The sequence below is a fragment of the Sinohyriopsis cumingii genome, chromosome 4 (assembly GCF_028554795.1).
Source record: "Sinohyriopsis cumingii isolate HCF-2022 chromosome 4, ASM2855479v2, whole genome shotgun sequence".
NCBI lineage: Eukaryota > Metazoa > Mollusca > Bivalvia > Unionida > Unionidae > Sinohyriopsis > Sinohyriopsis cumingii.
Genome location: NC_142964.1, coordinates 26339210 through 26569990, shown reverse-complemented (window position 1 = coordinate 26569990; position 230781 = coordinate 26339210). Strand labels below are relative to the sequence as shown.

General features: G+C 36.9%; 3 protein-coding genes and 1 pseudogene across 3 annotated transcripts; 2 read left to right on the top strand and 2 right to left on the bottom strand.

Moving 5' to 3' along the window:
- The first annotated feature begins 16896 nt into the window (after positions 1 to 16896).
- On the top strand, positions 16897 to 39378 carry LOC149800844 (large ribosomal subunit protein uL22-like). Its single transcript, XM_089954856.1, has 7 exons — positions 16897 to 16940; positions 19197 to 19247; positions 21831 to 21871; positions 28922 to 29056; positions 32066 to 32164; positions 35160 to 35256; positions 39191 to 39378. The coding sequence occupies exons 2-7, from the start codon at positions 19208 to 19210 to the stop codon at positions 39337 to 39339; spliced, it is 561 nt and encodes a 186-aa protein (XP_089810982.1). The 5' UTR covers positions 16897 to 16940; positions 19197 to 19207; the 3' UTR covers positions 39340 to 39378.
- A 6534-nt stretch (positions 39379 to 45912) lies between these two features.
- LOC149800843 (uncharacterized) lies at positions 45913 to 149151 on the bottom strand. The gene is made up of 14 exons (XM_089954855.1): positions 149127 to 149151; positions 147260 to 147374; positions 143285 to 143334; positions 126516 to 126615; positions 112885 to 112973; positions 109155 to 109269; positions 106767 to 106898; positions 81740 to 81964; positions 76818 to 76973; positions 72367 to 72455; positions 66277 to 66335; positions 57044 to 57135; positions 54170 to 54218; positions 45913 to 51172 (listed from the first exon to the last, which is right to left on the bottom strand). Exons 2-14 carry the CDS (start codon positions 147368 to 147370, stop codon positions 50214 to 50216), a joined length of 2226 nt encoding a protein of 741 aa, XP_089810981.1. The 5' UTR covers positions 147371 to 147374; positions 149127 to 149151; the 3' UTR covers positions 45913 to 50213.
- A 40645-nt stretch (positions 149152 to 189796) lies between these two features.
- On the top strand, positions 189797 to 220517 carry LOC149800842 (non-canonical pre-mRNAs endonuclease FASTKD5, mitochondrial-like). Its single transcript, XM_089954854.1, has 6 exons — positions 189797 to 191266; positions 200593 to 200690; positions 201024 to 201180; positions 205188 to 205338; positions 212628 to 212742; positions 219090 to 220517. The coding sequence occupies exons 1-6, from the start codon at positions 189808 to 189810 to the stop codon at positions 219195 to 219197; spliced, it is 2088 nt and encodes a 695-aa protein (XP_089810980.1). The 5' UTR covers positions 189797 to 189807; the 3' UTR covers positions 219198 to 220517.
- On the bottom strand, positions 220164 to 230464 carry LOC149800841 (uncharacterized; annotated as a pseudogene).
- Positions 230465 to 230781: the final 317 nt, after the last annotated feature.

Genomic DNA, 230781 nt, shown 5'->3' with positions numbered 1-230781 from the left:
AACCTTTAGGCAATTAGAAGAGAATAGATGTAAGATTTCTGGGTGTCAGGGAGAAAGAAGAAAAAAAAATACCCGCAGTTACGTAGCACCATATTAGTTTGTTTTTAAAAGGAAGGGTTTTAATTGTTAGAGCCCTGTAAGAACTCTCCTTTAAGAAGGAGATGGTTTCAGAGGAAAAACGCCATTCTTTCCCAAGCAAATATTCTGTGTGTCTGCTAAACACGGTCACAGGCCAATATTCGGACCAAGCTTATTCGGCCAAAATTATGGGCTGGTTGGGCCCAAATGCCAGGCTGATTCGAACCAATATTTGATTTTAATTATTTCCCGTACAGATCGGTAATGGGATCAGACCATATGTTACCGCATCATTAAAGTATTTTCCCTTATATTTATATATATTCTCCCTTACAATTGGTACATGTACATATAAAACCATAAATTCTAAATATTAAATATAATTGCATCCAGCTCTGCGGTTCGAAAATAAATATATGAAGGGGAGGGGGTGTTATTTTAGGATGTGTTCCAGTATACAGACATCTGTTCGTTTGTCTATATATAGTATATTCAACAACTAACTGAATGGAAAGAAGTACTGATTCCCACTCTGTCCAAATTTTCGTGATTTTTTTTTTCTTCTTTTCGCATTGACTGCAATGTACTTCTTAATATATTATATTCTTTAAGGACGCTTTTAAGACCATTTCACGTAGGTATGTCTCTTTTCATTTTGTATCTGTATATGTAGTACTTGGTAAGTACAATAACAGGATATCAAGGTTTTTCATTCAACTGATTTGCATCTATTTCTCCTAATCGAACAATTGTGGCGCTTGGAGTAAGTAGTATTTTTAGTACATCACAAATCCGCTGAGAAACAGCATCCGATAATCTATTAATCAGATTATATTAACCAAACAAATGCATTATTGCTTCTAGTGCACCATTACAAAACGTACATTTATCAATTAGCGCGTATTTTATACAAAAATTTAATGATCGGTAGAAATCTATGTATAAAACGATCTTGAAATCATTGTCATTTTTCATTTTATTTTACTTGGAATACTTTAGCATATATATTTGGCCGATAATCGCTACTGAAATTATTATTTTTCGAAACATTCGAGTTCAAACGTAATTTTTAGTATCTCTTTACAACCTTTATCACTGTGCAGCATAATTTTTATTTGGTAAGGGATAAAAGGTCCGGTATTTGTGCCTGTATTCAAGTTTAGGTTGAATTTTCTACATAATAAGCAGCTTATAGTCCGAGTGACACTTTGGAAGGCAAGATCATTTTCACTGAAAACCACCCTGGTAAGTAAGTGAGCACGTCACTAATGTGTGTGTGTGTGTGTTTGTGTGTGTTTGTGTGCTGAATAATTGATTTGCCGCAGGATGTTGTAGCAAAGCTAGTCGCCGATATTTGGCGCTACCACGTAGAGCTTGAATCGTTTGATCCAGCACACCAGCAGGTTTAAAAGTAAGTGTGTCTTCTAACATCCAGAAGTCAAAATCGAGTGAATACAGGTTGTCTGGCAAGTCACAGCGTACCCGCTATTCAACTAGCTGGTTATGGTTCTTGTTAATGGCTGAAATATCTATAATTGCAATAGCGGCGCAACTCTGCTGCCGCTTCGTTAACGGGAAATTGAATGATCACTTTGTGGCAATGACTAAAACTTCGTTGTAGTAAACGGAAAACCAGTACTGTAGATAGGTATTTCGAACTTCAAAGTCTTTGGAGGCTTGCTCAAAACGAGCACGTTCTGTATGCGGCGCGAATGAAGTCATCAATCCTCACACACATCTCTGAAGAGTACTAGAAAGGCACTGTTCATGTTAAAATAATGGCTGATGCCGTAAGGGTGTCAATAGATCTTTCAAGGGTTTGGTTCAAAAGAAGGTCATCTGGCAAAGCTACGTAATTGGACTCGCAACTTCCAGAGACGGCACTGTAGTGCTACAACACCGAACAAGGTGAACCTGTCCGATATCTTTCTTCTGTCACGTTAAAAGGTAGTGCGTGCTAAGCTTGGTTGATGTCGCCATCCATTTCAAGGAGGCCGAACTTTTGACCATCAAGGAGGCTCTCAAAGTCACTGATGTGCTAGCACGTGGCTACAAGCGGGGGCCCCAAAAATGGCTGAACCTGTTGCATGTTGACCAGCGCCAAAGTTTTAGGAACGCATGAAGGAGCTCTTCTCCAAGCACGGCATCCGCGTAAGGCTGTGTGTGGCCTGTGTACTCCGTGTGCAGGGCATTGTGGACGGATACAGTCATATTCTGCCCGAGGAGCTATTTGGGCACAAGTATGCACAGGAACAGTTGTTTGCGAAGCAAGCAGAAAATGCAACCACTAACCCCAGCATCGAGTGGATTAGGCTACTGCTTGCTGTTGAGACTGACTTAAAAAGTAAAGAAAGGTTAAGTGTTCAGCTAGCTAACAACATGCGGCAAGCGACCCGCACCTGCCAACATCTATTCCCGGAGAGATGGAAGGCGAAAAACGTCGAGCAACCGACCATGTGTGCAATCGCGAATGCTTTGTTTCGGGCTTCGTTAGCATTAGCAATGACCTGCACGTCGTGTCTGAAGGTACCAAGCTCCGCCTGCAGGTCTCATCTGGGACATTTTGATGTGGTCTTACTCCGCAATGCGGTAGTGACCATATACCCCCTCTAGGACGATTTATGTTGTGGTATACGTCAAAATGGTATACGCAACTATTTGGTAGTCTATGCTTATGTCGATCACGGAGTGGCGAAACTCATTCCTTTCCTGGAAGCACTTAAGTCACATCTCGTTCCAAGATTTTGCTTCATAACAGCCCTTTAGACTTTTTTGACGTCATTACTCAGTGGAATGTTGGCCGGGTAATCGTTCGTATCGTATCTGGCTTTGATCTCATTATAGCCAAAGTCGTACACCAGGTGTTAATGTAGGTCAAGGGATGCCATACTCTTGTAGATCAGGCATTTGACCTTCGGCATGGTCTTCGTGCTAACAAGAGCAACAAGGAAAACGCTAATTATTTTCTGAGACTGGAACGCTCAGTCCGAGATCAGACAGCGAAGCTTGATCTTCCTACCCTTGGACCCCCACCAGGTCCACTCAGATTCTCATACACAGATTTTTCCACGGTAATACCAAATACTACGCTGTTCATCTGGATTAAAAAGTCATTTTCAAAATTTGATTAAGCCGGTGTCCTGAGGTCGGTATTTATCAACGCACTCTGACCAGGTTCCAACACTCGATGGACCTTTTTGAAGTCACCCCACGCCTGGTAAAAGCTGCATGTTTCGGTAATGTATCACATAACGCTCTTTCTTGTTGCACCAACTTCATGCAATCCGTGTATTTTCCTACTGGCTCATCCCCCACGCTGCTTTAGTAATAATTCAGTCAGCTTTCTGGTACATACGGTACCTCAAGGGCCAACCGATATTTACCGTGCACGTCGTGAAATTCGTAAGGGTACGTGAGGTTAACTTCAAGAATAAAGTCAATTTGGCAAATACGATTGATAGTCAACTTGTAAATTTGGTTGATTCTTCAGTATCGGCGATCCGCCTGATGTCACCAGTAGGCAACCATTGCATCAACGCCCTTCTGTAAAGGCTGTTTGTATCCAGGTACGTTTTCCAGCTAAGAGGCGAACATTGGAGTGTTCGCTTCGCTTGGCAGCAGCAGCTGATCTTTTAAACCGTACATGTGGATGTCCTTGAGGAGTTCCCGTTTAACGTCAGTTAGTCTGAAAAGGTCACCCTAACTCATTCTGAGCGAGCAAAGATAGTGGGCCGGATTCGGACCATAAGCAAGGTCGCCCGAGAGGCGTCAAACATGTCTGCAAGCACAAGGACATCAGTTTTGTGGTAGAGATCGTGGTTGTTGCCCATGTCTTCGCATTCAAACGTCAAACATCAAGCGTGATCGTACTTTCTTTTAGAAACGTCAAAGCGGCTTTGCTGGCTGTAAAATTCCTCCTTTGACGGCTGCTTGTTTCATTTAACCCGCGACCATTCGCTCCTGTATTTCCATGAATAAATGCACTTTTTTCGGTTTGCAGCCATAACGATGTTGTACATAAACTCTATTTAGTCAACAAAATGCGCTGTCCCAAGGAGAATGCCATAAACATTTCCATGTTGTTTATAATTGTTTATAGTTCATGTCAAGGCCATTTCGATCGCTGCATAATGAGGTGACATTCGTAGCCGCGTAAATTTAGAAGAACAATAGGTGCCCTAATGTTGCATAATTGCCAGGGTGGAAGTGTGCCTCGGTACTTCCCATTAATATAGCCGTGATCTACGGCTTCGTAAAATTACCCCTATCGTTTACTCCCATAATTATGTTTGCTGGGAACCTAACAGTGAGCATCGTGCTCATTGCCACCTCCAGGCAAAGAACAAATATTCACATGGCATCCATATCCTGGCAGAGAAAATGTTCGTTGTAAATACTGTTGCTTCAGACGGTCATAAAGCACAAAGCTGCAAGTAGTAATATATGGCACTTGAGACCCAAATGGAATTATATAGGCTTGTAGGCCTAGGACGATATAGCCTCAAAGACTTTATATACGGAAAAAACATGGGACGATACAGAATTAAACAGGGATTTAACATGGTGGGATTGTATAGCCTGCATTGGTGATTGAACACGGTGGGACTGTATACAATCAAAGGGAAATGGAACAGGATGAGATTGTATAGCCTCAAATGGAGATTGAACAGGGTGGGACTGTCTAGCTGCAAGAAGAAATGAAACATGGTGGGTCCGTATATCCTCAAGAGGAAATGAACATGGATGAGACCATTAGGATCCAAGACGTCACGTCAATGGAAACAGTGTTACAAATGGCAGATATCAATTTGGGTTACATAGTAACATTGTTAGAAATGGCTGACCTGAGCTTGCATAAGTGTGTTATAGGTACCTGTTGTATAATGACTATATTCGTTTATCAGAGATTTATCTATAAAGCATTACCTACACCTGAAATTATGTTGGAGGTGTTCATAAATTTGCATAATTGTAATGATGCTATAAATAGCTATATTCAAGGAAAAGACCAACTCAAATATGGATGTGACTAAAATTACGAAATTTTCCCAGAATTTAACGGAGACTAAACATACCACATAACATTAGATTACATTGGTTTTGACTAAAATAGATAAATCTAGTAACTATTTATAGCCACAACTTGTGTAAAAATCCTATAGAAAACCCCAGTATCTGTTTATAGCTTAAACTTGTTGAAATTCCTTTTTTGGAAAAATCCACTCTCTATTTATAACTACATCATGTAGTAAATCCTTTGGAAAAACGCTATTATCTATTTATAGTCTCATCTTTTAATAAAATCCTATGGAAAAACTCAGGTCTATATTTATAACCTAAAAATTTATAGACTCAATGACGTCACGGTACTAGACACTTGGGAACAATTGGCAACAATGTTGCAAGTGGCTGACCTCAGTCGGGCGGCTGCTAAATAACAGTGTTGCAAGTGGTTGACCTGAATACGAGCTACCGTAGGTGTGTAGGTGAAATGAATTTGATCGGGACAAAGGGAGTTTTATAGGGACGTACAAAGACCAACACACAAATACACACACACACACACACACACACACACATGTAAAACCTACAAAACGGGGTCATGATTTTCACATCAAAACGGGGACATCTTTATTTAATAAATATGGGCGATAAAGATCTATTTTACTATGTATTTGATCTATACATGTAATTTTAATTGATTTATAGTTGACTTCCAAGGAGCCATATATCCCAATCTTTACCATTAGAACGGACACAGTGTTAGAATTTATACAATCAAATACATTCCATGTGTTTTAATTATAAATAAGGATCAATTCAATCTGCAGCAATCTCACGCTCATAGTTCCCATCCATATTATCAAACTAAACTGAACTTATCATGTTGAATTTTTATATTGTTTGCTGCATATATAAGTAAAATGTACGTCCAGGGGTTTTAAGAAATTGAATTGTCCGAATTGTGTGAAAATACAGAGAATGTGTCCCTTTTTCCAAACTGAGATAATCAAAGATCTGCATGTTAATCTTCAGTTAAGATAATTTTATGGGCAAGAATACAGTTTAGGATTTAAAATGTCCCACAAAATAACACATTTTTAACTTTTGCGTACAAAATTTGCCACTTTAGTGCAACTCTCTTCATTAATAAGCATATGCATGATAGGAACTCTCCGATATGAAACACACCAAAGCCTTATTTTTAAAACGTTCAAATTCAGCAGAAAACCAGTCTATTTTATAATTCATATGTAAATGTACCCGTTTTGTAAGTATCATGTCGTGGCAATATATGAAAATATTCCCTTTATATGTACGTTACCAAAGTTCATGTGAATGAAAATAGCCTTGTTTCGTATGTACTGTAATAAATGTAGGGTATATGCCATTTTGTATTCACGTATTTATAGCGTTGTTAGATCTCAGTGATTAGTTGTTTGATTACAGGGAGTCAGTGTTGAGTAGATATTTCTCAGTCCTAATAATTAGCCAGTTTCTGGGGGCAAGCTTCGTGTGTACATTATTTTGTAGTAAATTTGAAGTATGCGCATTTGTATATAATTCCCCATTTTAAAGATTTCTTAACATTTTGTGATTACTTGTTTGATTATGGGAAGTTGGTGCTGGTGAGATAGTCCTCATCCCGATTAGTTAACCAATTACTTGGAGCAAACATCACGGAGTTTCAGTGTTGTTGAGATTTCATGATGACATGGTTTATATTTAGTGAGCTCAGATCAGAGCCAAGTAGTCCCTATTAAAATCGAATTGTGTGGATTGATTGTATGACTCCATGTGCAGCATTTATGATAAGGACTGGTAAATCGTACAATGGAATGATTGAGAAGGGACTGTCCAGTTATCTGGAAACGCCTTTTATTCTTGCTATGATGGTAAATATGGTGTAGAGTTACAGGCGAAATGAGGCTTAAAATCATGATTTGACTCACTTAAGGTGGCGTAGAAAAATAGTCCCCGGTATTTGGCGTCTGAGGTATGACTTGTATTTTATGGTAGTTAAGTACCGACGTTACGTTACAGAAATGTAATAAGGAGAAACCATTGCAGTTTTGAGGTTGGCAGGCAATTGTGAAGATGTGATGTAAATGTTTTATTGTGCTGTTTGCGGTCATGCATTAATTAGAGGAAACTTATTGTAGTCAATTTCATTCGTTCACTAAAGAGACCCCTAGTGTGCAACAGTATTAATGTTCTGCTTTTCGCCTAGTGGAGAAGCCAGTTGTGAAGTTATAGATATGTATTTGTATTCATTGATTGATTAGATAAAAAGTTGTTTGATTGTTTTGTTTCGCATTATTTATACTTCAGCCAACATGCAGACTTAAGTTACATCGAGATACACTAAATATGAGTACGAAAAACGTGTATTTTCAGCGTCCTGATTGGTGCCATGTACATGTTCTCACAAAACTTCTTTTTTATTTTCTATTGGCTCAAACTTAAATTGTCGGATTAACTCTAACGCGGTTAATTGGAGGAAGGAAATTTTATCATTGTTTGGTTATCATGTAGACTGTTCGTAATTACGCTACTAATCACATCTCAATGAATTAAAATCTATGTTGATATTTTCCAGTGTATTTCTTATCCAATTGTGAACGGCTAGTTAAACAGGAGATAAAATATAAAAGCACAGATGAACGGCTAGAATCTCGTGCCCAGCTTAAAACCGTGCATAATATCTGCATGAAACCTTTTGTTCATTTTTCTTGTGTTACTAATCTAATTTGCGAAATGTGCTATGAACGTTAGACTACCCAATAATAAACATGTAGCACTCTGTGTTAAAAAAGAAAATATATCATATATATATTTATCTATGTTTACATAAATTATTTCAATCCAGTTAGCTCTTCTTTATGCCATCTTCGGTGAGTAATTCGGAAGCAAAGTGCGGAAGCCGACAGCAAAACGGGGATGCAGTTTTCCGACTGATACACACGATGTTTTGACTCGAGTGGGACGTGTGTATTGCTGTGTATAGCATGATCTAACAAAATACCTACAAAATGGGGACATGCTAAGATACGCTTATCTCAAGGTTTGTATCATTAGGAAAGGCCTTGATATGCCATTTAACCCGACATTACAAAAAGGAGATGAACCCTTTTCGAGATGTGTCCCCGGTCTGTTGGTTTGTATTCACACTGACGTCCCCGTTTTGCGCCTTTTACACACACACACACACACACACACACTCCAAAACGTCATGTCTTAGCTTAGAATGTAACGAAGAAGATGAAATTTCACAAACAGACTATCCCTTACACCAGAAAAGATACTATCCATCATATCAACAATACCATTTAACACCCCCTAAACATACTATCTCAAAAGTCTTGTGTTTTCGTTTAGAATGTAAATGAAGAAGATAAAATCTCACAAAAAATATATCGCTTACACCACAAAAGTACACTATCCATCACACCTATGCTATCCAGCATATCACACGCACTATCCAAAATGGCATGTGTTCGCTTAGAATGTAAGAGAAGGGGATGAAATCTCATAAAATATAATATCCCTTAAATCACGAAAACAAACACTATCCATCACACCACAATATCATCCAACATTCCTATTCTATTCCATATTCCATACACACACTATCACAAATGTCCATTTTAGCTTAGAGTTTAAGAGAAGATGAAATTCCACAAAAATACCCTCACATATCGTACATACCATCCAATATCCCATTATGCACTCTATCCATAAGGCCATTTGTTAGCTTAGAATGTAAGAGAAGGAGAAGAAATCTCACAAACATAATATCCAAAACATCACCTATACCATCTCTCACCCCTTACACACGCAAAACCTTGTGTTAGCTTAGAGTAAAAGAAAAAGAAATGAAAGCAACAAAACATACACACCTTAAATAATATCCAACATCCCATAAAATACTATCCATTACACCATTTACACCATCGACCACCTAACACATCATTCAAAAACGTCCTGTGCTAGCTTTGAGTGTCAGAGAAGGCGATGAAATTTCACAAAATATACTATCCCTTAAACCACAAAAATACTTTCCATCACACCAGCTATACCATCCAGCATATCATACTCACTATCCCAAATGTCCTGTGTCCGCTTAGTATGTAAGAGAAGGAGATGAAATCTCACAAAATATCTATCCCTTACACCACAAAAATACTATACATTACACCAACTATACCATCCATTATTATATCATACTCACTATCCAAACTCCCTGTTTTAGCTTAAAATGTAAGAGAAAGAGATAAAATCTTAGAAAGTATACTATCCCCTACAATACAAAAAATACTATCCATTACACCCACGATACCATCCAACTATATCACAGTCACAATAAAAAAACTCCCTATGTTCGCTTAGAATGTAAGAGAAGGAGATGAAATCTCTCAAAACATACTCTCACATACCTTTAATACCACCACATTCCCCACACATTATCCAAAAGAGTACTTTGTTAGCTTATACTGTAACAGAAGAAGCTGGAAGAAAACAAAAATATACTATTCCTTAAACCTCAAAAATATTATTCATCAGACCACTTCTACCATAAAACATCCCATTACTGTCCAACGCCACATATGGACGCTATCATAAGTGTCCTATGTTAGCTTAGACTGTAAGAGAAGGAGATAAAATCACACAAATTATACTATCCCTTACATTACAAAAATACTATCCATCACACTCACTATACCATCCTACTATATCATACTCACTATCCAAAAACGTCCCGTGTCCTCTTAGAATGTAATCCCACTAAACGTATTTTCACATACCTTATATACCATCCCTTTCCCCACACACTGTCCAAAAGAGTCCCGTGTTTTCTTTTAGTGTAAGAGAAGGAGCTGAAAGAAAACAAAAAATGTAATATCCCTTAAACCTCCAGATGAAACGATGACGTCTTTTGAAGGAGAAAGCAGACACCAAGCGACAATAGCGATTCGAGTCACAGAATACTTTCCAAATGTCTTAGAAGAAGTGTGTACTAGCGATCTTGAAGATGATATGCTTATCTCATATTCAACACCATCTGCATCACGAGAGAGAGAGAGAGAGAGAGAGAGAGAGAGAGAGAGAGAGCTGTTTTTAGGCATATCGACATTTTCCGCACAAGATATGCTATGCATGGCAGCCATTATAAATGGTGGAGGAAGAACCCGGAAAAACACCGGAAAAAACCACATACCCACGAGAAGCTGCTGGCAAGCTTTCTCACATACCCACATTGACCGAACCCGAGACTTGAACCCAAGCAGACAGAGGTGAAATGGCAGTGATCCGTAACGTTGAGCGCTTTAAACCAATCGGCCAATCTGGGCCCCCACGAGAGAGAGAGAGAGACACAGAGAGAGAGAGAGAGAGAGAGAGAGAGAGAGAGAGGAAAAAAAATGGCGGTAAATCTGATAGGATGACAGAAATTCATTTGGTGCCTCGTGAAGATTATGTTTTACAATCTAGTAGCCCGAAAGTGACTTCCAGGATTGAGAACGATGACATATACCTACAGTGAGATATTAAACGGTTAAAGTCAATGGTTACTACGTCTTTATAAGTAATGTTCATATTAAACTTTGGTATAAACGAAAGCTAACACACACACGCGCGTACGAATACATACACTCGTGTTACTGCATTGGGTGACAGTAGAACGGGGACTAGTGGTTTGAGAGATGGACAGAGAGACTTAACGTTACATTGCAGAGAAAAAGAAAGAATGGAAAAAGACGGAAATGTAAGACACCATTGTTTGGTTCTGTTTTTTTAAAAGGTATTATAGGACAATGATAATTAAGACAATGGTATATTCTATGTGACAAATGTTCATAAACAATTATTTTCATTCTACCATAACATTTGTTGGATATCCCAATTTAGGGATGTCATATTTGGCAGCAAAGGCTACAGACAAGGTGGCAAAGTTTCCAACAAAACTACGGACATCACCCAAACAAAGTCTGGTTTTACTGCACTCTTAAGCAATGGAGAGAACCAATAGGACAAACATTGTTACATTTTTCTGAACGCATGTTTTGGTTTCAGAATGAGAGTTTCCAATAGGCAGGGTCATAGAGTGCAGTGAAACTCGCGTTGTTATTGAAAAAGCTGTGTGTTTGTTTCCTTTTTGAAAAATGTTAGAAGTAATGTTAGAATTTTTACCCTGTAACAAACGTCAGTGCCAAATATGATACATGATGTGTGCAAATTCAAGTAAATTCAAGATTGTATAGCATTCAACGATTTACTTACAGAAAGAAATCGTTCTACAATTTTTTTAGGGGCGCATGGTTTTGAAAACAAGTAACAAAACAAACGGAACATTTTACGTAAATATTGTGACTACTAATCACATTTTTGGCGCGTAGACAGGCCTTACTCACGCGAGAGCAACGGGCGGAGTGATCCCAAAACAGCGACGTGAAGATCTAATACGACGAGCATCTGATTAGGCAGCACTGCATGCGATGTCTGAGTGAAAAAATGTTGAAAAAGATTTTAAAATTATCTAAGTATAGAAAACGTGGAGGACGTAGAGATGACTGCACACCACGTGGATGATACGCGGTAAAGATCTCGATGGAAGCCATCGTCAATGCATTCCATCTCAGCATTGGTGTTAGAGCAGATCGTACTCTCACCAAAGTCGTAGGCAGAGGGCACGATCTCGTATTGCTCACGGCGGCACAGCAGAAAAAAGCTCTACGATAGTAGCACGCTCAACGTCTCCTACGATAAGGAACTCCTGTTAAAGCACTGTATCTCCTCCATTCATTGAGAAGACTAATCAAGTTGCTTTACAGATCAGTAGAATAACATAAAAAAGAGGTGAAAACATGGTTTTTGAAATATTTATTTGCTATTCGTCAGATCTTATCTCTATATTGCACAAACGATTATCCAATATATGTCCGTTGAGATGAAACACGAAATATCCGAGAGGAACCACTCCCCAATGAGCTTCAAGCACAAAACGACGTCGGTAGATCGTAGCCCTCATTCCATAAACACGTGAATGGTGGAATAACCTGTCGTACTAAACCTCAACAGGTGTCTAATCTTCGTACATACGCTACGCACATCTCCTTTCTTGTTAGTCTCGTGACGAGTTTTCGGCTATGATTAAGCATGACGCAGGATACATCGTTTCCCTGGAAGTGCAACAGTTCTGAATGCTTTTGGGGTTTCGGGGTAGTTCTGGCCTTTTCGTGGTAATATTTAATCCATTGGACGTTTCGTCATTGGCAGCGCTGGCACACTTGGAGCAGACCACGAACTCCTTCTTGACATCCCAAGCGAGGTGTCATCCCATGACTTCCACGCTTGATCAGAGCATACTGATGTGCGCATTACTCTCTCGTACATGACTTGTTGCACTTTTCAGTCCTACCCTGATGTAACCGCACACACTTCTGTATCCCACGCAGATTCATGGTGCTATGTATTATAGTTTAATTTTTTGGATGACAAATGAACAAGCAATTAAAGACATGAAGTACGCGACTACATTATATAGCACCTCTATCATCGCAAGGATAAACCAGAATCTTGTCCTCATTATCAATGAAACGCATACTTATGCGTAAGGTAGATCCAGGAAAACAGTTCATCTTTGGTTATGGTCTTGCACGTCGACTCAGGAGCATTGCTCAGTCGATCGATTCAGGGTACTCCGGTGCCCTATCCCAGATCGAATGCCGCTCTGCACGAGATGATCAAACGAGTTCGAGGAGACCTCAAGGCAGTGCCCAGACGAGATCCTTCACGTCGTAAGCTCGTTCACAAGTACAAGGCGATAGCGGGACGAGACATCCTCACAACACGGCAGTAACTAAAACAACTGCGAGACAAATATAAAGCACTCACGGGGAAAACCGTTCAGACTGTCACACTGCTTCTACTTCAGCATTACATCATCACTCGATTACGTTTAGCTGATATCAAGACAAGACTACTCAAAATTGATCCACAAGTCCTTCAACGACAACGCGATCACATCACGCGTCTTCCACCCTCTCGACGCGTTGAAAATGTTTCGGAGGAGCTGACAAAGGATTAATTTACGATCATTCCCATATCCTTCAGCGCGGAGTGGACCCATCACTCATGTAATACATTCTACACCTTACTGTCCAAGCAGAACTATGCACCCACACGGCTATCAAACTGGGAGTTGCTCTCAACGTCAAGGAATACAAAAGCATCGACCTGTGGATCAAGCCAAATCCCTCATTGTCTATCGCAGAGACGTTTTCAGCCATATCGTTGACAACGTCTGGTCGTTTATCCAACACCGCATTGAATATTATCATGAGTCTGGATCAGCCTGGGTCTCTGACGGAGTCACTTCTATCTCGTTTCAAAGTTCTAAATTCATACCGCTGCGGAAAAGTAAGTACTACCTCCCAATCAAATCCTTGCCACTAAAGTCTGCATCAGTGGTAAAAACAACAATGACTACTGCCTCGTATGGGCTATCCTCTCCGCGCTACATCCCGCTGAAGATCATGTTTATCGCATCTCCCACTACAAGCCACATTTCGATATCCTTAAAACCATCGGTATCACCTTTCCAGCCTCGGTTAAAGATGTTCCTAAACTAGAAGCGCTCAACGAGTGATTCTTGATTAAAGTCTTTGGACTCGATGCCAAGAAATCTGGCGATAAGCAGTTCGTCGTCTAACCCATACTGATGTCCTCTGCAGCCTCACAATGCAGGATCAGTTTACTATATTATCAACACCATTTCGTGTACATGAACGACTTCAGTCGGTTATGCTTATCTCAGTACACGCAGCATAAAAATCATAGCTATTTCTACTATCGCTGCTTGCAATGATTTCCTCAATCCCAACGACTGTAGGATCAACTTTTGTCAGGATGCTGTCAGGAACTACAAGTCGTTCAGATGCCAAGCGAGGGAACACTGGAGTGCGAACATCACCGCAAAAAATCGCTCATGCTTTTTATATCCTTTTTGACTGCGAGGCCAAACTATAAAAAACTAGAAGGACCCTCTCCATAGCCTAGCCATTCTTTCACTCAGGTGGAACACAAGCACATCCCCTACTCGATTGGCTATAAAAACATGCTGTTATGTCGACGAATCCTTGTCGTCGGAATATGGGCAGTATCGTGCTGAGGATTGCATCGCCTGGTTCTTTGAGCAACTCTCAGCAGAGCTGAAACGAATCTGTGAGATCCGAAAAAATCCAGACAGATCATTTCACTCACCAAAACACAACTACGACAACGCAAGTCTGCTCAGCACTCCCATATCTGCGGAAAATATTTTCAAGTGCACGATAACAAAGTTAGAGACCACTGCCATATCACCTGTCACTATCCAGGAGCTGATCATGCCGATTGCAACTTACTTTTCAAAGATCCAGACTTCATTCCAGTCATAGTTCATAACCTACGAGGCTACGACAGACACTTACTCGTCTCACACTCAGCCATCCACGCGTCAAACCGATTCTCTTCGAAACTCAGATCAAATGCATCCCCAGCAACATCGAAAGTACATGTCGATCAATATTTGACCTTTCCGATTCATTGATTCGTTTCAGTTCATGTCGATATCGCTGGAAGAACTCGCCAAACACTGTCCTCAGTTGAGATGAAAATCTTTGACGAAGAACTCGTTGACATCGAATCCAGAAAAACCAATCTCTTGCTGGATAAAGCTATCTACGTCGGAGCAGCCATCCTATATCTCTCCACAATGCTCATGTTGAAGTTTCATCACGCCTTCATCAAACGTAAGTACGGTTATAAAGCAACAAAGTCACACTGCTCATGACGGATATCGACTCACTCGTCTACGGGATTCACGACAACGATGTATACGCGGACCTCTATCAACATCATGAACTCTTCGACCTCAGCGATTATCCATCAGAACATACCTTCCACTGCGATGACAATTAAAAACAGCTCGAAAAATTCAAAGATAAAACTTGTGGAATACCCATCAGAGAATTTATAGGACTTCGATCCAAAATGTACTGTATTGTCCGCGACGATGGCTACCTCATGACAAAAAACAAAGGAGTCACAAAACCTTTCACTATCAAAGTAGCCACCCACTAAAATTACACACAAGCACTGCATGGACATCCCCAGTACTACCACATGAGAGCTTTCCGTTCACAACACTCATTAACAAAAAATGATTATGCCTCTTTAATGATAAACGATAGTCCACCGATGGCATTCACACACTCCCTCATGGATACAGACATACCAAAATAAATCAACAAAAAAAGAGCAAGGGCTAGTCCATATATATGGAGACACTCTTTTCTTATAGGTCGGAAAAAACATTTTAAAAAAAAAGTGGCTCAGAACCCCTATACATCAGTAGTATAAATCCATGGGGGCTCTTTTGGATACTCTTTTTGTCACATAGTGATAAAAGTGGTCCAGAACCCCCATTCCTTTACTACTACTCTCGAGACCTCTGGCGCCCGGGGCAAACGCCCCGTCCGTCCCTCCGCCCCCCCCCCCCCAGCCCCGTTAGTGCACTACTTTCAGTAGCTTCCCATGGATAGGTGGTTCTTACCTGGGTTTCACGATTTCTTCCTCCACCAGTTAAATTGGCCGCCATGTATAGACTATATTGCACTAAGAAATGGCTTTAAACCCCCAAAACACAACAAGGAATATGTTGTTGTTGTTGTTGTTGTGGGGTTTAACGCCATTTTTCAGCACGATAGGGCTATATATGGCGGCCAGTATTAATGGTGGAGGAAGAACCCGGAAAACCCAAGGAATATGTGGCCAGTACCATAAAGCAAAGTGTTTTCAACATGGAGAAGTAATATCAATTCCTGCTTGCCATTATATAAGACCCTTCCTCCACCCCAGTTACAAACCTTACAATGTAACTTTAATTTCCCCCAAGTACCACATACAATAATGTGAAGTTTGTCATGTCCTGCAAACCATAAAATAGTGGATTTTATGAGCTTGCATAAACTATTCATTAATAATATTAACAATTTTATAATTAAAAATGATTTACATACAGAAAATGCATTGTATGTTTGACGATAGCAATATGGAAATTTTAAGTCAAGTCTGTGCTTTGAACATGAAATTCACATTTATTAAATTCATTATTTGATTTCCGGATGCATCCAACGTGTCATAGGTTGTAATTGTTTGCACTTATGTACGTAGCTTATTATTGTTATATGAAATTTAACTTGTTGAGCAGGATCAAGTTAAATGAAAACACAAAAGTGTGTATGCATTGCGGACTGTTTGTTGAACAATTTATTACATGGGACATATTTCTACCTATAATTACAACTTTTGTTTCGTATACTCGACGTGTTTCTTTCTTTAACGAAATTATATATGTGCTATGTAAATAAGTGCTATTTTCAAGCTGGTACGCAGTAATTAATACAAACTTTGCTCAAATGCTATTAGGGTTTGAAATTCCACAAATTTGACACTCAAGTATGTCGGGTTGAAACGTACCTAAATTTTTCCCATTTTAGGGTCTCTTTTTTTGCTATTTCATTTTTGACAGCAACAAAAAGTAGACAAAAATGGGCTATTCAAGAACAACGCTTGTGAACAAATTAGACAACTGTGGATAATCAATTAAGAAACTTTATTGTTACAGTTCTTTAATTTATTGCTATTTAATTTCATTCTTTCAATATGAAGTTCTCTTTGAATACTTTTAACTGATTCGTTAAGTAATTATGCTTTATTACTAGTACAATTATATTGTAGACTGGTATAATATAGCCATAACCACGATTCTAACACCAGTCTCGGAAGCCAGGCCACTTCCTTTTCCGGTTGATTTCAAGGTACATGCAACAGAATTTCAGATAATGATAGCAATCACACATCAATCCCGCAAAAAGCATAAAAAAAATTGCACATCTTTGGACTCATTCAATTTATCTGTCTTATCAGCAAGTACTGAGTACTTAAAATGGTTTAAATTTCACTTTTTAATAATAAAGATTCAGACATATCACAGGGACTATCGACTTGGTGTAACTCCTGTTTGCATTGATGATGGGCATTTTCAATTGACTGTGTTAGTACTGTACTAAAGTTTCACGGCGTATTGGTCAAATCTAAAAATAATACTTAAAATTGTACATTATACGTGAACCATCCCTTTCGGTATTGAAACTTGCGGGCACTTTTTTCTGTCTGTAGCAAGGCAAACTCGAGACACCACCATCCTCTAATACCAATTATTATAACTGATTCTCGCGATTCAAAATTTGACCCCCTCTGTGACTTCGCGGCAATTGTCTTGTGCTAGTTGCGCATTTAGTAAATTGAAGTCTTTATCGTTTCCATATTAATTTTAGTACTACAATTTTGTGGACGGGTACTAAAACGTTCCTAATGTTTATCAACGTAGCAGCCGGGTTAGTCCCACAATGAACTGATATTTATGTTTTGGGGATCGAGGTCTTGCTGCCTATATAACGGCACTGTGTAGCGTGTTCTGATTTAGACTAACATCTTAACGAGAAGTCAGATTTTCAGAAATATCGTGCTTGGCAGCCCATATCGACGATTTTCTACAAAATAAGTCATGTTTTAATCAGACTTTACTTTCTCTGACGTCTTTTTACTAGTAAATTCGAATTATCGAACAAACAAATGAACCTGTTTCAAGTTCTGTTGGCCTACATTTTAGTTATCTGGAAAATGAATGCGATGAAGCCAGGAATGTGGAAATCAGATCAAGTTAAAGTATGCACAGCTGTAGCCATATAATGTAAGACATAGCACGTTTTTGTTTTAGTGCTATGTCTTACAATCCATATAACGGCCTTGTATAGCGTGTTCTGATGTTGTTGATATCGGAATGAGTAATCAAAGTTTCAGGAACATCTTGCACACTTGGTAGCCTATATCTACACTCTTCCACTAAGTTATGTGTAATTAATATACTTATGTGCTGTCTTTATCCTGGCAGAATGAAAATATGATACTAGCAAATGGATGCATTTTCATGTTTGTTGACATACATTTGAATTTGTTGCAGTGCGGCGGTAGTCTAGGTATGCCGAAGCAAGTACAAGTAGGTACATGTTGGGAATATGTTTCTTGAACGAAACGAACCATTGCTTACAGTTCAAATAGGCATATTTTTTTTTCTCATTTTGTTAAAGAATAATATTTCAACTTAACCCAATTTTGGCATTCCCGGCTTTCATCGCTTTCCAACCAACTGAAATGTAGGCCAACGAGACTTGAAAACAGGTCCATTTCTTTTGTGAGAATTTGAATTTATTAGAGAAAAGACATCAGACTTCTGACTAAAATATTATGACTTAGAAAAGCGTCTTATTTTAGTTGTCAATTGTGTGAAATATTCCTGAAAAGTTTGTAACAATGTTAGTCGACATCAAAACAAGCTACACAGTGCCGTTAGTTACGCTGTAACAGAAGTATCTAAAGTTAGGATAGTAGAAATGACATGGGGTGAAACAATACTTGTGCCACGTATCGATATGATTCGCATTACGCAGCCAGCGATACTATACATATCCATACATGTATAAACTTGATGCTCTTTCCATTCTTGGAAGGTAGGTGGTGCCCTATCATGTATGTTGACATTCTGGTCATGTTTCTACTATGCAGTTTACAGATAGATCTATAGTTGTCATATATGCAATTCCCATTTATGAGAATAAAACAACAATACTTTCAAACATTACCTGTTGGTTGCAGTGAGATTTATTCGTTTTAAGTCCTCTAACTTCCTTTGTTTTGTACAACATGAATGATTTGAAAACATCTTGTTACCAGTTTCCTATCTCAGTTACATGTGGAAGACATGATGATGTTATCTTCAAGTAAGAAGAAATAATGCAGTTTCCTCATGCAAAGAAAACCATCAAATTCTATCACATTTTACTTGTTGACAAAATGGGACAACTAGTTGCCAAAGAAGCAACATGTCTCTTGGTCAGAACACTACAGCAACAGTCTAGATTTAATGATATTAAAATAAATTCCTGAATTGTTTGCAATGTTTCAGTCTTTCTAGTTAGTACAGAATTAGTATTTAGCCCCTTCTTTTTTTTCAGAACCAGTCATCATGGTTCGATACGCAAAAGAACCCGAGAACTCCACAAAGTGTAAGTACATAAGAAACATTTATAAATCATAAAAATAGAAATAATATAGAACAAAAATAGTTTGAGATAAACGATGATGATTCTGTTCAGTGGAGTATCCATGACTGTGTAGGCTACTCTTGCCAAAACTACCATACAGATCATCCATTTCTTTAAATACATTACCCAGTTGTAATAACAGGTCGTCCATTTCTTTAAATACACTACCCAGTCAGAATACTTTTGGAGAATTACTATTGTGTTGTAAATCCAGCCCTTTCAGGTTAAAAACTTTTAGCTAAAAGCTACAAGTTATCTGCCTACCTAGGTGGTGGTTGGGCAGAGTGATCTTCCCATGGTACAGAGTGATCTTCCCATGAGTATACATACCAGTTGCTACTTATGCTTGTCAAGAGGGACCATGCAAAAATCCTCTACCAAGTTTTTGGAAGTCCTACACTGACAAATTGGGGGAGTCTTCACTTTAAAGGGAAGCATACTCTTTATATATTCCCAACTTTCCTTTCTTCCTATGATGACAAAGTTCTGCATTTTTGCATTGCACCAGTTGATTATGTGACTTCATTTGGGGCTCTTATCAGTAAGACTTGAAACATGCAAAATTAAGTTGCAGAAAGCCCACTATGCTATGTTGAAGGTGCAATGCTAGTGATATATTTGGTTTAAGTTATTTTCTAGGACTTCTCATCATATCATTAGTATTAATGGTGTACTTGATTTAAGTTGTTTTCTGGGACTTCTCATCATTAGTATTAATGGTGTACTTGATTCAAGTTATTTTCTAGGACTTCTCATCATTAGTATTAATGGTGTACTTGATTTAAGTTGTTTTCTGGGACTTTTCATCATTAGTATTAATGGTGTACTTGATTCAAGTTATTTTCTAGGACTTCTCATCATTAGTATTAATGGTGTACTTGATTTAAGTTGTTTTCTGGGACTTCTCATCATTAGTATTAATGGTGTACTTGATTCAAGTTATTTTCTGGGACTTCTCATCATTAGTATTAATGGTGTACTTGATTTAAGTTGTTTTCTGGGACTTCTCATCATTAGTATTAATGGTGTACTTGATTCAAGTTATTTTCTAGGACTTCTCATCATTAGTATTAATGGTGTACTTGATTTAAGTTGTTTTCGGGTACTTTTTATGGTCTATATCAGTGATGTACTTTAAGTCATTTGAGAGAAGTTTTTTGTTATCAGTATTAGTGATGTTGCTGGTTTAAATCGCTTAAGGGGAGTTCTTGTTATTATTAGTGATGTGCTTAATTTAAATCATTTGAAGCAACTTTTTATCATTACTATTAATGATGTATTTAGTTGTGGGCGAGCAACCTTTTTGGGCCAAAACAGAAAAATGCTTAATGTTGTGGTCTTCGTGAGCAAGAACAGTTCCTTTTTTTACTGGTTTTGCATATTAATTAAAATGCATATTTTGATAGGACTGTCTACATGGCTGTGGGTTGCATAATGTTAAGGACTGGGCTGCATGCGGGTTGCATGTTGAACATGCCTTCTTCAGGTCATTCCAATGGTATTTTATCAGCAGTATTAATGGTGTCCGTCGTTGAAGTTATATCCGACCTGTGCATACTCCATATTTGTATTTTGTACAGAATAAATAGCAAATACAGAAATACGACTTTCAAGTGCCAAATGTTTTTTGTGCAACACAAAAATACCGAAATTTGTACAAATGCCCTGCAACAGCACATGTATAGTTTCTTCATTTTCCATCTATAGTGTAAACCGCATCATGGTTGAGCCAACTTCAGAAAATGAATTTGAAATGACATCTACAAGGAATAGAATGGCTGAGGAAGAATTGTCTATTTATTTGAATTTGCTGGAGTTTTTTTCCCTACTTTTCACTGAAAGAGTGGCTTTTTGGTTACACTGAAACACTTATCCGTGTCCCTGAATTAATGGAATTATCACTGTCACTGAATTAATGGAATTATCACTGTCCCTGAATTAATGGAATTATCACTGTCACTGAATTAATGGAATTATCACTGTCACTGAATTAATGGAATTATCACTGTCACTGAATTAATGGAATTATCACTGTCACTAGGTTATCTGTTTAAGCTCCTGATTCATGTAGTAGATGACCAATACAAAATGTGTGAAATGTCATTCATCTGATAAATAGATTAAGTTGTGATGCAGTGAAAACTTGAGGTGTGAAAAAATGTATGTAAAGTAAAATGTATGGTTTATTTTAAATTGTTCAAAAATCATGATGGATTGTGCAGTTGTCTGACCTTTCCACACTTTCTCTTCAGTTTAATTAATTATCGCACTGTTAATGTATATAATTTTACATAAGTTGGGTTTGTGAGACTGATCTGGGGTTGTATAATATGCTGGCAGATCAGGGTCTATTTTATTTGTTCTACTGATAACAAAATGTGTATACCCAGATTATATGTTGTATTATGCAGTGTCAGGTCTGGGTCTTGGCAGTTGGATTTGATTTGTACATGGGGTTATATAATGCCTTCACTAAATTCAGAGTAATATTTACGGCAATAGAAACAAAATAAAGAAACTATTAGTTTCCTTTTTATCTTGCAGCTGCCAAGGCAAGGGGATCCTACTTACGAGTCCACTTTAAGGTGAGTAATAGTCACAAGTATAGTCTTTCAAAAAGACAAATTGATGTACTGTGATTTCAAGCCTTTGTTAACGTGTTAATGGGAAGCAAGGCATCACATTTGTGTTTCTGGTGGTAATTTCATCAGGGTTTTGTTTTTCAGCAGTGCTTTGAGCATGGGATTAACATGTAGGTTCATTCCATCTTTATTTTTGTTTCTTTTGCCAAAAAGACCCCCATTATTGTTAGCCCTTAAAACATGAATTTATGCTTCCTCCAGAAATGGCATCCCTCCTTGTGTTGGTTGCATGTTTTGTTGAGCTCACTTGAGTGGGAAGTGAGACTTAGCATACACTTATCCACTAGAGTATCATCATTGTTGTCAGCAAGCATGTTTCCACTTGGGTCATCATTGTCATTGCATGAAGTTGCTTAAAGGTTTTCATTTGCATATTTTACACCATTTGCACATTTTAAAGTAACCATTTCATGGTTTATCTTACTTGGCATCATTGATTAAGATCAAGGTCACAGTACTAAAAAAAGTAGGATTATGGCTTTGTCTAAACATTTTACTTTTGATTTTATTTCCAAAATTGCCCACTGTATTCTAATCTTGGTGTGAATCGTTAAGGATGCTGAGACAGTTCATTTTGTCACTAGATGACTACTATTACCTTGGTGTCCAGGTCACTATCATAAAAAAGTGTGCATTTAGGTTTTTGTTTAATTTGTTCATTGCTGACATTTCCTCAGTGGATTATGGGATATTTGAGATGAATCATGAAATTTAAAATGATTCACTAGATCGCTCTGGTGACCTAGTGGTTAGAGCGTCCGTCTCTAATGTGGGAGATCATGGGTTCGAACCCTGGCCAAGTCATACCAAAGACTTATAAAAATGTTACTCACAGCTGTCTTGCTAGTTGCTCAGCATAAAGAGGTTAGTGTTAGGACTGGTCGGCTTGTTGTCAGGATAATGTGACTGGGTGGGACATAATGCATCATGTCTGCGGCATGATGCCCCAGTGTTAGATATCACTGTTTATAAACTGCTACACTGCACACATCATAGCAATATGACAGAAAAATTGATAAAGCTGTGATAAAAATCTAACACACGATTCATTCATTGACGAGCCTGCTTGTCAATGTCATGATCATACATGGTTCAAGGGTTTTGTAGTTCTCAGAGTTTATGGCAGCCTTAGTTTTTCCCACTATTTTGTCAAACTCTCAATTCTTCCACTCCCAAAATGGCCCAACAATACCTCCTTTTTTCAATTTTATATTTAGAATTGGTTATATGCTGCATGAGCGACCATAGCAAAGTAAATTCAGGTGTGGTGTATGCATTGTGAAGCCGGGTATTTAAGGTTTGTGTGTCCATTTTTGTCATTTCTAATGGTATTTGCATACATGCTTTTGGCATAATCATTACACCTTTTTTTCACTAAATTACGCCTTAGGCATATGTGTTCGGATTACACATTTTCGGTATATCCCCCTCCCCCAAAAATTAATTTGTTTCCTCATCCAAGCGCTTTTGGACACATCTACTTCATTCACATGCAAGCACTTTTTGATGCTTCTACACCATTCTCATGGAATCGCCTTTCGACGCCTGCTGTAAACATCAGCCATTTTGAGCAGATTTTCGTTGCGCCACTGTTGGGGGAAAACCCCATATAAGATACTGCATTCTTTGCTGCGAATGACCATTATGTCAGATCACGTGTTGCTGTTTAATGCTCTGGTCAAAATCTGCTATTTAAAGTAACTGGGTCCGTTTCTCCAAAATGGAGCTCGTGGATTTTGTTCCGTACTTGCTCGAGTTTTCACGATTAGAATCACAAGTATGAACACTTCAGTAACTTAGGTAAAGGCTCTGATATTGATGTAGGCAGCAATTAGTTTTTATAAATTATCAAATTCAGATGACTTAGTGACGTAGACGCAGACAGAGAACTTGTAAATTTTGAGTATGAGAAATAGCAGCTACGGTTGGCCATGTGGCTTCACTGACTTGACGGTGAAAAAATTCTCAAGATTTTAAGCACATAACAAATTCTTTTATGAAAAATAATTACATAGCTGTAACGATCGGATTTTGCTCTTTAATTTTTCCATACATAATAGATGTGTACCAAAAACGTAAAATGGTTAAAATTACTGTTAAATGTAATATACACTGCACTGCTTAACAGTTAACAGGCAGGCCTATGTGTATGGAGTCGAATAGGTAACATGTGTTCTGTTTATAGTGCACTGCACTGGGTAACTTTGCTACATGTGTATCGAAGAGCTAACAAGCCATACACTCTTTGTAGAGTCTGTGTAAGAGACTTTGACAATGAAAAGGGCAAAGTTAGAGTGCTCTTCTTTCAATACCAGAATTAGCAGTAGATTCCACTGGAGAGAACCCTTTTTTTTTTGTGCTTGATAATCCTTTGAATAAACATAACTGTGAGAGATTGTTAACAAAAATAAATCTGAATTCAGATCCAGGCTCAGTAACCCAGTACTTAGTGCTCTACTAGGGTGCAAAGCATTCATAGTATCAACAGGTACAAAGTGTTTTGAAATGCAATAGGAGAGTCTGTCATAGCTGCCAAGTGTCCCGTTTTTTCCGTATTTTGGACCTGAATACGGGTGTACGTTTTTTTGGGCAAAAAATACGTTTTTTAAAAAATATTTTCAGTTTAGAACGGTCACTTGGTTCCATTCTGATAGAAATGTATCGCATGTATATAGGATTACAGTTCTACAATATGATTGGTTTATTTGAAATCGAGGCTACAATGTCTGTCTTTATCCACCATATTGGATTTCACAAACAGTTACCGCTGTCACTGTATCTCATTTTCGTAATATTCAACTTCTAATCTTGTTGAATAGGAAAGCAGAATCAGAATTTTCTCCAGGAAAGACGCAAAAAAAAAAAATGAACTAGAAGGACAATTGTGTCGTCTTGTTTAGATTTGTGAAACCATCAAGTAAAGGAGAAAACTGTTTTGCAAGTTGTGTAACGTGATTTCGCTATTCGGCGCCTATGAAATAAAGAGCACGAAAAAGCAAATAAACATCAGCTTGCTGCTTCATCATACACAACTCAGCCTGAACTTACGACGTATATAAATACCAGAGAGAACCTTGATGTAATTTGATCAAAATTCGGGTTATTAAATTTCTTTTGGAAAGTAGCCTTCTTCTTTCAGTTACTAGTGTTGCTAGCGTTTTATTTTGAACACGTTTTCCAGACATTAAAATCGCAAAGGATTACTCATATGCTAGAACAAAAACAGTTCAATAAGAAAATCACACAGAATTGAGATCATCAATGAAAGTTGATACATTCAAATTGATAATGATTGGAAAAAAATAAGGTGTGGAAAAGGCTACTATAAAATGTCTGTGTCTGAGTGTGTTGCACTCTTGCACTTTCTGAATGGGCACCCGAATGGAATATGGTACAACACATGCACATTTGACATTAAATAATTATGTAAATCACTGTCCTACTTTACTGATGGTTGAACATGTTGTAAATAGTTACATATGCATTAAAATTTTAAAAATCAGTATTTTTGTCACAAGAAGTCAGCATTTTTTTATTCGGGGGTTGGCAGCTATGGTCTATTGTTTTTTAAAGCTCAAAGTGTTATATACAAAAACTTGAAGAAGTAATTGATGTTAAAAGTCCAGAGGGATAAATAAATCATTTTGTACATGTGGTCATTGAATTTTTTTCGTGTTACTTGTGGATTACTCTTTTCTGCGCGGATTACTCTTTTTGTCCACTTGATTACACTTTTTCCTCGCCAGGGGTTGGCATGTATTTGTGCCCCAAGATTCCCAAATGCTCCAAAGGACCAACTGTAGGCTTTGATCATCTAGTCTCATAAAGTATTTTGGGTTGCAGAGAACTGATCACACTCATTAATTCTGGATGGAATCTTCTAAGTGTTTCAGTCTTCGTTAAATCCCCTTTGTGAACCATTGGGTTAAACTTGTTTCGAGAATTTTGCATGTAAAACTTTCCTTCTAATGTCCATAGTTCCTGCAGGGAGTGAGCTTCATTATTTGTTTGTACAGGGGTTGTTTATAGTTCAGCATTAATTATGAGTCTTGTTTGTTTCCTTTGTTAACCTCAGGTTCTGGCAAAGAACCAGCTTCCTTCAGAATCCCGTCTTCCTATTGAAATCCACAGTCTCTGTTGTTTATGTTCAGGTGATGATCATTTATGGTTCTAATTGGCCACTTCTAATGGGAGAGGAATGGGTTTTAGCTTCTTTTCCTGCCGATGAAGGCTCAGCATAACCATTTCCAGGTAGATTTTCTTTGTTATCAAGAGAGATTATCATTCTCTTAGGGGAAGTTTGAGCTAATACTACTTGATGGGCCTATCTACTTCTTTATCGAAGGATGTTACAAGAGCTGTGTTTTGGCAGGTATGTGCTACTTTCAGCAGCCTTTGGACTTTAATGCAACAGAGTGAAGGCATATTTACCAGATGCCAACATGCAGTAGTGGACACGGTTAACATATCAGATTTTTATACCAGTTTTCAAGCCCATTGGCCTCCATCAGCCCTGGCAGCTTCAGCAGCACACAGACATTTCTCCATTTTAAAGTGGAATTCTGCTTTTCTCCTGACTTGAATCAGATTTTTCTTGATATAGTCCGTGTTTTTTTTATCATCTCCCATCTGTTTTTTTAGAAACTGTCAGTCCAGTCCCATTCTGCAACGACCCTTGTAAATTATTCATTCTATATATTAGCACACAACTCTTGTAAAGAGTATTCTGAAGTGTCAAAAGCTTAAATTCATCCGATGAATCTTTGTGTAATCAGACATGAATTTCTGTTTTAAAGCAGAATTCCACTTTTCTCCCGACTTAAATCAGATTTTTCTTGATAAAGTCCATTTTTTATATTATCTCCAATTCAGTTTTAAAAAACGGTCTGTCTGCTCCCATTCTGCAATGAAGCATGTAAAATATTCTTTCCATATATTAGCACATGACTTTCGTAAAGAGTATTCTGATTGTTCAGAGGTTTAAATTCACCCAATTAATCTTCACATAATGGAGACTGATGGCAATGGAAAGAAGAAGCATCCTTGCAAAACATGGTGTCCCGAGTTGTTGAGAGAAACCATGACATAAAAAGATTCGATAAAAGTTTAAAATCATGGAAATGGGAATGGCTGGAGCAAAATGTTGATGGAAATTTAGTTGGTCAGTTTATAAGAAAACTGAATGCTAGAGAACTCGCATTTTGTGACCTCTGCAATAAAGATCTAAATTACGGTAATTGTGATTGGAAGAGTTTGGAACAGCACATAAAAAAGAAGCTGCATACAGAAAAATTGAAGGCATCTGGAAAAAGTAATGACTATTAAAAGAAAGGTTTCCAGCATGAGAACAGATATAACCCTCTGTCAGAATATGTGCACTGCATGTCGCCAATACAAGCACCAGCTTGAAAGGAAAAGGATCTCATTGAGAAGGAAAAGAAATGATTGCACTTTGAGCCAAAAAAGCCATTGGTGACAAAAAGGAAGGCTAAAGAAATCTTTGCCACAGCTGAGAAAAGAGCTCGACTGGCATATCAACAATTTTAATGTGTTTGTGTGATTAGGTTTTTATCGTAGCTTTAACAATTTTTCAGTCACATTGCTACAATGTCTGCAGTGTGGCAGTTTCTAGTGATGTCTAGCACTGGGGCATCATGCCACAGACATGTAGTATGATGTCTCACCCAGTCACATTATCCTGACACCAAGCCAACCAGTCCTTACACTAACCTCTTAATGCTGAGCGCCTAGCAAGGCAGCTGTTAGTACCATTTTTGTAAGTCTTTGCTACGACTCGGCCGGGGTTCGAACCCAAAACTTCCTGCAACCGAGGCAGATGCTCTAACCACTATGCCACCTGAGCAGTCTCAACAGTTTGTGTCCATTGGATAAAAAGACTAGTGAATGTTTGGGATTATTTGTATATAGTTGATGTACGTGGTTGTTTATTTTACAGATTTGTTATGAAAAGAGAAGTATAATATATATTTGCTGCAGAATTTGACAAATTATTGTGACTTAATAACTTCAGCATCAGTAAATATTGTGTAATTATTGAAGTCAAGTTGAACATTTTTGGTAAGTTTATTAGTTTTTCAAATGATTATTTTGGTTTCTTTTATGATTTTAAGTTGCACCAGAAGCAGTTTTTTATGAGTGTAAAATGCGTTTTTGGCCGCAAATGCCCTCGGATTGGGGGCACTGCCCCTCGAGACCATGTTGGGGGAGGCCCACCAAACCACTCTTAAAATTGTTTCAGCTTTTCTTTTATATGGAAAACCAAAATCATGTCTGAGCACAGTAGTGACAAATAATGCCTTGCAAATATTTTCTTTTAATTTTAGGCAGTAAAAGTAATCTTAATGATATAATACTTGTCACTGTTGCCAGATTGCCTCAATACATCGCACTATATCGCATGAGTAGTGTGGTTCCAAAAACAGGAGATGACTACTGTGCATGGGCCAGTGCCTGGGGGACAGACTGGATCTTAGTTCATTAGTTTTAGATTTTCTGGAACTTTCCATCTAATGGGAGGATGGAATTTTCTGATGTGAATGAGGGTAAATTATACTCTGGGACAGGGACAGGTTAAGTATTACATAATTAATAGTAGCTTTATCCCCCCTCTAAAGAAAGGTACATTTTAAGTTTAGTTTTTTGAGTTATGTTAATGTTTGAATCATCAAATAAGATGGTTGTGTGCATCTCTGAATAGTACAATAATAGTAACACGGTTTACATTTCACATTTTACTGGCTTTAGCTCATGACCAGATTCTTTTTTTAGCACCCTTTATTCATACTGTATGTAATATCTAGAATCATGATACTTCATGAGGGAATGCAGCTTGAACACTGCACCTTCATCCCAAAAGTATGCCACATTAACTCGTATTTCATGCTTCACTGACTTGGATTAAAATTTGTATTTGACTCTCCATGCTAGAATCATAGTCAAATTAAAGAGTGATTTTTGGTTTTTGTTTTTCAGAACACAAGAGAAACAGCCCAGGCCATCAAGCACATGCACTTGAAACGAGCAGTTCGTTACCTAAAGAATGTGATCGACAAGAAGGAGATTATCCCATTCAGGCGGTTTAATGGATGTATTGGGCGCAAGGCTCAGGTATCCAAAACTTTTTGCTATCAACGGTAATAAAAAGCTGAGAAATTTTATTATACAAAAAAAATGTGAACGTTTTCCCATAAAGAGTACATTTTTTATAGGGGCCCCGAGTGGTCTAAAGCGCTCTCCGTCACAGATCACTGCCATCTCACCTCTGTCTGTGTGAGTTCGAGTCTTGGATTATGCTGATGTGGGTATGTGAGAAAACTTGCCAGTAGCTTCTCTTGTGTCAGTGGTTCTTTCCGGGATTTTCCCGGGTTCTTCCTCCACCATTAATACCGGCTGCCATGTATAGCCTATCGTGTGCTGAAAAATGGGTGTTAAACCCTACAACAACAACAACATTTTTATAGCAGATTAAAAAAAAGCTTGATTTAAAATAAAATGCACATACCTGTTTGTTCAGTGTTGATACCATGAAGAAATTTTTCAACATTTCTTTTTAATAGCATTGTGAATCTGTTGGTTACTGATCAACCGTTGATTCAAAAACTGATCAACCTTCAGTTCAGATCTGAGATAATGTTTGTATCTTTTCATGAACATTTTCAAATGCTTGTTAACAGTTATGCGGCTTCTTTCCCATATCCATTACAGATTTTGGTACTTAAGGAATACAAGTTTTTGTTTTAATGGTGTCCAACAAGCGATCAGTCAGGACAAAAGGGATAATGAACATCTTAAAAAGTTTTATTGTACAGAAAAATAAATGGAATATTCAGATTCTTGGGGGGAAAAGCAGGAAGGGCAACAGTTGCATTTAGTGGACATTCTAAGTTGATTTAAGTATGTCACATGGCGGGAAGGCTGGTTCCCTCTGCCACAGGTTTTTTTTAATTAAGGATTTCAGTCTATCAGGCTGAGAGATATCAAGAAGCCATTTAGCTCTGTAGGATTTGAAACTGCAATTTGTGACACTGTACTGGAGGTAATTATGGCTAAAGTAAACTTTGAGTTGAACACGACGTTTATTGTCACACTTCTGAACTTTTGACTGCATGTTTTCCAGCTTGACAATAGCAGTACATTATATTTGTTACACCTCACTGGAAACTGTCCCAGCTTAAAAAAAAAAATCGACTGCCTTACTGAGAAGGTCTTGTTAGGGTTGGCAGGTCTGCCATAATTACAGAAAACCATATGAAAAACGTACATTTATTTTTGCTACTTACCTTTATCTACAGTTTAAAATTCTTGTTTGCTGAAGGAAGTTAGCTGTTCAGATAGCATGGATAACACTTGTAGCTAGACTGGGCTGAATGAAGTTAGCTGTTCAGATAGCATGGATAACACTTGTAGTTAGCTAGACAATTTAAGTTTTGGAATCATGTAAATATTTTCTAGCATAGAGGATAGCTTTATTTTTTCATTTTTTGGATGATGGCATGTGGACCCTTTAAGTAGCAACCCCAGTCTGATAATGAAATAACTGCAAACACTTGATTTCTTCATATAGATCTGTTTAACAGCATTCCAAAACAGTTTAATGTTTTAAAATATCTCTATTAGAAAAAAAAGTTATGCAACTTTTAAGTTTCAAAATATTTCCACGTTTCTAGAATTATTGCTTATAGATCAACTCATTCCGCCCCCAAAAATATCAACAAATGAAGAATAATTGACAATAAAATGTACTGTAAGCATATATAAAACCAGCATCAGTGCAGAACCATATCTTTTATATTCCAGCCCGAGCCATGCTTTTATTAAAAGTATGTACGTTTAAATTTTTCATAGTGCTTTCCAATTTCATAGAACTCTCTGATGAATCATTGTCAGCCTAAATTTAGGCAATCGGGATTAAACTTGTTTGTCAGAATAAACTGCTTGTCAACAGTTTGTCTTCCCTACAAGGCCACTGAAAGTACCCTTCCTTTTTGCATGGAGACATGAACTTAATGCATGCTGTTTTATCATCCTTACTTTTTCAACAATACCAGGATACCAGGAGTCCTTATATTTAATTGCCACATACTCATTTTCTCTGAACATGTGGTTTAATCCTTTATAACCTATCTCATGAGAATCGTCTTAAACCTTTCGCTGATTTGTTTTTTCCCTTTTAAGAACAGAACCTTTCCTTTTTTTCTGTCTTTGTGACCATTTCTTTGTGAATTTCAGACATTTTTTTCTCATTTGATATGTGGTCTTGTCGCATTTCCCAACCACCTTTTCTTGCCGAAAATTAATAATGAGTTTAGTTTTTGGAACGTCAGTTGGGGAAAAGTTGACATCGTTATAAGCTGGTAGAAAATTAAAATGTGGCGGACAGCGTCAACACGGGGAGATTCAAGTGTTTTACACATTCGATGCTCGTTGTGGTTTTTTTTATAAACATTTCTGATATATAAATTTGGTGGCAAAATAAAGCTTGGAATATGTCAATTTTGGTCAAATCTGCATAAAGTTTGAGGGATTATTGCAACAACCACTGACCGAATTGTTTACATCTCGGATTGGATTGAAAATTTGATGAATATTCATGAAAGTTTTAATAACCCACATTTTGTAACAAAGAAAAGAGGCGTCGTGCAACTCCGGCATGGTCAATGCTTATTTCCAGTGATGTGAAATCTGTTACTTTTGATGATTATAAAGTAATAATTCCATTAATACAGTGTCAAATATAAAAGAAAACTTGCCCATTATAGATAATTTTATTAGTTTTCACAATGTGTAAAATACGTTGCAATCAGGTGACATGTATTGATGCTGCAATGAAATATCTACACTTGGTCACCAGTTTTGTCAGATCTCTAGGTAAACTGGCATTTTGTCCATGTTAGACTGGGGTTGCTACTTTAAGGTATGCCATGTATTGAGAATGTTACAAATAGAGCCACAAGCTAGCAAATCTTGTCTTGGCTTTGAATAGTTACAAATTATGAATTGATGCATATCATAGGAACTTATTTTGACTTCACTTGCCTACAAAAATGTGTGTAGTAATTTTTCCCCCAAACCATTCACATCAGCAAGTTGAGCAATCCAAGTTTTATTTCATTGCAGGCAAAGCATTTTGGCACCACCCAAGGCAGATGGCCAAAGAAGAGTGCCCAGTTCCTGCTACAGCTTCTGAAGAATGCAGAGAGCAATGCAGAGTTCAAGGTAATCCAACTTGTGGCGGCATCAAAAGGTTACAGAAGTTGACAGTTTTTTACTTTGTCCACATTTCATGCCATTGACACATCAGTTCAGTTTGTATTTTACCACTTGAAGATACTATATTCTATATATTGCACATAAGCACACATCTCTTTGGGTCAGAATTCTTGAAAAAAATTCACTTTGGCATATATAACAATCCAGCATTTGTCTCGACTGTCATGATTTTCACAGTGCCTGTTCTTTTGTTAGTATGCAACTTTATGAGTGAAATCAATCTCAGAAAAGGATCTTAAGTGTGTTATAATGTTCTTGATTCGTTTTGGGACAGGGAATGAACCACCAAAGTGAGCTGCCAGCATCGAAAAAGGCAGCTAACCCTTCCAGTATATACTACATGCAATTGTTGGTTGACTTAGTTTACCTGGCTGCATGGACAAGGTAGCTTATGGTATGGCCATCTGTCATCAGTTGATTTTGACCACTCTGGAGTCGTATCTTTGAACTGCTCTCAATCAAGTGTGGAATATTGGTTATTGGTTTATATCATCAAAATATTGGATTGTTCGATAAACTTTTTGCCAATTTGGAGGCTATAATTTCTGATCAGACATGGAATATCATTCGGCCCCAATCCCACCTGTAGGCATGATGAGGCTGTACCCTATTTCCGAGCTCTGCAGCATCAAAGTCATTTGAGATACACCAAAGTGGGTGGTATTACAAAAAAGCAGACAGGTAGAGCTATACAGTGATAACAAATAATCTGGAAGTTCTAGTTGCACTACAGAATACAGAGCGGAAAACCTAATTGTTTGGACCCATGTTTTTTTTCCACCCAAAATCCGCTCGTGGTCGAAATAAGAATTTGTGTCCGGATTTTAGACCTTTTGGCCTCAGATCTAAGGCAGACTGGTCTGAACTGCGCCCAGACAGGTAAACCTTTGCAAAAACTAGGTTAAGGTGGGCATTGGAATAAAGAGTGGTCTCCATACGAAAATGATGGATCCATTAAGCAACGCTTACCCTTCTGCTCATGCACAAGCAAAATAACCAATGGAAAACTATGTTTCTAATACAACTAGGCATTAGTCTCATGGAAAATCTGTTGAAAGCCAATGTATTCAGAAATAGCACCAAAAATGTCTTTCCTACTCGCATTTTAGCTGAAAACGACAAAAACCTACGTGGCCGAATGAGTAAATTAACTTAAGTAATGAGGGAGATCCATGATTTAAAGTGAGGAAATTAACCCAGGACTGGGTCTAGCTAGTTCTCCCCATTTGAAAACATTTTCAAATTTTAAAATATTTCATTCAGAAGATGGAATACAAGTTATATAAATTAAAAAAATAATACACTGTGGGCATTAAATTAAATAATCTATGATTTAGAGCTTAAAGAATATATATATAGATATAAAATCTAAATATAAAAAAATACAAGTAAATTAAACCCAAGTATATCAATTTTTATATGTAATGCGGGAATGAATTTGCTTTGTTGTGGTTCAAAACATGTTGCCATCTTGAGCATCTTGTTGCTAATAAGCATGGGCATTCACTGGCAGACCCTGTAAGCATGGGCATTCACTGGAAGATCTTTTATGATATCTAGTAGCTTTTGAATGAAAAATGGTGCTGATCTTGCCTCCAGTATGGCTACCACAATGACCATCTGGAAGATCTTGTCACTCCATGATAGCTGGTCATATTAACATTGTACTTTGTGGGTATGTGAGAAAGCTTGCCAGTAGCTTCTCGTGGGTCGGTGGTTCTTTCCGGGGTTTTCCCAGGTTCTTCCTCCACCATTAATACTGGCCGCCATGTATAGCCTATCGTGTGCTGAAAAATGGCGTTAAGCCCCAAAACAACAACAACAACAACAATAACATTGTACTTTAACCTGATGTCTCGTTTGAACTAATGTAAATGATGTACATTTAGCATTCAACATGGCCACCTTGAAAATGTTATTGTTACTCTTCCAAAATAGGATGTCATGTCATCAGAATTCAAATAAGGACTTGGTCCTAAATATTAATGGTTCTGATCTGATGTCCTGTTTGAAAATCGGGTTAGTGTTACTTTTAAATGGAAAGACGTTTCGACATGGGGTTTTCAGTACACGAGTTTTGTTGGTCCTAAATAAAAATGATGCAAATTGATCCTCAGCATGGCCACCATCCACCACTTTTAAGTCGACTCAATTATATGTTGACCCCAAACCCCTTTATAAGGCTCCATAAAGCTAATTTCTCTTTGACCATGCTATCAGTTGTGTATTTTGCATGTCAGTTCCATCTGATTGGGGTGACTTGGCATCAGTGATTCAGGGTTTCTCTTTGGAAAAATAAACAAGCCAAACTGGATAGAAAGATTGGAATAATAAAAATCCCAGTGTAAAATACTATTATATATTTAATGGAATATGTCACAATTACAACTTATAATTCTAATAAAATCCAATAAAATTTATAATGCTTCACATTTTAAATCCATGAAATCAATTATAGATCATATACCATTATAAAAATAGTACAGAAAAATCAGAATCACGTTATTCCGTAATATGTTAATTCCACGCGTCTTGCAAATAAACAATGAAAGTTAAGTCCATATTTATATGGTTCACAGTATAAATGACTTGTCCCGCCATCTGCACTGGCAGAAAACTGGAAGTATCACCAAAACTTTTATATCTCCTTTTCTTATTTCAAATGGCTTCCCATTATCATTCCCATTCCTCCATTAGCATAAATAGGTTCAAGTGAGAGGAATGGGATTGAAGATATTATTTTGAAGTGAGATGCAAGGAGATTGGACATTTTCTTTCAAATGAGATGGAATGGGGATGGAGGAATGTAGATAGCATCCAATTCTGCATGAAATACCCCTGGATTGTAGCTGTATGTACATGTGGGGAAAGTGCTGGCTTGTATTGTCAATCGATATTTAATAGATTTCACATCATCTTTTACCGTGTCATCGTGTTTCAGGGCCTTGACACTGATCACCTGATGATTGAGCACATAATGGTAAATGCTGCCCCGAAAATGAGGAGGAGGACATACAGAGCTCATGGGCGCATAAACCGTAAGCATAAATTCCTTGGAATTGTTAATGTCTCATTTGCAAAGCATAGGTGTTACTTTACTGATGGCATTGTTTTTATTTTTATTCACATTGTCGTTTCGTATGACCCGTGTTGGGTCAGGTCCATTGGTGTAGTGTTATAGCACTGGTCTTGTATGCAACAGGTCCAGGGTTCAAATCCCAGTTGAACATTAAATCAAGATTAAAACAAAAATGGCACCAAGAGCTACCTCACTTGATGTTCAGCATTAAGAACTTGCTTGGACTGGACAGGAATAGGGCAAGATAAAACTGTGTTGCATGTAGCCTTAACAGGTGTTAATATCATTTCCGCCAATAAAACAAACTCTTGCAGCTTCACAGGCATGTATTTTGGTTGCTGATTTCCACACTTTATCATTTGATGATGCAAACATACCAATTTGTGTTTCAAAACTTAAAAATCTGTATATGAATAACAATAAATAACAGTTTGTTTTAAGAATAGAATAGGTGAAAGCACTTTCTTACTATTTTTGGAAGAATTTAACTGGCATGATTGAATCATTTTCATCATTGATTCACTTTGAAACAGTAAATGAACCTGTCATAGATTAATGATAATTGACATTGCCATTTGACTGGTCTCTCTGTTTTGTAATACATTGGGCACATAAATTATAGGAACTATACAATTCATAGAAAGCAAAGTCACAAGTATTATTGATAGAAGATTTAGAGCATAAAATTCCAAAATAATGTCAGCAAGTTTGCCTTTTAAATCATACCAAACTTGTAAACAAGATTAGGCCTTGAACGCTTGTCATAAATACCTTAACAAAAGTCTACCATGGACAAAGGTCGAGTACAAAATATAAATTAGATATTTGTAACAAAGTTTATCGTCGTTTTCTAATAACATTCATTTTGTGAAAATACAAAAAAAAAATACACCAAATTAAATAATACCAAGCCAGTTTGTAGAGAAATAGGAAAACCATTAATTTGCAATCCTATCTAGGGATTTTTGTAATGAAGCTAGAATGTGGGTGGTCATATTAAGGAAATCCCCGATTCTAAAATACATTAATGCGTATGGTAGGCATGGTGCTATATTTAAGTATTTGTACTTGGTTGTGTGCAAATTCAGTGAACTGCATTGTACTTGTCATAAGTTATATCAAAGATATCAATTTCAGTCAGATTGCCGATTCAGTTATTTTAATGCTTCATTTCATAGCTAAAGTAACAGTTTATCGGCAGCAGGGACATTAAACATAAAGTTTTGATTTTATTAAATGGTTGGTCTTTTGCATAAGGTTTGTGTCCTTGGTCTCTACACCTTGTATTTTTGTTAAAAAAACTAAACTTTCTCATACGACTTCATATGAGCACATTGGAAACTATATTTTTATTTTAACTGGTAGATGTGCACAGATTACTTCAATGGATGTAAATAGGTAATCATTTGCTACTAGAACAGTCTATTAAATTTTCTACTTTTTAAAATCTTTACCAAAATACGAGCCCAAAAAATTCACATCTAGTTCGTAATCAACACCTGGAATATGCAGTTGTAAAGTTGAGGGGACTCGTTAATGATTACTGGGGTTTGAATGGATGATTACTATCATAAGATATTTGTACATGTGCACTCAGATGCATGTTATTGGAGTTGTTTGAACCTAGTCAGAAATATTTTCTTGTGAAGTTTTAGAAATGAATAAAAATTAAAAGTTACTGAGCTGCTGTTTAGTTTTTGCCTATTTTTAATTACAATACTTTAATCTAGGTACTCCTGTTAGTTAATGTTCATTACATTGTCTAGTTTCTTAACTTTCAAGTATGTATACACTTCATATGAATATGATGCATTCATACTTGCAGAGAGAACAGAATTTTTTTCTTGAAGATGAATTATTGTTAGAACAAATGTTAAATGCCAATATGCATAATGAGAAATGGAGAATTTGGGTCAAATAAGAAAACCAAAGCACACAGACAAGCACACATGCATATATATATATATATATATATATATATATATATATATATATATATATATATATATATATATATATCACTTAACCCTGGAATACAGTATAAATTCCAATCCCATTCAGTGCAATCAAGCAACATAATATCAGATGCATCTCTTAACAAACCAGCATCAGTTATTGTTTTGAAACTTATCAGCCCAGTGCCACAAAAAAATCTTGTCACCATTTAATATCACAATACTTTGAATGTTCAGTTCATCTTGGTTGTTTGAAGCATTTTGACTTCAGTTTTACAATCAAGACTTTTTTTGTTTTAGGATTGGAAGACATTAATATCCATTTTTCTGTCTCGTACAAATCTTTCAGTGTCACAGGGAAGACTCCTTGTGCTGTTACTAAAAACTATTAAAGTGCTGTAGGTAGAACTGTTCATTTTGCTGTCACTTAAGAAAGGCAAAGGCAGAAGTAGTTGTTGTTTTTACTCTTGCTAATAACTTAAAGTTTCACAGGTAAAACTCATTGTTTATTTTACCGTCCCTATTTGTTCAAGTGTTTATAGTCACTAAAAATTGCTACAGGTAAACCTCAATGTTTATATTACTGTCACCAAAACTGTTAAAGTACTACACGTTACACATAGCTGCCAACTGTCCCGTTTTTTCCGTATTTGTCCCGTATTTTGGACCTGATTACAGGTGTACATTTTTTTGGGCAAAAAATACGTTTTCTATTTTTAAAGAAATTTTTAAAAAATTTCCCTGCAATTTTCAGTTTAGAATTGGCACTCGGTTCCATTCTGACAGAAATGTATCGCATGTACATAGGAATACAGTTCTACAATATGATTGGTTCATTCGAAATTGAGGCTACAATGCCTGTCTTTATCCGCCATATTGGATTTCGCAAACAGTTACTGCTGTCACTGTATCTCATTTTCGTAATATTTAACTTCTGATCATGTTGAATAGGAAAGCAGAATATTCAGAATTTTCTCCAGGAAAGACAAATAAACAGAACTAGAAGGACAATTGTGCTGTCTTGTTTAGATTTGTGAAACCATCTAGTAAAGGAGAAAACTACGTTTTGCAAGTTGTGTAACATGATTTCACTATTGGGCGCTTATGAAATAAAGAGTACGAAAAAGCTAATAAACATCAGCTTGCTGCTTCATCATACACAACTCAGCCTGAACTTACGACGTATATAAATACCAGAGAGAACCTTGATATAATTTGATTGAAATTCGGTTTGTTAAATTTCTTTTGGAAATTAACCTTCCTCTTTCAGTTACTAGTGTTGCTGGAGATTTATTTCGCACACGTTTTCCAGACAGTAAAATCGCAAAGGATCTCTCGTATGCTAGAACGAAAACAGTTCAATAAGAAAATCACACAGAATTGAGATCATCAGTGAAGGTTGATACATTCAAATTGATAATGATTGGAAAAAGATGAGGTGTGGAAAAGGATACTATAAAAAGTCTGTGTCGGAGTGTATTGCACTCTTGCACCTTCTGAATGGGCATCCGAATGGAGTATGGTACAACATATGCATATTTGACATTAAAAAATTATGTAAAGCACTGTCCTACTTTACTGATGGTTGATTATGTTGTAAATAGTTACATATGCATACAAATTTTAAAAATCAGTATTTGTTCCTGAAAATCAGTATTTTTGTCACAAGAAGTCAGTATTTTTTTATTTGGGGGGTTGGCAGCTATGCGTTACAACTTGGTGTTTATTTTATAGTTGCTAATAAATGTTCAGGTGCCCCAGGTATAACTCAGTTGAATATTGGCATAACTGTTTGTTTAGGGTTGCTGATAATCTGAATTTGTCAGGGTACTGCATTGTATTTAAAATAAGTCTTGAATTGGTAGAGAAAGAGTTGCAGGTAAGCAAGTAATGGGAATTGTGGATTCCATACTATAACTGAAAATATATCTTTTGCAGCGTACATGAGCAGTCCCTGCCATATTGAGGTGATCCTGGCAGAGAAAGAACAGGCTGTGCCCAAGCCAGGTGGTGTTGAAGATGAACCAGTCAAAAAGAAGGTTTCACAGAAGAAATTGAAGAAACAGAAAATGATGATGAGAGATTAAATGGGACAGACTTGAAGAATAAACAATGTGCAGATCTTTCTTGTTGCTTCTTTGTTTTCTTTTGACGACTTATAACTCAGTGCTGTCATGAACAGTCTGCAAGTCTGACAGTTATATTACTTACAGACCTGCTTGCTGTAAGCCGACATATATGTAGGCATACATGCCACCCACCCCCAAGAGGTATAAGCATAATTACTACTATTATAAGTGGTAAGAAAGCATAATTTGGGTATACAAAGTGTAATCTATATATTACATGCCAGAATTACAGCACCTATAAAAAGATACATTTTTACTACTAACCTGGTTCTGTAGCTGGTAAAAATTCTTGTCACAATGGGCAAAATCCGTATGGATTAGAACCAGAAATCAGACACAAAATAGATTGAAAAATTAATTATATTCAGCACTCACTTCAACTAATCTACATGTGTAACTTTTGCTGATTGCGAACTGGTGTCCTGCATTTACCATACTTAGGTGCTCAGTGTGTTGAATTACATTACTCTGATATTCTTCTGTTAAACGTTCGTAAAACGGTGTTGATTTTGTCCCTTTTTCTAATCTGTTTTTAAGTTTTAAAAAGATTCATCTGCTCTAACCTTTTCCATCATATAACATCCACAACTCACATGGTAACGCATTTCACTTAAGATCTGGTGCCATTACCTTTAAATATACATACTGCCTAACAGATTCATTCTGTTGATATGCTAGTTAGTTAATGAACCAAAGTTCACTTTGGAGAGTCCATCATTTTACTTGGAAACGGGTCTTACACAGTTGCTATAAATAGCACATAAGGATAGTGATCTTATGCCATTATGCAGCAGTCATCTTTTTTAGAAGATTCTTAAATTTATACGAGTGAAATTAAGGAGATGATAATACAAATGACAAAAAATGTATTGCTTTATTTATTTTTATTTTTTATAATGTTTCAGAAAAGCGTAATGCACATACAGTTTAGCTGAAAATGTAATTTGGTGGAAAAAATGCATGATTATGCAAAAAGAGGAATGGTTTGCATGTATGTGTAGGTCTGATAGTTGTTGTATTTATAGACCTGCTTGCTGTAAGCCAACGTGTAGGTCTGACAGCTGTATTATTTACAGCCCTGGTTGCTGTAAGCCAATGTGTATAGGTCTGACAGTTATTTTACTTACAGCCCTGCTTGGTGTAAGCTGACGTGTAGGTCTGACAGTTGTATTAATTACAGCCCTGCTTGCTGTAAGCCAACGTGTATAGGTCTGACAGTTATTTTATTTACAGCCCTGCTTGGTGTTAGCTGATGTGTAGGTCTGACAGTTGTATTAATTACAGCCCTGCTTGCTGTAAGCTGACATGTAGGTCTGACACTTGTATTGCTTACAGACCTGCTGGCTGTAAGCTGATGTGTGTAGGTCTGACAGTTGTATTGCATACAGACCTGCCTGCTGTAAGCTGACAAGTAGGTCTGACAGTTGTATTGCGCACAGACCTGCCTGCTGTAAGCTGAAAAGTAGGTCCGATAGTTGTATTACTTAAAGACCTGCTTGCTGAAAACTGATGTGTGTAGGTCTGATAGTTGTACACCTTAACAGGCCTTTGTGGAAGACCTGTATCTAGTACAAGTAAACATACATGCCAACCATTACGTGTTTTTGGTAATTCCCCCTCCCAAAAAAATTAATAATTTGTTTTCTCATTTGTATTAACATCCCATTAATCCCACAGACCGTATTCTAGAAAAGACTGCTTCTATGTAACTACTACATTAAGAGTACACTTGTCTGTAGACTTACATGCACTTTCCTAACAGTATTATGTCTATTTATAGCAATTATCCTATTTCCAAGAAGTAGGCTGGTTATACTTTCAAACTTTTGACCATGGTTTCTATTTATAGCAGCTGTATGGCTTAGGAGAGAACAGATTGGTTTTCTGAAAACCAAACGTGTAATCTTTGCTCACAGATTCTTTGTTCAAATTTATAACTGGTACAGAAACAGTCTGTAGGTTTTTGGCGCTAAGAGTCTAGTCAGATTTATTCTAGTTGATGCGTGTGTTAGAGCAAAAATATTTTTCAAATGTCACGGATAAGAAAAGATGAAAAATTGATTCAGAGATGAATACATGAACTACATATTACAGCATTCCATTCTAGGCCAGCTTCTCGCCCCTTGCAGGCTGTGTGGAAAGGATTTTAATATTGGTCATGGTGGTAAAACAAAGAAACCTCGAATTAGCTCATTTTACTAATTCCAGTACTGAGATAGCTTCTTTTTTTACAGCATAACTAAACTGTGGACACAAATTTTATAAATGCAGAGGTGTTATATACCGAGTTCTTAAAAGAACACGGACTACCCCTAGCGGTAGAAGACTACATTGGTCCTTTGTTCAAACGGATGTTTCCTGATTCCAAAGTTGCAGAAAATGTGCATGTGCAAGAACAAAATCATCTAATATTGTTAGGTATTTAGCAGAAGATACTTCACTTAAAATTGCAGAATTCATGAAAATTGGGCCATTTAGTATTGCAACAGACAGAAGTAGTGATTATGATGACAAAAAGTTGTACCCAGTCTTTGTTAGAGACTTTGACAATGAAAAGGGCCAAGTCAGAGTGCTCTTCTTTCGTTACCAGAATTAACAATAGATTCCATTGGAGAAAACAATTTTCTGTTTGCTTGATAATGCTTTGAATAAATATAAGTTGGCAGAACTGTATGGGATTTTCAGCTGATGCTGCATCAATGATGATTGGAGTTCATAAAGGAGTTGCTTTCTATATTTTGAGAAATGTATCCATTTTTGTTCATACCAGGTTGTCTCTGTCATATGATGCACCATGCTGCAGGAAAGGCTGCTGATAAATTAGAAGTAGAACTCCTGAAGTATCAAGTTGGCACTCCACCCGACGATGTACTTCATGGTGACAGAGTTGAGTTTTTCATCTTATTTGCCAGCTAAAAGACCCAATAACTGGAAGATATAAATTTCCTCCTCTTTGTCAGGTTATGAAAGGAATATTGGTTCTTTACCATTCTAATGCTGACTGGGAGAGATCGTTCAACATCATTAACAAAAGTAAAACTGAATTTAGATCCAGGCTCTGTAATAACCCAGCACTTGGTGCTCTACTGGTGTGCAAAACATTTATAGTCTCAGCTGGTACAAAGTGTTTTGAAATGCAATATGGGAGTCTGTTGCTTTTTAAAAGCTCAAAGTGTTATATACAAAAACTTGAAGCAGTAATTGATGCTAACAGTCCAGAGGGATAAATAAATCATTTTGTACATAAGCTCATTGAATTTTTATCATGTTATATGTGGATTACTATTTTTCTGCTTGGATTACTCTTTTTGTCCACTTGGATTACACTCTTTCCTCAACAGGGGTTGGCATGTATGCATGTAAATCTTTAATGCTGGTACTAAAGTTACACAATTTTGGACGCTTGCTGCATACCTTCTGTAGACCTGACAAACCTTACTATGACCACAATCTTGCTTAAATGACCCTTGACATGTGGAATAATGGCAAAAAATTAAGAAAATAGGGATCGCTGTGTTAAAAATTCTGAATACCGGTATATCTCTCTTTGATCGGCATGCAGCTTTCATATTAGATTGGTGGAGTTCATCAGGGCACCAGTCTGACTACAGGTGTACCTGGGATGCTTTAAGCTACTGATACTTTTTCATGCAAGATGCCAGCATTATCAAGTTGTTATATAATATCGTCAAAAAATGGCATTATGGAGATGAAGATGTTTGAACAATAAGCTCACAAGTATAAAAAGGAAAATTGGGTTTGAAAACTGCAGCTTGCGATCTTCTTTTATGTGTTTAGGTTCAAATAAACAGTAACAAATGATAGTGAAAACAAGCTTTGAAAAATTTAACAATTTATTTCATTTCCCTGGAAAAACCCTGTAAAAATGAAAAAATAAGAACCTAAGGTTTTTAAGAATCTAATCTAAGAATAATCCACAAATTAAATTTTAGTGTGTGTGATTTGGATTTTTAATGTAGCTTTAACAATTTTTCAGTCCTATCGCTACGATGTCTGCAATGTAGCAGTTTATAGTGATGCCTAGCACTGGGGCATCATGCCGCAGACATGTAGCATGATGTCCCACCCAGTCACATCATCCTGACACCAGGCCGACCAGTCCTAACACTAACTTCTTAATGCTGAGCCAAGCGAGGCAGCTGTTAGTACCATTTTTACAAGTATTTGGTATGACTTGGCCAGGGATCGAACCCATGACCTCCTGTATCTGAGGCGGACGCTCTAACCACTAGGTCACAAATTAAATTTTAGAAGTCCTAATAATCAAATGTTCTAATGAATTAAAGTTCAAATCCCGACGAAAAATCCAAAATGAAAGGTAATGACACATACTATAGTCAGTATAGAGCTGATGTGTACAGTCCTTTGTGAACTACAAAAAACAATATTCCGGTGTTTGAATTCTGAATAAAATTTAAATAAATAGCTTTGTCCATGAATTCTGTATGAGCACTCAAATATTTCCAGGAAAAGAATTATCCTTTATAATCCAAATAACATGAATAAAAATTGCAACTCCAAACTAGTCCCAACAGACACTTTCCAGTGAAAAAAGCCCAAAAGAAATATCTCTATCAACAAAGGTTGTACAGCAACTTTAAATGCAAAACAGATTCCCAGATGAGGGTTGACTCCAGAATTTTCAAGAAGTATTTACGTCAAAATGCACGTAGTCCCAGTATGACATGACAAAAACCAATAATTTTTTAAGATAAATATAAAAAATTGTTTACATGTCTCAGTGATCTATGAATTAAGGTCAGGAACTAGGTCAGCTTTAGGTGTTTACAACTCGAGTCGAGGTCAAACTATTTTCTGAAAAAATATTGAGTTTCTAGTAAACAAAACTACATTATTTTGACATGTAATGAACTTAAAAAGATTTTAAAACTTACAACTAAATTAAATATACATTAAATATATGTAACAGCGAAATTCTATTTCATTTAGTTCATAGTGTATTTTACAAACATTTTAGTTGAACATACTGTTTGCCTTCATTGTATTGGTCATGGATCACACTTCCTAATGGTTTAAATGCATATTTTCCAAGTTGATAATCGCAGTAAATGACGAGTGTGTTAGACATTGAAAATTGGTAAACGGATAGATGTTGACTGCCTTACTGAGACAGTCTTGTTAGGGTTGGTAGGTCAGCTTCTAATATTCTGAGTTGTGGCCTAGTCTATGACTGTGATGCAGATGATTGATTGAATGTATGTATTAAAAATAATAGTCGATACTAAAGTTAGATAATATTTTAGGTAGAAATTTTTACCACTTAAATTACTCGGTTATGTTGAGTTCAGGACTATGGGTTGGTTAATACCATTTATATTTATACTAATATTTCCTTATTTGATGGAAAGAATAGAATAAAGACTTGTAACAATGGAATATTTCTATTAACAATTACCTGTGTATGCTCTTTACCAATGAGAGCAAGGGGATTCCATTCAGGTCTGGGCGGCTGAGTGATCAAAGGTGATTGCCTTTACAGATCACTGATATCACCACTGTGGGTTTGAGTCCTGGCTCTTCAAATATTGGTATGTGAGAAAGCTTGCCAGTAGCTTCCTGTGGGTAGGTGGTTCTTTCTGGGTTCTTCCTCCACCAAATATACAGGCAGAAATATATATCCTGTCATGTGCTGAAAATGGCGTTAAACCCCATAAAATGGAACCAACCATTCAGTTCAGACTTGGTATCTTCTTGATAGAAAGTTGCTTTTTCTGAAGCCGAAGTGAATACCAAATTTTCCAATCAGAAGATTGTTTAATGTATTTGGACAAAATTGGATATTTGTTGATGTTAATACAAGTATCAAATCCATCCTTTGTCTACTTGGGTACATACTGACTGCAGGCCAATATTTTAGGGGTCCTGAGTACAGATTTTGGTGTTGTAGACTATAAATCAAATGAATGTGGGTGTTATTTTCTCAGTTTATCTTCAAACAGTGAGGAAATACTTTCCTGTAGTCCAGAGGACTTGCTAAAGGCACATAAAGGGCATTAACTCTAGAGTACTTGTTGAGTTAAAAGTGGGAAGTTTCTAAATTTCTAGTAAGTTAATTTCTTCACAAGGAAAATCACATAATTAAAATTTAATAGTTTACCTTGATTGATATAAAAAGTTATTAGCTTTGAAATGATATTGTACTTTCTTCTTTATTAACTTGCCACGGACTAGTACATATCGTCTTTTTCTTGTGCTCGTGATTGACGATATAAATGGTAATGTGAGCAATGTGACTAAAGAATTTTGTCAGTCTGAGTTTTCAGTTTTGGGTTGTTGGTTTGAAGCTGTCCCCATGGCTTGCTTTATAAAATTTGTCAAACTTTCCAGGTAAACAAATGAATATTCGAATACAAACATTATATTCATATATTGGAAAAGCGATTCTGAATGTTCTGTTACTCATTTCTAAATTACACAGTAGCATCATTTAGTAAATCCAATGGTCAGATGCACGAATGACTTAAGGGTGAAGTATAATAGTGAAGTCTGTTTCAGAAACATGACGGTAAAAGTTCCATTTAGTCAAGAATTCTTTACTTCTTCATTTGACAGTATGACTTGACAATCACATATTTTCACAAAAAGTATTGAAATGGAATTACGAATATTCACAACAAGAGTATGGAAATGGAATAAATCTGAACTAAAAGTGTATGGAAATGGAGAAACAAGTATTCACAAAAAGTATGGAAATCGGATAACAGAACTTAAGAAAAAGTGTATGGAAATGGGATAACAAATCTTAACAAAACATGTATGGAAATTGGATAACAAATCTTCACAAAAAGTTTATAGAAATATAACAAATCTTCACACAAAGTCTATGTAAAGTTAAAACTTGGAAGCAAAGTATCTGCTGCATCATTTGAAAAGATTGTGTTTCTGTTGAATGATTTGGTGCTCTTAGGGGGCTGACCAATATAGTTTATATCCACAACAAATGGAATTGTGTGCCTATAGAATGATTTGGTGCACTTTGTAGATCTTCCAATATAATTTATATCCACAACAAAAGGGATCGTGTGCCTGTAGAATGAAGTGGTGCCTTCCAGTATAATTTATATTCACATGAAAGATGGTCTTTATTGTACTTGTATAAAATGAATATAAATTGATTTTTAAAAAAAGTGATACATTACCACTCACAACTCCATTTCAGGGACAGAATTTGGCCTCATTAAAATGAGACAGTTCCATCTGATAGAAAGTTTGGAAATAAAACACCGACCCATGTACATAGTCCTATAACAGTAACGGCACAGTCACACGGCTGAATATACACAACTTTGAAAGTTAAATTATGACTGCATTTGCACTGTAAGGGACTCTTATCAGAAATCAAGGCTCCCCTCCCATTACCTAAAAGTGGTTAGAGTGTCTGCCTCTGATGCCGGAGGTCACAGGTATGAACCCTGGCCAAGTCATACCAAAGTCTTATAATATCGGTACTAACAGCTGCCTCGCTTGGCGCTCAGCATTAAAAGGTTAATGTTAGGATTTGTTGGTCTGGTGTCAGGATAATGTGACTGGGTGGGACATGATGCTACATGTCTGCTGCATGATCCCCCCAGTGCTAGACATGACTATGAACTGTCACACTGCAGACATTGTAGCGATATGACTGAAGAATTGTTAAAGCTACATTGAAAATCTAAAAATACGCACAGGAATCAAGGCAGTGACCATTGTTAACACTTATAAAATACTGACATGGATTTGCATCAAAAGATGTGACTTTTAGCTTGGGAATGATGTTTTTATCATGTGAAAGTCACATCTTTTGATGCCAATCCATGTCAATATTTTATAATATTCTGACTTGATGCATTGCAGCAGCCTCAGTTATAGTCCTGCCATTAACAATGGAAGTTTGACATTCATAATTTATCTCCATTTGTTGCTGAAATAAATAATACTGTGGAAAATTGTCAAATCTCAGAAGTTCAGAGATTTCAATTTTTCCATCAAATATGTTCCACAACAACATTAACATTAGGTATATAAGCCTGCTATCTCCCAAATCCAGCCCCATTAAGAAGCAGAACATTTGTTCCCGTCTAGCTCATGTAGACAAAAGGCAATAACTCTTGCACATTACCTACCCTTGCAACCACCAAGTGTAAACTAAATTCCACTTTTTTGCAGTTACTAGACCCATGTAGGCATCGTGCACAATAGCCAAGGGGCTATAACTGGTAATGACATGTTTTCTCATTAAACCTTGCAGACTACATTGATTTTTTTAGTCAAGGCTAGTGAGGTGTTCTTTGAATTAGAGCATGTTGGTACTTTGACCACTGTTCCTCATATTTTTAATTTGTAGCTGTTTCTACAGCAGGCACATGAAACCAATGGCTGGTGGGCCAGATCAGGCATAAAACCTCATATTTACATCACAGGGTATGACTCTATAAATCCCTTACCCAGCATGCATCCTGAAGGAAGTTGTACATGCCTTGTCTACAGACATTTTTATTTTCCTGACAGGCGAATTTTTGTAACAGAATTCAGAATGAACATGGGAGCTGTACTCAATTAGTCAACATAAGCAAAAGAATATTTCTAAATTATTTTAATGAGGTGTGATTATCTTTCTTTGTTACCTGGCATCTTTATTAAGCCTTTGCTATTGACTGATTTTGAATGAGGTGTGATTATCTTTCTTTGTTACCTGGCATCTTTATTAAGCCTTTGCTATTGACTGATTATGAATGAGGTGTGATTATCTTTCTTTGTTACCTGGCACCTTTGTTAAGCCTTTGTTATTGACTGATTATGAATGAGGTGTGATTATCTTTCTTTGTTACCTGGCACCTTTATTAAGCCTTTGTTATTAACTGATTATGAATGAGGTGTGATTATCTTTCTTTGTTACCTGGCACCTTTGTTAAGCCTTTGTTATTGACTGATTATGAATGAGGTGTGATTATCTTTCTTTGTTACCTGGCACCTTTGTTAAGCCTTTGTTATTGACTGATTTTGAATGAGGTGTGATTATCTTTCTTTGTTACCTGGCATCTTTATTAAGCCTTTGCTACTGACTGATTTTGAATGAGGTGTGATTACCTTTCTTTGTTACTTGGCATCTTTATTAAGCCTTTGCTATTGACTGATTTTGAATGAGGTGTGATTATCTTTCTTTGTTACCTGGCACCTTTATTAAGCCTTTGTTATTGACTGATTATGAATGAGGTGTGATTATCTTTCTTTGTTACCTGGCATCTTTATTAAGCCTTTGCTACTGACTGATTTTGAATGAGGTGTGATTACCTTTCTTTGTTACTTGGCATCTTTATTAAGCCTTTGCTATTGACTGATTATGAATGAGGTGTTATGGTCTTGCTCTATGAACTGACACCCTTGTTGTCATGCCTTTGTTTTTTGTTGTACTTGTTGTTATGGGGTTTAACGCCATTTTCAGCATAAGATAGGCTATACATGGTGGCCAGTATAAATTGTGAAGAAAGAACCCATGAAAACCCCGGAAAGAACCACTGATCCATGAGAAGCTACTGGCAAACTTTCTCACATACCCACATTGGCCAAGCCTGAGACTCAGCCCATGCAGACAGAGGTGAGATGGAAGTGATCTGTTAGGGTGAGTACTTTAGACCACTTGGTCACTTGGGCCCCTGCCTGTTATTTAAATGACCATCAATAAAAAGACAAAAACAAAACAAAGAGAATGTAAATGGTGTGTATAAAGGGTAATTAGATCATAAAAGATATTTAGTGTGATAGTACACATGTTGGTTAAAAATACTCAAAGGAAACAGGTTTCACACAAGCTGTATCTTCGAATAAATGTTAACTTCCTTAAAAACATTTATGATATAAGACACATTTACTGTGTCAAAATGTTCATTCATGTGCAGAACACTGTAGTAATGATCGCATGTAGGCTGGAGATTGAAACAATCTATTGGAAAATGCTTCATCTCATGAAAGGTTTTCTAGGAAGGAGGCCATTCACCTAAGGAGGGTTTGACTTTTTGAAGCTTGTTATTGACAGCATCATTCTATGATGACTGCCACTTACTATATAAGAACTTTTTATGACTGATTTAAAACCAGTGTATGGTATTTTGAAATCAGATGGTTATAGAAATGGGGCTATTTTGGCAGTATCGTCTGCTCTTTCATTACCTTTAATAATGATGTGACTTTTTGGCCAACAGTTATATTATTTTGTGAGAAGCACGCAGCTCAGTGTTAAATGAGGGTATTATTCCCAAAGTTTCTACTGTGTAGTGACTGAAGTAGTGAATCGGAAAAAGTGATGAGTTTAAAATATATCTGGTTTTAATATATTTCAGGGCAAGGTCTACTACCCTGATTTTGGCTGAAAATATTGAAACACCATCTGGTTAATGAAATTTTGTGATTTCCACAATGAATGCTGCAACAGCCTTTTCGCTATCATTTGAGGCAGTATAAATTCTTGTGCAGTTCTTTGGAATGAAGTTCCTTTGGAGAGTTATGAAAAATGTAAGGATTTGTCTCTTAATTTATTTCTTCATTGAGAGTCAAAAGTACTTCGAGTTGTTTAAGAATCCAAGGACATTTTACAGGTAGAAATGACTTTTGGATTTTTGATATATCAAGGCTGGAAGATATTGTTTATAACTGATTGCATGCTTATGCATTAAAGATAATTGTACTTAATGAATTAAAAAAGATATAGTCATTAAAATTTTAAGTAAAAAAAGAACGTTAAAATTGTTTCAATTGGTCTAATTATTATGCCAAATGTCAAAATATAAACACTTCCAAAGTCTGTATTAATGAAATCATTTGAATGGCTGCCTCTTTATATGGGTTTTGACCCCTCTCTCTCCTGAACTTGAGCTAGATTGTGTATTTGTCTTTGTTTCCTTACTTGAAATTTTCTCATGTGTTTGTGCGTTTGTTGATTTATAACTATAAGCACTGGATGACCACAATCTGTCTTCCAAGTGATCACTGGGAAGATCTCTCTCAACAGCAAGTTTTGTTAAACTCCCTGACCTTCGCAATCTTAGAGTCCTGTTGGGAACAAATGTATTTGGAACATAATTTAATTTCTTTTGAGGTTTCGGTGCACCACTATCTGTTATTCCTCTTGTAACTTTTGATGTGGGTGGCCATTTATTTGATGCAGCAGCATCTGATCCAACAATTTCCATATTCTCAGTTTGAATTGCTTCTTTTGCTTTTGTAGGGTCATTAAGTCTTGACACACTTTCAGATGGTGATAAAGATAAGGAAGACATTTTAGAGAGGATATCATCTGATTTTTCCCTGTCACACCTTTGATGATGATCAGATTTCTCTTTTATCTGTTTAGTTGGAAATCCAAAACCTATTTTTGGATCTTCACTGAGATCAAATGAGGCTAAGCTATCATGCTTAGAACTTTCAGAATGTATGAAACATGTCACATCTTCCTGACAATTAAAATGAACAGTATTATCAATGTTGGGTTTAGATGAGGATGTTTTATTTGTTGGTGCTTGACATGGTGGTGAGTTTTTCCTGGATGTGACTGAAGACATGGACACATCCTCCACTGATGTGGCTTTATTTAGGTCACGCTGTTTCGATTCCTGTTCTTCAAGGAGATCTTGAAGCTCCTTCACCAGTTTGGAGTTCTGGGTTTGTAGCTCTTCCATTCGTTCTGCCTCCTTCTCTCTACATGTTTGGCAGTCATAGACAAGGTTGTCCAAGGATCGGAAGAACTCCTCCCCATAACCTGACAACAAGGAACCACCTGGTAGACAATGATGAATAATAACAATTAACAAATTATACTATGCAAGTCATATAATTTTCAGTCTGAGAAAAAATAACTTTCTGGAAATGAAGTATAACATGAGGCCCAAGTGGGCCTGAGATTATGGTACTCACCTATAAATATCTAACTGAAAGGCCAATAAATATTGGTCAGTTTGATACTCTCAACCATATAGAAGTTTTTATACACTTCATATTACTGGTCACAGAAGAGCATATGTGATGCCTTTCATCCATCACCTGTCCATCATCTTGTGTCTGACATAAGGTGTCTGCCTGTCATCATGTGTCTGACAGGCATCTGTTAGCACAAGTTTCTTAGTGGGAGGACTGCAACAAAACTTAACAAACACACTCATCCCAAGGTCTAGTTGGACCTGTATGAAAATGGTACCCCTCAAATATCAAGTATGGTCACCGCAGCAGCTACCTTAAAATTCTTGTATACTTGAAAGTGGTGCTAATTAGATCTTCAAAATGGCTGCCAAATCTTTTTATTACTATTTCTCCTAGCTACATAGGGTTGTCACCAAAAGACATCTTTTCCTAACTGGTTGGTACTCGATGAAAATGATTCCGATCTGACAAACAATATAACTAGCATGGAGTCAGTCAGACTTTTAACATAAGAGTCTTGATGGCCATCCTGATGTCCCAAGTAGAGATGGCAATACTGACATGTAGTTTTCACTAAAACACATCTCGCTGTATGTAACTAGTCCTAAATGCAAAATTATGTCAATGTGACCTCCAAACTTTTGATAAAATTGTTGTGCAGTGCTTATGGGAAAGACTAGTCTTCATGAAACTATTAGCACAAGTGTGTTATTACTACTCCTCCTACACTACTTCACGGATTGTTACCAAAATTTAAAGATAAATTCATCTCAAGGTATAGTTGTATCTAAATGAAAATGGTAAGACATCCAATACTGTTATAGCAACTAATTTGATGACCATCTTGAAAATCTTGTAGCTCCTCTTCCTGAATGGATGTTATTATCAACATGGGGTTTTCAATGAAAGATTAAATATCATTTCCTAAATTTAAAAAATCTGACCTCCAATACGGCTGCCATCAATAAAAATAGTGCTTATCTGATCTCCAATTTGGCTGCCATCGCTACTCTTCCTGGTGGATGGTCATGCTGACAATATGATTTTTTTACCAAAAGAATTCTTATTCTGTCTAATGCACTTTTGAAAATGAAAGACTCTTAAAACAGTTAAACAGTCAGAATAGAAGAAAATATTCCAAAGCAGATTATATTTATTGGACATCATGTCATAATGATTTGGGAGATGATTGCCATCAACACTTGAAATTAATGAAACAAAGAAACAAAATAAAATGAACCCCAAGATTATGTTTTGAAATCTGGCAAGAAGCCCTTGAGCTTCATCTGGTTTAGAACTGCAGTTTGTGAAACTGTACTGAAGGTAATTAAGTCCTAAGTATAATTTACTTTTAATTCAAAATATTAACTGTCTTCACTGCTTTAGTCTCAGATCACACTTCATAACATTTTTAATGCACATTTCTATGTATACAGTATCAGTACATGGAATTTTGTTATACCTTGCTGAAAATTCATCTAATTTAAGTAACAATTTTGACTTCCTTATTTAAGGTCATGCAAGGTTTGGCTGGTAGAGCAAACAGTCCTTTCTTGAAGGACTTGTGTTCTATTTCTAGTAACTGTAGATTGATGGCAGATTTAAATCATTTGTGACACTTAAAAGACCTTTATGACAGAGTGCTTAATGTCAAACTTGCTCAAATTCTGAAATGCAGTTTTTGTAAGAAATTGTTTGAAGATTTTTTTTCTCTACATTTAGTAATGTTGGTCATATTCAATTGCATATTGGCACCATTTATATAAATTTGAAAGGCCTTTATGAAAAAATGATTTCCATCAAATTTGATCAAATTATTCTTGTCTGTTTTTGAGAAAGATAGTCTTTTAAAGATTTTTGTTTTTAGTAATAGTGGCCATATTTGATGGCAGATAGGCATCATTTTGTACAAATTGGGATGGCCTTTGTGTCAGAATGCATTCTCAAATTATGCCTTCTCTAAGATATGGTCAAATTCTTTACCACAGTTTAAAAAAAAAAAAAAGTCATTTAAATGTTTTCCTTTTTATTAATGGCATCCATATTTGACAGCAGATCAACATCATCTGTATCAAACACCTTTATACCAGGATGCTGTTTGTAAAATTTGTTCAAATTTGGTTGAGTGTCTTTTTTATTATAAAGTTTATGGGTTTATCTAATTTTAGTAATGGTGACCATAACTGATAGCAAATCTGCATCATCTGCACAAACTTTATAGGTCTTCATGCCAAAATGCTTTCTGTCAAATTTCATTAAATTCTGTTCAATGGTTTTGGGGAAGTCATGTTTAGGTATAAATATTTGTTGGTAATCATGGCCATATTTGATGACTAATTGGCATCATCTATACATACCTGAAAGGTTTTCATGCAAGGATATTCTGTGACAAGCTTGGATGAAACTGATCCAGTGGTATTTGAGAAGAAGTTAAAAATAGCAATTGCCAATGGAGAATGGACAATGCAAAAGAACCATACCGTGAGTTCACTTGTTCTAAAAGCCATTTGAACTCCAAAATAAATGGAGCCTGATCAAGCAGTCAGAAAATTAACACATGAAATCACCAAAGTTTTAGTTTAATCAACTGAACCCTGATCATGCAGTCAGTTTTACAGTTTAATCAAGTATATCTTGATTTGATACTTGAGTCTGAAAAAACATTTAATATTACTGAAATTTACAACTTCTCAATTTCTTTCTAACCATTGCCTTTAAAAAGTTGCATCTCTCTTGCTGTTCTTCTGAAATACTTGGAAATTCTCTGATAACAGAACACTCACAAGTGAATGAGTATATCAAAGTAAACTAGGATATGAGAGTCAATAACACTTTATGTAAATAAAGCATGTTATACCTTCTTTTGAGTTGGCTGGAAATCCAAGATTATCTACAATATCTTGAAGCTGGAATGAAACAGTAAAATTTACTACATACTGTCACAATTCAGGTCCAGACTACATACAGTCTGATCTACCATTGCATAATGTGCCAGCAGATCAGGGTCTATTTTGTTTGTTTTACTGATCAGTCATAAAAGACTGCACTGACCCAGATCAGATGGTGCATTATGTGATGGCAGATCTTGGTACAAGCTGTTTCCTTTCTGTTCATATGCAAATACAGTATATACATGCTAACAAGTTGTGTCCAACTGTAAACAACATTAACCCTGATCTGCCATCATATAATGCACTGCAAAATCAGGGTCTATGTTGTTTATTCCTTACTGCTCCTAACAAACTGCATAAACCTAGATCTGCCAGCACATGAAATGATGGTAGATCAGTGTCTGTGCAGTTTGCATTTGAACTCTGTAAGTGAGAATATACTGTATATTTGGTGAATTATAAACTAAACTCCAAATTATTTTAATAACCAGTATCTTACAATTCTCTTCTGGTAATTTCAAGGTGAATACATGAACATAATATAATTTTTTTTTAAAAATTCATCAAAATATTCCCTACCATCCACAACCTAATAACTCATAAGCTTTATGCAAGCTTATTTCCACTGCATTCTAACAACAAAGGTGCACTACAAAGTTGCCTCCCTTATGACATACATACCACCTTGCAATTTCATATCATCATCATGATGTAATTTATAGCGAGTCAAAAATGGATGCTTAATTGATTCATTGCCAAGCTAAAACTGGTTAGAATAATGATGATCTAATAAAGAAAGGAAAATGTTTTATTAGCAGCATGAGGTTGATCAATATAACAATTATTAATATTAAAGATTCCACAAGTTTTATGAGGCAAAATCTGCCAAATATAGTATAAAAAATTCTGCAACTGTAGAAAAACTCTTTAGTCTGGTCACACAGTTATTTCCAAAACTACTGACTCTGACCCAGAATCATTACATATTTTTGTACAAGAAAATTTTTTAAAAAATTGAATTAAAAAAGTATGCCAACATTAAAGCAGGAATCATGGAATTTTTTAAAATTTTCTAAACATAAGCTGCCATAAAACTAATGAAATTTTTTAAAGAAGGTGAGAACTTTACATTATGGTACCTATTTTTTCTCTTTATAAGTCAGGAGTTTAGATGTTATGTTCAAGAAATTTAGTGACATTAACGTACTGATAAAATTAGAGCTCCTTGGATTGACCGATGCCCTATATTAAGGTCCTTATAAAATTAGAGCTCCTTGGAGGGACCGATGCTCTATATTAAGGTCCTGATAAAATTAGAGCTCCTTGGAGGGGCCATAGCCCTATATTAAAGCCCTGATAAAATTAGAGCTCCTTGGAGGGACCGATGCCCTATTATTCAAAATGAAGCAGGTATTCAAGATGAGACTGTTCTTCTTTCTAACTGATGATCACTGAAACCAAATCTATTTTAATTAAACAGTCCTGATAGCTTAAATGATATTATCAAAAGATGTCTGTCACTTTCATCATCTCGGTTATTTTAACATGCTCTGAAAGAGAAATTTTAGATGGGCACATGTTCATGAAGGAAACCTTTAAGAATCTCAAAGAAGTTATGTAGATTGTTATTATAAGGACAAGTTATGTAGATTGTTATTATAAGGACAAGTTATGGAGATTGTTATTATAAGGACAAGTTATGGAGATTGTTATTATAAAGACAAGTTATGTAGATTGTTATTATAAGGACAAGTTATGTAGATTGTTATTATGAGGACAAGTTATGTAGATTGTTATTATAAGGACAAGTTATGTAGATTGTTATTATGAGGACAAGTTATGGAGATTGTTATTATAAAGACAAGTTATGTAGATTGTTATTATAAGGACAAGTTATGTAGTTGTTATTATGAGGACAAGTTATGTAGATTGTTATTATAAGGACAAGTTATGTAGATTGTTATTATGAGGACAAGTTATGGAGATTGTTATTATGAGGACAAGTTATGGAGATTGTTATTATAAGGACAAGTTATGGAGATTGTTATTATGAGGACAAGTTATGTAGATTGTTATTATAAGGACAAGTTATGTAGATTGTTATTATGAGGACAAGTTATGGAGATTGTTATTATAAGGACATGTTATGTAGATTGTTATTATGAGGACAAGTTATGGAGATTGTTATTATAAGGACAAGTTATGGAGACTGTTATTATAAGGACAAGTTATGGAGATTGTTATTATAAGGACAAGTTATTGTTCAGCATGCTAAGTATATTAAAGACATGTAACAAAGACTGAGGAGACTTACGGTGATTATCCCAAAAGTACAATGTTCAGCTTGGTAAGTATAATTTACTGTGTCCCTTGAATGATTCAACTTTGTCTCAAAGAAAATTCCCATGTATTTTCAGATTTTGTTAACATTTGTTAACATAAATACATTCTTGCTGCATGTAGGAAAACCTTTCTCAAATAAAACATCACCAAGCCTGATTTTTACCAACAAAACTTAATCTTAGACTTAAATTTTAAGTTCAAAAACTAGCAATCTCTATGGCTGCAATTTAAGTCATATTTAAAAATGACTAATCACATGACTTAAGTCTAGACTTACAACATGCTGGTGAAATCAAGGCATATTTGGATTGAACTGTCTAAAAATACCTGTAGGAACAAAGTAATTCCTATTGGCACATTTATGTAAAAAAAATCAGAAGACCGTTACACATAATGGACACTTGAACACAGAGTAAAAAACAAAGGTGACAGAGATGAAGAATGAAAAAAAAGGAAAAAGAAACTGAAGCCAAATCATTAAGTGTGTCACAAGGTACCTGAGCTGCGTTGTCTTTGAATTTGGTGAGAAAATCTCTAAGAGCTTCCTCTGATGCTGAGCTGTTAAGCTGCATGTAAGCTTCCAGAATGTCTGAATGGACAGAAAACAAAAAATCTCCACTGCCAGTAAAAACATAGCTATTAGTAATGGATGTATAATTGAGGGCGTTGTTCAGTACAATTACTAATTAGGGGCAATAACTCCTCTAAATGACAACATGGACTGTTGGAAATCCAACTTGTTCATGGTCATATCAACATAAAAAAAGAATGATAAATTTAGCTGAAATCAAACATTTCTAAGTAAAAAGTTATGGTGTTGGAATCAAAGTAATAAGGACAGTTAACCTGGGGTCATAATTCATAATGATGTGGACTCATCAATATCAAACTCCACATGAAATCTGGTTTACTGCCAATAAAGCTTAGTAAAGTTATCCTGCAGAAACCAAATCAGAGGGAAGGGCAATTAGGAAACACAAATCCTGTAAATAAAAGCATGGAATCCTGTAAATGAAAACCATGCAAGATCTTATCAATATTAAGTAGCATGCTAAATCTGGTTGAAAATCAACAAACTTTGGTAAAGTTATGCTGTGGAAATCAGATTGAGAAGAAAGACCTTTCAGGGACCATAACTCCAGAAAAAGATGATGTGGAATGCTAAAAATATAATCTAATCATGGTTTCATCAATATTAAAGATCTAAAGCTATGCTGTGTAAATCAAAGTAAAGAATATGTTGTAAGTCTATTAAATGATATCACAGAAGACTAAAAAACAGAACAATTCCACAATATAAATCTACATGCCAAATTTGGATGAAATTTAAACATTCCCAGTACAGTTTTGCTGCAGATATCAGGAGGTAGAGCAAACAAGGACTAAAGTCTCTGCTTCAAGGTCTCTTTAATATTAAGTGCAGAGCAAATTTGGTTAAAATCCAACAATAACTACTTAAAGTTATATTATGGACGTTATTGATGGGTGGACAGATGGATGTAATTACTATAGGGCTCCAGTGACTTTTTCAGCAGGGCCATAATAAGGAAAAGTCTGTCTTAAATACTGTCTGGCAAAACAAGTCCAACATGATTATGTCATTCTAAATGTGCAGTATAATTATAGCACATCAGGACTTAGAAATGTGCTATTGTTTTTATTGGAAGGTTGGTGCTTTCTGCACTGGAACTCGAGAAGAATGTTTTTGAATCCAGAAATGTCCTCATGAATCAACCATTTAGTAGATGGATGGATAGGTTGGTTGAGAGACAGGTAAACAAACAAATGAATGAACGAATGAACAAACGAACAAATGAATGAACAAACAAACATACATACATACATACATACATACATACATACATACATACATACATACACACACATGTATGCAAGTATCCAAACAGACACAAAGGCTGGTAGATAGGAATGTTGATAAATAAGATAATAAATAATAATAAAAAATTAGAGAGACAGATAAATACAGCTCTTGAACCCTTATCATTCTATAACTAGGGTATAATGCTGTAAAACGGGTATAATGCTGTAAATGAGGTATAATGCCATAATGGGGGTATAATCCTGTAAGTGGGTATGATGCCATAATGGGAGGTATAATGCTGTAAAAGGGGTATAATGCTGTAAATGAGGTATAATGCTGTAAATGAGGTATAATGCTGTAAATGAGGTATAATGCTGTAAAAGGGGTATAATGCTGTAAATGAGGTATAATGCTGTAAAAGGGGTATAATGCTGTAAATGAGGTATAATGCTATAAATGAGGTATAATGCCATAATGGGGGTATAATCCTGTAAATGAGGTATAATGCTGTAAATGAGGTATAATGCCATAATGGGGGTATAATCCTGTAAGTGGGTATGATGTCATAACGGGAGGTATAATGCTGTAACTGGGGTATAATGATGCAAATGGGGTATAATGCTATCACTGGGATATAATTCTGTAAATGGGTCATAATGCTATAGAGGGTTTTACTTCCCTTAGCTCCACTGCGCATGCCCACAAAAAATTTCCAGTTCCAGATAGTTCAGAATTTCACACTGTTTTATAAAGTCAACAAAGGAAGGAACCTTAGCTGTACTTACAGATCATTATGGTTAAATCAATGAATAAATTATATATGTCTGACATCTTTTGTTCATACTAGGAGTATAATTAAAGACATTACATCAGATAATTGGATTCGGTGTCCATGCTTACATTATATCGGAAAATTAAATAATATTTACTGTCCATACTTAAATAATATCAAATAATTAAATTAAATACACTGTCCATATTTATATTATACCAGATAATATAGATTCATTATCCATAACTTCAGATACCTTTGTAGGAACATTTTACTTTACTCTCCGATTTTAAACATTTATTGCACATTTTTGGCTGCATAACTTTAACGAAAACCATCTTAACAATTTGCATTTTTCATAAGTTTATACATCCTTCATTTTCAGTTATTTTCTCAAGTTTAATAGTTTATTTATAACATGAGTTCAATAAGAAAATTATAACACAAGTCTGATACGTCAGCTGATCTGTAATGCTGACTATTTTAAACCAAAAATGTTTTTTTAAAATGGAACACAGTATATTAATGTATTCAGAGGAACTTAACAAAGCAATAATTACATTAGATATCATAAAGAAAAAGGATAAGAATTAATGTAGATGGAATATTTATTCATACTTGGGTGTAAATATCGTATAATATTCAGACTAATTAACATGCCCAATGACATTTTTTGGTCTCATTTTCTTTTTGGAGGAGTTCTCCCATCTTTAAGCAATCATAAAAGTACTTCCTCATATACATATTTTTTCTTGCTATGTCCAGTCAATTATAGCCATGCATTCATTCAGCTTAATATTTAATTATTTACATTCCTCACTGGTTTTCTCAAAACTTGGAACATCAAGTATCGGATGGTGCATGCAATAACTTTAAGCATGATTTTTCTTTGCTTATGCTGACACGTTGACAAGTTTGCTGGGGTCTTTAGACAACATTTCTGATAGCCATCAGCAAATTCATCTGGAACAGGCTTCTTGAAATTAGTTTCATTCAGTTTAACTTTCCTTGCATTAAATATGTAAGTTTAAAAGATTCAATTATTTCACAGATTCCGTCCTATTACTTTGGTTTGCCTTTTAAATCAATATTGATCTACGTGACCGGATGTAAAATTGCAGACAGTATGATTTAGAAAAGAGACTGTTTGTAAGAACATGCTCTTCAAGTCAATAATAAATGGATACAAATATTCATATTTGTTATCTTTATCTATCAGTCACTCATTCTATCTTAGCACCATTGTGTACTCGTTTTCAATCACAAGTATGTTTATGTAATATAAGTATGCGAAAACACATTCATTCAAGCATATATATACCCATGCACTAGATGAAATGAGACAGACAGACAGACACTGACAGACAGACAGACATACTGGCAGATAGGTGAGAACCACAAATGTCCTATACATGCATAGTGTCTAACATCGATATTTGTCCAAATTGTATAATCTAAAAATTGCAACCGTTCAAGGAAACAAAATTAAAATAATCATCAAGGAGACTTGTACATGCACCATTCTGTTCAAGCATGAATGACATTTGTGCATTTTGAAAAAATATATCCTTTCTAGATATAACTCAAGTTATTTCATGAAAAATATAATGAACATTAACAGAAATGCAACAGACTAAATCAATAATAAAAGAACCTTGAAAAGTTAGAATTTTTTCTTGTTGTCATTAAACTGCCAGTAACTACAATGATTAAAGCTGTAGTAAAAAATAAACATATTTTCATTATTCTTCAAGCGAGATAAATTGCATTAACAATCTTTTGAATGCAGCAATACACTTTTGCACAATCAAATAATACAAACTAGAGCATGGGGTAGTAATGGAAAGAAAACGAAGTTTTCAAATGGGAACAGTGCAAGTTAGTGAAAAATATAAAAGATGTAAAAACAATTGATCAAATATTGATAGAATTTCTTTTTAAGATAGTGAGATATCGATCTTGCTTGCGGAATGTGAGCGGTCTGTCACATTTTCTTGATCTACATCTGCCATCTTTATTGACTGAACTATCTGGAAGTCGGTTGCACTGAGACACCCTCTGGTGTTTTCAAGGGGAGATAATAACTGTAAAATGGTCTATAGCTAAGGTATGATGTCATAATGGAATTATAATGCTGTAAATGGAGTATACTGCTATAGATGAGGTATGATGTCAGAATGGAGTTATAATGCTGTAAATGGGGTATAATGCTGTAAATGGGTTATAATGCTATAGATGAGGTAAGATGTCATAATGGAGTTATAATGCTGTAAATGGGGTATAATGCTATAGATGAGGTATGATGTCATAATGGAGTTATAATGCTGTAAATGGTCTATAATGCTGTAAATGGTGTATAATGCTATAGATGAAGTATGATGATGTAATGGGGGTATAATTCTATAACTGGGGTATAATGCTGTAAATGGGGTATAATGCTGTAATGGGGGAATAATTCTGTAAATGGGGTAAAATGCTATAGATGAGGTATGATGTAATGGAGGCATAATGCTGTAAATGACAAATGATGTAATAATGGGGGTATAATGCTGTAAATAGGGTATAATGATGTAACTGGGGTATGATGCTGTAATGGGTATATAATGCTTTAACTGGGGTATAATGATGTAACAGGTATAATGCTATCATTGGGGTATAATGCTGTAACAGGGGTATAATTATATACTGGGGGTATAATTATGTAACTGAGGTATAATGGTGTAATGGGGTATAATGCTGTAAGTGGGGCATAATGTTGTAACTGGGGAATAATGATATAACTGGGGTATAATGCTGTAACAGGGGTATAATGATGTAACTAGGGTACAGTATAATGCTACAGATGAGGTATGATGTCATAATGGGGTATAATGCTGTAACTGGGGTATAATGATATAACAGGTATAATGCTATCATGATGATGTAATGGGGGTATAATGATGTAACTGGGGTATACTGATGTATACTGATGTAACTGAGGTATAATGCTGTAACAGGGGTATAATGAAGTAACTGCGATACATAACTGCTGACAGCATTATAAATAATTAGATGTATACAAATAAAGATATTAAGAAGCTTTGAATTGTTTTCTTAAATCCAAAATCATCACAAGTTTGGAATAGGCTACATTTAAAGGTAATTTTAAAAAATACAGATTAATGTTCATCTGTTATTTAATTCTGACTTGTGTCAGTGAAGCACCTTTACTATTGAAACAAACTTGGAAAAAATCCATCTGTTTCTTTACTTTAAAAATTACACTAACAGTCTAAAAAGGATACAAGCAAAGATCACGTTCACATCTCATAAAGTTCAGACGACATAACTAATATCTTTCTAAGATTACCTCAGTGAAAATTCTCATTCATATTTAGGCACCTTGTGTCACTGAGATGCTGAACTAAGTTGACTCTACTATAAAATCAAGAGGCCAAAGTGAGTCTGATTGATATTGCTCACTTGGCTTACATAACAGTGGACCATTTTACTAAGCAGATTTGTGCCATGTAGTAAGAACACAACCTATGTAAACTATCTCCCAAACCTTATGTTATGTTGATTTTATCTATTCCACAAAAAATATATCATTGAAAATTTATTAAAAAGATGACTGCATAATTAATATACACATTATCTAGCTGATACATTAGACATCCAATATATTGATAATATAAATCCATTTACCAAGTCATCCAAGGTCCTGATAATATAAATCCATTTACAAAGTCATCCAATATATTGATAATATAAATCCATTTACCAAGTCATTCAATATATTGATAATATAAATCCATTTACCAAGTCATCCAATATATTGATAATATAAATCCATTTACCAAGTCATCCTCATCCTGATAATATAAATCCATTTACCATGTTGTCTGGAAAATGCCTGAGAAATATGTTCTCTAGATTTAGTGACTAACTAAAAAAAGATCAGCCAATCAGATGCAAGGTATCTCATTCATAGCTGCAGATCTCACATTTTACAAGCCTCTCTATGATCACAATAATATAAGCATTTTGAGCTCTAAAGGATGACTAGTCATTTCATAAACAGTGAAGTATTATGAGCCCTAAAGGATGACTAGTCATTTTATAAACAGTGAAGCGTTATGAGCCCTAAAGGATGGACTAGTCATTTTATAAACAGTGAAGCATTATGAGCCATAAAGGCTGGACTTGTCATTGAGTCCTAAAGGATGGACTGGTCATTTTATAAACAGTGAAGCATTATTAGCCATAAAGGCTAGACTTATTGAGTCCTAAAGGATGAACTGGTCATTTTATAAACAGTGAAGCATTATGAGCCCTAAAGGATGGACTAGTCTTTTTATAAACAGTGAAGCATTATTAGCCCTAAAGGATGGACTAGTCATTTTATAAACAGTGAAGCATTATGAGCCATAAAGGATGGACTAGTTATTTTATAAACAGTGAAGGATTATGAGCCATAAAGGATGGACTAGTCATTTTATAAACAGTAAAGCATTATGAGCCATAAAGGATGGACTAGTCATTTTATAAACAGTGAAGGATTATGAGCCATAAAGGATGGACTAGTCATTTTATAAACAGTAAAGCATTATGAGCCATAAAGGATGGACTAGTCATTTTATAAACAGTGAAGTATTATGAGCCCTAAAGGATGGACTAGTCATTTTATAAACAGTGAACGATTATGAGCCATAAAGGATGGACTAGTCCGTTTATTAACAGTGAAGTATTATGAGCCCTAAAGGATGGACTAGTCATTTTATAAACAGTGAAGTATTATGAGCCCTAAAGGATGGACTAGTCTTTTTATAAACAGTAAAGCATTATGAGCCATAAAGGATGGACTAGTCCGTTTATTAACAGTGAAGTATTATGAGCCCTAAAGGATGGACTAGTCCGTTGATTAACAGTGAAGTATTATTAGCCCTAAAGGATGGACTAGTCATTTTATAAACAGTGAAGTATTAAGAGCCATAAAGGCTAGACTTATTGAGTCCTAAAGGATGGACTGGTCATTTTATAAACAGTGAAGCATTATGAGCCCTAAAGGATGGACTAGTCTTTTTATAAACAGTGAAGAATTATTAGCCCTAAAGGATGGACTAGTCATTTTATAAACAGTGAAGCATTATGAGCCCTAAAGGATGGACTAGTCATTTTATAAACAGTGAAGGATTATGAGCCATAAAGGATGGACTAGTCATTTTATAAACAGTGAAGTATTATGAGCCCTAAAGGATGGACTGGTCATTTTATAAACAGTAAAGTATTATGAGCCATAAAGGATGGACTAGTCTTTTTATAAACAGTAAAGCATTATGAGCCCTAAAGGATGGACTAGTCATTTTATAAACAGTGAAGTATTATGAGCCCTAAAGGATGGACTAGTCTTTTTATAAACAGTAAAGCATTATGAGCCATAAAGGATGGACTAGTCATTTAATAAACAGTAAAGCATTTTGAGCCATAAAGGATGGACTAGTCATTTTACAAACAGTAAAGCATTATGAGCCCTAAAGGATGGACTAGTCATTTTATAAACAGTGAACGATTATGAGCCATAAAGGATGGACTAGTCATTTTATAAACAGTGAAGCATTATGAGCCCTAAAGGATGGACTAGTCATTTTATAAACAGTGAAGCATTATGAGCCCTTAATGGATGGACTAGTCATTTTATAAACAGTGAAGCATTATGAGCCTTAAAGGATGGACTAGTCATTTTATAAGCAGTGAAGTATTATGAACCCTAAAGGATGGACAAGTCATTTTATAAACAGTGAAGCATTATGAGCCATAAAGGATGGACTAGTCATTTTATAAACAGTGAAGGATTATGAGCCCTAAAGGATGTACTCGTACTTTTATAAACAGTGAAGTACTATGAGCCCTAAAGGATGGACTAGTCATTTTATAAACAGTGAAGCGTTATGAGCCCTAAAGGATGGACTAGTCATTTTATAAACAGTAAAGTATTATGAGCCATAAAGTATGGACCACATATTTTAAAAAAGTACTATAGATCACAAAAGATAGATGGTATTTTATCAAGAGTGAAATATTATGTGCCATAATGGGCTGACTATGAAATCTGTAATACTGTCAATGTATTTATTTTTGTGGGCATCATTTCTTTTAGAGAGGTGCAAGAAATACAGTTTTATTGTTTTTTTTAATTTGGTGGAGATGCATCTGAATTGTGTGGGTTGTATGGCAAAAGCACTTCCTGTTGAGTAGTTCAATTTGTCATTAGTAAGAGATGGATGGCAAAAGCATTTCATGTCAATTAGTTCAATTTGCTATCAGTATGAAACAGATGGTAAAAGCATTTCATGTCCATTAGTTCAATCTGTCATTAGTATGAGATGGATGGCAAAAGCGTTTCATGTTGGTTAGTTCAATTTGTCATTAGTATTAGATAAATGGCAAAAGCATTTCATGTCGATAGTTTAACTTGTTATTAGTATGAGATGGATGGCAAATGCATTTCATGTCGATTAGTTCAATCTATTATTAGTATGACAGAGATGGCAAAAGCTTTCCATGTTGATTGATTCAATTTGTCATTAGCATAAGAAGATGGCAAAAACATTTCATGATGTGTGTTCAATTTGTGGCTTGCAGCATGAAACCATGAAACCAAGAAAATGTCAGATTTGTAAACAAAAAGAACTCACAGTGCAGCAGATGCAAGAAACAAATGGAATATATTCAGGTGGTTGTATACATGTGCTCCTATACATACACGTATTACCAATATCACTAAATCTAGAAAGGCTCAAGATGGTCAATAAGCAGTTCTGTTCCACTGACATGACAATATAAATATTTGATTCTGTTCCTGATATGGTTTCGAAAATGTTGTTAGTGATTTACGTTTGTGCGGGGTAAGTGAGTACCTAACATACAGTGTTAAATTAACTGTACAAAGTAGGTCACTGTGAACCAGTTTTGGCATATGACACATCATTATTCCAGGATGCAACTTCAATGTAATTCTGGTGGCAACTGGTGAAAAGTTACTGAAACAACAGCCTGCACACAAGCTCAAAGCATTTTTTTATTTTATAAGACACAGAAAGTAGATCAGTGAGTCAATTTTTTTATCTGGATAATAATGATTGTTGTCTTCGTACCTTTTAAAGGTCTGACTATGGTTTCATTTGTAGAATCTTCAAACCTAGAATACCCTTCTCTGGAAAACAGAAAACAAATCATTTACAACCAGCAATGTCACATGCAATGTAATATACTGTACAGCAGGAAGTCATTTATATCTTGCAGTCACACATTTCTGAGCACAATATTAGCATTCATATTTTGTATCTAGTCACCCATATTTGTATTGTTAAATGTTAAGTGAAGAAACTAGACCTGTATTTTCCTTACCTCTATAATCAACTTATTATTGTTAAGTTTAAAAACTGTATGTGGAAAATGTCATGTGGTTGAAGCTTATTATTAAAAAGCACACATGCACAGTATCAAAACCTATTCTCATTATGTGTGTGTGTGTGTGTGTGTGTGTGTGTGTGTGTGTGTGTGTGTGCATATTACTGGAGTTAGCTCCCTTTAGTTATGCTGTGAGCGCTTCACTTTGAAGGTGCATTATTTCTCTCAAAACAACCATACTAAGGTTGCACTCTACAGTTTCATATTTTGCATAAGGTTACAATTTTAAAGAAAAAGAATTACCCTGGGTTTCCTCACTGGTTATTACATTGAAAGATAAACATGTGCCGCATATCGATATGATTCAAGATATGCAGCCTGCGATATAATACATATCGATATGATTCAAGATATGCAGCCTGTGATATAATACATATCGATATGATTCAAGATATGCAGCCTGCGATATAATACATATCGATATGATTCAAGATATGCAGCCTGCAATATAATACATATCGATATGATTCAAGATATGCAGCCAGCGATATAATACATATCGATACAAGTGATGGTCTTTCCATCTTTGAAAGGTAGTTGATGCCCTTTTATGTATGTTGACATAATGGTGGTATCTCCAGTATGCAGATTAAAGATAGAGATAAAATTATCATATATTTATATGCAATTCTCATCAATGACAAGAAAACAAAAATACCTTCAAACTGATTACTTGTTTGTTGTCAGTGAGTTTTATTCAGCATTTTAGGCTATTTAATGGTGGCTCCATTTAACTCACTTCAGCCACCAGGTCCTTTATTTTGCTCTGCATGAATGCTTTGAAAACATCACCAATTTCATGTCGGCTTAAACTCTGACGACATTACGATGTTATCTTTAAAACAGAAGAAATAAAGCAATTTCATTGTGCCAAGAAAGCCTCATCTAGAACAAATCTAGGCATGGGAATGAGGATGAATACTAACAAAATCTATCACACTGTACTTCCTGCACATGAAAAAGACTACTTTGGCCACAGGTACTTGTATTTATTAGTGAAGAAGGAAAACTACTGACAACACCCACTACTATTATTTTTTTAAACTTTTATACAAGGTGAAAAACTTCAGCTGTTTGAAATCTGCCCCCTTGCTGATTTTGTGGCAATTTTATTTATTCCATCAGCACATTCTTTCATTAGTTAAATATCTCTGCATAAAAAGAGAAATTCCAAATTTGTTCCCCATGTACAATTTAATGAGAGAGGCTGCCAGGATTTTATTTTAAGAGGGACTTCGCCCTTTGTCACCAAAAGAAAGGGAGAGTAGAAAAGAAGGAGGGGGCAGGAGGAAACAGTCATGGTTCAATATTTATCTAACACTTCAATACTCCACGTTTTTAGAGCTCTACTGAAATCAAAATCTTTAAAAATGTCACCTCTAGTTGTATAAGTAATAATCTGTTGATCATTTTTAAGTCTATTCCTTATCTGTGTATGAATATTTTTCTGTGCTTCCTTCTGACGGGACATATGCATAGCTAGTTTTGTCAGCCTGAAGATGTTGGGAAACTGATCTTTGTGGCTTTATTTAGAAATTTCTAGACTTTTCTAGAGCTCAAAGATATTATCTTTTGGATACATCTGCTCCAAATAGGATTTTTCACTAATGCAAATCTACTTCTTGAATCAGTAGTTTAATGCCTACTATGCCAGATTTCTCATTAGTTCCATAATGCTGTATTAAGGTTTTTAGTCAATCAATGCCATAGTCAGCTTATGCAGACAGAGGTAGTCAAACAAATATCTTTACTTCTTAATTTTGTTTTGTTTTTCATTCTACTTTTAAATTGTCTGTACTTTCATTAGGCTCAGTATTCTGGCCTTTCTACATCTAATTTCTAAATACTGCTGAAAGGGAGACTGACCATCATGCCCTCTTTCTACATCTAATTTCTAAATACTGCTGAAAGGGAGACTGACCATCATGCCCTCTTTCTACATCTAATTTCTAAATAATGCTGAAAGGGAGACTGACCATCATGCCCTCTTTCTACATCTAATTTATAAATAATGCTGAAAGGGAGACTGACCATCATGCCCTCTTCTACATCTAATTTCTAAATAATGCTGAAAGGGAGACTGACCATCATGCCCTCTTTCTACATCTAATTTCTAAATACCACTGAAAGGAGACTGACCATCATGCCCTGTTTTTGTCCATCCAACATGTACATCTGACTTGTATTTAACACCATTTTCAGACTCAAAATCATTCACTGGTATCTCCATTAACAATTTTCCAGCTGCAATAATCCAATATACTTCATAACTTGAAATATTATTGTCATCATCACTATTACCAGCCAGTATTTGATGAATGAAAACAATGAACCATGCTGGGAATCAGACATTTTGGGTTTTCTAGGTGGCCTGTATTTTATACATGCATTTGTAAAACTTTCTTCATGTAGGGTTCAATATCTTTGGATATTGTACATTTGGAAATTGTACATGATCTAAGCACACTGCTAACTAAAATGACTGCTCCCTTGTGCTAAAAAAAAAATCAGCCTGAATTATTGTAAAGTATACTATCCACAGCAGCTATTAAAACAGGGAAAATGAAATTTGCCAGACTAGACAATACCAGCTTCTGAAAGTGCAATGAATGAATTACCAAATATATAAAATGTAAAAGAAGTTATCAACTCTTTTTTATACCATTTACCTCTGAAGCTCAGGAAGTGAAAATGACCAGTGGAGCTAGCACTTTTTTAAAAGGTGCACATCTGGAGTAAGGCCAAGCTATATACTCTATAACCCATATTACACCCATCAATCATATACCAAAATAAAGGGAATTAAAGGTTCTTTGAACTATACCTAAGATATACAAGGTCTTTTTTTGAATAGTAAGTATAACTGTGAGGAAAGCTGGGGAAATTATATTTCTTTAAAATTCTAACCATATGCAAAATATGAAACTGTAGAGTGCCACCTTAAGGAATCAGTAGCAATAAAAACATTTTCAAGATGGCCATACTGGATACCCAAGCACTAAACAGTTATTAAAGTCTTTCTGGCAAAACCCCATGTCAATATGACTTTCTATTCAGGAGGAGCATGAAGATTTTTAAGATGGCTGCCATAGTGGCTATATTGGACATCAGATCAGCACCAATTTCATTTCAGACCAAAAGGACGTATTAATAGTTCTTTTCATGACACCTCCATGTTAATTTTCCATTCATTCAGGAGGAAAAGTGATAAAAAGATTTCAAAGATGGCTGCTGCATCAGCCATACTGGATGTCTTATTAGTACCATTTTCAACTTGACATCAAGTCTTCTGGTGAAAACCTCGTGTCTGTCTTTCAGTTCAGAAGAACCAATAAGAAGATTTTCAAGATGGCCATCCTGATGGCCATATATTGGACTTCAGATCAGCACTATTTTCATTTGGGTCAACTAGAAATCATAAGAAGCTTTTTTTAGTGATAACTACACGTTAATATGACCAATCATTCAGGAGGTGAAGCAATAACAAGATTTTCAGTATGGCTGCTGCAGTGGCCACATTTGATGTATGAACATCTCCATTTTCATTTAGGACAAACCAGACAATGGGATGAATGTCTCCGCAAAGATTTATTTTGATAGTCCTAATAGTTTTGGAGGACTAGCAATAAGAAACTTTTGCTAACTAACAGGCAGAAAACTGACAACAATTCATTACCATAAGTTCCATGACCAGTAGAGCTAAAAATTGACAGCCCTTTTTGCCAGGATGTATTCTCTCACATATAGCCAAAACATGTTCAGCAGGAAGTCATTCAAGAGTTTTTCTATAGTTAGTTTTGGTGGTCAAATTTGAAGGCAGATCAGCATCATTTTGTATAATTTTAATAGGTCCTAGTTCCAGGATGCTTTCTGCCTAATTGGGTTGACATAGGTTCAAGTTCCATGATGCTTTCTGTCTAATTTGGTTGAATTAGGTTCTAGTTCCAGGATGCTTCCTGTCTAATTTGGTTGACATAGGTTCAAGTTCCAGGATGCTTTCTGTCTAATTGGGTTGAATGAGGTCCTAGTTCCAGGATGCTTTCTGCCTAATTTGGATGAATTAGGTCCTAGTTCCAGGATGCTTTCTGTCTAATTTGGCTGAATTAGGTCCTAGTTCCAGGATGCTTTCTGTCTAATTTGGTTGAATTAGGTCCTAGTTCCAGGATGCTTCCTGTCTAATTTGGCTGAATTAGGTTCTAGTTCCAGGATGCTTTCTGTCTAATTTGGTTGAATTAGGTCCTAGTTCCAGGATGCTTCCTGTCTAATTTGGCTGAATTAGGTTCTAGTTCCAGGATGCTTTCTGTCTAATTTGGTTGAATTAGGTCCTAGTTCCAGGACGCTTCCTGTCTAATTTGGCTGAATTAGGTTCTAGTTCCAGGATGCTTTCTGTCTAATTTGGTTGAATTAGGTCCTTGTTCCAGGATGCTTTCTGTCTAATTTGGTTGAATTCTGTTAACCACTACCTGAGTCAAATATTTTATATATACAAGTTTGTAAATTTTTCATGATGGTAGCTGATAAAGACAGGTCAGTATCACTTGTGTAAATCTAAAAGATAGCACTAAACAAATTCAGGTAAGATCCATGTGCCTGTATGCATTATATCAAATGAAATTCCACCCACTGCAAAACACTGCAATCAATCCTTATACCTACCATAGGTGGACATATATTCATAACACGTCCACTAATAATCCTGGAAATATTGTGGGATAACATATCTGTATTAAAAGTTTAGCCTACAGCCAATCATACAAAGCTGTTTCCTGCTACCTTAACAGTTTGTTACATCTCAGAAATGTTTGTTTCCTCCTATGCAAGAATTTATGAGCAAACAAACATTTTCTTATTAAAGATCATGAAAATCTAGTGAGAAATAAAGAAAATATTATGGTTTTTTTTACCTCTTAAGGTAGCAGGAAACAGCTTTGCATGATTGGCCATAAGCTAAACTTTTAATACTGGATATGTTATCCCATAATAATTACATACATCAAGTATTAAAATTTATCCCATGGACATCATATAAAACTGACCAGTGCTATCAATGGGCTTTATACCAAGATCCTGGTTCAAGTCTTTTCAGTGTCTTTTTATAAATCATATAATAATGTTTCATTTTTAACAATGTTGGCCATAATGATGGAAAATTGGTATCATTTCTAAAAAGTTTAAAAGATGCCATGCCAGGATGATTTCTAGCAAATATCATCAACCTCCATTCAAAGAGAATTTTTTAAATGCTTTTTCTAGTTTTAGTAATGCTAGCTATATTTGATGGCAGACTGACATCATCCATCCATTTTGAAAGGCCTTCATGCAAGAATACATTTTCAAAATTTGGTTGAAATAGGTCCAGTGATTTAAAATAGAAAGTGTGGATGCATACTGTATATAGGACCATACCATAAGCTCACTTAGCACAGTAATTTAATTTTTATTTTTAAAGCATTTCTTTTACAAAACTAATTTATGTGTCACATGAAAGCTGGTAAATATCCCACGTCACATGAAAGCTGATGAATATCACATATATCCTGTATCACACTGCATGACATGTATTCAATGTCACATAAAAGTTAATAAAGATCATACATACTGTGTATCAAATGTTACATAAAAGCTAATAAATATTCCATATATACCATGTCAGATGAAGGCCAATGAATCTCACATAATCCATATCCCATCTCACATCTCTGATGAATATCTGATATATCCTATGTGCCCTGTCACATGTCTCATGAAAGCTCATTAATATCTCACATACTTACTTTATTGCTTCAAACAGTGACTCAATGTATTGGATCTGCAGGTTATATACTGTCTTGTGAAACTTCAGTTCATCTTTCAATACTGATACCTGATAACACAAAGATCAAATTGATACAACAACATAGTCCTAATGCCTTACAAAGTAAAACACTGTATTAAACGAATGCATAACTAAGCACACACACCTCTTACTTTTGGTCAAAACTTGCATAAAAATATATTACTAAAAGAAAGAAGCAAAACCAACAAGTTTTGTTAAATGTAATAAATGATTTAATTATCAAACTTATACAAGAAAATGTGAGAATAACTTAAAATATTATGAAGTGAATCAAAAACAAATCCTGAAAAGGTTCTATTCAAGTCCAAAAGAATGAAAAGATCCATATAAACTTCAAAACCAGAAATATAATGATCTGCTAAGAATCGTAAAATTGTCAAATGGTATTGTCCAGAACTTCTTTGAATAATTTGCAATAGTGACAGAATAATATTATAGTCTAATGAGCACTTTCTATTTCCAATGAACAGTCCAAACAAATGTCTTTTCCTTTCAAATAATATGTATTTACAACATAACACATGTCTACAAACTTGATGTTACAACAAGAACACAAGAAATAAGAATGACTCCAAAACAGAAATGAAATCTGATTGCTTATTTCTCTCCTTATCTACAATTTCAAGGTGTCTATTATGACTATATGTTGCAATATATCCCATGTGAGAGATCTTACTACTCAATCTAATATTTCAAAATACCTATTCATGTCAGCTAACTCATCCAACAGGAATTAACTTAATTCTTCTAAGACAGTACCTGACTGATCTGTTCAATGTTACCTGACATTAGTAACTGTCAAGATGAACGCAAGCATCTATTTATAGATCATACACAATTTATTTTATGTTCTTTCGTATCTTAAAAGAGACCCTATACACATAAACCAAATCCAGTTATAAATAATCACAATAATTTATAGTCATGAATAAAAATTACAAAAATTAGACAAATTCTTGTACCAGGAGTTACAAACAAATACAGCTACACATAACACATGTCATGATCATAACAAACCATAAATGGTATCAGCTGCTAAAATTTGTATCATTTTTCTTGGAACTTATCACCACTCATGCCTGTTGTCTTGTTATCAATTAACTTTGGGGGTAAATCTCAAACAAGGGTCTTACTTGTACATTATTCAGTATAACCATATTGGCATAGAGACAGAGAGTATGAGAGAATGTATAGTGAAGGAATCTAAATATGGAGAAAAGAATTTAACTCCTCAGGCATACATAAAAAGATAATGGGAATAGTGTTAATTACACCTCATCATGACAAGTTTTAACAAAATAATTGCTAAGTCAAATACAGTAAACAAAAAACAAATTAACAAAGTCATTGCTCTAAGCCAGTGGTTCCCAATCTCCAGGTCATAATCCAAATCAGGGTCATGAGGATGTTCTGGAGGGCTGCGGATGGTCACCAAGATTTTCCTTTTAGGGTGGAAAAACTTATCAATATGAAGAAATGGGGTCATGAGGTTTTGAAAGACTATATTTTAGGGTCGTGGCCGAAAAAGGTTAGGAACAACTGCTCTAACTATTAGTACTGAAACAAAACTGAACTTACCAATTCCTTCAAAGGAAAGAAACAAAACTATATTTCCTGATTATTTTTTTGATGAAGTATGAAGTTCAGTTTTAGGTCTGTTCTGCAGTGACTTTAAACTCAACTGCACAAAGTGTACTAGAGCTTGTTTTATATGATATAAATTTGTCATTGTTGTTAGTGTCAACAAATGTAAACCTTCTATGTTTGGGTCAGTTATCAGGCACTTTTAGATGCACAGTCATGAACTGTGATATATTCATACAGCTTAAGGAGTACTAAACCACCATGCTAATGTAGGTCACTGTGACCTATCTTTCATGGCTGTGTGATTATTTACACATTTTGTGTGTGGGTCTGTTTTCAGTGACTCAACACACCATTGGTTCAGTCAGATTCTGAGGCAGTGTTGCTGGTACTGCCTGTGGAGTACTGACTATGTCAAGATACCACTGGAGCTGCTTCCACACCAGGGCATGCCAAGGTCAAGATACAATGCTTCCTTAATTTGATTTACTACTTAGGTCAAGACAGGATGCTTCCCTTCTATCATGTATGCCCAGATCAAGACAAGATGCTTCCATACATTGATGCATGCCCAGATCAAGACATGATTCTTTCCTTCTATCATGTATGCCCATATCAAGACATGATGCTTCCCTACTACGAGGCATGCCTAGATCAAGACATGATGCTTCCCTTCTATTATGTAATCCCAGGTCAGGACACGATGCTTCGTTAGTATCATGCATGTCCAGATCAAGACATGATGCTTCCATACTATGAGGTATGCCAAGGTCAAGACACATCACTTCCATAATATGAAGTATGCCCAGATCAAGACATGATGCTTCCATACTATGAGGTATGCCAAGGTCAAAACACATCACTTCCATAATATGAAGTATGCCCAGATCAAGACATGATGCTTCCATACTATGAGGTATGCCAAGGTCAAGACACATCACTTCCATAATATGAAGTATGCCCAGATCAAGACATGATGCTTCTATACTATGAGGTATGCCAAGGTCAAGACACATCACTTCCATAATATGAAGTATGCCCAGATCAAGACATGATATTTCCCTGCCATAAGGCATGACCAGATTGAGACATGATGCTTCCCTGCCATAAGGCATAACCAGATTGAGACATGATACTTCCCTGCCATAAGGCATGACCAGACTGAGACATGATGCTTCCCTACCATAAGGCATAACCACATTGAGACATGATACTTCCCTGCCATAAGGCATGCCCAGATTGAGTCACAATGCTACTTGCTATGAGGCATGACCAGATTAGGATATGACGTTTTCCTCCTATGAGGAAAGCTCAGATCAAGAAACAATGCTTCCCTACTATGAGACATGACAGTACAACAGATGTATTTGCTATAAATGCAGTTGCAACCATTTCTGTTTTTTCTTTGATTGGAAATGTTCAATTTGAAATTATTTTCATACCTGAATGAGATGGATGACTACAAGGTGTCATGCACTGAAGCATTATATAGATAGGTGGTGAACTGGTTGACAAACCCTATAACTCTGTCAAAAATGATGTAAAAGAGACAAAACCCATAAATGACAAACACACCTCTATTATACACTGTTCACAACACATTGCAATAGAATGAGTTGAATGGTTCCTGAGCTATGCTGGTTAAAATTAACCTTTCAAGTAAAAAATATTAATTTATCAACAATGGCCAAAACTTTGCAAAAATAAAGCCAACCCTCAAATAAATATCTAAGTCTAGTAGTTAAGTATTTAACATCACATCAAGGTCGGTTGAATGGTTTCTGAGATGAGCTTCTTATCAGAAAAAGCTATTGCTGAGTTTCAAAATTGATCAAACAAAGGGAGGTAACTGTATCATAAATAAAGTTAACAGAGGAAACCTTGTAAGGACACACCCACCTACCACATGTGTTATGTACATATAATTTGTATTATATTATTTGTTGGCTTTTCTTGATGACTATATGTACATCTGGTTGTACCTGACTTGTCCTATATCAATTTAATCTTGTACTGGCCAGTGACATTTATTTTGTAAACAACACAATACAAAGCCAATATTTCTCTATGATAATAGATTAAATATTCAGATCATTATTAATAGTCAACATGTTTAATTCAAATTGAGTTAAAGATACATTCATGGTTCTGACCTTAGAAACTTCCAGTATGGACATTTTCTACCAGTTGACAGAGTATTTTCAGAAAACAATAATTGCGGCCTAAGCTACGAGGAAGGATATATAATCTTGTTTACCTAAGAATTATTCATTCTTGCCCTACTATATGAAGTAGAATCAGTCTTATTATTGATTTCAGTTTTAGCTTAGGTGGATTTATTTATTCAAATTATTATTCATTGGCATTATAAATGCTCAATCAATAATATTCATGTGCCTGTGGAGTCAGGAAATCCAACAAAAGGTAATACTATGAGGATACCCAAACTTGATGATAGGCACAAATAAAATGTAATTACTGTGGGGCTACCCAAATTTGATGCTAGGCACAAATAAAATGTAATTACTGTGGGGCTACCCAAACTTGATGCTAGGCACAAATAAAATGTAATTACTGTGGGGCTACCCAAACTTGATGATAGGCACAAATAAAATGTAATTACTGTGGGGCTACCCAAACTTGATGCTAGGCCCAAACAAAAATCACAGTTTAGTGAGTATATTAACAGTGACCAGTCACATGACTTGATATGAAGTAAGTAAAATATACCTACCTGGTTGGATAGGAGGTAACTCAAGAAAGACTTACCTGGTTGGGCTTAAGGTACGTAAAAAAAGTACTTACCTGGTTGGTCATGAGGTGATTTTTGTAGTTGTAGGCCTTCACTAGTGCTGAAATGACTTTCCTGGTCTCTCCACCCTTAGATTTTGTTATACCTGGTAAACACTTAAGCACTCTCTCAATGGACACTTCCTTCAGGGCAGCCTTCTTTAGTGGTGGCTGTGCAGAAAATGAAAGAACAGACATATCACAGGTCTATGTATCTACCTAACTACCTATCTATATATAGAGAGAGTTCCAGTTTGTAGTAACTTAAAATTACTGACCTGGTACTCAAAAATTTCCTCAAGGATCAGAAATGTAACTTGCAATGAAGTAATGGCATCAATATTTTACTAATAGTACATGTTTTGACATTGATAGTTGCTTCAGGAAATAAATGTCCCAAGGTTTCTGCAAATACATCATGGTTGTTAAAACCACTTGAAGTAATGTTGTTAACAACTGTTCAGAGGTCGGGTATCTTGAAAACAAAGACAAGTCAATAATTCTTTCAAACACTTGTTATCTTGCAATGCATTAATACACTTCAAATAGTTGTTACCTTGTGGTGTATTGTTACACTTCAAACAGTTGTTACCTTAAAGTCAATAATTCTTTCAAACAGTTGTTACCTTGTTCTGTATTCTTACACTTCAAACAGTTGTTATCTTGTCATGTATTTTTACACTTCAAACAGTTATTTAGTAGTGTATTCTTACACTTCAAACAGTTGTTATCTTGTCATGTATTTTTACACTTCAAACAGTTATTTAGTAGTGTATTCTTACACTTCAAACAGTTGTTATCTTGTCATGTATTCTTACACTTCAAACAGTTATTTAGTAGTGTATTCTTACACTTCAAACAGTTATTTAGTAGCGTATTCTTACACTTCAAGCAGTTGTTATCTTGTCATGTATTCTTACACTTCAAACAGTTATCTTTGCATGTATTCTTACACTTTAAACAGTTGTTACCTAGTAGTGTATTCTTACACTTCAAACAGTTATCTTGTAGTGTATTTTTCCACTAAAACAGTTGTAACCTTGTGGTGTATTCTTCTGGTGTATTCTTCCATTGAAACAGTTGTAACCTTGATGTGTATTATTACATTTCAAACAGTTGTATCCTTGTGGTGTATTATTACATTTCAAACAGTTGTATGCTTGTGGTGTATTATTACATTTCAAACAGTTGTAACTTTGTGGTGTATGATTACACATAAGTTACTAAAAAGACATTTGTTATGTAAAAAAAATACACATCATCTCAAATCCACTGCAAAACAACATTCTGGAGAAAGAGGACCCACATCAAACAAATTCTGCAAGTTTGATTTCCATAAAAATGGTTCAAATTTCATTTGAGATTAAGACTTCTGATATCATAGTTTTAAAAATACTGGCATCTTTATAAATGAATCTAGAATCATGAAAAAATTACCTTTTATTATTTAAGTTCAAGTGACACAAATTTCAGAGACAGCTTACTTGGACATCACTTAAAGTGACTGAAACTTATGCAGTATTTAAGTTTTACATATTTGCAATAATAAATTATTCATTTGACAGGTTTTTTTATATTTCTAAGTGAGAAGTCCTCTTCAAGTGAAAGTGTTCTTATTCAAGGAGTAGAGTGTAGTTTTGTTAATGTTATACTCCACTGTGTCAATTTTGCACTAGACTTTAGTCTCTGGACCTGTGACATTAGCAGCAGTGTTTCTTTACCCATCAAGGGTATTCATTTATTACTGGGCAAGGACATATTGGGATAAAAGGTTGTGAAATCCATTTGCAAGTGATAAAACTTGTTTGGATCAAAAGGTTGCTCCAAATAAAATTTAAATCTTGATTGTTTACCCTACTTGTGCAGTTACCAGAGCCATTTCAAAAACAGCTCTAGAGGATGATGTTGATTATGAAATTATTCCTTTAGCTGACACATTTATTGGTTGGTCTTTTGATGAGGTCACTTTTGCTCCTCATACTGACCAATCAAGAGGTACTGGTTGCAGTGATCATCTTTTTACTACTCATTCTCTTTCTTCTAATTAGGGGTCAACTGACAATCACTCATTGTCAAACAGGAACAAGATCCTGACATCTCCTATTTGTTTCAGAGGCCTATTAGTGAAACAGATGCCACAAGTACCTGCTTGCTATTTTTTGAAAAATAGGGTCCTTGTGAGAAAATGGAGACCACCTAAAGGATTACCCTGCTGGTGTCAAGTGGTCAGTAAGCTCTCAAATTATTGTTCCTAAGACATACTGACAGAACATTCTTAGTGTAGCCCATGAGACTCCTTTGGCTGGTCATGCAGGAATTCATAAGACTTATCACAAAATCATGAATAATTTTTATTGGCCAAAAATTAAAAGTGACGTTTCTAAATACTGAAGATCATGTCACATTTGTTGAATGGTAGGAAAATTCATTCACAAGATACCTAAATCTCATCTGCAACTTATTCCTGCATCTGACAAACCATTTAGCTGAATAATGGTAGACTGTGTTGGTCCTTTACACAAGACCACGTCAGGCAACCAATGCTTTTTGGCCATAATGTTTGTGTCCACAAGATTTTGAGAGGCATTTCCTATGAGAAATATTAAAACTAAAACCACAGTAAAAGCTTTGATCAAGTCTTTTACACCTTTTTGCCCCTCTCAAATCTTTGTGTGTGTATTTGGATTTTTAACATAGCTTTAACAATTTGATTCATATCACTATAACGTTTGCAGTGTAACAGTGATGTCTAGCACTGAGGCATCATGTTCCACCCAGTCACATTAACCTGATACCACTCCAAACACTAACCTATTAATGCTGAGCACCAAGTGAGGCAGCTGCAAGTACTATTTTTAGAAGTCTCTGGTATGGATCAGCTAGGGTTTAAACCCGTGACCTCCCACATCCAAGACAGATCTACTTAGGCCACTTGAGCGGTCCCCAAATCTGTCTAGTCTGATCAAGGGTAAAATTTTATGTCTAGAATTTCCAAAACGTTATGCATGAATTAGCCATCCAAGAATTAAAAAATTTCTGCCTATCACCCAGAAAGTCAAGGGGTTTTTAGAAAGATTTCATCAAACTTTGAAGAAAATGATTTGGTCATATTGCTTTGATAAAAGAAAGGACTGGGATGAGGGTGTTCATTTGTTGTTGTTTGCTGTTAGAGAATCTATTCAAGAATCATTGAATTTTAATCATTTTGATCTAGCTTTAGGACATAATGAAGTTACTGATGGATAAACTTCTTTCAACTGAAGATTCAGAAATTAATCTTCTTGACTATGCTTTTGATTTCGTGGATAAATTGTAAAAGGCTTGAAAAGTAGCTAGAACTAATCTCAATTTGCTGAGTCAAAAATGAAATTAAGGTATGACAGAACTATAAAGGAAAGGAGTTTTTGGCCTGGTGATAGAGTTCTGGCTCTCTTGCCCACATCTCAAAATCCTCTTCAGGCTAAGCATTATGGTCCTTATAAAAAGGAGTCAAGTTCAACCTACAGAAGTTAAGATCGAAGCTATTTCTAATCCTCAGTGCAAACCAGCAAAAAAGCAGCTTTGAGTATGGCTGGATAATATTGGAAATTTTGTTCCAATTTTTCCAAAATTGCTGAACCACTTACAAATCTTCTGAGTAAGCAAGTTTCAGTGTTCTGAAAAATATGAGGAGGCTTTTCATAAAATAAAGGCACTCAGCATTAAGAGGTTAGTGTTAGGACTGGCTGGCCTTGTGTCAGGATAATGTGACTGGGTTGGACATTATGCTACATGTCTGTGGCATGATGCCCCAGTGCTGGACATCACTTTAAACTGCCACAATGAAGACATCATAGCAATATGACTGGAAAATTGTTAGAGTTATGTTAAAAATATAAATCACACACACAAACACACTCACACACCTAGTGTAAGACCTTAGAGTCATGTATGTATGTATGTATGTATGTATGTATGTATGTATGTATATATGTATATATGTATGTATGTATGTATGCAGCATGCATACATGTATGTACATATGTATGTATGCATGTATGCACATATGCACACAAGCATGTATGTATGTATGTATGTATGTATGTATACATGCATGCATGCATGCATGCATGTACATGTATTTTGTTTCCAGCCTGAGTTGAAACATCTTCATGACACATATAATTTATAATTTTACCTTCAGAAATTGTTAACATGAAAACCATGGTTTAGCAGAATCGCAAATTTCTTTTGTCTAAGTAGTGTATTATTTCTGAGGATGCATCCATTCAAGTTGGATCATTGGTGTTTAAAAAACTGATTTAAATGCAAAAGGTAATGCTGACTGCTGGAACTTGAGATACAAGACACAGTGACTAAATTTTTATTAAAGAGTATAGTATTTAAAGAGTGTAGTATTTCTCATGATGCACACAGTGACCTAATATTAACTGAAAGGTATTATACTCCACATGACACATTTAAATACCAACTTATGTGAATGTGCAACTGCATCTGGAATTTTTTTTCATAAGTACAAACTCTAACCAAAAGAAACTGAGCTAAATCCAAATGTTAACCAAAATCAAAGTCTGTGAATTATGGGTTGCAGTGACACAGTTTTCACTGATGGTAGCAGTACTCTTCATAGTGCAAATTACATGTGAAGTTACACAACTTCATAAGCAATAGTGGAAATGAAAATGAGATAAATGCAACGGCTAATCGAAATCAGTGGACTGTGAAATATAAATTACAGTGACCTAATTTTCACTAAAGGTGTGGTACTCCAAATGACACAATAAACATCAACTTAACATGTGTCTATAACTAGCAGTATCTGAGAAAATGACCTACATGCAAACCCAAGTCTTGATGCCAGGTAAACATTATCAATCCATAAGCCACAATCTGGCCATGAGAATATCTTAAACAGGAAAGACTACATAAAACCTCACCCATGGTGCTGCTGGAAAAAGTAGTGATAGATCAAGTAGATCTGAAGCACAGTCTGAACACAAGGCACATGCCTTTAGCAGCTGCGTGTCCAGTCTGTCCTTGATTGCTATGGCAAGATGACTTGATGACACGTGACATCTATTTTGCTGTCCATCATCACTTAGCAGCTCATGTAAGCAGACTAACTCTCTGTACAGCATGCTTAACTTTGTCTCCAGTTTGGACTGCAACAAACACATGAACAATATTAACATTTCAAACCTACCTTAAAGGTGACTTCTGCTAAACAGTCATCTGCCTTACCAATGTGAGACACAATATTAGCATTGTATGACCTAGTATAAACATGATGAAACAAAGTATTATCATAGTTTGATACATTAATAGCATGATAAGACACAGTATTACCATGGTGAGACATCGAAATAATTTTGGTGCAACATGGCATCAGCATGGTGAGGCATGGCTAGACCTAGTAATTTCATGGTGAGACTTAGCATTAGCACAGTGAAATGCAGCAATAACATAGTGAGGCAGAAATAACAATGTTTAGACAGAATTAACATGGGTAGACTTAATATTAACATGGTGAGACATAGTATTAGTATGACCTAGTATTAGCATGGTGAGACACAGTAACAGTATTGCTTGGAAATGGTATTAACATGTTTAGATCTAGTATCAGCATGGTAAGTCATAATTTTAGTTTGGTGAGACATAGTATTAGCATGACCTAGTATTAGCATGGTGAGACACGTAACAGTATTGCTTGGAAATGGTATTAATATGGTTAGATCTAGTATCAGCACAGTAAATCATAGTTTTAGTATGGTGAGAAATAGTATTAGCAAGCAGCAGGGGGGGCGAATCGGACATTTTGTCCAATCGTCATTTGGCTTAATTAATACCTTCTGCATCTCAGTGGATCCGGTGTCGTCAGCGCCTGGTAAAAAAAAAACGACATCGTCGTCGGGGGGGGGGTAAATCGAACGTCATTTAGTTTAATATACTTTCTGCACTCAGCGATCCCAGTGTTCTCAGCGTCGGGTAAAAAGCGCGACGACCGCGTCGATGTCATCGCCCCCCCTGCTGCTAAGAAGTTATTTACAATGATCTTACAAACAGAGTGATCACTAACTCCTCCTCTTGTAGATCAATTAGGTTATTTGACTGATCGGTAAGTCTGAAATTAATTCTCGTTAAAAACCGATTATGGCATCGCATATAGACCGGATTAATCGGGCTCTCAACGATTAAGAATCCGGGAGAGGCTGTTGGTGAAAATGAATAAAGGATATACCCCTGTTGAGCTTGATTTGATTGCTTGGTATCTACCTGGTAACTCCCTTCGATAACATCACACACTAGATTGATTGCTATCACCGAAGCGATATTTACGTTGTATGGAGCAATATGCCTACCACCATCTCCGTTATCGTGTCTGAGGATAATTGATGGACCGAGAAAATCATTAAGAGACTTTCTTAGTTCTGGCGCGTTGTATCCTGTAAACTTAAAATCAGGTAAATCGGCTTCTGTGATATTATACTCGGTTAGGAATTTTTGTTTATTATCATCGCTGTTAGCGGATATTGTTTTAACGATTCGCTCATTAATATATTCCATGTCTGATATGAGTTGATTTAACACCTCAACGTGTTTTCGTGCTTTTGTTTTCCGTAGTTGTTCTAGTTGCAATTGGTAATTACGATTAATCTCGATAAAAGCACTAGCGATATCATTTAAATTAACTGTGACCACGGCGGACGATTCAGGAGTTTCCTTATACAGAAAATACCATTGCATGGTATTCCTGTTTTGAAATATAAACCTGCTGGGTAATAACGTGTTTTTTATAATAGACAAATCATCTCGATAACTGGGATTAATTTCATGATACGATTGCGCATTCGTGTGCAAGTCCGCGGGGATTTCATGAGGTGGATTCTTGGGCCAACCTAGTATGGTTCTTATTGAACTGTTATAAATATCAACCATATACCCCGGTGTGTTTATTTCAATCGTCGACGATAACGTCGGTTCATGAACCGTAATAGCGATTTTTGATTCTTTTCCTGTGATCGATTTTATCCTGCATTGAAATTCTTTATTGATTTGTTCTACTTGGTATGACCCAGTTGGTATTGTAACCTCCTTCCAGTCTGGGGTCCCATCGGGTTTATTTGTCGATGCAAAAATCAGCGAGTTATTAGGTTGTTGTCCGTTAAATGCTTCCACTCGGATATTAGGCCAACTGTGATATACTCGCAATTTTGCCAGCGCGATCTCGTGAACAGGAATCGGAGAAGGGAAGTTTACACTGAATTCTGGCTTCGTTGATGTTATCGATATCATACTTGTTTGTACCGGAGTGGTGTTCTCCGCGATCCGTTGAAGTAATTGAAACCCTTCGGGGTTCAGCGACATTATTATTATTTGCTGTTTCTAGTGTTCAATTTCAACACCGAATATAAACAACCTGCTTGTTTTCAGGAGAATGTTTTAAGCCCATTGAAGTGGTTTCAGCGACGTGGTTTCCAGCTTCCAGTTGAAAATCCTCGATTTTTGACATCGCGGAGTCATACAACTGGACCATCGTGGAGAATTCAACATCAGATATAAACGAATTATCTATCGCCAACGAGATCAACCCGGATAATTTCGAGTACGCGTCGGATACTATTTGATGTTTTACTGTATACTCGTTGAGTTTTTTCTGAGAACATGATGATATCTTTCTAGTGATTGCGTTGGTGACTCCAGCAATTGTTGTCGCCGCGGAGATAGAGATTGGAACAGCGATCGGGGCCATCATGGTCACCGTGGATAAAATGACACCAGTACCAGCTACTATACCTGACACCGAGTACACGGCCGCGTCAATGGCGGTTATTTTTTGGCGGTATTTTTTTATTTTTACACGGTATTGTTCGGAAAGCGTTTTCAAGTTCGAGGAGAATTCTTTTACGGTATCGAATCGATATTGATGTGACGTCGGTGATACCTCTGATTCAACTACCCTGGTGGTCATTTTATTTTAAAAGAACTAGTGTTTTCAATTACTTACTTAGATCCACTACAAATTCCACATACCATGTGATGTTTGTCCTGGTTAAATTTCTATCAACGGCATAAATTGTAAACGGTTCAGTTTTATCCTTGTCAATGATTGTTGATATTATATTGTTGTTACCGGATGTACTTAACGATGATATATTAAACTGCATCAGTGAAACCAGTGTCAATCGATAAATGCCCTTGACAGTTGCGGTAATATTTACTATATTATGCGTAGGAGTCCAAGTGAATGATCCATGCCGAATCGTGTATACTGTGTTGATGGTGTTCTCATGAGGGATTTTTATTTTTTCAAATTGCCCTGTCATTCTCGGTAGTCTGTCTTTGATATCTGTAACATCAGCTCTGATTGTTCCTATTCTCTGTGTATTCTCGGTCATAGTATTTCTGGTCACTGCAATATTAGTTTTGATTGTTCCTATTTCCTGTGTATGCGCGTCTATATTCCCCTTAATCGCTGCAACATTAGTTTTGATTGTTTCTATTTCCTGTGTATTCTTGGTCATACTTTTTTTGTTCGCTGCAACATCAAGTTTGATTGTTCCTATTTCATATGTATGCGCGTCTATACCTTTTTTGTTCACTGCAACATCAGTTTTGATTATTCCTATTCCCCGCCAATACGCGTCTACATTTTTTTTGTTCGCTTCAATATCAGTTTTGATTGTTCCTATTTCCTGTGTATGCGCGTCTACACTCCTTTTGTTCGCTGCAACATTAGCTTTGATTGTTCCTATTTCCTGTGTATGCGCGTCTATATTATTCTTGTTCGCTGCAACATCAGTTTTGATTGTTCCTATTTCCTGTGTATGCCCGTCTACACTCCTTTTGTTCGCTGCAACATCAGTTTTGATTGTTCCTATTTCCTGTGCACGCGCTTCTATATACCTTCTGTTTGCTGCAATATCAGTTTTGATTATTTCTATTTCCTGTGTATGCGCGACTACACTCCCTTTGTTCGCTGCAACATCAGTTTTGATTATTTCTATTTCCTGTGCACGCGCTTCTATATACCTTCTGTTCGCTGCAGCATCATTTTTGATTATTTCTATTTCCTGTGTATGCGCGACTACACTCCCTTTGTTCGCTGCAACATCAGTTTTGATTATTTCTATTTCCTGTGCACGCGCTTCTATATACCTTCTGTTCGCTGCAGCATCATTTTTGATTATTTCTATTTCCTGTTTATGTGCGTCTATATTATTCTTGTTCGCTGCAACATCAGTTTTGATTGTTCCTATTTCCTGTCCATACGCAGTGATATCATTTATAGTTATTGTAATTTCATCCGGTTTGACATTTTTTCTACCAAAGAATTTATCAACGGCGTCATCAACCCTGTTAACATTTTTTCGTAACGAGGTAAATTGGCCCGACAGCGTTGTAAACTCCGAAATAGTATTTTTTATCCCTGCAAGATTTGGTTCGGTCACCGTCCGGGCCCCCAAAAAACTAGTGGTAGTGAGTTGTATATCGGTGACAGACTTTTGTATCCCGTCGAACTGATTTGCTTGCGCGTTAAATCTATCATAGAAATTTTTTAACGAATTCGACATGGATATATAATTGTCACCCAGTGTATTTATTTTTCCATTTATCGTCAAGATGGATTCACCTGATTTAAGTCGTCCGTCGCTGGTATACAGCGCGATAGTGTTCTCGGCGGCATCACGCTGTCGTGTTAAAACGTCATCCAGCGACACATTACTGGATTTCAATTTACCCTGGCGGTCTTGAAATACAACTATTTCACCTGGGTCAACACTGGTTAGGTTCAACGTCTCAGCGATTTCATCCTCAATTAGTTTTTTTATGTCATCGGTGGCGGACGTTATGGGTTCTTTCAGCGCCGAAACCGGTCGTCCCCAGATATCAATCATTATTATTGTAAAAAAAAAACAGTGTTTTTAATTAACCCGCCGGGCCTCTACGACCCCACTAGTGTATTGGTTTCCGCGATGATGAAATCGCCGCGAGTACGTTCAATACCTCACGGCCGCATATCGGTGGGTCACTTAATTGCTGTGTTGGCAGCGTGGAATAAAAAACCGGGGCTGAACACGCCCGGATATACCGCATGAACTCATTTGGCAGGGCAAACCCATATGAATCAAAATAGATGATCGCACGCGGATCAATTGCGTATGCAACCCAATGAGTTCCCGCTCCGGAGGATTTATCAAGGTTAATTATACCGGTTTCAATATTCCTTGGTTTTGTCGGTAATTGATCCCTCATAAAAACACCTCTGAAGCTTTTTATCGCTAACGCGTCGGCAGCATCTATTAAATCAAAATTGGATAACAGAACCATAGACTCTTGCGTTAATAAACGGTTCCCGGTAGTCTTAGACCCTTCCCCGAGTACCATGAATACGGGGTTCCCGGTAGTCTTAGACCCTTTCCGGCTACGGGTCGTCCTCGTTTCTTTTTTTTATAGCCTTTCCCGGTTGCCTTCTTCAATGCCATTCCTGCCGCGGTACCAACGGCCCCCAACGCCGCCGCCTTCGCCACTGCTGGGGCCACCGCGGCAATCAACGCTGGAATCGCAGCTAACAACGGAAATATCCCACCGGTCTTTTCCATGTTTTTAATCGCTGCGGCCGAAAAATCTATTTGAACACCCTTTTTATTCCTCATCGCATCATTGAAATGTTTTATTTGACGCGCCGTCAATGATATCTTATGATTACCACCTGCCATCTGTGACGGCTTTAACGTTATTGTGGTTCCACATTGTTTAGCCGACTTTGATCGTAATTTCTTGACTTGACCATCGGTCAACTCTACACCGACAACACTATACGACATTTTTATTGTAAACGCGTTTATGTTTTCAATTACATGTTTTCCACTGGTGCATCAACGATTCTCATTCGTCCACCAACACCTTCCAACAGCATTGATTTATCGCTGAGAATGACAGCAACCGCTCTATAATCAACACCGCCCGGGGCTATACGAGCTCGGAAGTGTATATCAACGACGGACTGTCTCGTTAAATCAAGATGTTCCAGCGAAAAGTAATAAATCGGATACAGGTTTTTAAAATCAAGTTGTGATATTTGCAAACCGGTGTCGACGTTTTGATCACGCGCCATAAATGACAGCATCCGATGATACACGCGAGCAATATGGTTGTTGTCGTAATTAAGCTGTATATCCTCAGATGGTTCCTGTTGTCCGTTTATTCTCAGCGAAACCTCCCTGACTCCTAATCGATCAAATATCATATGGCTGCGTTCTTGATTACCCAATCGATCCCTATTCTGTAGCGCTATAAATATATGACGCGGGGCTGAAACGCCTTGTTTTGATGCCAGGTGCCATGTAAATGTATCAGTGACATTATCCTCTTTAGCATCAGTTGTTACCGCTAGCCAACTCAACAACGATTTCCCTCCCTGTTCCATAAATGATAACAATCGTGCTTCCGTGGTAACTGATGGAGTCAACACCGGCATCCACAATGCTATTTTAGTTAAAACGACTTTACCGTTAGTGACGCCAGCAGCACGCCATATTGCATTGTTATCATCGCCCCTTCGCGTTAGCGCGATTGTATGCTTAGCCCCATAGATAACTTTTCTGACATTTCTACAAAATCCGAATATGTGATGGAGTGGAATCGCGCATGAAAACTGTCGGCGTTGTCCTTGCAATGTTGCTACTCGTGTTGCAAACCCTAGATTAAAATTATCGTTAGTACTTTTTATAATAGTAAAATTGTCACCTGGTCTTGCCCTGCGGTCTGGATTGGCTGCTTCAGCTTGATTAGCAACTGAAGTATCTTGTGGTGTCAGCACGTTAATGTACTGAATATGATCAGCGTTATTAGTGGTATCCTTTGCGAACATCATAGATGGGCCCGCCGATCTTGTATAATCATCTGAGTATCTTGCTAGCCCAATTATCGTCGTTGCAACATCAACCTCGCGTTCTATTGATTCAATTTCTCGCCCGTCAATAAGATATCTGGCACTCTCAAATAACGCCATGATACCGTTGTTGACAAAACCAACTCGAACACGACCGTCATTTGCGTATGGTGCATTATCGGCAGCATTTGTTACAAGTTCTCCCTCAATTTCGATAAACGCTTCACACGGCAAAAAGTATTTACTGGTATCTTGGACTTGAAGTTCAATTCGCGATCGTAGGTCGGCTTGTGGTGGTTGATAGGAATAAAATTGATAATCACGGAGAGAATCATCCCTGCGCATTGGGGCATCCATATCAAACGCGGGATCAGCGGTTCGCGCAAACATTTTATTATTTATCATGTTGATGTTTTCAATTGCAATTCATCAACATCGTTTTCGTCGTAAATTCTTTGAATCCTGTTTAAGACCACTTCCCACTATCGCGTTCATGAGCGCGTTGGTTGTTGCATCAGTGGACGGCGAAGCCAATGGCGAAGCCATCGACGCTAGTTTTTTTTCCACCGCGTTATTTATTACCCTGCTGACATTTGCAGGCATCACTGTTGTAGAACGCAGCGGCGTTTGTTTTTTTCTTCTCACCAACGACATTAGTTTGTCCTTTGCTGCAGAAAACGCCTTTCCGGCAACATCTCCAATAGCGCTGATTCCCTTATCACGAATAACATCAATGGCCTTCATAGATAATTGTTTAGCTAACGGCGCCACTTTTGGAGCCATTCTTGTAAATAACCCCGCAATGGTGCTACCGAGACCATCTCCGTACCACACGCTGTATACAGGCAATCGTGAGTTTACCACGTAGACGCTGACTGGTTTATCATGGTTGTAGTGTATAATCATCTTTATTATAAAAACACCAGTTTTCCAATTAATCATCCACGAGTTCGTCTATGAGCGTTCGATATACATTAATGTCCATGATACCGCCTGCAAATAACCGCCTGCAAATATCAGCGGCCTCATTGATTATTTCCGGAGAGTTATTTCCGGCTCGTTTTCCTCCGATTAGTACTTCCAGCCGTGATATATCACTGAGAACACTACCAGGACAAGCGTTTTCAACCACACCGCTGTATCCTTTTCCTTTTTTTGGTTTTTTACTTTTAACCTTATCGAGGAATGCGTCGTAAATGGGATCACCACGACGTGATAATTCGTCTTTATATCTACTTGCTAAATACACGATTCTTGCCCAATTATCCGTCGACCTTACATACTTTTCGTAACCTTTGTTGATATACTCCTTTTGAACGTCCTTATCAAAATTTGTAACAATAAAATTAATCAATTCTTCATCGCCGTCGATGGCTCTAATTTTATCCATTGCGGACTTTGTAAGTACATTACGGGGTATATTCCCCTCCCTTATCTTTTCTTGTTTCGGTATTTCTTCCGGTATTTCTTCCGGTATTTCTTCTTCTGGTTCTCTTGCAGTAGCACCTAGTTCTTCTTCGTCGGCCATTGTAACATAAGGTTCTTGTGGGTCCATTATAGCGAGTGGTGGTGGTCTTCGCCGCTGGTGTGTTGTAGCAACCGCTATTTCCGCAGGAAGTGTTTCTAAAGACCTTTTTGTTTGTTCGGTCTGAGCCGCTATCTTTTCAAGTACGCTAAGCAGTGGCGCCTTTTTCTTTCTTTCTTCGTCGGGAATATCCCCATATATCGCTGTTTTCACATCCTTGGTTGCACTCGTTATCGGAGCAAAGAGTTGTTCACTTCCAACAGTAAAATCAGTTTGTAGTTGCTGCCGCGTTTGAAGTTGTTTTCGGACCCTGTCTCGTAACGGTATGAACTTTTTAAGCGCTGCTAGCCGCTCTCTGGCTAGCCGAGTAGTAAGTGATTCGCCTACCATTATTGCAAATTGCTCCGCAATTTCTAATTTCCCTGTGGCAGGAATATACCCGAACACCTGTTGCATCAGACGCAATCGTCTTACTATTTTAGTATCGTTACCACGACCTATCGGGGGAAAAAAAAAATGTATACAACGATGCGCCACTTCCATTACGCTGGGGGCTCCATGGAGTTTTCGTCTATAATCCTTCTAATGTTTCTGATCTTACTAGAAATCTCCCGGCGTCGTTCATAAACACGTCCGAGTTTTCTTCGTACTGTCTCAACGGCAGTGAATAGTCCAATGAATGCATTTACGTCATTGTGGTACAGGTTTTCATTAATCGTATGTTGTAATCGTTTTATAAAAGCGTACTCGCGGGCCAGGGTAAAACGCCCCCGTTTCGATTGTTCGTTAATAATTTCATAATCGGATAATATTCTTTCGCTGTTGAGACCATCAGATAATTCAATTCCTTGATTTTTTAATTTTGAAATCTCGGTTAATATATTACTGATGTCTTCGATATTCATATTCTTATAAAACATCTTATTTTTAAATAAAAAAAAATTATTTTACAAAATGAACCCTGCGTATCAATCCCGAGGTGTGTTATCTAGTATGAAGTATTACAGTTGGTTGAAACAGACAATTCGTCATGGCGACCTTGTCACTCGCTGATATAATCGGAGGATTTATTTATATACGAAAATCGAATTCTGTGTCCATTTTTACCTGATAAAGCTGTTTGATATACTCGTTCTGCAACAAATCGTACTGAGGCCCTACAAATGTCGAAATATTTTCCTGCCTCATTCATTGACCGAAATATTTTTTCTTCGTGCGTTGATGTATCAAACGATTTGACACCCCTTGCTTGCTTTGAGCATATACCAGTTTGGCCTTTTTTACTATTTTCACTCTGAGAGATAGCTTGCAGGTTTATAAGAGAATTATTTTGAGGGCATCCATCAATATGATCAATAACGAAACCATCCTCGATTAGCCCCTTAAACGCTTCATATACCACCCTGTGAACAAAATAAAATTTTCCCCCCGGCACCAAACACCAAATACCCGTGATTATTTACGGTACCAACTGGTTTTTTTAGTCTACGATGTCTAACAACGCCGTCACGAGATGCTTCATAATTAACGAGCACAGGGTGAGGTCTGAACTCTTGGTTCATTTGTATAATAATACTACTTGTCTAATTCATTATTTGGTTTAATTATAAACCTTTCAATGTAGTCCTGAGGAGTTTTGATGATTTTGTCCTTGACGGAGTCAGCGGTGGGGTCAATGACGGCGTTTTTTATTCGCTTGTCGTAATAACGTTTTAACTCTCTGTATCACTTTCCGCCACAATTGATACACAACTGTGATTTTCCTCTTACACCAACGTGGCAAACCAAGCACGGTAGGGGGCCAAGAGAGCCATTACGAACGCTTTGTAAATGATACCCGCAGAATTCACCTCTACATGATTTATTGCACGGGGTTGTCGACCCAATCATCAACCATTTGCAGTGATTCATTATACTATATTCTTTCATTTAAATACTTGTTTTAATTATATGGAGGAGTTCGAGAGATTAGCAGCAATTAAGCCCTGGAAAAATATTAGGTTTAATCTCGATAGAGTCCTCAAGGACGCACCAAAAGCGTTAATAAACGATAGAACCCTGTTAAATAAAATCCGTGATTGTATCAATGAATTCAAGCGTGATGGTGCATCTCATAGTTGGTTAACATTTCGAATTGATGGTGTTGTTGATGCTACCATGAACGACAACCGCGCAGCAACGATAATATCACACCTTGACGGTAAAAAGTATTTTTTCAGAGTAAAATTCATTGTCCGGGTGGAATCAGGTAATTGGATCATACGTGATAAATTTGAACCGGTTCTCAGCGACAAGAAATCAGTCATTGTTAGCCGCGACTCCAAGCCAGGGCTGTTAACCGGAATTGACAGACCATACTATGAACGAGCGTATCCTGAAACAGCAGTTGTCTATGGAATATACCCGTTAAATAAGAAACCTGATATCGGAAAACTAGCGCCGATGAAACAGTCAACGGGGATAAATTGTGTAGCAGAACGAGTAATAGAGCATTTTACAAATGCGTGTCGAGGAAATAAACTGACCGATTTACGACGTAGCAAAATAAACCAATGGGAGGAGACAGTGCGCGAGCGAGGAGCAACCATTAGCGACATAGCGAGATTAGAAACGTCGTTGAGATTTCCAATAACCGTTACAACAATAACCGGTGAAGTATTATACGAATCAAAGTATAGATCAAAGGGAGCCCCAATCAAAATTATTGATCATAACGAACACGCGTGGACGCCCGCGGTCACAATATTTCCACGGGATAGAACAGTAAAGTATATCCCGGGGGAATTCCTGGGAGAACAATTCTCCAAGGATGGTTTTCTCGCGGAGAGGAAACTATTTGATGCTATTGCTTGTTTGTGTAAAAACGACCCTGTGTCAGTGTGCTTACTTCGCAGCGCTGAAAACGATGCGGATACCTTTGATCAGTTTGTAAGACCAAACGGTGAATTATATCGCACTGAAGCGTTTCACAACAAGATGAAAAAAACCGCCATGGAATTTGGAGAGCATGATGAACAACTGCTAACAAATTGTTTTACGATTCCATCGGTTGCGGCTCATGTTTCAGCAAGGAAAAATGCGTGGAGACCAACGCGCAAGGAATTTCTACCGGATGTACAATCCAGTTGTTTGGAATACTATCACGGTGGACTATGGAACACTGAATACAACCGCGACGCTATGATTTCCGTTGATATGGTTGCCTGTTATCCAGCGAGTTTTCTCGGGTATGGATCCGCCGCTGAGTATTTTAAACGATTTGGACACCCCAGACATGAAATGACTCGTGTTGCTATTAATGGACCACTGCCTGATTTTGATTTAACCGGATTCGCTCGCATAGTATCATTTGAATTCGCGGCAGGACTTCATCGCTGTTGCTATATTTGGATTGGTAGACACATGACTGAAAAGAAGTGGCTGCCAATAGCGCTGCTACGGTATATGATTGATTGTAAAATGCTAGTTTCGTTGATTGTCAGTGACGCGATTATATCATACCGGGCGCAGACTGAAGTCTGGTTACCAGAACCAGAGCGTCTAGATAGCATAATTGACGAATCCAGAAAACACATTGATGCCGACGAGGAATATATCATCGAATGGTCCAAAAAGATATTCAACCAACGAAACCGCGAGGCAAAAGATCTCGGTAGAAGAATAATTGGTAAGTTCACACAAGGTGGAAAAAACTGCGACTACAAACGATATTGCTCACGGCTGATTATAGATGACGCAGAATATGATTTCGTAATCAAGGACGCAGTGGCAAAAAATAGATACGTGAACTGCAAAACAGCTTTCTTGTCCAATGGAACAAGGTTGGGTACAGTTGTTACCTACAGCGGTGGAGACAGCCCGGCATATCCACATTTGAGGGCGTCTATGCTGGGTTACGCCGCTATCAATTTATTCTCGATGATAAATAGATTTCCCGACACCGCGGTTAGAGTTGCGATTGATTCATTTTACATAGACGTAAAGTATAAGGGAAACATAGCCGAGTTTACTAGTCCGGACGAGAGTTGGGGTATATGGAGAATTAAAAATGAAATACGACGCGATTATTCCACGTCAGCAGATGTCACCGTTGAAAATAATTACTTACGCGGTGATAATCTATCAGAATGGTCTAATGCACCACCGTGTTCTGATCCAATTTGTTGATATAAAACAGTTTATTTAAGCGGCTGTGGCGGGTCAGGAAAGACGACTCGGGCAATTGAATTATTTCGAACGCGGGAAAGTATAATCGTGCTTACACCGACCCATAGACTAGCGCGAGAGATAAAACAACGAAATGTTGACGCCGTTACTTATCACAGCTTTTTTCGATACAGCGGCGGTGAGTGGACTCCTGATCGAATGGGGGAAAAATTTATTCCTGAGGTTATCATCTGGGATGAGATATGTACTGTTTCGTTAGATGTTTTACAAATGTTTCTTGAATGGTTGCTGCGCGCGAATACAGCGGTGATAATGTGCGGAGATCATGGCCAACCACCACCATTTGTCGGCGAGGGTCCACATGATTGGTTAAAGGGTTTTGTGGACTATTATGAAGAAACCGATACTGATTACCGAGCACTTGATGAACAACTGCGCGAGGTTAAAAAATTAATCAGATTACAGCCGGATAGAGTTCAATGTGAAATAATCCGCGAGGTGATTCCGGAAACGCCGTTAAATGAATTCTGGGAAACATGGAGACCAAACGATTTGATTGTAGCGAGTAGAAAGATAGTCAGAGACACACTTCAGCAAAAGTTGTTTACGTTGCATAAGGAAAAGTTTCCAACGCGCCCAGTGCCGTTATGTTATAGACCCGTGGACACACGGCGGCAGAACATTGAAGTTGAAATCCCGGGCCCGACAGCGTCAGGGACAAAAAAACAAATTCTTGTGCTGAATGATATTGTGCTCGTTGATATCAGCGTCGTCGAGGACGCGCTACGTGCTGATAAATCGCCGTGGACGCTAGGATACGCAACGACAATACATTCCTCGCAGGGACTGACTATCACGGATACAATTGTTTGGATGGTTGATAATCGCATCGAATGGTCAAATCTAGTCTATCTTGCAGTGTCCCGAGTACGGAGGATAAATCAGCTTCGAAGAATTGTTATTGACGAAGTCACCGACAACGACATCATCGATGCAAGCGTCATTGATAGAAAACTCTCGGGTTACCGCCAACAGGATAAAAAAAAAAACAGCGGCGTTTTGATATTGATGCCGAATTAATAATTGCGTTACGACAACAACAGAATAATCACTGCGCGAGTTGCAATTGTGTAATGCGCTGGCGTTATTCGGATAAAGACGCTCGCCAATTTACCGTGGACAGGATCGATAACAGTTTCGGTCATATCCGTGGTAATGTGAGGTTAACTTGTCTTGAGTGCAATAGACGCAACGGCGCTAGTTAAGGCCACGTGGGGGTAATTGAGTATCATCAGGTATCACTTGCAGTTGCTCGCGAGTAAATCCGCGCTGAGGAGCAGTTGAATCCAGTCTATAAATCGGTGGTCTACCAGTTGATCGTGTTATCGTTGATATGTTATGTGTGGTAACACTCCAAATAGGATCAGTAGCTCTTTTTTTACCGCCTTCAAGCTCTCCTGGTTCATACAGATATCTAATAGTGACATCGCCGAGAATCAGCTTGGAAACGCTATCTATTTTTGATCTTCCGGGTATATACTTTTTTTTAATCGCGTCGCTGGGCTTCATATTGATTGCTCGGGTAATCTCGTTATTTAACGCTGCAATTACGCCTGGCAACCTTTTGACCCATTCACGAGATCGTTTTTCTTGGATGAATTCCTTCGCGTATTGATACCCAAATAACCGTTCAGCAAGAGTCCGATTGAATCGTTCAACAATTGCCTGATCACGATGTAGCGCAGTATGACCTCGTCGTATCGCGACGCTATGATGTTTCAGCGTTGATAAAACAGCGCCGCGAAATTCACTACCAGGATCAACTTGTAATAGATTTGGCCAGCGCAGAGGACCTCTTCGGTAAATCCGCTCAAACGCATCGGCTACTTCAGTTGCTGACTTTGTTTTTAACGGCTCCGCTTGTTTGTATCGACTCGCAACATCAACTACGGTTAGCGCGTATTTGTAACCGTTGTCATGCGGCAGAAATAATATGTCAGCTTGATGAACTTCATTGGGTACGGTAACATCAAAGCGCGAGAAGTTAATTTGTTTAGGTGGCGGTAGATAGATTTGCCATATAGCCTGTTTGGATAACCAATTAGCCGCAGTGGCCTTTGTTACCTTTGCAGCGCTTGCGAGTTTACCAATTGCGGCCTTCCCCTTCCAGTATCCTCTCGGAGAATAATAGATGGATTCCATGTTGTTATTATAAACGCTAGCGTTTTCAATTACCAGCGCGAGAAGCTCCGCTTCCAATCATTAATTTACCTTTCATAGCCGATTTTACCAACCATGAAGCCAACTTTTCTTTGAGGGATTTATCAGGAATGGTATTTAACGCGTGAATTAATTTTACATCCGCGATATGACGCTGTTGCAGATCGCTACTTTTGTAGTAAGCAACATCATGAGCATGACACGCCTTATCGATAGCGTTTATTGGATACTCACTGGGTTTGGGCTGATTTTGATCATCGAGTCTGATATCTAATCGTGTTCCGGGGCCACAGTAGCTATATCCTGGGAGGTGCTTTTCTCCTGGATACTTTGCCCACGGTGTTCCGGGGAGTTTTGATAACTTGGCTGCAATATCACCTCCTCGCTTTTTTTTAAAACATCCCCGGGTCTAATAGAAATAAATCTAAATTTCTTTGTACCGCATTGTACACACTTACCAGTAAGTGCCGATCTGTTATTTCTTGTTGTAACGGTTGTCATATCATTTGTGCCAGTACGCACTCTACACTTCACACAATATAGATCCATAATTTATGAATAGAGATATGAATATAATTGATTTTTCGGCGACTAAAACGAGAGAACCAGTTAAGCATGTTGCAGCGTTACCAAACTCGATCCAGATGATTATCATCGGACCATCTGGATCCGGCAAGACGCAATTGTTACTCAATTTAATAATGAGATGGATGAAGTGGGATAAGTTGTATTTAATTGCCCCTAGCGTAGATGATCAACGATGCTACGAGGTGTTGAAAGATTTTAACGAGAATGCATCAGCGATCGCTGAAAAAAATGTTATTGAGTTTATTACAGATATCAATGATGCACCAGGTATTGATGATATTGATGGCGACGTTAACAATCTAGTCGTGTACGATGATGTTATGTTAGACAATCAAAAAAACCCAGCTAGGATATTTTCCAGAGGCAGGCATAAAAACACCGACGTGATATATGTCACTCAACGATACACTCAGATTCCAAAAGTAATCAGAGACAACTGTAATATTCCTGCTGTATTCAACGGCGTTGATACACACACGCTACGAAATATTTGGCAGACATGGTGCGGCGGTGACATGGACTTTAATGTTTATTGAAACTTTTTTAGTCATGCTCAGTCGACCCCACATGGATTTGTAACGATAAATTTACATGATCCTCGGGCACGATATCGTATCGGACTTGACCAAATATTCGGTTAAATTGTAAATAACTTCTTAGCAGCAGGGGGGGCGATGACATCGACGCGGTCGTCGCGCTTTTTACCCGACGCTGACAACATTGGGATCGCTGAGTGCAGAAAGTATATTAAACTAAATGACGTTCGATTTACCCCCCCCCCGACGACGACGTCGTTTTTTTTTACCAGGCGCTGATGACACCGGATCCGCTGAGATGCAGAAGGTATTAATTAAGCCAAATGACGATTGGACAAAATGTCCGATTCGCCCCCCCTGCTGCTTAGCATGGTTCAACCTAACATTAGCATAGTGAGATGTATAATTGCCTTTCTTTTAGTGATGGCAGCAGTTTATTTTAATATTAAGGTCAACATTTTGCATGAAAGTCTATGCATGTCAGATATGGGAGAGGGAAGGGGATACAACATTTTGCTGGGGGGATAACATTCTGCAATAAAGTTTATACTTTTTGTGTTACAGTTTATGCAAGTTAGTTACGGGGTATACATCATTTTGTGTTACAGTTTATGCAAGTTAGATATGGGGGTATACATCATTTTGTGTTACAGTTTAAGCAAGTTAGATATGGGGTATACATCATTTTGTGTTACAGTTTATGCAAGTTAGATATGGGGGTATACATCATTTTGTGTTACAGTTTATGCAAGTTAGGTATGGGGGTATACATCATTTTCTGTTACAGTTTATGCAAGTTAGGTATGGAGGTATACATCATTTTGTGTTACAATTTATGCAAGATAGATATGGGGGTATACATCATTTTGTGTTACAGTTTATGCAAGTTAGATATGGGGGTATATATCATTTTGTGTTACAGTTTATGCAAGTTAGATATGGGGGTATACATCATTTTGTGTTACAGTTTATGCAAGTTAGATATGGGGGTATATATCATTTTGTGTTACAGTTTATGCAAGTTAGATATGGGGGTATACATCATTTTCTGTTACAGTTTATGCAAGTTAGATATGGGGGTGTACATCATTTTGTATAAAGCTTGGTGCAAATTAGATACAGGAGTATGCAATGTTACATTCTGGAGATACAACATTCTGTGTTCAAGTCTGTATATTTAATGTTAAAAGTTTATGCAACTCAGACACAGAGGGGATACAGCAGTTTGTTTGAAAGCTTATGCAGGTCAGACACAGAGGGGATACAGCAGTTTGTTTGAAGGTTTATGCAACTCAAACACAGAAGGGATACAGCAGTTTGTTTGAAAGCTTATGCAGGTCAGATACAGGGGGACACACCATTTTGCATTCAAGCTTATACAAGTCTAATACATGGAGATACAACATTTTGTGTTCAAGTTTCTACAAGTCAGACACGGGGGATACAACATTTTGTGTTCAAGTTTCTACAAGTCAGATACAGGGGATACAACATTTTGCATTCAAGTTTATACAAGTCTAATACAAGGACATACAACATTTTGTGTTCAGATTTCTACAAGTCAGATACAGGGGGACACAACATTTTGCATTCAAGCTTACACAAGTCTAATATATGGAGATACAACATTTTGTGTTCAAGTTTCTACAAGTCAGATACAGGGGATACAACATTTTGCATTCAAGCTTATACAAGTCTAATACAAGGACATACAACATTTTGTGTTCAGATTTCTACAAGTCAGATACAGGGGATACAACATTTTGCATTCAAGCTTATACAAGTCTAATACATGGAGATACAACATTTTGTGTTCAAGTTTCTACAAGTCAGATACAGGGGATACAACATTTTGCATTCAAGCTTATACAAGTCTAATACAAGGACATACAACATTTTGTGTTCAGATTTCTACAAGTCAGATACAGGGGATACAACATTTTGCATTCAAGCTTACACAAGTCTAATATATGGAGATACAACATTTTGTGTTCAAGTTTCTACAAGTCAGACACTGGGGATACAACATTTTGTGTTCAAGATGATACAGAGGAGATACAGCATTTGTGTTCAATGTTCTACAAGTCAGATGCATGAAGATACAGCATTCTATGTTCAAGCTGATAATGACGAGATACAACATTTTGTGCTCAAGTCAATACTGGGGAGATATGGCATTTTATTGATCAAGTTTCTACAAATAGGATACATGGCAATACAACACTTTGTGTTCAAGTTTCTACAAATAGGATACATGGCAATACAACACTTTGTGTTCAAGTTTCTACAAATAGGATACATGGCAATACAACACTATGTGTTCAAGTTTCTACAAATAGGTTTCATGGCAAAACAACACTCTGTGTTCAAGTTTCTACAACAGGATAAATGGGGACACCACATCTTGTGTTAAGGTGATACAGGGGAGATACAACATTTATTGTTCAAGCTAATTATGGGGAAATATAACATTTATTGTTCAAGCTGATTATGGGGATGTACACCATTTCATGTTCAAGCTGATTATGGGGATGTAGACCACTTCATGTTCAAGCTGATTATGGGGATGTACACCATTTCATGTTCAAGCTGATTATGGGGATGTACACCATTTCATGTTCAAGCTGATTATGGGAATGTACACCATTTCATGTTCAAGCTGATTATGGGGATGTACACCATTTCATGTTCAAGCTGATTATGGGGATGTACACTATTTCATGTTCAAGCTGATTATGGGAATGTACACCATTTCATGTTCAAGCTGATTATGGGGATGTAGACCACTTCATGTTCAAGCTGATTATGGGGATGTACACCATTTCATGTTCAAGCTGATTATGGGAATGCAGACCATTTCATGTTCAAGCTGATTATGGGGATGTACACCATTTCATGTTCAAGCTGATTATGGGGATGTAGACCATTTCATGTTCAAGCTGATTATGGGGATGTAGACCATTTCATGTTCAAGCTGATTATGGGGATGTAGACCATTTCATGTTCAAGCTGATTATGGGAATGTACACCATTTCATGTTCAAGCTGATTATGGGGATGTAGACCACTTCATGTTCAAGCTGATTATGGGGATGTAGACCATTTCATGTTCAAGCTGATTATGGGAATGTAGACCATTTCATGTTCAAGCTGATTATGGGGATGTACACCATTTCATGTTCAAGCTGATTATGGGAATGTACACCATTTCATGTTCAAGCTGATTATGGGGATGTAGACCACTTCATGTTCAAGCTGATTATGGGGATGTACACCATTTCATGTTCAAGCTGATTATGGGAATGCAGACCATTTCATGTTCAAGCTGATTATGGGGATGTAGACCATTTCATGTTCAAGCTGATTATGGGAATGCAGACCATTTCATGTTCAAGCTGATTATGGGGATGTACACCATTTCATGTTCAAGCTGATTATGGGGATGTAGACCATTTCATGTTCAAGCTAATTATGGGAATGTACACCATTTCATGTTCAAGCTGATTATGGGGATGTAGACCACTTCATGTTCAAGCTGATTATGGGGATGTACACCATTTCATGTTCAAGCTGATTATGGGAATGTAGACCATTTCATGTTCAAGCTGATTATGGGAATGTACACCATTTCATGTTCAAGCTGATTATGGGGATTTAGACCACTTCATGTTCAAGCTGATTATGGGGGTGTACACCATTTCATGTTCAAGCTGATTATGGGGATGTAGACCATTTCATGTTCAAGCTGATTATGGAGATGTAGACCACTTTATGTTCAAGCATATACAAATCAGATGTTGAGAAGATACACGATTAATAAAACACAAGTAAGACACTGAGTTGGATAAAACACTTGTTCCCTCTTCCCTGAGAAAGTTGCTTAGAACAATTTCTACTGTACAATACAGATCCAAAAATGCTGCTTACAATTTCAACTGTACAATACAGATCTGAAAATGCTACTTACAATTTCAACTGTACAAAAAAATCTGACAATGCTGCTTACAATTTCAACTGTACAATTCATATCCCTGAGAATGCTGCATACAATTTCAACTGTACAATACAAATCCCTGAGAATGGTGCATACAATTCCAACTGTACAATACAAATCCCTGAGAATGCTGCATACAATTTCAACTGTACATTACAAATACCTGAAAATGGTGCATACAATTTCAACTGTACAATACAAATCCCTGAGAATGCTGCATACAAATTCAACTGTACAATACAAATCCCTACTGCATACAATTTCAACTGTACAATACAAATTCTTGAGAATGCTGTATCCAATTTCAACTGTACAATACAAATCCCTGAGAATGCTGCATACAATTTCAACTGTACATTACAAATCCCTGCTGCATACAATTTCAACTGTACAAAAATAATCCCTGAGAATGCTGCATACAATTTCAACTGTTCAATAAAAATCCCTGAGAATGCTGCATACAATTTCAACTGTACAGTACAAATCCCTGAGAATGCTGCATACAATTTCAACTGTACATTACAAATCCCTGCTGCATACAATTTCAACTGTACAATACAAATCCCTGAGAATGCTGCATCCAATTTCAACTGTACAAAAATAATCCCTGAGAATGCTGCATACAATTTCAACTGTACATTACAAATCCCTGCTGCATACAATTTCAACTGTACAAAAATAATCCCTGAGAATGCTGCATACAATTTCAACTGTACAATAAAAATCCCTGAGAATGCTGCATACAATTTCAACTGTACAAATAAAATCCCGGAGAATGCTACATACAATTTAAACTGTAAAATATAAATCCCTGAGAATGCTGCATACAATTTAAACTGTACAGTACAAATCCATGAGAATGCTACTTGCAACAATTCTGACTGCACAATACAATCTGAAGTTTGCTTGAAGCAAAAATAGCAAATATGACCAAGTATTTAAAGATGTTAACATCTATACAAACAATATATCAACACTATGGTAACTCTATGGAGACCGAGTGTCTTCAACGGTAGATGTCACTATGAAGAATGTGTGTTCATTAAGAGTAACACCATGAAGACCGTATCACCATGAGTAGATATCATTATGGAGACCATGTGTGTCACCATGAGTAGATATCATTATGGAGACCATGTGTGTCACCAACAGTAGACATCATTATGGAGACCATGTGTGTCACCATGAGTAGATATCATTATGCAGACCATGTGTGTCACTAAAAGTAGATATCATTATGGAGACCATGTGTGTCACCAACAGTAGATATCTTTATGGAGACCATATGTGTCACCAACAGTAGGTATCATTATGGAGACCCTGTGTATCACCAAAAGTTGATATCATTATGGAGACTATATGTGTCACCAACAGCAGATATCATTATGGAGACTATGTGTGTCACTAAAAGTAGATATCATGATGGAGATCATGTATGTCACCAACAGTAAATATCATTATGGAGACCATATGTGTTACCAACAGCATATATCATTATGGAGACCATATGTGTCACCAACAGCATATATCATAATGGAGACCATGTGTGTCACCAACAGCAGATATCATTATGGAGACCATGTGTGTCACCAAAAGTAGATGTCACTGTGAAGACTATGTTTCACTAACAGTAACATTATGGAGAATTAGTGTCATGAACAGTAGATATCATTATGGAGACCATGTGTGTCACCAACAGCATATATCATAATGGAGACCATGTGTGTCACCAACAGCAGATATCATTATGGAGACCATGTGTGTCACCAAAAGTAGATGTCACTGTGAAGACTATGTTTCACTAACAGTAACATTATGGAGAATTAGTTTCATGAACAGTAGGTATCATTATGGAGACCATGTGTGTCACCAACAGTAAATGTCACTATGAAGACTATGTGTCACTAACAGTAACACTATGGAGACCACGTGTCACCAACAGCAGATATCACTGTGAAGACTATGTGCCACTAACAGTAACATTATGGAAAATGAGTGTCACAAACAGTAGATATCATTATGGAGACCATGTGTGTCACCAAGAGTAAATGTCACTATGAAGACTGTATGTGTCACTAACAATAACAGTATGGAAACCATGTGTCACCAACAGCTGATAACACTGTGGAGACCATTCATGTCAATTAACACTCAGTATGATTTAAGTTTGTTACAGGAGTGTGCTGCAAATGGGTAAGCGAGATGCTTTCATGCTGTAGTACAAAGTCAAAAGAGTGCAAATGGTGTAAACAAGCTGAATATTGTTTACTTTTAAAGTCTGAATCAAATTAATGGCTTAAAAGATGTATCAATTTCAAAAGACAAACAAACACAAATACATACATGTTTGGTTCTGGGTTAAGGAAAGAGTGAATTTAATATAGATTAGGATATAAGAAACCCATCTGACAGGTTCCTCCTCACGAGTCAGAACAAAAGATGAATGTATTTATTACATACTCCCTCTAGAACACTTCTGAAATATTTCTATTCATGCACTGTGAATGGGATTCAACACAAATTAGTTTACAGATTTGATTCATGGTATCCAAGAATATCAATGCTCAGATTGTAGTGAAAACACCTAAACAATTCCAGTATGGGTGTGTGACATGAAAAATATGATTTAACATCTCCGTCAAATGCCAGATCAGATTAAACAGCCATATCAAGTGCCAGATCAGCTATGACAGATGAAACATCCCCATCAAATGGCAGATCAACCCATTACAGATTAAATATCCCCATCAAATGCCAGATCAGTCATGTCAGATTAAACTTCCATATCACATGCCAGATTAGACATCCTCATCAAATGCCAGATCAGCCATGCTAGATTAGACATCTCCATCAAATGCCAGACCAAACATGACAGTTCTGATATCCCCCAAAATGGCAGATCAACCATGTCAGATTAAACATCCTCATCAAATGCCAGATCAGATTAAACAGCCATATCAAGTGCCAGATCAGCTATGACAGATTAAACATCCCCATCAAATGGCAGATCAACCCATTACAGATTAAATATCCCCATCAAATGCCAGATCAATCATGTCAGATTAAACATCCATATCACATGCCAGACCAAGCATGACAGATCTGATATCCCCACAAAATGGCAGATCAACCATGTCAGATTAGACATCCCCATTAAATGCCAGATCAATCATGGCAGACCAACCATGTCAGATTAAACATCCTCATCAAATGCCAGATCAGCATAGCTGCTAACCCAAGAGTACAAAAGTACTGACTGTGACAAAAATACTGACTGTGACAAAAATACTGATTTTTAAAATTTTAATGCATATGTAGCTATTTACAACATTCACAACCATCAGTAAAGTAGGACAATAACTTAATTATTTAATGTCACAGATGCATGTGTTCACTTTGCACATTCTGAATGGGCACCCTGTTCCATTCGGGTGCCCATTCAGAAGATGCAAGAGTGCAACACACTCAGACACAGGCTGTTTATAGAAGCCTTTTCCACACCTGGACTTTTTCAATCATTATTGATTCCAATGTACCATCTTTCATTGCTGATCTGAATTCTGTGTGATTTTTTTTTAATGAACTGTTTTTGTTTTAGCACATGAGTAATCCTTTGCGATTTTACTGTCTGGAAAAAAATGTGCAAAATAAATTGCCAGCAACACTAGTAAGTGAAAGAGGAATGTTCAATTCTAAAAGAAATTTAGTAAACCAAACTTCAGTCTAATTACATCAAGGTTCTTTCTGGTATTCATAAGATCAGGCTGAGTTGTTGATGATGAAGCAGCATGCTGATGTTTATTAGCTTTTTTGTCATTGGCGCCTCCAAGCAAAATCACAATTACATAATCTGTACAATGCAAAGTTTTCTCCTTTATTGGATTGTTTCACAAATCTAAACATGACGGCATAATTGTCTTTCCAGTTCTATTTTCTTTTCTTTGAAGGAGAAAATTCTAAATCTTCTGCTTTCCTTTTCAACATGACTACAAGTTCAATATTACAAAGATGAGATACAGTGATAGCAGCATCTGCTTTGCACAGTCCAATAAGGTGGTTAAAAAATGGCATGGTATCCTTGATTTTGAATGAACCAATCATATTTTAGAACTCCACATCCCTATATACATGCAATATATTTACTCTCAGAATGGAACCAGGTGCCTGTTCTTAACAGAAAACTGCAAGGAAATTTTTTATTTAATTTTTTAATTAAAAAATGGATTTTTAACAAGAAAAATGTATAACAGTATTCAGGTCCAAAATACAGGACAAATACAGGAAAAACAGGACAACTAGCAGCTATGGATCAACCATGTCAGATTAATTATCCCCAATGAATGCCAGATCAACCATGACATATTAAACATCCATATCAAATGCCAGATTAACCATGTCAGATTGGACATTCCCATCAAATGTCAAATCAACCATGACAAATTAAACATTCATATCAAATGCCAGATCAACCATGACAGATTAGACATCAAAATAAATTGGCAGATCAACCACAAAAGATTAGACATTCCATCAAATGCCAGATCAACCAAGACAGATTAAACATTCATATCAAATTCTAGATCAACCATGTCAGATTAAATATCCCCATCAAATGCCAGATCAACCATGTCAGATTATACATCCCCATCAGATGCCAGATCAACCATGACAGATCAGATATCTCCATAAATTGGCAGTTCAACCATGACAGATTAGACATCTCCATCAAATGGCAGATCAACCATGTCAGATTAGACATACCCAGCTGGTGCCAGATCAACCATAGAATAAACTGGTCTTAAATAAATACCTGTTTCAATATTTCAATTATTTACACAATGCTATCAAAGTAGCATGCTCAGGGATTATTCAAAATTTAAACACTGCTAACAAATCATTTTCTTTTGCAACTGATACTAAGCCTCTTCTTAAGTTATTATATCTTTAATGTACAGAACGTAATATTCTTTGGTGATTATTAGAATTACAAATGGTACTTTTGTTCTTTAAATGGAATGCAAATTAAAGAAAAAATATCATACCACATGCTTCAAGTTCAAGTGCTCTAGTTGTCCCATTGCCACATCCAACAGAGTTACCTCCCTTTGGACTTTTGGTTGAATGAACTCATTAAAAAATATTAAAGGCCTTGCAAGTTTTTCATTTGTTGTATTCTGAAACATCATATAAATAGGGAAAATGATTATCAACAGGTCAAAAATAAATGTCAAGAAAAATCATTTAATGTGATCTGTCTTAAATGTCACATATATGAACCAATTATCTGCCTTTGATAGTTATTGAAAAGTCCTGTAAATAAAAAAGAAAGCATTAAGAAATTAACATGTTAAGCAACACCTGTCTTTAATGGCTGCTTTTCTCACATCTCTTAGGTGGCAGTAGACGTTACAGGCAAGTTTGACTGTACTTAATTTGCTTGTTATGATTCTTTAAACATATTAATTGTTTCTAATGTGCCAAGAAACAAACTCTTTACTCATATCCAATATCAATAAACATTACTTGTAATAAGGGTATCTCAGTAAAATGACACATGAATAAGGCCCCTCTGTTATAAAACTTGACTGCACATTTTTCAATTTTGAGTAAGATTTCCAATTCTGGTGTAATATTTCTTAGTTGAAATGCTGAGTAATGTTTTATGATGGTAGGACCCGGTTTCTGAATGATGCAGAATAGATCTACATAAACTAATTTACACATGTGTCAACTTACAGATGAAACTACAAATGCCCCATCAAAGTGCTTGAAATGCCCATTCAAAGAGCTTGGGATGCCCCATCAAAGTGCTTGGGATACTGCATCAAAATGCTTGGGATGCCCCATCAAAGTACTTGAAATGCCCCATCAAAGTGCTTGAAATGCCCCATCAAAGAGCTTGGGATGCCCCATCAAAGTGGTTGAAATATCCCATCAAGGTACTTGAAATGCCACATCAAGGTACTTGGGATGCCCCATCAAAGTGCTTGAAATGCCCCATCAAAGTACTTGAAATGCCCCATCAAAGTGCTTGAAATGCCCCATCAAAGTGCTTGAAATGCCCCAGCAAAGTACTTGAAATGCCCTATCAAAGTGCTTGAAATGCCCCATCAAAGTGCTTGAAATGCCCCATCAAAGTGCTTGAATTATCCCATCAAAGTGCTTGAAATGCCCCATCAAAGTACTTGAAACGCCCCATCAGAGTGCTTGAAATGCCCTATCAAAGTACTTGAAATGCCCCATCAAAGTGCTTGAAACGCCATATCAAAGTGTTTGAATTACCCGATCAAAATACTTGAAATGCCCAATCAAAGTACTTGAAATGCCCCATCAAAGTGCTTGAAATGCCCCATCAAAGAGCTTGGGATGCCCCATCAAAGTGCTTGGGATACTGCATCAAAATGCTTGGGATGCCCCATCAAAGTACTTGAAATGCCCCATAAAAGTACTTGAAATGCCCCATCAAAGTGCTTGAAATGCCCCATCAAAGAGCATGGGATGCCCCATCAAAGTGGTTGAAATATCCCATCATGGTACTTGAAATGCCTCATCAAGGTACTTGGGATGACCCATCTAAGTGCTTGGGATACCCCATCAAAGTGAGTGGGATACTGCATCAAAATGCTTCTGATGCCCCATCAAGGTATTTGGGATATCCCATCAAAGTGCTTGGGATGCCCCATCAAAGTGCTTGGGATACCCCATCAAAGTGCTTGGAATACCCCATCAAAATGCTTGAGATGCCATCAAAATTTTGGGGATATCCCATCAAAATGCTTAAGATACCCATCAAGGTGCTCTGGATTAAAATGCTTCTGATGCCCCATCAAGGTATTTGGGATATCCCATCAAAGTGCTTGTGATGTCCCATCAAAGTGCTTGAGATGCTCCATCAAAGTGCTTGGAATACCCCATCAAGGTGTTTAGTGACTGGCCTAATGGGATGCCCCATCAAAATGCTCGAGAGGCCCCATCAAAATGCTTGAGATGCCCCAACAAGGTACTTGGGATACTCCATCAAAGTGCTTGGGATACCCCATCAAAGTGTTTGGGATGCCCTTTCTAGATGCTTGGGATGCCCCTTCAAGGTACTTGGGATACCCCATCAAGGTGCTTGGGATGCCCCTTCAAGGTACATGTACTTGGGATGTCCCATCAAAGTGCTTGTGATCCCCCATCAAGGTCTTTAATGTTTGGCTTCTGATGCTAGCAACAAGCAATCAAGATCAGGTTACTATGATACTTTTTATATATCTATCATTTTGTAGCCATTACAAATATTGGGAGATTATAATATATTGGGTGAAAAATCTTTACATTTTTTGTTAATGACCTCATTCTGAAATTTCTAAATCACTCAAATTTCCCCACCAAAAAAATATATCAGCTACAGAGTATACTGCAAATGTTGAATTTCATCGCTGTATTACCTCAATATTTTTGTAAAGTTTTATTCTGGCTGATTCAGCAGTCTCCACCATCCTAGTCAGATCTGCCCTTGCTACATTCACTTCTGGCCCTGGAACATTCATCTGGATATAAAACCTGAAATACAATGGAGTCTTAATAGTGTTTCAGTTAGTGTATATGCATAGTGTTTCAAGTGTATATGTGTAGTGTTTCAATAACTGTATATACATAGTCTTTCAAATATTTATACACATAATGTTTCAACTGGGATACACATAGTGTTCCAATTAGTGTATATACACAGAGTTTCAATTAGCATATATACAAAGTGTTTCAATTACTGTATATACATAGTGTTTTAATTAGTGTATATACATATTGTTTCAATTACTGTATATACATAGTGTTTTAATTAGTGTATATACAAAGTGTTTTAATTAGTGAATATACATAGTGTTTTAATTAGTGTATATACGTAGTGTCTTAATTAGAGCATATACATAGTGTTTTAATTAGTGCATATACATAGTTTCAATTACTGTATATCCATAGTGTTTCAATTACTGTATATACATAGTGTTTTAATTAGTGTATATACATAGTGTTTTAATTAGTGTATATACATAGTGTTTCAATTAGTGTATGAACATAGTGTTTTAATTAGTGTATATACATAGTGTTTTAATTAGTGCATATAGTGTTTTAATTAGTGTATATACAGTGTTTCAATTAGCGTATGTACATAGAGTTTTAATTAGTGTACATACATAGTGTTTTAATTAGTGTATATACATAGTGTTTTAATTAGTGCATATACATAGTGTTTTAATTAGTGTATATACATAGTGTTTCAATTACTGCATATACATAATGTTTCAATTACTGTATGAACATAGTGTTTTAATTAGTGTATATACAGTGTTTTAATTAGTGTATATACATAGTGTTTCAATTAGTGTATGCATGAAGTGTTTCAATTAGTGCATATACATAGTGTTTTAATTAGTGTATATACAGTGTTTTAATTAGTGTATATAGTGTTTCAATTAGTGCATATACATTGTTTCAATTAGTGTATACACAGTGTTTCAATTAGTGCATATACATTGTGTTTCAATTAGTGTGAATACATAGTGTTTCAATTAGTGTATGTACATAGTGTTTCAATTAGTGTATATACATAATGTTTTAATTAGTGTATATACAGTGTTTCAATTAGTGTACATAGTGTTTCAATTAGTGCATATACATAAGTTTCAATTAGTGTATATAGTGTTTTAATTGGTGTATATAGTGTTTTAATTAATGCATATACAGTGTTTCAATTAGTGTATATACATAGTGTTTTAATTAGTGTATATACAGTGCTTTAATTAGTGTATATACATAGTGCTTCAATTAGTGCATATACATAGTGTTTAAATTAGCATATATATGTGGTGTTTTAATTACTGTATATACAGTGTTTCAGTTAGTGCATATACAAAGTGTTTCAAGTAATATATACGCTGATTCATTTATTATACTGATAGTGTTTCATTTAGTGTATATATATATAGTGTTTCAATTAGTGCATATACATAGTGTTTCAATTAGTGTATATACATAGTGTTTCAATTGGTATATATGCAGATTCAATTATTATTCTGATAGTGTTTCAGTTAGTTTATATGCATAGTGTTTCAATTAGTATATATACATAGTGTTTTAATTAGTGCATATACAGTGTTTAAATTAGTGTATATACATAGTGTTTAAAATAGTGTATATACAGTGTTTCAATCAGTGCATATGAACAGTGTTTCAATTTATGCATATACATAATGTTTAAATTAGTGCATATGCAGTGTTTCAATTAGTATATATAGTGTTTCAATTAGTTTATATAGTGTTTGAATTAGTGTATATACATAGTGTTTTAATTAGTGTATATACAGTATTTCACTTAGTGCATATACATAGTGTTTTAATTAGTGTATATACAGTACTTCACTTAGTGTATATACATACTGTTTCAATTAGTGTATATACATAGTGATTCAATTAATGCATATACGTAGAGTTTCAATTAGTGTATATACACAGTATTTTAATTAGTGTATATACAGTGATTCAATTAGTGCATACACAGAGTTTCAATTAATGTATATACATAGTGTTTTAATTAGTATATATAGTTTTTCAATTAGTGTATATACATAGTGTTTAAATTAGTGTATATACAGTGTTTAAATTAGTGCATATACAGTGTTTCAATTAGTATATATGCATAGTGTTTCAATTAGTGTATATACATAGTGTTTCAATTCGGGTATGTATGTAGTGTTTCAATTAGTGTATATACAGTCTTTAATTCAGTGCATATGAAGTGTTTCAATTAGTGTATATACATAATGCTTAAATTAGTGCATATACAGTGTTTCAATTAGTATATATGCATAGTTTCAATTAGTGTATATACCTAGTGTTTTAATTAGTGTATATACATAGTGTTTAAATTAGTGTATATTCATAGTGTTTCAGTTTGTGTATATACATAGTGTTTCAATTAGTGTATGTATGTAGTGTTTCGATTAGTGTATATACAGTGTTTCAATCAGTGCATATAAACATTGTTTCAATTAGTGCATATACATAGTGTTTCAATTAGTGAATGTATGTAGTGTTTTAATTAGTTAGGGACCATTCTGAATAAGTATTAAGTAAAATTTCACATACAATTATCATATATTATTCCTTCTTTCATTTTCAATAAAAATACTGTTTCAATACCTTAACGCTTTTCTCATTTCTCTCTATCTTTACTTATCTCACAACATATTGATTTAAAGCATGGTGGAAATTACAGCTAATGGATACTGTATAGATACACACACACTTAAATACTGTATAGATACACACACTCACACTTAAATAATGTATAGATACACACACTCACACTTAAATAATGTATAGATACACACACTCACACTTAAATAAAGTATAGATACACACACTCACACTTAAATAATGTATAGATACACACACTTAAATACTGTATAGATACACACATACTTAAATAATGTATAGATACGCACACACTTAAAAAATGTATAGATACAAACACACTTAAATACTGTATAGATACAAACACACTTAAATACTGTATAGATATACACACACACACACACTTAAATAATGTATAAATACACACACACTTAAATAATGTATAGATACACACACACACACTTAAATAATATAAAGTGCAATATAATATTTTAAAGGGTTCAAATAAACAAATGCATATAAAATATTTTAAATCAGATTACAGAAACAACATTGATTGATAAAATAGCTTTGTTGATCTCCAGGAATCAAACAGTAAGAAAATTGGGTGAGTGGGTGGGTGGTAATCATAGGTGGCTAATTTTTCATTAGATCTTTAAATCCATGGTTCAGGACAACAACAAAATCCATGACAAGTGGTATACAATGAAAATTAGCAATACTAGTCTTTATTTATTTATTGCATATCTCAACAGGTTGTGCAAGCCAGCATGCATATTTCTGGTTGTGCATTCCAGCATGTATAGCTCTAGTTGTACATGTAGCTCAGGTTAAGCAAGCCAGCATGTGTAGCTCTTCTGAGAACACAGAAAATGTATTTTCCATAAATTGCTACATACTGATAGAAACAAACAATGTTACTAATAGTGACCAAATTGTGACAAAATGAATGGTCCCCAATCCAAAGGCAATAATGTTACTGACCTGCACTTGTCCAACAGACTGATGAGAGCATTTTCCACCTCCATTAGGGTCTCTGACCTGGAGCTCAAAGCCTCTGACATCAGCAGAATCTGAGTACAAAAACATGAGTACCTCAGAATACAGTGTCTATCTGCTATGATACATGTCACATGATTTTGGAAAACTTAACATGAGAAACAGATCTTTGTTTATCAGAGTAATTACAGCTTATAACTAACCTTTACAATGTTCACTGAATGTACTGAGACAAGATTCATATATTTGGTAATGTTAATAATGGTACAAAATTCATCTTTATTTACTCTGATATCTACTCTGAAACAAACACACTAAACCATAGTGCATAGAAAACAAACATCTAATTCTAATTAAATTACACTTTAGGGATCTTGGGTGATTTATTGAGAATTCTGACTATGAAAGGAATGTAAGTGTTATTTTCTATTTATTTTCAAACCCAGTCCAAACATAAATGCTCTTTTAGTGATGTGACAGACAGTAAAGAAGGGCAGAAACTCAATTACTGATCAGTTAAATGTGTGGATCATCTAAAAAATTCTCTTGAAGTGATTTGATCACAATCAAAATCATACCAAGATTTTGACAATTTAATTCATTTATACTGGGATACATTGACTGCATGCCTCTGGAATCAGTCATATATTCTGGTCATGTCTGAGTGGAGTGACTTTTGACCAAGTAAAAAACTTTTATTTAGACTTGATTAACTATGATTTTAATTGAAATCATACATAAGTAAGGGCCTGTCTTACACATAAGATATATATTTCAACAGGTGTGAACCCATACACAGGTATGGACCTCACCTCACACCTGAGATGTATATTACAATAGGTGTAAAACCCATACACAGGTATGAACCTCATCTTTTATATTTATATATATATATATATATATATATATATATATATATATATATATATATATATATAATAATGTACAGTGTATATATATTAAGTAGTTCGTCCATCAAGTCGATGAGGACTACTTTAGTCATCCAGTGTTTTATTGGGAACAAATGGTCTGTGGGTGCATATGTGGCCAATGAGGCTTATGTGTGCCATGAATGTTCTGTGGCATTGTGGACATGGGATGTTAGCAATGCTGAACATGGGGTTATTGGCTCAGTATTTCCTGGCCTACCTCTGTTATTCTGCCATGGCTGTCCTGTTGGCCTTGCAAGCTACAGCATCTTTAGTGATGGAAGAGTGCCACATGATACTGTCCTGGCCAGTCTGCTCCCACGTGTCATAGCTAATGTCAAAGTTCTTCAATGACATCTTCAGGGTGTCCTTGTAATGTTTTCTCTGGCCTCCTTTGTTGCGTTTTCCTTGTTCAAGCTTGCCATAAAGGCGGTCATCTGGCATGCGAGCTACATGGCCTGCCCATCACATCTGTGATTGCATCTAGATGGTGTAGACACTGGGAAGGCTTGCTTGGGTAAGGACCTCAGTATCTGGGATCATGCCTTGCCACTTGATGTTTAGTAGTTTTCTGAGGGAGGTAGCATGGAAATGGTTCAACTTCTCTGCATGGCGCTGGTACACTGCCAAGGTATCACAGGCGTATAAGAACACAGTGAGTACTATTGCTCTGCACACCTTCAACTTTGTCTGAAGACTAATTCCTCTTCTGTTCCAGACCTTGGCACGTAGTCTGCTGAATACTGCACTGGCTTTTGCAAGCCCTGATGATGTCTTTTGTGGCCTTAGATTTTGCTTGGAGCCTCCTGAGGTTGAACAGTTTGCCATGAATTCAGTATTTGATGCTGATTCCCATGTCACCATCTCTGAAGGCATCAGTGAGCATGGCTAAGAAAATGAGTGTGAAAAGTGTTGGCACCAGTACACAGCCCTGCTTCACTCCATTAGAGACAGGAAAGGGATCTGATGTCTCACCATTGTTCCTGACTCTAGCTTCCATACCATCGTGGAATTGCTGCACCATGGCAATGCATTTCCTTGGGCATCTGTATTTGGCCATGATCTTCCATAGGCCCTCTCTGCTAACAGTGTCGAAGGCCTTGGTCAGGTTGACATAGATAGAGAAAAGGTCAGTATTCTGCTCTTTGCTTTTCTCTTGCAACTGCCGAGCAGGGAACACCATGTCAATAGTTCCATGCTCCTTTCAGAATCCACAATGGCTTTCTGGTAGGAGTCCATTGCCAAGGTGTGATGTGAGACAGTTGAGGAAACTCCTGGCCTGTGATGGAGAGCAAAGAGATACCTCAGTAGCTGTCACAAGCCTGAAGATTTCCTTTGCACTTATACAGGTGTATAATAGTAGCATCCTTGAATTCCTGTGGTATCGTCTCTTTCTGCCACATGAGATGAAACAACTGATGGAGTTTTTCAGTCAGAGCTGCACCGCCTTCCTTGATATCTCTGCTGGGATTGAGTCTGAGCCAGGAGCCTTGCCACTAGAGAGCAGACATATTGCTTTCTGGGTCTCTAACATGGTTGGTGGATCATCCACTGATTCAATGACTGGCACTTGGGGCAGCCAATCAATGGCTTCATCATTGATGGATGTTGGGCGGTTCAGGACATAGTTGAAGTGCTCAGTCCAACTTTCAAGGATCTTCTCTTTGTCTGTGATCAGTGTGTTCCCATCCTGAGTAGAGGGGATGATCCTGATGATGATGGACCATAAACTTCATTCAGTGCATCAGAAAACCTCTTCAAACCATGCTTGACAGCGTGGCTTTGGATCTCATCAGCTTCGTTACTCAGCCAGGAGTCCTGCATTTGCCACAGTTTCTGTTGAACAGTCCTGATGATGTTATTGAAGGGATCTTTCTTTGAAGTAGACTTTGGATCATTTAGGTATACTTTGTGGAGGCGATGTTTTCATCCAACAGCTGACTGGTGTTTTCACAATTCTCATCAAACCAGTCCTTGTGCTTTCTGGGGGAAGGCCCTAAGATCTCTGTAGTGGTGTTGTAGACCAGCTCTCTAAGGATCGCCCAGGATGCCTCCACATTCTGTGTGTCCAGAGGGGTGGATTGAAGATGCTTTTCTAGATTGCTGACAAAAGTCGATTTGGGGTTCAAGTTCTTCAGCTTGGCTATGTTCAGCCATTTTAGAATCACGTCTCTCATTTCCTCTTCCGCACCAGAAGAAGGTGTAGCCAGCACCCCTTTCACAAAGTTTGCCCTATTCTGCAAGGTGGGTTTCACTCAAGGCTGCAATATCGAAGTTATATCTGGCTAGCTCCCTGCCAATCAAGGCAGTTCTCCTCTGAAGTCTGTCAGCATCACTTCTGTCCAAATGTGTGTGCACGTTCCATGCGCCATGGGTGAGAGGAATGATTTTCATCTTTTTCTTTGTAGAGTTTCCACCACTGTTGTTGGGTCCGCTCCAGTCGTGGTTAGCTGGCTAAGGAAGGATGGAGCTGGCAGTTTTTAGGTCACCTTTTCTAGGACCTTCCTCATGCTATGGAGGTGAGCAGTGCAAATCCTAAAATGGGCTGCTCAGTTGCTCATGGGGCTGCCTAACTCCACTGCTGCTCTGTGTCAGTGAAGAATGACCATATGACCTGAGCCACCTGTGTGCAGATTTGCAGCTATGGCTGCCAGTGGACCCACACCTGCCGCTTCATCGCTCATCAGTCGCCACAGGACTTTGGGGAGAAAGATGGCTGAGTGACTTGCGCAATGACTTGGTTTAAAGTGAGGAAGATTTGCACGTCATCAACCTCACTCTCTCATCCAAGACCATCTGGATCCAGCTGGAGATGGAATAGGATGCAGTGGATGACCAGGACTACCTACATGCCTCATCCTGCTCTTTGCACTCCACAGCGCATTGCTGAGAATTGCCTTTCTGCTCATTGAACTAGCTATTGGTTTTGTCTGCACAGTCTGCCTAATCCAGTCTTCACATGCTCAGGTAGGCAAACCCAGACCCACTGAAGGTTTAAAACCCATTGGCTACCCTCACCTGGTTTAGCCCACCAGTCAAAGTGATTTACTAGGATGTGGCTGCTGCACACGTTACAGCTTCTTGAAGCCAAAGGTGAGAGATTGGTGCATGTGGGGACCAAAGATGGGTGACCTACCCCAAAGAAGGCATGACTGTTCCCCCACCAGAGGTGCTACCCCTCCAATACACTCCCGTACACCCCATGTATATTACAACATGTGTGAAATGACCTAGAGGCATTTGTACAGTACTCCCCCTCTATCATGCCCCTCATTGTAAGAAAGCAGTCTCACTATAAAGCACTATATTTTCTGACTGCCATGGACAGCGTTATAATGAGAAAGAGCTGCATAATGTAAGTTCTACTTGGGCCAGATACCAGGGAATTAGTTCCATGGGTCAACCAAGTTTTGGAGTAGAGCATTTAGTTTCATGGAAATAGGGAAATCTGAACAAACAATTAAGTCATTTTCAAAAAGACTTAGGATACAAAATGGCTTTGTACTAATGCACGGCAAAACTTGATATCAGCTAGTTTTATCATCACAGCAAATTCCTTGACCCACACAATTTAAATTCCATGACCTATACATTGTAAACTCACTGACCCATACAATTTAAATTCCATCAACATGGGCTGTGTAAGAAATTAGTAGGATAAAATATCAAAATGGACTGTGTAAGAAATTAGTAGGATAGAGTATCAACATGGACTGTGTAAGAAATTAGTAGGATAAAGTATCAACATGGGCTGTGTAAGAAATTAGTAGGATAAAGTATCAAAATGGATTGTGTAAGAAATTAGTAGGATACAGTATCATCAACATGGACTGTGTAAGAAATTAGTAGGATAAAGTATCAACATGGACTGTGTAAGAAATTAGCAGGATAAATTATCAACATGAGCTGTGTAAGAAATTAGTAGGATAAAGTATCAACATGGGCTGTGTAAGAAATTAGTAGGATAAAGTATCAACATGGGCTGTGTAAAAAATTAGTAGGATAAATTATCAACATGGGCTGTGTAAGAAATTAGTAGGATAAAGTATCAACATGGGCTGTGTAAAAAATTAGTAGGATAAATTATCAACATGGGCTGTGTAAGAAATTAGCAGACTGCAAAAGACAAGCTAACCATCACTGCCTATGTCAAAGCACATGATAACTGAGAGAGAAACATTAATTTGGAATTATAGTGAATTTAGACAAGAACATGTGTGGACTATATTTTTGTGATAAATCAAAAGACTTAGCACATTGCCACAATACAGGCTATTGGCATATTCCAAGTTCAAGACCACAGGTACCAGTATATCAGCACATGCAATATTTAAACTTATTTTGATTACTTCTGGAATTAGTTAGAACTTTATACACTGGACTTGTGATAAAACTCCTAGGACTATTTGGGATTTAATTTACAATACTGTAAGTTAATTTTAAACTTTCATTTTGTATTCTTGGGAAATAAATTATTTGTTGAATATGACAAAACTTCTTGGTTTTCATTCTTTTCTGTTACTTAGTTCAAGACTAATAATATGACTCAGCAGGCACCCTACTGTCTTCATGTTTTGGATTGAAATTACTTCACCTATACTTATATTTATAGATATGTCACTCAGCAGGTACCCTACTGTCTTCATGGTTTTGATTGAAATTACTTCACCTATACTTATATTTATAGATATGTCACTCAGCAGGTACCTTACTGTCTTCATGGTTTGGATTGAAATTACTTCACCTCTACTTATATTTATAGATATGTCACTCAGCAGGTACCTTACTGTCTTCATGGTTTGGATTGAAATTACTTCACCTATACTTATATTTATAGATATGTCACTCAGCAGGTACCTTACTGTCTTCATGGTTTTGATTGAAATTACTTCACCTATACTTATATTTATAGATATGTCACTCAGCAGGTACCTTACTGTCTTCATGGTTTTGATTGAAATTACTTCACCTCTACTTATATTTATAGATATGTCACTGAGCAGGAACCCTACCATCATCATAGGTGAACCATACTCTTACATCATGCATTTGATCTTAAAGTAGCACTTAGTAGCATTTCCAAACTCCATGGAAATTGTTACTTTATAAAACAATACACAGTAGCAAAATTCTAGTGGAGGACTTAAGTGTCATGAACATGCAATGTCTAAACCTGAGACATTCGATACACACATTCATACATGTAATGTCTAAACCTGAGCTATTCAATACACACAGTCACACATGTAATGTCTAAAGCTGAGACATTCAATACACAATCATACATGTAATGTCTAAACCTGAAACATTTAATACACACAGTCATACATGTAATGTCTAAACCTGAGCCATTCAATACACACAGCCACACATGTAATGTCTAAACCTGAGCCATTCAATACACAGTCACACATGTAATGTCTAAAGCTGAGACATTTGATACACACAGTCACACATGTAATGTCTTGCTGTTGTTGTTGTAGGGTTTAACACCATTTTTCAGCACACGATAGGCCATACATGGTGGCCAGTATTAATGGTGGTGGAGGAAGAACCAGGGAAAACCCTGGAAAGAACCACCGACCCACGAGAAGCTACTGGCAAGCTTTCTCACATGCCCAGATTGGCTGAATCAGAGACTCGAATCCACGCAGACAGAGGTGAGATGGCAGTGATCCGTAACGGAGAGCGCTTTAGACCACTCGGCCACCCCATGTTATGTCTAAACCTGAGACATTTGATACACACAGTCACACATGTAATGTCTAAAGCTGAGACATTCAATACAGTCACACATGCAATGTCTAAACCTGAGACATTCAATACACAGTCACACACATAATGTCTAAACCTGAGACATTCAATACACAGTCACACATGTAATGTCTAAAGCTGAGACATTCAATACACAGTCACACATGCAACGTCTAAACCTGAGACATTCAATACACACAGCCACACATGTAATGTCTAAAGCTGAGACATTCAATATACACACATATAATGTCTAAACCTAAGACATTCAATACACACAGTCACACATGTAATGTCTAAACCTGAGACATTCAATACACACAGTCACAAAACATAACCACTGCACTTGCATTTGACACTATTACCAGCAGTGAAGACCTTGGGGTATCACACTTTGTAAAACTGACAGAAGAAAAAGATTATCATAAATCATGGTAAAATAGAAGGAAAGAATACAGACCATTAGTGCATAATTCCTTTTGTCCTTTGTTGACCTTTTATGTAAGAATACCAAGTTTATAAAAAACAAATCTAGCTGTAACCTGTCTTTGAGTAAGTCTAGCTGTAACTCATCTTTAAGTAAATCTAGCTGTAACCCATCTTTGAGTATGTCATGCTATCAACCTATCTTGGAGTATGTCATGCTGTAACCCATCTCTGAGCATGTCTAGCTGTATCCCAGCTTTGAGTATGTCACAAAGTAACCCAGCTTTGAGTACGTCAGGCTGTCACATTTCTTTGAGTATGTCACACTGTAACTCATTTTTTGAGTATGTCACATAGTAACCCATCTTTCAATATGCCATGCTGTAACCCATCTTTGAGTATGTCATGCTGTAACCCATCTCTGAGCATGTCTAGCTGTAACCCCAGCTTTGAGTATGTCATGCCTTAATCCATCTTTGAGTACATCAGGCTATAACCCATCTTTGAATATGTCACTTTTTAACCCAACTTTGAGTATGTCACAAAGTAACCCATCTTTGAGTTTGTCATGCTGTAACCCATCTGAGTATGTCATGCTGTAACCCACCTTTGAGTATGTCTAGCTGTAACCCATCTGAGTATGTAATGCTGTAACCCATCTTTGAGTATGTCATGCTGTAACCCATCTTTGAGTTTGTCATGCTGTAACCCATCTTTGAGTAACCCATCTTTGAGTTGTCATGCTGTAACCCATCTTTGAGTATGTCACGTTGTAACCCATCTTTGAGTTTGTTATGCTGTAACCCATCTTTGAATATGTTACAAAGTAACCCATTTTTGAATATGTTACAAAGTAACCCATCTTTCAGTATGTCAAACTGTAATCCATCTTTGAATATGTCTAGCTGTAACCCATCTTTGAGTATGTCAGGCATAATGGTATCAACAGGTACCCAGGTACATGCCCACTCATAATTACCTGGCTAATTAAATTAGCTATAGGGTACCCATTTAGTCTATGAAAAAAACAAAAACCACCAAATAAAACAATCCCCTATGTTTCTGAGTTCAGACCGAACATTATATCTAGCAACATCAGGAGCAAAGGAGACACAGAAAAGCAAGTACAGTTCGAGGCTCATTTCACATGACAGTGATCCACCGCCATCTACTGATCTTGATATTGTCGATGTGTGTGACCATTTGTACAGTTTCCTTATTTTCTTTTTATAGTAACTGTACATGACATGTTTGGAAGAAAAAAATTTTTTTCTTGAATCTGGAACTATGTGTCAAAGATTAATTCTGGTTTGATACACAATTATGTAGCAGACCAGTCTATACTTAAAAACCATATTTTCAAGTGAAACTGGCTTTATCAATGCAACTCGTGGATGTTATATGACGGAATCATGTTAGAGGAGATGGATTTTGTTAAACTGAAGAATATGTTGCATCAGGAAAAGGATAAATCAATAGCACTTTAGAATTTGTGGACTTGACATTATAACCTTTGAAAGAAAGTTGAATATGTGATTTAGACTAATTAAAGTGAATGTCATGTATAAATAATTCATCATTTTGTTTTGTGTCTCTATTCTTGTACTAATCCACATGGATTTAGCCGATTGCACTTTTTGCCACTCATATTAGTAATAATTACAATTAAACCTCTTGGAAGTTTGGCAGTTCATGTTCACATTTAATATAGTTTCCCTTTCATTGGGTACCCGGCTAACAAATCATGATATCGTTAGGTACCCAGTTAACTTTTTCTACAATTCTAACATCTCTAGTCAGGCTGTAACCCATCTTTGAATATGCCACTCTGTAACCAAAGATGCCAAAGGGTACCCAGGTACTCACCCATTAATAATAACCCAGGTAATAAAATGAACCAGGTACCTGTTTTTAAAAAAATGTATTTTAAGTTCAGATTAAAACACAGAATAACAATTACAGTTCGAGGCTCGTGTCGTGTCATTTATTCATCATCACAGGGGTTCGTTTGGTTGCTTACAATTTACTTGTCTTACATGTACTATATAATAATACAAGTGAGGACACTTCTCTCCTTTCTCGTGTGACCTATTTAAGAATCAACACTGATATTTAAAGCTAGACCATACTAACTTCGTGCCTGTCCATGGTTCGTGCCTAAGTTTTCTCGTGACTTAAACACACTTGTTTTGAGATCCTGATGAAATTAACTAGGCCAATACGTTTCGTCAACAGTGACAGTTAGTACAGATTAAGAAATATTCCACAAAATAAAATTTTAATAATGCTACAACTCAAATAAAAGAAAGCACAATATAAATGTCCAGTTTAACTGGTGCCATTTTTGTCTCAAGTTTGTGGCCCTGGAGCAAGTATTACTGTTTAAGTCAGGGCCGCTGTTCATGTTTGTTTACTGGACTCTTTTTATAAGCGGGAAACCCAGCCCAAGACAGATATTTTTGTCACTGCAAAGGCAACGCAAAAACTTGGTTACTGTAACATGCACTTCTTATACCATGATAGGTAAAAATGAACGAAATGGACAACTATACAGAATGAAATTTTTCACTGAAATATTTAAACATAAGGGAAATATTTGTTATTACATAACACTGAAAAAAAATCTAATATAAATTGACCATGTGTACAAATATGGCAATTTTACATAAAACAGTTCCAAGAAAACAGACAGGATTCTTGAATGTAAAACAACTTGTCATAGATTCATTCTATTTTGATACTACATATGTAGCGGACCAGTCAAAATTGAAAACAAATGGTGCCAGATATCATTTTAAAAAAACAGAATGTGTCAATGTGACACTTGGATGTTATATGACTGAAAAATGTTAGAGAAGGGATTTTGTTAAACTTAAAAACATACTGCATCGGACCATCGTAAGAGATGAACCATGGCAGGTCGAGAATACTACAACATCATTTTTTGACTTTACAACTATTCGCAAAAGTTACTGTAGACATGTACGCTAGTTAAAGTGAGTGTTGTGCAGAAATAATTTTTTCTGTGCTATACTCTTGTATTAGCTACTAATCCACATGGATTTAGCTGATTTGTGACAAAAATATTATTTTAATTATACATTAAATAAAATAAATATGTATATTTTTCATAGTTAACTGTAGTTATGGCATGAAATATAGAGAGCTCTTTTTATGCTCAGATTACGCTTTAATGCCACTTATATTAGTAATAAATGATGTTTATACCTCTCTCGGGGGTTGGCATGTGTGAACCTACAACAAAGCAGTTCAAGTTCACATATAATACAATTGCAATAAGGGTTGGAGGGTGTCAGCAGTAGTTATACTGTCACTAGTGTATCAAGTTTAATAATAGGGGTTGGAGGGTGTCAGCAGTAGTTATACTGTCACAAGTGTATTGAATTTAATAATAAGGGTAGGAGGGTGTCAGCAGTAGTTGTACTGTCACTAGTGTATTGAGTTTAAAAATAAGGGTAGGAGGGTGTCTGCAGTAGTTGTACTGTCACTAGTGTATCGAGTTTAACAGACAATGCATCAGCTGGGCCAGTAATGGCTGCTTATAACAGTAGAATAAGGCAGTTAGTTGGAAGAATGGGCATTGACCATGGGCACACAACAGTAGCCATCCCAAGTTGGTTCAATGGTAGGTTTCAAACCTGCATCTTTCAACTGCATGTCCTGTGCACAAACCACCGAGCCATACAAAATCTTACCATCATCTGTAATGTCCAAAGATCTTCAAACACAGAACTTTTATCCAATTCTAACAATTTTGGAAAGTTTGGTTGAAAAATGGCCAAACTTTAATTTTCTGCAGCAGTACATAACAGTGAAAGTCATAATATCACAATGGGATAAAAGTTTTTACAAGTAAATTATGGATTTTACTGCTGCAAATGTTATATGACTTAAATCATGGATTTTACTGCTGCAAATTTTGTAAGATTTGATCAATGTGAATATATATTACATTCAATATATGAGACAGCATGTTACATTCAACCTGCGAGAAAGTGTGCTACATTAGACCAATGAAGAAGCATGTTACTTTTATGATATGTTATTACGATGTGTCTTTCCAGATGCAAGATTTTTTACTTCAACTTAGTGATACGCCTAACCCCGACATCAACTGTAATGCACCTGAATCAAAACCTTTCCTATAAAACCATTACACGAAATTACCTATAATGTGCCTCAATCAAATTTTTCCTCCAAGAACATCACATCAGACCTGCCAATACTAAAAAGACTTTTCTCAAAAAAATCACATCAGACCGGCCAATACTAATAATTTCTTCCAAGAACATCACATCAGACCTGCCAATACTTTCCTCCGAGAACATCACATCAGACCTGCCAATACTTTCCTCCAAGAACATCACATCAGACCTGCCAATACTTTCCTCCGAGAACATCACATCAGACCTGCCAATACTTTCCTCCAACAACACCACATCAGACCTGCCAATACTAACAAGTCTTTCCTCCAAGAACATCACATCAGACCTGCCAAAACTAACAAGAATTCCTCCAAGAACATCACATCAGACCTGCCAATACTAACAAGTCTTTCCTCCAAGAACACCACATCAGACCTGCCAATACTAACAAGTCTTTCCTCCAAGAACATCACATCAGACCTGCCAACACTAACAAGAATTTCCTCCAAGAACATCACATCAGACCTGCCCAAACTAAGAATTTCCTCCAAGAACAAAAAATCACATCAGACCTGACAATACTAATAATTTCCTCCAAGAACATCACATCAGACCTGCCAAAACTAACAAGTCTGTCCTCCAAGAACATCACATCAGACCTGCCAATACTAATAAGTCTTTCCTCCAAGAACATCACATCAGACCTGCCAATACTTTCCTCCAAGAACATCACATCAGACCTGCCAAAACTAACAAGTCTTTCCTCCAAGAACATCACATCTAACCTGCCAAAACTAACAAGAATTCCTCCAAGAACATCACATCAGACCTGCCAATACTAAGTCTTTCCTCCAAGAACATCACATCAAACCTGCCAATACTAAGACTTTCCTCCAAGAACATCACATCAGACCTGCCAATACTAAGACTTTCTTCCAAGAACATTAACATCAGACCTGCCAATGCTAACAAGTCTTTTATCCAAGAACATCACATAAGACCTGCCAATACTAAGAATTTCTCAGCAAGGCAGTATACACTTCTCCATAAGTTTTACAAATTTTCTGTAACATCTAACACATCATGATGTACTGATATTGTCAACTTGGAAAACATGCATTTGAACAGGTCAGGAGTGTGAGAATGAAGCAGCAAAGAAACAAAAATGTCCAACTAGAAGTTTGTGAAGCATACATAGACCTTAATTACCTACTGTACAGTTTCAGAAATTGCAATTTCAAATTCCATGGCGCTCAAAGTTGTCTTGCTCATTCTCCCAACCTGACATAATCTTGGGGTTTATTTTTAATTTCACATGGAGACAGCCATCATCTCAACCCCCACAGGAGATACTGAAATTACCACATGATGACCAATAAACATAACGGTACCATTCCTGCTTTCCCACCCCTGAATCTGAACTTACCTTTTTAAACGTATGTGCTGACTGTTTAATATTTCAAACACTTAAAGTCTCTTTCATCTACAATGTACTTGGTTCACTGGGTGCAATTTGTAGAAAATGCTATTTAAGCAACAGCAGGCATTATGATTGAAAAATATTAGCAGTTTAAAGCATCTGAGGTACTCTTGGAAAGTTGGATTGGTTTCAGGATGAACTCCACTGAATCTAATATGAAACCTGCACACTTGGATCAAACACAGGCCAGTTATCCAGACTTGATTTGCAATGACAAAATTTTCATATTTTTTTCTACTATTCGATAAATCCATAATTACAGGTCATTTCATTAAGACTTATGGTCAAATTGTAAGTGTTTGTAGGTCTGTCATATGACATCAACCATGTTACACGTAAATCCAAACTTCTCCTCTATGACCATGAAAAGAAATCACCAGTAACACATGTCATCCCAAACTTCTCTATGACCATCATAGGACATCACCTGTAACACACGTCATCTCAAACTTCTCTATGACCATCACAGGACATCACCTGTAATACACCTCATCCCAAACTTCTCTATGAACATCACAGGACATCACCTGTAACACACCTCATTCCAAACTTTTCTATGACCATCACAGGACATCACCTGTAATACACCTCATTCCAAACTTTTCCAGCAAGACCATCACATAAAATCACTTGTGATACACCTCACCCATTAGCCCTCCTCCAAGAGCATCACATGACATCACCTTTTATACACCTTGCCCTAAACCTTTCCTTTAAAACCACCAAATCAAATCATCTGTGATACACTTCATCATAAACCTTTCCTTCAAGATCATCACATGACATCACTTTTAATTAAAATTTTTAGAAGTTCAAGCTTTCAACTTGTCCTGTTAAGGATAAATCATTTAAATGATTCACCTGTCTTTCCAGCTGGATGATTTGAGACTTCAGAAGAGTGACTCGCCTTTCCTCAAATCTCTCATGGCTGTTCTCTTTAACAAGCTGTTGGTATAGGGATCTGTTGGGGAGAAGTAAATATGACCAGTCAGGTATACAAGAAAGCAGACTGATATTTATATTACTAACATAAATTAAACATGACCAGTCAGATATACAAGAATGCAGACTGATATTTATATGATAAATTAAACATGACCAGTCAGATACACAAGAAACCAGACTGATATTTATATTAGTAAGATAAATTACACATGACCAGTCAGATATACAAGAATGCAGACTGATATTTATATTACTATGATAAATTAAACATGACCAGTCAGATATACAAGAATGCAGACTGATATCTATATTACTAAGATAAATTAAACATATCCAGTCAGATATACAAGAATCCAGACTAGAATCAAGTTGAATCTTATAAAAATCCATTAAAATTTGCCACTGTGGAGGCTAGTATGCCTCTTGACTATAATCTGCAGGATGATCAATTCTAAGCCTTCTGTCTGTCATCAGAGAAATCCTTAAAAAGCAGAGCTCTCTATGGGATTTTTTAAAAAAAGAGTACTGCAAACAACATGCTATATGTCTGCCCCATTTTTAATAGTGCTCTGTGCTGACAACTGACACATTTGTGCAGAAGCCATTCTTTAACTCAGTCACAGCAACCATATCCTTTAACCTTTTCACCCCAAAAGGGATAGGCTTCTTTCTCGTCCAAAGTTTAAGCCATCCAGGAAGTTTGGTAAATCCAGAAAATTTGGTCCATGTAGAAAGTTTGGTCCAGATTTGAATATGGAACTAATGTGATTGTCTGGAGATAATTTTCTGCTTTCAGACAAAGTAACCTTGACCTTTGACCCCCCAAAAAACTGATAGGCTTCTCCATTACCTTCCATCCAAAAAGCTGGGTCCAAGTATGTGATATACAGCTAATATTACTTTACAGAAACCATTTTTATTCTGTCATTCATTAACTTTGACCTTTGCTCATTTCATGCCAAATCAATAGGCTTCTTCCTTAGCCAAAGTGCAAGATATCTGCAAAGTCTGTTTAGCCATAGGTGGTGAAAATCTCATTTATTGTGCTGAACCATTTATCTTCTGTCAGTCAGTCACAGTGACGTTTACCTTGAACCTTTTGACCATGAAAATGATATGGTTTTTTCTTACCCTAAGTGCAAGCCATCCAAAAAGTGAAGTAAATGTTGATTGTGGATAACTTGAGTTACTGGGCAGAAACAAAACTGGTAGCAGACAGATAGATATGAAACATCATAAACAATACACTCTTCGTTTTGGTGGGCATAATAAAAATGCCAGTCCTGAGTCAAATTTATACAAAGTCTAGAGGTCCACTGTCTAGGAAACCAAAAACCAACTGTTTTACCCTAAGACCAGATGCATTGCCTTGGAAGCAGGGACCCACTTCCAAAAGTATTCTGGAAGGGATTCTTAAAACTGGACAAAACAAATCTTGATACTTAAGTGAGAAAAAATAAAACTTATCAAGCAAAAAAGTTCAATTGGGTAATCAAAAGGATCAAGTATTCTATGAAATTGCTTTACGCTTTACATACTTCTAGTAAAAGATGGCAAATCAGCCTTGAAAGACCTTCATGCCGGATTCTTTTTTTTTGCTTTCTGTTGAATGTTGTTATTTGGGAATCATTTTAGGTTTTTCTATTTTTAGCAATGGTGGCCACATATGATGACTGATCCATATCATTTTTACAAAATTGAATGCCATGATGTTTTTCTGTCAAATTTGGTCATATTCTGTTGAGTGACCTCTGAAGAAATTTGATTTAAAGGTTTTTCTATTTTCGGTAACAATGACCATATTTGATAAGGGATCAGCGTCATCTCAATCAATTTAAAAAAACTTCATGCCAATGTATGATCTGCCAAATTTGGTCAAATTCAGTTGAATGCTGTTTAAAGGTATTTCTATTTTTGTATAGGGGTGGCAGCATACCTGATGATGGCTCAGCATCATCTGAACAAATTTAAATGACCTTCTTATTAGAATGCTATCTGTCAATTTGGCCAATTCCTGCTGAAAGCATTCTGAGAAGAAGTCATATAAAGTTTTGTTATATTTCTTGATGTCAAATAAACCTGAAATAACTCCATGCCAGGATGCTACCTGTAAAATTGGGTCAAGTTCTGTTTAGTGGCTTTTGAGATGTGACTTGAGGTTTTTCTACTTTCAGGAATAGAAGCCATATTTGATGGCAGATCTTAATCATTTGTACCAGTATGCTTTCTGTAAAATTTGGTCAAAACTGAAAGCATTTGTACCAGTACGCTTTCTGTAAAATTTGGTCAAAACTGAAAGCATTTGTACCAGTATGATTTCTGTAAAATTTGGTCAAAACTGAAAGCATTTGTACCAGTATGATTTCTGTAAAATGTGGTCAAAACTGAAAGCATTTGTACCAGTATGCTTTCTGTAAAATTTGGTCAAAACTGAAAACTGATTTTTGAGACAAATTTCATTGGAAGGTTTTTCTAATTTTAGTGACAATGGCCATCCTTGATGAATAAATTTAAAAGAACTTCACACCATGATGATATCCATCAAATTTGGTAACTTTGTTGAGTACTCACTGGTTTTGGAGAAGTCATTTAAAGTTTTTATTGATTTCAGTACTGGTAGTCATGTTTGGTGGAGTCAAATCATTTTAAAAAATCTGAAAGACCTTCATTTCAGAATGCTTTATGTCAACTTTGGTCAAATTCTGTTCAGCAGTTTTTTTTAAAAAAAAGTTATTGAAAAGTTTCTTCTAATCTGAGTAATGGTAATCAAAGCCCTGACAATTCTGTCATTCAGTCCTACTGATAACTCCACTTCATGAACTCTGCATGCTTCCTGCCATCTTATCACAACTAACCTCATGTAGCACAGGCTGAGACGCAAGGAACGCCAAAGATATAAAAATATGTACTGTTTAATAATTGTATACTAGTTGCTTAATTTAAAATTTGTATACACAACTTTTAGATCATTTCTCCTTCAAATACATTCCCAGATCACAGAAAAGTTAGGGATATAAGCCTGCTACCTCTTGAATTCAGCTCCACTAAAAAGACAAAATGTTTATCTTTCCTGTCTATTTCCTATAGACAATGGGAAAAAACTCTTGCCCATTACCCAACTTGCTACCACCACATGCTGCTAGTTTCTAAGCTTCATTTCCACATAAAAACTCCTCTAAAGCCAAATTTGTGCTAAATTTGAATCATCCATAAAAATTATCAATTTATTTGGATTAATATTCATTCCTAAACATGTGGTAAATATTATTTTTTCAATTTTGCAAATATTTTGTGTTTTTTTTACACTTTTGCAGACTTTACAATTTTTAAACAACATGGTTCAACATGTTATCATCGATGCAGTTTCTATTTATGATTTCACACACAATGCCTATTGCTCACTCACCCAATTAGTAACAGGTACTGTTTCAGCAATTTATTATCATGCAACATCATTAATTTCTACTATTTTGTTGTGTTTTGTTGTTGCAATGAAACCCATTGATGAAGGGTAATATACGCATGAAGACATGCATACATCATGCCTTGCGTGTACAACACCTACTTCATCAGCATCATGCAGTGTGTGCTATATAACCCCAAGAGTGTATAGACTACAATACAGCAAAAGTCAACCAACTTAGGCAAAGAAAGAGGGTGAGAGTGACACAAATTTTAATCAGGGCATTTTACTGAAAGATCAGTCCATGTTTCCAGGCCTATACCTTTCAACATTTAGAGAGATCTTAATGAAAGATTTTCCAACTTAACATGCCAAAGACTATGTACAATTACAAAATATGGGGATCTTAGTGAGAAATCTGACCATCTTGCCAGGTTTATGGCTTCTTCATCTCTCTACAATCATGGATATCTTAATGGCAGATTTGCTGGTCCTAACATGCCTACAGCTACATACCATTTCAATTATTTAGATCTTAGTGATAGATCTGCCCATCTTGCCATGTATAAGACTACCAAACCACATAATTACAAGGATCTTAGTGATAGATCTGCCCATCTTGCCATGTATAAGACTACCAAACCACATAATGACAAGGATCTTAGTGAGAGATCTGCCCATCTTGCCATGTATAAGACTACCCAACCACATAATGACAAGGATTTTAGTGATTGATCTGCCCATCTTGCCATGTATAAGACCACCCAACCACATAATGACAAGGATCTTAGTGAGAGATCTGCCCATCTTGCCATGTATAAGACTACCCAACCACATAATGACAAGGATTTTAGTGATAGATCTGCCCATCTTGCCATGTATAAGACTACCCAACCACATAATGACAAGGATCTTAGTGATAGATCTGCCCATCTTGTCATGTATAAGACCACCCAACCACATAATGACAAGGATTTTAGTGATAGATCTGCCCATCTTGCCATGTATAAGACTACCCAACCACATAATCACAAGGATCTTAGTGATAGATCTGCCCATCTTGCCATGTATGAGACTACCCAACCACATAATGACAAGGATCTTAGTGATAGATCTGCCCATCTTGCCATGTATAAGACTACCCAACCACATAATGACAAGGATCTTAGTGAGAGATCTGCCCATCTTGCCATGTATAAGACCACCCAACCACATAATGACAAGGATCTTAGTGAGAGATCTGCCCATCTTGCCATGTATAAGACTACCAAACCACATAATGACAAGGATTTTAGTGATTGATCTGCCCATCTTGCCATGTATAAGACCACCCAACCACATAATGACAAGGATTTTAGTGATAGATCTGCCCATCTTGCCATGTATAAGACCACCCAACCACATAATGACAAGGATCTTAGTGATAGATCTGCCCATCTTGCCATGTATAAGACTACCCAACCACATAATGACAAGGATCTTAGTGATAGATCTGCCCATCTTGCCATGTATAAGACTACCCAACCACATAATGACAAGGATCTTAGTGATAGATCTGCCCATCTTGCCATGTATAACACTACCCAACCACATAATGACAAGGATCTTAGTGAGAGATCTGCCCATCTTGCCATGTATAAGACTACCCAACCACATAATGACAAGGATCTTAGTGATAGATCTGCCCATCTTGCCATGTATAACACTACCCAACCACATAATGACAAGGATCTTAGTGATAGATCTGCCCATCTTGCCATGTATGAGACTACCCAACCACATAATGACAAGGATCTTAGTGAGAGATCTGACCATCTTGCCATGTATAAGACTACCCAACCACATAATGACAAGGATCTTAGTGATAGATCTGCCCATCTTGCCATGTATAACACTACCCAACCACATAATGACAAGGATCTTAGTGACAGATCTGACCATCTTGCCATGTATAAGACTACCCAACCACATAATGACAAGGATTTTAGTGATAGATCTGCCCATCTTGCCATGTATAAGACTACCCAACCACATAATGACAAGGATCTTAGTGAGAGATCTGCCCATCTTGTCATGTATAAGACCACCCAACCACATAATGACAAGGATTTTAGTGATAGATCTGCCCATCTTGCCATGTATAAGACTACCCAACCACATAATCACAAGGATCTTAGTGATAGATCTGCCCATCTTGCCATGTATAAGACTACCCAACCACATAATGACAAGGATCTTAGTGATAGATCTGCCCATCTTGCCATGTATAACACTACCCAACCACATAATGACAAGGATCTTAGTGATAGATCTGCCCATCTTGCCATGTATAAGACTACCCAACCACATAATGACAAGGATCTTAGTGAGAGATCTGCCCATCTTGCCATGTATAAGACCACCCAACCACATAATGACAAGGATCTTAGTAAGAGATCTGCCCATCTTGCCATGTATAAGACTACCAAACCACATAATGACAAGGATTTTAGTGATTGATCTGCCCATCTTGCCATGTATAAGACTACCCAACCACATAATGACAAGGATTTTAGTGATAGATCTGCCCATCTTGCCATGTATAAGACTACCCAACCACATAATGACAAGGATCTTAGTGATAGATCTGCCCATCTTGCCATGTATAAGACTACCCAACCACATAATGACAAGGATCTTAGTGATAGATCTGCCCATCTTGCCATGTATAAGACTACCCAACCACATAATGACAAGGATCTTAGTGAGAGATCTGCCCATCTTGCCATGTATAACACTACCCAACCACATAATGACAAGGATCTTAGTGATAGATCTGCCCATCTTGCCATGTATGAGACTACCCAACCACATAATGACAAGGATCTTAGTGAGAGATCTGCCCATCTTGCCATGTATAAGACTACCCAACCACATAATGACAAGGATCTTAGTGATAGATCTGCCCATCTTGCCATGTATAAGACTACCCAACCACATAATGACAAGGATCTTAGTGATAGATCTGCCCATCATGCCATGTATAAGACTACCCAACCACATAATGACAAGGATCTTAGTGATAGATCTGCCCATCTTGCCATGTATAACACTACCCAACCACATAATGACAAGGATCTTAGTGAGAGATCTGCCCATCTTGCCATGTATAAGACTACCCAACCACATAATGACAAGGATCTTAGTGATAGATCTGCCCATCATGCCATGTATAAGACTACCCAACCACATAATGACAAGGATCTTAGTGATAGATCTGCCCATCTTGCCATGTATAAGACTACCCAACCACATAATGACAAGGATCTTAGTGAAAGATCTGCCCATCTTGCCATGTATAAGACTACCCAACCACATAATGACAACGATCTTAGTGAGTGATCTGCCCATCTTGCCATGTATAAGACTACCCAACCACATAATGACAAGGATCTTAGTGATAGATCTGCCCATCATGCCATGTATAAGACCACCCAACCACATAATGACAAGGATCTTAGTGAGAAATCTGCCCATCATGCCATGTATAAGACCACCCAACCACATAATGACAAGGATCTTAGTGAGAGATCTGCCCATCTTGCCATGTATAAGACTACCCAACCACATAATGACAAGGAGCTTAGTGATAGATCTGCCCATCTTGCCATGTATAACACTACCCAACCACATAATGACAAGGATCTTAGTGAGAGATCTGACCATCTTGCCATGTATAAGACTACCCAACCACATAATGACAAGGATCTTAGTGAAAGATCTGCCCATCTTGCCATGTATAACACTACCCAACCACATAATGACAAGGATCTTAGTGAGAGATCTGACCATCTTGCCATGTATAAGACTACCCAACCACATAATGACAAGGATCTTAGTGATAGATCTGCCCATCATGCCATGTATAAGACTACCCAACCACATAATGACAAGGATCTTAGTGATAGATCTGCCCATCTTGCCATGTATAACACTACCCAACCACATAATGACAAGGATCTTAGTGATAGATCTGCCCATCTTGCCATGTATAAGACTACCCAACCACATAATGACAAGGATCTTAGTGACAGATCTGCCCATCTTGCCATGTATAAGACTACCCAACCACATAATGACAAGGATCTTAGTGATAGATCTGCCCATCTTGCCATGTATAACACTACCCAACCACATAATGACAAGGATTTTAGTGATTGATCTGCCCATCTTGCCATGTATAAGACCACCCAACCACATAATGACAAGGATCTTAGTGATAGATCTGCCCATCTTGCCATGTATAAGACTACCAAACCACATAATGACAAGGATCTTAGTGAGTGACCTGCCCATCTTGCCATGTATGAGACTACCCAACCACATAATGACAAGGATCTTTGTGATAGATCTGCCCATCTTGCCATGTATAAGACTACCCAACCACATAATGACAAGGATCTTAGTGAGAGATCTGCCCATCTTGCCATGTATAAGACTACCCAACCACATAATGACAAGGATCTTAGTGAGAGATCTGCCCATCTTGCCATGTATGAGACTACCCAACCACATAATGACAAGGATCTTAGTGAGTGATCTGCCCATCTTGCCATGTATAAGACTACCCAACCACATAATGACAAGGATTTTAGTGATTGATCTGCGCATCTTGCCATGTATAAGACCACCCAACCACATAATGACAAGGATCTTAGTGATAGATCTGCCCATCTTGCCATGTATAAGACTACCCAACCACATAATGACAAGGATTTTAGTGATTGATCTGCCCATCTTGCCATGTATAAGACCCCCCAACCACATAATGACAAGGATCTTAGTGATAGATCTGCCCATCTTGCCATGTATAAGACTACCAAACCACATAATGACAAGGATCTTAGTGAGTGATCTGCCCATCTTGCCATGTATGAGACTACCCAACCACATAATGACAAGGATCTTAGTGAGTGATCTGCCCATCTTGCCATGTATAAGACTACCCAACCACATAATGACAAGGATCTTAGTGAGAGATCTGCCCATCTTGCCATGTATAAGACTACCCAACCACATAATGACAAGGATCTTAGTGAGAGATCTGCCCATCTTGCCATGTATAAGACTACCCAACCACATAATGACAAGGATTTTAGTGATTGATCTGCCCATCATGCCATGTATAAGACCACCCAACCACTTAATTACAAGGATTTTAGTGATAGATCTGCCCATCTTGCCATGTATGAGACTACTCAACCACATAATGACAAGGATCTTAGTGATAGATCTGCCCATCTTGCCATGTATGAGACTACCCAACCACATAATGACAAGGATCTTAGTGATAGATCTGCCCATCTTGCCATGTATAACACTACCCAACCACATAATGACAAGGATCTTAGTGAGAGATCTGCCCATCTTGCCATGTATAAGACTACCCAACCACATAATGACAAGGATCTTAGTGATAGATCTGCCCATCTTGCCATGTATAACACTACCCAACCACATAATGACAAGGATCTTAGTGATAGATCTGCCCATCTTGCCATGTATAACACTACCCAACCACATAATGACAAGGATCTTAGTGATAGATCTGCCCATCTTGCCATGTATAAGACTACCCAACCACATAATGACAAGGATCTTTGTGAGAGATCTGCCCATCTTGCCATGTATAAGACTACCCAACCACATAATGACAAGGATTTTAGTGATTGATCTGCCCATCATGCCATGTATAAGACTACCCAACCACATAATGACAAGGATTTTAGTGATTGATCTGCCCATCATGCCATGTATAAGACTACCCAACCACATAATGACAAGGATCTTAGTGATAGATCTGCCCATCTTGCCATGTATAAGACTACCCAACCACATAATGACAAGGATCTTAGTGATAGATCTGCCCATCTTGCCATGTATGAGACTACCCAGCCACATAATGACAAGGATCTTAGTGAGTGATCTGCCCATCTTGCCATGTATAAGACTACCCAACCACATAATGACAAGGATCTTAGTGAGAGATCTGCCCATCTTGCCATGTATAAGACTACCCAACCACATAATGACAAGGATCTTAGTGATAGATCTGCCCATCTTGCCATGTATAAGACTACCAAACCACATAATGACAAGGATCTTTGTGAGAGATCTGCCCATCTTGCCATGTATAAGACTACCCAACCACATAATGACAAGGATCTTAGTGAGAGATCTGCCCATCTTGCCATGTATAAGACTACCCAACCACATAATTACAAGGATCTTAGTGAGAGATCTGCCCATCTTGCCATGTATAAGACTACCCAACCACATAATGACAAGGATCTTAGTGAGAGATCTGCCCATCTTGCCATGTATAAGACCACCCAACCACATAATGACAAGGATCTTAGTGATAGATCTGCCCATCTTGCCGTGTATAAGACTACCCAACCACATAATGACAAGGATCTTAGTGAGAGATCTGCCCATCTTGCCATGTATAACACTACCCAACCACATAATGACAAGGATCTTAGTGATAGATCTGCCCATCTTGCCATGTATAAGACCACCCAACCACATAATGACAAAGATCTTAGTGATAGATCTGCCCATCTTGCCATGTATAAGACTACCCAACCACATAATGACAAGGATCTTTGTGAGAGATCTGCCCATCTTGCCATGTATAAGACTACCCAACCACATAATCACAAGGATCTTAGTGATAGATCTGCCCATCATGCCATGTATAAGACTACCCAACCACATAATGACAAGGATCTTTGTGAGAGATCTGCCCATCTTGCCATGTATAAGACTACCCAACCACATAATGACAAGGATTTTAGTGATTGATCTGCCCATCATGCCATGTATAAGACCACCCAACCACATAATGGCAAGGATCTTAGTGATAGATCTGCCCATCTTGCCATGTATAAGACTACCCAACCACATAATGACAAGGATTTTAGTGAGAGATCTGCCCATCTTGCCATGTATAAGACTACCCAACCACATAATGACAAGGATTTTAGTGATTGATCTGCCCATCATGCCATGTATAAGACCACCCAACCACATAATGACAAGGATCTTAGTGAAAGATCTGCCCATCTTGCCATGTATAAGACTACCCAACCACATAATGACAAGGATCTTAGTGATAGATCTGCCCATCTTGCCATGTATAAGACCACCCAACCACATAATGACAAGGATCTTAGTGATAGATCTGCCCATCTTGCCATGTATGAGACTACCCAACCACATAATGACAAGGATCTTAGTGATAGATCTGCCCATCATACCATGTATAAGACCACCCAACCACATAATGACAAGGATCTTAGTGAAAGATCTGCCCATCTTGCCATGTATAAGACTACCAAACCACATAATGACAAGGATCTTAGTGATAGATCTGCCCATCTTGCCATGTATAAGACTACCCAACCACATAATGACAAGGATCTTTGTGAGAGATCTGCCCATATTCCCATGTATAAGACTACCCAACCACATAATGACAAGGATTTTAGTGAGAGATCTGCCCATCTTGCCATGTATAAGACTACCCAACCACATAATGACAAGGATCTTAGTGACAGATCTGCCCATCTTGCCATGTATAAGACTACCCAACCACATAATGACAAGGATTTTAGTGATAGATCTGTCCGTCCAGCTGCGCCCATGGTTACAGCTGGTAACAGCACCAACCGAAATGCCTTCCACATGGGTTGTAACTGCCGGCCACACTCCCTGCGACCAGTACCAGTATGACAAAATCATCCAGCGATCCTGGCTTTCCCTTATTCACTGCTGACCTTCAAGATATTGCCAATAGATTACATAGAGATGATGGCATTGCATCATCATTGCCATAAAGAATGGTTATCTCAAAATGGAAGCAGAACATGAACAGTCTGGTAAAAAGAATACACCTTCCACTGCCTATGATACTCAACTTTTGGCATTAGCTACAAATTTAGTGGCACTTAACATGTCTGCTCCCACTTTTTATAAAATGGATTTTTAAAAAAAAATGATTTCTTCTTGCCACACTAAAATGGGTTTGAAACATTGTTTAAATGTCTTCGATATTTGATTTGGCCTCCTTGATGATTTTCTGACTGGCAGGAAAATTGGCCTACCAATATAGGTCATTAACAGAGAACCTACCATGGGAATGTGTTGATTGCTTTAACTCAATATTTTGTGATGCATGTTTGTACTCCATGATACTATAAATTTGTTTTCAAAAACTCATAATGCTCTTTCTTTAAGGATGACTCAATTTAGCTTGCAATTGCTGTATGGAGTTAAATCTAAATAAGTTCAGAGGCAGGCATCTCAAGAACTACCTCTCCAACCTGCCACTCCATCTGCATCCTCGTTTTAGAAAACAGCTGTTCTTGCCACAATGGACGGGAGATAGGCAAGACCAGCAAAGGGATATTAATATGGTCCAAGAACTGTTCATATCTCAACCTTTAGCCAGCTGATGACAGTCAAACCAGTCTAGAAGGCGCACTAAATGGGGAGGGAGGAAACCAAGTATCTCCACCCAAAGCCTCCTGTCTCCTGCTGCTGACTTAACACCCCCACCATCCCCACACAGTCCAAAATGGGGCACTTCCAAGGGGCTTTGGCTTTTTGGTTTATCCCACCGCTCCCCTTTCTTCCTCACCCCTTCTAATGGATGGATGAGGAGGATGTGGTTCCTCAACAGAAGACACAGTCAGTCATTGACAAACAGAGTGGGTAGGTGGAGATGATAAAGTCATCAAGATTTATACATCTCTCCATCCAAGGAGATGAGTATGCCATCAGTCTCTATCTCACAGATGTCTACTTTCATGACCATATTCATCCATCATCAAAGAAGTTTCTTCAGTTGTTTACTGTGACAATTTTTTAGTCCTTATAGTAATTCTAAATATCAACTTCTAGGTCTTTACCAAATTATGGACTGTGTCATCACCCTGTCCCAATCAACAACCACTATGGCTGTGGTTATGTATCTTGACAATCTCCTCCCAAAAATATTGTAGGTTCTATTCTCCTTAGAGGCAGAATCAATGTCTCATCTGTTTGAATCATCTCAGTTTTCTCAAGAACTGGAGACAATCTGATCTTCACAATGTTTTGTCCACATAGGTATGGAGGTTATAACCAATCTCAATCTTGTATGTCCCCCTTATGTCTGCATCATTGTCAAACTCATATAGTCAATTCCAACAGGTCAGGGATTATATGTACAGATGCCAGTACAATCTCAATCTTGTATGTCCCCCTTATGTCTGCATCATTGTCAAACTCATATAGTCAATTCCAACAGGTCAGGGATTATATGTACAGATGCCAGTACAATCGCAATCTTGTATGTCCCCTTTATGTCTGCATCATTGTCAAACTCATATAGTCAATTCCAACAGGTCAGGGATTATATGTACAGATGCCAGTACAATCGCAATCTTGTATGTCCCCCTTATGTCTGCATCATTGTCAAACTCATATAGTCAATTCCAACAGGTCAGGGATTATATGTACAGATGCCAGTACAATCTCAATCTTGCATGTCCCCCTTATGTCTGCATCATTGTCAAACTCATATAGTCAATTCCAACAGGTCAGGGATTATATGTACAGATGCCAGTACAATCGCAATCTTGTATGTCCCCCTTATGTCTGCATCATTGTCAAACTCATATAGTCAATTCCAACAGGTCAGGGATTATATGTACAGATGCCAGTACAATCGCAATCTTGTATGTCCCCCTTATGTCTGCATCATTGTCAAACTCATATAGTCAATTCCAACAGGTCAGGGATTATATGTACAGATGCCAGTACAATCTCAATCTTGTATGTCCCCCTTATGTCTGCATCATTGTCAAACTCATATAGTCAATTCCAACAGGTCAGGGATTATATGTACAGATGCCAGTACAATCTCAATCTTGTATGTCCCCCTTATGTCTGCATCATTGTCAAACTCATATGGTCAATTCCAACAGGTCAGGGATTATATGTACAGATGCCAGTACAATCTCAATCTTGTATGTCCCCCTTATGTCTGCATCATTGTCAAACTCATATAGTCAATTCCAACAGGTCAGGGATTATATGTACAGATGCCAGTACAATCTCAATCTTGTATGTCCCCCTTATGTCTGCATCATTGTCAAACTCATATAGTCAATTCCAACAGTCAGGGATTATATGTACAGATGCCAGTACAATCGCAATCTTGTATGTCCCCCTTATGTCTGCATCATTGTCAAACTTATATAGTCAATTCCAACAGGTCAGGGATTATATGTACAGATGCCAGTACAATCTCAATCTTGTATGTCCCCTTTATGTCTGCATCATTGTCAAACTCATATAGTCAATTCCAACAGTCAGGGATTATATGTACAGATGCCAGTACAATCTCAATCTTGTATGTCCCCCTTATGTCTGCATCATTGTCAAACTCATATAGTCAATTCCAACAGGTCAGGGATTATATGTACAGATGCCAGTACAATCTCAATCTTGTATGTCCCCCTTATGTCTGCATCATTGTCAGACTCATATAGTCAATTCCAACAGGTCAGGGATTATATGTACAGATGCCAGTACAATCTCAATCTTGTATGTCCCCCTTATGTCTGCATCATTGTCAAACTCATATAGTCAATTCCAACAGGTCAGGGATTATATGTACAGATGCCAGTACAATCTCAATCTTGTATGTCCCCCTTATGTCTGCATCATTGTCAAACTCATATGGTCAATTCCAACAGGTCAGGGATTATATGTACAGATGACAGTACAATCTCAATCTTGTATGTCCCCCTTATGTCTGCATCATTGTCAAACTCATATAGTCAATTCCAACAGGTCAGGGATTATATGTACAGATGCCAGTACAATCTCAATCTTGTATGTCCCCCTTATGTCTGCATCATTGTCAAACTCATATAGTCAATTCCAACAGGTCAGGGATTATATGTACAGATGCCAGTACATATGGTTGCTGCCAGACTTCAAATACAGTCAACAGCAAATGAGGACCAGGAAAACTGCCTCTTCACGTCAACTTCAATATGAAAGCTATCATATATCATAAATGCCTTTCACTTGTAGATGGACCTACTCTGCGAGAAGTCAGTCTGATTATGTCTGACAATTCTGTAGTGAAGATTTACCTCCTCAAACTGTAACTAGAGGTTGCAACCTGACCCATCATACTAACAGGCTACACTTTAGCTGCTTAATTAACAATTTTATAGACCACTTCTCTATTATTTCTTCTTATGTTAAAATGCATCAGTTCACCTGTCCATCGGTCCATCTAGACATATATGGATAGAGTTAATTTGCGATTTCAGTTCAGTCAACCTGTCCATCTATCTGACATTGTGTAAATGGTGGCCAAATCAAATGGGAGATTGGCATCTTTTTAAACAAATTTTTAAAAAAAATCCTCATGCCAGGATCCATTCTGACAAATTTAGTCAAATTCTGTTGAGCAGTTTTATAGAGAAACTTTAAAAAAGAATTGTTGCTACAACATTATGTTGGATGAGTTTTGTTCAGTCAATGGCACTTTTCAGCACATTAAAGGCAGCCAGTAGGAGGAAGAACATGGAAAACGCTAGGAAGAATCACTGACCCGTGGGAAGCTAATTAAAAATAAAAAGCTCCTGATGTGTTTACAACCAATTAAAAATGAAAAGTCTAGATGTGTGTTTACAACTAATTAAATTTGATAAGCTAGTGATGTGTTTACAACTAATTAAAAATGAAAAGCAAGTGATGTGTTTACAACTAATTAAAAATGAAAAGCTAGTGATGTGTTTACAACTAATTAAAAATGAAAAGCTAGTGATGTGTTTACAACTAATTAAAAATGAAAAGCTAGTGATGTGTTTACAACTAATTAAAAATGAAAAGCTAGTGATGTGTTTTTGACTAATTAAATATGAAAAACTAGTGATGTGTTTACAACTAATTAAATATGAAAAGCTAGTGATGTGTTTACAACTAATTAAAAATGAAAAGCAAGTGATGTGTTTACAACTAATTAAAAATGAAAAGCTAGTGATGTGTTTACAACTAATTAAAAATGAAAAGCTAGTGATGTGTTTACAACTAATTAAAAATGAAAAGCTAGTGATGTGTTTACAACTAATTAAAAATGAAAAGCTAGTGATGTGTTTACAACTAATTAAAAATGAAAAGCAAGTGATGTCTTTAAAACTAATTAAAAATGAAAAACTAGTGATGTGTTTACAACTAATTAAAAATGAAAAGCTAGTGATGTGTTTACAACTAATTAAAAATGAAAAGCCAGTGATGTGTTTACAACTAATTAAAAATGAAAAGCAAGTGATGTGTCTACAACTAATTAAAAATGAAAAACTAGTGATGTGTTTACAACTAATTAAAAATGAAAAGCTAGTGATGTGTTTACAACTAATTTAAAATGAAAAGCTAGTGATGTGTTTACAACTAATTAAAAATGAAAAGTCTACATGTGTGTTTACAACTATTTAAAAATGAAAAGCCAGCGATGTGTTTACAACTAATTAAAAATGAAAAGCTAGTGATGTGTTTACAACTAATTAAAAATGAAAAGCTAGTGATGTGTTTACAACTAATTAAAAATGAAAAGTCTACATGTGTGTTTACAACTAATTTAAAATGAAAAGCTAGTGATGTGTTTACAACTAATTAAAAATGAAAAGCTAGTGATGTGTTTACAACTAATTAAAAATGAAAAGCTAGTGATGTGTTTACAACTAATTAAAAATGAAAAGTCTAGATGTGTGTTTACAACTAATTAAAAATGAAAAGCAAGTGATGTGTTTACAACTAATTAAAAATGAAAAGCCAGTGATGTGTTTACAACTAATTAAAAATGAAAAGCAAGTGATGTGTTTACAACTAATTAAAAATGAAAAGTCTAGATGTGTGTTTACAACTAATTAAAAATGAAAAGCTAGTGATGTGTTTACAACTAATTAAAAATGAAAAGTCTACATGTGTGTTTACAACTAATTAAAAATGAAAAGCCTACATATGTGTTTACAACTAATTAAAAATGAAAAGCTAGTGATGTGTTTGCAACTAATTAAAAATGAAAAGCCAATGATGTGTTTACAACTAATTAAAAATGAAAAGCTAGTGATGTGTTTACAACTAATTAGAAATGAAAAGCCAGTGATATGTTTACAACTAATTAAAAATGAAAAGCTAGTGATGTGTTTACAACCAATACAGAATTGTTGATTACCTAACATCCTCCAGCTCCTGTCTGAGTTTGCTATTTTCAATCTTCAGGGCCTACAAATCAAATGTGATTAAATTAGTATTCAGTCTGTCTATCTTGTGATACATATTTGTACACAACATTAATATCCATACTGTATATCTTGTTACATGTATATGTAAACAAAATTTGTATCCAATCTATTTAAATAAATGTTAACAAAATTGTTATCCAATTTATCCTTAGATGAATGTATTAATCATAATGCATATCTAGTGCACTAGGTAGCAAATTCAAATCTTGCTACTTTCTGAACATTTTATACAGTATACTTTTTGAATTTATTTTATCCAACACTGGGTCAATAAAAATGGCCATTCAGCTGTGTTTGCTCACCTGTCAATATCCACTCCACAGACAAGTGCCTTTTTATCATGTTATTTGCAGTCTCAGCCATTATTATCGGTATCCTTACTTTTCACTAAATTGGGGGCCTTCATTGCAGTCACACTGTTCCAGTGTTCCCTTCACCTCATCTGGGCCATTACCAAGTTTCATGCATTCATAACTTCACTTTTGCCCCCAAATTTGGAAAAGCACTTAAAGCCCCAATGCCTCCATTCCATGTATATAGCAAATCATCTGAATAATACTGAATCTTGAAAGATATTGGTCCTAATCATCACTGGCTTCCATTAAAACTAGATAATATTAACATTTGATCACATTATGGGCCATGTAATTTCCCTCATAAATTGAAAAACAGTCATTTTTCACATGTGTACAAATTAATTTGATGTTCTTTGCCGACATCCATGGGTCAACCGATTTCAGTCAAAAGCCGGAACACAAGATTTGATGGCATCACCATTGTAAACTAAAAAGCTTACACCATGCGCTGTTGTATTGTCTTCAGCCCAAGTTCACCCTTAAAATTATTCCAGCACCACAGCTGATCACCAATATTCACCAGAATCTTATTTTTATTTAATGAATGCTTTTGTTCTCTGATCCACTTAAAAAAAGCAGACCTGCTTATTTTCATTCCCTCTTGAATCAATTTGTGTGCCATGTGCAAATGCTTTTATTATTAGAATAGTCACTAACAGAATTGTCAAATGTATCATCTCATTACTACCTTTGTAGCACTCCAAAAACAATGGAACTAAAATGGTTTGGTTGACCAAATTATGTGGTGGCACCTGTTAATTCTAAACTGAATACATGAATGTCATTTAAACCTAACATCTTGATTATTTTAAAGAACAGTTTATGTCAGGTAGCTTTTTTAATAAATCATTTCTTTCCTTCCATCTTAGTTAGTTTGGAAGAATGATGAAATTTATTATAAATGGTGGCACTGGGGCTTTGAAAGCACTGAACTATTATGCCCATATACTTTTTATTCACTTCCTACAGTGCATGTATGGAGTATTGGCTGATGTTTTTTATCATAGCAATCCTCATGATCAGATTTATCAGTATTCATATATACCTCATATCAACCCTTTGAGGCTCCACATACAGGTGTCAGACACTCTGCACAACTGTACCCTACAAACCCCCAAGTCTCTCTTCCTGAGGTATCCAATAGGTGAATTCAGCGCTCAGCTGGTGCAGTGTGCTGTGTCAAGATTTACCCCATTATGCCAAAGAAGATTATTTTATATATGCAATAAAGTTTTAATTGAACCTACCTTTCATGCGTTGTTTAATGTACACAAAATTATAGTCTGACTATACATCCCCGTTTGTTTGTACCCCCCCCACCAATTTCAAAAATGAGAATATTTAATGTGATAAAAAGTGCACAGAACTAAGTCAATTGAATCAATGATTTATAATTTCTAACCTGTGACCAGAATGGCACTAATGCTGGCATCCCCTGCACAATTTCATGCTTAACGGACTTTCCATACTAACATGACGCCATATTGCATACACTATAGGTTAGTTTATTTCCATCAGACAACATAATGATGTAGTTCATCCTGTTCAGCAAATGCTGAATAATTGCGTAAATTACATAACGTGGAGAGTTTGGAATTATATCCCTCTGCATACAAGAACATACATGAACACAGAAATTAAACTGCTTGTTAAATCCACATGAAAAGCATAGCTGTCATTTTCCTTTGCTTGATTCAACATTGTAAATATTGGAAGCAGATGACTTATGTATGTACATTTGTAGTCGTGATACACCCCTTTGCTGAAAATGGACTTGTCCAGAAACTGGAAATGGATCCAAGCATGTCTGTCTATTGAAAACTTCCATTAAGCATGAAACGCGCATAAGATGACGGTGTTAGGGCCACTCTACTCAGAGTCAGGTTAGAAACTATAAATCAGTGAATGAATTGACTAAGTTCCTTGCACTTTTTATCACATTAAAGGTTTCCATTATTTAAATCGGTAGGGGGGTACAAACAAATGGGTTTGTATTATCAGACTGTAGTATCAATCTATCTTGTTACACACATATGTAAACAAAACATACTATTCTGCATAATATGTGATTAGAGCGTCTCCCTCAGATGCAAGAGATCACAGGTTTGAACTCTGCCAAGTCATACCAAAGGCTTATACAAATGGTACTAACAGCTGCCTTGCTTGGCACTCAGCATTAAGAGGTTAGTGTTGGGACTGGTTGGCCTGGTGTTGGGATAATGTGATGGGTGGGACATGATGCTACATGTCTGCAGCATGATGCCCTAGTGCTAGACATCACTATAAACTGCCACACTGCAGACATTGTAGCGATATGACTGAAAAATTGTTAAAGCTACATTAAAAATTCAAATCACACACACATGCACACACACACACACTATTTGAGTATTTGCAGTATACTGCCTATACGTTGAGTCAAACCACAAACAAAATGATTTGCCATTGCATAATGTGCCAGCAGACCAGAGTCAATGTTGTTCTACTGATTACTCCTAACAAACTGCATAGACTTAGATCTGCTAAAACATTATGCTGAGGCAGATCTGGGTCTCTACTGTTTGCAGTTGGACTCGACATACAAGTGTGTATACACAGTACTGTAAAATATTAACATTTTTCTTTTAATTATCAGTTCATGGTTTTAAAATTTGACGCAATATTTTAATTCTGTTGTGTATTCTGGCTATTAATTTTATAGCTTTCAATCCATGAAAATGACTAGATTTAATCTTCATCGATAATCTCAACAGCAGACACTGGAAAAATGCTATTGACAAAGAATTCTAAGAATCAATATGAGGCTTCTGAGACACTAAGTCATATTACAGCTACACACAAAGTCATATTACGGCTTGACACTAAGTCATATTACATCGAGACACAAAGTCATATTACAGCTAGACACAAAGTCATATTACAGCAATAAATTAAGTCATATTACAGCTAGACACAAAGTCATTTTAAAGCTACACACAAAGTCATATTACAGCTAGACACAAAGTCATATTACAGCAATACACTAAGTCATATTACAGCTAGACACAAAGTCATATTAAAGCTAGACAGTAAGTCATGTTACAACTAGACACTAAGTCAAGTTACAACTAGACACAAAGTAGTGTTACAACTAGACACTAAGTCATATTACAACTAGAGACTGTCATATTACAAATAGACACTACCAGTAAGTCATGTTACAACTAGCCATTAAGCCATACTGCAGATAGACTGCAAATCATTTTACAACCAGACATTAAGTCAAATTATGAAACAATATCCTTCACAAAGTATAAAACTATGTCAAACTGAATCTAAAATGTGTCATATTTAAATGATCTATAATTAATGACCACCTTTGTTGTAAGACCGCTTCTAGTCACATAGGTAAAGGGAGTGGTCCTTAAGATTACCTCCTCTTTCATTTATCTTACCTTCTATGATGCGTTTGCCTTGCTCACTATATCTAAAAATGTACAAACACACACACACATACACAGATTAAACCTTTCAAACCAAAAAAGAGTTGTAACTGAGTAAAAATGAAACCTTAATTTCTCTTTCAGCTTTTGACATGCTGGCACTTTTTGTCTCTGAAGCAAGAGACTCCAATGGGGCATTCCTGTTGAGTGCTGCTGACAGCCTGCCATTGATGCTCATTATACTGAAAGGTGGATATACAAATACAGTAGTCTCTCTTTTTAATTTAAAATCCCTCATTAAATTAACGGTAGAAATACAAGTACAGTAGTCACCATAAAGTCACTCATTGAATTGAAAGGTAGAAATACAAGTACAACAGACTCTCACCAAAGTCACTCATTACACTGAAAGGTATACATTTTGTTAATAATTTTATTTCTGTACATGTATTTTTCTGCATGAGACTTCTACACTGCCATTAATCATCCCTGGTACTTCATCATATGATGACGCTGGTATCTCTTTAATTTACCATCATATACCATCTTAACTTAAATTAGCACCATCTATTTATTACTTTCTTTGATAATTGCATCCTTAATTAATTTAACTGCAAACACTAATAGTGTGATCTTCTGACCATGAATCGGCCAAACCAGTTTGACCAATGCTGCTATAATTAAGCACTTTTGATGTCATTTGCCAATTTACTGAATATACCATTTTATAACACAAAATATAATGCTGACTTGAAATAACTCTGTTATTATATGTATAAATATAAAAAGTATTTATTCAGAAATCAATATTTAATGGATTTAGTGTGCTTTCAATTAAATATTTTCAGATGTTTCAAAGCTAAAAAAGAAAATAAGTTAGTTTAAGTTGGTTCGAGATTTTTCCCAAAAGACAACAATTCCATGATAACAGTGGATACAATTCCATGATAACAGTGGTGCATGTTATCCATTAAATGTACTCATCAATAACTCTTTATGCAAGAAAGCATAATTTGCACAAGACATCAATACATACATTTGGTCAATTTATATGTACTGTTCGATAGTGTTTATACCTGCTGGATTTATGAAAACTTGACTTTTAAATTTTTTTCTCAAACATTGGAAAGTTAGTTTGGTTTTAAAATCTAATAAAATCTAATGGTGATAGCTCATGTTTTGCTCTGAATTAAATTAAAAATTTCCTGATAACATTCTAATATAAATCTGAATTTAAACAGAAATTTCCTAATAACATTCTAATATAAATCTGAATTCAAATAGAAGTTTCCTAATAAAATTCTAATATAAATCTGAATTCAAATAGAAATTTCCTAACAACATTCTAATATAAATCTGAATTCAAATAGAAATTTCCTAATAACTTTCTAATATAAATCTGAAAGCAGAAAATCAACCTTTTACATTCTCTTACTATGTTTGCAAAATCAGGTAGGGGACTATGAGTTTTCCTTGTTTTTTTTTTTTCTCTTTTTTTTTTTTTTCCTTTTAATATTTCGCATGGTCCGAATCGGCTCGCCATTCGGGCCGAATTGCCGATTTTGCCCGTAATTTGGGCCGGAACAGCCAGTATTCTTCGTAAACAAACTCTAGATATATTATGATTCTTTTCACTGTCCTTGTAAATGATCCGTTATTGTCGATGATTCCGTTACTGTCGCATGCTAAAATATACGGCCAGTACTAGTCCTACAATGTAAGACATAGTATATGTTGTCTTTGTTTAAGTTGTATCACCCCCATAACAAAAATATTGGGTGATGTGTCTTACGTTGTAGGACTAGGCCAGTACTACTCAGGCGCCAATTTACAGTATATCCATCTGCCAAAACATTCACATACCTGATACCTAATGACAACTAAATTTAAATCAGAAGTCAGTTAGATTCTGATTTTGGAAATAATTCGATACAAAAATAGCTTAGTTCAAATGGATATTAACTGCAAACTGAATATAAAAGACAAACGTATACATTTGTTTACAATGCAGCCATATTGGATGTCATGGTATTTACTAATACTTTCCAAAGAAATTAAACACTGTGTAACGGACAAGTGAAGATTAATCTGCACAAGAAATATGCCGATATATTCACAGGGGCTTGTTACAAAGGATATTAAGAGTATACGTCCATGGATATTGGGTGGGAGGTCTTAATTTTCTTTGTAAAGAGTCCTTTTGAAAACGTATCAGATGTATCAGCCCTCAAACTTTCTTTCAACAAATGTAAATGCCACATATAAATCCCGGACGAAACTAAATAATATTTTACATGGTCCGAATCAGCCCGGGATCTGGTCCGATTCGGTCCGTAATTTTGGCCGATTAAACCTTGTCCGAATCAGTCACGGTCCGAATCAGCATGTTGACCCAAACCTATTTTGATACTAACTATGGGTTTCGGGACTAATATCGTCTATCCTTTAAAATGTTAAATTGTGTGTAGACTCTTTCGTCCGCGCAAATCAGTGTACATTTTAGACACCTCTATACCAGTATATCTTGCGGCTCTTGACTTTTGGCCAGCTAAAGGGTCATTTCGACATGGCTGCAGTAGGTAGCTTTATGTTAGTTAAGATTTGCATTTGGAACTTGTCAAACATTGCAATTTTGATCCGGAAATATTCTATACATGTTGCTGAATAATCATTCAGCGGAAAATTCAAGACATTAAATTTCTACCTTGACTGGACAGATTTGGAAAGGTCAACAAGTACATATATTAAAAGAAGTCGCTTATCAAAGTTTACTATGGTTTAAGTTTTTAATCTTTCTCGAAGGAATTGTCTCTGGAACTCTTGTGGATACTCAAATTATGGTCAACAAGCATTGGTTACCTCACTTTGTCTTAGGTAAGGGAGCGACACAGTCTAACATTATTCTGCTTAAAGGATCGTCACATATATGAAAAGGTTACAGATGAGCCTCAGGTATCTTCTGATTTGGGTATTTCTACCATTTGACAAGTGTCACAAGATCTCCAGAATTTACAAGCACCACTTTTAATTTTCGGATAGTAAAAATGACTCAGAAGCTTGTCATAAGTTTTACTTACTCGTAATGGCCAGCCATGAGAGTTTTATGGGCTACACCCAAAAATGTATTGTCGATATAACTTTGGAAAGACAATTTAATATCTCAGTGAACATTCGTTACCACCAGTATCTTAGGTGGTCTCCATTTGCTCATAGGGTCCCCGTTTTTCAAAAAGTAACAAACTGGTAATGGTGTGGGGTCAACATAGCTATTAACAATTTCAGTTTGACATTGAAAAACGAAATATTGTGAGACAAGGAATAATCGTCATCTGTGCGAGCAGCATTTTCCACGTTTTGCTCATTATTACAGGTCTTGACGTCACTATGGACACAATTCTTGAACTCTTTAACTAATATTAGCTCTCTGAAGTTATCGTAATCTTGATTAACCTTTTTTTTGGCCTAGCACAACCTATCAAATCGTTATTCGTTTTCCCTTGTAAATTCGACATGCGTTTCTCCAGACTCTTTTCTACAATTCCTAAACCTTTATCGATATGCATCAGGTACCAACTCAGATCCTTTTAAGATACATTTCTTAACCACATCATAATCAGCAGTAGTATAGTGGGATACCTTAGGGACAATGGGAATTTAATGCCAAACTGGGGGGGGGGGGGTTGTACCCTAGGGACAATGGGAATTTAACATGGGAATTTTCACATGGGTGGGACTATAGAGGGACAAAAAAGTATTGGGACTGTCTAGGGACAATAGGAATGGAACAGGGAGGTGACGTCACGGTACTGCCGATTAGCAACAATGTTGCAAGGAGCTGACCTCAATCAGACCAAACACCAGGGGAAAGAAAAAAAAAACTAGAACGCTTGGCGGGAACGGGACTGGCGAAACAGAGACAGAGATAACACAGACAATAGACATTATACAAACAACTATACAACACACTAGTGATAAAGGTCGTGGCATGGTAGCCTATTTTTATACCTCCTTTTGTTGGAGACAATAAGTGTACATCCTGCACAGAGATGATTTTACTCCAGTGGCGAATCTAAATGGCTTAGTCACTAACTTGCACACTATAAGACACCGTTCAGATTCATCTTCAGCTAAGTTTACGTTGTGTAAAAGATTTTGGTAACTCTCTAACTCTTCCTCTGGAATTTGTTGCAGTAAGTTTACCAGAACGAGACACGACAATCCAATCCTTTGTGCCAATGGGTAGTTGATCAATGTCTGACCACTTGAACACTCTCATCTAAATCAGTCCTTTTATAACATTCAAGTACCAGTGGTTTAAACACCGGTCATGTAACGGATGCAATTGTTCTTTGCGTTTCACTTGTATTTTGACCAGCTCTCGGTAAATGCGTTCTCTCAGCTCCACAGACATACCATGAATGTTCTCTTGTAAAGTACCCATGATTATGTCAGTCAGTATTATTGTATTTAAAATTTTCTCCTAGAGCGAAAGTAATCGGTGAACGCACACTTGATCCAGAGAAATCTGATCCGTTTGTTGACTTCTTTCACTTTTCCCTTGTGAATTTCTCGACACAAAAGTTCTACAGTCATCCATTGAGATTTTGCTCTGGCAAGTCACTGCCAAACTTCGTTGTAGATCTTCTCTTGCAGTTCGTTTGGTGATGCTTCAATATTATTTTTAATGGGGTTTAAATACTGGTCTCGGTGGTGTCCAACGTTTGACTTCAAGCCAATCTGGTTTTTTAAACGTCATGGTATGTCACTTCAATAACTCGGTCCCGCTAAAGGTAGGTAGTGACAATTCGGAGACCATCGAGCATGTTCCAGGTAAGCCGAATCTTTCTGCTCCCACTGGTGAAGTGACACACCGCAACTGAAGCATTTGACTTTATTCCCTTCACCCAAGTAGAAAAATACGGATCTAGCTAATTCTTCGGGGGTAGGTCCTCCCAGATATTTAGACCACTTTCCTTGGAAGGTTTGAAAACGATTTTCAAAGTCGCAGTATTCAGGCAAACACATAGGAAACGAATATTCGTCTTTCACAGGTTCGTTTCGATGAGGGCAGGGTGAAATCGACGGGTATTTGCTCAGTTTTGGATGACATCCGTAGGATGGTAGACGCATGGCCTCACGTGAAGGTTGACATCCGTCAGGTTTGACACGCACAGCACCACTTTCCATGGTATGTGTAGTGGCAGTAGTAGTTTTAACAAAGTTCCCATGATGCTTTACTGCACCGCTCTCATCGCAAGGCACAGCATCGCACTCCACTTGAGAATCACCGAACTTGAATGATGTATGTTTAAAAGGATTCATCTTTCTCGCTTGGTCCTGGTAGTGACAATGAACTATCGATCTTGGACGTTGTCCGTTTTTATACTAGCCGTAATGAAGTCTCGAGTTTGTACATCTTTCCTTTTTATGTCTAGCTTTGGAAATCTTCCTTTTTTCATCCTGGACAAAGGTACTACCTTCTCTAAGGTACCGTCATAAATGTACCGCAATGTGATAGGTGGAAAAGCCATATAAAGGTAAAGACAGTTCGGAGACCATCGAGTATGTTCCAGAACAGCTGAATCTTTATAGGCTTTATAGATACATCGATCCATTTCCAACTTCAGGCCACAACTGAAACACTGTACTTCGTATCCCAATCCAGTCTCATGTCCCAAGTAGACAAATCCTGGTCTAACTAAAACATTCGAAGTAGGTAATCCTTTCCTATCCGTGGGCCAGTTTTGAAACGTTTCCAATCGACGGGCACAATTACAATAGTCAGGCTAGAAGACAGGAAAATGGTATGGTTTGAATTTGGAGTTCTCATTGGGTCTCTCACTCGATTCTTTGCTGTGGAAAAGTCATCCTTCTTGTTGGTGGCTATCCTCTTGGGACAATTTTTTATACCTACATGTCCGTACGGTAAGGTGAAGTTGTAAGGGAAGTTGCACTCGCTTCTGGTACACGATTTGATACACTTTTTCCAAAGACCGACTGACGATTTGGAGAGTGGGTAAATGTACAATATTATATGGTTCGTAGGTGGTCACTCTAAAGTTTCCATCCTCTCCAGAATGCAAGGCTTCTTTGAACAACCCAAAGTTCACCACTCGACTGGTGCGATAATTGAGAGTCAGTCCTTTCACTTTACACTCCGTGTGCACTTCCCCTTGTTTGTCCCGGTATTCGTAGCCGTAATTTTTAGGACCGACACTAGCAAAACTTAGAATCTTCTCGTCGGGATGTTCGTCTGTCCAGAGTAGTGAAGGGGGGCACCCTACGGACAATGGGAATTAGCATTACAAAACCCCTTGGGCAAATCTACGGACAATGGAAATTTAACATGGAGAAAAATCGTGGGCAAATCTACGGACAAGGGGAATTAACATGGGAATAAATCGTGGGCCACTTTACGGACAAGGGGAATTTAACATGGCGATAAATCGTGGGTCACTCTACGGACAAGGGGAATTTAACATGGGATTTTTTTTTTTTAAATTTTTTTTAAAAAAGGGGTAGGCAATTCAAAGACTATCTCTTTTCGAGAAATATGGCTGGCCCTGAAAAGGGCCTTTGGGTTTTCTTCTTCTAATTTCTTCTTTTCCTCCACCAAGTTCTTATTTTATCTCCTACACTCTTCTTCTCTTTCTTTTTTTTCTTCTCCTCCTCCTCTTCTTTCTTCTTCTCTTCCTCCTCTTCTTTCTTCCTCTTTTCATTTTCTTCTTCTTTTTCAATTTTTTCGTTCCAATTGCGTATTCTTATTCTTTCCTCTTCATCCTCCTTCTCCTCCTTGATCTCTTTCATTACACAACTAATCTTGTCCTTTGCTTTCCTTAAGTTATTAATTTCCATCTTCACACGATGGGGACTATAGGAATAATGGTCTTCAACCAGTCTTAATAGCATCTGTTCCTTTATTCCTAAGTTGTCTAAAACGTCTTGCAAGGTTTGTATTTTGTCCATTTGGTTTGACGCCATCTTCATTTTATTCTTTGCAGAATGGTTTGAACGACGAATACTGTGGGTTATTATAGTGAAAGCGCGGACGTGATGGAAAACATCCCCTAAAAACATAAAATTCATCTTACCTAGATCATGACCCATCAACGCGCGTACGTGAAGGAAAACATCCCCTACTTTTCTCATTTCATATAATATAACCCTAACTATACTCTTCAGACACGCTAAGAAACCCATAATCTACTATTCACACCAACCTACTTTATCACTTACAAACACAAACACACAAACACACAAACGCATACCCTCACTTTTTTTAAAAAGAGTTAGTGTTTATATACACACTACTCTACCTACACACATTGGTAAATTGATCCTTATTTCTTTTCTAGAGTATTGGGTAGCCCTGAAAAGGGCTGTTTTTTGAACTCCTGATGCACCTATCTAATGGTTGCACCGTCCTGGCCTTGCGCCACACACGCATCTTCTTCCCCAGTCTTCTTTCACCTTTCTTCTGGGGAGCGCAGAGGGAGGATGATTCGCTTCAACACCCCAATCCTCTGTCTCGGGAATATTGAACGACATCCTCTCTTCTCTTTTCTTTTCCTCTTCTTCCCTCTCTCTTCTCTCCTCCTCTTCCTTCTTTACTCTTGCTTCTTCTACTATAGCCTCCGCTGATAGTTCGTTTACTATGCGCCTGGCATATTCCAGGTGCATCTGGAGTTCTAACAGTTTCACTATTCTGCTAGTCATTCTTCTGGCTGTGTTGATCAATCAACAAGGGTAGCTGGACTGCCGAACGAGTTTCAATTTATACTGAAAGCGCGGACGTGATGGAAAACATCCCCCTAATAACATAAAATTCATCTTACCTAGATCATGACCAAAAAAACAACAACGCGCGGACCTAAAAGAAACACTCACTCACTTTTTATTCTACCCATCACTATTTTAAAATTTTTTATAAATCACTTCAATAGACTATCCACATACTCAAAGCAATTCAATCTAACTCCAAATATACACCTCAAACACCAAAAAACATCATTTTAATCTACTATCCACACCAACTTACTTGAGCTCTTACAAACACAAACACACCAACACATACCCTCACATTTTTAAAAGCAAGAGTTAGTGTTTATTTTCACACTACTCTACCTACACACATTGGCAAATTAATCATTATTTCTTTTCTAGAGTATTGGGTAGCCCTGAAAAGGGCTGTTTTTTGTTTTGCTATGGCATTCTTTTTTTAGTTTCTAAGAATGCGATGTCCTCTGAGGATAGACTTTCTGGCGATAGGTCTGCTTCTTCGAAAAGAGAAGAAGAACTCTTTCGTGTCGATACGGCAATCGACAAAGCCTCTGTCAGCTTCAGGTTGTTGCTGCTGTTGCTGTTGCTGCTGCTGTTGCTGCTGTCTCTGAAGTCTGTACTTCTCTGTCCATTCTTCTTTTTCCCTGTTCATTTCTTCTCTGAAGAGCTCTTCTATCAGGTCTTCAGTGATTTTTAACATTCTCACATTCTCTATTTCTTCTGGCTTCGGTATCAGACTGTGTCTGACCCTATGCAAATTCACGTAGGCTTCGTTGAGTTTAGCTAGTTTGGAGCACATCTTCGTAGGAGGATGAGTCGACAATGGATGGTTAGACTGGGAACAACCCGGTTCTTAAAGTCAAAGCGCGGACGTGAAGGAAAACATCCCCCACACGGTTTTCTAGTCTCAACGTTTCAGTGAGTGTCATGAGAGGGATAGTAAGAAATGAAAGAGCATCAATTCAACATTCTTATAGCTAAACAAACCACAAAGGCATTTTTTTCAAAACACAACATTTTTTATTCAAAAATCACTTAACACTAAACAACAACTCTAACATTTTTTAAAAATAATCCAACACTATAACATCAAACAATTTTTTTCAAATCACAAACATTTTTTTCTCAATGGACAATCTACTTTGAACAGGGCTGACAACGTTGTGAATGAAATTGTGATTTCCACTGTTGGAAATCATTAGGCCATTGATGGACACTACGTTTCCTAGCTTGAGACAAAAGATAAGCATAATGGTCACAGAACCATCGATCTACTTTCACATCGTTTCTAGCAGAAGAACGAGAATCGAAATGAGTCACTAAATGTTCTAAGGAATACCCCAGGCTGCGATGATGCAGAAAATACACACAGTACTGTCCACACACCAAGGAATCTGTGCCTTGTAATTTCACGTTATTGAATCGGGTGGTTTGAGCATTTCTTCTCATAAAGTCAATGATATCGTCTTCCAAAGGGGGCAATCCGTACGAATCGAAATATTCCACACATCCTTCTTGAGGAAAGTAGACGGCTACCCAGTGGGTTCCTGGGAGATGACTGTCGTCCGTGTTGATCACGTAAGCTTGATGGTCTTTAGGTTTGCGATGAGGGAGTTCATCTTTAGCACAGACGACAGGATTCCAAGAAGACGTATACGAACTGTGGTTCAAAAGGTAATAAAGTTCCCAGGTATCCATTTGTGTGGTTTTTTTCTTCTTCACAGGTAATAATACGTCGTCAATTCGATCCTGACTTTTTGCTTGAAAATGTCTGACGAATAAACGGTTATTCGTTCTGTTTCCTCACTCTGATTCAGGAGAGCTTCGATACGATGGATCTCTTGAGTGGTTAATGGTGGACAAGAATGTTCACGCAAGTCTTTATACCACTGGTGCAACACGTCTTTGTTCGAGATGAGACTCCAAGCTTCGTCCAGATACTCGTCCAATTTTTCTTCTTGACTTAACATCAGGCATTTATCGTGTTGAATTTGACTGGGATGATCGTTTTGACATCCATAGCAATTTTTCTTGATCAATTCCGTCATTTTGTCGACCAAGTGTTTGGCAAAACAGGAGACTAAATGGGCTTCTTGTTCTGGCCATCTCGATTTCATCATGATCACTTCTTCTTCCACAGTCTCCTCACATTTCATGTCCAAAGTTTCTTCACTAGGTAAAGAGGGATAACAGTCTTCCATGACTTCTAATAATCTAGAATGACTTCTCTCAAACTGTTGATTTCTATGGTATTATCGAATTCTGCATACAGGATGACGTTCACTGTCTTGTCCAGTGGCTTTGCAAACTGAAGTTCCACACGAATCTGGCCTGATTTTATAGGGTGGAAATGTCCCTCGTCGCTGCCTTGGTCTGGAGTGAAATCGAAAGCCCACAAAGCATAGCCTCCTGCATAATCCTCGTACTCAATGCCGTGACTGGTGTTGGTTCCTAACTGACCCGTGGCTTCGTACAGGGACAAGTACGATCTCAAGTAATTGTTGTTGGCAAAGTCAGGTTCGAAAGGTCGGGTACACAAGGTCTTGCCATCACGACTGACTTCGATTTTCTTCACGTCGAAGTGTTGAAAGTTGAAAGGATTTTCTTTGAAGGCTCCGTTGAAGGCTGAATTCAGGACCGTACCAAGGATTAAACGCTTGGGTAGCTGTCCTTGAAACAGATGATCTTCGATCATAGAATTCTGTCCAGCAGGAATGGTGAACGTTTTCACTTCCACACGTCGTATGGGATACTTGGCGGTTGTTCTGCTCAACGTTTGACTGATGTCGTTACCTACTTTGGGTAACACTTCTACGCGTCGTACGTAGAGTTTGGCCTCTAAAATTGTGCTTTTAGGAGGCTTAGTAGGATCAGCAGCTATCAAATGGAAAGCGGCACTGCTGCGATTCAGTCTCAAGCGGACATTCACCCCGTTCAGCAAATATTTCTCTTGCAACCACATGTCCAAATGCAAACGATCCATCAGTTCTAAACTTTTCTTGTTTAAGATTTTGTCTTGTCTTGCCTCAAAGCTGGAATTGGATGTATCTGTTTTTTCTAACTTGCCCGCTTCGTCAGCTACCCACAGCACACAGGCATTGAGATGACTATCCTTGGCATCTATTCCGTACGTCAAGAGATTTTCCAAGTAGGCACGGTAAGGGTATGTATCCATGCTGCTGCTGACCAGTTTGTTATTCAAGTACAAATCCACTGAGCTGAACAAGGAATGCATGAAATTGTTGACGGGACCTATTTCGTCATCGTCTTTTACTCCATTACCATCCTTATCTAGAACTTGGACTTTCAAGTACAAGTAACTGCTATTCAGATCGATGTAATCTTCGGGCTGTCCTTTGATTTCAAACTCGATGGGAGCGGAATCGGTCAGTGAGGAGACGGGATGAAATTCCACCCATTGGGATTCTTGCATGGTCATCATGGTGGGGGGCATGGCAAACAGATCCAGTTCCGTCTTGGAACAGGCGCAAGACTCTCGGTGCATCATTTTTTGTTGTTGCTGTGTCTCAATAATCGAAAACGTCTAAGTCTCGAACGGTTCTTCTTTTCTTGGCCTTTCTAGCTTGAAGTCTGGTGAAAGGGTGTTTTCTTCGTCGTCTCTTTCTGCCTTGTCCTTGCTGAATGCTTGACTCGGTAGCGTGCAGGGCATTTATAGGTGTCTCTCGTCGGCCCAAAATGTCTTTTCCCGTTTGCAGCAAGACATTTTTGCCTGCCCTCATGAAGGCTTCTTTAGGGTTTTGTTTGTCGATGATGACATTTTGGAGAAATTCTTTGCCTTGTGTCAGTGCCGCATCTTTCAAGGCGTGCAATCCGCGTGTCACCATCGGTTTCAACACCGGGGCCACCGAACGAAAGGCCGATTTTAACATGTCTCCTAAACCGTGACCTCGCTGTCGAGCCACCCCTCGGTACACTGGATACATGACTTACTTACGAGTCGTGAGAGAACCGTTTTCGAAAATGGAGTTTCACCGTGACTTTTCCTTTGGTGAATGGAATATTTTGTCCCAAATCTCCTTTTATAGTAATGTTGACCGTGTCCAAATACGACTTGCTGACAGGCAAATAGTGAGGATGGACAAATTCGCGGTGGACGTGATAAGTGTTTCCACCTTCCTCGTCAGCGTTTGTGGCAGAATCCACTTTGAAAGGAATGACACGCAGTAACGGCACGGAGGTGTGTCCCACCACGTTGTATTCCACCACATCGGAGTACACGAAGATCAAATTCAGTCCTTGGTTCAGTTCTACCGGGAAACGAAAATACTTGGCAAAAGAGTCGTTGTCATAAATGACTGGTAATTCGGGGGATTTTTTTTGTTCTCCTATCTTCCTCATCTCCATGTCACCGCCCAATATGTCAAACAATTCAGGACAAAATAAGAAAGACATGAATTTTTTGGACCCCTCAGAAAATTTCATCAGAAAGCGACGAGCTATTTTGTGGTATTCCAGGGTGACACTTTTTTGGACATTCCCCAAAGCTTTATGGAACACGCCATTAAACTTGGAGGCTATGGCGCTGACCAAATGATGACCACTGAAATAATAGCCTGGGAGAATGGACAAGTTGTAGGTCCACGTTTTAGTTTTGTCATCATAGGTTTTATTGGTATATGTGCCAATCTTATCCAACTCCTCTTGCAATTGTTTGTCATGAACTTCCACCTTAAAATAATTTTGATTGGGAATGACATTGTGGACTTGGGTTGGGTGAATCATTTCCACTAAAGCCACTTCCCAATGGGCTTCGTGATCTAAGGGGATGGCTTGAGGTAATTTGGCTGTGTAACAGCACAACGTGTTATTGGGAAACACCTCCATGGAACTGTCACTGGGTAAGGTTAAGTAAAATTGGTTTTGGTGACTCATAATTCCAGAGTTCTGTGGCTGTCCCAGGGGATATTACTGGATGTCAGAGGCGTGTCTCCGCCCAAAATGGGGTTCTGGTTGTGGTTGTTGTTGGAGTGGTGACTGGCACTGGCACTGGACACAACGTTCCCGTTCGAGGAGAATTTCAGGGAGGGATTGGGAAGCAGGTAACCGATGCAACTGCTCAATAAAATGGTCCACAATTGTTTGTCTCCTTGTTGCAAACTCAAATTGGCGATGGCTGCCCCGATGACACAATACACCACGAAGATTTGGCAGAAAAAGACGATTTGCGTTTTAGGCACACGTTCTCCACACCACACCCACAAGGGTTGTTTTTGTAAATCTTGCACAGAAGAACTAGGGGAAGAAGGAGTGGTCGACGTAGCTGCGTCTGCTGAGTGAAAGGGCATGATGGTCACTTCTTCTTTTTATAGTCGATGACTTGCGAAGCGTCGATCCAAGAATCGAAACTGGGTGGATATCCTTTCCAACGTACTTTGACTTCTTTGACACGTCGTTTGCCCACTTTACGGGTTCTGCGTTCGAGAATGCTTTCGATGTCGTACACGTCGTCTTCTTTTTTGGTGACACGTTGTAACTCGGGCAAATAAAACGTTCCTTTGAGTACTTCTCCGTTCATGTCTTCCAATTTATAGACGGCAGGATGACGGCCATGCACTTGTCCAGTAACGCGAAACAGTTCGGTCGTCCAGTTAGGTAAGTAACCTTTGTCGAAAGTGCGTTTGGTTTTGCCAATGCGCACCCAATCTCCTACGGCCAACTCTCCACTTTTCTTGGGGACAGCCCTCGTCGGGGACGTACCGAACAGGCGCTCGAACACCAGCACTTCGTTGTCGGGAGTCACGTCTTGCGGGGCACGTCCGATGCTTCGATGGTAAGATTGGTTGTACGCTTGCACCAGGTGCGGTAAGATGTCGATGTACTTCAGAGTGTGGTGATGCGTAAAATATTTCCACATGCATTCTTTCAAAGTACGTTGAAAACGTTCCACGATGCTGGCTTTGGTTTCGGGATTCTCGGTGGTAAAAAAATGAATGTCACGTTTCTTTAATTCTTTTTGGAAAGCTTGGTTCAGAAATTCGGTGCCTTTGTCCGTTTGCCATCGAAGAGGGCGACGACCACTTTGTTTCAACACCCGTTGCAGGGCTCGCACTAACTCGCTGATCGATTTGGAAGTCAAGGGCACGACCCAGGCAAATTTGGAAAAGACGTCGATGACACAAAACAAATATTTGTAGCCACGATTGTAGCTGGCCAAATGAGAGACATCGGCTAAATCGGCTTGCCATTGATGATCGATGCCTTCCACTCGGGTGCGACTTCTGGCAAACTTGCGTCGAATGGGTTTGTGCAAAGTGTAGGTAGCTTGTTCTTGTAACCATCGTTGCACTTGAGGTAAACGGAGACTTTTCAGTCGCGTTTTGGCAACACGATACAATTTTTGAACTCCTGCGTAACCTGCAGGATGGGAGGGATCGTAGTAAATGCTGGCTAAGACTTTTTCCATTTTTTTTGTGTTGGTTGGTGTGTTAATAAGTCACCCACTCTTCGGTGATGCTACTTTGGGTGGGTCGAAAGGGTGGTTTGGAAACGGATTTACGTGTCCGATGGGCTACGGGAGTAGAAGTCGAAGGTAGTGGTGGTGGTGGAGGTGGCAATGGAATGGCTTTGGTTTTCTTTTCTTTTTTCGCTTCTGGTTTCTCTTCTTTCTTTTTCACTTCTGTCGAAGGAGGTGTGGACATCATCTTTTTAACCCAAGCTTTCATTTCTTCTCGTTGGGATGTGGGGGACGGGGTCAATAAGGATGCTGCAATCTTACTCGAAATGGGAGCTGCTGACGGTGTTTGAAACACTTCGCGCGTCTCTTCTTCCTCAGGTCTTCGTGGGGTAGCATCTCTGGTGACGGTTGGGGATGACAGTAGTGGTGGTGGTGGTAATGATGATGATGGTGCTGGACTTTTCATCAAGGTCTTAAAATCTTTCAGAGTGGGTAAAACTGTTTCGTCCAAAGCTTTCTGGTGAAAGAGTTGCAGCCTTTGCAAGAGTTGACCGTACTTTTGCGATTTTTCTGTTTCGGACAAATCTTGGCGATCCATCAAGGATTGCAATTCGTGTTGTAACTGGGACATCTCGCTCAAATTGGGATTGGGAGGTAAATGCGGGGTGCGTTGTTCTTGCCACCGATGGTATTCCATCCATCGTTTGTAAGGCACTAAAGCTAGTTTTCGTCCTTCCATGGGGTTGTCAGGGGTCGATTCTGAGATCTTGGGACTTCCGAGGGCCTTTTTATCTTGCTCCCACCAGTCCTCCCAACATGGTTCCCAAGACTCCTTTCAGTATGGGGCCTAACAAGAGAGGTAAAATGCCTCCACGTTGGACCAACATCTTCTTTTTTTGACGAATGGGAATTTTCTTTTTAACCATTTTCCGAAGAACGTGACGATGTTTGCCTAAGCATTGTTTCTGGTGTTTGGACAAAGGGATCGTGCCTTTCAAGACGTTCAAACAACATTCGCACACGGTATCGATGACCTCTTTGGAGGCCGTTTGAATGAGTTTTTTTCGTAGGGGTGGAGAAGCTTTGGACAGGACAGATAACATGTCCCCATGTTTGGCTAAACGTGGTGGCAGTCCTTTCCTTTTCTTTCCTTGGGGTTTTCTGGAGGGTGACATCTTTGAGTCTTCAGGAGCACCAAAAAACACTGATATCCTACTCGGTCACAGGCCTTTTTTATACTGGAACTCGTCGCCATTGATTGTCTTTACGTCGTATCAGTTTGAGGACAGGCATGACACGTCGTGCAGGGGTACGTAACGGACTAAATCGAGCCAGTTCTTGCTTGGACAAATCCAGTAAACTTTGTAACATGCCCGATCTTTCATGGACTTTGATTTTGGGAGAAGGTACTTTGTGAGCAGCAGCCACTGCCGCTAAATGGGAAGGTCCTGCCACTGGGGAAGTTCTTTTGGGGGTCATCAACGGAGAAGTTCTTGGTGTAATCAACGTCTCCAAGTACTCTTCAGTTCCTGGTGACATCAACGGAGAAGTGGACAAACGTGAGGCTGTCGGAGACGCTGTGACAGGTCGTGGTTTGCGAGTGTAAGGCTGCGTCCTGGCCGCAGTGCCTCTCTTGCGACTAGTTTTCTTCTGTGGACTTTTCTTTTTCTGAGGACTTTTTCTCTGTTTCTTTTTCTGGGGGCTTCTTTTCTTTTTTCGGGGTGGTGTCTGGTAAGAGGAGGGTCCCGCCACTGGAGAAGTTCTTCTCTTTGGGGACCTGGTCTTTTTCTTCTTGGGGGTTCGTTGAACTTTTGTCTTAGGGATAACTTTGGGGGCATTAGGATCCCATCTTAAGAGTGAGCGAATGATGACCCCTCCTAGAGTACCGCTCCCTCCAGGTTTCAAAATGATTTGTTTTTTGGTTTGAGTGTCGATGCGGGGATCGGCCAGTTGGACCAAAGCGACTTTGTTTCGATCGAAAAAGCGTTGGGTTTGATGAGGAATCTGAATGATTCCTTGGAGTAATTGACGTGCCGTCACCGTGAACCATCGTAAGACTTCTTTGAGGCTAGCTTCTAAGACACGAGCTCGTGTTTGTGGATCTTTTTCTCGACTGATGCCATACAAGGCACGAATCAATTTGACGGGAAGATGCGACTGAAGGGACGTCATGTTCGCACTGAGTGTGAGACAGACGAAAAAGGGTCTGAGGTTTTTATAGATTTTTTTCATGGGGAGTGAAATGAAGTCGAGGACGGAGACGTGTACAGGACAGGCCCTCCGTCTTGGCACCAGTGGTGAAACAAGTGGGTACGAAATCGCAAATCCTCGGGAGTGGTAGGTTTCAAATCGACGAGTAAATAGGCGTGTGGCGTTTGAGTGGCACCGTCGTACGCCTGAGTCAGCCAAGGCGTTCCTAACTGTTTGGCTAAGACTTGCACTTGCGATTTATCTCGAGGGCTTTTAAACAAGACCACGTAATGCGCATTGAGACTGATGGTGCGATGGGCTTTACTTTGTTGAAACAAATTTTGGGTGATGTAAACGACACTGGCATTACGGTGATGCCCTTTGCGCGTGAACCACAATTTAATTTCTTCTTCGTCTTCTCCTAACATGTCGTCGAAAATGACCAAATGGGTTAGACGGGAGTCAGAGACGATGCCGTCGTCTTCTTTAGGAATGCCTTCCACAAACACGATGGAATCGCCTTGACTTTCTCGCAAAAGGCTGTACGCCGATTGCCACTCTTTGTAACACCACACGATCCGTTGAGGGGGCCGATCGATGAAATGATGTTTATGCTCGATCAAACGTTTGACGAATTCGGTTTTGCCTGAACCGCTAGGTCCAGCAATGAGCATGTTAAAGGGATGGCGAAGATACAAAGCCTCCCAACTGGCACGATCTAAGTGTTCGTCGATGACTTTAACAGTAGAGGAAGAGGGAGTAGAGACAGCAGAGGTAGCCATGGTGTGAGAAATGTCACTTGTGACACGAAAAACAAACAAGACAAGAGTTTATATACTTTTTTCAGAACACGTTTATTGAATGTTTCAAATATGAACACGAAAGACAAAAATACATACAACCCAAATAGTGATGTACAGGAATATAAAACACAGCAAAGCGATCAAAGTGGAATATAAACAAGTGTCTGTACAACATGTTTTGGTTAACCAAGATGTCCTAGGGACAGTGTGTAATGTTCTTACAGTCTCTACATGAGGTATTGTCACACAAGTGTCCTCCCGGAATGACCTTTCAGGAATGTCCATGACAGTCCTGTCCTGAAGCGAGTGGTTGTTCTCGGTGACGGGTTCTTCTGGCACCGTCACTAACACAGGTTGAAAAGTAACTTTTTTCTTTGAACAACTCTTGTGCATACTGGGCCACTTCTTGGGTCCAAACCTCAAAACCCCCCTTTTTCCAGTCACGAACATCTGTCCAATGAGGGTGTAAGTCACAAGCTACACACACATCGTCATACACGTCTTGGGTAGCTAAAAGTTGACGAATCTTTTTTTCCTGTTGAGGTCGAGAAGTATCCAGATGAAACCGCAAGGCTTTGAGCAAAAGGAGTTTTTCGTGACCATTTAAGGCCATGGAGGTGGTAAGTACTGATCGTAAAGAGTCCACAAAGAATCGGCTGGTAAACGAAATCCCAGAAAACAAGTCACTAAGACACACACCACTTGTCGTCCCAAATTGAATGGATACAGTTCTTGCAATAATCGATGGTAATGATCCACGGTTTGAATATGGTCATTGAGTTCCTTCCACGGAATCTGTTGGATTACATACGACATAAGTCGTGGCATAGCTGCCTGTTTTTATAGTCTCTTTGTTTCGAAAAGAATACACGTACTTTCTAGCCAGTGATGTTCGTTTTCCAGTGGGTAATGTAAATCTTGCATACTGTAACCGAAACGTCAGAGTTCGATTAGAAGTTTCCTCTTCCGCTAAGTAGATTCCACGTAAAATATGTTGGTAATCCTTTACCTCGTCTTCCTCAATGAGTTGCTCTAGGTGAATCTCGAAGTAACCAAAATGATCAACACGTGAATCATCGGGGGCCTGGAAGTATTGAACAAGGTCTGACCACTGAAACAATTTCTGACGAATCAGTTCTCTTATACCCTTCAGGTACCAGTGGTTAAAGATCTGGTGACGTAACGGATGCAATTGTTCTTTACGTTTCACTTGTATTTTGACCAGCTCTCGGTAAATGCGTTCTCTCAACTCCACAGGCAAAGCACGAATGTTCTCTTGTAAAGTATCCATGAATAGGTCATACTAAATCCTCTTTGGTCTGACACAAGAAATGTACTCTTTGCACAAACATGGTTTCACTTCAGTGTCGAATTTAAATCGTTGAGTCACTAATCTACACATTACAATTCGTTCAGAAGTTTCCTCTTTCACTAAGTTGACATTGTGTTCAAGATGTTGGTAATTCGTTAACTCTTCCTCTGGAATTCGATGCAGTACGTTTACAATGATGTAACTACAATCGTCCATACCAAACCAATCCTTTTGAAAACTAGAGGATCGTTGATCAATGTCTGTCCGATGGAACACTTTCAATTGAATCAATCCTTGTATAGCTTTCAGGTACCAGTGGTTCAAACACCGGTGACGTAACGGATGCAATTGTTCTTTACGTTTCACTTGTATTTTGACCAGTTCTCGATAAATGCGTTCTCTCAACTCCACAGGCAAAGCACAAATGTTCTCTTGTAAAGTATCCATGAACAGATTATTATGGTAAGAAGTTACTTCAATGTCTCGGTCCCACTAAGGGTAAGTAATGACAATTCGGTGACCATCGAGCATGTTCTACGTAGGCCGAATCTTGCGGTTCCCAGTGGTGAAGTGACACACCGCAACTGAAGCACTTGACTTTATCTCCTTCGCCCAAGTAGAAAAATCCGGCTCTGGCTAATTCTTCGGGGGTCGGTCCTCCCAGATACTTAGGCCATTTTCCTTTGAACGATTGAAGACGATTTTCAAAGTCGCTGTATTCCGACAAACGCACAGGGAACGAATATTCGTCTTTCACAGGTTCGTTTCGATGAGGGTTGAGTGACATGGGTAGGAGTTTGCTCAGGGCTGGATGACATCCGTAGGGGGGTAGACGTGAAGGTGAACATTCCCCTTTAAAACGAAACCCAGTAAAATGTCCAAGAGGACGAGCGGCATCACTTTCGCATCCCACAGGTTTGACACGCACAGCATCGCTTTCCATGATAGGGGTAGGGGCACTAAAGTTCCCATGATGCTTTACGGCATCGCTCAGGTCACAAGGTACAGCATCGTACCCATCGCAAGGCTCACAATCGCATTCCACTTCCGAAGCCTCACACTTGAATTGTGCCCTTCTAAACAACTTGTTCTGTGTTTCTCTGAAAGTATTCATCTTGTTCGCTCGGTCTTGGTAGTCACAATGAACTATCGATTTTGCCTAGGGTTCCTTTTTATATACAGACCAATACCGACGTGACCGTACGGTAAGGTGAAATGATTGGGAAGTCGCACTCGCTTCTGGTGTACAATTTGATAGATTTTTTCCAAGGGTCGACTGACGATGTGGTGAGTGGGTAAACGTACAATCTTGTTCGGTTGATAGGTGGTCACTTTAAAGTTTCCATCCTCTCCCGATTGCAAGGCTTCTTTCAATACCCCAAAGTTGACCACTCGACTGGTACGATAATTCAGAGTCAGTCCTTTCACTTTGCACGTCGTGTGCACTTCTCCTTGTTTGTCACGGTATTCGTAGCCGTAATTTTTGGGACCGCCACTGACGAAACTTAAAATCTTGTCGTCGGGATGCTCGTCTGTCCAGGCTCCTAAACGGTCTCCTTCGATGTCAGGGTGATGTTGAATCGGGTGATGGATGTAAATGCAACTGTCCGTGTCAAAGTACAGGACGCGTTCCCCTAACAGTTCTAAAGCCTCGTACAATTTTAAGCGAGCATGGGCTGTCACGTAAGCCGCAATGATGACATTTCCAAAAGGGTCGTCTTGTACAAAGTCCAGATCTTCTTCGTAATTGACCAAGATCAAATTCTCTCGAACGACGTCCACGTGTTTCATGTATTTGGTTTTGTCGTGAATCATCTGGAAGTAGCGGGAAGGTTCTGTGAAATATTCCGTCTTGGGTAAACACGGTCTTTGTGCCATTTTACCCCACAAGCAATTTAACATCACTTTGGCAAACGATCGCCTGCCTTCGTTTTTCTCGATGTGGTCTAAAGTGATGCCTTCTTGTTCGTAGTATTTCTCTTTGAATTGTATTTGGTCTTCGGGAGTGTGACACCAGGAAGGATAGCCGCTGGCTTCTTGCTTCAGTTTCAAAAAGGCATCCACGTAGTCTGCGAAAATGCCTTTCTGAGTAGGGTCACCCTTGCGGTATTGTTGTGTCTTGGGAAAGTGGCAAATTTCGTACACTTCTAACAGTTGGTATCCCATGTCCAGAGCTTTGAACAATTCTACGCTGACCCACGTTCCTGTCAAGGCCCGTTCTTCCTGGGTGTGCTGACAAGGTTGGTCTTGGTTGCACGTTTCGGCACAAGTACGGCACAAGGGAAACATCAGCTTGCCTTGACAATGGTGAGGTAAGACGGGATGGTAGAGGTTCGTGGGAGGCAAAACTTTACACTTGATCAAGCCTTCGTATTGTCGAATGTTTTTCAGGTCGATGTGTTCCGTGAACAATTGCGGGTGCCCTACAGGAAAGCGACAATATTTGCACACGTAGGGATACAGCGAACACACGTCCAAGTATTTGATTTCTTCTCCTTTCTCTTCGTCGGCTTGGTACAGCAAACAGGTGGCATTGGTCCTTCCTCCGTACAAACTATCCCTCGGGTTCAGCGGGTCCATGAACTGGTAACTTTCCACGAGGCGTTTAAACTCGGGATCGGTTTTCATACGGTGATCGTACTCGTGTTCCCACATTTCCACCACTTGGTATCCTTGCTGTTCTAACTTTAGGCGTCGCTGACGAGTGTCCTGGTACAAGTTTTCCATGGTTCGTTGCAAAAACTGATTTTTAGTACCACGGTCAGGGTAACAAACAGGACATCCGTGAAATAAGCAACCGTTAAACTCGTACACGATCTTGGGGTTTTCTAAGTCCCAGCCGTCGACCGAATACGTTCCGATGGTCTTTTCACCCCCTCCGTTGCGGGCATGCTGAATCCACTTGTCTTCCTTGTCGCACAAGTAATGTAACCAACGTAGGGCTTTGACCGAGTATTGACGCTTGACAAAGTGGGTCGTTTGAGGGCTGATGACAGCCACTGTTTTCAGGCATGAATCGTTGTCGATACACTAGGGAACACGCTTTGACAATGGTGCAAGCTTCTTTCAAAGGATCCACCCCTCCGTGTTCCATGAACAGTTCTCGAAATTTTCCACAGCAACGCCGTAAAATGTCCACGTCGGAACGACAATACTTTAGCATTTCTTCCTGAAAGTCGAAAGGGTCCGAGGCGTGAATCTGGTACCAAGCGTAGAAAGCTTCTCGTTGTTCGGTACGCATGTTGTCGGGGTCGTAATAGTGAGCCTCAGGCAAATGGGGTAGAACGGCGTGTTGATTGGCTTCCGTATTGAAAAAGTGTGGAAAGTACCCTTTAGCCATTTCTGTCATTCCAAACGTTTTAGGCATTCGACTCAAAGGCATGGCCAAATAGCTCATCGAATCTTTAAACTGTACTTGTCCCACTTGCATGAAAATGATTTTGGCTCCGTTCAAAGTCACTTTAGGACGCTCGGTGCCTTGTTCCGTATAGTGCCTCAAAAGAAACTGTCCATCGTATCCGGAGAAATTGTGAGCCATCACCGTGGCATGACAATGACAATCTCCGTAACGTTCGATGTCCTCTTGGTTCCACGTCTTGTCGATGGGGTCTAAGACCCATCGAGCGAAATCAGCTAGCGTGTTCGGCCACCGAAAGATTTTTTCACGTCCTCCAGGAATCTTGCTGCAGTGAGGGCAATGACTGAAGATAGGTTCTTGAATGCACTTCTCGCACGCTCGATGAGCCACGCAGAAATTAGGAATGTGAATGCCGGTCTCTTGCATGCATTCGAAATCGAAAAAGATGAAATTGCCTTTCTTCTTGTGACCGTCCTCTTTCTCTGGTGGGGGTTGGTATTTTTGCACGTAACATTGGTGTTCCAAGTCCACGATGTGGTGACAAATGTGACATTTTTTCTTTCCTGAACATACGTGTGCCTTGGTATTATTGGTACGTATGACTTGTTCACACGTAGAGCACAATCTCAGCAGTTGACAAGCGCATTTCTTCTGTGAACCTTGCGTCATCAAATGTTGTTGGTAACAGGTAGGGCTGACAAACGTGCGAAGACAAGTTGAACAAGGCACTGGTTCTTCGCTCAGACAGGGTGAAGAGGCCAAACATCCTGTGCATTTCGATCCACAATGCTTGTGTTGCTCTCGATTGTTATAACCATGGTCACATTTCTCACAGTAATAACTTTATCCCAGGAATCCAGTGATAGTGGTAATCGTATCGAAATGGTCATCGTGATAATAGACATGAATGTATTTTCCGTCCTTAAAGTCTTGCCCTCGAAACAACAGAGGTCCGCGCACTTCTTGAGGGTGCACTTTCAAGGTGTATCGTGGAGCTAGGACATCTTGCAATTTTTGCATCTCAGGAATGCCGCAGGGTGTGTCTTTGGGCAGTCCGGCTTGTTGTAACAGGAGTTCTGCTTCGTTTCGTTGTTTGGCTCGGTCGGAACGTTGAATAGTGTCCCAGGTTCTTTTCCATTCTACCGTGTCGTTCTTGTTGGCATAGGTTCGTCCCACCACGATGGCACGGGCTAAGCACATCTGGTCATGAGGGTTGTCAATTCGGACGAGACTTGTTTTGGTGTTGCGAAGGTCGTCCACCAATAACATCTTTTTGCGTCCTGTCCCTTGAGGAGGAGAGACGTGGGTCATGTCCAGTGTGGCTTTACCATCGGTGATGTCAAACTGATCATTAGATTGTTGTACGTGTTGAATCTTGTCCATGACTTTGGAAGCAGTCAATTCTGCAGGGGTGCTAAACTCGATCCAAACAGGGGATTTCAAACCGTCGTGTTGTATGGAAAGTCTCAAGCGATCGTCTTCTTTGGGTTGACATTGTCGCTTGAGTGAGGTGAGCAAAGAATCCCACACCTCGGTGATGAACACTTCTGCTTTCTCTAACGGCACTTCAGCCTTGAAATCTTTAAACTTCACCGTGTATTTGTAAGCCGTGGTTCTAAATTTTCTAGAGGAGCGCTTTTCCGTCTCTCGAATGGAATAGTACTTTTCAGGGTTGACTAAGGGTGGTGAACTTGGTTTAGAGGTTTCGGATTCTGGTTCACTCATGTCCTCTTCAAAATCACTGGCATGAATTTGTGCCAAGATTTCAGCCCTGGTACGAGGCGATAGATCACGTTTCTGCCTCTTACTTTCTTCTTTCTTCTCGAATGAATGGGATCGTTTCATCTTGAAAGCAAAAAGTCAAATGACTCAAGTTCAAACACCATAAACTACTTTATAGTCATAGCAGACCAGCGTATATAAAAGGGTGTGTGTCTTGTCCTTTCACTATTCATTTCACTCTCAAGCCGAGCACAACGATGGAAGAGACTAACCAGATGGAACGTTTCGTCAGAGCTTTGCGAGGGGTCATTAGAAAATTCTCTTCAGACCAGCCTACGGACTACTCTCCTTCCTTTAGAGATAAAAGTCAAGATACTTGCTATATCTGTCAGAAGAAAGGGCATTGGTCTTCAGAGTGTCCAGACCGTCAAAAAAGAACAAAAACAGGGACTAAAAAAGACAAAAGTCAAGATACCTGTTATTATTGTAAAGAAAAAGGACATTGGTCTCCAGATTGCCCAAAAAAGAAACAAGAGGAGTCAGAAGAAAAGAGGAATTCTTCAGAAGAAGAGAGGGATTCTTCGGAGGAAGAGAGGGATTCTTCTGAGGAAGAAAGAAGACAGGTGAAGAAAAAGAAACAGGAGAAAAAAAGAAGAAGGGAAGAAAGCGAGGAGGAAGAAGAGGAAAAGAGTGTGACGGTGAAGAAATTCAAAAAACAGAGAGACTAAACAAGGAGAAAAGAAGAAATCAATGAACTTTTAATTAAAGTGTTGAGTTGTGAATTGTGAATTGGATTGTAAAAAATGGAGAAAAGAATAAATGAATGATATAAGGTAAGAGTCTTTGAGTTTTGATTTTAAAATAAGAAGCTACACTCACGCACTCATACACAGACACGTACTATAAGGGTAAAATGGGTGAGTTTTTTTTTTTGAGTTATTGGCAAATTGAAATTGTATTTCTTTTCGAGAGATGTGGGTGGCCCTGAAAAGGGCCTTTTTTCTTCATGGTGAAAGGGTGAGTTTAAGCAATCAACTTTAACTGTCTTATGCCTTTGCCACGGCCAAGGCCTACTTCTGGACTGCGTAATGTTGATGATGATTGAGTTGAAATCACTAAGGGTGGTACGGTAGGCTTAGTCACAGGGTTGACGTGTTTAGCTCGGGAAGGTCGTATTCTCTTCGGTCGTGATAAAGAAGTCTGATACATTTGTTTCAGACTTCTTAACTCTGCTAAAATGTCCAACAGTACCGTGACCGTTTGATTTTCACCCTCTTGTTTCTTTGCTGCTACTTCTTCTTGCTGTTGCTGTTGTTGTTTCTTTCTTACCTCTTCTTCTTGTTGCTGTTGCTGTAGGAGAAAAGCCTGTTCCGCTTCCTTTTGTCGTTGTATAAATTTCTCCAATTCTTCTTTCTGTCTCTGTTTAAAATTTTCCACTTGCGGTAATGAAGAAGGTAACGAAGGTTCCGGAACAAATTCTTGCGAGGAGAGAAAATCCACAAAATCCCAATTCACCTCTTCTGAAAGTAAGTCCGAGTTCCCTTGGGCAGTCTCCCCTGCTGGTGCACCCCAATGGATCGTTTTCTGAGTTTCCGTCATGTTGAATCACTGTCGCATAGATTGACTGCACACAAGCGCTAGCGAATCTATATAGACTACGTGACGTCACAGACTGCTCTCTTCGGATTGGATGCGGGCTGACTGAATTCTGTAACGCGTGTTAGGATTGGTGAATGAACTCAATCCGTTTCAATCCTTTCTGTCCCTATAAATAAGCGCCGTTCACTGCATTGATTCACCTATTCTCGGAGCCTCAACATGTGGACCGACGTTGAATCTTCAACCCTTGTGTCAAGAATGATGTTCAGGACGGACATGCTCATGTATGTCCGATCCAAGTGGACCGTTGTCCACAGGACCAACAGCAGCCTGTGGATAAGAAGAGTCTATATAGAGAGACAAGGTTGCCTCAAGAGGACTCTGATGTATGGCCCTGCTGTAAGACGAAGTTTGAGGAAAAGAAGATGTCGCAAATGCCCTTTATGTTAAGGGCATATTAACATAAACCAAAGGCCCTTTTCAGGGCCAGCCATATTTCTCGAAAAGAGATAGTCTTTGAATTGCCTACCCCTTTTTTAAAAAAAATTTTTAAAAAAAAAATCCCATGTTAAATTCCCCTTGTCCGTAGAGTGACCCACGATTTATCGCCATGTTTAATTCCCCTTGTCCGTAAAGTGTCCCACGATTTATTCCCATGTTAATTCCCCTTGTCCGTAGATTTGCCCACGATTTTTCTCCATGTTAAATTTCCATTGTCCGTAGATTTGCCCAAGGGGTTTTGTAATGCTAATTCCCATTGTCCGTAGCGTGCCCCCCTTCACTACTGTCCAGGCTTCTAAACGGTCTCCTTCGATGTCAGGGTGACGTTGAACCAGGCGATCGATGTAGACGCAAATGTCCGTGTCAAAGTACAGGACGAGATCACCTAACACTTCTAAAGCTTCGTACAATTTCAAGCGGGCATGGGCTGTCACGTAAGCCGCAATGATGACATTTCCAAATTCGTCGGATTGTACAAAGTCCAGATGTTCATCGTAATTGACTAAGATAAATTTGAAGAATGAGCAAGAGAGACAGAACTCCACTATTACCAGACTCAAAAGTTCTCTCTCTTGTATAGCCATAATTTCACTTTTGACTTGAATCGCTAAATGCCAAATTCAAGCAGAATAGGCTGGAAAGTTCCAAATCTAAAATTTGGCCCTTCATCCGATTGGACAGAGTTGGTAAGGCCAAACTGAGTAAAAGACTTTATCAAAGCTTTTACTATTGTTTTTGATTTTATATTCCTCAAGGGAATTACCTCTGGAAACCTTGTTGATCCACACATAATGGTCAACAGGTATTGGTTACCTGATTTGGTCTTAGGTAAGGGACCAACACAATCTACCACAATTCTACTGAATGGTTCGTCAAAGGCAGGAATAGGTTGTAGACGAGCCTTGGGAATGTTCTGATTTGGTTTTCCGACCATTTGACAGGTATGACAAGTTCTACAGTATTTACCAACATCACTTTTCATTTTTGGCCAATAGAAGTGAGTTAAGATCTTGTGATAAGTTTTATTGATCCCTAAATGACAAGACAGTGGAGTTTCATGGGCCAAACTATGTATTTCATGTCTGTAAGGTTTGTGAACTATAATTTGATAGTTCACTGACCATTCGTCATCAGCAGGTACCTCGGGATTTCTCCATTTCCTCATAAGAATTCCATTTTTAATGAAATAACAGAATATTCAGTAGCTTCAGTTTCACTAATGGCCTTTTGAAACAAGCAAGAGATCTCATGCTATTTTTCCTGTTCAGCGACAAGTGATTGTCGTTTATCACCCTGATTAGAATAAAGACAATGAGTAGCTAAAAATGTTCAATGTGATCAATATCTTCTGATTGATCCAAACAAGGATTAAAAGTTACCTCATCAAAAGCCTCAACAATACCTGTGTCAGCTAAAGGAATATTTTCCTTATCAACATCATTATCAAGAGCTTTCTTTGTCATAGCTCTGGTGACTGCACAAGCTGGAAATATATCAGGGAATTCTTTTTCAATTGGATGGAATTTCTGATCCAAGCAAGGCTTGTCAGTTACAAGTGGATTAAACACAACTTTGTCTCCAGCTAGGTCGTTGCCTTGTAATAAAGGAATGCCCTCAACGGGTAAAACAGAGACAGTACCAAGTGTCACGGGTTCTGAGACTAAGTATGATGACAAATTTGCACAATGGAGAGGAACATTAACAAAGCCGCACTCTACTCACTGAATAAGAACACTCTCATTAGAAGAAGACTTCTCAGAAAAAGGCAAAGTACCTGACAATAAAAGACTGCGAAGTTCATGTGTCCCTCAAAATGTTAATAGGGATAGGATGGGCCGAATCACCCAAGAGTGATATAGAACCCTTCGATATTGATGGTTCATAATTCTCCATAATGAAATCAGACTGGGGTTTATTAGTCCCAACAAATATATTGCTTTCAATACATGACCGTGACCTTGACCTCTTAGAAATAAGAGCTTTGGAATTAATCTGTCTTGATTCTGATGCCAATTTTTTAATTTGTAGCAATCAGAAATAACGTGTCATTTTCCTTGCAATAGGTACACGTAGTAAGAGACAAGGATCTTGAATCAAGCTTCTCTGAAGTTTGCTTTTTAGAAGTTGTGACTGTTTGAGTTTTAGATGTGCTTGTATTAGGCTGACATACTTTTCTGCCTGAAGACTGCTGAGTAGAAGTCTTATTTACAAAAGGAACTTTATGAATTTAAGAATACTCATCAACAGCACGTGCAGCATTTTCCAAATTTTCAATCTGATGCTCGTCACGATAAGACTTATGTAAACAGTTTTTGAAATCTTCAAGTAATATAAGTTATTTTAAGACTTTCATAATCTTGTTCAACTTTCTTGGCTAAGCACCATCTATCAAATAACTGCTCTTTTTCTCTAACAAATTCGACATGAGTTTGTCCAGCCTCTTTTCTATAGTTTCTGAATTTTTGCCGATAAGTATCAGGGACTAACTCATAACACCTTAAAATGCATTCTTTGACCGTATCATAGTCATCACTTTGTTGAACTGACAGTGAACGGTAAATATCATTAGCTTTACCAGTGAGTATAAATTGTAATAATTGAGTCCAATGGTCCCTTGGCCATTTCAAATTTTCAGCAACTTTTTTAAAAGAAGGAAAATATTTGTCTACTTCTTTTTCTCTCAAAGAGGGCATTAATCTAATATTTCTTGCAAGATCACAACTTAAATTTGGATTTGAAGTATGAATGTGAATTTCACGTTTCATTTCTTTCATTCTACATTGATATTCCCTCTCTTCATTCTCTCTTTGAATTTGCATTTGCATCTCTCTCTCTCTCTCTCTTTATTCCTTTTGCATTTGTTCTTTTTGTAACTGTATTTGTCTTTCTTTCTCTCTTCCTTCCTTATCTAACTGCATTTGAATCTGCTTTTTCTAACTCTTTCCTGTCTCTCTCTCCCCTCTTTCTCATATTGTAACTGTATTTGTTTTTCTTGTAATTGCATTTGCATCTCTCTCTCTGTCTTACTCTCTTTCTTCCTTCTGAAGGTTCAGCTTCCTTAACTCCAGTTCCATCTTGTATTTTAATTCTAATTCCTTTACTTTTGTGTCAGAGTCTGATACAGACGTACTGACTGACACCAAAGCACTTTTATCCAAAACATTCTTTTCTACTCAATGCTGAACCAAAATATTTCATATTTCCTGTTTCGTTAAGGAATCCTTTACCTCAGAAAGATCGTATTTTCTGGCAAGCTGAATCAATTCATCTTTTTTTGAAAAGATCTAATTGTTCCTGGGTAGGATGAAAGAAAGATTTTCACTTTTGATGCCAGTTTAGAAAAAGCTTGCCGCTTTCGCTAAAATTTAAAAAACTTGGGGAATTCAAACTTAAATTTCAAAAAACAAAGTTTTCTGAAATATTGTATCCAAAATTCAAAATTATCCTTAGGACGAGCTCCCTAATTTCATATGTCACGTGTTTATGCTCGAATAAACAGTAACACAAGAAAGAGTGAAAACAACAAGCTTGGAAAAAATACAATAATTTATTTCCCTGGAAAAATTCTGTAAAAATGAAGAAGAAAATATGAACTTACGGTTTTAAGAATCAAATCAAATCCAAAATAATCCAAAAATAAAATTGTTGTTGTCCTAATAACATTTTTTTTTTCTGATTTCATGCTCGAATCCCGACGAATAATCCAAGATGGAAAACGATGACGTAGGCTGCAATTTGTAGTGTTGAAATCTACAGTTCCTTGTAGAAACAAGAATTATCACTTCGATTTTTGGAACTCAAAACAAATTTCTTATAAGAACTGTCTTTGATTAAGAATCTAACATGAGCACATGTATTTTCCAGAAAAATAACTGAATAACTCTAAACAGCACAACATACAACTTCCAGTTTAACAGCCCAGTTTCTCCTGAGAATAAATCTCCAAAACATAGGTTATATGGTGTCCTAAAACGTAAACAAGGGGTCACGTGATCATCTTCTGGAAGCTTGTAGAAACTAGGAACTTGTTAAAGGTCAAGAACACGCAGTGTGCCGCTGACGAAAACCGATCATATTACTCTAAGAAATAAAAAATAAAATAAAAATTGTTTACATTTTAAGCACGAAGTTCCATCATCACCTCAACAACAACCAATCGTTTTAAAATAAAGATAGAACCTGTTTACGTGATTGCCACAAATTTTGAAACAAAGTCGGGATATAGATCGGGATTTATATCAAGAACTTGTGTTTAGAAAACAAACAATGAAGGTAAAACTATTTTCGGAAAAAACAAGCATCATCTCTAGAGAATAAGTTTACATTACGAAAGCGTGTAATAAAAGATAAAAAATGTAAAACTGGTCGATAACACAATGGTACGGGGAGATTTGAAATTTTTTTGTTATGTAACATACATAATTTTTGTTGAAGTGTATCACGAACTTTCTATTTCCAACTATCAAATCATTTGGTCTCCATAAATTCCAAAAATTATTAATAGGAGTTTCTGAAATTATTTCACGCATTTTTCATATTGAATTTTATTCGATTGTAGTCTGATTAATTTCTTAAACTCTCTTAAGCGATCTATGATTATCAGTTATTTCTTCATAATAATCTACAAAATTCCTCATCTATCCATGTTGGGACAATCCAACAAAAAAAGGTGGTTGACCATGATCGCCACAAATTATTACAGCAGTATTTTTTGTCAATAACCAATCAAGAAATATTTTTAATATTTCGAATGAAACAGTGCATATTTCATCCCAAACAATAATCCTTGGAATATTTTTCTCCCCCATTCATTCAGTCATTTATCTCCTTTCCATGGAAAGAATTTATGATAAGTGCATGATTTAATATTTCTTTCTCTCATTTCTCTTGCGAGTCTTTTTGTAGGTATTAATACAAATAGTTCTGAACAAGATCAAGAATAATTCGATCACACGAGTTGCTTAACCACAACCACCAGGCCCATTGAGATAAATTGTTTTATGTCTAGCTACTGGATCAAATACCTATGGTCCAGATGATAATTTTAATATTTGACTCTTTTGGCAATAAACGCCCTTAATTTCAACGTCGGCGGAATCAGAATAATTAAGTATATATGAAGCATAAGTGCAGATATGTAGTTGTTCTAGCAATCCTGTATTATTTTTTTTTATTGGTATAAAACGAATCCGTGGCGACTCTAACCGCGTTATCAGGAAATCTATATATCATCGATAATAGATTTATAAAAACGTACGCGAGCATTGAAGATCTTAAATGAGTAAACTGCGTTGACTCACCATCAATATAACTCACAATTGTACCTAATTTAGTTCCGTTTGATAAATTAACATTACATCGACTTATAAACGTATTTCTATTCGTTGTATCAGCAATTATAAAATCTAGTTCAGCATCATCTATAATCAATCTTGTACAATGTCGTTTATGATCATATGATCCTCCTTGGGTGAATTTACCGATTATTTTTCTGCCAAGATCTTTTGCAATTTCATTCTCAAAACCAGTTATATCGGGATTTTCATCATCGGAATATTTCTTTTGTTGTGGCAATCAAACTTCTTTCTGCGGACGATATGATATAATTGCTTCACTTACAGTTAACAATAATATTATTTTTTCATCTATTATATACCGTAATAATACTGTTGGTGCCAACATTGTTTCTGAAAAATGTTTACCAAGCCAGACAACAAATCGGATGAAAGATTTTAGGCAAACTTAAATGACTTGATGCAAGTGGATCCAGTCAAATCAAAATCCGGTAATGTTCAGTTTATGGATTCTCTGGTCATTTCGTGTGTGGGATGTCCAAATCGCTCAAAATACTTAACTCCCCTCCCATTCCAAGAAAATTTCCCGGATAACAGCAACCTAATCAACTGAAATAACATCTCTATAATCTTAGTTAGTATTGCATAATCCTCCGTGTCCATATTCGACACAACTACGTTTGCTCAGCAGATTGTTTTTACTGCTAAGAAGACCTTTAATAGCTTCTGCAACTCTTTCAGTAACCTTTGTGATGGGCTTAAATAATTTTTCTGTACCTTCTGTAAATTGAACTTGTGCCTCTGGACACTTTTGTAGTTTTTGTCAAAGAGAATCACGAACAGGCAAAATCTTTTTGATTGTTTGTAATCTTTCTTTAGCTAATCTAGCTGTACAAAATTAATCACCAAGTGTCATTATTGATATAACAAGGATTTAATTATAGCAGCAGAGAGGGTGCGACCTCAGTTAAACGTACCGCGGTAAACAAAACACACATATAAATTTAAAAAAAAACAACCCATTAACGACAAAAATAAAGTAACAAAATAAACTAACCCAATTAGAGAAACTCTCGGTAAGTTAGATGTTTTGATTTAGCGTTATTACGCTTATATTTTTGATTTTCGTAGGAAGCTTTGTTTTTTCAAACATGACGTTTCAGCAAAAGGTCTGATCACCCTCTCTGTTGCTCTTTCCGTTGACTGATTGGTATTTTCATTTTCACTCTTTGACGAAGAACATTCCGATATTTTCCTAATCGTTGTTTCTGTATCTAGGTGCCGTTCCTTTCAACACATTCAAATAACATGAACACACTGTGTGGATGATTTCTCTGTGTTCGTTTTGAAATGATTTGTTTTAGCATCGGAGGACTGGATGTAATCGGTACCAGCTCAGTGTTAGCTAAACGAGGAGGGAGTCCAGATCTTGGATGAAGGTTGTGTATTGGAACGACCAGGAGGATGTTCGTGAGGGTGGTAAGTACGTCTTGGAAATATCCATTGTTTCAATGTCTAAATATCCTCAGCGGGGGAAAGGTACGGGGAATATAGAAGGTGGTTTAGGGATCGGGAACCTGCTACAATGATATTACTACTACTTATTGTTATTATTATTATTATTATTATTAAGTAATACTACTATTACTACTACTACGACTACTACTGATGATGATGATGATGATGATTTTTATTATAAGTGTTGTTGTTTTGGTGGTGTTGGTGGTGGCAGTGATTAATGAAGAAGAGGTAGAACAAATACAAGGAATAAAAATATGATACAAGATATTTTACGTTGCTGTATAAATTTAGTGCTTGTGTGTATGTGTGTGCGTTGTCCGCTTTAAAGTCTTGTATTGCAAAAACAAACGTTGATTCAAACAACCGGAAAAAGAGAATCAATCGTCAGCACGTGCACGGTTAGTGATGAAATATTTATGTTCTTTAGCCTGCATAAAAGCTTTGATCATAACAGCTTATGCCCTTCTGTCTTTTTAAGTTATGATCATTGTGCAAACATAAGACTTATCTCACTGATATGCGACCATTTTCTGCAAAGTATTGGTATATGCACCTATTTTCGAAGTACACCCATTTTCGAACAATTGTTACTCAGGGTTATCTCTAGAAATTGTTGATATCATCGGGGTAAGCGCGGTGTAGCGTCACAAAATATTTTCGAAAACCTGAGTTGTGATCATGAAAGAGAAATACAGATGATTTCAATGAAATATGAAAGAATTACCTAGCCTGGAACGCTGAATTATCGCGTACTTAATAATGCTGTGATCGGGACACATTAAAGCAGCAACCGGGGATGAAATTTCCAGAATGTTAGAATAAATAAAAAGTGAATGTTTTCTGCATAATTCGAGTGTGCTGAATCTAAAAATGAACTCATCTTCATGATATATTTTCAGATAAATTTACAGTTAGCATTCAAACACATATACCGTCCAACAATGTTAATATTGGTCTAGTGGTCACTTTTTGCAAAATCTTGACCTCTAGTACTACATGTAAACCACCAATTTTCTGCCACCCTTGGTTTCAAAGCCTTGCTGGATTAAGTTTTGCCGGACCAACCGAGGCCACACATCGCCAATATAATGCAGTTTCATCAAACCATTCCATCATCACTCGGTCATGCTCAGTATTCTTACCATCATTCATAGTTTTTCTTATGTTCATTTGCTTCTTGAAATCACTGTCTAAATAGACTTTCAATATTTAGTCCCTCTGCTTCTTTATACTGTAAACAGTTGATGAACCACTACCATATGTGTCACACAGCTTTCGCATGGCAACACTACATCCAGTTTTTCCAACAGTTCTACTTTATCTTTTATCGATATTGACTGGTGTTTATGCTTGACACCACCACTGACACTTGCATCTTACTTAGAAGCCATAGCTAGGGTTAAATGTAAGTAAAATAGGCTAATAATCACACAAAATGCAAGTATCACCACGAACAACTGCAGTGTTAACAATCCAAGTGTGTGTGTGCCCAGTAAACTAATTTGGCGGTGTTGGGAATTTCAAGTGCCCTCTACTAATTTTGTCTGGATTAAAAGAGGTACAGGACATCCGTTGCCAGAAAATCAGTGGTTTACCTGTAATATTATTAACCCTTCTCCTGCCACATGGATGAGGTACTAACATGAGCCTAGGTGTGTTGGTGGAGCAAGGCGGGCGAGATTCACACCCGGCGCTTTTTTAGCCTAATATCAACAATTTGAACATGTTCCTTGCATATCCTCTTATTTAATACTTATTGCAAATCAAGGTAAAAATAGTTGTAAAATCTTGTTTACCTTTCTTATCCGATATTTTCGTTTACATCATCCGCCATATTAGTTCAGATAATGATTACTTTCGTTCTCAGACTCGTTTGTGTGCCATATAAGGACATTGAGGCCTTATTTGGAAATGTAAACAAATCGTAGTAAAAATATGGAGCAGTTTGAGTCAGAAATTCTGCTTATTAAAAGTAAATACAGTTTATTGGGAACTTATGAATTCCACCAAGAAGTCATTATTCGCCACTTGATTGATAAATAGGCTGTATTTGTCCTGCTACCCACTGGATTTGGACAGTCATTGACTTTGCCTTTTCTCAACAAAAACTGTTTTTCTCAGTTAATGCAAGTATCCATTCACCGTCTTTGAGTGTTATGTCATTCAACAGTTAATAACATATTGTAGAATATCCAAGTATGGTCTGGGAAGCCTTATTTAGAAAAGGGGTCACGGTGAGAGTCTCGCATTATCTGTCATGGCAGACATGGTGAGGTTAGTGTAACCATGCCAATTTATTTTATCATGTAAGGGCTTAATAAATTCAAAATAAGCCAAACTTCTTTCACAACATGATTATACTTATGTGTTAGATTTTTACACTATTTGTTTTTCTGACTTGAGTGATGTTTTTTTTTGCTCGATTACATGATATGGGATCAGTTCGTAGCCTCAACCACAACAAATCAAGCTGAGGCTACACTATTCATAGCTACTTGACCTCGTGTTATATTTTAAACTGACATTTGCATATTTCATACATATGGCTATATAGAAATGTTGGGTGAACATTCAGCCATAAGAATAAATAGACTTTTCCTATGTTCCATGTACTTCGTCAGCTCTCTGTGCCCTTTTATCAAGTGTCCCCCCAACATCTTTATATGAAATAATATATTCTTCAGTCATACACATTGAAATTATATGTTACTGTAAAAATTTCATGTTCTATGCATAATTTGTACATGCAGATTCAAAATTGAAATCATCTTTATGATATTGTTTCAGCATGCATTCAAACACAAGCACCATTCACCACTTTAATATTGGTCTTACGTTAATTTTTTTCAAAATCTTGATCTTTTAGTTATTTCAAGCTGAAATTTGCATATTTCTTACATATGGTAATATAGAAATGTTTTGTCAACATTCGTCTTTAATAATAAATTTACTTTTCCATTGTTTCGGGTACTTCTGAAGCCTTTTTTGTCTTAAGTGCCCTCCCCCAATCAATTTTTTTCATCAAATACCATAATTTTTTCATCAAATACCATAATGATGAGTCAAACAAAAGTTGAAATTGTATCTTACTCTTAAAATAGTTATAATTAGTACAATATTCTTGTACATATATATATATATATGTTCATCTGAAATCACAATTTAGTAAACCATAATTACCTCTTTATAATTAAATTATGATAGATAGTTTTGGTCAATTTTCGTATCTTTAAATTTAATGACAAAAAATAAACAAATGGAAAATAATTTACATTGAATACTTTCAGTTTTACAAAGGGTGTCAGTCACATGGACAAAATTCTTGGAAAATTCCTCATTCACTTTTTTCTAATTGTACAGGTTTTCCACTAATTTATTATGATAGTAAATCTGCATTTCTTTGGTGAAAATCGTGTATGTTGTTGTAGGGTTTAACGCCATTTTCAGCACACGATAGGCTATACATGGTGGCCAGTATTAATGGTGGAGGAAGAACCTGGGAAATCCCCAGAAAGAACCACCGACCCTCGAGAAGCTACTGGCAAGCTTTCTGACATACCCACATTGGCTGAATCTGAGACTCGAACCCACACAGAGGTGAAATGGCAGTGATCCGTAACGGAGAGTGCTTTAGACCACTCGGCCACTCGGGGCCCGAAAATCATGTATATAATGCACCATTAAATTTTGGATGTCAATTTTGTACATACTTAATAATTCTAATCAATTTTGAGCAATATTATACAGTTCATGAAGTAGTATTAAATTGTGAAATCAGAGAGTGAGAGAGAAGAAACTGTGTTTTTATGAAATATTTATGATTATTTATTTTTTTATTAAATAAAGTGTTATGGTACAGATCAATAGTTTGTTCTTTATAATGTCAATATTCAGAATAGATTATCATTGATATTCACAATAAATGCTATGAATTGGCTTTCTTTTCTTCAAAATAATTAAAATTTTACAACTTTTTGCCTATACTAAACATGAAAATTTTAAATCAGATAGGCCTACCAATGCCTCTAGGTTATTAGATACCACCCATCATTGGTAATGGTAAATACAAATAAGTCCGAGACTAACCTCAAAAATACAAACATTACACACCCAAAAATTGTTCACAATGTTTTAATATATTTAATATAATAAATGAAAATGTGTGTGTGTATAATCTGATTCCATGTTATAAAGGTCCACTTTGTCATAAGATGAGTTTTTGTGTGTTTTTTAACTCAGTTTATGCCTTCTTTTTGCCATTATTTAAATTTGTATGGACTCACATGCCACGAAGATTTACTGTTCTTGCTAGCTTGGGTGACCTATTAAAAGGGGTCTCTCTAAGTACCTAAATTAGATACACTCACCACCTTCATAGAACTAATTGTATTATCATTATAAAATAAAGTTATTATTATTATTATTATTATTATTATTATTATTTTGTATACACATAAATGTTACTTGTTTACCCATTTCAATTTGTGACAGCTGGCAGTTTGTATCTTATGAAAAATGTAGACTGTATATACACTTTGATTCAGGTATGTGATTATTGGTTCCACTCTACATGCGAAGTGATAACAAGCAAAGACTTTAAGACCTGGTCTTTCATTGATGAGGGGGGATACATCTGTTGTCAATGAACTAGAAGCATTATTTAGAAAGTTTCTCAAAGACAAGGGTACAATAAGCTAACAGAAAGGTCGACAGATGGTAAAATTACTATACAAAAAATACCTTCAGGATTGAAGAAACCTCACCAGAGAAAAGGGATGAGAGCTGAGTCAGACGAGAACAAAAAAAAGGTGGACAGTCTTAATTATGAGTGTGTGTATATATATATATATATATATATATATATATATATATATATATGTATATAGGCAGAGAGTTATTCCATTTTTGGCATTATTTTAATTAAAGTTTATTATGAACACTAATAAAACAATATAACAACTACAATTGTTATTTAAGATCTAAGTCCATGCAATAAAGATTATAATATTTAGTGTACATTACTATAATTTCTTTTGCAATATTGTATTTTTGTCCACATTACTGTCCTTTACAGCCCATTACTGTGTTTAAAAGACATAATTTGGGGTTTTTATACAAATATCCTCACATATTGTAGCATTAATTTTGTAAAATGATCTCTAAAGTATTTAAAAAGTAGTCATAGGTCAGCGTATATATTCATTCATTTTGTTATACTGCATTTCGGAAAGTAATATTCTCATTTATTTCTACAAAATATGTTGTATAAAAGACCCAGTGTCATATACGCTAAATATAGTCAGTTGACCTTTAAACCATGAATACATTTGGATGTAATAATATTCGCTTTTGACAAAGGAAAGCAGAGAATGTACCAAGGGTAATGAGGTTAACATTTTGAGAAAATCTTAATATTGATCGCCGGTGCCCTGGAGCATCGTGCCAGATTGCTAATTAAAACCATTTTGCTATTGCTGCATGGTTACAATTTGTAAATTATCTGTGACTTTCCCTCTATCGATTCATATAAACAAAATCCTGTCAATCAAAGCATGGAACAACTCTATATTATCACTGTATTGCCTAACTTATGGTAGCACGCACATATTATAATAAACATAAATTGCAACTTATCTATAAGAAAGAATATCCACCCTTGCACTGGCTGAATATTTCCACAAAAAAACGAAAAGACCCAATGTTTAAATTGAACACACAGATATAATTAAAGTTGAAAAATCCTTGAATAACATTACAAATAAAAAACAAAACTTTTATTAGAATTGTAAATGTAATGTGGGCAGCAAAATATAAATTTATAAAAGAACTTATTATCATGATTGTTATTATTATTGAAATATTACTACTTTAAAAAAGTTTAACAGGTATTGTTTTCCTGTTAATGTACAATAAGTATGATCATAAGCAACATTTTGTCAATTTTGGTCCATATCGGCTACCATGGAATGAAATTGCAAGCTTAACCTTGTACGGATATGTACATCACCATCAGTATATGACCTATAATCATGAAACAGCAGATGATACACTATGTTGCGTAATGAGAGCCAATGCATGTATAGTAAGCGCAGCAGGAGTTTAGTATATTTTGATCACTGTAATTATATGCACTTTTAAAAAAAGTGATGTTCATTGTTTTTCAGTGTAGAATTACCAAAATTGATGATATGTTTGATGAAACTCAGCTGTGATAGATTTGCGTTCTTACTGGCTACAGCTTTATTTCTGTAAATGCTAGACGGCACATGTTCAAAATGCTCATCCCATTTGCCACGATAATACAGCATTGGAGTATATGTCCTGGGTGATATTCTGGACTCCTTGGTTTTGCTGCACCTAATCACTTTCATGTCGTTGTATGATTATATTTTAACTTAGCTTTAAATATGTTAGTTTATTGTTACAATGTCTGAATATCATAATTTTTATTTTTTAACAGATTTTGTCACAGAAGCTAAAAGAATCAAATTGGGAGTCTGAATGGTATTATAATAAAATTGTTTATTTATAATAAAAATAAATATATTAAATACTTAATTGGCATTGTGAATATGCAAAACTCAGTCCTTGAATGTACTGTTTTTGGAATTTAGAAACTACCAATCCTTCTCTGGAAGTGCAAATAATCAGAGAAAGTAGACAGTAGACAATAATATTACAGGAGATTTTATTTCATTTGTTAAAACTCTTTACATTATCAAAAAAAATTTAACAATTGGTCAAAATAAGTTAAATATCAAGATTCTCTTTAAAGATAAATGAAAATTTAAAAGTAAATGCTTATTTATCAGACAGAAAATCATAATACCTTTTAATAAAATAAATAAAAATGTAGAGGATTCTAATTTAATTATGAAATATATCATAATTATATGTGTTTCATGTATATATTCCCAAATTATAATAGCAAAGAACAACATCTGAACATTGTCAACGACAGAATCTACATCAAAGTTTATGACACTATACACAGTTCTAAGCAGTGTTACTAATGCAGTTATCAGTTGCGAGTCACGTGACTAACACATGTTGAATAGTAGACTGGATGCCTATTATGGTAGAAAGTATTTTCATGAAGACTTACTGATTGGAAAGTAGAGAATTTGTGAAGATGACTTTGTGCAAGGCATGCATCTTTCTTTGAATTAACAACTGGTAATGATAGAATTGTCAACAATTGTTTTCTGTCTGTGCGGTCAGTGTAAACAAATGTGGCTGTGACGTCAATCAGAGCCACATTCTCTTGAGATCTGAGAGTTTATGACACTGCATCAAAATATACGAGATGATATTTACAAAGTAGTCTTTATTTCCCTAAGTTACATCTTGTTTTACTGTCAAAAATCTTTAATCAGTGAATTTAAATAATCAGTATATATATTTTCTTCACTTTCTCATATCATTTCACTGCTACATTAAAGGCAAAGTCCATCTACGATGTTTGTTACATAAGGGGTGGTCTCAAGACATCTTTCACTGTATTAGCTCACCTGATCACAAGGCCAGGTGAGCTTATGGTAAGGCCTTGCATTATCATGCATCATGTGCTGTGACTGTTGTCCATCATCCATCTTTTATCAAATGCTTGTTGCCACTATGGAGTCAGTGTTTCCGATTTGAATGCATTCATTTATGGGATATGGACAGGGGTCAAACTAGACTTTAATTTTAGGGAGAAGTGACCTTTCCTTTTGGACAGAATAGGGAGAGTGAAAGCAGAACAGGGAGAAGTTGTATGAAAGCAAAAAATACTAAATATATAGTGACCATATCGATATTGCAAAATCACACTCTTGGGAGTTGCATTAGATCACAAGACTTTGTAGGTCAGGGTATTTGTGTATCAGTGTTCACCGTGTTGAAGTGTATATAGAGGATCTCAAATGGCTAACGATTTAATATTGATTATATGAAACAATTAGAATCATATCCAGTAAATATTTGCTAGGCAATATTATTACTTGTTGAAAATGGCTTCCCTTATCTTTTTCTTGGCTGTGTAAAGTTTACTTCTCAAACTTTTGCTTCCACAGGGTTTGCAAAATGCATTTTCCCTATTCCAATACAGGTGTAACCACTCCGATGATCTAGTGGTTAGAGCATACATCTCAGATGCCAGAGTTCACGGGTTCGAACCCCGAAAACTTATAAAAATGGTACTAACAGCTGCCTCACTTGGTGCTCAGCATTAAGAGGTTAGTGTTAGGACTTGTCAGCCTGGGTGGGACATGATGCTACATGTCTGCAGCATGATGCCCCAGTGTTAAACATCACTATTAACTGCCACACTGCAAACATCATAGCAATATGACTAAAAATTGTTAAAGCTACATTAAAAATCCAAAACACAAACATGCAATAGAGGTGCATGTTCTTTTTCTGTTGTGAAGTTTGCAGTATATTTGTGTACATCACTTTCAACATTTTATAGCCTTTCCAAACATGATCCGTTCTCCCATGTCTGAATCCAGTCATTATTTAACAGGTATATTGTCTACTGTGAAAGTATAATCTATTGTTAAAAGTTTAAATTAAAATAATTATTTTCCCAAATCCTTGCCTCTTACAGAATTTTTTACATTGTTGCTGAATCTAAACACTAATGGTGTGTGAAAGGAAGCATTGTTTATTATTTCAGGATGTAGTAAAATATGTAAAATCAATACAATATAAATTTAGGCCAATAATTCACATGGATGTGTTCTTGTAATATTACATAAGCCAGTAATTTAAACCAGGTGAGCAGAATGAGGCCCATTTGTGGCCTCTTGTTTGTGACTAAACTACAAACAATCTAAAATATTTGTTGATAAGTGATATGTGATTGCCGATCAGATCCATTTAGGACAGGATGTATTTAGAAACTCAACATTATTTTGTCACCAAGATTCATAGCCTCACATTTAAGAGTTGAAAAAAAAAAAAAAACTTAAGATGCAATCACTCTTCAAGAAGCCATGTATTACCTATCATGTGCTGAAAATGGCGTTGAACCCCACAGCAACAACAACTCTTCAAAAAAGATGTTGAAAATGTCGAGACTGCTTAGGAAAATTCTTTTAAAAGTGATGTATGGACATTGTGGTGGCAAATATATTAATTGCAGCTAATATATTCATTGAGTTCTAATTGTTCCATATGTCAGTTCCTAATGCAGATGTCAGTAAAGTTGGAAGAATGATGAACAGTTAACACAAAACACAATATTCATTTCTTTTATTTGTCCTTTTTAATTTATTTTGTACTTACCAGAATTTAAAACCATGACATTTGTTCCCTAGGTACACAAACCCAAAATTTTAAAATTCGGGAGAAAAAGTTGATCCCTGAGACAGTTGAGTGTAATACAATATCATGCACATACTGCTGAAATATTTTCCAATTAATGAAACATGGTCACATATAATACACTGGATTGTAACCTTGACTATAGAACTTCAAACTAACAATAGCTAAGAATTGGGAACTAGACTAATACAGGGACTAAATTTTACATCAGTAATGAGTACTTGTGGAAGAAGGTGCAAACAGTTGGAACTGATGAATGTTTTGCATACAGACAATGAAATAAAATTGTAAATGCTGTTGTGGTTTTTTCATTTATTATGATGTCACATTTAACCATTGGCTGTCACATTTAACCATGTGTCTTTTAACCCTGTCTCATTTAACAATGTGCCTTTTTACCATGTCTCATTTAACTATGTGCCTTTTTACCATGTCTCATTTAACTATGTGCCTTTTTACCATGTCTCATTTAACTATGTGCCTTTTTACCATGTCTCATTTAACTATGTGCCTTTTTACCATGTCTCATTTAACTACGTGCCTTTTAACCATGTCTCGTTTAACTGTCTTATTTAAAACCAGTCTTGTTTCATTGAAAATTACAGTGGATGTACAAAACTACATCAGATTTGGACATATTTACATGGACATGACTCAGGGTCTTTTTCCATTCTAATTATATTACATCTTGTGTTATTGCGATCTCTGATACATGTACAGACAAACATGTCTGTGAAAATCACTCATTGGAGTTGTTGAAGATGTTTTAAAAGATAGTGCATTTGACAATATTAATATGTTTTAAAACCAGTATTTTAGAGGTCTTTTGACTGATCTATTTCTTTTATTTATCAGATATCGACGAGTCCAACATGGCAGCAAGAAGACTGTTGTTGAGTTGTGCCTGGAAATTCAGCCCTTGTGCTACTTATAGGACATGCAGCATCAGGGATCCAATTTTAACTTTTCCTTTTGTTAATGTCCAGCTCCAAAACTACAGTTTACTTAAAATTAAGATGTTACATTCTGTAAGCTTTGATATTGATGATCACCAAAAAATCAGAAACAGTTCTAAAGATGACTCCAAGTCAAAATTGCAAAGACGGTCAAATCATATTCAGCATTTATATAAACTTTACAAGCTGCATCTGTACCAAGAAAAGAAATTACTTGCTAGGATCAATAAAACAGCTGCCCAAATTGAAACATCACTTGGTGATTCAGATGATCAGAATATATCTGAATTGAGGAGGCTTTATTTCAGTTTATGTGATAGTTTAAATTCACATGCAAGAAAATCATTGAGACAAGACTTACAGAAGTGTTCCTATGAGGATTTACTGGTCCTGTTTAACTTAGCCAGAGGCCAGGATACACCACTTTTTGACCTTGCTTTTTTATTTGGGGAGGAGCTGGTTCGGAGAGCAAAGGTTGTAGAGATTAACAGAGAGCACCTGCCACATGCCCCTCATTGTGAACTGAACTTTAAGAATGATATCAGTTACTATCTTGTCTTCTTTGGACTCTGTTATGAAAGAAAATTTGTTTACCTGAAGTTTGTGTCCCTCTTCTTGACAATGATAGACAATTACTTTGAACTTGTGGAAACATTGGGTGACTCTATGGGCAAGGCTTGTGTAATGTACTCTCTCCTTTCTATTATGGCAATAGGAAGTAGTCCACCACTTCTTTGTGAGAAATTAGAACAATATGTTTTGAAGAATTTACATCTCTTCTCAATAAATGATCTTGGATTTGTTTGTATCGGTTTCTTCACTAGCAGAACCAAGGTCACCAGTCATGAGCTAATGGAGAAAATAGCTAGAGCCTTACTGGATACAGACTTGACCACTGTAGAGTTGATGACAGTTAGTTACATGTTCAAGACATTCCGTTATACTGGTTACCTCAGCCAGAACTTTTACAGTGAGTTTGGGAACAAGTTTGTTAATAGTAGCCTAGCAGAAAAATGTAAACTGATGGATTTAATGCATGTCATTCAGACGTACACCACTTTGCATATTTACAATGAACCTATGTTCAGGCTATTGGAGCAAGTCTTGCTACAGTGGCTTGGCAAATCCAAAGTATTTGAATTCAGGAACAAAGATCTATCCAGGGTTATGGAGGCTTTTGGAACATTTCTGTATGAACCCAGAGATCCAGAACTCTACACAAAGGTAGAGCAAGTTGCCGTAAACATAGCCACAACAGATAGACAGCATCCAGGACATACTGTGGACATTCTGGTCAGTTTGGTCAATCTTGGACGTTTTCCACAGCAACTTGTTAGACTGGTTTTTTCCCCTGAGTTTCAAACACTATTTACTGGTAAGAGGTAGAACAGTATAATGCTTATATTTTGCCTTTTAAGCCAATTTTTACAGCTGCTGTTAATTAAGTCTGATATTTTTAACATCTGCCAAAACGTGAATCTTTTTGTAGTTCTTAAATTTAATTATTTTTAGTTGTAGAAAGGCAGCATGATAAGGACATGATTGTCAATATTGTACCTGGAGTTTTTCAAAAGTATGTACTAATTTTAAAATAGAATGGACTAAAGAAGGGTGATTAACTTGAACACAGTGTTTAGCTCACCGGCCCAAGCAAGTTTATAGTATGACAATCATGTGTGTTATCCACTGTTCATCCCTCCATCAACAACTTCTCATCTGATTTAAATCAGACTTGGAATGTGGGTTTACATCAACAGAATCTAAGACTAAGGAGCTTGTTATAACTATGCAGGCTGCATTTGTGATCCAGTTTTGATTAAAGTTGGAATATGTCATTATATCATGAACGATTTGAATATTTTATAATTGTTTCCATTATCTTTAATTTATACATGTATGGTTTGGAAAATGCTTACATCCTTAGCTTTAATATTATATCTCTGGAAGGGTTTTTCTTAAAGATTTTGCAGTTCGTCCTTCTGAACTTTTAGAATTTTACTTTGAATTGGAAGCATATAGTTATTGGGCTGAAAATATATCATAATGATACTATATCATTTTGGGATCAAGGGTCAAGGTCAAAGTGACTCTTAGAAGAGAAATAGCTTCTGCACGATATGTTGAGTTCTTTATCAGACACACTGACCAAACATGGTGGTCATTATCATTTGAAAATAGGAAGAAGGAAGACATTTGTTCATTTGAGAATCAAAAGATCTAAAGTCAAGGTCACAGGGTCTGATGGTGGCACTCTACACTTTTGTATTTTGCATAGGGTTAGATTTTTAAAGAAAAAATTCCTCCAGTTTTCCTCACTGGTTATACTGGCTATTTAAAAAGACCTTGTATATCTTAGGTATTATTAAAAGAACTTTTAATTCCCTTTATTTTGGTGCATGATTGATTGGTGTAGTATGGGTTATAGAGTATATATCTTGGCCTTACTTCAGATGTTCACCTATCAATAAACTGCTAGCTCTGCTTGGTCATTTTCGCCTCCTGGACTTCGAAGGTGAATTGTGAAAAAAGGAGCCAATAGCTTTTCTTACATTTTATATATTTGGTAATTCATTCATTGGACTTTCAATATCCAAAGAAATTTCAGCCACAGTACATGAATGTGAGCCAGGCATTGTACAAAAAAAACAAGCTAACACAACACCCTCGGGTCATGGGGTTTATTTAGCATCAGTGATATGAGACAAAAGAAAAAACGTGAAGAAAAAAAACCTACAAAGAAATAGAACAAACACTTAAATAATTATACAGTACTACAAAAGAGACAAATACAATACACAACCTGAACGCCAGTATTTCAGTATATAGCAACACGATAATAAAATGACAACTTACCAGGCACGAAGACCCTAAACATTCAGATGCTATAATTCTCGCAGTCACCACCATAGACGTAGACAGAATGAATAAGATGTTGTTCATCCAGAGATGATGCGACGAGCACCTAGGGCTTTTATTAGGTGTCAGGCACTAAATGTTATCGTCCACTTCATGCGCGTTGTGCACTAATTGATCACTCACATGCTCACGCACTTACTCATGACAAACACACACCTGGGTCACGTGAAAGTATCAGAATTATGGCAGTATTCTCTCCGTTGTGCAAACAGCTTTACCCTTACACCTGCCAGTCACTCTTAGAAGTTCATAATACCTGTTGAGCACCCCATAAAGATCACATAGGTATTATTATTGTATGACTTCATTTTGGTTGGTTAGCTGAAACATTTATGTCACAAGCATCAAAACATTTGTTTTGAATAAATCTCGTTTTTTCCCAACAGAACAGTATTCATTAGCAGCAAAGAAGATCACCCCCACCCCCATTATGATGAAAAATGAGTTATTTTACAAATGCACATTGCATTTTCACAACATAGCAACCATTCTTATTATGCAACAGTTTTAAATTTAAGTTGACTTCATTCCTGTTTTCTAAGACTTAAGATATCCCCATAATTAAGGTCGTTGCATGCTGGTACTGCCACAGGGCATATTGTGTAAGCAAGAGCATAATATGCATTAGCTTATTTTGAGGCATATCATTAATGTTAATGTACCATTTTGCTGACAAAATCGTACAGGATGATATGAAAATAAGAAAAAATAATTGCAAAAATTTTCATATTTGTTTTAAGGTAGCACTCTACAGTTTTGTATTTTGAATGGGTTAGATTTTTAAAGGAAAAGAATTTCCCTGGTTTTCCACACTAGCTTAGACTAGCTATTTTAAAAAAGACCTTATATATATTAGGTAGTGTTAAAAGAACTTTTTAATCTCTTTTTATTTTGGTGAATAATTAATAGGTGTAGTGTGGGTTATAGATTATACAGCTTGCCTTTACTTCAGACATGCTCTTAAAAAAAACCAACCAGCTCACTTCCTGGATTTCAGAGGTAAATTGTGAAAAAGGTGTGAATAACTTTTCTAACATTTTATATATTTGGTAATTCATTCATTGCATTTTCAGAAAATGGTATTGTCATTTTCTCTATTTTAATAACTACTAAAGACAGTGTACTTGAGACTAATTGAGGCTGATTTTTCGAGCACACAGGAGCAGTCATTTTAGTTAGCTGTGTGCTTGGATCATATACAGTTTCCACAAGTGCAATATCCAAAGAAGTTTCAGCCACAGTACATAAAAGTAACATAGAATTATGCCAACATTCTCTCCATTGTGCATGTTGTAAATGCAAACATCTTTATCTTAAATGTTTCACTCTCAGAAGTTCATAATATCTGTAGAGTGCCCCTGAAAGAAGGAAAAATTACTGTGACAAAATTACTTGTAATTTTCACATGTCTTGGCTAGACAGAAAAGATGACTATAGATTTGTGGGTCAAATTTCAGGGTCTTGATTCCAAAAAGAAAAATCGTTTCCACAGAGTCCAATGCCACAAACCTTATCCAAACTTTGTGGATGGCTTGCTTGGAGATATTGAAGGTACTATTAATTTCAAGGTGACTAGGTCAATGTCAAGGTTAGAGACTGAATGGAAAAAAACATTTCCACACAATAAATTGACCTGGCTGGCATATAATGTACCAACTTATTTTAGTTCCTATTGACCTTTGAAATAGTTTTTGTACTTTTTTCAAAATTTAATTGGAAAATATGGATAAGATTTTTTTGTTTTACTTTTTATTAATGTAGTTACTGTGGCAGATGAATGATTGCTAGATAATCTACACTAGACATCAAACATGATCTTGTAACACAAGATAGGCTACACTAGACATCAAACATAATCTTGTAACACAAGATAGGCTACACAAGACATCAAACATCATCTTGTAACACTAGATAGGGCACACTAGACACCAAGCTTGATAATCTAACACTAGATAGGCTACACTAGACACCAATCATGATAATGTAACACTAGATAGGCTACACTAGACACCAAGCATGATAATGTAACACTAGATAGGCTACGCTAGACACCAAGAATGATAATGTAACACTAGATAGGCTACACTAGACTCCAATCATGATAATGTAACACTAGATAGGCTACACTAGACACCAAGCATGATAATGTAACACTAGATAGGCTACGCTAGACACCAAGAATGATAATGTAACACTAGATAGGCAACACTAGACGCCAAGCATGATAATGTAACACTAGATAGGCTACACTAGACACCAATCATGATAATGTAACACTAGATAGGCAACACTAGACACCAAGAATGATAATGTAACACTAGATAGGCAACACTAGACGCCAAGCATGATAATGTAACACTAGATAGGCTACACTAGACACCAATCATGATAATGTAACACTAGATAGGCAACACTAGACACCAATCATGATAATGTAACACTAGATAGGCTACACTAGACGCCAAGCATGATAATGTAACACTAGATAGGCAACACTAGACACCAAGTATGATAATCTAACAAGCATTCCTAATAAATTTGCCTGTGAGATCTGGAAATATTGAAGTAAATGCAGATGTAGATGTTGCTGGACAATGCAGTACTTGCAACAGATAATACGGTATAGACGGAGGGCATTCCACAGAGTAGCATTGCATGATTCAGCAAAATGAAAAACATATACCAATTTTTTGTCAAGTTTGCCTAAAGTTAGAAAAGGGGGAAATATGTTCCTACTTGGCAAAAAGGCATAAAAGAAAGCAGATGAAAATATAGTACCATTTTAGTGGTATAAAATAAAAATTTCATCAGTTGGTTATCCTCATGTTACAGTGAAAATCATGTACAAGTATTTAAGAAGGTAGATACCTTTGACAGCAAATAGAAATGCAAACATTGAATTACTGTACCATTTTCTCCATGAACCCGAGGAACTAATTGTACAAACTATAAACGTGTCCAAACAACACCGATTGGTTTGGCTGGTCAGTCAGGTATAATTAAGCAAACTTGATCATGGGCAAACTTCTAGGGCAGAAAGGGGTGATAACTCAGTCAAATTTGATGGATAAACTTGAAATACAGCAATTTGACATAGGTCTTCTTAATAGCATGCATTATACCAAATTTTATGTGGCCCCTTCAATTCAGGTAATATAAAGTTACCAGAATTTATAAATTATTTATTTTCATATTGTAACCAGTCCATTTTGTCAGGAAAATTGCAAGAAGCTGCAAAATTACCTCAGTGAATTTGAAGGCATTACCATATTACATGCATACAAGTAAATATTTGTTAAGACAAAATTGAATCATGCAGATATGAGTTGACTTACATATTGAAAATATATGACTTGTAAGCCAAACATGAGTAAGACTTTTTAAAACATTGCTAATTTTAACATGAACAAAGTACATGTACAGGCTTTGTCACAGAATTTACTTTTTGTCAAGTTAATTGATTTTCATCCTGTGAAACAGAAGCCTTTTAATGTGATTTAAATTAAAATCAATTAAGCAACTTTGTGATGATGTACTATCAGAGACAATCTAGGACATTTCAGTTGAATGCAGCACACAGGTACAGGTGTATGCAAGAAATTTTGACTGTATACTTTTAGGATTTTATGATTTTTACCTTCATCTTTTATGTTATATGCCTTTTACAGAATTCTGACTTTATTACTCATTATCTTTCATCTTGTAGTACTGAACATTTATGTTTATGTTAAAGATTCTATTTGCCGTAACAGTTTTAGGAAGTTATTATCATTACAGTACTAAAACATACCTTCTAATCAGCACCATATAGTCAGTATTGTGCTGACATGCTGTTAAACCCAGTTATAATCTACTATAATTACTACCCCAACTTGTAACCCAATTGGACAACTTTTCAAATGTTCTCTGGGTACAGTTACCTTTTAAAAATGAAGAATGAGCTGTACAGTGCAGTTACAGGCGCAGAATGGGTAATTTAACTAGGGAAATGAAACTGCATCTGGAATGCAGACCTAATTTCCAAATTGTAATGCCAAAAATTTAAAAATGTCAAATTGACGCCAAAAATGTTGAAATGTAGAATTGATACCAAAAATGTAGAAATTTAGAATTATTGCCAAAAATGTAGAATTGATGCCCAAAATGTAGAATTGATGGCAAAATGTAGAATTGATGCCCAAAATGTAGAATTGATGATAATGAAGAGAATATACCACTTTGAAGCAAATGCAAAACACAGAATGATGAATGATAATGAAAATGGAATGCAATGCAAAACACAGAATGATGAATGATAATGAATATGGAATGCAATGCAAAACACAGAATGATGAATGATAATGAATATGGAATGCAATGCAAAAGACAAAATGATGAATGAATATGGAATGCAATGCAAAACACAGAATGATGAATGATAATGAAAATGGAATGCAATGCAAAACACAGAATGATGAATGATAATGAATATGGAATGCAATGCAAAACACAGAATGATGAATGAATATGGAATGCAATGCAAAACACAGAATGATGAATGATAATGAATATGGAATGCAATGCAAAACATAGATTGATGAATGATAATGAAAATGGAATGCATTGTAAATGCAAAACACGGCATCAAGAATGACATGAAAAGGGAATGCAGTGAAAATGCATCTCATCAATAGATTTAAAAATCAGTTATTGTCAGCTTATCTCTGGATATCATCAAGAGCCTCACCAAATAATATGAGAATGGTATTCAGTATAATTTTTATCATTTAAGTAAGTATCGAATGACCCAGTTACCCTTGAATAGCATTCAGTATCATTTTTATCATTTAAGTAAGTATTGAATGACCCAGTTACCCTTGAATAGCATTCAATATAATATTCATTGTTTAGATAAGTATTGAATGACACAGATACCCTTGAATTATGAGTGAGTCTGCTTGCAAATGTTCATTCAGCCACTTAATCCAAACAGTACTGAAGTATTCAAAAGACTGTTTGGCAGGGAAAAAAAAATAAATGACATACATTACCACTCCTCTACAAATTATCTCCCACTAAGGTTGAGAATGTTTATCACTGTCTTCATTGTCTGTAATGATCCCCTGCAAATTTAAATCTGCATTAATTAATTATCATATGGTTTCTAGTAATTGATCTATTGCCAGAGCAGAGATAGCTTAGAACATCATGTCAGATAACCATACCCATCTTGTTAGTTAAGAACAACATGTGAAATTACCATACCCTACTCATTAGTTTAGAACATCATGTGAAATAACGATACTCTATTCATTAGCTTAGAACATCATGTGAGATAACCATACCCAACTCATTAGCTTAGAGCATCATGTGAGATAACCATAACCAACTCATTTGTTAAGAACATCATGTGAAATAACCATACCCTATTCATTAACTTAGAACGTCATGTGAGATAACCATACTCATTAGTTTAGAGCATCATGTGAGATAACTATATCCTACTCATTAGCTTAGATCATCATGTGAGATAACCATACCATACCCACTCATTAGCTTAGAACATCATGTGAGATAACCATACCCTATTTATTAGCTTAGAACATCATGTGAGTTAACCATACCATACTCTATTCATTAGCTTAGAACATCATGTGAAATAACCATACCCTATTTATTAGCTTAGAACATCATGTGAAATAACCATACCCTACTCATTAGCGTAGAACATGTGAGATAACTATACCCTACTCATTAGGTTAGAACAGAGGTGGGCAAACTTTCCAGTGCAAGTGCTGTATACACAAATTTACACCTTGTTGCGGGCTGCATAGTTCATTAAGTCAAATAATTAATATTTGAAATAGCAAAAACAAAAGGTTTTTCTAAATAACATCTAATTAATTTTCAGTTGTTAATATGTTGTTAATATTTGAAAACTTAAACTTAAACTTCAAAAGAAGCACATTTATTTGATAAACAGAGTAACATAAACAGAGTCAGTGCGAATGATGACTTGTTCCTAGGCCGCATGAAAACCCTTGGTGGGCCGCATGAAAGCCCATGGCAGGCCGCATGTGGCCCGCGGGCCGTAATTTGCCCACCCCTGTGTTCGAACATTATGTGAGATAGCTATACCCTAGTCGTGTAAGATCAGAGTAATGTATGGTAACACAGTATGTTTATTAGTTTTCCTTTGTGTACAGCTAACCCATGACTTATACAATAGTTGCATTCCCTAGAGTGGTCATGTATCTTAAAATCATGTTACTCAAGATTTTTGGTTTCACTGCCTTTAATTTTCATCGAAAAGTATGTAACTCATTAACTTTAAACTTTTAACTCATTCATTTTAGCTGCTTTTGAATCCTTATGTTTTTGTTTCAGACATTTAATTTAATTATTTGTTAGTTCTCACTAAAAAAGATAAAAAAAAGTTCATATGAAATTGTACTAATGTGAAGTTTGCATTAAGTCAAAATTGTTTAAGTCAGGGGATACCTGAATACTGAAATTTTAGTGAAAGTTTGTTGAAAAGTAGCATATTTAGAGACAGTTGGGGTGGTGATGGTCATTTGGCTTGTATATCTGACAGGCTTCCTGCCTCACACCTCACTACTCGTTGGTTGTCCATAGGTATTAGTATGTGATAGGGTTTGATTGGCATACAGCTTTACATTAATAGGAAATAGCGTCTGTCTGCTGTCCACACTCTTAATGAGGGAAAAAGACACACACACTTTAAAGTTGTGAGAGTTGCTTGATGTGGTAAGCAGTGACTCTGTCAAAAAGGCCATTCATTTTACAAGCAGCGACTCTGTCAAAAAGGCCATTCATTTTACAAGCAGTGACTCTGTCAAAAAGGCCATTCATTTTACAAGCAGTGCCTCTGTCAAAAAGGCCATTCACTTTACTAGCAGTGACTCTGTCAAAAAGGCCATTCATTTTACAAGCAGTGACTGTCAAAAAGGCCATTCATTTTACAAGAAGTGACTCTCTGTCAAAAAGGCCATTCATTTTACAAGCAGTGACTCTGTTAAAAAGACCATTCACTTTACAAGCAGTGACTCTGTCAAAAAGGCTATTAATTTTACAAGCAGTGACTCCGTCAAAAAGGCCATCCATTTTGCAAGTGGTGACTCTGTCAAAAAGGCCATTCATTTTACAAGCAGCGACTCTGTCAAAAAGGCCATTCATTTTACAAGCAGTGACTCTGTCAAAAAGGCCATTCATTTTACAAGCAGTGCCTCTGTCAAAAAGGCCATTCACTTTACTAGCAGTGACTCTGTCAAAAAGGCCATTCATTTTACAAGCAGTGACTGTCAAAAAGGCCATTCATTTTACAAGAAGTGACTCTCTGTCAAAAAGGCCATTCATTTTACAAGCAGTGACTCTGTTAAAAAGACCATTCACTTTACAAGCAGTGACTCTGTCAAAAAGGCTATTAATTTTACAAGCAGTGACTCCGTCAAAAAGGCCATCCATTTTGCAAGTGGTGACTCTGTCAAAAAGGCCATTCATTTTACAAGCAGTGACTCTGTCAAAAAGGCCATTCACTTTACAAGTGATATCTAGCATGTCTTGCTCATTAATTTGTTTCTGCACTCATGCTACTCTGTTGCATTGAAAGGGTTAGTTGGTGAGGAATGTGTGATGTATAAATAGAGGGTCATTGAAAAGGACCCATTTTTGTGCATATTTGGATGAGATGGATCAACAAGTATGCTGAATATGTGGTAAATATGGTTTTGCACATTTATGATATAATGACCATTTTAATAAATTGTTGCCCATATCTTTTTTCAGATGATTCTAAGGCTATGGAGAGAGACTATCAGCTGCTATTGTTGGACAAATCTGTTAGGTTAGAAATGCCACAGTACTCAGGGCCCTGGATTCCTGCAGTAAGTACAGGTAGCTGCCAGTGTTTATCTAATCTGTTAGTTTCTTTATTCAAGGGATGTAATGATTCATCAACATTTGTGGGTCAAGGCAACATAAATAAACAAATCAACATACATGCTTTGCTCAGTCTTAGAAATTTGATATGGAGTAGCATTTTCCTATGCATATGAAATGACTTCATTCCCATGACTCAGAGTAAAATAAAACTCAAATGTAATAGTTGTGCGTTTGTTCCATGCCCTTTTATGTATGCTTTAGACATACTGTTTGTAATACAATTAGTTTCAGAGAACACATTACTATTTCTCTCACTTTATCTGCCTCTCTTATAGGACAGAATTGCGATGTTCCAGAAAACAGCATCGGAGAATGAGAGCAAGCAGAAGGAACATCGATATGCCCTGCTTCGGTCCTTTGAGGCGCTGAAGTCCCTATTGGGAAAAGACAGAGTTCATTGTCACTGTATTCTGCCCCATATCAACACTGTAGGTGAGGTATAACCTGTAATTAGTGCTCTGCTGCCATATATTAACACTGTAGATGGGGTAAAATTCATTATTTGCTGTTCTGCCCATATCAACACTATAGGTAAGGTATAATCAGTAATTAGAGCTTTTTTGCCCTGTATCAACACTAGATGAGGTATAATCAGTAATTAGAATTTTTGCATGCCACTATAATAGCAGTATTACATATTGATCATATTACATTGCTCTTCTTCCTCATCTGGGGAGGGGGGGCCCGAGTGGCCGAGTGGTCTAAAGCGCTGTCTCTTACAGATCACTGCCATCTCACCTCTGCCTGCGTGGGTTCGAGTCTCGGATTCAGCCAATGTCAGTATGTGAGAAAGCTTGCCAGTACCTTCTTGTGGGTCGGTGGTTCTTTCCAGGGTTTTTCCATGTTCTTCCTCCACCATTAATACTGGCCGCCATGTATAGCCTATCGTGTGCTGAAAAATGGCATTAAACACAACAACAACAACTTCCTCATCTGCATTGGGAAATCCCATCCATTTGTAGGATGGTTCTGGATCTTTCCCCGTTTGGGGCAAGAATGTTCAGTAACCTCAGTGGTTAGGTGATCACCTAAGACCAAAAGATTGTTGAAATTCATTGTAATGTCATCAGTGTTGAGGTGGAGTCAATCCTTGCCCACCCCAAGGGTGGCAAAACACCACAGAGCAAGTCACGCTTTCATATTAGTAATGACCAGTACCCTCTCAAGGTCAGTGTCCCTATGTATGTGATTAGCAAATCAACCCTTCCGGAGAAGGAAGAGCAACAATTTCATTCTAATAAATTGGATGGTGGCTCATCCATGTTCATGCTGGACTAGTAATTGTCTGGTGACCAGTTAAGTCACCAGGATATGCTCACAGGTCATTGAATTTGACAGGATATGCTCATAGGTCACTGGTCATTGAATTTGACAGGATATGCTCACAGGTCACTGGTCATTGAATTTGACAGGATATGCTCACAGGTCACAGGTCATTGAATTTGACAGGATATGCTCACAGGTAACTGGTCATTGAATTTGACAGGATATGCTCACAGGTCACTGGTCATTGAATTTGACAGGATATTCTCGCAGGTCACTGGTCATTGAATTTGACAGGATATGCTCACAGGTAACTGGTCATTGAATTTGACAGGATATGCTCACAGGTTCACTGATCATTGAATTTGATTTGATTATCAGTCTAGGGACAGGGATTGCCTGGATACACCAAAATTCTAAGCCACTGGTTAATCCTGATGGTAAAAGGGAGTTGGCCCATCTAGGGAGGAGTACAGATCCTCATCCCCCCCTTTCTTTTATTCCTTTTTAGTCCCAATGGGATGTGCAGATCGTACCCCACCTTCACTTTCTGGGAATTGAGTCTTCTTTTCCCCATGGTGCCATGGATGGCCCTTCATTAGCTTAAAGGTAGTACAGATGTTAATGGTCTTTGATCTTTGATCTGTTTTGTCCCCTTTAGTGTGGGCAAACAAACAGGAGATGATCTAGGAGGGATTCTCATTCAAGGTCTTCTAGCTGGGTCAGACCCATTACCTCCATGAGGGGCATTAAGATGAGAACTACCCCATTTCCATGTTGCCCTCTCTGCATATTGGTATTAGGATGGACAGTCCTATCTTGACTCGGAAGTGGGCTCAGGATGATGACATTTTTTCCATAATGGTGGCCTGTAATGAGGTCAGTGAGAAAATGGTATCAATGGTCATGTCAAACTCAGTTGGGGTCACCAGCACCCTCTCACCTGCTGGGCCATATGTTGGAGGAGGTGGAAGCTCTGGATTTAAATTTACCACCTCCTTCCCAGACTTGTGTCCTAAAGTTTCAAGCACTTTTGACAGGAAGATTGACACCAGTCAGAAGAGGCTGTAGAGGATGGGCCTTCAGCTGCCCCTGCATCCTGCTTTCACAATAGTTTTGCAGGAACAAGAGTTTGCTAAGCAGCTGAAGGGGTGGTCTGTCCCCTCTTCTACACTGGTTTCTGCCTCTTGATATAGAGTCTACTAGCTGGCTTGGCCCCTTGAAAGCCACTCATCTCCCCACCCTTACTGGATGCTGGAGCATCTCAAGCGGGGATATCATCTGGACCTGAGATCAGTGCCTGGTTAAAACCTTGGATGCTTTATCACTTAAGGACCAGATTCTTTTTACCATTGCCTGACATGCTGATCTTTTGGCTTCCTTCTTCATTCTGTTGAAGGAGGAATCTCTGACTCCAGCAACACTTCATAGTTAATGGAAAATAATTGCTGCTATGTGCTGGGGAAACATATTTAAAATAGCACAAAGCAAATTAACTTCCCCAGTACTTAAAATAGCATAAAGTACATTAAATTTGCGCATAAAGTACATTAACTTTGCCTTTACTTAAAATAACACAAAGCACATTTGCCTGTTCTTGAAATACAGAAATTAATTCCTACAGTATTGCTGTTTTCTGAGAGTGCACTTATGAAATGTTAAAATAATTATATGTACAAGGAACCTTAAAAACGTTTTTATTTCAGGAAGTAAAAAAGCAATGCTGAGTATGCATTTATGAGATACACATTAGCAGTAAGGCAAATCCCAAAACCAACCCCCATCAGTTAAATCCCTCTCCCCACAAGTGTTCCTTAAACCTGCCCTTGCAGCTCATGAAAATACTGAGTGTTTCACCCACACAATGAAAGATGTCCATTATTCACTTGTAGCAAGAAAATATCTTCAATTACTTACTTATAACAGAGATTTCCAGCTGGGAATGTAAGGAGAATATTGTTTCTTTTAAATTTGGAACCCTCCTTTGCAAAAAGAAAAACTCCAGAAGAGAACCTCATGCAATTTGGTGTGTTCATCACCTCATGATCCAGTATGTTTTTTATGTTTGTTTCTGATCAACTTCTTCTTGGATACAGTTGACAGTTGATATCTTCACATAGGATGTTGCTTGTAATCAGCATGACTCGAGAACATTGAGCATTCAAAGATGCATTTTGTGCAAACATTTTCTAACAGTTTTTCATGTGCCTTTTATGGTCTTAGTCTAATAAACTCCAATGTGTTGGACAGAATTATGTTTTTTTGTCAAATAATTTCTCATTTTCACATGGAAACATGAAATGTTGCTTGCAGTCCTAGAACTACTCCACTTATTCAGATGGTCTTTAGTGAGAAGATTTTCTTTTACATCTAGATCTTTGTTTTATAGATTTTGTCTTTTCTGCACCAATTTGTACAGAGTTGCTGATCTACTTTATCACTTGTTTATATTAATACACAGGATGATGTAAGTATTGATGATTGCTTGAAGGAGTTGGATTTCTTGTCATCATTTAGAAGTCATGGTACCTCAACACTCATTGTATCCTATACACGGTTGCTCTATTTATGTACCCTCAATGCTCATTGTATACTAACACAATATCCTCCATTTATAGCCCCTCAAAGTTCATTATATATGAACTAGGGTTTCCCGACACAATATCCTCCAGGTATGGCCCCTCATTGCTTATTGTATTGTAACTTGGGTTTCCCAACACAATTTGTTTCATTTATGTCCCCTCAATGCTCGTTGTATACTAACATGGGGTTTCCCAACACAGGTTGTTTCATTTATGTCCCCTCAATGCTCATTGTATTCTAACTTGGGTTTCCCAAGTTCCTTTGTTTATGGCTCCTTATTCCTCGTTGCATATTAACTTGGGTTTCCCAAGACAAATTCCTCTATTGTATACTAATTTGGGTTCCCCAAAACAACATCCTCCTTTGATGACTCCTCAATGTTAATTGTATAGTAATTTGGGCTTCCCAACACAGTATCCTCTTTTGATGACCCTCAGTGCTAATTGTATAGTAATTTTGGTTTCCCAACACATTTGCTGTATTGATGGCCCCACAATACTCGTATACTAGCTACTGTCTACTGGATATAGTGCTGGACATGTTTTACATTCATCACTTGACTGGTTTCCTTGTTTTATCTGTTTCACCAACAGACATTGAGATACGACTCAATAAAAGGATGACCCCAGTTCCTTTCACATCTGAAAATGTTGGCACAGTCAGAAACCATCTGCCCCAAGGTGTTGATGTACAGAGTCTTTGGTCAGACATCAAGAAGGTGAAAAGTCATAGACAGTTTGACAGGTCAGTCATTCATTAGAAAAAATTGTGGCAGATATGTCACAAATGGATGTTTCTATCTTTCAAACAAACTTTGCCGCTATTGTCTGTCAGGTTGATAATTTGATTGATATGAGTGATATTGTCTGTCAGCATAATTGGATGGGGATACAAGACAGTCCTTAAAACAATTGTCTTCATAATATATGTAATCAACAGCATTGGATGGGGAAACAAGACAGTCCATCAGACAATTGTTTTCATAATATATTTAATCAACATAATTGGATGAGGTTACAAGACAGTCCATCAAACAATTGTTTTCATAATATATGTAATCAACAGCATTGGTTGAAGATACAAGACAGTCCATCAACAATTGTTTTCATAATATATGTAATCAACAGCATTGGTTGAAGATACAAGACAGTCCATCAACAATTGTTTTCATAATATTTGTAATCAACAGCATTGGATGGGGAAACAAGACAGTCCATCAAACAATTGTTTTCATAATATATGTAATCAACAGAATTGGATGGGGAAACAACACAGTCTATCAAACAATAGTTTTCATAATATATGTAATCAACAGCATTGGTTGAAGATACAAAAAAGTCCATAAAACAGTTGTTTTCATAATATATGTAATCAACAGCATTGGTTGAAAATACAAGACAGTCCATAAAAAAATTGTTTTCATAATATATGTAATCAATAGCATTGGATGGGGATACTAGACAGTCCATCAAACAATAGTTTTCATAATATATTTAATCAACATAATTGGATGAGGTTACAAGACAGACCATCAAACAATTGTTTTCGTAATATATGTAATCAACAGCATTGGTTGAAGATACAAGACAGTCCATAAAACAGTTGTTTTCATAATGTATTTAATCAGTATAATTGGATGGGGAAACAAGACATCCCATCAAACAATTGTTTTCATAATATATGCAATAAACATAATTGGATAGGGAAACAAGACATTCCATCAAACAATTGTTTTCATAATATATGTAATCAACAGAATTGGATGGGGAAACAAGACAGTCCATCAAACAATTGTTTTCATAATATATTTGATCAACATAATTGGATGAGGTTACAAGACAGTCCATCAAATAATTGTTTTCATAATATATGTAATCAACAGCATTGGTTGAAGATACAAGACACTCCATCAACAATTGTTTTCATAATATATGTAATCAACAGCATTGGTTGAAGATACAAGACAGTCCATAAAAAAATTGTTTTCATAATATATATAATCAACAGAATTGGATAGGGATACAAGACAGTCCATCAACAATTGTTTTCATAATATATGTAATCAACAGCATTAGTTGAAGATACAAGACAGTCCATCAACAATTGTTTTCATAATATATGTAATCAACAGCATTGGTTGAAGATACAAGACAGTCCATAAAACTATTGTTTTCATAATATATATAGTCAACAGAATTGGATAGGGATACAAGACAGTCCATCAACAATTGTTTTCATAATATATGTAATCAACAGCATTGGATGGGGAAACAAGACCGTCCATCAAATAATAGTTTTCATAATATATGTAATCAACAGCATTGGTTGAAGATACAAGACAGTTCACAAAACAGTTGTTTTCATAATATATTTGATCAATATAATTGGATGGGAAAACAAGACAGTCCATCAAACAATTGTTTTCATAATATATGCAATAAACATAATTGGATAGGAAAACATGACATTCCATCAAACAATTGTTTTCATAATATGTGTAATCAACAGAATCGGATGTGAAAACAAGACAGTCCATCAAACAATTGTTTTCGTAATATATGTAATCAGCATCATTGGATGGGGAAACAAGACAGTCCATCAGACAATTGTTTTCATAATATACTTGATCAACATAATTGGATGAGGTTACAAGACAGTCCATCAAATAATTGTTTTCATAATATATGTAATCAACAGCATTGGTTGAAGATACAAGACAGTCCATCAACAATTGTTTTCATAATATATGTAATCAACAGCATTGGTTAAAGATACAAGACAGTCCATAAAAAAATTGTTTTCATAATATGTGTAATCAGTAGCATTAGATGGGGATACTAGACATTCCATCAAACAATAGTTTTCTTAATATATTTAATCAACATAATTGGATGAGGTTACAAGACAGTCCATCAAACAATTGTTTTCGTAATATATGTAATCAACAGCATTGGTTGAAGATACAAGACAGTCCATAAAACAGTTGTTTTCATAATGTATTTAATCAGTATAATTGGATGGGGAAACAAGACATCCCATCAAACAATTGTTTTCATAATATATGCAATAAACATAATTGGATAGGGAAACAAGACATTCCATCAAACAATTGTTTTCATAATATATGTAATCAACAGAATTGGATGGGGAAACAAGACAGTCCATCAAACAATTGTTTTCATAATATATGTAATCAACATCATTGGATGGGGAAACAAGACAGTCCATCAGACAATTGTTTTCATAATATATTTGATCAACATAATTGGATGAGGTTACAAGACAGTCCATCAAATAATTGTTTTCATAATATATGTAATCAACAGCATTGGTTGAAATACAAGACAGTCCATCAACAATTGTTTTCATAATATATGTAATCAACAGCATTGGTTGAAGATACAAGACAGTCCATAAAACTATTGTTTTCATAAAATATATATAATCAACAGAATTGGATAGGGATACAAGACAGTCCATCAACAATTGTTTTCATAATATATGTAATCAGTAGTATTGGATGGGGATACTAGACAGTCCATCAAACAATAGTTTTCATAATATATTTAATCAACATAATTGGATGAGGTTACAAGACAGTCCATCAAACAATTGTTTTCGTAATATATGTAATCAGCAGCATTGGTTGAAGATACAAGACAGTCCATCAACAATTGTTTTCATAATATATGTAATCAACAGCATTGGATGGGGAAACAAGACCGTCCATCAAACAATAGTTTTCATAATACATTTAATCAACATAATTGGATGAGGTTACAAGACAGTCCATCAAACAATTGTTTTCGTAATATATGTAATCAACAGCATTGGTTGAAGATACAAGACAGTCCATCAACAATTGTTTTCATAATATATGTAATCAACAGCATTGGATGGGGAAACAAGACCGTCCATCAAATAATAGTTTTCATAATATATGTAATCAACAGCATTGGTTGAAGATACAAGACAGTCCACAAAACAGTTGTTTTCATAAGATATTTAATCAATATAATTGGATAGGGAAACAAGACAGTCCATCAAACAATTGTTTTCATAATATATGCAATAAACATAATTGGATAGGGAAACATGACATTCCATCAAACAATTGTCTTCATAATATATGTAATCAACAGAAATGGATGGGGATACACGACAGTCCATGAAACAATTGTTTTCATAATATATTTAATCAACTATATTGGATGGTGATACAAGACAGTCCATTAAACAATTGTTTTCATAATATATGTAATCAACAGCATTGGTTGAAGATACAAGACAGTCCATCAGACAGTTGTTTTCGTCATATATGTAATCAACAACATTGGTTAAAGATGCAAGACAGTCCATCAAACAGTTGTTTTCATAATATATGTAATCAACAGCATTGGATGGGGATAAAGACCAATTTTGGATTATAGTACAGCATGGGGAGTAACGGATGATAGAAACTACTTGGAATCTCAGATTTTGGGTTATAGTACAGCATGGGGAGTAACCAATGATAGGATCTACTTGGAATCTCAGATTTTGGGTTATAGTACAGCATGGGAAGTAACCAATGATAGGAACTACTTAGAATCACAGATTTTGGGTTATGGTACAGCATGGGAAGTAACCAACGATAGGAACTACTTGGAATCACAGATCTTGGGTTATACCACAGCATGGTGAGTAACCTGGATCAAGGTTGCCTATTTGGCTAAATGTGTGTAAAGTGAAAACAATTACAATAATTGCATCTGGTGGCTTTATTTCAGCTAGCAATGAACATAATTAATTACATAAAATAATAACATATCTAATTCTGCCTAATTAAAACATGAATATATAAAATTATAAATAACATGATCCTGCTACACACTTCCCACCAAACATTTAAATGATGTCCTCATCATTTAGGGGTATGCACCATGATGGAAGTTATGGCTTTGGAAATTGTTTCAGGCATACTATTAAAAGCTATGTCAGTGTGCAATGACTGGAGGACATGAACCTTTGTTAGCCAGCCTGGCTCATTAATGGTTTGGGACATCACATAGTCTCCAGAGGTCATCCATGAGGGTGCATCAGTCATTTGATCAGAATGCTGCAGTGCTGGAAAAGCCTAGTCAATCTGGCCCCTGTGGTGATAAAAGTTGCAAAACTGTCATTATATGATAGAGACCAGAACATTTTCTACCACAGTGACTAGAGAAAAACTAAACATGCATGGTCCAAACAGAACGTGCAAAACAGCAAATGTCATTTATCTCATCACATGTAAGATCTGTAGCCTTCAGTATGTCAGAGAAACTGAAAAGCTACACAAAGGATCAACCTTCATAGATCTGATTGGATGACAAAGAAGCTGTACAGAAGCCCGGTCACAGAACACTTCTCCTCCCCTGGCCACACTTTCAGTGATATAATACTTACCTGCAATTGCTCCCAGCCCCAACTGAAGTTCCCAAACCAGGAAAGAAAAGGAATCTTACTGGATACGCCGCCTTAGAACATTGAAACCAAGCGGTTTAAGCCAAGAAGACTAGAAAAAAGAGCCATGCAGAAATAAAATTATCTTTTGCAGCTTAAAAAATAATTCTTTAAATTTGCTTAATAGTCTATAATGACTACTATAACAATGAAATAACCGGGATATAATTTGCACTTACATAAATTTACACAAAATAACAGATGTCATTATGGCTCATCGATTTCTAGGTCAGTACAAATATTTTACAGTATCAGCAACAAGTCGAAGTGAACTAGCTGAAACATAATAAAGCTAGCCATGTGAAGTTTTGCAAACATAACCATTTTCCCATTTTATTTTTTCGTCTTGTCTGTGTTTTGTATTTGCCTTTGAAAAAAAACTCATTAAAGAGCCGAAAGCACTCAGGCTAGTTAGATACTAATTTTGCACTGTTTGTTGCCAGTTTATTATTATTATTATTATTACTATTATTATTATCATATAGATATATATATATTGATGATTGCTCAGTCATTATCTTATGTTTGTGTTTTTTATTATTCACAAAATACCATATCAACTTTTTATACAAAAAAATGCCATTACTTACAAACCTGGGGTAAAATACCTATTTTTTAGATTCTTTATCTCTCCCATAGATCCTACATGATAGTCAGATGCTCTGTAATAAGCCCTCACTCACTGTAAGATAATTCAACCAATGTTTGATTGTAGGAGACCCAATTCAATTTTAAGACCAGTCACCACTGTAAGAAAATGGAACAAAACTGGAATTGTAGGAGGCCCAAGGTAGTGAATTGACTAATGTCCATGATAAGAGAATTCAACCAACATTTAATCATATAAGACCCAATTTAATTATAAGAAAACTCTCCCTCTTAGAGAAATGTGTGATATATTCCCACTGTAAGAGGATTCAACCAAATTTTGATTGTAGGAGGCCTAATCTAGTGATTTGACTAAGATCCACGAAAAGACAATTCAACTAACTTTTAATTGTAAGAGATAGTGGCAGCAAACAAAATGTCCATTTCATCTGCCAGAGCTAGTAGAACAACTATAATTGCATTAAATATTAAAGTCCCAATCATCATGATGTCTTAATCTAGATACAGTGCATCATCACAATGTCTTGATCTAGATACAGTGCATCATCACAATGTCTTAATCTAAATACAGTGCATCATCATGATATTTTAATCCAGACACAGTGCATCATCATGATGTCTTAATCTAAATACAGTGCATCATCATGATATCATAATCCAGACACAGTGCATCATCACAATGCCTTGATCTAGATACAGTGCATCATCACAATGCCTTGATCTAGATACAGTGCATCATCATGATATCTTAATCCAGACACAGTGCATCATCACAATGCCATAATCTAGATACAGTGCATCATCATGATATCTTAATCCAGACACAGTGCATCATCACAATGCCATAATCTAGATACAGTGCATCATCATGATATCTTAATCCAGACACAGTGCATCATCACAATGCCTTAATCTAGATACAGTGCATCATCATGATATCTTAATCCAGACACAGTGCATCATCACAATGCCTTAATCTAGATACAGTGCATCATCATGATATCTTAATCCAGACACAGTGCATCATCACAATGCCTTAATCTAGATACAGTGCATCATCATGATATCTTAATCCAGACACAGTTCATCATCACAATGCCTTAATCTAGATACAGTGCATCATCATGATGTATTAATCTAGATACAGTGCATCATCATGCCTTAATCTAGATACAGTGCATCATCATGATATCTTAATCCAGACACAGTGCATCATCACAATGCCTTAATCTAGATACAGTGCATCATCATGATATCTTAATCCAGACACAGTGCATCATCACAATGCCTTAATCTAGATACAGTGCATCATCATGATATCTTAATCCAGACACAGTGCATCATCACAATGCCTTAATCTAGATACAGTGCATCATCATGATGTATTAATCTAGATACAGTGCATCATCATGCCTTAATCTAGATACAGTGCATCATCATGATATCTTAATCCAGACACAGTGCATCATCACAATGCCTTAATCTAGATACAGTGCATCATCATGATATCTTAATCCAGACACAGTGCATCATCACAATGCCTTAATCTAGATACAGTGCATCATCATGATATCTTAATCCAGACACAGTGCATCATCACAATGCCTTAATCTAGATACAGTACATCATCATAATGTTTTAATCAAGATACAGTGCATCATCGTGATGTCTTAATCTAGATACATGTTCATCATGATGTCTTAATCTAGATACATGTTCATCATGATGTCTTGATCTAGATACAGTTCATCATCATAATGTTTTAATCAAGATACAGTGCATCATCATGATGTCTTAATCTAGATACATGTTCATCATGATGTCTTAATCTAGATACAGTGCATCATCTTGATGTTTTAATCTATCGATAAAGTTGTATCATTTATTAACTAATTCTACTCAATTTATATACTGATGCAGCAGCTTTATTGTCAGTTCAGGTTAGCTATAGAATTTATTGGAGTCAATCAGTGTCAGAGGAGCCTGGACCTTCCACTGGGACCGATGCATCTGAAAGTAAGGCAGCTCAAGAAATTAGGATATGAAATTTGCATGGTAAGCTGGAATTTTATGCATGTCAGTTGATTTAAAAATAAGCTGCACACCATGTGTGACATAAACAGATGAAGATTAAATCATTTTCATTCACATGGTTCATTAAGCTTTGAAAAGTCATTGAATTTACCAAACACTGCTACATTTTCTGCCTGTCCATCCTTTTGTCCAATTTTAGTTTTTGCACAATGATTTGAATTCCTACGTACTGTTATGCCCAAAGGTCTTAAACATTGTAACAGAAAGAAACCAACAAGTTTAGTAAATAATAATAAATAATTTATTTCCCTATAATACAAAGTTAAAATTCAAAGGACACAGTATTGTGAATTAAATTCCAAATAATCATAAATGTCCTATCACAAATTCAAAAATAAAAAATATTCAAAATGAATTCCAATAGTCTTGAATGTTTTGATAATCCAGAATGTCTTTGAATGAGTGCTCAGCAATCCAAAAGTACTATTTTAGTCCAAGCAGTTATTGAGTACATTGTAATACCAATGAATAATTTAAAGAAATAATTCCTCTTGAATTATATTGGAATGCAAGTGCAAAGTCAGATCATAGATTCACAAAAAATATGAAACAGAAATGAATACTTGTTTACAAAGCTTCTATTTATACATTTTTACTTGACATAAGATGCAGGGCCTTGAGTGGCCGAGTGGTCTAAAGTGCTCTTTGTTATGGATCACTGCCATCTCACCTCTGTCTGCATGGGTTCGAGTCTCGGATTCGGCTAATGTGGATATGTGAGAAAGCTTGCCAGTAGCTTCTTGTGGGTCGGTGGTTCTTTCCTGGGTTTTCCTGGGTTCTTCCTCCATCATTAATACTGGCCGCCATGTATAGCCTATCGTGTGCTGAAAAATGGCGTTAAACCCTACAACAACAACAACATTGACATAAGATGCAATAGAATGTTCTGGAATTCCTTAGATGTGTGTCATTTTTAATTGTTAAATTCCATGAAATTGTTTCTGAAATATTCTGAGTTCAGAATGCTATGTCAGCATCTTATTTACAACTTACCATCATGGACAAAAGCTAGCTATGCAAACATGCTGCCCACAAATGACCACTAGCCCAAAGTACAATCTTCAGTCTTGGACAAGTCAAGCAAACAATACAGATCTACATAACAGTACCTTGACTAAACTCCTTAGATGGTTTGCCCGTACAGTAAAGAATTAAAGTAAATTGTAGAAGGTCAAGGTCACTGTGATCCATTGTAGCAAAATAGCTCCATACTGTAACTTAAGTTACAAACTGTGTTCCATGCATTTTGGGAAAGGAATAGAGCAATCTACTGTGTTCCATGCTTTTTGGGAAAGGAATAGAGCAATTTCCTGTGTTCCTTTCATTTTGGGAAAGGAATAGAGCAATTTACTGTGTTCCATGCATTTTGGGAATGGAATAGAGCAATTTACTGTGTTCCATGCATTTTGGGAAAGGTATAGAGCAATTTACTGTGTTCCATGCATTTTGGGAATGGAATAGAGCAATTTACTGTGTTCCGTGCATTTTGGGAAAGGTATAGAGCAATTTACTGTGTTCCATGCATTTTGGGAATGGAATTGAGCAATTTACTGTGTTCCATGCATTTTGGGAAAGGAACTGAGCAATTTATTTTGGGGTCACAAGATCTAAGGTCAGAGTCATTGTGACAAGGAAAGTAAATGGTCTTCGGACTATTAAGGAAAGTAAATGGTCTTCGGACTATTAAGGAAAGTAAATGGTCATCAGACTATTAAGGAAAGTAAATGGTCTTCAGACTATTAAGGAAAGTAAATGGTCTTTGGATAATTAAGGAAAGTAAATGGTCTTTGGATAATTAAGGAAAGTAAATGGTCTTTGGACTATTAAGGAAAGTAAATGATCTTCAGACTATTAAGGAAAGTAAATGGTCTTTGGATAATTAAGGAAAGTAAATGGTCTTTGGACTATTAAGGAAAGTAAATGATCTTCATACTATTAAGGAAAGTAAATGGTCTTTGGATAATTAAGGAAAGTAAATGGTCTTCAGACTATTAAGGAAAGTAAATGGTCTTTGGATAATTAAGGAAAGTAAATGGTCTTTGGATAATTAAGGAAAGTAAATGGTCTTCGGACTATTAAGGAAAGTAAATGGTCTTCGGATAATTAAGGAAAGTAAATGGTCTTTGGATAATTAAGGAAAGTAAATGGTCTTTGGACTATTAAGGAAAGTAAATGATCTTCATACTATTAAGGAAAGTAAATGGTCTTTGGATAATTAAGGAAAGTAAATGGTCTTTGGATAATTAAGGAAAGTAAATGATCTTCAGACTATTAAGGAAAGTAAATGGTCTTTGGATAATTAAGGAAAGTAAATGGTCTTCGGACTATTAAGGAAAGTAAATGGTCTTTGGATAATTAAGGAAAGTAAATGGTCATCAGACTATTAAGGAAAGTAAATGGTCTTCAGACTATTAAGGAAAGTAAATGGTCTTCGGACTATTAAGGAAAGTAAATGGTCTTCAGACTATTAAGGAAAGTAAATGGTCTTTGGATAATTAAGGAAAGTAAATGGTCTTTGGATAATTAAGGAAAGTAAATGGTCTTTGGACTATTAAGGAAAGTAAATGATCTTCAGACTATTAAGGAAAGTAAATGGTCTTTGGACTATTAAGGAAAGTAAATGATCTTCATACTATTAAGGAAAGTAAATGGTCTTCGGACTATTAAGGAAAGTAAATGGTCTTCGGACTATAACTTTGTTTAGAATACAGTGTTTTGCCAAAGCTGATGGATAGATTGGTCCTGAGATATAAGACACCTTTTGATAAAGGAGTCAAAAGGTCATGGTCACAGGAAATCAGATATCAAATAATGGTTTGCACTCATTAGGTTTTGTGCAAAACTACACCACTCCCATTATAACAAAAATGAAAGTGTGAGTTAGCATAGTGGACTGAAAATATTGGTTAACACTTGTATGGATGGGGTTGCATCTGTCATTGATGTGTGATCAGTGCGATCTATTTTGTTCTTATCCTATATTAGTGTATTGGATGTCAGTATTTATTAATATAGCAGCAGCAGAAGAAGTCAGAGAATAAAGTTATTAAACTTTTAAGATAAATCAAGTTGACACTCAATTCCCACAAATACATGCTACGATAAAGCATGAATAGCCTCCCTTATATCACATGTATCCACTGTAAGCATAAAATGAAGGAATTAAAGTTTTTGTAACTTGAATTATGCTTATAAATCCTGGGAGGTGAATCTGTCAAAATGTTTACACTAAATAATTCCTCAAGATGGTAATTGTAAGTATTAATTTAATTGTCAACATGACAATAGCGGATGGCTTGGTGTTTCAGCTACATTTGTCACACAGTCCTAGAATGATACATTCCATTAGAAATATATATTGATCGCAGAGATAGAAGCTGGAATTTTTTATTTGATCCTTCAAGTTATTTGCAAACATATCAATGCAGTTTTTGCTGATCAGCTGATAACTGGGTGTTAACTTCTCTGTCAGTATTAGATCCTTACAACTCGAGTCATTGTGATATACATTTTATGTTTTACTGGGTGAATTATTTGTGTTCAGATTATGACTGCACAGAGTCCAGTGCATTTGCAAGGAGGAATAAAAATGATCATTCAGTGGTAAACATTCAGCATTAATAACTTTATATTGTATATTGTTGTGGTTTACCCTCACTAGGGTAACAGTGTATTGTACCTGGGACTGAGTATGGGAATTAGTATGTTGTACATTTCTAATAAGATCTCATCTGTTCTGTCTAATCAAGGTAATTATTAATGCATGAAATGTGCTTATAATAGTGATCATACAAGGTGTTACTCCAAGGTTACTCAAAGCATGTAACTTTCACCCAGTAAAATTTGGCTTCTTGGGGTGGACAATAATAATAGTTTCTCATTGCAAGCAGATTTGAAGAAAAATATTTTCACTGTGGGCTTCTTTCCACGATTTATTCACACTTTTTTTTCAAGGCTGTATCTGTCTTCCTGGTCTACACTGTAACTTTTATGCTGCTACTCACATTAGCATAAAACGGTGTGTGCATCTTCTGCTGGGCACCCAAACTGGTTATTGTGACCTACTTTCTTGGATTTATGATAAATATTTAATTAGTGTTTAGGGTGGTCGGGGTAAGAGCTGAAAAGGTTGCTGTTGAAATTTTTTAAAAATTGGTAACAATTGTCAAATGTGTACAGGCTTTAATTCCAATACATTGTACATATTTAAAACTTAAGTTTGAAGAAGTAGAGATGTCAAAATTTTAGAAAAAATTAACCGGGTACCTGACAGTCCTAATGATCAGTTACCCAGGCACCCGATCAAAGGGAAATTATATTAAATGTGAACCTGAACTGCTTTGTGTAAGTTCATGCATGCCAACCCCCCCCCCCAAGAGATATAAGTGTAATTATTACTAACATGAGTGGCAAAAAAGCTCATTCTGAGCATAAAAAGAGTTATCTATATTACGTGCCATATTTACAGAAAACCATATGAAAAGCCTACATTTCTTTCTACTACTTACCCGGATGTGAAGTTAGCTAGAATTCTCGTCACAAATCGGCTAAATCTGTGTGGATTAGTATGAGAATAATGACACAAAATAAAATGATAAATTATTTATACACAAGATTCACACAAATTAGTCTACATCACATGTTTAACTTGACCTCATAGGTCGTAAAAACAAGTCCGCAAATTCTGAATGCTGTATTATATCGCTGTAGAATTCCTCTTTCAAACTTTGTAAAGTACTGTTGCTTTGTCCTTTTCCTGATGCAGCATGTTCTTCAGTTTAACAAAATCCCTCCCCTGTAACATTTTCACTTGATAATATTTGGCACCATGTTTACAGACTGGCCTGCTACATAAATGTGTATCAAACTATAATTTATCTGTGAAACACAGTCTCAAATTCAAGAAACTTGCATGCTTTCTTCGAAACATATCATGTACAGTTACTATAAATAGAATTAAGAAAACTGTTCAAGTACATATCCAAATGGTCGTACATGTCGAACATATGAAGAGCAGTAGACAAAGGTCTTTGATGGATCAATGTCTAATAACAAGAGCCTCAAAGTGCACTCTGTTTTTTTTGTGTCTCAATCACTCCTGACATCTCCAGATATAATCTTTGAACTGAACTCAGAAACATGTTTGTTTTATTACCAGGGTAATTATAATGGGCGGGTGCCCGTTGACACCTTTATTAAGAAGCACTAGATAATTAGCATTGTGCTGATTTAGCATTAAACATCCATCCATCCTTCCTTCCTTTGTGCTGGGGGGGAGGGTAACAGGACTGTTTAATGGCTGAATGCTCATTTTATAATCACATTGGAAATAACTCGGGTAAGAGCTTTTTCTGATGAAGTTATTTGGTTTTTATTCACCAAGTATTCATTTCACTTGGTTGTCATGGTGTCTTAGATCACCGTTGTGAATGAGTAGGCTATTGAAGGTCATTTAATTATATTACTTACATAATAATATTTATAACAGCGTTCACTTGATCAGTTGAAATGATTTAACCTGACATATGACCATGACCTCTAGCTCTTACGCAGGTAGGATTTGCATGCCTTGTAACCCTTTTTGTGCCAACTCCTATGTTTTATTTGATACAGAACTGTAATTACAATGATAATATAAAGCCTGTTTGCTTTTAATTGAGTGCAGCAAGAAAACAAAAACTTTTGTAAGTCAGAGTTCAAAAAACAGGGCTTAATTAAATTCTCACTGAAATGCTGCAACATAGCTGTGATGGTTGATTGACATTTTTCATGTTTGAATACAAAAGAGCATGTTGTATTTATGATGAAACCAAATTAAAAGATACACTATAAGACAAATTTCACTTGACAAATCTAATTTGATTGGTATTTATTTATTCAAGTGTTGCTACCAGTAGACTCGAGTGACTTTTTCAAGAAGTAGGAAGCGATGAGATGGATGGAGTCAATCTGTAATGAGCAGGTGACTATTGTATAGAGGTGACCACTGTTTGAACGCATATGACAGGAAGTTCTAATTTACTGTACTTCTATTACTACATGTAATATGAAATGTATACATAGTAACTACATACAGTTGAACTGTCAGATCTCAGGAACACTTTGTTCGTGAGATCCGATATTCTTTTTGACCCTGTTTCACCTATTTTGTCACTTTTTGATGGCAAGTTTTGACTATTTCATTTATCATGCAGCGTCACCACTTGTAAAATAAACCAGGAAAAGATGTGCCACATTTATGTACAGTAGTAGTAAAACATGATTTTTTTTGATGCTCAAAGACTTGAAGAAAATTTATTTTGTTTTAGGTTTATCCATCAGATCCAGTTCAAGTAAGAGCATTGGATATGTCGCAGAGTGATCTGTATGACTACTGGAAGAAAAGACTGACAGAAGAATATAGAATAGTTCTTTAGATGATATCACATTTAGCTTTAGTGACAGCTGTATGGGTCATTTGCGACTTTATTTAGTTTTTTCTAATAGTATTAGCAACCCCAGTCAAAATTACAAAGTCTTCATATTTGCAATTTAATGATTGATTCATACAGAGCTCATTCAGACCTTTTCAGTACAGTTTTAATTTTTGAAATATTTTGATTAGTTCAGAAGTTATGACTGTTTGAATCTTGGCGAATATTGTCTTTTCAGTGAATTTTTGCCTTCTTTAAATGCATGTTTAATTCTTTTAAGGCGTGGACCCAACACGTTTAATAAAATAAGTATTTCCATAATAACTTTTGATCTAAAAGAGTTATCTCCATGAAACTTGGCAGTCTTATTGCATTTTTCCTGTAGAATTCAAATATCTACAGTAAATTAAACTTTGTCCACTAGATTTCAGTGTAGGGAAGATAAAAGGGGTTAAAATCTTTATTTTTTTTCTACCAGACAATTCACATACTGGACAACATATTTCTTAACAAGTCATTTAATTCAGAAAGATACATGGTAAACAGTTCATCAAATTTTTCTATGCTCTGAGAATGCCCACTGACGTCCAGAATTTAGACATTCTGGAATCATTCCAATCGCTATGACAAATTCAGGCTTAACTTCCTGAGCATCGTCTCTGCTGGGCCATATAAAAACGCCATTTCCTACATGGTGCCATGAATTTAACTATCAAATTATTATTATTGTTGCTTTTAATTTCATGAACACATCCAAGGTACCAAGCATCCTGGTATGCTACGATAACATAATCATTTTCCTTACACTGGTCTAGAACAGGCAACTGTTAACATACTGTATTGAGTTCATCTATTTCACTTTCATAGAGTTCATCATTGTCATTCGGATTTCATTTCTTTGGTGGCAGCTCACTCATTTAGTCCAATATTTCATTGTACATAAATTGCAAAATATATAATAGTCAACATTCAAATGACTGAATTAGAAAAAAAAGTTAAAATGCACTGCAACTCCAGAGTTTTGTTACGATTAAGCATAGTATGGTCACAGTGGACTGGATTATAGTTTAAAATGAAAACTTTTCTCCAACTCCGATCAGTAAACGATATACCTTTTGCAGTACAGTAGGCTTCCCATTGATCACCAAGGTGGTTGCCAGCAGGTCCAAAAGTGTCTGATGTCGTATGGACAACTCGCTCAATGATGGTACCTGCCTTGGACCAGAATTTAAAGATTGGCAGGCTGTCTTGTCTAATGGGCCGTACTGGTCTACCAAAGATTTTTCCAGTACTTTAATGTCATTACATGTATATCAATGAAAACCCAACAAAACATGGGCCATACTGGTGTAACCTCTGTGATGATTTCGGCGGTTTCTCTTGAAACGTGGGTAAATCCCAGACTGGCAATCTCACCGTTGTCCAGTGTTACTGCTGTGTCAATTATTTTCTGTTTACGGCTGGTCATCCCATCCCGATTAAGACCCAAATTTTTACAATTGTCTATTTTTCAGCAATGTATGCCTTCGCAATGAAATGTCCTTTGTCTATGATTGTTTGCACCGTTGTGCTATTTGGTAACTCCTTTTTGTCAAACGTTTTTTCAAAAAGTATTTCTGATACAACTTCAGTGACAGGCATCACTTTCTCCGTGGTAACTTCCAGACCTGCCAGCTGGATTACACACAACCTTAGTTTATCACTGTAAGTTCCATCTGTATGTTTTGTTTTGATTTGACTTTCTTTCACTTCCTGTAAGTCTTCAATTTTATCCTGTAACTCGCACACCATTAGGTCTTTTTCTGATAACTTAAGAGTCAGTGTAGCTAGTTTCAAATTTGTGTCTCTTTTTTTTTATGTCATATTTTTCATTGTGTTATCATATTTCATTTCAGATATAGACTGTTTCAGTAGAGAGACACTTTGTTTCTGAGCTTACTGTTTGATTTTTGAGCAGTTACTTTTTGAGGCTTTTCGTTGTCTATTTTTTTGGTGAGCAGTTGATGCTGCTATTTAAGTTCCTCAAGGTCTTTTCTTAACAATTCTATTTCCTCAATGTGTTTGCGACAGGCACCTTCCGCTTTGTGAAGCTTTGATGTTTTTTTTTGTTAAGTTGCTGAAGTTCATGAAAATGATGATTTTTGATTTTTGATGTGCAATCTCTTTTGTTGACATTTTCACAGAATAGTGACCGATTTGAATACTAATTGAGTCTAATTTTTGTCTGTATTGAGCTTCCTGGTTTTTTAATACATGCAGTTTTCTTGATTGTTTGTTGCACAAATACTTTTTCATGTTCCACTGTTTTATGATGTCGTTTTCTGTTTCATTTTCAGTTTGTATGCCAACATTTTTAGAGCTGTAAGTAATCTATGGCAACTGAACTTCATTGCTTTGACATGCTGTGTCTGACGATTTCTCATTGCAGCATCTGTTTTCTGTCACATGATATGAATTTTTAATTGGCACTGATGTCTTGAATTCCTTCCCCAGAAGTTCATCAATGTTTTTTACACCTGGCACTTCTTTTTTACTCACAAGTTTTTTCTTCTGGTCAAGTACACTATTAACTCTGTTGGAAAGAGTAGATTGGTTAATTGACTGACACCCGTTATTAAGTAATGCTATGGTGTCACAAAATTCAGCAAATGTTTGATTATTTTTCTTACAAAAGTTGAAAATTTAAATCACAATTCCATTTGACAATTTGTCTATTTTTATACAAGATTTGGAAGCCATTGTATCAACACTTATTCCTGCTTTTTGGCAGTAAGGACCAGGAAAATCTGTACTCGTATTTCTTTTTATCATGGTATGAAACATCAATCGGTAATCACGTTTTCGTACTCTACTCGAACCATAAATCTTTGTGAGTTATTGGTTGAATTTTGTTTACATAGATTTTATTTTATTATTAACATATTTAAACATCATTTGCATACAATAATTTGGCATTAATTTGTATTTAGATGCAAGTTTTGAAGAAAAGTAAACTAAAATAATTTGAGAGTTTAGCTGTCAAATCTACATGTCATCATGAGGACGATCATTTTTGATAAAATTTACGCTATATTTCACAAAATATTTAATAAATAAATAAATAAATATACAAAAGAATTACTTACCGATACAAAACATTCCAACAGGATAAATAAATCAAAGCATTTGTCTTGTGATCACTGATTTTTCACATCGATATTATGTTTATCGCGAAACAAATATGGCGACTTCGCCTGTGTGTCTTATGGAGGTCAACTTGGTGAAATGCGTACTTTTGAAATTAAATGCGGGTACTTAAATATTTGTTCCGAAAAACAAATTTGGTATCAAAAGAAAGATTAGAATGTGTATTTTGTAACGATATATTGAAAATTTAAATATAACTTTCTTGAGTTAAAAAAATGTAGAGATACTTTAGGGACTGTTTTCTCAGAACAGGGTCATCATATGCAAATTTTCAAATCACCATTGGAAACATCATTCATTCCCCATTCAGTTGACGATTACCTCATTAATATTAGTGACTTTTTACCCACATTTGCAAAACAAACACAGGTGTCAACTTGCGCACACAGGAAATAGCAATTAACTGAGAGCCGTCAATTTTGATAACTGATTGCTAATTACATGCCCATATGGTTATGCAATAAAAAGTACATATTAATGAAATTTATATGCTTTTGTAGATAATTTAAAGCCCTTTTAAATAAAGTTTATTTCATAAAAATGTTTTATCAGTATTGATTTTAATACAAATTTAGCGTACACAGTACAATAAAAAGTTGATTTTTGCCCAGTTTACCAATAAGGAATAAGCACTATCTGGGGTTGCTACAGTAATAGGTTAGTATCTGAGAAAAGGTTGCATTAAACTGCATGGAGGGTTTTGTGTTTTTGTAAATGATGTTAAAAATATTCATCTATACAGTAAAACCTGTCTTGAGAGACCACTGCTATGAGAGACCGCCTGTCTTGAGAGACCAGGTTCTCCATGTACAGATTTAGAGATTATATAGTGTTATAACCTGTTATGAGAGACCACCTCTCATGAGAGACCATTATGCTTTGGCAGAAGGGGTGGTCTTTCAAGACAGGTTCCACTGTACTGTGTATTGTTTATTGATGTTGTAATGTTAGGCTTGACTTTTATCTCCTCACCAACAGTGTCCTAAACATAGTGTTTTTTTCCATTTAGTTCATGTTATTTGTATCCCCTCACCAACAATGTCCTAAACATAGTGTTTTTCCATTAAGTTCATGTGATTTTTATCCCCTCACCAACAGTGTCCTAAACATGTTTTTTCCATTTAGTTCATGTGATTTGTATCCCCTCACCAACAGTGTCCTAAACATAGTGTTTTTTCCATTTAGTTCACATTATTTGTATCTCCTCACCAGCAATGTCCTAAACATAGTGTTTTTTTCCATTAAGTTCATGTGATTTGTATCCCCTCACCAACAGTGTCCTAAACATTGTGTTTTTTCCATTTAGTGCATGTGATTTCTATCCCCTCACCAACAGTGTCCTAAACAGTGTTTTTTCCATTAAGTTCATGTGATTTTTATCCCCTCACCAACAGTGTCCTAAACATAGTGTTTTTTCCATTAAGTTCATGTGATTTTTATCCCCTCACCAACAGTGTCCTAAACATAGTGTTTTTTCCATTTAGTTCATGTGATTTGTATCCCCTCACCAACAGTGTCCTAAATATAGTGTTTTTTCCATTAAGTTCATGTGATTTGTATCCCTTCTCCAACAGTGTCCTAAACATTGTGTTTTTTCCATTAAGTTCATGTGTTTTTTCCATTAAGTTCATGTGATTTGTATCCCCTCACCAACAAAGTCCTAACATAGTGTTTTTTCCATTTAGTTCATGTGATTTGTATCCTCTCACCAACAAAGCCCGAAACATAGTGGGTTTTTCCATTAAGTTCATGTGATTTGTATCCCTCACCAACAAAGTCCTAACATAGTGGGTTTTTCCATATAGTTCATGTGATTTGTATCCCCTCACCAACAAAGTCTTAAACATAGTGTTTTTTTCCAGCTTGTTCACATGATTGTTCATACAGTCAATCCTGTGGTCATTGTTCATTTGCTGCATTCTCAAGCTCTTTGAGCCTATTTAACCTGTGTCATTCAAATTAGTAGGCAGGTGCATTTCAGGATACAACTGAGCCATATAAAATCAAATCAGGGTAAATGTGACCTAATTTTCATGTGTGAGGTTCTTATACATTTTAATTACGAAATTATGAAAACAGTTGTAAATTACCCATGTCTATAATGAGCCACTATTGTAATCAGTCTGTGTCACCTATTTTACAAATTACCCATGTCTGTAATGAGCCACAATTGTAACTTGTCCTTGTCATCTATTGTACAAATTACCCATGTCTGTAATGAGCCACAATTGTAACTTGTCCTTGTCATCTATTGAACAAATTACCCATGTCTGTAATGAGCCACTATTGTAATTTGTCCGTGTCATCTGTTGTACAAATTACCCATGTCTGTAATGAGCCACTATTGTAATCTGTGTCACCTATTTACAAATTGCCCATGTCTGTAATGAGCCACAATTGTAATTTGTTCTTATCATCTGTTGTACAAATTACCCATGTCAGTAATGAGCCACTATTGTAATCTGTGTCACCTATTTTACAAATTACCCATGTCAGTAATGAGCCACTATTGTAATCTGTCTGTGTCACCTATTTTACAAATTACCCATGTCAGTAATGAGCCACAATTGTAACTTGTCCTTGTCATCTATTGTACAAATTACCCATGTCTGTAATGAGCCACAATTGTAATTTGTCCTTGTCATCTATTGTACAAATTACCCATGTCTGTAATGAGCCACAATTGTAACTTGTCCTTGTCATCTATTGTACAAATTACCCATGTCTGTAATGAGCCACTATTGTAATTTGTCCGTGTCATCTGTTGTACAAATTACCCATGTCTGTAATGAGCCACTATTGTAATCTGTGTCACCTATTTACAAATTGCCCATGTCTGTAATGAGCCACAATTGTAATTTGTTCTTATCATCTGTTGTACAAATTACCCATGTCTGTAATCAGCCACTATTGTAATCTGTCTGTGTCACCTATTTTACAAATTACACATGTCTGTAATGAGTCACTATTATAATCTGTCTGTGTCACCTATTTTACAAATTATCCATGTCTGTAATGAGCCACTATTGTAATCAGTCTGTGTCACGTACTGTACAAATTACCCATGTCTGTAATGAGCCACTATTGTAATCTGTCAGTGTCATCTATTGTACAAATTACCTATGTCTGTAATGAGCCACTATTGTAATCATTCTGTGTCATCTATTGTACAAATTACCCATGTCTGTAATGAGCTACTATTGTAATCAGTCTGTGTCATCTATTGCACAAATTACCCATGTCTGTAATGAGCCACTATTGTAATCTGTCTGTGTCACCTATTGTACAAATTACCCATGTCTGTAATGAGCCATTATTGTAATCTGTCCGAGTCATCTATTGTACAAATTACCCATGTCTGTAATGAGCCACAATTGTAATTTGTCCGAGTTATCTGTTGTACGGATCAGCTTCAGTCATCAAGCTCTTAGGTACGAGTATGAGCAAGATCAGCGAATATTGACAAGTTGATCTTGAATCTGATTTGCTGAGCTTTTTAACACTTAAGTAACTATTTCTAAGAATGTTTGATCAGACTTTGTAATTTTGAGATATTCATTGAGATTTATTGTGAGAAAGTTTTGTAATTTTAATGAAACTGAGTGCAGTTACAAATATAGTTCACAGTTCATATGATATGCAATCAGTTTGTTGTTATGAATCTGTGGTCTTAAATTATGTAACAAAAAAAGCAAACACATAAAGCTTGAGTAAAATTCAACTAATAATTTATTTCCCTAAAATACAAAGTGAAAGTTCAGCAAGTGCCATATTAGTCTGCAAATTGGATAGTCCAATGCAAAGCGCTACTGGTGTGCTCCTAAATACTTAACAACACACCAACACAAGAATTAAAATATTAACTGGAGAACCCCCACTATAACTAAGGCAGAAAGAAATGATGCTCCGGTAATTCACTCGAGTATCAGTTTATGACAGTAACAATCTCACGCTTAAAGCTCTTGCAAAGTGTGATACACCATTCTGCAAAAGAATGATTAGTAACATACTCAGTGGAAAAACAATGGCAGACCTTAAAAAAGACTTACAAACCATAGACAGGATTAATAGTAATTTTGGTCATACATGCGAAAATGTAATGGTGACCTGTCTTCAATGTAATCGACGTCGAGGTGCTAGTTTCCAAAAATGAATGCTGTGGTAATTGTGTGTTTTCAGGAAAATCTTGTAATTGGTCACATACAAATCCACGTTGAGGAGCAGTTGAATCTAATCTGTAGATTGCATGTCTACACGTAGATCTTACCACGCTAGATATTGTGTGTGTTGTAATACTCCAGATAGGATCAGTCGCACTCTTTTACCGCCTTCAAGTTCACCGGGTTCATATAAATATCTTACAGTAACATTACCTAATACATGTACTGTTTATTTTGAGAAGGAATCATATCGTTTTATTGGTATATGTTTTTTTGCAATTGCATTAATGGGTGAGATCTCGTATCATTCTGAATTATTTCCTTTGCATATTGATATCCAAAAAAACAGCTCAGCAAGTGTTCGATTAAATAGTTCAACAAGTGCTTGATCATGATTAATTGCGGTATGTCTTCGTCTAATTTTAATGTTATGTTGTTTCATCAGAGATGATACTGCACCAAGAAATTCCTTGCCAGAATCAACTTGAAATAGTTGTGGCCATCGTAAGGGTCAAGAGCAGAAAAAACTTAGTTGCTGTTTTAGTTTAATACGTCTCTGCCTGCAACGTCAATGACAGTTAACGTGTATTTGTATGTTAATTGACGTCTACCAATTTTAATAGTATCGTGTGGTAAAAATAAAATATCTGCTTGATGAACTTCATTAGAAGTGGTGACATCAAAAAGTGCATGCTGAATTGTTTTAGGTGGTGGGAGATAAATTTGCCATATTGCCTGTCGTGCTAACCATTTTGCAGCAACAGAATGTGTAACATTTGCTGCATCAGCGAGTTTACTAATCGCTCCTCTACCTTTCCAGTATCCTCTTGGGCTATAATAAATTGATTCCACTATTTTATAATAATCGGTTGATTAATTACAGGCTGTGAATAATAATTTACCTTTCATCACAGATCTTACCAACCAATTAGCTAATGCTTCTCTGAAAGATTTATATTTTATGGAATTTAATGCATGAATCAACTTAACATCTGCAAATGTCTTTGTTGCAGATCGTTACTTTTATAAGCTATGTCAGGAATATGACATGCTTTATCAAATGCGTTTATTGGATATTCACCAGGTCTTGGTTGATCACGCTCGTCAAGTCCGATATCAAGTCGGGTACCAGGACCACAATAATTATATCCAGGAAGATGTTTTTCTCCTGGGTATTTAGCCCATGGAGTTCCTGGTAATTTTTCTTTGGAAGTAGCGATATCACCACCAATTTTGTTCTTAAAAATAAATTTATATTTATTTGTACCACATTTTACACATTTACCTGTAAGTGCACGCTTTTATTTTTGTTATTATTGTTGTTAATCCACTCATGGGGATGGATGTTCTACATCGAACACAGTATAGATTCATATTATTTATTATATTTCTACAACATGGATGTCATTGATTTCTCAGCGACATGAAAACAAGAGCCAGTAAAACATATTTCAGCATTACTGAATTCTATCAGGATGATAATAATAGGTCCATCTGGGTCTGGTAAAATGCAATTATTACTTAATTTGATAATGAGATGGTTAAAGTGGCATAAGCTGTAATTAGTGGCTCCGTCAGTTGATGATGTTATGATGTCCTTAAAGAAATTAATGAAAATGCAAAATTGTTAAATGAAGATGGCGATGACATTAATTTTATAACTGATATTGCTGAATCACCGTCCGTAGATGAATTAGATGGATTTATGAATAATTTAGTTGTGTATGAAGATGCTATGCTTGACAAACAAATCCAGCAAGAATATTTTCTCATGGAAGGCATACAAATACAGGTGTGATTTATGTTACTCAATAATACACACAAACACCTAAAGTAATCAGAGATAACTGTAATATTTTAGTTGTATTTAGTGGAGTTGATATGCATACTTTGAGAAACATTCATCAGACTTGGTGTAGTGGGGATATGGACATGATTAGATTTAAAAACTTTTTCTCAAAAGAACAATCTGCTCTGCACGGATTTATAACAATAAATTTACACGATCCCAGAACATGATATTGTATAGGACTTGATAAAATATTTGGTTGATATAATAATGATTTAATTATAGCAGCAGAGAGGGGAAACGGGTGCGACCTCACTAAAAAGTCCGGTGGGTAAGTGAAAACACACTTACAAATTTAGAAAAACACTAGCGACAAAAATAAAATAACAAAATAAACTAACCCAATTAGAAAAACTCTCGGTAAAGTTAGAGGCTTTGGTTTGGCGTTAGTGACCTTATTATTTTCATTTTCGTAGGAAGCTTTATTTGTCAAAAATGACATTTCAGCAAAGGTTCTGTTCATCCTCTCTTCTGCTTTTTCCTTGGTAAAATGCACAAGGAATGAATATTGGTCTTTCACATGCTCGTTTTGATGAGGGTATGGTGAAATCTGAAGGAGTTTGCTCATTTTTGGATGACATCCGTAGGGTGGTAGACACATGGTCTCGTTTGAAGGTTGACATCCATCATGAAAACCAGTGTCCACAATGATGAGTGGCATCGCTTTCGCAATTGTCAGGTTTGACACACACATCATCACTTTCCATGGTAGTTATGACAGTAGTAGTAGTCATAGCAAAGTTCCTATGAGGTCCTGCTGCAGTATTCATAACGAAGTTCCCATGATATGGTACTGAATCACTGAGGTTACAGCGTACTGCATCACAAGTACAGTATCGCACTCTAGTCCAAAGTCCGTGATGCAATTACAATGGTAAACGTATGCGCACTTACAGTTTCCTCCCGGACAACTTCCATTGCAATGCATGGGTCTTATCCACTACTATTCACACAAAGGGGAGGTTAAAATTATTTTACAATCCCCGAGCTTTAATGATATCTGTTTAAAGTATTCATATTTCATCTTGGTCTTTGTAGTTACAATGAATTATCGGTCTTGGATGTTTTCCCTTTTTATTCTAGTCGTAATGAAGTCTCGAGCTTGTACATTGTTCCTTATTCATGCCTAGTTTTGGAAGTCTTCCTTCTTTTTCCTGGACAAAGGTACTACCTTCTCTAAGGTACCGTCATACCAGTACCGTAGTGTAATGGGTGGAAAGGCCATCGAAAGGTAAGGACAGTGCAGAGACCATCGAGTATGTTCCAGAATAGCTGAATCTTTATAGATACATCGATCCATTCACAACTTCAGACCACAACTGAAACACTGTACTTCGTATTCCATTCCAGTCTCAGGTCCCAAGTAGACAAATCATGTTCTAGCTAAAACATTCAAAGTAGGTAATCATTCCCTATCCGTATGCCATTTTTGAAATGTTTCCAATCGACGGGCACAATCACAATAGTCCGGCAAGAAGACAGGAAAATGGTATGGCTTGAACTTGGAGTCTTCAGTGGGTCTCTCACTCGATTCTTGCTGTGTCGATGTCATCCTTCCTGTTGATGACTGTCGTCTTGGAGCCAGTATTTTTTATACCATTAAGTCCGTAAGGTAAAGTGAACTGGTTGGGAAACCACCCTCGCTTGTGGTACACGATTTGATACAGTTTTTCTAAAGGAATACTGACGCTTTAGTGAGTGGCTAAACTTCCACTTTTGTGTGGTTCATATGTTGTCACTCTAAAATCTCGATCCTCTCCAGATTACAGCGTTTCTTTCAGGACGCTTAAGTTCACCACTTGACTCGAGCAACGATTCAGTGCCAGTTCTTTCACTTTACACTCGGTGTGCGCTTCTTCTTGGTCTCAATATTCGTAGCCGTAAATTTTAGGACTGACACTAGCATACTTTAAAATCTTGTCATCGGGGTGACCATCTGTCCAGGCTTCGTTCGATTTCAGGGTTTGATGATCATCAGGACGCTGAATGTAGATGGAAATGTCTCTGTCAAAGGACAGGACACGATCTCCTAACTGACAGATTACATCCGCATACCTCCTGAAAGTGAGAGGCATATCTACACGTCATTACATTGGTTAAATTTGGTTTTATTAGTCATCGTTAATCTTTAATTTTATTTTTTGATGCATTTCTTTTTGGTAGAAGATTTAAGGCTTTCTATTGTTGTAACGGTATTTATGTTGTTTAGTCTGTCGCTGAAATTATCTATAGCAAAGTGCTTAAGTTTGTTCAGTTTTTTAAATTTATTTCAAGCCCTATAAAAAAGATACCAAGTTTGTCTTGAAAGAGAATCAAAACTCTAAGTTACACGGACATGAAAGAAAACACCCCCTTTGTTACTACAGTTAACTGTCGTTGTCTTCATTCTAAT

Bases quoted from the DNA above. Each gene is read 5' to 3' on its own strand.
- LOC149800843 (XM_089954855.1), bottom strand. From the start codon at position 147,370: ATGAGCATCAATGGCAGGCTGTCAGCAGCACTCAACAGGAATGCCCCA. The intron at 76,974-81,739 runs GTGAGGTTTTAT...TTTTCTGCACAG, and splicing joins TTTTTCCAGCAGCACCATGG to CCACCACTAAAGAAGGCTGC. The intron at 66,336-72,366 runs GTAAGTATGTGA...TCTGTTTTCCAG, and splicing joins TCACTGTTTGAAGCAATAAA to AGAAGGGTATTCTAGGTTTG.
- LOC149800844 (XM_089954856.1), top strand. From the start codon at position 19,208: ATGGTTCGATACGCAAAAGAACCCGAGAACTCCACAAAGT. The intron at 32,165-35,159 runs GTAATCCAACTT...ATCGTGTTTCAG, and splicing joins AGAGCAATGCAGAGTTCAAG to GGCCTTGACACTGATCACCT. The intron at 35,257-39,190 runs GTAAGCATAAAT...TATCTTTTGCAG, and splicing joins AGCTCATGGGCGCATAAACC to CGTACATGAGCAGTCCCTGC.
- LOC149800842 (XM_089954854.1), top strand. From the start codon at position 189,808: ATGGCAGCAAGAAGACTGTTGTTGAGTTGTGCCTGGAAATTCAGCCCT. The intron at 200,691-201,023 runs GTAAGTACAGGT...CCTCTCTTATAG, and splicing joins CAGGGCCCTGGATTCCTGCA to GACAGAATTGCGATGTTCCA. The intron at 201,181-205,187 runs GTGAGGTATAAC...TTTCACCAACAG, and splicing joins GCCCCATATCAACACTGTAG to ACATTGAGATACGACTCAAT.